At 24.1% G+C, this 265,484-nt stretch overlaps 23 protein-coding genes across 28 annotated transcripts; 11 read left to right on the top strand and 12 right to left on the bottom strand.

Annotated features, from left to right (window-relative positions):
• Positions 1-4,456: 4,456 nt before the first annotated feature.
• On the bottom strand, positions 4,457-9,992 carry LOC129611988 (uncharacterized). Its single transcript, XM_055525427.1, has 13 exons — positions 9,895-9,992; positions 9,706-9,835; positions 9,386-9,632; positions 9,204-9,320; positions 8,708-9,149; positions 8,044-8,645; positions 7,630-7,736; positions 7,176-7,318; positions 6,257-6,374; positions 5,942-6,188; positions 5,764-5,880; positions 5,256-5,697; positions 4,457-5,189 (listed from the first exon to the last, which is right to left on the bottom strand). The coding sequence occupies exons 1-13, from the start codon at positions 9,916-9,918 to the stop codon at positions 4,599-4,601; spliced, it is 3,327 nt and encodes a 1,108-aa protein (XP_055381402.1). The 5' UTR covers positions 9,919-9,992; the 3' UTR covers positions 4,457-4,598.
• A 26,139-nt stretch (positions 9,993-36,131) lies between these two features.
• Positions 36,132-36,927, top strand: LOC129612050 (uncharacterized). The gene has a single exon (XM_055525494.1). The coding sequence runs from the start codon at positions 36,352-36,354 to the stop codon at positions 36,853-36,855; it is 504 nt and encodes a 167-aa protein (XP_055381469.1). The 5' UTR covers positions 36,132-36,351; the 3' UTR covers positions 36,856-36,927.
• A 426-nt stretch (positions 36,928-37,353) lies between these two features.
• Positions 37,354-38,335, bottom strand: LOC129612049 (exosome complex component RRP46). Its single transcript, XM_055525493.1, has 4 exons — positions 38,142-38,335; positions 38,011-38,087; positions 37,795-37,953; positions 37,354-37,737 (listed from the first exon to the last, which is right to left on the bottom strand). Exons 1-4 carry the CDS (start codon positions 38,251-38,253, stop codon positions 37,393-37,395), a joined length of 693 nt encoding a protein of 230 aa, XP_055381468.1. The 5' UTR covers positions 38,254-38,335; the 3' UTR covers positions 37,354-37,392.
• An 833-nt stretch (positions 38,336-39,168) lies between these two features.
• Positions 39,169-40,750, top strand: LOC129612045 (uncharacterized). The gene is made up of 3 exons (XM_055525490.1): positions 39,169-39,483; positions 39,549-39,657; positions 39,733-40,750. Exons 1-3 carry the CDS (start codon positions 39,472-39,474, stop codon positions 40,479-40,481), a joined length of 870 nt encoding a protein of 289 aa, XP_055381465.1. The 5' UTR covers positions 39,169-39,471; the 3' UTR covers positions 40,482-40,750.
• Positions 40,751-41,356: 606 nt separating this feature from the next.
• On the bottom strand, positions 41,357-41,971 carry LOC129612021 (uncharacterized). The gene is made up of 2 exons (XM_055525461.1): positions 41,825-41,971; positions 41,357-41,658 (listed from the first exon to the last, which is right to left on the bottom strand). The coding sequence occupies exons 1-2, from the start codon at positions 41,969-41,971 to the stop codon at positions 41,488-41,490; spliced, it is 318 nt and encodes a 105-aa protein (XP_055381436.1). The 3' UTR covers positions 41,357-41,487.
• Positions 41,972-42,015: 44 nt separating this feature from the next.
• LOC129612019 (uncharacterized) lies at positions 42,016-42,680 on the bottom strand. Its single transcript, XM_055525460.1, has 2 exons — positions 42,371-42,680; positions 42,016-42,308 (listed from the first exon to the last, which is right to left on the bottom strand). The coding sequence occupies exons 1-2, from the start codon at positions 42,537-42,539 to the stop codon at positions 42,016-42,018; spliced, it is 462 nt and encodes a 153-aa protein (XP_055381435.1). The 5' UTR covers positions 42,540-42,680.
• Positions 42,681-43,054: 374 nt separating this feature from the next.
• On the top strand, positions 43,055-45,658 carry LOC129611715 (putative OPA3-like protein CG13603). Of its 2 annotated transcripts, XM_055525002.1 has the most exons (4): positions 43,055-43,523; positions 43,584-43,726; positions 44,839-44,985; positions 45,053-45,658. In XM_055525002.1, exons 1-4 carry the CDS (start codon positions 43,213-43,215, stop codon positions 45,097-45,099), a joined length of 648 nt encoding a protein of 215 aa, XP_055380977.1. In that variant the 5' UTR covers positions 43,055-43,212; the 3' UTR covers positions 45,100-45,658. The 2 variants fall into 2 exon arrangements, with proteins under 2 accessions (XP_055380977.1, XP_055380976.1); XM_055525001.1 differs by having other exon boundaries at positions 44,839-45,658.
• LOC129611714 (heparan-alpha-glucosaminide N-acetyltransferase) lies at positions 45,653-47,638 on the top strand. Its single transcript, XM_055525000.1, has one exon. The coding sequence runs from the start codon at positions 45,922-45,924 to the stop codon at positions 47,608-47,610; it is 1,689 nt and encodes a 562-aa protein (XP_055380975.1). The 5' UTR covers positions 45,653-45,921; the 3' UTR covers positions 47,611-47,638.
• A 1,652-nt stretch (positions 47,639-49,290) lies between these two features.
• On the top strand, positions 49,291-51,860 carry LOC129612027 (uncharacterized). Its single transcript, XM_055525468.1, has 5 exons — positions 49,291-49,318; positions 49,385-49,840; positions 49,897-50,628; positions 50,704-50,973; positions 51,477-51,860. Exons 2-5 carry the CDS (start codon positions 49,774-49,776, stop codon positions 51,593-51,595), a joined length of 1,188 nt encoding a protein of 395 aa, XP_055381443.1. The 5' UTR covers positions 49,291-49,318; positions 49,385-49,773; the 3' UTR covers positions 51,596-51,860.
• Positions 51,861-52,770: 910 nt separating this feature from the next.
• Positions 52,771-61,929, top strand: LOC129611764 (neuroendocrine convertase 2). The gene is made up of 12 exons (XM_055525067.1): positions 52,771-53,617; positions 58,617-58,724; positions 58,896-59,166; positions 59,240-59,277; positions 59,428-59,504; positions 59,689-59,777; positions 59,965-60,140; positions 60,204-60,517; positions 60,588-60,821; positions 60,893-61,057; positions 61,272-61,389; positions 61,464-61,929. Exons 1-12 carry the CDS (start codon positions 53,387-53,389, stop codon positions 61,623-61,625), a joined length of 1,983 nt encoding a protein of 660 aa, XP_055381042.1. The 5' UTR covers positions 52,771-53,386; the 3' UTR covers positions 61,626-61,929.
• Positions 61,930-71,679: 9,750 nt separating this feature from the next.
• Positions 71,680-94,478, bottom strand: LOC129612099 (octopamine receptor beta-2R). 3 transcript variants are annotated; one of them, XM_055525595.1, is made up of 7 exons: positions 94,345-94,478; positions 79,369-80,160; positions 75,383-75,481; positions 74,495-74,593; positions 73,990-74,378; positions 73,183-73,360; positions 71,680-73,115 (listed from the first exon to the last, which is right to left on the bottom strand). In XM_055525595.1, the coding sequence occupies exons 2-7, from the start codon at positions 79,689-79,691 to the stop codon at positions 72,794-72,796; spliced, it is 1,410 nt and encodes a 469-aa protein (XP_055381570.1). In that variant the 5' UTR covers positions 79,692-80,160; positions 94,345-94,478; the 3' UTR covers positions 71,680-72,793. The 3 variants fall into 3 exon arrangements, with proteins under 3 accessions (XP_055381570.1, XP_055381571.1, XP_055381569.1); XM_055525596.1 differs by lacking the exon at positions 94,345-94,478 and adding an exon at positions 90,336-90,675 and having other exon boundaries at positions 73,996-74,378; positions 79,369-80,195; XM_055525594.1 differs by lacking the exon at positions 94,345-94,478 and adding an exon at positions 90,336-90,674 and having other exon boundaries at positions 79,369-80,195.
• Positions 94,479-96,425: 1,947 nt separating this feature from the next.
• On the bottom strand, positions 96,426-98,978 carry LOC129611990 (sodium-independent sulfate anion transporter). The gene is made up of 6 exons (XM_055525429.1): positions 98,876-98,978; positions 98,555-98,799; positions 97,821-98,234; positions 97,403-97,760; positions 97,024-97,326; positions 96,426-96,963 (listed from the first exon to the last, which is right to left on the bottom strand). Exons 1-6 carry the CDS (start codon positions 98,976-98,978, stop codon positions 96,467-96,469), a joined length of 1,920 nt encoding a protein of 639 aa, XP_055381404.1. The 3' UTR covers positions 96,426-96,466.
• Positions 98,979-102,615: 3,637 nt separating this feature from the next.
• On the top strand, positions 102,616-103,516 carry LOC129612067 (uncharacterized). Its single transcript, XM_055525522.1, has 3 exons — positions 102,616-102,757; positions 102,837-102,989; positions 103,070-103,516. Exons 1-3 carry the CDS (start codon positions 102,689-102,691, stop codon positions 103,424-103,426), a joined length of 579 nt encoding a protein of 192 aa, XP_055381497.1. The 5' UTR covers positions 102,616-102,688; the 3' UTR covers positions 103,427-103,516.
• Positions 103,517-103,696: 180 nt separating this feature from the next.
• On the bottom strand, positions 103,697-106,207 carry LOC129611727 (CCR4-NOT transcription complex subunit 10). Of its 2 annotated transcripts, XM_055525017.1 has the most exons (9): positions 106,171-106,207; positions 105,996-106,092; positions 105,778-105,940; positions 105,333-105,716; positions 105,130-105,239; positions 104,716-105,043; positions 104,560-104,660; positions 104,171-104,503; positions 103,697-104,118 (listed from the first exon to the last, which is right to left on the bottom strand). In XM_055525017.1, the coding sequence occupies exons 2-9, from the start codon at positions 106,073-106,075 to the stop codon at positions 103,812-103,814; spliced, it is 1,806 nt and encodes a 601-aa protein (XP_055380992.1). In that variant the 5' UTR covers positions 106,076-106,092; positions 106,171-106,207; the 3' UTR covers positions 103,697-103,811. The 2 variants fall into 2 exon arrangements, with proteins under 2 accessions (XP_055380992.1, XP_055380991.1); XM_055525016.1 differs by lacking the exon at positions 106,171-106,207 and having other exon boundaries at positions 105,996-106,158.
• A 726-nt stretch (positions 106,208-106,933) lies between these two features.
• LOC129611695 (26S proteasome non-ATPase regulatory subunit 13) lies at positions 106,934-108,514 on the top strand. The gene is made up of 5 exons (XM_055524965.1): positions 106,934-107,128; positions 107,178-107,291; positions 107,355-107,885; positions 107,953-108,217; positions 108,281-108,514. The coding sequence occupies exons 1-5, from the start codon at positions 107,022-107,024 to the stop codon at positions 108,407-108,409; spliced, it is 1,146 nt and encodes a 381-aa protein (XP_055380940.1). The 5' UTR covers positions 106,934-107,021; the 3' UTR covers positions 108,410-108,514.
• Positions 108,515-108,578: 64 nt separating this feature from the next.
• On the bottom strand, positions 108,579-112,174 carry LOC129611696 (putative glutathione-specific gamma-glutamylcyclotransferase 2). The gene is made up of 4 exons (XM_055524967.1): positions 111,903-112,174; positions 110,192-110,227; positions 109,623-109,701; positions 108,579-109,170 (listed from the first exon to the last, which is right to left on the bottom strand). The coding sequence occupies exons 1-4, from the start codon at positions 112,158-112,160 to the stop codon at positions 108,734-108,736; spliced, it is 810 nt and encodes a 269-aa protein (XP_055380942.1). The 5' UTR covers positions 112,161-112,174; the 3' UTR covers positions 108,579-108,733.
• Positions 112,175-112,688: 514 nt separating this feature from the next.
• On the bottom strand, positions 112,689-117,732 carry LOC129611694 (spermine oxidase-like). 2 transcript variants are annotated; one of them, XM_055524964.1, is made up of 3 exons: positions 117,594-117,732; positions 114,360-117,144; positions 112,689-112,825 (listed from the first exon to the last, which is right to left on the bottom strand). In XM_055524964.1, exons 2-3 carry the CDS (start codon positions 117,133-117,135, stop codon positions 112,821-112,823), a joined length of 2,781 nt encoding a protein of 926 aa, XP_055380939.1. In that variant the 5' UTR covers positions 117,136-117,144; positions 117,594-117,732; the 3' UTR covers positions 112,689-112,820. The 2 variants fall into 2 exon arrangements, with proteins under 2 accessions (XP_055380939.1, XP_055380938.1); XM_055524963.1 differs by lacking the exon at positions 112,689-112,825 and having other exon boundaries at positions 113,927-117,144.
• Positions 117,733-122,642: 4,910 nt separating this feature from the next.
• LOC129611891 (cystinosin homolog) lies at positions 122,643-132,839 on the top strand. Its single transcript, XM_055525306.1, has 9 exons — positions 122,643-122,660; positions 128,208-128,323; positions 128,401-128,506; positions 129,286-129,480; positions 129,569-129,929; positions 130,017-130,187; positions 130,250-130,367; positions 130,424-130,526; positions 132,645-132,839. Exons 2-9 carry the CDS (start codon positions 128,242-128,244, stop codon positions 132,745-132,747), a joined length of 1,239 nt encoding a protein of 412 aa, XP_055381281.1. The 5' UTR covers positions 122,643-122,660; positions 128,208-128,241; the 3' UTR covers positions 132,748-132,839.
• A 1,111-nt stretch (positions 132,840-133,950) lies between these two features.
• LOC129611874 (protein YIF1B-B) lies at positions 133,951-135,904 on the top strand. The gene is made up of 4 exons (XM_055525284.1): positions 133,951-134,102; positions 134,330-134,850; positions 134,916-135,302; positions 135,497-135,904. Exons 1-4 carry the CDS (start codon positions 134,069-134,071, stop codon positions 135,746-135,748), a joined length of 1,194 nt encoding a protein of 397 aa, XP_055381259.1. The 5' UTR covers positions 133,951-134,068; the 3' UTR covers positions 135,749-135,904.
• Positions 135,905-136,365: 461 nt separating this feature from the next.
• Positions 136,366-139,613, bottom strand: LOC129611792 (WD repeat-containing protein 20). The gene is made up of 4 exons (XM_055525104.1): positions 138,969-139,613; positions 138,674-138,856; positions 136,786-138,621; positions 136,366-136,719 (listed from the first exon to the last, which is right to left on the bottom strand). The coding sequence occupies exons 1-4, from the start codon at positions 139,467-139,469 to the stop codon at positions 136,660-136,662; spliced, it is 2,580 nt and encodes an 859-aa protein (XP_055381079.1). The 5' UTR covers positions 139,470-139,613; the 3' UTR covers positions 136,366-136,659.
• A 1,819-nt stretch (positions 139,614-141,432) lies between these two features.
• On the bottom strand, positions 141,433-142,780 carry LOC129611890 (E3 ubiquitin-protein ligase MARCHF5). Its single transcript, XM_055525305.1, has 4 exons — positions 142,502-142,780; positions 142,210-142,428; positions 141,957-142,153; positions 141,433-141,897 (listed from the first exon to the last, which is right to left on the bottom strand). The coding sequence occupies exons 1-4, from the start codon at positions 142,745-142,747 to the stop codon at positions 141,540-141,542; spliced, it is 1,020 nt and encodes a 339-aa protein (XP_055381280.1). The 5' UTR covers positions 142,748-142,780; the 3' UTR covers positions 141,433-141,539.
• A 13,739-nt stretch (positions 142,781-156,519) lies between these two features.
• LOC129611822 (uncharacterized) lies at positions 156,520-187,424 on the top strand. Its single transcript, XM_055525196.1, has 7 exons — positions 156,520-157,075; positions 168,651-169,533; positions 177,085-177,671; positions 179,342-179,477; positions 182,409-182,542; positions 186,144-186,372; positions 186,487-187,424. Exons 2-7 carry the CDS (start codon positions 169,479-169,481, stop codon positions 186,582-186,584), a joined length of 1,239 nt encoding a protein of 412 aa, XP_055381171.1. The 5' UTR covers positions 156,520-157,075; positions 168,651-169,478; the 3' UTR covers positions 186,585-187,424.
• A 50,756-nt stretch (positions 187,425-238,180) lies between these two features.
• Positions 238,181-243,495, bottom strand: LOC129611806 (uncharacterized). Its single transcript, XM_055525159.1, has 6 exons — positions 243,387-243,495; positions 242,103-242,386; positions 241,288-241,362; positions 239,901-240,288; positions 239,705-239,841; positions 238,181-238,540 (listed from the first exon to the last, which is right to left on the bottom strand). Exons 2-6 carry the CDS (start codon positions 242,359-242,361, stop codon positions 238,224-238,226), a joined length of 1,176 nt encoding a protein of 391 aa, XP_055381134.1. The 5' UTR covers positions 242,362-242,386; positions 243,387-243,495; the 3' UTR covers positions 238,181-238,223.
• Positions 243,496-265,484: the final 21,989 nt, after the last annotated feature.

Below are 265,484 nucleotides of genomic sequence, written 5' to 3' on the forward strand. Positions count from 1 at the left end.
AGTTACTATTCTAATGGAACATTAATAGGAATACGTAAGAAAAAACAATATTACCAATTCTACTTCCACCCCATTTATTCATCTTATATAATTGCATTTTATATTGAAGCAAAATAAGTAAAGCAGTAAAAGAAATCATTTTTATTTAAGGGTAACTTTTAATCAAATATCTGCGTACCTGATTAAGCTGTAATTAGATTAAAATTTAATGTTTTATATACGTAATATTTCATTATGCATTCTATATAAGAAAAATAGAAAATTCTTGTCCAATTCAGAAAAATAATATAGAACTATTTTCTAGGAATTTTTCATTAAGAACAAAACGTTTGTCAAATTAATTTTTGTTTTAAAATTTTCTTTATGTATACTGAAGAAATTAAAAATTTATACTTAAAAAATATTTTAAGTTAGAAATTTCAAAATGTTGGAAATATATACATACATATATGTACTTTATTATTGAAATAAAGAAACGCTCCATTATTGACATTAAAACATCCAAAGTATAATAAAACATCAATATTGACAGGACGACATTACCTATATTTTGACATATTCAAAAACGAAAAACCGAAAATAGTGCAGGTACTTTTACTTTTAATTTTACAAAAAATATAATATAAAATATAAGGCAAAACGTATAGGGAAAATAACCGTCAAACCTTCAGAACATTTTTATAAACACAGAATACATATAACGTATATAAAGAAAACTGGGCTATAATTATGTTCATATACAAAATGCTGCTAATCTATTTTGCTTAAACATTGTTGAATTATCAGCAGCACAATGAGATTATCGTGAATCATATGAAGTGTTTTGTTTTTATAGAATTTTTAACAATATATTGCATATCCATCACATTATGCTCTCGCAGTATTGCGTTTCGTAATCATTATTTTGAAATACTGCGATTATAAAAAATTTTTATCTTCGTTTTTGCTTCTATTTAACAGTATTATGACACAAAAGAGTTTTTGTTTTACAAACTACTTCTGAATGCTTCGTTGCAATATGTATTCCAGTAAAAAGAATGCAATCAAATATTACCCTCAGAAAGTTATAAATTTCATTTTTCAAATGACATCTTCCAAATGTTATTTTGACAAATAATTTACTAATATACATGAATAATGAAACGTGAAATCAAAATTATAATGTCAAAATTGTAATTAATCAAAAAAGTGCAGAAAAAAAATTATAATTAAAATTGCAACAAAAACTGGACCTATCAAATATATTTTACTTACCATTCCTGTTACAAACACATTTATGCGCATCTTCAATACGACATTACATGAAATTTATTTAATTAAGAAATATTTATGCAATTTTTTATGTAATTTTCCATTTCGAGAATTCAAAATATTAATTTCCCTCATGAGTTTTAAATCTTGTATAGTTTCTGTATGGTAAACTTCTATAATAATTTTTGTTACAAAAGCATAAACATTACCATTAAACATCAGTCAATCTGTTTTATGGCTATCAACATAGGAATACTTACAACCAAAAAAAAGGGGTTGTTTAAAGGCAAAAAAAAAAATTTATATTTAGATATTTACCGCACTCAAGCACACTTCAAACAAATTTTTAAGGTAATCTTTTGAAACTTTGGTGCACACAAGACAAATAAGAACACTTCAATGGAAAAAAAAGACTTCTGTTAAATCAAGTTTCACATTGCAACATTATGGTGCTTGAAAACGAAATTCCAAAGTCAAGAAGATTCTTGTAAACCACTCCGTTTAAGGAAAGCAGATTTTTCTTTTTGTTATTTTGAAGAGGTTCTTATCCTTTTTTTTATTTTCATTTTATATAACATTTTTTCTTTATTTTTACAATATTGATTTTAGAGATATGGCGGTGTTCCTGGGAATTTTTAAGGAATAATATATGTGCGTATGTATGAATCTAATAGAGAATGATGCAATTGAATTATGATTAACAAACGATTTGAAGTTGATTCATTTATATAATATTATTCTGGAGAACATTAAATACATACATGTATACGCACAAATAGAAAGAAAAGGACATTTACCAGATTTTTTTCTATAAAGCATAATATACGTACAAATATATGCACTTACTCTTAACATTAACAATGCTTCTTTTTTTTTTTTGTTGTATATAAAAGATGTTTTATTGTCATGTTGAATACATAATAAGTGGGTGTCAAATTATTATGATGAAAAATTGGAAAAGATTTTTAGCTTGCAATTTAGAACAATTTTATTTTATTACTTTAATGGTGGTTTACTGCTGATTGTTAACGTGACACTTTTTTTAAATTAGCTCCTTTATACTTAGTATTTGCAATATAAGGGTAATTTGAAGTTTATTTGAGCATGGTATATATAAAGAAAACACAAAATATAAAAGTATAATATGTATATAAGTGTATAATAATATAATATTATAATATTTTATATAATAATGTATATATATATGTATTTATACGTATTGAATATCAATTTAAAAAATTTGCTTTTATTAAGGGATAAAAATTCGACGAACAATAATCCTTAAGTCAAACAGAGATCATAAAATAATTCAATATTTAAAATAAATTATTCCATTTATATAATTTCAGTTTTGAATTTATCAAGTTACAAAGAATAAAAATTGAATTTTTATCTAGGTTTATCTTACACTTTAATTGTTCATATACGCAAATATACGTTCCTCAAATTATTCGTAATAATCAAACTTTGCCTATTAATTTGTATGCGTTATAATTTGATTCAAAAATTAAGTATATATTGTAAATTTAATTTAATATACCCTTAAATATTTAGTGTATAATGCAATTAATCCAGAAGGGCCTTAAATGTTAGCTATCGAGAAGTTTGATTAATCAACAATTATTGAATAATTTCAAACCTTAAAAATCAGTAAATTTATATTTTTAAGAAATATTTCATTCATATCAAAGTGTTCATTTAAAACAAACTATAATCGGGATAATTGAATTCAACTAAAAAATTCCTAATATGCCACTAAAATCTGTGCTATATCAATTTCAAGTTCCAAATAAACAAGTATTCAATCTATACAATCTATACTTCCACCCGAATCTTATCACTGATTCAGAACACTTTTCCTAGTCTACTTTTAGGGATAAATTTCAAACTATCACAAAAATGTCTCTGTCTTTTTCTTTTGAAAATATAGTTAAAAATATAAAACTAATGACACCCTCTTCTAATAGGTCTATACTATACACAACATGATGAAAAACAAAAATTTCACAGATAAAGCTTAGTTTATACAACACTGCGATTCGATTAAAAATAGACTTTGCGTTAAAACATTAAAAAAAATGGTAGGCAAGCTTTTCAAATACAAAATGAGTTGAAAACAGCTGTACGACAATATTACGTCAACTTAAAGATAACAAAAAAATTTTAGTTACTTTATAGCTTGCTTAATTAGTTGAATTAACTGACCATGACTTTCAATTTATAAGTTTTTGTCAAATTTTCTCTAAAATTTATTAAAAGCTTTATAATTTTTTTCATAATATTTGCACACACACACAGATATATCTATATCATATGGTGATATCGGAAAATAAACAATTTTTTTTTGACAATATTTTTGTATTTAATACGCAGCTAGTAATCATATGGGAGTCAAAATTATATTAATGTTAACATTAAAACTGCGTATGTATTTGTAAACAATCTTTGCGGACGGCGATATTTTTTTTGGGGATTACATTGTAATGGAATAATATACGTTTGCAATATTAAATCATTTTAACTGAACACAGACAATATTATGCTGCTGTGAAATTCGAAAATCAGCAAATTTAATTAAGAAGTAGTACAGTAAAGCTGTAATTTAAACGCCACGGAAGATAAAAAATGATATTATAGCAATACTAAATTTTTATATCGTAAATACTTAAATAGCTTTTCATGCATAATACCGATTTTAAATCAAATATTAAGAATGCCAGTTGTCTTATTTTGCAGAAACGTGTAACTTAAATGAGTTATTATGCCTTCGTTTGGCCACCAGATCCTTATTACTCTCTAATAAAATTCACATCGCTCCTTAATAATTTTCTGAAAAATAATATTCCGTAGGAATTTTAGCAAAATAAATATGTATTAACAAGTTCTTAATTCCTGAAAATTCTTCAGATATTCCTAAATATTGAAGCTGTGTTGAATGCTAGTCATATTCTAAATCATCTAAATGATTTAAGATAATTTAAGATAATTTAATAAAAGCTTTTTATAAACCTGTTATTCCTGCTATTTGAAATAAATAATAATACAATACAAAAATATTATAAAATTTGTTTACTGAACTTTTAGAAAGAATGAATTCTTTATATTTCTAGAACTAGGTTATAATTCTGATTAAAACAGAATGAAAACAGAATTTTTTTTTGCTTTCTTAAAAGTTTTTTAACTCGAATATTTAATTGCTTCAAATCACACAGCGAAAATTTCTTAAATCATATAATTTACATTTTACATATAGCATTGGTTATGTTTTGACAAGAATTTTTTCATAAATTTACAGCATTAGTTCTTGATTAAAATACAAAAATAAAAATTTTTCTTCACTTAACTTCTTATAAATCAATAAACTTGAACTTCAATGGAATGTTCGGAATATTAATCACATTTGATCTGAATAAATTGTCAACTGGATAATTAAATTCTACTTTGAAATTTCGAATAATTTTTGATAAAGCAATTTCCAATTCCATATCTACAAGCCGTTTACCTACACACATTCTTGGACCAAATCCAAAAGGTAAATATGTAAAAGGATTAGAAGATCTTCCTTTGCCACCTGAATATGGACATCCGTCTTCCATTTCCCGAAGCCATCTTTCTGGAATAAACTTCGAACTGTCAATGAAATGTGAATTATCTTTATAAAGTAATGTAAAAGGCATGAAAACTTGTGTATTCTTAGGTATACGATATCCTCCTAAAACTAATGCTTCTGGTACTTGGCGAATATTTCCAGCTGTAACAGGATGAATTCTCAAACCTTCTTTAATACATGAACGTAAATATGGTAAATTTTTTAATCTTTCACTAGTCATTGGAGTATCTTTTTCTGGTAAAATATTTAAAATTTCTTTTCTAAGAATTTCTTGCTTATCAGGATTTTTAGCTAAAGATGCTAAAATAGCTGTAAATGCTGACGAAGTCTAAAAAAATCACAATCAAAATTAAATATAATATAATTATTAATATTAGATTTTTTATGATTTTACCGTGTCAACACCAGCGAAAAGAAGATCCATAGCCATAGTTATTCCAAATTTTTGATCCATTTTTGAAAGACGTTCTAAAACACTTCTTTCACTCAAATCTCTGTCATCAACTTTATTATTTTGCAATCTCATGTATGCTTCTTCAGCATATTTCTGTGTTATATCTGTCAAAGTGTCCATAGCTTTAATAAACTTATTATATTTTGGCGTTGCAACATATTTCCATAGAGACGGTTTAAAATCAAGATCAAATACTACATCAAAAAATACTCTCAATGCTTCTTTAAGTTTTAATGCATCTGGATGCTTTGACGGATCTTTTATTAAATTTAATTTAGTATCCAAAGCCACAACACAAACCGATTCTAAAGTCCAATTAGTTATAATTTCACCAAAATCATCAGGCACTTCTAGTGTAGACGGATCACGGATAAGACGAATTCTGTGTTTATAAGAATATCATAAAATTAATATGAGTTAATTAAATAGGCACTAATAAAATATTCACTTTTCAAGAAAATCTGATGCAACATCATTCATACGATTAACATAAATTTTAATCGTTTTTGGTTGCATAAGTACTGGATTTGCAATACTTCGTAGTCGACCCCATTCTTCACCAAATCTAAAAACAATAATCAATATTATCGTAATTTGTTATAATGTTAAAACAAAAAAAAAATTACGATGTTGTTAATCCTTCTGCTCCTTCATAAATATCTTTTCGTAAATCTCTTCTATAATGACTCATAGAATCTAATCCAGGTCGATTCGGCCAAATTCCTTCATGTCGAAATACTTTTCTAAAATCATCTGGATCAAATGTTAAAACCAAATCTTTTTTTCCAAATAATCCTGGTATTACTAGAATTTCTCCAAAATTATCATGTAATAATTTATGAAAAACATGAAGTGGTTTATTTGCAACAAGTCCTTAAAATTGAATATATGTATAAGCAATCAAAATATATGTATATGTATATTCTAATTATAACAAGTACCTCCTGGTAAGAACCATTTAATTAGTTGTAATTTTGTCGGTCGTGGAAGTTCTTCAAATGGTTTTGCCGCATTCCATTCATTTTGAAAATCTGTCAAATTTTCATCTTCAGTTTGTTTCTTCAATAATAAATAGTGAAATTAATATTAATTAAATTTTATATTATAAAATAGAGTCCAAATAGGAAATAACATTCTTGTCAAAGAAGGCTTTGTTTCAATTCGATTATTAATAATAAAGAGCGAATACTTCAAAAATTGAGTTCATATGAAATTTTTGTAATAACTTGTTTTAACATTTTGTTGATGTTCGATATTATGAGACGATTTCTCAGTTTTCACACATGTATACTACTTTAACGTAGAGGTATACATACAGGAAATAAAAAGCAGAGTAATTAATGAAAGTCTAATTATTATTGTTTACTCTATGTAAGTTTTTTCATAGCCATTTTTTCTTGTTGTTTTATATTGGATATGAAAAACTGGTGAGAATATAATCAAATTTAAAATTTCAATTCTAACATTCACAATCTCACAATCTAATTTATAAACCCCAGAAAAACGCAAATCATACATTTGCTTTAAAATTATTTTAATAATAATAACAGTAAACATACTGAAATCTTATCAACATTACTCCGATATGATATCAATAGAACAACTTACTTATATAAATAAATTTTCTTCACTAAAGTACACTTGCTAAAATTTCTTCTGAATCGTTTCTACATGGAATCTTTGTTCAATATAACCAGTTCTTTTAATTGCAAATCGAAGAATAACTTCATATTATATAAGACGCAAATAAGCATCATACAAAACTTGTATTTTGTTGGCACGCAAATTGAAATTCAGATTTGTATATGTATTTGTTATAAGATTTTCTCTTGCAATTTTACTCCAGATTATAATACTTACTTTTATTGCAGCCTGAGCCGATAATAATCTTTTAAAACTAAAGCCATTTGCACTGTTTATAAATTTATACTCGAATTTTAAATTGCTTAATAATTTTGAACTATTAAGCATTTTGTTTTTTTTTGTTTTATTACGGTTTTCAACTTGTTATGAAAAGTAACGATTTGATACTAATTTTTATAGTTTGAAATCAAGTGTATAACCAAGAGTTATTTCAAAATTAAAAAAAAATTAATGACGCAATCTTAAAAGCTTTCATTAAACTTCCTATCATTGTAATAATTTTGACCATATATGTATGTATTAAACATATGATGATAAAATTATTATACTTAAAACTTTCGACTGAGTTGTTTTATAAAAATTTTATTCAATTTTCAACTTTCTTATCATGGTTTTCGTGTCTCAAGATATGTAGAAAGTTTATGTTTCGTTTGATGAGAAATCTTAAAGCAAAATGCGATTGTTAATGATGAAATTAATAGGCGTGTATGGCGAATTCGCAATCTTGTCGAATTTAGATGTGCTGGCGAATTTACTAGCATCATTTTGTTATTATGACTAGATTTATTTGTCAAGTTTTTTTATGCCATGGGAGTATTTTCTCTTTTTATACTAAACTATCACAAATATAATTTTTTATACTTTGCAAAAATTCGCGTTTTGAGCCAATTTAAAAAAAATCAACTTCATACTCAACAATTCATTTATGGCTTCTTTACACTAAACAAAATAGATTCATGAAACACCATGTTCTAGATGATTTTATTTTATATTATATAAACTAAATTTGGTATAAAATTTTTAATATCTCACACTTATTTCTTCATTTTATGTGATACTAAGATAATGATTACTACCAAAATACTATTCAATATCAATAAATTTAAATTTCAATGGTACATTTGGAACATTTATAATATTAGTTTTAAAGAAATTCTCATCAGAATAATCAAATTCAACTTTAAAATTTCTTATAATTTTAGACAATGTAATTTCGAGTTCCAGATCAACAAGCCTTCTTCCAATACACATTCTTGGTCCAAAACCAAAGGGTAAATAAGAAAATGGATTTGTTGATTTACCAGAACCATGCGAGAAAGGACATTCATCATCAACGTATTGATCTTTACGCAAAAATCTTTCTGGAATAAATTTTCTGCTTTCAACAAAATAATCTTCATCTTCATATAGTATTGCAGTTGGCATAGCTATATCAGTATCTTTTGGTATCCTATATCCGCTTAGTACCAAATCCTGTCCAGTTGTTCGAAAGTTACCAACCGTTACTGGATGAATTCTTAAGCTTTCCTTAATACATGCTCGCAAATATGGTAAATTACACAAATTGGAATTTGTTATTGGTGTATCTTTATTTGGTAAGATTTTCAAAATTTCCTTTCTCAATTTTTCCTGTTTTTGTGGATTTTTAGCTAAGCACAATAAGCAAGCCGAAAATGCTGAGGTTGTCTAAAAACAAAAAAATTCTTCAATCCTTAAAATAACAAAATATGCAATTGTGTAAAGCTCACGGTATCAATTCCAGCCAACATTAAATCCATAGCCATCGTTATAGCAACTTTTCTATTAATTTTCAATAATTTTTCTAAAACACTTTCTTCTCTTTTACCAGAATCTAAGTCCTTTTTATTCTTTAATTTTTCCATAGCTTCATCAATATATTTTATAGAAATATTTGTAACATTATCGAAAGCTTCCATCATTTTATTAAAATTTTTCGTTGGAAAATATTTCCAAAATGATGGCTTCACATCCAATTCATAGAGCATTTCAAAAAAAACTGACATTGAATCCATTAAAAGTCTTGCGTCTGAATTACTAGATGGATCCGATAACAAATTTAAATTTTTATCTAAAGCCACAACGCATACTGATTCCATAGTCCAGCTATTAATCACTTGAATAAAATTTTCCGGAACCTCCAAAGTTTTCTGATCACGTATTGAACGTATTCTGAAAAAAAATATCAGTAAAATATCAAAAATCATATAGCATACTCTGATTTACTTCTTAATAAATTGTGATGCTACATTATCCATACGATCAACGTAAAATCGAACGGTTTTTGGTTGCATTACTACAGGATTTGCTAGTGTTCTGATTTTAGCCCACGGTTCTCCATTCCTTTAGAAAATAAATTAAAAACATTAAAACAACTGATATTCCATATAAAGCTTATAAAATTATACACAGCTGTTAATCCTTCAGCTCCTTCAAAAAGTTCTTTCTGTTTTATTATTCTATAATATGCAATAATATCTAATCCACGACGAACAGGCCAAGTACCTTCAGTTCGAAATACTTTTTCAAAATCGATAGGATCAAATGTTAATACAACGTCACGTTTTCCTAGAAATCCGGGCATTTTTAATATAACCCCATATTCCTTATACATCAGTTTATGGACTTTTTGAAGTGAAATGTTGTGATATTTTCCTGGAATGTAATTAAAATGAAACCCATTTTGTAAGTATAATTTGCAATCATTAATATCATTATAATTTCAAACCTCCAGGCATAAACCACCTTAATAATTGAACTCGTGTTGGCCCCGGGATTTTTTCATATGGCTTTGCTGTTTCCCATTCAGTTTCAAATTTTGAATTTAAATTAGTTTCGTTGTGATTCTCAACTAATTCCTTTAAGTAAAATAATTACAAATAATTTCTAAAACTGAAGTTTTTGATTGCCTACATACTTTTAATGCTGCATGTGTTGCCATTTTACATCGTAAATCAATTTTATGCCACAAGAAATCTTCTAAACTTTTTTTTGAAAAGGAAATGCCAAATTTTTTTATTAACATTTTTATAAACTTTTTCAGTATATTACTAAAATTATATGCAAAAATATATTGAAAAATTATTATGCGTTTTCAAATGCTTTACGAAGCTCAAACCAACCGCAACTAAATCTATATTAATATAAAAATTGAATTTTAAAATTAAATTCAAAAATCTTTAAATAATTTTTAACCCTAGACAAATAAAAATGGAAATGATATGCTCTTCTAGCTACAGATTCCGCCGTAAGTGAACTGTTAGAATACTAGATCTCGTATATGACATATATGTAGAACTTTACATGACAATTCATATTGAAAGAAAATATTCCAGAAAAAAATTATTCCAATTTCAATTTCGATTTTTTTGGCCCTTCTTACCGACCGCACTGCATACAATAAGAGAGGTATGTGATGATATCAAATTTCGGATGTCAAGTTTTCGGTGGGGAAACGTAAATAAATTATTTTTGAAGAGATGTCGATCTCTCGTTCTGTCTGTGTATGTGTGTATTTCAAGTTCGGCTGAGCTGATTTTGATGAAATCTTATAGAATTGATCGAATTGATCAACTATTGGAAAATATCACACCTCGCAAATTGAACATTTTTTGCGGGACATTTTTTGAGGACAATTGTTTATATTTATAAACAATTTATAAGGAACGCATTGATGGAATTTCTTGAAATTTAATATTTGAGATCTGCCTATTACTGAAACTAACTGTGAGTTTTCAGGGAATTTTAATGTCAAAAAACGAAAATCTGCTTAAAGCCATACCTTAAATTTTAATTTTTCTATGTATGTTAGCTAAAAGCTTTCCAACTTCCTTAAAATTGAAAGGAAGTGTTCAAAATGCACTTTCATAATCTTCTGTAACACTTTCACTAAACTAAAAAATACACATTGCTGTAAGTTAAGTGCTATGACCATATCAAATTTTTTTTCTATTTTTTCTATCATTATAACACGATTGATGAAACTTTTTGAAAAGGAAACTAAATTGTATTCTCTTATTGATTTTATTTTTGCATTTAAATAAGAAAGAATTTACAATTACCCATGACATTCAAACTATTTTTGGATATGTAAAATAATTTATTTTTTTTTTTTTTTGAAAATTATAATTACATAATGACAATACTTTAAAAATTAATTTATGCTCCAACAAATTACGATATTAACATAAAGTTTTCAAGTTCATTCGTCAAAAATGTGACTATCGGGTTTCGCTGAATTTACACATTATTATGGAGAACAATGCACCTTCAATACATTTCTAAATGAACAACCTAATTAAATAAAGCCTAAATATAACAAACACATTTTTAGCTCCCTACTACAATGTTTCGTTACAGAAATATCTTTACAAATATAACCTGAATAAAAACTGATAAATATTACAAAATTATAAAATATATTTAATAAAAATAATATGATTGAATGACTTTAGAGTTATCGCATTAACTAAATCAAAAATAAATTTATTAAATTAGGGAACTCACACTATAGCATTCTTTTACTTTAAAACAGATTATTGCTCTTATAATACTTTTCTTTTATTCAAAATTGGTATACAAAATATATAACAGCCCCACCATATTCCTAACTTTATTTTATTCTAAATTAAATTTATTCTAAAAAAATATAATATTATTTTACCTTAGGCTATAGCACAACAACAAGTTCATTCATTATAAAGTATAATTATTGCTTTTTGTATAAAAGTATGTAAGTATGAAAATAAAAACAGTTTTCTATTGTTCTTTTGTAAAGCTTTGTTACACAAAAGAACTAAATAACAAAAACTTAAAAAAAAGTACATAGGAAAATTATCTGTTTCTAAGCTCAGAGGACTATTTTAAAAAATAAATAAGATAACCATGTCATCAGATTCTTTATATTAGGTAAAAGAATCGTACTGACATTTATTTGTAAAAATTTTCTAATATTAAATACAATATATGTATAAATACACAATATATATATATGTATACAAGGTAAATTTAAATAAGAATGTGTATATGAAAATGTAATGTAATAAAAATTGTAATATTGTGAATTATAAGGTAAAATAATAAATTGTAAAGTTTAAATTTTATAGATAAGTAACAATATTATTGTATAATGTTATACAAATTAGTTGAACATGGTATTATTACAGAAATATAAGTATTTCCTGGATTATAACAAACTATCAAAAAATTTATGGTTAATTGATCGATGGTTTAAAGTATCTCATGCGTCCGAACTAGTCGATAACTCAAAAAACACCATCATTCTACTTGCAAATAATCATAAACTAATTATGTTAATAGCAATAAAACGCTAGCAACAAAAACTCGTATACATTTTAGAAAACTACAACATTTAAAACAGAATCAATGACTTTGGTATGGAAATTAAGTATAGCCAATTAAGTGCAACCAATAAATTTTTACTAAAATACTAATTCAATTTGATTAGCTAAAAAAAGACTAAGTTTTACAAATTTCTTATCCATGGCCAAAAGCAAAATATCTTAAAACGTAATGTATTAAAAATTATATTTAAGTGATTAATTTCCTATTTTTTGTTTTTCTCATCCTTTTTGGCAGAAAACAAAATTTGGAAAAATAATACGGGCTCAAATTTGATATCACATATTTCATACTAAATAAAATATCAACTATTAAGCCTTTTCTTTATCAAAACTTAAAACTCTTTAATATTATACAAAAAAAAAAAAAGAAAAATACCATCAAAAGATTATTGAGAACCTGAAATTCAGGCTAACAAACATATATCTTAAATAATCCTATTTAGAAAATGTCACATTTTTATTATTTCTTATCTCAGAAATTAGGACAGGAGTTTCTGTATATACCTATAAACATTTACACACAATCTAAACTCTATCTGTGTATATAAATATATTTTTTTTTGTTTTAAACCAGCAGACATTTAAAGAAAGTGCAGAAAAAAAGCTATTAATCGATTTAAGAGAACAAAATCCAAAAAAAAAAATCAAAAGTGAAAAATAAAAACTTAAAAAAAATAAATTCGGATACTCGAAAGTAGCACATTTTTCTTAAACAAATTTAAATATTTTTTTTAAATAAATTCTACATAAATTATTTTTACTGGTATACCACCACATTATATGATGTTATAAATAATTATTGCATAGTTTTAGGATGATATCAAAAATTAAAAAGAATTATTAAGGTAGTGGTCGAATTCGACGCCTTATTACACGAGTTAAGATAAAATATAATTATGGACTTGATCGTCTATCTCGCCATTTTACTCGGAAAGGGAGAAGATTGTGAGTAAGAATTATTTTGTATTGAGTTTTTCTCCAAAACGCATACAAAATTTATTCACTTAGTTTTTGAAAATGAGAGGTTTAGTCAATAATTTAAGAAAAAATGCAAAAATCATAACAAATTTAGTAACCCTATTGAAAAATTGAAAGATCCATTAGAAGATACTGGAATTCTGATTTGAAAGTGAATAAAAAGTGAGTAAAACAGCGAAATACCCGATCAGGCTGTATGTTTTTTTAAAGAAAAACATTTACCGCATATTGTTCGCAAGGCAGCGGGCAATTTTCCCACTTTTCTATAGAATTTGAGAAATGATTGCGGTTTTGAGAAAATAAATGGGGACTTTTAGAAATTTGTAGGACAATATTTTTTATAAGAGAGAAGTTAGGTAAAAATTTTCTTCTAGAAAAATAAGTTTCTCAGTTTAGATCCATTTTTTTTGTAAAATTTCAACTATTTACTTTAAAAAAGTGAAAGTTTTGCATAAATAAACCCACGGACGAACCGTCGGACGCACAAAGTGATACCATAAATCAATTTTTTTTTCCAGTTTTGTTGAAAATGTGCTAAAAAGCAATAGGTAATAAATTCATTTTTTACATTTAATTTTTTTTTTTTGCTACAACACAAAATATCGGTAAGAAAATAAGAAATATTAACACATTCGCATGCACTGCATGCATATACACACATTTACAAATACATACATCTTTAATTTTTCACAATATATAGGTATATTTTTTTGTTCAGTTTATCTAAATTTTTTTTTATAATAAATGTTAAAAGAAAGGAACAAAAAAAAAACAAGCGAAATCTCCATATATGACTTGATATCCTTTTAAATCTCCAACATTCATGTTAGGATAAATATCTTTCCGCACCACTTGGTGTCCTAAATCTTTCAATGCCTTTTTTTGTATCGTTTTTTCCTAATTCTTATAGGGTAGAAAATTGCAAAAATTTTATTTTTTCTTCCCAATATATAATATATAAAATAGTTTCGATGATCATCATACAATTATGGTTTAAAGGTATTTTTTACATTCACATATACATAAAAATATCGAAACGAGTGTGTACGTTATTTATAAATGTTGATAAGTAAAAATGTTTATAAATTTTAGTCAATATTTATAAATCTAGATCTATTACATATATGTATATATACAGAATGTGAGACGCCCATTGGGACTCTTGAAGCAGGCTGATAGAATACGTCAAGACTAAAAAAAACACCAAGTGACATTCTCCTTTTTCGACTCTACTTTTACGTTATGAACTGTAAAATTTAACCGTCAAGGTCTCACATTTCTATTTATAACTCGAGAAATGCAACAGACAAGTTCAAATTACAGTCAAAAACTGTTTTCTAGCACATTTTCCTTTAAATTTCGTTCACTCATTTTTACGAAAAGTGTTATGTCTGGCATTCTAATCTTCTATCAGACATTGAGATCAGAACATTAAAAACTGTAATAAAACATGTTAATATTGTACATCTGAAAATTGTGCTTTTTTACATATTGAAAGAGAATATATTTTAATCACTTCCATTTCACTAGAAAATTTTTTGAAAAATTTGAAAAATTTCGTGAATACGAGTGAAAATTCAAAATCATATTTAAAAATACAATAATAACCTTTTTCACATCAAGGTGAGTGATTATATTCTAAGCTATGTGACGATTCTGCGTATTTTATTATAATTCCCAAAATGCAATTAATGACAATCATAGGCAGTTAGTATAGAAAATGTTATTTTCTTCCTATATTTACAAGAATTTTAGACCCTACTTTGGAATGCTCTCTAGTCTCGGACACTTTGTATACGTATATGAATACACAAAAAGTTGAAGACAAAATTTACGTTTAAAAAGGTAAAACGAAGAAAATTTCACACTCAAAACACCTACCTGTGTACATAATATTGAAACAAAAAATTGCATAGCAATTTGTTAAAAGCGTACGTCAATAATTTAGGTTAAAAAAATTTTGTTTATGCTCTTTTCTATGTGCTTCCATATTAGAAAGAAAAAGAAAGTTTTTTCCATTTCTTTTTAAATATACTCGTATTTCAATTTAATTACAGGCATTGTAAAATAATCGATTCTTGTAATGACATAAAGGCCATCTCAAAAAAAAAATTACATAAATATCTTAAGAAAAATAATTTTTTTTTTACAACTTCATTACCAAGAACCTTCAAAGAATTTAAAGAATTTATGCTAAATTTATAATCATCTTATAACTTTTGCTTAAAATAAAACATATGATGCAAATTTTCTTTGATACTTTATAGGTCTAATAAAGATGTTGGTACTGGATCCTTGTGATCTTGAATATTAACCTGGGGCACTGTGATATAAAAAAAATAAATTAATATTTCCTTTTGTTCGGATCCTTTCATAACTCACCGAGAGCCTTTATAACTCAGGAAATATAATATACATGATTTGGTGAGCCAATTTTAAGGTTAATACAAAAAACCAAAAAAGTTTCAACGGCAGTCAAAATCTTACTAAACAGAATATTTGAGTATATTGCAGCAAAACACAAAGAAAAAAATATTCCATCCTTAGCAATATTTTTTGCTCATCTTAGTAGCGAAGGCATTACGATTTCTGGAAATGATATAAAAATAACCCTGTGATAACTTTTTTAGTGATTTTAGAATGAATGCCTTATTCGAGTAAGTTAAAGTATAATATCCTAAATTTTCTACTTGTTTTAAAAGACGTTACGGAGAGGTTATGACTGTTTTAAAATTTTTAATACATTTAGGTATCATACTTTAGACATAGATTTACAGTTTAAGTTAGAATTCATCAATATCTTGTTGCATTTTAATAAGGTGACGAATTACGTTAAATGATTTCCGAACATTGATTCCGAACTAATCCAAACAGAACCAATATTTTTTATTAATATTTTCGGGGTGTCACATTCCTAAATCTATAAACGAAAGCAGTAATTCCAAAAATTTTTATTTTTTCTTCAATTTTTTCACACTTTAATTTTTATTAATTTCTTTTCTAATCTCATTTCATTCATATTTTGTAAATTCACTTGATCCATTTACAACTTCAATTTTTTTTTTTGCCATATAGCGAGACGCGCCCCATTGTCATAAATTTTCATAATTTCTTCATTTCATTTTTTGTTTTGTTTTGATTTTAATCTCTATCCAAGTCATATTCCACAAAATTACATATACCATCCTCTCCATATATATAAAAAAAAATATTTATCTGTTATACGAAAAAAATATCCTTGCGTCATATATTTTACTAATGAGTTATACTCACCAATAATAAAAGACCAGGTTGAGTGGTCTTTAATACAAAATGGTTTTATAAATTCATATTTTTTTTTTGATTCTTACAATTTACGTTATACTCGGGCAGCTTCCTTCCTCTTCATATACATCTTCAATATAAAAATTTTATGCAAACAGTATAGAAAAATAAATTTGCCTAAATGAAATAAACGAATATTGCACAAGCAGCATTCATAGAAGAAGACAACAAAATTTTAAACTGATGCTCTTGTATTTGTATGAATGTGTGTGTGTGTACATTAACAATGCGACGATTTTATTAAAAAAGAACGCAAGTCCTTTCAATTTTTTTTATAGAATTCCTTTTTTTTTGTTGTTTTTCAGAATTTAAAGGCCACCCTAAGCTTTTATGTCAGAACCAAAAATGTCTGCATTTGATGTGATTGAAATGAAGAATCCCTGATAAAAAAGAGGTCGTTTATCCTTTAAAAACTAAAGTTATATAAGAAATTCTGTTGCTTTCCTCTTACTCTCTCTCTCTCTCTCTCTTTCTCACTGTCCCTGTGTCTCTGTGTTTTTTTTTAAATGTATGAAATTACTTATTCTATATGTTGTAGATTTTCTCATTAAATATGAGTTAGTTGCTTTTTAAATTTTGTTGCTTTTACTCTTACTATATGAAGTCCTTTTTAGACGTATAACTTTTAAAATACAAAAAATGTAGAAGATTATAAAATTCCAGTTTTAAAAAGGACAACAGACCAAGAGAAATACAAGCATTATACATTATAGACTAAAAAAAACTATATAGAAGATTTTTCTTCTTCTTTTTTAAAAAATTTAAATAGGAAAAAAAAATGTTCTTTATATTTTATTTGATAACGATGTCCTTTTTTTACTAATACTTGAATTGCATTACAAAAAAAAATAAGACTAAATAAAAAAAAAATATTCGTTTATTTAAACGCTTGCAATCTATAAATATGCAGAAAATTTAAATTTTAGTTTTCCTCTACATATTTCTTAAATATCTCAATTTTTTCCTGACATTTCATTTTAAAGTAGCGTCAGCAGTTGTATTGCAAAAAAAAAATTTTCTTTCTATTTTCTATTGACTTTTGACATCCGATTTTTATTAAAATAATTCAAGAAAAAGAAAAGTATTATAGCGAATAGCAGTTGTAGTACCTACATACACATGTGTGTAACAAAACGACTGAATGAATTTTATCAAACATAAGTGATCTAAAAAGCATTCATAACTTGTCTACAAAATATTATAATGGAGACAATTTTCGAATAATTTTCAAAATGAATTTTTAATATATGAATTGTATTGTATAATATCTTTATTCATCAGCACAAAATCAGCAACAAAAAAAAAAACCGAAAAAAAAAATATATTAAACTTTCAAAGAATTTCTAAGGATCTTGTTCTCTCTTATCATACAAAAAGTATACCATTAAATTTTGCTAGAAACTTTTGTTTTCTTTTTCTTATTTTGTAATTTTTTTTTCCACATCCATGAAAGCAGACATCAATTAAATGACTTCATATCGAACGCATGATTTTTAAGAAACATTTTTGGCTCATATTTTCCTTTATATACCAACGAAAAAACCAATACGTTAGCGACTAATTGCATCTAAAACAACTCAAAAGCAAAAAAAAAACACCAAAGTATAGTATGCTTTCGACTTTTCAAATATTTTTCAAAAAAAAAGAAATTGTTGCAATTTATGTTTGAACTTAAAATGCGAAAAAAAAAATTACAACTTTTTTAATACTCAAAAAAATTTTTCTTAAAAAATACAAACACACATGAACTAAAACAAAGTTCTTTTCTACTCTTTTCGTCCTTTAACATTTTATTTTTTTTTTGCCATAGACACATGTATAACTATGCAACGGCAACCATAGATAACGAATTGCAAGGATAGCAAAACGGGACAAAAAAAATTTTTTTTTTTGCGCCCCAAGTGGCAAACAAAATTTTTAAGAAGAAGAGAAACTTTTCAATGACATCAATAGCCGTAAATAAAATAATTTCCTTATATCTATTTAGGGTCGACCCGACTAGAATAAGAATAAAAAAATTGGAAATACAAAATTGATAAAAAGAAAAAAAAAAACAAAACTTTTTTGTTAACTGAAAATGAAAAACTTTGAAAACTCAATACTTTATTCTTTTTTTTTCATTTTTGCATTTTTTTCAAAAAATATTGAAAAACTATAGTTTATTCTTAAAGTAGAAAAAAAAACTTTCGAAAAACTTTTAAAATGGCTTCCACAAAAAATAAAAATAAAAATTAACAAAAAGCAAAGAAGAATAAAAAAAATTGGAATGATTGAAGTTTCTATACTTTTTTTCCGATTATTTTTCCATTTTCCAGAATTTCTCGATTCTCCAAAAGAAATTCAAAAAAATTTAATTATTTTAGGGTATAGAGATAGGGTAGGGAAATTTTAGGGTATAATTCGTTTAAAATAATCCTCTCTTCTTGATGCATTCCAGCTCTATAAGCTAACAGTCACTAATATGCATTTTCATAAATATTTCGTTCCTTTTAGATATGTTAAATGCAACACTCTTACTTGTCTACTCTCATCCAGCTTATTACCTCAATTTTAACAAAAGAAACAGTTGAAGAATGTTTCACACAGAAGAACACTTTAAATAAACGCACAGGCTTTTCGTCCTACAATTGGATTTATTTAAAACTTTTAGCCCTAACTTTTTTGTTTGAACAAAAGAAAACGAAAAGTTAATTAATTGGGCAAAAAACCAATATTAGTTCTAAAATGTTCCAAAAATTTTAAAATAATGTAATGATTTTAATTATTCTATGGCCTAATGAACTATCAAAATAATTATGTGTATCATTTTATATGACAGAAATTTTCAATGACTACTCATTTCCATATAAACATAACATACATAGTTCTCGAACAAAGTTGCAATACTTACTTTTTTCAATCAAAAATTAATTCGTTCTTAAGGTGAAATAATATGAAAATAACAATAATTAGAACCTTATAATGTTATTATTAAATTTAAATCAAAAAATAACATAACTCTGTCGGCTGAATTTACTAAAACTCTGTTACACATACAACAATACTTAATATACACGTTACATTGCAACATTGAATCACATTCTGAATATGTTAGCGTTTTCTCTGTAGAATATGAAAAAAGTCATGATATGCAATTTCCTATTTTATAGTGTTATTATACTATAAACCTTAAAATTGGATTGCATTTAAAATCCCTGAACAACTTCTATTGTTTCATATTTGGTGCAATATTTTCAGAAACTAAAAATTTAATAATGGTTGAAAAGTTTAAAATCTTATGCAAATTTAATTAGAGTAAGATGCTCCAGTATAGAAGTACATAATTTCTTACTTTAAAACACTTAAAATATACTAGTATAATAAAAATTTTAATATTTTCATATAAGAATTTCCTCTTTTTACAAAAGGTGAATGAACTTCAAAGTAAATCAATACACAAACTTAACCAAAAAAAAATCAAAACACAAAAAATGAAAATGGAAAGTTAAATACATATAAAGAAAATCACGCCTATATACCTACATCCACATGAGAATGAAAATTTACAAACTGGAAAAATTCACTTAAATGCCATAAACATAAATAAATAATAATGTTTAGTGACGATGACTAGGACTTATTTAATGTTAAAACAAGAATTTCTTCATGTAACCGTCTGATAATAAATTACAAAATAAGAAAAGATAAAATCAGGACGACATTTATGACGACATTGACATTGAAAATTTCCCAAGACTCGGTACTAAATATAAATTTTTATACATAAATTTTCCCATATGAACATATAGGAATCATAAATAAATACTTAATAATGTGTATTTCATTTAAGTATACTATATATAAATATTAGGTTTGTACATACATATTATATACAAATATTTAAACTGATTTAATGTGATAAATGTTTTGTTTGAAAAATGATATAAAAGAATTATTGTTGAAAACTTTGAAGGATTCAAAAATTTGCCTACATTTATATTTTATATAAGCAATTCTGTATGATAACATGAATGTGATTAATAAAAAAAAATTATTTTTTTAAAAAAAATAAAAAATTGTTTGTCTATCATTTTGAATATGTATAACACTTAAATTTTACTTGTATAACAATTTCGTTACTTGTATAACAGTTTCATTATTTTTATAACAGTTTACAAATTTGTATAACAGTTTACAAATTTGTATAACAGTTTATATTTCCACATATATTTTCCATTTATATTACTTCGTAAAAATAAATTATTTGATATATTCCTCTTTAAAATTCTATATACAATAAAATAAACCTTTAAAATTCCTACTTTATTATACAGATCTTATACGAATAATATTACAGATCCTTTTATACTTTCAGTAATATTGAAAAAAATGCATAATTGTCATAAAAAATTTTCCCAACGAGCCAAAATCTAATTGAAAATCTTGTCATTCTCTTCATCATTAAGGTTAACCTTTATTAGAACAAATAATCGTAAAAAATAAAATTGTCCTTTAAATTCGTTTATAATTCAACAATTTTCTTGTTGATCCCGCCTTATATATTTTAAAATACGAGTATATGTATATAATATGCATAATATTGTTTACCTCCTGTCTTTGTCTACTAAGACCTTTTATATACAAGTATATATTGTAATTTACAAATAATACAAAATTTAGTGTCATAAAATATACAACCCATAAAAAAATCTCGAACTTAAAACATGACGAACATATTATATAGAAAAATATTTATTCTTTCGTGTAATGTTGATATTTAAAATATAATATACAGTATTATTATACAAATATATACACTTCATAGTGTCTAATATAATCCAAAAAATGATGTGACAAGGAAACCCCAAAACTTGGATTTTATAGCATTTTTATGACTGCTCATCTTTCATTCAATAAAAATTTTACTTCAGATTATTTTGTACACGAAATACAAATGTACATACGAGTACAATATATAATATATTTTATGAAATAAGATGAGAAATATTCTTATTTTTTCTTAAATTATCATTTAGACAAATTCAAGTTAACTATATATATATTTCAATATATAAGATAATATAAACGTATATATAATATACAATAAGTACAAGTTATCTCAAAATATTTTAATAATTGTTTATCCGGTGAAAATCATTCAAAATTGGTAATACAACAAGTTCTCATTTATATTCAAGCATTCATAAGTATATTATACAAGTATGGTAACAATGAAAATATATACATATATGTATATACAGAAAATGAACTTAATTTTGTTGATGTTTTTTATGATAATGATGATGATGCACTTACATTTTATATACACATTGCTTTTGTTCCTTTAGATCGTAAAAATTTTTATTTCAATTGAAATTTTGACACAAGCTTTATATTTAAATATATAAGTAGAATAATATAGATGAGAAACTGTAAAAAACCTATAAAAATTTGGGTAGGATACAATTTCTCAAAAAACATAAACTAGAGATATTTGTACGCAAAATAGAATTAAATATGGACAGAAAAAACTAGACATATTTGAACGCGAAATAGAAAAAAATGGAATCTTGTTAAAATTTAAATTATGATGCAAAAAAAAAAATTAAATTTATATCTTGGATTTATTATTAATTATACTATTAAACACTCAAAAAATCAGAATGATTTGTTAATTGTTTTTATGACAAAATTAAAATAGTACAGTATTTGAATATTCATTCAATAATGCAAAATTATTTTTAATTGAATTTTAAATTACCCTTAAAAATATTTAACATTTTCTAAATTCTAAATTTTGGCAAGAATAGTTATTAAACTCTAACAATCAGTGAAAATACTAACACCGTACATGTTAATCTAAAACTGTTTTAGAGTTCTAAAGTAAAATTACAATTTGTACCCCAAAATATATGCAAAAGTATTAAAATTGTGCTTATATTAATAGAAATATAATTATACATTGCATACAAAACAAAGATTAACTACAAGTATTGCTTGTGCAACAAAATTTTAACACTACACTGCGGGACAAAAATCCAACATTATAAAATTCGCAGTTTTTTTTTTAATTTTTCATTTCACTCAATCAGTTCTGACACTTTTTAAAAATTTACATTTAAGAAGAAAGATATTATATAGCCTGTTGCCACGACAGATACTTATCAATTTCAAAATAATTCCATTAATGCAACATAAAAATGACATAAAACTGTCCTTTTGTCTCGATCAACAACGCATAAGAACAAAAACGAAAAAATTTGGAATATTGTTGGAATAAAATCTCTATGTTTGCGTTTTTATTTTCTGTAAATGTCTAGGATTCAAAAGAAATGTGTATAGAAAGCAACAATTTCCTTATTAAAGAAAAACATTTTCATATACTAACAGATTTTATTTTGAAACAAAAATTTATGAAATATGTATTACAATATAACGGTTTGCAGTCATAAAAAAAAATGAGTATGTATTGGTAAGGGTTTTTTTTTTATGCTCGAATTTTCATTACACATTTTTGGTTTTTCTTTTTATTTTCTCTCATTTATTCCTTTTGTATTTAATTTTGTTTTTTTTTTTTTTTTTGGGTTTCCAGAATAATAAAAATCTCGTAAAACCGTTAAACAAATAATAACATGTCAAAGGACGATAAGATGGTGTGTGGCATCAGAAATACCAAAAATAAAAAGAAATAAAACAATACTGAAACCAAAACGATACAAAAATAATATCAAAGGAGTCAACAATCAAGTCACAATCATTATAAACTCTTTCTCTCTCTCTCTCTCTCTCTCTCTCTCTCTCTCTCTATGTATTTATCCAAATAAAATACATGAAACAATACGCAAAAAATTATTATATAGTGAGTAAAAAAAGTAACAAAAATTTTTATGATGATGACAGAAATTATCCCGTGTCGTAAAGGATATAAAGGATGTAATAATGTCAAATTAATTGAATTGTGAATTGTTTTGTGTCTGTATATATATGCATATATATATATATGATAAAAATCTTTATTGTAATTGTGCAATAATCATATTTTTGTAATAAAAATAATGAAAGCCATGAAAAAGAGAGAAAATAATCAAAGAAAAAAAAAAAGAATTCGAAAGTTTTGTATAATAATAAAATTATTAATATGAAACGGAAGTTTTTAGTTTTTATTTTTTTATGCTGATTACATTATTTTTTTTTAATATTTATAGAATAAAAATACAATCAATATAAATAAGCAATAGTAAGCGATTTTTATTTTATCTTCTTTTAATGAACGCGTGCATATAGAATAGAAGTCTTTGGTAAAAAATGTTAGCAATAATAAAAATAATGAATTGAATTTTATAAATATATATATATATAATATTATATACAGTATAAAGCTATTTTTAACGATATTTTTTTGAATCAATAAATTTATTAATGGTAATGGTTTTTTTGTATAATTTGTGTACAAGTATCCGCATTTTAACATAAATTTTCCTTTGTTCACTCTTCGAAGGAGCATAGGACCACTGTATACTATCCTACATAGTCATGCCCCAGTTTCATTGCGTCATAGGTAGGTGACTAGTCTGCCGTAGTGTTATTTAACGTGAAATTGACACTACTATATTATTAAGTATGTATTAAATTTAAGTCAAATAATCCGAATAACAATAAGAGCAATTCAAACTTGCTCCTAAAATCCAATTTAAATTTATTAATATTTGCTCTTAAAATAAAAGAAGAATTTTTGCTCTTATATCGACTAAATAACCAATATGACTAATTATAATACATAATATATTTTTTCAAGTTTAGTTAGTTTCTTAAGCTTAGTAATATTGGATAATCAAGCAATATAATAAATATGACAAAATAAATTGATTTTTTACAATATTTTTATAACGCATGCATCATTCATTTTCAAAAATTATCGCAGTATAGGAAGTTTACCATCAATAAATTATATAGTAGTTGATGAAATTGTTTTAAAGCCTTTCTCACGATCCTTAAAATTTTTTGATTTCTTCTTAGGAACACAATTTTTGAGTAAGCATTTATCACAGATCCAACGTCATTAATTGAGTTCAATATTAAATTATGAATTTAATTATTTTATTTTCACGAAATTCATTCTCGTATATATAAAACTGGTTCAATAGTCATCGACGAAATGGTTTATATATTTAAGAGATGGTAAAAATAGGTTCACTATATCTTAAAGTTTAATTTTAGTGTTCAATTTAACTACATGATCTTATTTTTTAAATATAGCAAAATAGATTTTTTTTAGTAAGATTCAATATCTTTGAATTAGTAATTACATTATATGCATTTGCTTAATTAAATTAAAATTTTTCATTGTAAATTTTCATTTTCTACATTCCATGCTTCTTAATGTATTTAGTAAGATCTTAACCAACACAATTAATCATTGCACATTCTTGTACGCATAATATACGTATTCGCCTTTTTTTTATTACAATCAGCAGTAATAACTTATATAAAGATTCTACAGAAAATATTATAAGAAAACAAAAAAGGATTTAAATTATTTGACAAAGGATTTAGGAAATTAATTTTATTATTATACAAAATTAATTTCAAACCGCAGACTAATAATAAAGTCAAATGATAACAAATAACAAATAAACTAAATATAAAATTATATTATTAATAGCAATAAAAGAATATTTCATTTATTAGCAAAATTAAATAATTTGGTAAAATAAAATTAGAAAAGAAAATCCAAAAGAAAAAGAATAGTTAAAATTAAGGACAAAATTCACGAAAAATTATTATTGTACTCCTCCGCAACCTATACATACTTATATATAAATATATGTATGTATACTATGTATATAAGTATATTTAAGTAATGGAAAAAATAATTTATTAAAAAATTTTCTATTATTCTTTTTGAATTGTTTTCTTATTAGCCCAGTGATTTAGATATAATTTAATTAATGTTATCTGAAATTCAAAAATTATTTCAATAAACTAAAGTAATTTTATTTGAAAAAAAAATTATTTTCTAAACCATAATTTTTAATTTAATTGATAATTTTAATTTTAAATCACTTATATAAAATAATTTTAGAGCTATAGTGCTTTTGGAAATTTCCATAAATTCATAGACTATTTATATATAGTTTAATATATATCTTTAATTGTGACGGCTCTGATGTTAAGTTTTTTGTTCAAAATTTTCTAAAATAAAATTTCAGACGCTAAATTTTTCTTATTTCGCTATACACCGCGATTATTATTGAAAGATCGCCTTTGTATATATCACTGTATTGCTTAGAAATTTCAAGTAGTCAACCTGGTAGGCAATAGTTTGCCTTTTGGGAAAATTATGCTGGATAGAAATTTCTTGTATTATTTACTGTGCCTATATTGGTGGTGTTTAACGTTCAGTCAGATGTAATTTTCACTGATATCAGTATAGAGAAGCTATTATATTATTGCACATTGTATAATATTTTGTGTAAGTTGCTTCTTCATAGGATTTTACTTCTTCTAATTGCCAGTGGATATAATCTCATCCACTTTGGTCGACCGATTGGTCGAAACCGATTGTATTTCGAAAATGATTTAAGATTTAATGTTGACAAACCCCTATAATTCTGAATTAAGAATTAGAATCAGAAGTCTTCTATTTTAAAATTTTCAAACGATTTTTCCAATCATTATGATAATTCACCACAAACAGTCAATAGTTCACACTTTTTATTTACAATTATTGAAAAAATCACTCCAATTTTAATAGTTTCACTAGAATTTTCTAATTTAATACTTTTATGTGATTCTATAAAATAAAAAAAAATGTAATCAAAAAATTAATTCTTTTAAAAAAATTAATAACTTTTTTTTTTTGTTATATAGAAAAATAATAATTCTGTTAAACGGAGAGAATAAATTTATTGATTTAATAAAAAAAAATTAGACTTAAAGGCGTACAGTGCGTACACAAACATTTGTTTCTGTAATAACTAACGCCATAAATTTTCTTTAATATTTTATTTTTCATATAAACCTACATACGATGAGATTTCTATTATTGGTTTTAAATTTTTTTTGTATAACGTGTGTGGAGAAGATGTGAAAATTTAACAATATTTTCCTTATAATGGTAAAAATATCCTATAGTTCTATATTGTACACTCAAATATTATTTATTTCTTGTAAAAGAATTTCATTATATGAATGCAAAATATAAAACGTTTATGGATATGTATGCTCCCTATATATGTATGTAACATAATAATATATTAAAAGTAAAATTAAAAGAAAGAAATATATTCGATATTAATTCATTTGGATTCAATTAACGAACATTAATTAGCATTCAGTCGGTTTTCGGTCATTAATATTTCCAATGGATTTTTTCATATTATAATATGTGATACGTATATACAAAATACACGAGATAACTTTAACATAATATATGATACATATATATATGCCTATATATATATTAATTATGTACATATATTATTTAAGGATATGAAAGAAGGAACAAACAGAGAATAATGTCAAATTAAAACTGAAATTTTACCTTTTTTATTATTAATAGATGAAAATCATATTAAGCAGAATGAGATATGGAAAACAAAAAAAAAATAATAATATTATCGAAAGTTGTAAATATATAATTAACGATAATCCATTAAAAAAAAATTGTTTTTTTTTTTGCAAATTGTTCAAACTTCAACAGGATTCACCATCATTATTGAAAAATTCAGTTAAAAATTTCTTTCTGATTTTTAATAGTGTATATGCACTACACATATATGTAAATAGTGTTCTTTAATTATATACTCTGATTATTTATATAAGTACATACTCGTATATAGAATGATAGAACGTGATTTTAAGAAAAAATATATGCAAATTGCAGTGAATTTTAAATATAAACTATAATAGAGAATGAAAACTCGCAAAAGCATTGATGACTTTCCCATATGAGTGGTCAGATTTTCGAATCAATATTTTCTACTTGAGTATTCTTGCTTATAATTATTATTCGTATTCTTGCATTAAAAATATCCAAAATGATAATAAGGAGACTATGTCGTCTTACATAACAATATTTAAACCGTATACTTAATTTTTAAAATCAATTGTAATTTATAAATAAATCAATAATTAAAACTTGATTTTTTTTTCTAATTAATTTTGATAATCATATACGTGATTATACGTGATTCTTACATATTTTAAGATTTTAGTCTTAATTATTTTTTAAAATTTTTTTATATAACTACTATATGGAATAAGAATCGTTTGTAAGATGCGAAATACTACTATTTTAGTCCATTAGTATGATCACTTAAAATATTAAAATGTCATTTATCTAAAATTAATGTTTTGCCTTTATTTAATATTATTAATTTTATCACATCATTATATTATTTAACGACTTCTCATCAACAATATAAAAAAAAAATTCCACTATATTTACCTATGTATGTACTCGTACATACATAATATATAATTGAAAAAAAAATGGGAAGCTTACCTTTAGTTTTAAAGCAATTTAAAAATTAAAATGAAAAATAAGAAAAATGAAATGAAATAGATTAAACCCTCAGAGGTTGAGTGAGCAAAGCTTTCTTCTTAATTGATATTTGCCTCGATTTTATATGCGAGTTTTAATGTATAAAACGAAAATATTTTTATTATTTGAACAGACAAACTTTAGGGTACGCTCATAAAAAGCAAAACTGCAAAAATAATTTTTTTTTGGTACAAACATTCTATATTGGAATTGCCATAAGAAATTGTAATTTTACTCAACTTTGACTTAAAAGCAAAAGACCAAACATAACAAAATTAATAATGTCCTGGTAGAACAAAGTTCACAAGATTTTAATACTATTCAATTTATTGTTTAATCATTTTTATAATTACACAAAGCAACGGTAATAATTGCGAATTTTAATTATGTAAGTGTGTTTTATTTGATTTTCTAAACAATAAAATGAGACAATAATTTGCATATTTTTTTAAATTCGACTATAGATCACTATCATCTTATATTCAAACGCATGGGCGAGTTATGCACTATTAAAATAAACTCGAAAAATTTAAATTTTGTTTATTGACTTCATATCTGCCAAAAGTCGACAACAGATGATGAAAATATAGAAGACTGAAACAGACTGATACACACACTTAAAACCATTAAGAACCGAATCTTTGATAAGTATTTCAATGACATTATAAATGAAGGCCCAAATATTTCATAATAAAGGAACAACAGTAATTTCTTCGGGCATAAAAATTAAGCAAAAACCAAATCCAAATATAAATGTATACATATACCGAAAAAATATTCAACCGACCATATCAAATGAACTTTTTTGTTTTTAATACACGCTCCACTATCATCATCAACATTTCTTTCAAAACACTTTGACTCACCATATATATATATATAGATTTGTATACCAAACCTCAATTTTCTAAAATTTGTGTAAAATTGTTAGTGATCCAAATATAGTCTGGTCTTGAAATGTGGTCATGTTGATTGTATGTTTCTTCTAGACATATTCCTTGTTACGAGTCCTTTATCAACATGATTAATGATGTTATCCTTACCGCAAGGCTCTGGAACATGAAACATAAAAAAAAATACATGAAAAAAAATTAAATAACAAAAAAAAAAATAAACAATTTTTGTTGACAAAAAATTTTAATTACATTAAAAGCACTCACTATATACATATATAGATAAAAAAAAATAACTCAGATCCAAAAATGTGTACAACAAGTACCTAAAAAAAATAATATATGTTTATATTATACAAATATATTTAAATACATTCATAAAACAATAATGAAGAAATGGGAATATTAAACAATTTAAGTAGTAAAAATAAAATATAACACTTAAAAAAACTCATTTTTTGTTCTCGCATATATAGATAAAATTAATGAAAGGTCAAAATAAAATAGTTTAAACAATGAATAAGATTTTTCGTTTGCGCATAAGGCAAAAAAAATGAATTGAATTTTCACTCATTAAAAAAAAAATTTATAAATTTAAGAATTTTTTTAGAATTTAATTTTTTTCCAAAACTTTGATAAATAAATAAGATAAATTCTAAGATTTTTATTGAACAATTGAATTATAAAAAAAGAATTAATTTACTTCATGAAAATAATTTTGTTATTAAAGGATTGGCAATCGTCATTACAGGTTCTTCTGTACAAAGAAATTAATGACAACAGTAAATTGCAATTACAATAACTATAAAGGAATGAGTTTCGTATAACAATAAAAATTTTTAATTAAAATATTATTTGATATGGTGCTGCTATTACAGCGCAGATTGCAATCGATTATAAATGCAAACTCATTTAATATTAGCATGAATTGATATTATAAGAAAAAAGTCTTAAATATATTAAATAACAAAAGTTTTATATTTGCTATCAAAATATTCAAAAAATTGAAGGTGTAAATTTCAACTAATAATTTTGAATAATCAATTTTGTAATGAAAAACAAAAATTCACCGCAGTTTTGTAACATAGTTTAACTCCTTCTCCACACCCATGTTAGTCTAATAAAAAGGATCATAGGAATAACATATTTTTCTTTTAAACAAAATTTTTACATAACTCACCTTCTCGTGAAGTCATAACTCGTGAAAATCGCAATTTTTAACATTTTACCTTATCCAAACTAAACGACGGTTTCTTAATTTTGCAAACATAGAAAGATAACAATTTATTTTTATTATTATGTGCCAAGATACCGAATTGACCCCTTATATTAACACTTAATTTTTCTTCAATTTTTCAAATAATTTTTCTTGTGTCCGGCATTTCTGTTGGGTGTCCAATATTGAAAAATTTAAAGATATATATAATAAATTTTCGGGCAACTATTTCCTTCTACATGATAACTTTATCGAGCTTCTATATAAAAGTAATTTTCTTTTATTAAAAGAAGTAAGCCCTTATGCTTAATTAAATTAATTATTTTATTTAATTATAAAAATTTTTAAATTTATATATCACTTTAAAATTTATCCTAAATATATGCAAAAATATGTGATTTTAAGAATATCATTTCAATATGAAAATTATTAAGACTTTTAAATATAAATGTATATGAATTCAAATTCTAGGCTAGATTTAAATTATCTAAAGGTACTAATAGACTAAACTTTGTGTTTGTTTTTGTACGTATAATAATTTGCAATATTTAAAGCATCTGTAAAGAACTGATCTAGTCTATATTATTACAATTATAATAAAATATGTTTTATATAAACTCTTAAGAAACTAAATATTTAATGTAGTAGCGCTTGAATGCAAATATTAAGAGATCAGATTCGCCATTAAATGTAGAATAACTCAATTGAAAAATTTTTCATATTAAAATTTGGTTTTCACATTTTATAAGAAAATTGAATTAAAAAAACCAAAAGTAAAATTTCTAATCTATGTACAAATGATGAAAAAAACTAAAAGCCATATAAGAACATTAAATGTACGAAAAATATTTCTTAAAAATACGTTTTTAATTATTTGTATATCCACATATACATATATTGACACCATATTATATTCCCTTCTATCACATTGTATATAAAAATGACATTCATATTACAATAGAACGAAATAAAGCATTCCGTGGAATACAAAAAAAATCTACGAGCATACACAAACTATTCTAAATACAACATTCAGCAATATAAAAAAATATAGAGACAATGTTAATAATATAGCGAATATTATAGATGTATCCTTGTCTATCTATATTTTTAGATACATTTTATATACCATTTTCGTTTTGCAATTTCATTAAATTCCAGCATCCCGCCATAAATCTTTTCAGCAAGATAACGGTTTGAGGGAATGAATGAAATTATTTCGTTTTTATTTTTTTTTACTTTTCTATTCTATCCTTTGTTTTCTTCATTTCGGTTCATTTCGGTTTTTTGTTTTTCTATATTTTGCTTCTTTATTTTTTTCTTTTCTTTTTAGATCTTTGCTGATTTTGTTTATTTATTTTTCTTTTTACCGAAGTTCTATAAAATTCTCTAACATTTTGGATAATTTTCGTTGGCAGTCACAAAAAAAAGAGCTTGACAAAAGATGAGTTCTTTTTCAGCTTTTTTTCTTTCTTAAAAAAATATCTAAAATAACGCATATTTCTCTTTATAACAGTATATATAATGTAACCAATAAAAAATAAATAAATTAATTAATTATTCAAAAAACAAAATTTTTATACTATTAAAAAACTTATAGAAATTGCAGGTGTAGAAGATATTCTGATTTCTGATATAGACTGCAGTGGGATCAAATAAAATATTATGGCTTCTATATTGTGTTATATTCGAAATTACATCTGAATAGTTTATGTCCCCTTCTCTGTAATTTAAAATCTAACTGAAGCATAATTATAGCAGAAAATTTTCATAAGCAAGTTGTTATGAAAGACTATTTTTTATCTATTGTTTATTTTAAGGAAAAAATAGAAATTCCGTATAACATAAGATATGGACTGTAATTTGTTAAATGAAATAGGAAAATATTAAATATATAGGAATTTATAACATTTGCAATGAAAATAATTTATTTAATTGTTTATTAAAAGTTTTTTAATGGTTTTCAAGCCTTTGTAAACCCTTTGGATTTGATCAGAACATACTAATTATGAAATAGAGCATACACAAATAAATATAATTTTACAATGAGTGAAGAACGATACCCCAACAGTACCCCGTATTACCGTTTTCGCCTTCTTAGCATCTATTTTGGTGTTTGGACCCCAGCAGAATTTATTTTCAGGACGGTTTTGGAAGAAAAATTGTGGAACATGCCGAAACTCTTTTAACAATGCCCTTACATTAAGATCATTTGAGAGCTGAGATGTTAGAGTATAAAAATATAAAAAAAATTTAATTATATCTGATTAACGGACAAGCAAACAAGAAACGAACAAGAACAAACAAGAACTGTCACAGTAGACCACAATTATAAATTTTTTTATGTCTTCTTGGGATCTATTTTTGAGCCCCCTAGGACCCTAGTAGATATGATTTTTCAATTTAGAAGCCTTTCGTTTGTTTTAGCAGAAAATTGGCTGGAAGACCCGAAAAGCTATTTGGAACCAATAGACTTGACATTGTTACCGAGACCTTTCCAACAGGCGTTTTCTCAGCCCTTGAGGCGTTTTCTCAGCTCTTGAGGCTGAGCTATTAGAGTTTAAAAATTTCGAAAAAAAAAATCAATTACGCCTGATTTCCCGGCGAACAAGCAAAAAACGAAGTTAAGAAAAACTTAGGAAAATATAAAAGTATACATAAAAATTTATATATAAATAAAATACAAACAAACAAAAAATGTCTGCATTAGTATGAGTTTAATTTAAATTTTAATTTCGATCTTAATCTCTTAATGCGAAATAAAATTGCTGTCTTTATTCTATGTATGTATGTACATATTCTTTTCGTTATTTTGTCTTTCATTTAACAAATGGCAGGTGATGATGAAGGTGGTTATAAAAAACGATAAAATAACACAATAAAAATTAAATATAGGGTGAGGATGAATGGAGTTCAACAGTAATTGTGAATTTTACATTTTACATAATTTACATATCGTGAAGATTGATTCATTGTATAAGATTGTTCCTTACAAATTACATATCATACATATCACATATATATATGTATATTATGTTGAATGTGTACAAATAACAAATAGAAGAGCTGGGTTAAATTTATATATTTCAAAAAATGGGAGCTAATTAAGTTCCTAAAATAAAACTTCTTATAATTTTTTTTTATGATTTTATATTACAGTTATCAAAGAGCACAAATATTCGTTGTTTTTAAGCAATTTAACGCAGAAAGTTAAACTATCATAGGAATTTAAAAATTTTAAAAATTGTATATTTCATGGTCCGTTCCGTCCTTTCAGAATATGAATTTCAAAAAAAAAATACGAAAGCAATTTTTAACCCACTACCGCCTTTTACTTCATAAAGTCTTAATAAAATTAAGAGAGTAACATTTAAAAAACAAGATAATTTTTTTTTTAATTCTTACCAAAATTTTATTTTTATCTAATAGCCACATACGTATACGTAATAATTATAAAAAAAATAGATGATATCTTGTACATACATAACGTATGTACATATATATAAAATTATAAATAAAATTTGGTAAAATCTTAATAAATTTACCAATATGAATTTAATTTTAAATGTCTCATAATTTTGAAAGATAACTCAACTCAGAAATAGGACAATAAATCCTAGAAAAGTTTTTTCTTTTGTCTAATTCTGTAGTGAAAAAGAGCAAAGTCATGAAAATCTCATATATACTACACATATTTAAATCTATTGTAGGGTGGCTATATGCCATACACCATAAATATGTCACGAAAAAAATTCAAAAGGATGTTATCGCAAAAAAATATATAAACATATACTTATACATATGTACATGTACAATATACAAAGAAAATCAAATCCATTTTAAATAACTATAACATGTATTCCATGTTAGTAACAGTAAAATATACTTTGGAATATAAAGAAGAAATAAGTGACACTTCATAGAAAACCGGATAATCCGTTGTTTATATTCGGTATATGACTTCATTCATTCATATATATTTTTTAGTACATACATTATATAACATGGTATTAGAAAAGGAGACATCATTTTATTTTTTCCCATTTTGATTATTCTATTGTTGTCTTGCTTTGTTTCAAATTTTATTTTATTCTACTTTTTTCTTTTCCGTTTTTATCTTCTAAAATCATCAAACTAGTATTATACTTAAAAGAAACGAAAATGTAGAAAAAGTAGATACTTATATTCCATTAACACAACCTGATTAAATAAACTTGCATTTCAAAGTTGACCCCTACTTTTATTTCTCTAATATACAACAGCCTCAATAAGTTCCTTAAAGTGGTTCGGATAAAAAGCAATAACTTTTCTTAATATGTACATATCTTTACGAAAATTACGTATTAATGAGTGAAAAACAGAAATTTGTTTATTAATATAAAAAGGAAGGATTTAAATACATATGTAGATCCGTGATTACATTTTTAAGGTTATAACAAAAAAACATTATTGTCTACAAAAATACAGTTAATTCATGAAATGTCATGTATATTTTTGAGTTCTTTTTTTCTCTTTTGCAGAAATGCGGACTTCTGTATTTTCTAAAGAAAATTTATTAGAACATAAATTTAGATACATATATTTGTAGTTAATAACATGTTACTAGGCTTAAACCGGTCCCAGATTTTGAAGACGTATTCTTCCTTAAAGAACGTTATGTACGTTTATATAAAATAGACAAATTTTTATTGACTAAAATTTATATGAATTTTTATAAATTTATAGAAATTTTTTATAATAATTTTTGAAAATTTTGTCAGATAAAAATTTCGAAATCTTTAATCTGTAAATATGTTAGTTATAAATGTGTTTAATAATTTTTAATCTGTAAACATGTTTATACCTATTAGTACCTATTATATTGATTTTGAAATATAAACAGTTCTTGCAATATAAATTGATTTAATTATCCTTTTTTTAATGTAATAAATATTTCTCATTCTAAATACAAATTTTAATTTTCTTTTAAATTTGCTTTAATCAAAAAATGCTCTTTTCACTGAAAGATCGGTGAAAGTAATCACTCAACAGCACTGAACAATTTTGTGCAGGTGCATAAAATTATATAAATAAGTTATTACATAAAGTATGCTACATTTTTACATGAAGTCAGTGCTTGAAACGCCAAACTTTTTTTGACAAGCTTGTAGCTACATAGTGATATTACAAAATAAAATATGACAAAACTATACAAAAATATACATATTTACCTAAAGGAAACCTTAGACAAAAAAAAAAAATAAGTTAAACATAAGAAATTTTCTCGTGATTGTTCATCTGTGTAAAGCAAACCCAAAAATACTCTCTTACTTAAAGAACAAAATTTAAATTGCAAAGTAAAAAATTGCACATAGTTGCACAACAAACGACCGGCAACGGCAAAAACCTCGACATCCAGGTCTGTCGCTGTGAAATATCAAGATTCATTTACACGTCATATATAAATTTGACTGGCCAAAATGAAGCAAAATTAATTTTATTTATAATGTTTAATGTTATTTTCGTTATATGAAAAATTTAACAAACAATTTTATTACGGTATTTGATGTGTAAATAGAGTTTGGATTTTGTTTGGATGTTATATTTGATATATGTATATATATATTACCTTAGATTATCGCGAATTGATCATGATTTGATGAAAATTTGTTTAAAGTCGTTTAATCCGTTACTTTTTTAAATCTTTATCTTGTAAATTTTTATCTTATTTATCTTCAATACGCTTTTGTCAAAAAAAAATAAAAGTTAAAATTTTTACCAATTGGAAACACAAGATAGTTTTTGTTTATAAACATTTTAAAAACAACGCTAATAAATATTTAATAAAATCAATGCTAACGTATGAGTGCATTTGCAAACAGTTGACCATCAAAAATTTGCTAGTGCAACAAGTAGGAATAATTTGTGTTAAAAAAATTTATTAAATTTAAATTAATAAAAAGAATCAGAAGCCAATCAAATAAGTTTTTCTTTATTTTAACAAAGGAAAATTATATTTTTTATAAAGAAGTCATTTTATATTTCGAAATACAATATTTGTCAATATTTTAGACATTGACCTTGATTAACGTATAGAATGGAAAATACAAACGAAATGGAGGCAAGTATTGAGCAATCTGACTATTTAAAGATGTTTGGATTTGAAGCTGATTTACAAGAAAATATTTTGCCACTTGAAGAAACAATTGCTATTATGACAGAGAGGTTGGAAGAGTTTGAATCTTTGCTAACAAAAATAGCAAACGATTCTAACAATGTTGTCGAAAATGATGTTGTGCAAATTAAGGAATTTGGACCACATTTTGATGATATGTGCAGCAACATTGACAAAATGGATAAATTTGTCAACATGGTGAACGAAAAACTGAAAAACTTAGAAGAGACGATTGACATTGCTCACGAAGAGTTAGACATTCCTGATTACAACAGCATAAAAGGAATATTCAAGCCATTAGTAGAAGCGGTTGCTCTAGGAAAATCGAAATACATGTACAACTCTTCAAGAACAAATCTAAACGAGAATGGATCTTTCATAAAACCCGCTATATTAGATTCGTCGGCACACTTTAATAGCGAGTAAAAATTTTTAGTATTAAAACGTTATGTATAAAATATTGTAGGTAATAAAGAATTTGTTATTTTTTAATTCAAATATGCTAATGTTTCTTTTTTATGGAAATTTTAATTAATGAAGATGAAATTCTTATTTGTTTAATTTTTGACCTAGTTAGCCATTACAAAATTTAAAAAAAAAAAGTTCATGGCTTTTTTTTATTGCTCAATACATAGACAAACTATACCAGTTTTGGTATTTTCACGACCTTGTACTTTCTGCGAATCTTCTATACACACACACGAGCACATTTTTCAAGTTTAAAGCGATTGCTTTATGAATTATGAAACTAGGCCAGGTTGTATTAATTTCATAAATCAAATATACATATGTATGTACATACATATGTAGAAAGGTATTGTCTAATATAAAAATCTTGCAAATTTGATTTTATTCAAAATTGTACGAATACCTATAACAATTAAAATTTTTCTTATTAAATAAATGTGCAATTTTATATTGGTTTATAATTTATATAAAATTTATTTGATTCTAGTATACATGTTATAATTCTTCTGATGCTTCCATTTTATATGACAATGATTTTTTAATAATATCGACATAAAACTTAAACAAGTACTCACTTGCTGCTTTACACATAAGTTGGGCATCGTTATATTGCCGCAAACTAAATTTCCCATAGGTATTAGCAGCTATCAAATTTTTATGTATGCTGTCAAAAACAAAGGTAAAACTCGCAAGTGCTCCCGAAGCTTGCTTTTGATCGGGATCTAAAAGCAAAACTTCATTTTTATCAATTATACAATGTAAAGCAGCGATAGTAAATTTCATATCAATTCCACCAATAATCAACGATAAACAAGCTGCATTTACTGCACACGCTTCTATCTAGAAAGGAAAGCACATAAAATAATTTCGTTTTTTGAAAAAATTTATTAAAATCACCCCGCAGCGGTCATCTAATTCTTGAATTTGTATAGTTATAGCTGTCCGAGGATGCAATGTAGTGAGAATAGCTGTTTCACAAATACTCTTTACAATTGATTCTCTAAACCTATCTTTAACACCCGGCAGACCAATTTTAGGTCGAAATGTAACATCAACCTTAAATTTATTAGTATTTATTAAAATCCTATTTCCTTTTCATAAATTTCTTATTACCGTAGCTTTGTCTACTTTAGTATTATGCTGTCTGGCTTCAATCGGACCATACATAGAAGCTAAAACAGTTGTCTCTCCTAAGGTCAAAAAAAATATTGTTTGAAAGCTTTTTTAATTATTTAAAATAAAACCTTGTGATAAAAACGCTGACCCATCAGCCCGTGTCAATGGTTTCAGCTCACATTGCAGAGGTCTTAATTTTAATTCAAATCCAGAATCTGTGCTACTATTTTCAATTTTCATGCTTAGTATTAGTTTTGTATTTGATATATTAATGTTTTTAGATAATCTAAAATTTATTTACAAACCACATTAAAGAAATGTTTTGTTATATGTAAGTAAACAGAACAATGTTTGACAAGCAATTGGTGCGGCGTTGCCAGCATTTAAAAAATTTGTTTTACTAGAAATTGCTATTCTTTTTAAATTTCGAAATATTCAGAAGAATCCAACTTATACATATTTACTTATAAATGTTATAATAAGAAGCCATGCGAAGGGATACAGCGAAACAACCTCAGCAATAGAAAAAAATTTCACAGAATTTACAACAAATTTCACAGTTCGCACATTTCAGTTTCGTTGATTGGACTGAGAAACTAGTGCACAATACAATATTCTATCAGCTTATAAAAATCCCTTTTAATACTTTCGTATAAAAATGATTTAGGTAACTAAAATAAACAGTTATAAGTAATATTAGGTAGTAATGCCATGTTTTTCAGATCTATATAATTATTAATTCTACTTTTACTTATTATTCTTTGAATTCTACGTATTAGTTAACGTAAAATTTTTCTAATTTCTACGGTTGTCATAGCGTCCGCTACTGAATGTCTCGATATTTTGACATCATAAATTATAAAAAAGTACTATATTTTTAAATCGTTTACTTTTCACAAATTTAAAGGTGATCAAATTTTAGAGAAAAATAACAAATTTTAGAGAAATGTGGAACAAATAACAATTAGCAATAAGTAATAAATTGCATATAATTCTTTTATTTAACAAAAAAAGTACCCTTACGACGGAACTCTCTAGCAAACAAAACTCTGTAAAATTCATAATATCAGGATCATTCCGGAAAGAAAAATTTTAAAAAGGCGGTATGAGAATAAAATTTTGCCAGAATGAATTAAAATTATGCTAAGCATTGTTTTAAAACTACTGAAATGTGCAATCCAGGGTTAAATAAAATTTGCTTAAACTTTCAAAAATTTACGAAACAAACAGGATAAAAAAAAAGAAGTAGAAAAAATTAAAATATAATAAAGAAAAAACAACGGAACGTCAATAAAGTTTCGTCATGTTTCTCCAACATTGGCGCCTATAGTGAATTGAAGTATTTGAACATTTTTATTTTAGTAGTTTTTTATAACTTCTATAAACTATAATTTCATATACTCATAATTTATTTGCACAAATAACAAAATTACAATCAAATTAAATCAGACGAGGGAAATGGATTCGAAAGTAAATTTTAATATAGTTACATACATAGATATTGTTTAACAAATCCTCTACAAATTCTATTTCAGCCATCCTTGGACAACGATGAGCTGGAAAATTTATTACTTGAGTGTAATGCTATAATTTCTGAATATGGATATTTAAATGAAGACGCACAAAGAGACACTGAGGCTGAAGGTATATTTCATGCTGTTTTAAAAAATTTTGAAATTTTGAAAATATCTTTTACATATGCATATTTATATATTGCAGATCTACAAAATTTAAGAAATGATATAGAAAGTTTTTGCGAAAACGTGTCTCTTCGGTTAAATGAAAATGTATCTCTTCAGGTAATTGGAAATGGATCCCTTCAATTAAGTGAAAATGGATCTCTTCAGTTAAAAAAAAATGTATCTCAGTCAAATGAAAATGTATCTCCTCAGTTAAATGAAAATGTACCTCTTCAGTCAAATGAAAATGTATCTCCTCAGTTAAATGAAAATGTACCTCTTCAGTTAAATAGAAATGTATCCCTTCAGTTAAATGAAAATGGGTCTCTTCAGTTAAATGAAAATGAAGACAGCGTAATATGCACGGAAGGCACAGATAGTTTAAATGTCCCATCTAGCACTCGAGACACAATCAAAGACGATGACGTAATATTCGTGGGAATATCAGAACCATTAATTCCAATTATTGATCTTTCTACGCCCATAAGAGCTAGCAAAACCATGCGACCATCAAAAAATTATTCAATAAAAGAAAAAAGTAGACATAAAAATGTGTTAGAAGTAAAAAAGGCGAAGTCAAAATATGATACAGGCGTAGAAAACATTGAAGCTCAGTGTCCGATTTGTTTAGAGTCAGCGGTTAAGAATATTCCTACAAGTACAATTTGTGGTCATATATTTTGTAATAAATGTATAGTCTTGGCATTGAAAACTAATAAGAAATGTCCTCTTTGTAAAAAACGTAATCCGCAATTAATCAAATTATATGGACTTAATACAAAAATTTAAAAATTTGATATTTATTTTTTTACTAGTTATACAAATCCAACAATGGAAAATATATGTATGTACCTACTTCTTAACTTATTAAAAAAAACTTTTTTCAATAAATTTCAGGTATATTCCGTAAATTTTATGACTCCTAAATTTAAAATCCCATTTAACATGCAAGTAGGTTACCTACCTTAAATGTCTCAAATATCAATTATACACACCCAAATTTCTTTCTACACAGTCTTTTTTACAGGATTTTGAAATAACACGGTCCACAAAAAGCAAAAAATACTTTTTTACACGAATTATTTATTCTAACACGATGTTCCAAAAAATGTTTGTACACCCAGTTAAAAAAAAATATAAACGAAAATTTCCAGAATTTTTTTACTCGCACTTTATATTTGTCTGTTTTTCAAAATTGCGTTATCATTAAGAATGTAAATATAATTGTATTTAAAAGCGTGTCGAAGAAAAAAATATTTAAGTTTTAGTGCCAATATAATTTCTGTTTGGATTTACTTACAACAAAAAGGTACATAATATTATTGCGTAAATATAATATTAATATGTTTGAACTGTATTTTGTTCTTGTTTTTAATATTAATATACATTATATATGTATATGTTTTTTTTCATTATAATTTAATATTATTATATAATTTTATAATATATTATAATTTTAATATTATACTTTTTTGCACGGTTTTTAGGTCAATCTAAAACTCTTTTTTTGATCTTACACGTGTTTTTAAAATTGTAGAACACATCCTCAATATTAATACGAGTAGTATGTCTTTTTTACACGGATTTGGTTGAAACGTATCCACCGTGTAAAAAAAGAGTTGGGTGTACGGATCTGTACTATGTGTGTAAAGCAAATAGATAAATTTGGGTAATGATTTAAATTAACTTTTAATAAAACAAAACTATTTTCATATACATATGTACATTACAAGTTGAACAAAAAAGTTAAATGTATATATATATATTCAAATTTAGACAATTAAACCAAATTAATTTAGGCAGATATGCTTGCATTGTTGGTGCCTTTTAAATCCTCATTTCGGGTGTCTTCGTCAGTGTCGCCATCGTCTTCATAATCTTCTTCGTCTTCATCTCCTGAATCAAGTGTTTCCCAACTATCATCACTAGCATTTGACTCTTCCTCTATTCCATTAGCATCTGCAGCCTATTATGTAAGAAAAAATTTAAGTAAAATTTTAACACTTTGTATAAGATAAAATTAATAAAAATCTACGAAACTAAATTATTTCTTTTACTAATAATGAAGAGATCTAATTTGAGAAAAATTATTTCTTTAAAATTCTTTTATCAATTCTCATTATTTTTCTTACCAAGTGACCTGCCTGAATGTTGATTTCAATTTGCAAACGTATATCCATTACCATAAAAACAGCTGTTACCAATACTGGTAAAGTAATTCTACATTTCCATGCTAAATTTGTTAAAAACAAAAAAGCTCTTCCAAATTCTGAATCCATTCAATTTCAAAAAAAAAATGTATATTGAAATTCAAAAAATAAATTTATCTGCTCGCAGTTTCACTAGAGTTTTCAACGTCAATATCTGCGTTTTTTTCTTCTTGCAATTGATCGTATTTTAAAATGTGAACTGTTTCACCAATTGTAATAGGTTGTGTGGGGTATAAATGACGATAAATATCATAAACAGCAGAATCTCCTCCAATTGGGGTATCAAACTCTACATTACTATCTAAATTCAAAGAGTTGTTTATTAAATTATTTAAACACTCCTCTCTTTTTTGAGCTAATTGCTCTAAAATCCTTGGATCACTTCTTAATTTTTTTAACTTTTTCTCTAAAATTATAAAAAACTAACGTAGTTATACGAAAAATTTAATTTCAAATTACAAATTTTACCTAACGATTCTAAATATTTTTTCGAGTCTGGAAGAATATTTGTGCATTCAATCTGAAATTCTTCACTTGGGGTAAAATTGTCTTCGAATTCTAATGATAATGAATTTGAAGATAATGAGTTAATTGTTTTATTTGGTTCTTTATTGATACGCCAAGGGTCCGTGTTCATGTTTCCAAATACTTGAGTTGGGGACAATTTTATTCGATCCCATTTATCTCCGAATCATCAAAAAGTTTATTTTATGTTTTTCAGATTGAAACTTTCTTCTTGACTTTAAATGACGAATATCAAAAAATGTTGACTTATGTTTTACCCAAAGTTGATAACAAATTAAGTTAAGAACGAAACTTCAACATTATGTTGTTAAGCATTATTCAAAGATAGTGACAACAATGACAAACAAATTTTTTATTTCCACAAAACAATTAATTATCTAATTTAACACGAAAATACAATTTGCCTCAAGGGACAAGTCAGCTGTTTTTCAATTTTGGACAAAAACTATTTTTTATACTGCCAATATAAGCCTAGTTTTAAGGTCTATTTATACGATCAAAATGTTAACAAATCATTTTCGTTTCAACCCTGAAAAGAACAAAAATTTGTCAACATTTACCAACATTCAAATTTTTGACAAATTAATGACAACCTTAATTTTATTTTGGAAACATATGATCAATTAAATGACAAGTATATTAATAATTTACTGATAAATTGGAAATATTGCAAGGGGTAGTAACAGTATGAAATAAAAAAGAAATTTTTCGCAAATATTCTGCGAAAATCCTTTAACTATAATTGCACTAATACTAGTCAGTAAATATATCACCAAAATTTAAATATGGTTGTTGGAGCGTTCCCGGCCGCAAAACTTGGTGTTTTAGCTATAAAACAAATAAGTAAACCGCTAGCAAATATTATTAAAGATAGAGCGAAAAAGACACCATTTTTTAGCAAATATGTGTGCATGCCACCGGCCCAATTTTACAACTGGGTCGAAGTCAAGACTAAGATGTGGGCTATGAATTTAGGTAAACCAGTTAAGGTTCCACAATTAACTGAAGCTATGGCTATAGAATTGGGAGCTAATTTATTAGGAGAATTCATAATATTTACTATAGGTGCCGGTTTACTTATTTTTGAATACATGAGGTATATTTCATAATTATTTAAATCAAAATTATATTAAATCAATGATATTTACAATTTTAGACAAAGTAGCAAAGAAGCAAAAAAAGAAGAACAAACTCTAGAAGAAAAAAGACTTCTTAAACAAACTTTGTCTGAGTTAGCATTTAAAATAGAAAGGCAAGATGCACAAATAAGAGAATTAAACCGTAGCTTAGCAGCTCTTGGTAAGTGAAAGATCAAGAAAATATAATATAAAGTAGTTTAGGATATAATACAATTATGTAATAAGTTTTTTGTATATATAAATAGCTAAATAAACCCGATATAAGTGAGTAGCCAACCAGTCCCTCATTATCTCAAGGCGACCGTATAAGTCGTGAGTAGAGCAAAATCAAAGATTGTATGTAACAATAAATGTTTTTTATTTGTTTACTAGTAAAAAAACACAAATGAAACTTATCTACTTTACACACGGCGTATATATTGCCTATTTTTGAAAAATATGCTTTAAATACAATTTTTATACATATATAAAGCAATTATACAATGGTTTTACGTGTTAACGCAATAAATATTGTTTTGAACAAAAGAATTTGCTTTGAATTTTTTGTACTGTCCAAAACATTTTGATCATTTTGTTTCATATTACAATCAATCGATAAATCGGAAAATTACTTTTTAAAGATTTATTATATTTCTAAAATCTCTGAAATGATGGAAAACTTAATTTGGCTTGAAAAGTCATTATTTATGTACATATATGCCATATCAAATCCGGTTTTCTTGCAAAAAATTCATAGAAAAACATCTGTTTGCAACAAAATCTATAACCAAAAATGAATTGCTTTCCTTTTAATGGAAGCTTTTGTGCTAAATTGGGAAAAGGAAATCAGGTTTGATAAAGTGTGTATGTTTTGCACGAAAAATATAGCTAAAAAGTCTATTTTATGGAATTAAAAGAAGTTTTTCTTCATTTTCAATATTGTCGAGAAAATAGAGATATGGAAAAATATCCATTCATTTTACAAAATTATTTCTATTCATATTACCATTAATTACATTAAATACTTAATAAAATTATAAGAGTACCTATGTATGTGAATGCAAAATTAATTTATAACAAATTTAAAATCATTTGTTAAAATTTTTCGTTTAATATTTTCCATTAAGCGTTAATTATTAATTATTCGCACACATGTATATTCATAGTATATAAAGACCTACATAGAAACTTTGAAAAATTGAAAAAGACAACAGGTAGAGAGTATTACAAAATTCTTATATATTGCACATAATCATATCAATTTATTTCCAAGTTTTATTCGATTATTTTTAGATTCAAGAGTGTTGTTCAGATGGAAATCCATACAATCAGAAAAGGGAATTCATAAAAACAAAAATTTGTTAGAATCAACTGTGGAAGATGATGAATACCAGAACAATGCTGAAATTAAATCGAAAAACACATTTAAGTCTCATACTGGTAATTACGATCCTAAATATGGTTATTTATATAGAGCATTAAATTTTATTGAAACTGAAATATACAGCGACACCAGCCAAGAATCACGTAACCGCATTAAAAACCGATGAGTAATCTTGAAATTCACATCAGTCGGGAAAGTCATTTCAAAAAATCGTCTTGGGAATCTTACATAGTGAATTAAATAGAAGATTAGTGTGTAACTTTAGCGAATAAAAGTTGTCTTTTTTAAATTTATTATTACACACATTTGTGCTTTAGTTAACTTTATAATATTTAACATTAAGTTTTTTTTTATTTTAAGAGAAATTGTTGCAAATTGAAATAATATAAGGACGTACTCGAAAATTAATAGTTTATGCAATAACTACAAATTCTAAATTATTTTAAATTAAGTTTTGGTTTTAGAAATTCATTCTTTCAAGTTACACGTACTTAATACCTAAAAAATGCGGTTCCTCTCCCGGTTTTTGTCTAAATAACCGATAAGAAATGGTTGGCATAGTAGGAATTTATTATATATATTTTGTACCAATTATTGTTTAAGGGCTTGATAATATTGTTAACTATAGTTCTTTTGCATTCGCATTATACTAATTTAAAAAGCTTAAAACAGAAAATTTGAAAACCGAAATCTTCATATTTTTTAATGTTTAAAAGTAAAACAACACAATTGAATTGAAAAATATTCCGAATTTCGGAATTTTGTATATTCCGTTAATCGCGTAGCATGGCAACACTAATAAAAATTGAAGAAATCATTTATATTTCAGCTGTTGTTATCATAAACAAAAGAAGTAAATAAATAGTGTTGTCTAAAAATTCAATAAGATTAGTCAATTTGTTTTGTAGTATAAAAGTATGAAGTAGAATTTAAATTTACAAATAAAACATAATTATATTTTTTCTTTGTAAATTTTTACTAAATTATCTAAAATGAACTGGATCGAGTACACGGAGTCTAAATGGAGAAATTTTGACATGACCCTGCTGGGGGTAGATGAATCTTATATTAACTTGTTAAATGAGACTTCCAAACCCGTTTTGATATATTATCGATATGAAGATTGTTATATGTGTGCTTATCAAAAACTTCGTTATGATAAACAAATTATATTAGATGGATCTAGATCAATTAATTTCAAAATTTTTGATAAGGATCAAGGCAAATACGTTTTTGATAACGAAACAAATTCAATCTGCGATATCGAATCCTATTTAGGAGAATTTGGCGTATATAATTTATCAGTGTTAGCTAATAAAAATTGTTCAGTTATTGTTGATAAGGAACCTGTTAATGTGCATATGCCAATTGTTACATTATTATTAGTAACTTTATTAATTGCATTATGTTACAAGTTGCTTATTTGGACTTGGAACAAATATATAAAGAATAGATTTTGTAATGCAGAAAATATTCAAACAACTGATGATGGAAAAAATAAAAAAAAAAGATTGTTAAGTTTAGATGTATTTAGAGGATTTGTAATAACCTTAATGATTTTCGTAAACAGTGGCGGTGGCCATTACTTTTGGATTGAACATGCTCCTTGGAATGGTCTTCACGTTGCAGATGTAGTTTTCCCTTGGTTTTTATGGATTATGGGAGTTGCAATCCCTTTTTCTATTCATAGTCAACTTAATCGTTCTATTTCAAAGATGAAATTACTGAAACATATTTTCGTTAGGTCCGTTAAGCTATTTTTAATTGGATTGTGTTTAAACTCAATGTTTGGACCATCATTAGAAAATTTAAGAATAATGGGCGTACTTCAGCGCTTTGGTATATCATATTTTGTATGTGCTTCCTTTTATTTACTTTTTTCAAAAAGTAATATTAGTATTTCTCAAGGACGGTTTGCATTTTATATCAGTGATTTAATAGTGATGCGAGAATCATTATTACTTTGTTTGATTTTAATTATAATTTATTTAACGATAATTTTTGGATTGAAAATTCCGAATTGTCCACAAGGTTATCTCGGGCCTGGTGGCATACATGACTACGCGGTAAATTTTAATTGTACCGGAGGAGCAATTGGATATATAGACGAATTGATATTAGGAAGAAATCATATTTATCAACATTCAACGGCTAAAAAACTCTATAATTCTAAAAATTTTGATCCAGAAGGGCTTTTTGGATGTCTTATGAGTATAGTTCAAGTTTTTTTGGGTATACAATGTGGCACTATATTTCGAATCTACAGTAACTTTAAGGCAAAGTGTAGTCGTATGATTATTTGGTCTGTAATATTGGTGATTATCGGAGGAAGTTTGTGCTTTTTTAGCAAGGAGGATGGTGCAATACCCATTAACAAAAACTTATGGTCCCTTTCATTTGTAATGATAACATCTGCGATGGCGTTCTTTGTTTTATTGCTTTTACATGTTGTCATAGACGAAAAGGAGTTTTGGAAAGGCTTTCCATTTTTGCAAGCTGGAATGAATTCAATAATATTATATGTCGGTCACTCTGTATTACATAAAATGCTACCATGGCATTGGAAAATTGGTTTAATGAACACTCACTTTATTTTGGCGTTGGAAGCTTTATGGAATACGACATTATGGTTATTAATATCCTGTTATTTATATAAAAAGAACATTTTTTATAATATTTAATAAATATAAATATATATACATATGTATATACAAATATATGTAGTCTTGGCTTTTAATTACAAAAAGAGTCAATCACTTTTTCAAAATTCGACTTGAGTAATCATAACAATGTGTTATCAAACCATACAACATATTCCTATAAGTAGCGTGAATTGCTTTTATAAATTTCACTTTATAAAAATTAACGTAAAATTTTATAACTTTTTCCATTGCGTTATTGTCCATGACATACATTCATACGTATGTCAATACATATACATACATACATACGTAAATTCATAATAATTTTAAATTTGGTACTAATATCATTAAAAAACTTATTACGGAGATATGAATAGGTTTTAATATATATATCTTAAATTCACTTTATTCGCATATTTTACCATTTGTCTTTATTTTACATCCCAATAAAAGTTTATTGCTTAATGATACAATTTTTATTGTTATGTAATAACTGCATTAATGTTACGTACATACATATTTATGTATACATATACAGGAACTTTCAATAAATCATAATTGTCATGTGAAGGGTTTTAAAATTTATTTGTTTTGTAGATAACAAACCAGTTTAGAATATTAATAATTTTTGGAAACGCATCTACATTATGTGCATAAAGGAGTTCTAAGTAAATAAAGAGGTTTAATGCAATTTGTATCAGAGAAATATACCCCACAAAAATATATGTACATAACTTGTTGATACCCTTTTGATTTTTAAAATACTTTTTTTTTGGGTATAACTATGAGTTATCTTGTAAACTTATAACACTATATCATGTGCAATAAATCTTAACAAATTTTTTTAAAACAAAAATATGCATGAGTAACGTTTTACAATCACCTGTAAAGTACCTATACTGATATGGGAATAACCATACTAGTTATGGAGGTGTTTAAAAAGCTAATCTAATATATCATTCCCTAAAATCCTTGAATTTACAGCTTTAAATAAGATAGTAAAAATATTTTTCATATTTTTCTAACGGGTCTATTTAATAGAAAAAGTTTTTTTTACTGTTTTAAATAATAACACGTAGGTCTTGCAAGGGTTACTATTATTACCAGAGACTATTAGATAAGATAATATATGTATGTATCTACTTATTATTTAATATTTATATACCTGCTTTTATTTTTTTGTATGTTTATAAGTCAAACACAAATTGAACGTTTTAAAGTAGGGAAATTAATGTCTAATTTGAAATTAATGACAAATGTATACGTACATACATATGTACATATATATAAAATCATATATTTTTAATAAAATAACTTGAAAACTTTCCTACTATCGGTAGGTATAACTATTTTTGTGCACTGCTAACGTAAGTTAAACCGTAACGTAACGCAAATTCAAATTGATGAACTTTTATCTTAAGCTTTGAATTAAATCATTGTTTTTTTAATGTTGTTGCCAAAACATTTAAAATTAATATTTATATGTAATCAGTCAAAAACTTTTTAATTTCATATTGTGCAAGTGAAACTTTTTCACGTTAGTTATTTTAAAAATTTTTATAATAAAAAAAAAGCGTATCAAATACCATATGAATGGCTATTCAACGTCTTAAATTGAAACTAGCGTTGTGATTGCGAACAAATCAATAAAGTAATAAGCGAACGTTAGCCGCACATCAAAAAACTTTCAAGCCGGCAAAGGGCTTCCGATAACATTTTAAATTTGGGGCTGTACAAATAAAAACTCGTAAGTAAAATCTAGTAATAATTTTAATTTTAAGAGAAACAATTTTTTTTAAAAATCAGATTATAGTTCTAGTTAAACTAATGGGACGAGATTCATTCTGAGGAACTAATCACTACATTCCCTGTAACATTTATGAAAAAAATGTTATTACTGAAATTAAAGAGAAATAACATTTGACATATTTTAATTTACTTAGATAAAGCTTACACGACTTCATATTTATTTATAAATCCAGATGTCAAATATATTCTACTCAATGGCAGCACAGTATAATGCAGCTTCACATTTTAAAATGTCAAAAACAAATAACAATTAAATCAACTTAGAATAACAAATTTATTGTACTAACGTAGCTATTTTTCTTTATGAATAAACTTGCTCAAGTTTCTTATAAAATAAAACAAGTGTATGAAATCGCTTGAATCCGCTTGAAGCTTAGTATCAGCTTTTTTGGAATGGATTTGGGAACGAAAAGCAATTTGAGAAATCAATGCCTGACATTGTCCAATAATAAACTCATTGGTATAAAATGATTATTTCACAAAAATATTAAATTAATATGTATTGAAAAATTCCAGCCTCTCCAAAAACTCCAAACCAAAAACTAAATTCACTTAAAAAAAGAGCTGCTAACACAGAAAACTCTCCTTCCGCTCTAACTCCGGAAAATCGCAAATTCATAAATATAGTCGAGGAGGAGTCCCCTACACAAAATTACTATGAATTTTGTACTCTTTCACAAAAAATGTTAATAGACGAGGACAGAGATGTTGTTTGGAATTGGGAAAAACATAAAAATTTATCAGAACCTAGAAACAAAGTCAACAATTCGAAAGAATGTAGAGTAAAAGCGAAATTATTATCTAATATAAATCAAGAAAGAAAAAGAGCAAAACCTAATTATTCTTGCAAGGGGCTATACAAATTGCAAGCTCTTCAAAAGGAGAAAAAATCCATAAATAAAGATGTTCAAAATTCATTGAATCCTCTTCTATTAAATAAGGATAAAATAGCAGAGTACAGGACTGAGGGGCGAGAAATTTTGAAAGAATCCCATTCAAAAATCAAAAGCTCAGTTGATAGTGGAATTGAAAGCACCTCAAAGAATTCTAGGCCAGACGAAAAATCTATAAAAGACCTGTTCTGTGATGAAGATGATTCTATTTTGTTTAGACATAGTCAAAAACTTGAAATATGTAATGAACATGCTAATAAGGCAGGAACTTCTTCCATTCAACATGTACAAAGCAACAAAAAGATTAATAGAGTTGAGAACTTAAAATCGGAAAGCTTGAAAAAATCTTTTCCAGGTAATTTTGTATTAGTAACAAAAAAATATTTTAAAGTATTCTGAACATATGTAATTTAAATTAAATGTTTTTTAGATGAAAGTCAGACTGCTCTTCAAAAAGATGACTCTTTTGATGATTATTTTTTGTCAATTGACCTTTCCTCCATAAATGATAATAAACGATTTCAAAGACATAATTCAATGCCTTCTAATTGTAATGAAAATAAATCCAGTGACGCTAGGTTTCCACGCCATGTTAGCTCTGACGATTTTTCCAAAGAAAGTACCTCAACAAGGGAAGCGCTAGTTATCTCGCCAATAAGTGATATTACAGAAATAAGCGTGGAGTCTTTTGATAGCGCTGGTAAGGTTCATTTTGACATTTTGTTTTTTTTTTTATAGTACATTAAATTTAAACTATTTATCATTTAATTTATAACAATTAAAATAAATATGAAATTTAAAAAAATAAATTTTAAAATTTTAAAATAAATTCTGAAATACTAAAAGAATTTGTTTCTAGATTGCAAGATTTTAAAAACTCTCAGAGTAGTTAGTTGACTATTACAAAACGATCTAAATTAAAGTAAAAAATCTCAAAATAAATAAAAAATAACAAAATGTATGTATGTAAATATAATACTTGAAAGAAAATTATTTGAGAATATTATTAAAGCATAATTTAAAATTTCTACTAAAGTCTTGCAAGAGATTTTTTGTCTGTTCTAACACTTTAATACTCGAACGTTCTCCACCTCATATGAAAAAGCTTTTTCATGTGATTGGCACAGATATTTCGTTATAAAGAGCAGTTAATACAGAATATTTTTTTTATAAAATATACTAAAAATTTTTAAAATATTTCAGCGTCGTGTCAGGTAACTGTAAACAAACCTACTAACCGCTGCAGTAAAGAGGAAGTTGAGGCTAAACGATTAGAAGCGAAAAGGAAGAGACTATTAAGAATGAATAAAATTTCAAAATGATAATTGTAATTAAATTGCGATGAAAAAATAAAATACATTATGTATACTTGATTTGTTAGAAAATTTAATTAAAATAAGAATAATTAAAATGATTTTTATGTTCAGGAATTTATAAAAAATCATTGCTTGATGGGAACACCAACTTTTTATTATCATTATAATTATTATTATTTTCTTAAGTTATTTTTGTAAATGTCATTTTTATTCCAAGAATAATAAAATTTGTCCTTACGTAAGAAATTAAGCGATAATAAAATAATACAAGAATACATTCTATTTTATGAAAATTTGATAAACATAAATATATTTACAGTAATGAAAAAAAAATGAATGTTAAACTTAAAGACAATAAGAAACTTAGGAATAAAAAATCTTTATTATTAAAAATTTATGCGTTTTTTTATAGCACACCTGGTGTTTTTTGATATTTTCTAAAATCTAGCTTTCAAATTAGAAATCAGATTTGAAATGAAAATTAGAAATCAGATTTTTTCTTAAATTTTATTTATATATTTTTTAATAAACATTAATTACAATATAAAAACTATAATCAATACAATAAAGAACTAGCTACCAAAGCTACCAGCTCCATAATTATAAAAAACTTTTATTCCTCATGATAACAAAGTTCAAGAAAATTGTTTATCAAAATATCTATGAACTCTTATTGTTATACTCTAAAAATTTTACACAATTTTAAATCAATTTTTATATCTTTAATGATAATGTATAAGAAAATGCTGAAGTGAACTCCTATAACGCTATTAAACTACTTTTAAAAAGATATACATAAATCAAAGCTTTTATAAAAAAAAAAAAATTAACACGTAAGCAGGACTAAAATTTTTGTTTATCATGAAAACGATGACGTAAAAATTTAGTAAGTTGTGTGTGTGTGAATTTAAATTTCCTTTATTATTCCTTTATTATCTCTGAACAGTTATGTACATACATATATGTACATCACTATGTGAAGCGATTCTAAAACTCTTGGCTAACATATTTTTTTTTCTTTCTTTTTAATTACATATATTGAAAATATTGCCGCTTATTCAACACTTTACCCCTATATGAAAATTTTAACGAAACCTTGAAACAACATAATTGTACAGTTATTAAAAATAAAGCTTTCCTTTTATGATGAAATAACGATTTGTTGCCACAAAAGCAGTAGACTAAAGTACATGAAATTGTGGTGTACCAATTGCGCAATTGTCAAACGAAATTTAAAAAAAAAATATATATTTTATGTTAATGAAAACTAAAAAATTTGCCAAAAAGGCAAATAGGTTTTAAAATAATTATTTCCGTTTTTTTCTTTTAAATTAATTTAATATAAATTTTTCTATCATTACTAAATATTTTTTTTTTTAAAAAGTTAAAACTTAAATTCTAAAAATTCAATTATAGAAAAAAAAAAGAAAAAAAATTTAAAAATTTACAAAAAAAACTGTACTATAGCTATATTATAATTAAAAAATTAAATATTTTATAAAATTTTCATTTTTAATATACGAAATTAAATTGAAAAACGAAAAAATATATTTATATACATACACGTATGTTATAATTATTTAAATGTGATTAAAAAATGAATTTATGTGCATAGTAAATATTGATTTATTACAAAAAAAAAAACCATTGACTGTGTATTCTTTCTCTTAATTAATTCAATTTAATTTTTTTTTTTAATTTTTCAAAAATATAATATTGTTCTCGTAATTTATTTGAATTTTCGAGACGAAAAAGAAAAGAAAAAAAAAACAAAGTGATAAATTAATAAGAAGTGCAATGAAATTTTTAATATGTTCCCTTTCGGGAATACTCAATATATATGGACTTCTATGGATTTCTATTTTAAAAATTGTTCTCACAAACAATGGATTTTGTATTGCGGCATCATTTAATGGTAATAAAAATGGAATATTTACAAGTTCATTTCTTGTAAGATTTCATAGGAGTGTAGATAAGGATTTTGTACATGATATTGCAAAAAGAAATGATTTTGAAAATCTTGGACCTGTAAGTTTATTTTAAAATTTTTAAAGATTATAATTATTTATTAATTAACTATAAGGTTTCAATTATACATGAATTTATTCATAATTTTCATTTTCCATGAAAACTGCACATAAATATATGTATGTATATATAAATGTATGTACATATGTTTTATAGCTATATAATTGAATTTACGTATTAATATAGCGTATATATATATACAAAAGACTCTATCATATTGAAAGTATAAGGCTTGTTAGTACTTATTTGCTGGTACATAGAGTGTTTTTTTATGAAAGAAATTTATGTGTATAAGAGATTTTTGACTTATTTTTTTTTTTAATTCGAAATCACTCTTAAAAAAAAATCGAATTTATATGAAGATAAAATTGAAAATCTTTTCATATGTTTTTCAATTTAGTATTCGTGAAAAAGGAGTCAAGTCGCAAAAGAGATTAGAAATAAAGCTTCAATTACTTATTTTGAAACACCTATAACCTATTTAAATATCAAAATCTTAAATTGCATATCCAGTTCGTGATGCAAGAAAGAAATTTTTTTTATATATGCATGGGTACATACTCAATATCTGGAAAAGGATGTTATATTATTTACTAATATAAAAGTATTTGTACCGATTTGTATTACAAAAAAAAAAATTTGAATTTGAAAACAGTATAAAAGTTTTCCATATTTTTTTTTTATAATTAAAAGAATCACACAATTAGAAAAAAAAACAAAATTAATTGTAATAAATTATATATCTAATCTGATATATAGCGCTATATTATATACATATAATACTCATGTATTTCAGTTCCATTTAATTTAAATTTCTAAATAATCATAGAAAATATAAGTATGTATGTATGTTAAATATGTTTTCTGTTTTCAAATAATATTAAAATTTCACTTTTCAAAGATACATATTTATTTTCTAGCAAAAAATATTTTAAAATTTTGGAAGAAATACGATAAACTAAATACATATATATATATATATATATATATATATATATATATATACTATAAATAATATATATATATATAAATATACCTGTTAAAATCAAGATAAAATGTACAACTTCAAGATTTAGTGCAAACGATGCCGGAAATTTGTGTGTTAAATACATAAATGCAATATAATATAAGGGCCGATATTAATTATATAATTTAAACACAAACTCTAAGGAAATTCAAATGATGATTTTGAAATTTAGATGAATTGCACCAATTTAGATGAAAAATGGCATCTGAAAGTTTAATGCAAAATATCATACTTAGGAAAGTAATACCTGAGTTTTCAAAAAACAAATATCTACTTGTTCAAATTATTTGTTTACCGTAAAATCTATTACTAATAATTTTAACACATTGTTGACCGGTAACTAATTGTTCGATTACGAGTTAAATTATTATATTGTTATTACCTACATATCTATTTCAATTTAAGTAATCTTGATAAAAAATTGCTTTCGACAATGTGTTGAGTTGAATTTACAATGTTTTCTTAAATTGGTTTATAAAGAAAACTAATTAGGTATTGCCATACTAAAAAATATAACTTATTTTTTTTGGAGAATAGAGACCAACCGCTCTTACTTTCATTTTTGCTTTTAATTTTTCATATTTTAAAAAATACTCTTTTTTTTCATTTCAATCTAGTTCTGTATTGTTGAGAGTCTTGCTGCAACAGAAGCTTTGGAATTTTTTTAATTAATTTAATAAAAAAAACCAAAAAATTAGTTGGAATCCAAAATATTGGCTATCTTTTTAGATATCAATCAGCTAGCTATAATCTTTATTGATTCGTATAATATTGTAAGAGGTATAAATACAAAGGTTTCGGCTCCATAACAACTAAAATAAATAATTTTATATAGTTAATTTTAATAATATAATAGATATTATATAATGATATAAAAATTGAGCATAATTAAATGAAACTGATAATATACATCTAAGTAAACGTGTAACATCAGTCAATTAAACTTATCATATTTAATTTAATTTTATATAATAATGCATTGTAACAGTGAGACTTTTTGTACATTATATAAGTATACATTAAAATAATAAGAAGTCTTAAATTACAATTAATTATTGGTAAATATACACATCATAAAGATAAGAGTCGGAACAAATGAAAGCTAATATACATATACATACATACAACTATATATGTATACAATTCACACAAGCGAAATAAGTAAATTAGTTATTTAAATTATCTGACGTCATACTGTGTTAAAGGCTGCACATATGGGCATACATAAATATGTACACTTTTTTTGACATTCATACTTACATATATTTAAATTATATAAAATGTATACGTTTTGTCTTATATAAAAATGCGTATATATATATTTTTATATATTCAGATTATATATACAGATTTTACAGAAAAAAATTATATTGTGGAACATTTTTAAAATAAAAGCTTATTTTTATTATTTTTTATTTCGCGCTTTTTATAATTTTTTATTTTACGAATATATATATATATATATATATACATATATTTTTTATTCATAATAAAAGTTTCCCCATTTTATTTTTTTTTTTTGCTTTGTTATCAATTTGTCCTTTTAGTCAATATTGAAATCCTTATTTAACATAGTATAACCTTATTAATATACTGATAAGTTTATTAAAACATGTTATTTGCCCAGAGATACAGCGTACATAGTAGGTATATATCGTATACTTTAAAGCTTTTGATTTATAATAAAATATTTTTTTTAACTCCACATTTTTTTCGAAGTGTGAAATTTTGGACTGAAATCTGTTTTTTTTTTCAGTTTTACCTTTCTTCTTCTAGACGATGAGTTGTAAAAATCTGAAATTAGTATCTTACAGCTTCTACATACTAATATAAATAGTTTATTTCGATAGAAGAAAATTTTTTTCCACCTTGATCCCCTCCCAAGTAATCGCCTGTCAAAATTTGTAAAATTTGTATTTTCGGCACCTTCTTCTGAAACAGTAATTTTTTCAAAATTTCTATAAATGCATAAAGCAAATGGTGAATACCTAGCCATCAAAAAATATAATTATTTATCTCTTAACTCATAGAACTAATCCTTTTATTCACCATTATTTTAACGTCTTCTTAAATTTTGTTCCTGTTGGCCATCCTAAATATACTCGTATACATTCATTTGAAATATTTTGGTTTGTTTAAATTTAAATAATGTAGTAGATTGTTTTTAAAAGTAGTGTTTAACATGTTGAAGGGAAAAGTGCTATTTTAAAAGCCATTGCTTTGATCAAATTATTTTTAAATTTAAATTCTAAACATGAAATATAATCTTAATTTCATTTAATTTGAAAAGAGAAGATTTATACATACATACATATGTATATATTTTGCAGTTTTCAGTCAAAAAAAATTATAAATATAATTTTGATTTAAAAAAGTATAAAATTTTAAATTAAAATCACCATTATATTTATTTTGTTTGCATATAAGAATTAAATTTATATTTGACGAATTATTTTATTCAACTGAGATGCATGAGAGCAATTGATTAGGCATTACATTAAAAAATGTAAGTAAAATGCGCAAAATACGTTCGACACAATATATATATATATATATATATATATCTAAAAACAAACATATGTATGTATATACATTTACATCTGTAAGATTAATTTAATCTTACGTGCTTACGTAGTTTATCAGGACTGTTCATAACGTTTACATATTTCATATTTTTTCATTGTATACATAAGAATATTTTCTTAAGATTCTAAAATACGTACATACATATGTATTTATTGTGTATAATAATGACGTCTTTTTCTTTTACATTCCACTAACAGAAATTTTTTCTTTTTCTTAACATCAACAGATATACCACTTCCTTAACAATATAATACGACGTACTTGTATATAATTATATACAAAATTTTCTAATGGTGCGAGTGAAATATAAAATTTTCTATTATTTACCTACTTGAATTAAGAAACAAAAGAAAAAATCCAAAATCATCACATTTACAACAAACGATAGTACATCTAAAACAAACATAGTAATTTGTATTAAACATAGTAATTATGCGATTGATATTTTTAATCACTTTACAAATTATCAATATTTCACGATTTTTTTTTTCTTTGCCCGTCATATAGTTTTTTTGCCGTATTAAGAGCTTTACCGTAGAATCGTTAACTTTGAGCAGTTTTCGAATTAAAAACGGTATAATTTTTTTATTAAATTAATAAAATATGTACTTTCAAAACTACGTCGAAATATGGGCTCCACTGTGTAGTTTATTGTACATTTTTTTTTCCAAAATACTTATTTTTCTAAGTATTTCTAGTCAAAAAAACATCAGTGCTCAAAGTTATCACACTAATTTTTAACTGTAACTACTTAAGAAATAAGTCGGGAAAAAGTTTATATAACAAATCAAATAAGCCACCTAGTGTCAAAGACTTTTAAATAGAAAAAATTAATTCGTACTGAAAGATACTTTGATTTTACGATAGAAATGAGGCGAAATCTTTCTACACTTTTCTAATTAAAAAACATATTTTTTCGACTCAACAGTTAGTTGTCAAAAAAGATCATTTTTGGTATATTGAGTGATTTGAGAGAATGGAATTATAGAAAAGTCAAAATTTTATGTTAGAGTTACAAGTTTCTAACAAAAGTGTGTTTATGTATTAAATTGTTGAATTGAGAGAAGAAAATTGGACAAAACAAAGATTTTAAGCATATTTATATCAAATATTGTTGAAAATACACTATCTATTAAAATTTTTTTTGAGTGGGTTTTTGTTTTTTTCGTAAGTGCGTTGTAAAAAAAAAAATTCGTATTTAATGACGTGTTGTATTATAATCATTATCATACATCGGAGCTGTCACTTTAATTTATTTGTACTCACACTTTTTAACATAAAATATTTCTCAATATAATTATGTAAATTTATTAAAATACCACCATTATCATTAGTGTAAATGAGCAAAAGCATCATTAATTAATGAATTCAAATTTATTTTTATAGTTACCCGGCAGCTTGGACAAAGAATATCATTTTAAACACAAAATTTTACCACATGCCAGATCTCGAAGGAGTATACCACACACAAGACTATTAAAGCAAATTCCTGAAGTAAGTTAAATTTGTAATTTAGTATTTTTATTCATATATGTATGTACTTGTTGAAGATGCTAAATATTAGCAGATAATTTTGTCTTATACTATATTTAAATTTAATAATAATTAATTTTAAGAAAATTTCCACTTCATAATATCTACATATTCAAATAAATTTTAATGCAGGTACATAGCGTTGTACAACAAACTGGTTTTATTCGTGTCAAAAGGGGTTTAAGACCAGCTGTTCCATCAATACATGGACTTCCATATTCTTCGACTAACGGTGGTTCAGAAACTAGTGGAATAGAACCAACCGATCCTTATTTTCCGTTACAATGGTATTTGAAAAATACGGGACAAAATGGTGGAAAAATGAAATTAGATCTTAACGTACAAGCAGCATGGGATCAAGGAATTACAGGAAAAAATGTTACGACAGCTATAATGGATGATGGTATAACTATTATTTTCATACATACATACATACACATTTCGATATTGATTAATAATCTTGTATTTCTTTATAGGGGTCGACTATATGCATCCTGATATTAAGTATAACTATGTAAGTGTTCGAATTTTTACATTTAAAATATTCAATATGTGAAATATATGAATTTGTGTGTAGGCATACATATTCACATGCATACATAATATAAATCATATACATATTATAGATAAAATTTAAACTAACATACTTACATCATATTTTCAGAATGCGGAAGCCAGTTATGATTTTAGCAGCAATGATCCCTATCCGTATCCAAGATATACAGATGATTGGTTCAACAGGTAAAATGATAGAATACATAAAAAATAATAATGTACATTCAGTGTGTGTTTGATGGACTATATTTTTATGTTTACTCAGTTTATTCAAACCAATTTAAACTTAACTATGTACATATTCATAATATTAACAATTTCATGTCCCTCACTTTGTTGTACAATATAATTTATATTTTTGTTCTTTAAGCCATGGTACAAGATGTGCTGGGGAAGTTGCAGCTGCCAGAGACAACGGAATTTGTGGTGTTGGTGTTGCTTACGACAGTAAAATTGCTGGTAAGAACGAATCAACAGAAAAGTTTTTATACTATATGCGAATTTAATCTGCTAAAAATTAATTATTAGAAAAGACTCGAAAAATTCTCAAGCTACTAAATTTAATAATTAATTTATAGTGATCAATAATTAAGTTTAACAATTACTATTGATGTTCTTCAATTTACGTTACGTTTCATATTCAAAGGAATAAGAATGCTCGATCAACCGTATATGACAGATTTAATTGAGGCAAATTCGATGGGACACGAACCACATAAAATTCATATATATAGTGCATCTTGGGGTCCAACTGATGATGGAAAGACCGTGGATGGTCCGAGGAATGCTACAATGAGAGCTATTGTACAAGGTGTCAATGAAGTATAAAAATATAAAATCAAATTTGTGGAAACAAAAAATAATGTGCATTACTTATCTTTTAAGGGTCGTAATGGTCTTGGAAATATATATGTCTGGGCTTCAGGAGATGGCGGTGAAGAAGATGACTGCAACTGTGATGGATATGCGGCTTCGATGTGGACAATTTCAATAAATAGTGCAATTAATGATGGTCAAAATGCTCATTATGATGAAAGTTGTAGTTCAACGTTGGCAAGTACTTTCAGTAATGGTGCAAAAGATCCAAATACTGGTGTAGCAACAACAGACTTGTATGGGAAATGTACAACAACACATTCTGGAACTAGTGCAGCAGCTCCAGAAGCTGCTGGAGTATTTGCTTTAGCTCTCGAAGCCAAGTAAATGATTTTAAAATTTTTAATTTTGTTTTAATTGAAGTTTTATATTCACACTTTTTATTTAAAACAGCGGTAACTTAACCTGGAGAGATGTACAGCACTTGACTGTATTGACTTCAAAAAGAAATTCACTATTTGATGCTAAAAATCGTTTTTACTGGACAATGAATGGTGTAGGATTAGAATTTAATCATTTATTTGGATTTGGTGTTCTTGATGCTGGAGCTATGGTTACTTTAGCAAAACAATGGCATACAGTTCCACCAAGATATCATTGCGAAGCTGGAGCTATATTGCATTCGAAGTAATTTTTACTAAAACGTAATTATAAACTATTAGAATAATATTAATTTTCTATTTTTTTATGTTTCATAGTCCAATAAAATCTGGGAAATCTCTTTACTTAGAAATAAAAACGGATGCATGCAAAGGAACTGATACCGAAGTTAATTATTTAGAACATGTGCAGGCAGTGGTAACAGCTAATGCAAGTCGACGAGGTGACTTAGAGTTATATTTAACATCACCAATGGGTACAAGGTACGAGTATTAAAAAAACAATTCAATTTTAAATTCAATGTACGTAAATGAAAAGAATTTACTAAATATTTTCAAACTAAATATAGTTTGAATTCTTTTCTCATTTTAAATCCTATGTATAAGCGTTTTATAAATATGATTGTATAAATATAATTGTATAAATATTTAATTCAACATTTAATTCAATTATTGATTACTTGATATTTTTATATAGATCAATGATTTTAAGTCGACGGGCAAATGATGATGATTATAGGGATGGATTTACAAAATGGCCATTTATGACAACGCATACATGGGGTGAATATCCTCATGGCACATGGAAACTTGAAGTAAACTCTTTTGAAATATTTACCAAAATAGTATTATAATGCAAAATTTTAATAATTTGATTTTATAATTTTAGGCACGATTCAATTCTCAACAGCTAAGAACTGGATATTTAAAAGAATGGTCATTGGTTTTACATGGAACTAAAGATCCTCCATATAGAACTTTGTCTCCAGCATCACCACATTCAAAACTTGCAATTGTTAAAAAGGCGCATGAAGACAAAAAAATTCATTAAACATTTTAAATATACGCTTATAATATTTTTTTTATGTTTAATTAATATTTTTTGTTTTAATTTAACCAAAAAAAAGGAAACTATAATATTATATACATGTTTATATAAAATATGAATATTAATAATGTTGAGTATTATTTAATAATTGCCAAAAGTCTTAAAAAAAGTTAAATCAAGTTAGAAGAATTTAAATTAAACTAACAAGATAAATCAACAAAAATTATAAAAATTTAATTCACTTTTTTTGTTGTTGTTATGTTACATAGTACTATTAAGAATTTAATTTTTAAAGCAAATATTAAGAAAAATACTATCTTTGAAATACATGGTATAATTACCTTTGTCGTATTCGCTTGTATGTTTTTTTTATGAAATTCGTTTATATTTGTGCACTTTTTTTGTTACAATAACATTAAAATGGATTCATAATTCAATTTCATTATATGATTTTCATTAAAAATACTAACATTAATGAAGCAAATATATAAATTTTATGTTAATCACACAATTTTAAATCAAATAATTCATCATACTTAAATGAATTAAAAATTTGGGACAACGAAATTTTTCAAATTAAACTTATTCTGCTTTGATTGATTAATATTATTTGATTTAACTGTGCGCCATCTCTTGGATTTAAAAAGTTGCTCATTCAAATAAGAATAAAAAATTAAAGTTTAATTTCTAAAAATATTTTTAATGTTAATACTTCTTATTTTTATATGATAATAATAACAAAATATAAAATAAATAAAAATTTAAAATCCATTTCCAAATATTTACTTTTTTAATAATGCGGCAAGTACGACAAATATTATAGGTAACTAGTTGTGATAGGTTTTCTTGTTTAAAATAATAATAATTTCTGTTTTTTATATTTTTTTTTTATATATTTTAACAGAATGTATACATTTTTTATTGTTGTTATATATATATATATATATACATACATATATGGGCATAAATATTTTTATGCTAAATAAATTAACAATATTGGTATTTTTGAAAATGATATTCTTGAAGTGTATATTATGTATTTTTGCATTTTTACATTAAAATGAAATTTAAACACAGCATTAGCTTTTTAATTTCCCAGCAGTAAGAATTTCATTTTCAAAAATATTAATAATATCAAAAATATGCAAATTTATATCACAAAATAAAAGTTATCTAATTATCTACCTTAGTATAATATCGAAAAAAGAAACACAAAAAATGTAAAAAAATACAAATTGTGCATATTATTAAATAAAAATATTTTAATTTTTTGAAACCCCAAAAATTTAAAAGTTATTAGATTTATTAAAATTTTATATTTTCTATAAGTTCTTTAAAATATATTAAATAAGTAAATTGAGATTACATTTTAATATCTTTTTTTAATAATATTAAAATAATAAATCAACCATAAAACATGCAACCATATAAACATGTAAAATAAATGAATTAATTTTTAATTATTTATAACATTTAAACATATTACATATATTATATGAACATCTTAAATCAACTATATATTAAAAATATAAACTTATATTTTAAAATTAAAGAGCATTCGCAGTTTAAAGTATATAATTTATATAATAAATACAGTCGAACTCGCGTAAAGTGTAAAAAATTTTATGTTTTCGCACTTTAAACTGAAAAATTGGAACCTATATAACCTCCAATAACCTTCTAATTTCAAAATAATATTTTAGTATAAAATACGAAAAAACATAAAAATATAACCGGTTAATCACAACAAAAATATTTAAAAATTGTCAGTTTTTAAAATTATTCACATTTGAAACAAATGAATAAATTAATTACAAAAATGAATGAATTAATTTAAAAATATGTTATTTTGAATTTATAACATAAAACTCTCTGTTATATGTATTGCAATGTAACGTGACCCAATAATTGCAAAAATTTTGCATTTATCCGATGCCTTTATTATTTCCAAAAACCGGTTAACTACAAGAATTTTTCTTGTTTTTTTTTTATAGTTTGGTAATTATCCGGGTCCGGTTGTATTTATGAAAATATTATCAAAATAAAAATATTTTCGATATTTTATATTACGTTGTTTTCGTTAAATAATAAAATATTTATTATATAGATTCTACAATTTATTTTTATATAAGTATTACTGTATCTTAATTAAAATATTATTATATTATTTAGGGTGAAGAAAGTTCAATTAAAGTTATTTTTTAAAAAATATAAATATATATATATATATATATATATAACATTTAATAATAATTGTTTAATTTAATTTAATCAAACATTCATTAAATGTATTTAGTAACATTATACGTGTAATTATTTACATTTTTTTTTACTTTAAAACCTTATTTTAAAAATCTAAATGTTCCCAAAATATGCATTTAATATTTGTTAAAATATAAATATCTATATATGCATATATATCTATATATTTATATATATATATATATATATATATATATATATATATATATGAATTTAAATTATATATAAATAAATAACAATAGATGACAAGAAAAAATATATAAAAAAAAATGTTTATGTAAATAGGAAATGATAAAAATACATTTTAAATAAAATACATAAGATATGTAAAATATCATAATTAAATGTATATATACATATATGTACATGTATATATATATATATATATATATATATACAAAGAAAAAGAAAAAAAAAATACACCAATATCTATTTGACTACTTGGAACTTTGAACATATCCAGCCTATGTTTAATGTTCTAATATTGAAATAATTTTAGAAAAAAAGACAAAAGTTTTAATGCTTTTGCACTTTAGAATTAATTTCTAGAAATTATTATTATTAAAAATAAAAATTAAAAACTAAAAAAAATATTACAATTATTATTATTGTTTTTAAAAAAATAAAAATCATTAAATAAAAATGAAAAAAGGAAAATCAAATCATTTTAAATAAGTAAAGTATCATATTATATACATATATATTTACCATAATCCGTATTTTTCTACATATACATACATACATATTATATGCTTTTTATTTATATATATATATTATATATATACTATATATATATATATATATATATATATATATAAACATACTGTATATACTATATATATATATTATATAGATGTACTATATTATATTGAGTTTCCATGTAATGGAATAATTAAATTTTATTGGGATTGGGATAGCTCGATTTAAAAAGAAAAAACTAAGTATATAAAAAATTTATCTATGTAAATTAAATTATATGTATTGTACATTTATATGAAAATTACATAAGTATATAAATATGTGTATATAAAATATTCTTGTTATTTATTAAATTATATTTTTTTTTGATAAAAATTATATTGATATTATGTATGTGTTAATATGTATTTTAATATATATATATAGAATATATATAGAGATGTATCTGTGGTGATAAATCAAAACTATTTAAGTGAAATATTATGCATCCATATTCTGTTAGTCGCCTTACTTGAAGTAGTGGGTTATTTATAAACACATTAACTTTCTGAATAAAATCAATTCCAAAATTCAAAATTCTATACGAAAAAACAAAATTTTTTACAAATAACAAACAAACCCATACTTAGGTCAAGTACTGCACAAAATAAATAAAATAAATAAATAAATGACAATTAACAATTTTTATTAAACAATTTGATTTTTTGCTTGATTTATAAATTCTTTAATATCAGAATTTTTTTTTTAAACTTGGGCAGATGTTGGAAATTTTATTAAGTTTAAAAAAAAAAGGGTGCCTATATTTCACTTTTATTTGATTACTTTAGAATTATATCCACCGAATGGAACCAAATTTAGCGGGATGAATATGGGGAATTTAAATACCATATTTAATTATTTCAATTTTATGATAAGTCTATTTACCCAGTTTTTGTCTTATAGCCACAGATTATGTACATATATATATATTTATGTATATATATATATACATATATATGTATATATGTATGAATATATATATATATATATATATATATATATATATGAATATATATATATATATATATATATATATATATATATATGTGTATATATATATGAATATATATATATATATATATATACAAAAATATTAATATTCATTTTATTTATGTATATAGCAACAAAATAGATCTATGAAAATAATTATATATATACGAATGTCCATATGTACCATATATGCATACATTAAGAATTTGTATTCCTATATAATTATTTTACATAGAAATATTATTTTGTTCTTATAAATTTGATAATTTTACATCATAATATAATTAACTGCGTTTAGCCTTTATTTGCAATAAATTGAATTTGAATGAATTATTTAAAAATTTTATTTGAATACCGCATACAATAAATTATACATTTGTTTTCGTCCAAATATATATACATATATATTTATACATATTTATACATATATGTATGTATCATATACAGACATGTGGACATGTGTTACTAGGAAAGTTATTGTTGAACAATTTTTTAAACAGAAATGAAATTTTATTGTTAATAAATTTATTGATTAAAAAAAATGACTATAAATAATTGTTATATAAATAGTTTACAAATACTTAATTTTTAATATACGTACATATTAATTCGAATATTAAATTGGAATTAAATTGGTATATACATAATTATATATTATTTTATAGTTGTCAATTTGAACATGAAATATTTTGAAAACTGAATTTATAACTATTTTTTTATTTATACTACATTATATTTCTTGTACACTTTCATTTTGCGTATAAAAAAATCTTAATTAATTTAATTTTACATTATTTATTTACATTATTTAATTGTTACATTATTTAATTTAATTTTATTACAGAATTGTAGACGAACGTTAGAAAAATAAAAATGAAGGCTAATATAAAATTTATGTAACATAATTTTTTAGATGGAGAGTTTCCTAAAAAACAGAATTATATGTTTTATTATAAGTACATATTTGACTAGTTTAATTTTAAAACATCTTTGAATTCAATTGAACCACCAATTAACTGGAGTGGAATACCACCAACTTGTTACCTTTTTTAAATCTAGTTGGTTGCTTTATTTTAAAATGTTATACTGAAGGATTCAAATCTTAAAATTCACTTTAACTATAGAGAAAATAATAATACAAATTAAATTATGTAAATATTAAATTATATTTTCTATAAAAGTTTTTAGTTATTTCATAAGTTTAAATATCTGCAGCGAAATAAATTTAATACCAATATTTTATTAATTTTAATAAGACTTCATCTCGAAACATAATAATGCTTTGCTGGATCAATCAAAATTATATTTTATTGCGACATTTTATTATATATCATAGACTATATTTCTTTTCCATGTATATACATACATATACTTACCTTTAAATTAATAATATGTATATATTGAAATTTTACATACCATATGCACATATTTATATATGCATGTATATATTTATACACAAAATATATACATAAATAATATACATACACATCAGTATATGATAAGTATTAATTTTATCAAAAATAAATAAAAACAAAATAATAACAAGCAAGTATAAAATAAATTTATATACACATATAATATATGTACATACATATATAAAAACACATATAATTTCTCAATATATATTTTAGTATCAAATAAAAAAAGGAAAAAATGAAATTATTTTTTGAATAAATTAAAAAAAAAAATGGAAAATATTAAGTTTTTGTCTTTTAATTTAAAATTTTATTTAAATAGCCTTCAAGAGAAATTAATTAATTTTTGTCATTATGGCAAAAGAAAAGAAGATGAAAAAAACAAGAAATAAATAAATAAATTGATATGTGTTACAATTTAAATGTATAAATTTATCTACAATATTTTATAGCTCAAAAGGTTACAATATATATACATATACATATAGAGCACCCTGTAATTTCACTATAGTATTATTAGTTTGTATACTTTTGCTTCCTCTGTTTTTAATTTTTCGGGGGCCAAGATTTTTACATTGAGAAAAATACAAAATAGTTGTAAAAATTTATTGAATAAATTGAAATAAATAAAATAATTGTTTTCTGTATCATGATTATATTTTCTATGCCATAAAAGTTAATGTAAATTATCCAAATAAATATATTTATCATATTACATACTAAATGTGTTTTATTTTTGCTTTATAATTATTAACATTTCCTTTATAATTAATTTACCACAAAAACAAACTCTAGAATCCCTTTAGCTTTAGTAGTTAAAGCGGAAATCGCTAATTCCGGTAATTGAATTTTTTTTTTAGGTGATCTAACTTTGGTATACAGTAAATTTTCTAACCTAAATTTTGATTAAGAAGTATCAAAAATTTCATTATGTTTCTTTACCATGACACTGCAAGGCAGAACTGCATTTTAATTTAATGCTCTGAACATAATTGGATCCGCACTTCAAAACTTCAAATTTTAATAACTCAATTATATCAGTTTCAACGCTTTATAAAACATAATAAGGCTGCAACAATAAGGTTTAATAATAAATTATACTGTTAAAATCAGTAAAATATGGCAGACAGCACTTGCAAAAATAGAAAAGAAAACCAATTTTGAAGTTGCAGTTTGTGGTTGCAGTTTCATTGTCTGCGATTCTGTTTAATAGCCCCCCAGAAGTTATATTTTTTTCTTCAGTTGTCAAATTTTGTAGCTTGACGCCCCAATATGTTTAGGACAAAAAAATGTTTATCAAACGAAATGTTTATCAAAACACAATGTAAAATGAAAGTTTTTTTGTTTATATTTCATTTATGTAAATATTAATTCATATCCATGTTCCATGCAAATAGACGCACGCAAACCGTTGTTTAATCAAGAATATTTTATTGTATTTCTAAAAATTTTTAATAATAATTCAAATAAAACAGCGTTTTTTGTTTTTTTTTTTACATGACATATTGTATTTTTATTAGAAATTTTAAATTTACACAAAGTATAAAGACCAACTTAATTACGCAAAAAAAGGCATTTGAATAATTTACGTTTAAAATAAATATAAATAAAAAAATATATAGATGATGCTTTCAAAAACATTGTCCTATAATTTATAATAATATGCATTATGCGAATATTTTTATTTTGTATTTATATAGACTCCAAAATATATTTGATGAATTTGCTTGAAGCTATTGCTGGAATCAAGTTGCTGACTTCCAAAAACAATATAAGAAAGCTTTTCTGCGGGCCACCCAGTCAACTTAATTCCAGGCACCGCCACAAGCTTAAAACGTTAAAAATGAAAATTATAATTTCATTCATATGTATTTTTTTTTTAATAATCTTAAGATAAAAAAAATATATATTTTATTTTATTTTATGTTTTTTTTTGTCAAACTTTTATACTTCTATAATAAAATTGTATAAAATAATACATTTTAAAAGGTAAATTGATTGTTTTTGGCATTTCATTTTTATTTTTTATTTTTTTTTTTAATATTTATAATTATACTATATTTTTTTAGTAACATTATTTCTTTCTATGTTTATCTATATATTGCTTATAATTTCAGTTTATTTTAATACAATTAACTCGATAGTCGAGAAATAACATAACATATTATGGATTTTTTAATAATTAATTATATAATATAATAATATATTGACACAATACAAAAACAAAAACTGTTTAGCGGAATTTATGAAATTCCAAAATTAAATTTTTTTATAGCGGTATAACTAACTTTAGCCCATTACCTTCAGTTCCAGGCCAATAAAAATTGATTATTAAATTTCTTTATTTTTATATTTATTTATTTATTTTAAATTGGTGTAATATTTATGTGTGTATATCATGAGACCAAAATTTATAATGCAAAATATAAATAATGTTAGAAATGTGTACTAAAACACGCGTTAATCATATAAAACCAATTATACTTTAAAAATATTGAAGAACTTGCTAACAGAAATAGCAATACAGATGACAGTATTATATGTCAGGGATCCGGAGTCAACTGAAATAATGACATAAATTGTATAATAACAATAAAAATAAATTTTTTGAACTTTATAATATCCATTCTATGACAATTTGCAAAATAAATAATTATAATTTGAAAGTGGCTCATAATTTACATTCACTTTCGTAACAGCATTTCGCTGATTATTTACAATTATTATTTTTTTTCACAATTCTCACTAAATATGGTAAAATAATTTTAATATTTATCTGCAATTTTTACTTTTATTATTATGCAATGAGAATATAATAATCAAATAAAATAAAAAATTTTCTTATTTTACTATACTGTCAATCTAGTTTATCTGTATCTTTTTCTATATTTTTAAACAAAGAAGAAAATTAAATTTATAAAGTTAGCAGGGAAAAAATTTAGTTTGAAAGAAAGAAAATAATATTTCCACATACATATACATATATTATAGAGACTATGTACAAAATAATTTGTCATAATTTGACCAAAATTCGGGTCATATAGTTCTATTGCAAAAAGAAATAATCTCTAAAGAGTCGACCTTAGCAAAAAATTAGATATTCAAATTTTTTTTTCCAAAAAAAGTTTTTGTGTACTCATCGTTTACACTACTTAATAAGCTACTGAACATACATATATAAGTTATTAGAAAATTCGATAATCGGCAAAGTTTGAAATGAATGAAACAATACATTGGATGACCGTAAATTACTAAAAAGGAATAACATAAACGTAGTGATAATAAATTTATCGCTAAGTATTTTCAATTGCAAAATTGCAAATTGCTAAATATTTTCAATTGCGTTTATTGCAAAATTAAATTTTATTTGAAATCTTCTTACATACTCCATGGAATAATAAACAATTATTACTTAGGCCTTTAACATAATTGTAAAAATATAAAATTTGAAGTAAAAATCTAAATAATAAACTTTAACGTCTAAAATTTGTTACAGGCTTAAATTTTGTAAAAAATTTACAAAAATAAGAGGAAACTGCTATCTTTATATACTCGTAGAAGTAAAATCCTCAATTCAAATAACAACTTTTTAGCTTTGCCCTAATGAAAATTTTTGTTTTTCCTCATGTGAAAATAAGCAGTAATTAAATTGATATAAGCAGTATTATAAGAGAAAACGATTTCCCACGGCGAAATGTCAGAATTCATATAGAATACACGCATTTCAATGCGACCGCTTAAAATCAAGCGAAGTAATCGTCGCGGATTTAACCACCTAGCGGTAAAATAGTTTGAATTTCTATTTTGCCGCTTGCAGTTTTTTTTTTGACATTATCTGTCTCTCCGCTGTTCGCTTCGCTGTTGTTCTCGTTTTACAATGAATATCGTCCGCCGTTTTAGTTCACCTTTTTGGTTCTATTTTTACAATAAGCGATTATTCCTTTTTTGCAGTAGATATATTATCCGTCTTGAATTTTTTAGTGAATTTTTTGTTCTAAATTTATACATATTTTTCACTCAAATTTTATATTGTATATGTACATATATATATAAATATGTATGCAAGTGTAAAATCAAAGTGGAAACTATTAATATTTTTATAACATTTTGGTAACAAATATTTTAGTTAACTTTTCTTTTTAAAATTGTTTTCTTTTTTAAGAAAAATAATATTAAATACCTAATTATTATATATACATATAAATAATATTTTATTTATTATTACAGTATATTTATATAACAAAATTGGTGTGCACATAACCCATATATGTAGGTTATGTAAATTTTCTTTGACAACAACAAATATTACAATTTTTTCTGTATTTTTAAAATAAAAAAGAAAAACTCACTGACATTTATTATTGCTTTAAAGTATAGTTATATGTATATATGTATATATATATAGTAGCCAAGAATTTTAGGCCTAACATTTTTAGTATTGTATAATAAGAATGTATATTATGCATATTACGCCTGATTTGATGCTTAAAATATATTGAATTGAGCTTAACTTAAACCAATTGATATGAAAGATAAGAGATGTATAGGTAACAATTAGAAATACATAGGTAACTTAGCATATTTTCCGTTACCCAAGAGGGTAGAAGGGGCACATTAGTTCCTTATATGCGGTGTTACTTCAGTTGTACAAATCTTCGAATCTGAAAATTTAATACATAAAAGAAACAATTATCAATCTTAATATTCATGTGTTATTCATTGCTTATACGATATTTTGTTACTGTTGAATTTAGGAAAAAAATTAAAATTTATTGCTTATATGTTGCTCATCTTAAAGTTTAAGTTAACTCAATATATAACACAATTAAATTTTTGGCTTTTCTGAGAACTATTCACATTTTGAAGTTGATTTAAATTGATTTTTGTTTAAAACTTGTTTAAAATTCCTTCTGTAGGGAATTCTGTAGTCGAAAATAAATTAAGCATCAATGCATAATATAAGAAAATGATATATTAATGGTATTCTATGGTTCTACTATATTAATATGGTATTATGCGACTGTATGGATGTTGGAGTGGAGAGAGAGGGCGGTGGTAGCTACTTATTTTTAAATTAATTTTATTTCAAAAATCGGTTTTCTATTTTTTTTTTTCGATGCGACGAATTAATTATAGATTTAGTAAGTAATCGATGTGTCAATTATTTTTAAAATATACAATTTAAATAATATTTTAACAGTTTTAATTAAAAGATGTTTAATTTTTTTTTCAATAAATTATAGGTTTTCTTTTTTGATAATTATTGGGGTTGTTTAATATTTTTTTTATTATATTTAAATCTAATTTTTTTTTAATATTTTAAAATAAAGCTTTACTTCTAAAATGATTTTAACTTAATAATAACAATGAATTTATCTTATAATTATATTTATTAATAATATTATCTATAATATTTTATTATTTACTTATAATTACTACAACTATATTATTTTTTTTTTGTTTTAATTTCATTCTTATTTATTATCGTCATATTTTTTTTTAGTTATTGTAATAATGTAATTAATTTTTAATTCATTCTACATATACTTTCCCTAAAATTTTTTTTTGTGTGGTGTTTTGATACAATCTTTTATTCTCTTAATAATAATTGCTAGCAATTTGGTCGAATAATATTATAATAATTTTATATATAAACTACATTATTTTGATACATTACATCTTTTATATACATATATAGTGTTTGTTTTTTTTTCACATTAACTATATATGTATATATATATATATATATTATATTTATTTTCTTTATTATAAACTTTCAGCCAGCTGACTTGTTCTTGGTTGTGGATGAGAGGAATTTAAATAGCTCTCCGAATAAACACTTTTGGCTCGATTGTCATAACGCAAACTTGTTCGTCGGATATCTAAATCTAATGATAGACGATGATTATGTCTCCAAGAACAAAATATACAATTTAGAGTACTACGAAAAGCTTCACGGAAATCTCTATTAAAGTAAGCATATATGAGAGGATTTAAAGTAGAATTGAAATAACCAATCCAAAAAAGGACGGCTACAACAACATCTGGGCATGGACATGAATCACCACAAAGTGTTGTAATAACATACCTAAAAATAAAATATTTGAAATTTAATATATGTTATATATCTATATCTATTTGAAATTGTTTCTTACCATAAAAAGAAGGGTAACCAGCATAATATAAATGTTCCCATAATAATTCCTAACGTCCTTGCAGCCTTATGTTCTCGTTTCATTTTGATTAGGTGCTTATCCTTAGTAGGAGTATGTTCTGATTCTATTTCATGTAGAGTAAGTGTTTTCGAGGAGCCTGATCCACTAAGGGCTTCACCTTTAAATTATATAAAGAATGTGATTACGAATTAATTTCCAATGTCAATAAAACATATTACATTTGTTAAAATATTTTTGTTAATTTGATAATGTGTTTGAAATTTATTTCTGATTTCATATAGAATTAATTGTTATATGAAGTTAATTACATACATTTATGTATTTTACTTTTCTCGATTCTTATAATTTATTAGCAAATCATTATTATAACTAGAAATTTGTTTTGATTTTAGCTTTCTAAATGAATGTTGCATACTTTTAGGGACAATTAAAGAATTTTTATATTATATTTTGAATTTTGGAATATGTGCTTGTATTTCTAGAACCAAATTTTTTTGAGCAAGCTGAAAACTACTACATTATTTATACATTATACTGTATACAAAAAAAAATTATTTTGATATTGTATAAAAGAAGAAGAGCTTTCTGATTTTGTGTATAATCGGATTTCGTTTAACAACTTAATGATTCTTTTATACATTTGCAATTGTATGTAACAATTTTTAACAAAATTTATATACATATAAAATGAAATTTTAAAAACAATATTTTTTTTTAAATTATATTTTAATACCCAAAATTAATAAAAAAAAACATAAAGACATATATAAATCGCGTTAATCTTACCCTTACCGTTGGTTCCAATACTACCAACACCAGTTCCACTTGTTGAATGCCGATGCATTAACATTGCATTTCCTTGTCTCATTGCCAATTGTTTTTCTTGACGATTTGCTTCTTTAAATATTGCATAATAAGTGAAAATCATTATGGTACAAGGTATCCAAAAAGAAATTGAACTAGATACAACAGCATATACTTTGTTAACTACAAATTCACATTTATCTGGATTTTCAATAACAAAAATTTTATGTGCTTCTGTTGTGTACCAACCAGCAAATATTGGTACAAATGATAATAGAGCTGGTGAAATCCATGTATTTAGAATTAATGCTGCAACAACAGTTTTTGTCATATTTATTGGATATTTTAATGGTTTTACAATGGCATAATATCTAAAAATAAAATAAAAAAAAATTAAAAAATAAAATTGATAATTGTTTTTGATAATAGAATTTTATTAAAAATTTTGTTAATATTTAATAAAGGAATTGTATTACATAAGAAATACCTGTCAACAGATATGCAGCATAAATGAAGTATACTTGCTGTAGAGAAGTATACATCTAAACTATTCCATAAATCACATAAAAAAGGACTGAACAACCATCTAAAAAAATTGCATTTAATTTTTTTTTGATTTAAGATAAATATTTTTTTTTGTTTTCAGTATTCTAATTTATTAATTTATTATATTATGGAAAATTAATTATTATTTTTTATTTTAATATACGTTTATATTGGAAAAAGGAAATGCTAGACAATCATGAGAAATTTTAGATATAAAAGATTAAAAGTTTTTTATATCTAGCTACATTATGCATCTAAAAGTTGATTATGGCTTAATATATACGTTGCAAGCTTTAAACGCAATAATGTAAGATATTTAAATTTCACTATAGGAGTGCATATAGGAATAATATACCGAGAATAATAGCGTCAATCATATTGCAACCATAATCTGGCATTAATTTTAAGGATGATGTAAATTGTAATATTAATGCTATTTCGTTTTTTCTATTTTTTACTATTATTTGCCGTACAATATAATATTCAATAATACTATTTGAAATTCGGGATATCAAAATTTTAGACCATTAAATTTGACTTCATTTCAATCAAAGATTGAATTTTTATTTATTCCATTCTTCGCTTAAATACATACTTAGTAAGTAGCGAATTCACTTCTTATTTCTTAATTCAGTTGCTATTTTTGATAATTAATGATCATTAGATAAAAGTCTATATAAAAATTAGGTACTAATTTGCCATTTTAAAATTCGTTTTTATTTTATTTCGGTTATTAAAACATAATTAAAACCAATGTAGGTATATTTAAATGATATTAATATAAATTAGTTTTTATATATATATATACATAATTATTTTAATTATTTACCTGCCGGTTACTTGGACACTAAAATTAAATGTCATAGCCATTATTGCAACCATTATATCAGCCATTGCTAATGAAACTACAAAATAATTTGTAATAACTCTAAAAAAAGGAAAAAGGAAACAAAGTAAAAAATAAAAAAAAAAATATTGATAAGTATAGTTATATTACAAACAATACATGTATATATATTAACAATAGATATATATATATATATACACACAATTTAATTATAATTGTTAAATAAATTATTCTCTTTCGTTTTTTTTTCAGAAATTTCCTATAAATTTACATAGTAAAAATTACACCATATCAATGCCAATGATTTCATTGTAGAAACATTGATATAACAATTCTCTTTATATATATGTATGTAAATGATTTAAGCCCATCATATCAATTAAAATCAATCAAATTTTATTTACACTTCTCTTTGTCATTAAGTTTTTATAAATTTTAACATATCAATTAAGTTGTAAAATTATAAGATCAATCAATAATTTCAGAAATTTAAATATTAATATTGTATTTTTGTTGTTAGTGGGAAAATTAAAAAAACCTTTTATAAATATATTTTTTGATGCTTTTGAAAATTTTCATGCCAAATATAAAAATACCATTTCAGCATACATATATATTTATATATACATATTAATTTTGTATATTAGTTAAAAGAGAGCTGCCAAAGAGTGAAGTTTCAAGAAATTATAAGAAATATTTAAATAATATAACAGTTTTTTTGCCATATTATATAACAGTTTTTTTGCCATGTTGAGCCATTTCTTACAATAATTGGTAGTTGATCTTAATTTCTACATTGAGTGATTTGGTGGGTTTTTTGATTTTTTACATAACACAAAAATCTACCTCAAAGTAATTTTGTAAATGTAACGTTAACATTTATGGAAATTCTGTTAAAAATTTAGGAAGTAAGAGAAAAAACTGAAATCAGTAAATTTAAATTTTACAGCTTTCACGTTTGTAATTTCCTTTCATTAAAAAAATAAATATAAGCACCTACCGGAATAAATTTTTGGTAAATACTGTGTTTTAAAATTCTATTATGACATAATGATTTTAAATAGTTACTATCCTTCATATTCTAGAATTTTAGAAATTATGTATGCGTTTAAAAGTGAAATTATTAAGTTTGACATCTTCTTTTTTTTATATATATTATTTTTGTTGTATACAGTCAAATACGCTTAATTACAAAATGCTCATAAGGAAAATTTCTTTATATGCACAAAATATTTTCCCAATACATAATTTCTTTAATTCTTCATATTATTTGTGACGCTTTACTGAAACTAGCTTAATAACATAAAACTTTTTTAAACAAAAAAAATTTTTAACAGTCTTTAGATTCATACAAAAATTTTAGTTTATAAACACAAATTTTTGTTCTACAGAACAAAAGCAAAAATATTTTCGGTTATAAGCACAAGCAATCTGCCGGCAAGTACAGAAAATATAAATTAGAATTCAATTTTATAAAGTGTCTATACTAGCTATATACAAATTATTATTGACAACAAAAAGTAAAAGATGCAGAAATTTAATTTTTTGAGTAGGAAAGAGACGGTAATACGAGTGCAAAAAATTTTGCCCAATAGGTAGTGCTCATAAGTGTGTTCGACAAGCAAATTAAAAATTTCTCTTTTAAGACAGTTAAAACTAAATGACAGTTTACAAATTCGAATTCCATAAAATTTTTTTTGTCAAATAAAACTGAAAATTTGAAATTTTTAAATCTGAATTTAAGTTATCTGCACGTTTAAATGTTATACATAAATTTGTTTTTTAATGCTAAATTAATAATCGCACACTACAGTAACCATACTGTAAAAAAACATTCGAACAGTTTTGTTTAGCTCGCCAAAAATATGCCATACAATTTATATTTTTGTTTTTGTAGATGACGCGAATAAACTATTTTTATTTCATTTTAAGTTATTTTTGTTTGATACCTACTTATTTTTATTAAATTTTTGTGTTCTTTAACACAAATGGAAAGAGATAGAAATATAATTTCTTATAAGAAAGATAATTTCTTTATCTAAAATTTTTGTTTAACAACGGTTCTTTAATTCTATATACTCTTTTTTTTTGTATATTAATTATAATATTTATTACTTTTGAATTTTACTAAATTCATATAGATCAAGACGACAACTCTTTCAAACAAAATTTTATCCAAGTATTATCGCTCATAATTCTTAATTCGTTCTAATTAAGATTTTATGGAATTTATTGAAGCTGCTAATAATTTTCATTTATATTCTTATCAAGGTTGATTGCAATAATATGTTTTTGTAGTTTTCATTTTATTTTAGATTAAACTACATTATTTATACCGCAATTTTGGAATGAACGGTCACAATTAAAATTTACTATATAATATTTTTACGATATTAGAAAATTATCATAATATGTATTTCAAAATTAGGATACTGGTTTCCATAACTGTCACTCGTTTCAAGAAGTGAGACAATTAGAGGTGTATGAAAACATAGGGTTATAAAAACTCACATCTCATGTTACTATAATACCGAATTTGGTGTTGCGTCAGTGTTCTTCTATATAGCCAATATTTCGTTACATATGAGATAATTATATTTGAGCGTTATTCAGTATTGGTCTATTTGAAATATTAAAATATTTCAAATTTATATAGAATAAATTATTTTCTATATAAATTTCAAATTTGATCAATTTGATTAATTGGATAAGATGCGGGATGCCTTAAAAATGTGACTAGATTGGCATAAATTAAATTATAAATTTTTTCATTAAATTATAAATATTTTTCTAAGTAAAATTACACTACCAAATTTTTTTACTCTGTAACTACCAATAATTCCGCTTCAAGATTCTTTTGAGACAATACCATTAATCAATGAAGAGTGTACAATTTATCCTAATTCACTCCTTGGATGAAGAATAGGCTGGAAAAAATAGTACTGGTGCATGATATTGTAAATAACCATGAACCAGTTACTTGTACCATTGAGTTTACTAAGTAAGTAACGAGCCTACCGTGACAAAATTACCTAAAGATAACATTTCTTAATTGACTCTATTCAAATTAAAACAAACTTACATATATTCAAATACAACATATTCATTTAATTGACATTTGGAATTTGAGCAATGCCACACTATAATAAGATATTTCTCGTTTAAAGAAAAATCTGAAAATTGTTATTTATACGAGTATTTTGATATTTGGAAATATTAAAATAATTTTTTTGGTTTTACAGAAAATTGTTCATTTTCAAAGAAAAATTTCGAATTTTATGAAATTATAGGTCCTTTTGAAAAAAATGTGGCTGAGTATTAAAACAATTTGTTTTAACTTAACAGTGTCCACATTGACAAGATGGTGTCCAAATGGTATATTGTGCCCAAACTTATTTATTTATTTAAATTTTAATTTTAAACCTTTTCTTATCCCTACAATCATTAACTGAATTCATCATAGAAATTTTTTTAAACCCTATCTGCATGTTTTATTCTATATATACTCAACACAAAATTTATATTATATATAGATATATGTACACATTATACTAAAATGGAGAACATTTAATTTTATTTTACTTTGACAAATAATTTTCTTTTTTCCCCGTTTATATTTATTTTTATGAAACAATAAAAAATATGAAAAAATCAACATTTACTATCATAATTTTAAATATTCTCTCAAAGCAAAAATTAAAAATTAAAAAAAAAAAAAATGTTTTTTTTTTAATTAAACAATCAACCAAACGGAAAAAATTACACACACTCACATCCAGATTTATTTTAGCTTCTTTTTATTTTTTATTCTTATAATTTTATCTTTTCTTTTTGAGTGATTTGTTAATGTCAAAAATATTTTTAGATTATATAAATAAAAAAAAAAATTTGAATGTGATTAAGTATATAAAATTAGTTTTTTCTTAATAATAAAAAAAAACAAATTTAAATCATAAAAATTTACCAACCTTAATTTTCTAACTCGCATCACAGATATTATAACTAATAAATTACCAAAAATTGCAGCTATTATGATGCAAACCATAATAATAGATTTTATTATTAATATTGCAGTATCAATCCATTCTGAATCTGTTGTTATTGATTCAGTTTCAATAATATTGGTCGAAGCTATATTAATAATTGGTGTTGTAGCTACAATATCATCTAGAAGAACTGATTTGGCTTTCATTAAAGTTGAAGGAGGAGGACCAGTTGAACCATAAATTGAAGACATATTATTTATTAATGAAGCTGATTGTATATGTGATATTTCATTATAAAGATTCATATTTGTTGACCTTGAAAGTTTTTTTTATGAATTTGGTATTTTTTTTTTATTTCTTTATTTTATTTTGTTTTGTTTTTTTTTTTTCAATTATAGCTTAAAATTTTTATTCTTTCATTCAAATTTTTTCTCTATACATACATATATAATATTGTAAGTAGCTTTGGTATGGTAAAAATTTCTTATTTATTTTCTTATATATTAGAGATTATTTTAATGATAATCTTTTTGATACATTGACAGTGTTATGCCAATTTTATTAACAATATTCTTCTGATAATTTAAAAATAATAAACACCAATGTAAGCATATTAATTTATTGGAACTATTAAAATAATTTTTTTTCTCTGCTACTTTAATATTTTTTATCAATTTAAGAATATTATTTCTGTATTCGTTCTTAACGGACAAATGTCTTTTTGTCTTGAATGTTAAAAATGACTTCATGCTATTGGAGGAAAAAATCATCATGCTGACATTGCCCAAAAAAAAAACAAAGAGAAAATGCTGAAAATAAAAAATCAAATATTAAAATAACAAATATAAATTTTTTGATGTTCTTAAATATATTTATTGTTAAATATATATAAATTTTTTTTTTTATTTAAATAGAACACATAGAATCGTTTATTTTAAATAGAAACATATACCCGTTTATAATATTTTATATATATAAAAATGTATATAAAATATTAGAATTATTAATATTGATAGTATAAAGTGTCAGAAGAACGAGTATAAGAAATTCAAAATATAATTTATCAATTCTATTGTATTTTTAGAGTAGATTACTTTCTCATATTTTATTTTCTAATATATATATACATATACAAGCATATATGTAGCTACAATATTAATATTCAAGTAGTGAAAAATTTAAATCAAATTATAAATTCCAATATTTTCAAAATTTTATAGTGTATCGTGTATATAAGATCAATATAAAAAAATGACTACGATAGCATTTTATGGCGTATTTTTTTTCATAAAAATTTTTGTTATTTTTGTTAGTATATTAGGGTTTTAAAACTTGTAGAATAAATATAAAATTTTTTAGAACTTTCATAACAAAAAACTTATATATAGAATTAATATTATAAAAAGCATAAAATAAGAGCGTAAAATATAGAATTAAATCGAGTTTTGACATTGTTAACGGCATGTGATATAAATTTAAAAATAAAAGCAATCAAGGATCGTTCCTGATATTTTGATAGTTTATATATGTATGTAGCATAATATAGTTTTTGAAATCTAGCACATAGGCAGAATTTGAAAATCTAATGATTTGAAAATCGTAAACAAAGTCCTGAAACGACCTTTAAACAATATTTAAATAGTCTATAAGTACAATTGACACTGCGCATTGTCAAATAAAAATTTCACGTTTCGGGGTAGAAATATTGATTTTTTAATTTTGACATTTTTAATGCCAATTTTCAGTTATTATTAATTTTCCAATACTAAAATATCAACGCAAAAAGTAAAAAATTAATGCTATGACATTTTCAATATATAAATTAACCCATATTGGTAATACTTATCGTCAAAAAATTTAAAAAAATCATCCTGAATTTTTATACCCTTGCGAACGTATGTTCGAAGGGTATACTAAATTTTCCTTACCGTTTGTAACGCTAAGAAATAACGGTCTTAGATATAGACTCAAGTGTATGTTTTTGATCAGCGTCAAATTCTGAGTTGATTTAGCTTTGTCTGTCCGTCCGTCCGTCCCAACGATAACTCAAAAACTAATTGAGCTAAGTTCACCAAATTTTCACAAATGATTTATTGTAGTAAGTGCCAGAACCCTATTTAAATTGGACATGATCGGCGTACCGATTCGGTTAGCTGCCATACAACTTCAAAATTTCTTTGGCTATATTTCAGAAAATATAAAAGTTGCGGTATTGAAATTTCACACAAACGAATATATTAGTAGGGCCAATGTGTCTAATAAAAGTCGTTGAAATTACTTGGCTCCTTCTGATACCTGCCATACAACTTCAAAAGTTATTTGCCTATATCTCAGAAACTATAAAAGCTATGGTATTGAAATTTCACAAAAACGAATATATTATTAGTGCCAATGTGTTTGATAAAAGCCGTTGAAATTGCTCGACTCCTTCTGATAGCTGTCGTACAACTCCAAAAGTTATTTGGCTATATCTCAGAAACTATAAAAGCTGTGGTATTAAAATTTCACACACGCAAATATATTAAAAGGACCGATGTGCTTGATAAAATTCGTTAAAATTTTTTGGCTCTTTCTGGTAGCTGCCATATAACTTCAATAGTAGTTTGGCACACACAGTGTTTTGAAAAACACATAGTACTGAAATTTTGCATACATTAATATGGTAATACGGTAACTTAAAGTCATAGTCTGTCCCGTAGTCAGTTACGGCGTCTTTATTCGCACGTAGGATAACAAATTCGTACGGGTATCACAGAGTTGACAAGGTCAACTCTATTTTTTTCTCGTTTGATTTATAAATTGCTTTTCTTTGCCTTTCGAAAACGCATTTTATATACAATTCGGAATGCGGGACATTATAATTTTTTTAAGATACAATACGGAACGTGATACATTGTTAAAATTTGTAGTTTCTTTTACAAAATAGAATACTGCCATAGTTATAATTTTTATATTTAAAAATTTACTTAAATTGTTTTTTTTTTTCATAATATAGGAGTTTTTAAGATTTATTATAGAATTTTCTGCGTAGAGTATATAAAGAGAAGGTGGTAGAACAAGATAGCTTAAAAACTTCAATACGATATTGATATATTGCTTTTATACAGAAATTGATGGAAAATAAATTACATTTATTGACCATGAGTTTTTTCTTAATATTATGGAAATGACAAAATCAGCCAATTTGTCATTTCCATGCTCAACTTTTCTCCAAGAAGCCATCCTCAACTTTTCTCCGTTTGCAGAATTTGAAAAATGTTACTGGTATAGTGGCAGTAAATAGTCAAAAAAGGACATAGGGAAGAACATCAAAAAAGGGAGATAGGAAAACATTTTCTTCTACAGAAAAAGGGTGTACGGCTTTCTTAAAGGGTGTAGAAGTTTTGTAAACAGGCACACGGAGAAACCGTCAAACGAACTGAGTGAAACTAATAAGATTTCTTTGGAAAAGTGATAAAAATTTGAATATGAAGTATTTTTGAATAATAATAAAATGTTAAAAGATTTTCTTAAATAGAATTTAAGAATTTAATTTTATATTGTACTTTATGTAAGGTACCTTATGTTAAGGATGTACCTTAATGTACCTTATGTATTTAAAAAGCCGGCTCAAAATAATTTTTCTGAATTAATGCTCTGTAATTTTAAAATATGTATACGATGGATGTATAATATTAAAGGAATAAATAATTGTATGTAAACACTTTTTCTTTAATCAAGTTTTATGAAAATTACAGAAAAAATGTTTAATCGATATCGTAAATTAATCGATATTCATATAATGACTCATTATGTAAATGATATATGTATAAAACATTTAATCTTTAACTTAAAAAAATTACACTCATATTAACATTATTTAAGAAAGATTTATTCGTTATCAATAATTGAGATAAAGAATTTTTACAAAAAGGTTTTTATTTTAAAATTCTCCTTATACACTTATAGAAATGCAAGTTTGCTATAAAAGGATAGTAAAAAATATAAAATACGTGCCCGATTAAATACAAACTCATTTAAAATTCAAATTCCTATATAGGCTCTTCTCATATTTTAATATTTAATTTTTTTTTTTTGGGAAATTGTAGAACTCTACCTCTTTCTCTCTCAAAATTTATGGAATTTTTAAAGCATTTTTTGTTTCAATTTATTCACAATCTTCGTAAAAAATATAAGGCAATTTAAACATGTCAGAAATATAACCTAGAACGAATTTTTTTACATGATGTATAAATTATTTGATATAAATTAAGTATGTGTGTAATTCAATTGAGTTTTTTCGTTTTTTTTTTAAATTATATTAAACGAATCAAAAACATATCACAAGTCCCTAAATAAACAGTTCCGTTTCTGTCCTTTTCGGCGTCCTACGCAGTTTCCAATATGTGTAAATAGAAAGAACAAAGTGTTTTGAAAACACGTACTGGAAAAAGTTGGAAAATATTTTTAATTTTAAGAATTTTTTTCTTTTTTTAGGTTTTCAATGGGGGCCCTATTTTCACGTGCCCTTTTCAAATACTTTTTGCATTCTACATGGTAGATCCGCCGCAATATATAAATATACACAGCAAATAACAGAGTAAATATACCTGGAAGTTAAATAATATTCTTATAATTGATTTCCTCATTCATTGGTAGGGTATATGTAAAAATCAGGTAAAATTCGTTTATTAAGTTGTTAGTATATTAAGTATGTGAGTATAATATTGAAATTAAAATCTTATATGAGAATAATTTTTTGTGTTCTCAATATATTTATGTAATTAAAATTATTAATTATTATTAAATACATATAAACAGGTTTATTTAAAAAATTACGTATACAGAGTGATTCAAAAAAGTTGTACAACAACATATGCAATTGGCGAGAGATACAAAAATGGATAAAACTTTTATTCTGGAGTAGATGCAAAATCTCGAGGATTTTCGAGTTACAAGGATTTCAAGAAACTTTCACGAATTTTCCACTTATTCAAGTTTTTTTGCTTAAATTTTCCGTTCCGAAAAAAATAGAAGCTTCAAACAAACAGTTTTTGAAAGGGCTTAAAATCAACACGTTACACCATGCATTAGAACTTTAGAAAACCTTAAATTTTTCCCTATCTTTATTTTTTTAGGTTTCTTTATCCCGATAATTTCGTACAAAATTTTTTGAAATTTTAAAATTTTTTTTACAGAATTTTTCTCAACTGCTTGAGCTTTAATTTAAGTCCTCAACGTCAAAAAATCCTTTATGGTACGAATTCTATTTGTTGTTGTCTACTTTTCTAAATCACCCTGTATTTATATACATATCACATGTATTTATGATTTGTTTAATATCCATTTTTCATATTGTAAAATATGAACTAAAAAATTTTATTAAGAATTTTTTGTCAAATTGAAATTTTAATTGTAATTAATCAACAACAAAATATATACATGTAAGTATACGTATGTATATGTATATATAACCTACTATGTATAAACACAAACCATGAACTTAACATTCGCCAACATTTTTAGATTATGTTTGTTTTTCTTTTGCTATTTTTTTCTCATTTTATTCTAAATCTAAATTTTCCCTATAATTAAATTTATAAAATACAAATATGTTGTATATGAGGCAATTAAAATGTATTACATTTCTTCTAAATATTTCATTATAATTATATATACAAAAAATGCAGATTGTCCACAATGCAGAAAGAAGACAAAATAAAAAAAATAAAGAAAAGAGATCAAAATAATAATAAAAATATAAAAATATTTTTTCTCATTTATAAAAGTTTATAATAATAATGAGAATACGGACATACATCCACACATACATGATTTTTCGTTGAGCCAAAAAATTTATACCATGCGAGCTTTTATATTATTGTATACCTACTTAACTTGCATGTACGAGTATGTAAGGTAAAATATTTGTTGGTTTTACACAAAATGTTTTTTTTTGTTTCTGAATTAAAGTAATTTTTTTTTTGTTCCTATTATTTTATTTTTATTTTCTGTTCTGTAAATTTATCATGGCAAATCATACATCTTATGAAAATCTTCTAATTCTATATAAAAAAACAAAAATTAAAACTTATTGTCGTAGACTTTACATATATATGTAAAATTCTATGTTAGTTATGAGAATATAAACGGAAATCCAATAAAAAATTAATGCATTGTTTATTTCCGTAATAATATATGAGTACAATATATATATATATATAATATTACAAATCGCGGTACTTACATATATTAATTTATATATGTATGTATATATGAATATACTTAAGTTTGAAACATTCGCATATATAGTGTGTATATACTGTGTGTGTATATATACAGAGAGGTACACTTAAATATTTTTTTTATACAATATTTTGATGTTGCTCGGTCTGTGGCTTGGCTTAGTTTTATATAGTATATGACCTTAATTCTTGAATATGACTTATAAGATCTATTAAGCAAATTAAAAAATTGAACAATTTTCGCGATCTTATAATATAAGAAATAATGTACATTTATAGTAGTAGGGCGTACTACTTAAATGAATGTTCTTCTCATTTTTTTTTTATTTTAATTTTTATGTACTTTTATACATAGTAAGTTTTAGAAAAACATTTGCTTTTTATTGTTTTTAAAATTGAATAATATTTATGTGTGTATATGTAAGTATGTAAAAGTTTCATCTTTTCTATTAAAGTTAAGATGTTTAAGCATCAAAAACTTATGTTTACGTTTTTTTCCTATGATTAACATGCATTCCTACATATTGTATACTTTCCTCCTTCTCCTACTAGTATTACAACTTATAGCAATATATTAATACATAAATACAAGAAAATAAATTGAGATCAAATCATAATGATTTGTAAAATAGCATATTTCCCTTGAACAAGTGAAAACATTGTCATCATAATATTTTTTTTTTATGTTTCAAATGCGAATTTTGCTAATTTTAAATAGAAATAACTTAGAAGAGGAGCAGGGTAGAAAATATTTTTTTCTAACAGTTTTAGTATTTTACACTTAATTTTTATACCTGTAGTTCTATGCCATTTTTTATACCCGTTGTGAATTCATTGCTGAAGAGCTCATTTGAGAATGTAAAGAGCTAAAGAGTATAGATTTGTAAAATTGTCTTAGATTTATATACTTGGAGAAATATAAATCAATTGAAAATGAACAAGTGTGATTCGAGGGTAGTCATCGTGCAAGATACTGGTATAGTGTTAAAAAGTTCTAAAAACATATTATATTGTACATTAAAAAGTTCTCCGAAATCTCTACAACTTTTGTTCAACAACGTTTTTGAAGTCGGTTCTCCAAGGTCCTACGTTCTGGCGAAGCAGTTTTAAAAAACTGTTGGTGTGATGCAAAAATTTAAAGAGTTAAAATTAAAATTTGGCCCAGAGACATATATATACTGCATGCAGATCAGTAAAGAAAATGAGGAAGATTGTCCTACTGGGACTGGTTCTTGCCATAGTTGCGATTTGAAAAATTCAACAAAAAAAAGTCTCTCTCAATTTAAGATATCCTGCGGTATTCAATTGAGACTAAAGCAAAAATTAATATTGTTATAGTTCTATTTAAGGACGAACAAACAGAGTACAATTTTTTCTGGAAAATATTTTAAAAATTTTGATTTTAAAATTTTCCTTTCCAGTTTTTAAACAAAAATTATTTTTCTGTTATCATATTTTAAAAATTTTTAATAATAATATTTATATATATTAAAAATATATTTTAGTTAATTTCTAAAATAGAATTTAGGTAACAAAAAAAAATATTAAAATTTAAATATAAAAAATTTTATCAAAAAAAAAAAGTAAATCAAAGTTTTCCTAAAAAATTTAGTAGATATACGAGATAGTTAGTAATTTTTTTTTTATAATTTTGTATAATCGCATGTTTTATTAATAAATTATTTTTCAAATTAAGTAAAATATAAGTATGTATGTATGCATATATATTATGTAGAAATATTTTCTAAAATTATGTTTTTTTCATTTTCTTCGTGTGTTGTTCTGTTTATCTGTTTGTTTGTCTTCGATGGAACACACAATATTATTTAAATTGAAAATAAAAAATTCTTTAAAAAATAAAAACACAAAAATGTAAAGCTTCACTTTTTTATAATATACCCGCCTGCCGTTCTGCTTACCATAGCAAAACTCTCAATATGTACAGTATTATATACATAATTAATATATATATATATGTATGTACATATATACCAAACTAGCATATTATATGTTTATAGACATTCTTAGTTTGTCAACTTACTTTTTAATTTGGCAAAAAAACAAAAAATGTATATACATATATATATATATATATATATATATATATATATATATATATATATATATATATATATATATATCCCATCATACACAAATGTATGTATGTATACATATATACGATATTTCTTATTTCTATTTTTATAATTTTTAAACGTAGTTTTTTTTTTATATCGAAATTGTCATAAAACTGTGGCCGTCTACGCAAAACGGACAAAATATTTTTATTTTTATTAAAATGAGTGCATATTCACTTATTAAAAAAATTTTTTCTTCATATTTCGGCATTATTTTAGCGTATTTATATAAAAAATTTTTAATATTTTTCTTCTTTTTTTTTTTGTTCTTTTTATTAAAAAATTTAAATATGAAAAATTATTATTAAATTAAAATTATTAAAGTTATGAAGAAGGAATTTGTATGATATCTTTATGTATTATACAAATTCCATATTTGTATACATACCATATCAAATATGGTATGTATGGGTTTATTTTATTAAAAGAAATATCAAGGCAGTTTTGTAACTCATAATTCTGTCATAGTTCACATTACTGAGCGCAAATATTATCAAATATTTCGAATTAAAGAAGCTACAAAACAAAATTTGGAAGGGCTCCGCATGATATATTTTATTTGAAAATATTTAATAACTTTATAATTTATATATGTCGCATGTCATTTTATTGTTATATTATCGAGTTTTGTCATGTGCTTTTGGCGTTTCATATGAGTATGGGAATATTTATGAGAATTTTTAAATTATTTGTGCGAGAATCTAGATTAAAATAATATTGTATTTTATGTGAAATTCAAAAATCTAAATATCGCAACACTATATCGCAGATTCTGATTTCTGTTTCAAATAAAATTATTGCAGTATATGTACATACTGCACATACTGCATATATGCAGTATGTATATTATATATATATATATAATATACTGGTATATAATATGAAGAACGAATATGTAAACAAAAGAAGTTATTCTTTAATAAATTAAAAATTTTGTTAAAAAATTAAATTCTATATATGCTCTTTTTTATTTAACTTTTAATATTATGTATATATATATGTACTGTAAATTAACAATTCAAATATTTATAATATGTAAATTATATGTAATAAATATGTATACACAAAGTTTGTTTATTTGTTTGTTTCTTATTTCTTTTTCAAATTATATTTTTTTTTTACACTCAAATATAAAACAATCAAACTTTTATAAAACCCAGTAATATACATAAATAAATATACATATATTTTTATGCTTATTTTTTATATTTAAAATTTACATATAACAAAGATTCAATTATAATTTTAAATTTATATTTTCTTAAGATCATAATACACACTATGAATAATATGGATTATGAGAAACATTGAGATTATCCCATAATAAAATATCCTTTATAAAATTATTCTTTGTATTTTATACAAAAATTAAAGCATATTTGAAAAAGAAATTTTAAAGTTTTTAATATTTGATAATATGGTATAATTTTCTCATTATTACTATACTTATGTATATATATGTACTTTAAGAAAATCCTTAAAATAAAATATATTATTGTTATTGTATTATGTGTCATCAGCAATAATAAAATGTAAATTTTAAAAATCCAAAATAACTCTGCCACTCTTCTAAATTGAAAATTTTCTAAATTTTAATCACTAAAATTTAAGTACTTAGTTCTCTTTTTCATTTTTTGTAATTTTTTCACCAATCGGTCGGCTCAAATTCAATGAAATATTGCAATTAAATTTATATATTATTGAGAAATTTTCTATATATATGAAAATATTGTATATAATATATTATAAAAATTTAAAATGTGTATCATAGGGTCTGATAAAAACCTATCAAGGGTTATGAAGGCCATATAAAAAAAAAATAATAAATAATATACGATATTAAATAGATAATATTAAATTCGGCTGCTATAATGTTAAAATAGTTGAATTTATGCATATTCTTGAAATTTTAAAAAGGGTATGATAATATTTTCTTTGAATATATTAAAATATTATAAATTCACAATTTTAATTTTTTTTCTAAATTATTCAAATTTTGAATTATATTAAGCATTATTTCAGTATTGCTTTGAGTTGTAGACATAATCCAACATTATGTTAGTATATACATATGTACATGATAAGTATGTGTGTATGTTGAAACATAAAAATGTGTTTAATAAAAATTGTTAAGCATTTTTAGAATATCCCTTAAGAAAATTATTATTGAATTTTTTATAATCTATCATATAATATATGTGATATATCCATGTATATATATTATATATATCCATGTATATTTACATTTAATATGCATTATATTAAAATAGGTTTTAAAACCATTAAAATATACATATATATATATATATAGTGCATAATATTATTATTATTATTATTATTACAAAATAATGTTAATAAATATTTCAATTTTCCTATATAACTTTTGTTAAAATATTTTGCATTAATAAAAAAATAAAGAAAAAAAATAATATTCCCTTCTTAAACATTATAACAATAATTATTATGTACTTGTAATAATATAACAATAAACAAGACAACAAAACAAAAAACATAATATTTCCAAAACAAAAAATACAAGAAAAAAAACCAAGAAAAATATAAAAGAAATTTAGTTGAAAAATGTACTTACGTAATAAACAACAAAAAAAAAAATTATATTTTATCAAGACAATTCTTAATAATGTAAACATCCATCCTCCTCCTGACAGTTTTCTTTATGTATTATACTTATAGTTTATAAGCTTTAATGCAATGCGATAAGTAAAAATTATACGTATACATATATATAGAATATATATATTTACGATATATATGCGTTTTGATATAAAATTGAATGTAAATTATAATTTAACACGATAATTGAAAAGGAATTTCATTTTTTTTATAAGAATATAACAAAAATTTGTTTTTTATATATATTATATTATTCTATTTATTTAATATATATAATTTGCTAAATCAGGAAAAGCAAGAAAAACACAAGACCTATTTAGGTATATATATATATATATGTATGAGTATATGATAAAATTTTTCCTTTACTGAAATTATCCTTGCTAAATTTTTTTCTTTTTTCCTTTAATTCACTTTTATATAGATATATATACTTAGGCTGAATATTAAAATGTCTATTATATATATTTTTTGTTTTGTTTTTTTTTCTTTCTTAAATTACTAATTAATTTTAATTCACAATCAGATTATTTGTATATATGATATATAGGCATTTTATATTTTTGAATATTTTATATATTATAAGTATATAAATTTATTTATATTTAATATATTTAACAAAATTTTATTTTAATAACAAAAAAAAAAATAAAATTTTCTCATTATTATAACCGCACGATGAATATATTAATAATTATTAATGCAATTATATTATGTACACTTTTAGATTTAGATTTATAGATAATCCAGCATTATTTGTATTTTTGTTGTTGTTGTTATTATTATTTTCTTATTTCCTTCAGTATTATAAATGTTGACTATTTATTATACACGTATATATACATATGCAGTTAATTATATTAAATTATTATTTGATATATATATATATATATATATAATTGAATTTATGTATGAAAAGAATTTTTTTTACTCAAAATAAATGAAAATTTAAAATAAAAAAATTTATAATAAAATAATAATATATTTGATAAAAAATTGACACGCGTTTTTATAAATATAAGAATTTAAAAAGAACATATACAAGAATAAGAAAAACAAAGAGGAAAAAGAAGAAGAAGAAAAAAAAATTATTTTAAAATTTTTTTATTTTTCTTTTCTTTTCAAATATTATCTATATATATATATATATATATTATTTCTTAATTCACAACATAACTGTAAATTTATATATATACTTATAATAATATAATTTTTTTTTTTAATATGAAATACCGGACAGATTTCGTGACATAATATAGCATTGAAATCTCGTGAAAAACTGGGAAAATTTTTCTGGTACAAGAAGCTCAAAAGCACAAATTTCAACAAAAAAAAAAAAAGAAAATATAAAAATAAAAAAAAAAATTGAGAGAAATTGTGCTTGACACCACACACACACTTTACATTAATATAACATTTGTAATTGTATTTGTATAAAAATTACTGAGTAAAAATCTCAAAACTTGATGGGAACAAAATTCAGAGGACTATAAGGCAAATTGCATTATATTTACAATATATATGTAGGTAGGTAGATATAGTTAGGTATAGAAACGTACATAAATATATATATATGTATATATTTATTTTTAAATAAAAAATTTTTTTATTTTATTTTATCATAATATTATAAGAAACCTTCTTTGAATATTGATATCAAGTATAATATATATTATTATTCTCATGAGTATATATATGAAGAAATAAAATTTCTATATAAAATCTAATTATCACAAATTCTACATCATTGATTGAATATAACAAAATAAAAAAGAAAAGTAAAAAAAAAAAATCAAAATATAAGTCTGATAAGTTAATTTTTGCAAATTTAAGGCTTTCATATTATTAAAGGATATTGATAAAGTACATTTTCATTTAATAATCTATAATATCTGAATTTGAAATATTGGTATGTTTAAAAAAAAAAATATCGATAAATATTAAATAAATTCTGAAAAATCAAATTCTGTAAATTCATTAAAAAATTAGTGAATCTTTTAAATTAAAAGTTTTGTCAAAATGTGAAAAATCATTTAAGAATTAGAGTAAGAACTATAAATTAGAAGAGTATGAAAATCTTAAGGGTTCAGGTAGACATGCAATTTTTAGTTTTACAATTACAACTTGACTGTAAAACAATTATTATGCACACATCTAAACAACTAAACTATTGCGTCAATTCAAATCGAGTGCGTCAACAAAAAACTGCAATGAATTTCCGCAAATTAATTACAAACTGTTTGATTGCTTAATTGCATGTGATCATACGCTTAAATATAAACATATTTAAGCTGAAAAACTAATAATTGCATCTCTTTCCGGGCCCTAACCCATATTGATTCCGCTGTTTTAATTCACCATAAATTTTAAATTCATTATACAATTTCACTAAATTTTCATTAAAAAAAAAAACCTAAAAGTATGCAAAATTATTTGAAATAATAATTTATTCAATCAATATGAAATTTAATTTAAGCAATAAAACTAACAAAATTTTGTAATTTAAATAAACTATTTGGTAACACTTTTTATTAGGAACTTACTCATAGACTAAAAATTACTACATATAATATTATGATATAAAGTTATAACGTAAGTAAATTACAACAAAACAAAAATAAATCCCACACAAATAAAAAGAGAAAATAATAATTATACAATTATACATAATTTAATATTCATATAGAAAAAATTATTTAATTAAAAAAATTATTATTGTTGAGGCCAAAAAATATCATCAACAATAATGTCAATTTTGCTTTTATTTATGTACGTTGACTGGCGGGAAAGTACATAATAATGCGTATACATATATACATATATATAAAATTAGAGGAAAAAAAATTTTTTTAAATAAAAACTCATTATAGCTACATATTTTGTTTTTATTTCGAAGCTTGAAGGTATAATTGAGACATCAATGAACTGATATCAATTACATATTCCTACATACAGGATTTTTATTTACATTATTATTATTATTATTATTATTATTATTAATAACAGAATCACGTCTTTATATTGTATAAAATAATAATTTTAATAAATTTTGTTGTCTTTCAAATAATAATAATAATTATCAAATGAAAATGGCAATTGTCCAATTTATTAAATAAAATATTTAGTATATATATATATATATATATATATATATATTCTAAATGAAGAGAAGAGAAATTTCTTAAGGCATATGCATATAAATTATATATGTATTATATACTTACGTTTATTTTATATATCTTATTCTTTCAATAAGAGTTTTAAACAAAAATATAATTTTTCTATATATATATATATATATATATATAGTGTGTAAGTGAAGCTTAATTAAATCAAGTCAATGTCCCGGTTTATTTTTAAACATATAAATATATACATATATAAATATATATATATATATATATATTTACGTGGACAGTGTAATATGTTTGTGTAAATGTTTAAATTTGAATTTTTTTTAAGTTTTTTAAATATATAAAAATACTTACTTATATTAAATATCAATTCAGTATAAATGTTTGCACAGATTAAATAAAGTTTGATTACAATTATCATAAAAATAATAACATAAAAAATTAAATTAAATAAAAAAAAAAGATTAAGATTTTTAAATTTAATTATTTTAATAAATTTTTTTCAACAGTAAATTTTTTTTTAAAACTGGTCGAATTGCAAAAAAAATTATTGGAAATAATTAAATTAAAATATAATTTAAGAGAAATTTTTTGAATTAAAAGTTAAAACCAATAATATTTATGTATATATATATATATATATATATATATATATATATATATATATATTATATTTACATACATATATATATATATATATATATATGTATGTAAATTTAAATTAATTACAAATTGTTTTGATATTCATTAATTTTTCAAATTCAAAATTCAAATTTATTCAAAATCGCAAAATAAGAAAATATATAAACACATTATTATTTTCGGTCCCACCTTATACTTAAAAATATTTTTGTCTTTAATTATTTAAAATTTCTTTAATTAATTATTTGATTAATTATTGAATATTACTCTAAGTTTAACAACTCACTTTTTTAATTTTTTTTTTTTGCTATATAAATTTAATTTGAAAAAAAATCAACAAAATAAGGAACTAAAGAGAAATTCAAAATTTTTTATATATAGAATTGCAAAGTGAAATTTAACTAGATTGACGCTAATTAAAAAACAAAAAAAAAAAATATTTTTAAGCACAATAAATATGAGAATTTTTCATATAGAAATTTTTGTTTTTTTTTTGTTTTTTTTTTTTTTAATTTATATTTTTGCAATAAATTAGTGATAAACTTTTCCGGTGGTTTCTTTTATAGCCACATCTATTATATTGAGGTAGTTCTATGTAAAAGAAAAGGAAGACCTTGCAAAAGGATATTACAAGAATTATTAAAATCAACCATAGAAAACTTTTACATTTTATCCCTGAATTAAAAGAAGAAAAAGAAGAAAACAATAATAAAAAAAAAAATAAACTAAAAAATATACACAAATATATTGAAAGGAAAGCTTTTCAGGGGATAGCTTCAAGCAACATTTTTTGAGCATTTAATTTGGAAAAATATATTAACTATGTATAAACATATAAAATTGTACTCCCAAATATTTCTATTTTATATATATATATATATTTTAATATATATAATACAAAACAACACAACAATTAAATTAAAAAAAAAATAAAATAAAGGCAATTTTACCCACTAACCTACTCAAGTCAACATTAATATATTAGAGTGTATTTGATTTTCATGCTATTTTCCATATTTCCAAAAAAAAAAGAGCATTTAAAAAGCTTTTCATATACATATATGTACGTATACAAATTTACAACTACCCTAAATAAATAGGGTGTTTTTTATAGCGATTTTTTCTTTTAAAATATGAGTAAATATTTTATTGAGTGTAAAAAATTGTTTTCATATATATATGTATATATATTAAATATAATGTAGAAATAAATTGTCTTTTTTTTTGTTGTTTATTTGTGGTTCAGCTATAAGTTGTTATACTTAATAATGGGTATTTTTTTAAATGTATGTGATACTTTATATATTATGTATATTGATATTCATAAACAGGAACTATTTCATTATATTTTATCTGTTTGTATATGTAGGTATTTTTGAAAGAGGTAAAGTAATTTGCTTAATAATATATATGTATAGGTGTTAATAATATGCATTCAACATTATTTTGTAGATGATATAGATTATATATGTATGTTGATAATATTCTCATTATGTAAGTTAAAAACTTATTAAATGCATCATTCTTAAATAAATTGTTATATAAAGAAATTTTATATGACCAAGAAATTTAGGGATTTATGTTATATATAAAAAATAAGCTAGGTCACTTAATATTTTAAAAATTAGATTTAAAATAGAGTTTGTGTTAAAAGTTATGGTTTTTGGAATTATATATAATTGATAATATTGATATATAATTTGTGTATATTATGATTGTTATGTCAAATATTTAATTTCTTCCTATATATACTAAAAATTATTTAATTACAATTGCAAAATAGAATTAAGAACAATAAAATTGGTCTATAGTTTTTTGAACAGAAAATTTAGTATTTTTTATATTTGAATTCAGTACAATTGTATTAGGTTGCATATACATTTCATAATTATAACATTGTTGTATTAAAGAAAGTTTTGGAATTAAGTAGGTCTATTAAAAAATAATTTACAAATATTACAAACTTTTAAATTTTGGACTAACGCAGTACGCATTTTGTTGTTGCAGTTGTTTTAATAATATGGAATCAAAGAATTGAATTTCAATTTATTGAATAATTTTAACTATTGCAGTATTACGATCAGAATAGAAATTCAAATATACATTTTAATCAGGATTTTAACCATAGCATCAATTGTACGTGTACAATAACAAAATAATTGTATATGAAAAATGCATTTTTATCAACTAATCAACTTATTTAAAAGTTATTTATTTTGTGAAATAATTTTCGTATGCATGTATGTATTTAATATAATATGATATATAAACCTTAATATATATAGGTATATTATAACTACATTAAATATACTTATAAAATTGATGACTCAATGATTTTTTTATCTGTTATCAAATCATCTAATTGATCCTCGTTGTAATAAATTGTGAAGTCTTTATGAGATATTCCTTCAAATACATGTGATACACTTGGTTTTAAATTATAAAAAATAAGTACTTGACCTCTATTTTCAAAATCTTGAAGAAGCGCTGATATTGCAGTTGCAGCTGTATAATCAGCTCCATAAATATGTGTACAGTCTAAAACAACTGGAAGATTTTTTGAAATTGATTGTTTCATGACTAAATTTCGTACATAATCTACTGATGGAAATATTAAACATCGATCTGGTGTTATCATTACATAACTAACATTTTTTGATGTTTCTAATATTTGAACAGAAACTTTAGGTCTAGCTGCATAATAAAGAATAAATAATATATTTAAACCGACACCACAAAATATTCCGATTTCTAGAGGCATTACAAGACAAGCCAAAAATGTTCCAATTCCAGGTATTAAATCACTTTCTAAAAATAGTTTATTAAATAAAAATCTTCACTCAATTTATATATCTTTAAAAATCTTACTTTTTGATCTCCACATAGGTTTTATAACTTTTATTTCAACCATAAATATCACTGCTGCTATAATAATTGCAGATAATGTTGATTTTGGAATAAAATAAAAATAAGGAGTAAAGAATATCAATGCTAATATCACAACTGAACCAGTATATATATTTCCCATTTGTGTTTTTACTCCACTAGCATGATTAACAGCTCCACGGCTAAGAGCACCAGTTCCAGGAAAACCTTGTACAAATGAATTAGCTATATTTGCTGCTCCTAAAGCTATTAATTCTTGAGTTGCATCTATTGACTTCCCATTAGCTTATTTGAAAAAATAAAAATTCATTTCAATAATATGGGAAAAAACTTGCATAATGTTAATAGCAAATATTCTTACCAAAAGCTTTACATATTGATATTGTTTCCATTAATGAAATTAAAGGAACCATTATTAATCCTGTACTCATTTGTGAAACAATATCCAAAAATGATTCATTTTTGCCGATAAACGATTCATTAGCGTATATGTAAAATGGAGGTAATTGTAAATTTGGTAAACCAGGTGGTACTTGACCAATTAAACGAAATGGTGCTCCATAAATTGAAGAATGAAATACATAACCAATCACTCCACAGAGTAAAACCAATACAGCATTTCTAGCCGTTCCCAGTACCCAAAATAATTTGTTAATAATTTTATGTTTTCTTGTTTGCATTTCAGCTTCTTCGGGGCCAATTTTAAGAGTTGCTATTTTCTACTTTAAAAAAATTTTGTAAAAATATTGTATTTTTTAATACAAATATTTTTTCATTACCTTCATAATAAATAATATTATAATACAACTAATTCCTAATGTTGTATCAGCGGGTTTTGTTTGACCAATATTTTTAAATATATGTTTCCAAATTTCTATGAATGAAGTACCTTTAGCATCTATACCTAAAATACCTTTTACTTGAGATGTCAATATAATTAAAGATACAGCTGAAGTAAATCCAGAAGAAACAGGATCTGATACAAAATCTATTAAAAATCCTAATCCTAATAAACCCATAGCAAGTTCAACTAAACCGCATAGGAAGCATAACAAAACCGATTTTTGCCATGAGCCTCCAGCATTATTAAAAGTCATTAAAGCTACTATTGCACTAGGTCCAACTGGAACATCTTTACAGCTCCCAAGAAAAATGTAAATAAAACATCCAAAGAATGATCCGTAAAGACCATACTGAAATAAAAAATAAATTATATTTGTAGATAAAAAAAATTTCAAATTCTAAAATTATTAAGTGATAAAGCTCAGCAATTTTTAAAATGTAAAAAGTGTAAAAACTAGCAATTGACATTTGAAATAAAAATAAAAATGTGAGCTTTGATTTAATCTACATAAAATTTAAAACGCATTTTATTTTCTTATTCCAATACAGAAAAGTACTATAATACTAGAGAAATGCAGAAAAATTTTCCCCTGAACATAAAAAAAATTCCTTTTCAGTTATCCAAACCGTTACATTACATCTAGACTACATTTAGAACTTATATACTTACTGCAGCTGGTAAGCCAGCAATTGATGCATATGCAAGAGCTTGAGGTATAACGGTTAATCCTACAGTTAATCCAGCAACTATATCTCCAATTGCATCATCACTACTATATTTTGGTAACCATGTTAAAATTGGTAATCTTTTATATAAAATTTTCTTTGTTAAACGACGTTTACATTTATTTTTCGCCAATAAAAATAATTTTTTCATATTTCCAGATGTTGAATCTATTTTGTTTTTTTCCATTACTAAAATATTTTTAATATGTATATAGTATAGATAACATATAATTATTTATATATATAAATATATAATCTTACATACATTTCACTTCATTTGGATATTTGGAATCATTATTCTGGCTATTTGTAATACTAATAGTTGAACATTTTAAAGCATCATTAACATATACATGATCACTAACCATTGTGGAATTATATTTTCCCATGGTTTTCAGATTATTATGAAGAATTTTATTCAAATTTTATATTTAATCATATAGCACCATATCTGAAAATAATAAAATACTATTTAATATTAAAATATATTTAATTATATTACTTAAATATTTTAAAATTGTATGCTTTTTTTTATTTATGTATAGTTGTATATATTTTCTTTGTGTAAATATAGTTAATGTCATACATTATGTAATAATCTCAATATAAATCACATACGTCATATTTGATTTAAGAAACATAATTATATTGAAAGACCCATCGACATTTAAGAATTTTTAAATAGCACACTTTTAATTTATTTTAATGGAGAAACTCGCTTAAAAATTCAAAACCTACAGTACAAAATTCTGCAAGAAAAAGAGACTATCATAGCTTTCACTTTTACTTGATATGCTTGCGTTCACACTAATAAATTCTTGAAATGTTAAAAATTATAGAAATTTATTATGATAATTTTAATTTACTGTTTTAATGAATAATAATCATTATAATTGAAAAACATATTTTACTATTTTATACTTTAATATAATATTAACGTTCATTGCAATATTTTATAAAATCCCAATGATATTATAGATTATAGAATTATTATTATTATTCTTGATTTATCACAATAATCTTCTTTACTTTCACAAAAACTAAAATATGTAGAAAAAGCAAAATTGTATATTCGTAATAATAATAATATGTATTTACTTTTTTTTTTTTTTTTAATTAAAATCAAATTGTTATGCAAGAAATTTTAATGAAATAATTAAAAAAGCACATTGAAAGTAAGTCAAGCGTGTAACATTTCCCATGTAAATACTATAACTATACAAATAATTGAATAAATTGGATTTTGAAAAAATTCAATGTAACAATGAAATATATTTCATACTAGCTACTTAACGTATATGTGTATGTAATATAATTAGAATTAATATTATTTTATTATAATATAAATTCTATAAAATATTTTATGTGAATTATACAACACTAAATTATAATATAGTGAAACAAAAAATCACAACTTTAATTTTCAAAATGTGTATAACAAATTGCTTAAATACGAGTAATTTTTTTTTCACCAAAATGTCAACCAAAAAGTAAAAGAGTGATTGAGTTAATATAATAATACTGATATAACACTTATATTATTTATTATGTATTTTTATAATTAAATTAAATGTTATTGTAAAAATTAATTTTCTTAAATTATTGATATTTTTGGCAAAAAAATTAATTAATTAAGAATGTCTTTTTTTTATTATTCTCATTATAAACTTGTTCAAATTTATATAACAATATTATATTGCAAAAATATGATAAATATATTATTCTGTTATAAAGGCAATCGTTATAACAATTAATAAAGTAAATAAATTGAAAAATATAACAATAATTGAAGGAAATTTTCGAATATTCTATTTAATTTAAACAAAAAATATTTCTTAGAAGTACAAACTTAATCAAAAGAATTTTAGAATAAATATCAAAAATAATGGTGATGAGCAATATACAACAACACTCTCTAACAATCAAAAATCATTTTTTACAAAAAAAATTATTTCACTTTAAATTTTTTTTTGTTCTCCAATTTTTAGAGTATTATTTTTTTTTTACATTGATTTTGAATTAATAAATATACTTAACTATAATAAGAACAAATGAATACTAAAATAAAAATAATAATAAAAAACCATTTAACTATTGAACCGATTGAACTTTTTTAGGTACCTACCAAATACCAATTGTACCTTGAATCGCAAAATATTTATTTAACTTTTATTTAACAAATTTTATCACTTATTATAACAATATATTAATATTATTGTTATTATTAACTGCCTAACTTTAAACTAGGCTCTAATGAAAAATTAAAATCCAAAAAAAAAAAAAAATTTTAATTTAAATATTTACATAAAAAATTAAATTTAATTTTTTTGAAATTTCAATTGCTCTATATTTTTTTACTTTGCAAAAATCTCCCTCTCTCCAATAACGTTCATAGATTTATAGTAATTTTTTTTTTACTAAATGTTACTCATTTATTATTTAGGAAGTTATTATTTATAATTCTAGATAGAATATGAAAAAATTCACAATAAAGTTTTCTTTTTTTTTTTAAATAGGCAATGGAATTTTTTTTTTGTTTGTAGCAATAGAGTAACCATATGCCATTAATTAATATGAATAACAGAAAGATATTATTAAATGAAGAAAATTAATTGTATGTATGTATATGAGTAAGATGAAGAGAAAGAGAACAATTAAAATGGGAAACTTATAATTAACGTTGAATTAAAATATATATATATATATATATATATATATATATATATAGATTTTCATGAACACAATACTGCAAAATACCAACTGTAAAATGCAATTTGCATTGCAAAAATATAACGTGATGAATAAATCATGTTCTAAATTAAATCTTAAAAGTTTTTATGGACATACTTATAAATCTGCAGAAACTGAATATTTTACTTTTGCAGATTTGTACCATAATCGAGTAATTCTTCAATATCCAAAATTTTTCTATTAAGTATGCTGCTCTTCTTCTAATTTATAATAGTCTTGCAATAAATATACAAAATAACCTTAAAACATGGTATTTTTGCAAATTTTGTAATTTTAATTAATCAATCGTGCTTTATTATTAAGACCTAAGTTAGAACAAAATTATCGAATTCGAACTATACTAGTATATAAAATTAAAACATTTCATATGAATTAACTAAGCTTCCCATACTGTAATTTGGCTACATTCCGAAAAATTAGAAACGTTTATGAACACAAATATAGCGCAGTTTTAACTATATATATTGGGATATACTACATTTATGATAATGCCTAATTCCATATAGATAGTTCTATTAAAATGTAAATAAAACTTCATTATTTATAATATGTATGTGTTCTGCTTTTATATTAATAGTACATATTAACATCATTCTAAACATTATTTAAAGTTGAAAAGCTTTTATTTGTCATCATAGCTCTTTAATTAACATGAAAATATTTTGTAAAGAAATAAAAATTTTCCGAAATAATTTCTAATATGAAAATTCCTATATACTTAATTTAAACATTTGAATTTGATTTTTTAATTTACTCCTAATTAAAATCTTAATCTCAACTGCTGTAGGAATATTTTCTCCAAAAAAATGGAAGAAAATTCTGTAAAATATGATCAAAAAGGTTTCTATTATCAAATTTTTCATGGTCTTTCACGGTAATTGAAATTAAAAAGTTGAAAATGGAAATTGAAATTTAGAAAAATTATCTCGAAAAAAATTTTTCTGTAAATTTTTTAAACAAAGCTAGTCTATAAATGAAATTTTAATTTTAATTGATTAAAAAATATGCTGGTAAATATTACCTACAAAAACTATTCGAATTTGGGCAATATAAGAAATGATCAATATTTTTATTATTTTTTTTTTTTTGCGATAGCGTGAGAAACTTTGCCATTTAATTAATCATTTCCTACATAATCAACATCAGATTTTGTAAAACATTATTATGTACTTATTACACGAAATTATATTGTTCTCTGTTTTATATAAATTTCAGCGAAATAATGCAATATTATTTAAATTCGACAAAGGTTCAGTTAGATCCAAGTCTTATCAAAATTAATTTAATTTATATTTTAAAATATTATTAAATATATTTTTGTTAAAAAATGTTAAAAGGAGTTATTGCAATTATAACTATTTTAATTACTATAAATAAATTAGTTCACTCTCAGGAAGTACGTATTCATAGAAATTTTAAATTTACATAGGCATTTCTATAACAAATATTTAAACAATTATTTTGTGTTCAATTAGACTGACTACAATTATCATTACGATAAGCTTGAAATTACTGATCTTGCAAAAGCTTTTTCTCAAAATATAACTGTTAATAAACTTGATGACGAGACATTTGAAATTAATGGATTTGTGGAACAGCATGCTGATTTAATTGATAATGAATGGCAGGTTTGTCGAAAAATACTTACACTTTACTTTAGAGTATTAATATAATCTTTTGAATATGTTTGAATTGTATATTTATATAGACTGAAATTATATTATATAAACGAGATGATGATGTGGAACAAAAAACGAATGAAGAAGAGAAAGTGGAAAATTATAAAGAATTGTATCGTTCTCGAAAGATTGGAGCTTGTGAATTTATGCAAACATTTTACAAAAAATACCTATATGAAACATTAAGTAAATATTCGAATGCTCCGCATTATAGTGAATGTCCTTTTAAAGCTAAAGTTTACAATGTAACAAATTATCCTTTTAAAGTAAAAAGGTTTGGGCGATTTGTTAAACCTGGATACTATCGTTTAGATGGTGTATTAAATAAAAAGGATGGTTTAGCAGCAATTTATAGCATTCATTTCCATATAGATAATCGTACTTAATCATTTTTATTAATAGATTTTAATGTTTAATAACATTTAACTAAATGAAGCAGTGTAATATCATGAAAAGCAAAATAAAGTGATTTTAAATCTTGCCTTTCCTTTAACGAAATTTAAATTTTATATTTAAAATTTCTAATTGAATTTAGTTATAACGGATGGTATTTTATTTGTATATTGTACATTGTTTATTGAAAAAAAACTATAATTAATCAAAATTTCAAATTTTACAGAAAATATTCAACAAAAAAATAATTTTATCTTTAAAATTTTATTCTCTCTTTACAATTATTTTAAAAACTATTTTCATTATTTTTTGAATTTACACATATTTTTTATAATTTATGTTTTAATTGGCTTTAATCCTTGTAACTTTAATAATTTTTCAAAATTTTCCAGTTGCCACTTCGATATACATTTTCAACAGTTTCACTTTGTTCATAACTACTGGGTGGGTAAATGTGGTAAGAAAAGCCTTAGCTACATCGAACTCCCCTTGCAAAACTAAAATCACAACTAAATTATATTTAATTACTGCTTGCGCTGCTTCTAAAGAGTTTAATTGCCACAGACGGGTCTCAAAATCAAAATAATTGGAATTTTTTACTATTTTCGGTTCTAAATGAACCCTAGCTTCAACTAAACGGTTTAGCATAACCAATGATTCCGCGCAGTATAAGTTTCCAAGCATTCTAAAATATATAAGATAAATAAAATAAATAAATATTTGTAAAAAAATCTCACGTGTATGCATCAGAAAGGTTTTCCAATTCAAGCAATGTTTTCGCGTATTCCAGTGCTATAACAAAATCCCCCAGTTTGATAGATACATAGCTAGAAGCAGCATAAATGGCAGCCCTTAGATTATCAAAAGCTTCTTTATTTACAGGAATTGAAGGAGAACAAAAATTGTTGTCATTAACTTCATTCCAAACCCTATCTGATTCCATACCGTCTAAATTTTCTGAAGTTATAAATTTGTGTTTATAACTTTCGACTAAACTGACCGCATTTCGAAGACATAGAGCGGCAAATTCTAAATTTGGGTTAGGAATCGCTGAGGATTGTCCATCTTCACTAAAAATAGAATAATAATTATTTCTTTTAAATCTTAAATAAATTACATCTCTTACGAAAACTTAATCTTCGGCGATGGTTCTAAAACATATTTCCTATGAATTCCAGTTCCAATAACTGATGACACTATACGATTTTTGTCAATCTCTGTGTTATTCTAAAATTAAAGAATTTTAAAATTTTATGTTTTTTTCTTATCTTCAAAACATTACTTTTTCATAAAACATAATACAAGATTCGGCTACTCGCAACCATAGTCTTGGATTTTTATAATATATCTTTAATGGTATTAGAAAACAATCAAACGCATCTTTTGGACGTTGTAGATGTAACATTGATATACCCAGGTTATACATGATTTCTGGCATTTTCGATGCACCCATATTATGTAATGACAAATTTTTCCAATTTTCTGACATTTTCAAGTCGAATTGGATAGCATTTTGGAAAAACCTTGCTGCTATAGCATAATGTCGAACACGCAAGTGTATTACACCCATATTGTTCGAAATAACTGTGTCCTCGTTTTCTCCGTGATTTCTAAACATATAACAAAATTTTTAGTTTAATAAACATTTGTTTTCAAAATGGAAAACATATAAAATAAACTAATTAGAATAATTTACATAGTTGGACACCAACTTGCTGTAAACTTCTTAGAAAGTTGTTTGGCAGCCATTTGAAAGTCTTTTCCAACATAATAACTATGAGCCTTCAAAACCGCGAATTCAGCACTCTAAAAAATAAATCATTTTATTGTTTGGATAAAAATGTTTTATCAAAACAAAATATTTGAATGAAATATAGAAAAATTTTCTATTTATCCTACCCCATCTTCAGGAACATTGACAAAATTTTGATTAACAATTGATGTTAATAAGGACATAAGCCGAAACATACGATCTGTGCCATTGACATCATCAACTGATGAATACTCTTCGACAGTGAAATTTTCAATACAAATTTTTAACTGCTTTTCTAAGACCTTAAGAAAGGAAACGGCTTTCTTAACTTGATTCACTTGTAACAACAAGCTCAACATTAATAATCCAATTCGACATCCAATAGATTCATCTAAATCTTCTATTTTATTTACTATTGTATTTAAAATTTCCAACGCTGCGTAGGGTTTTCGTAGTTGATAGTAAATTACAGCCATATTGTAACAAGCAGTTGAGATACTGTATTTCGCCTCATTTGAACTACCCTTAAACTGCAACAATTTTTAATCACTTTCCATTCAATTTTAAAACATATTTAATAATCTAACTCACCTTTGCTACATGCTCTACCAGAAATTCTAATAAGTTTTTGTAGTCTTTACAATTTGACATATAAAATTTTACAATAGCTTTGTTATGATGGTTTTTAAACTCTGAAATTTGATTTCCACTTCCTTGTTGATCGAGGATTTTCAAACAGGCTTCATAATTTTTTCTTGAGAAAATTAAATTTAAAAAATCAAACCAAAATTCATTTTAAGTCATCTTACTTATTAAATTCTTTTTGTACATTTGTTAGTAAATCCAATTCCAGTTCGTTTGAGTTTTTGTCCCATTCTGCTTCAGCCATTGTAAAATTTAAACCATCTAATTTTAAAATGTTATATTCTAATAGTAAATAATTAAAATTTAAATTATATGCATGAATTTGTGTATTCAATATACCTAACAAAAATTAAAAAGTTTAATTTCGACAAATTTCTAATGTCAGTTTTTGTTTACCTTTTGTTGCAAAACTTGTATATATGTAGCCGATAGTTCACATAGGAAAATTTTGATAAGAAAGTTTATGTAATTGTCATTCAATCTTATGCAAAATATTTAGCTGTAACGGCTGTGTTGTGTACTATACGTTTTTCATCAGTATCTTAAATATTTATTTCGGGCGTAATATTTTTTTCTTTAGTAAATATTGGTAGTTATTGTTTTTTAGTAGAGTAAGTGACATTAAATTAAATAAAAATTGGTAAATCAAAGCGAAAGGTACGCTTCAAAATTTATACAACCTAGGCTTTGAACGTCAGCAAAAGAATGCTGATAATGACGAAGGCATTTAACTACCTAATTTTGTAAAATATCTTTGCAAAGGCAACTTAGTTTGTTTGATTGAAAAGAAATTGTATGAGTATTTAATGTGTAAACGTTCAATCAAGAGAAAAAAAATTGGGTGAGAAAAAAAGAGTATGAAGTATGAAATACGGCATATATATCTGTACTTTATACATATTTGTATTTGTTTGTATGCTTTAACATTTAAAGAAAAGGATTTGTTCGATCAAAATTATTCCAGAATTATATTTTTGGACTTCGTATCGTAAACGTTACGCTTGTTTAAATTTTGAATACACTTTAATTTCTTAAAATTCTGATATGTACATATTTATAAACGTTTATAGTTTATTGGTATATTTTGACATTTTAACTTAACCTAAAAATTGGTGTATCATCAAAGGCTTGAATTTTAAAATTTTTGTACTCTACCGAAAAATTCATTATTATTTTAAATAAAATTTGTAATGGCAACTACAACGAACGTTGTAAACTATTTAAATTCCCAAAAAAAGACCAGTGACAAAGAATTGGCAGCAGAGTGGACAACAATTGAAAACCTTTACAATGAAAAGTAAAAATAAACAAAAATTAGTTTTCTTTTACTAAAAATATTATTTTAGGCTTTGGAATGAACTAACTTTAAAATTAATTAAATTTGTCCGAAATGAAAAAACTCAAGATGAAGATAATCTTCTGCAATTGTATCACAATTTTGTGTCGTCCTTCGAAACAAAGTAAGAAATACACAATTTTAACCTAATTTTTCAACAGTATTTGAAAAACAAAATTTTTCATAGGATAAATCCTTATGGTTTAGTTGAGATTTTGGAAGTTGTTGTTGAACATATAACAGATAAAGAAGAGGCAATAAAGTTTTTGGAGAAACTTAAAGAAAAAGTAAAAATATGTGACGAAGCATTATGGTTTATTAAGGTACTTCAAGGAAACATTTATTTGACAAATCTAAATGATCTGGAATCAGCAAAAAAAATTATTGAAGAACTCCGAGAAGTTTTGGAAGAAGCCGGAAATGTCACTCCAGTTCATGGAAAATATTACATGTTAGCATCCCAATATTACAAACGTGTTGGACAACATAGCGATTATTACAGATGCGGACTTCAATTTTTAGGATGTTCACTAGAAACATTTCCGAAAGATCAGTGGTCTCAGCAAGCTTTCTTTTTGGGTTTAGCTGCTCTTTTAGGAGATGGTATATACAACATCGGTGAACTATTAGCCCACCCAATATTAGACTCATTAAAAGGCTCTCAAAACGAATGGCTAATTGACTTGTTAAGAGCATTTAATTCAGGAAACATAGCACAGTAATTTCTCACAACTTTTATGATATACTGCATACTTACATTTTTCAAAATGTTTTAAATTTTATAGATTTATGAAAATGAAACCAATTTGGAGTAAAATACCAGATCTTTTAACTCAAGAAATCAAACTTAGACAAAAAATTTCATTATTGTGCTTAATGGAAATGACATTTAAAAGGTCAGCAAATAACCGTTCGATCTCTTTTGAAGATATTGCTAAGGAAACACAACTACCTCTAAAAGAAGTAGAATTATTAATTATGAAAGCATTAGCACAAGGGTTAGTTCGTGGAGAAATTGATCAGGTTTCCGGAGTTGTGAATATGACTTGGGTACGTTTCTAACATTTCTTATGTATTTTTTAATCTGTTTTTTTTTCTCACATTAAAAACTAGGTTCAACCCAGAGTGTTAGATAGAAATCAGGTTTCCGACATGGCTAAATCTTTAGATGTTTGGATGCAATCAATCACATCTATGGAACAATTAATGGAACAAAGAGCGGGCGAGATTCTTACTAACTAATTAAAACCCTTAAAATTAAGAAATATTTAATGTATCTTTCATTATCAGTTATAAATAAATAAAACAAAATTTTTGCTAACAAAAAAAAAACATTTAAAAATTATTATATATGCGATTTAATTTGAATTAAGCTGCGAAATTTTATTACAGTTTAATATTATAAGCTAATTTCATATATAATTATGAGATTTACAATTTAATTACGCGAAAACTTTGTAATAGGAAAATTTGTAGTAAAAATTTTAATAATTTAATTCGTTCCATTATGGCGAACTAATTTCAAATTATAATTACTGAATTTAGAAAAAATGTTATAAAAATTTGCTATACATTGAGACAGCGCAATTTTTTATCAGGTACTCTTGAAGCAAATTCAAATGTAGTTGGACGTTCTATATTAGCATGAGAATCTCTTCTTATTCTCTCTGGCGGAATACCCATTAGAGAATGTATTGGAGTGTTTCTTTTTATTAAAATTTGTATAATTCTATGTTCTAAATCAAATAAATGATCATCCGTTTCATTTGGAATTTCTTCTCGCATAAAATCTGCTAATCGTATAACATATTCTACATTGTGTCCACTAGCTCCTGAAGATTCACTTATTTGTTCTGCTATACTTTGTATAGGTAAGTCTCCTACCCATAAAGAATTTTGATCGGTTGCAATATAGACTAATACTGGAAAAGCTTCACCACGAAATTCTGTATCACAAGTAGCCACTCTAGGAAAAAATTTTGAATCTAACGTTACATATCCGCCTGAAAATTCAAATATAAAATAAAATGAGCATTAATGACGTTATAGTTGAAAATAAAATAATAAATATAGGAAGCTCGCAAACAAAAGAGAAGAAAAAATTTAATAAAATTAAAAAGATTTTTAATTTAAATTAAGTACATATGTATAAACAAAATAGCAATTTTATAGCGTCTTTGTTTATAAATAAAGAAACAAAGTCCAATTTTATATGAATTAATATATACATATGTACATATTTAAGTATTATATTACTAAAAATTGAATTTTATTGTTCATACATTTTTAAAAATTAAATCTTTCAAAAAATACCTTCATAAGCATTAACATACATAAAAGAATTCAATAATTTGTCTAATTTAAAACTAACAGTAACATTAAAAAACTATGTACATAGATATATATGTATGTAGGATAATATTTTTCCTAAAAAAATTATTTTAATTAATCTTACCTATTGTACATTCACGTTGCTTTAAATACTCTAATGCTGTCCTGCCAGTTATTTTATAAGCGCATCCCCATGTTATTCCCTACAAACATTTCATATATAAAATTAGTAATCAAAATTTTTCATTTAAATTTATAAATCACATATACAAAATAAAACATTTTGTGTGTATATAAGTGAAAAAATTCTTGGTGTATTTTATTAATGCTGAAAGCCTTTCAAGTTGTTTCTCGGGGTTACAAACGAATTCTTAGGTAATTCATAATTAAATACCCTGGGGAAAGTCCCTGGGCCTCGCAAATTACACATTTTGTGTGTATCTTTAGAAAGTTGGGAGATTTAAGGTCTTCTCATTTCAAAATAGTTACAATTGAGAGTGAGGATTTATCCGAGTTTCTCATTAAAATGTAATGATTTTTGAAATTGGCCAAAAAATTTATTAGATATGAAACAAGTTCCAAACAAAATTTGGAATAACCAAATGGGGCTTATTCTGGGAGACTTTCGCAATTTTTTTTTATATGGATACATAAATGTTTTATGTGTATATTGTATTGATTAGCACAAAATACCTCTTTTTCAGCACACAATGTAGCAACTCGTCCCGGCTAAAAATAAAAAAAAAAACAAAATTGTATTTAGTATATTCAAACATATCACCCATATTTTGTTAGCTGTCTTCCATATAACTTAAGGTGATGGAGTTCAAATTCCAAAATTGATTTTATTTGGAAAATTACACGATCTTCTATTAACAACTCATCACGTCCAATGATGCGACTAACATGATATGGGTGATATGTATACATATGCGTATTTATATTTAAAATAAGTATACAAAAGAAGGTAGTGTATTATAGAAATAAAATAGAGCATGGCAGGCAGGTTTGAATTTTAATGAAAATTAAATAATTTGACATTCATAGAATTTTAAAAATTAGATCCTACTTAGATACTTTTTATTTTTTTATATATATGTATATAGCATTTTTTATGCATGAACATATTTATGTAAGTATTTATAAAAATATATTGCATATTCAACATGTTATGTTTTGCAATATTGCGTTTATGAAAATATCTACTAAAAAATTTAAAAATTATATTTAATATTGAAAAATAAATTTTATAAGTATGTACATATTCATATGCATAGTAATGTTTAATCACGTAAATACGTAAGTATATCCCATAAATATTAAAATAAATAGGTACTTATATATTATACATTATATCATATGTATGTACATACATATATGTGTATATGAAACAACACGTAGATCATGAGTGACAAAAAATAATTTTTTTTTTATTAAGGTCTCTTAAATTTTTTATATTCGATCTTATATCACATTTATAAGATCTTACAAGAAAAGTAACAAAAAACAAAAATATTTTAATATTCAAAATAATAAAAAATAAAATTAATGAGGATTAATTATTACATGTTACACAAAGCTTTTTTTAATAAAGTAAAATTACATTTCACCAGTATAAATTAAAATAATCAAATTCATTTTTCAATCAAACTCGTATTTCTATACAAAATAAATAAATATTCTAGCAATAAAAATTTTAAAATATTTTATATACAAAAAAAAACAAATAAATTGTATGTAGGTATACCTATAAAGTAATATGTGTTTATGATGTGTGTATATATGTATACATATATGCAGTATCTACCTACCTATGTACCTATAAATTATTTATTTTAAAGTTTTTTTTGCGACGTTCTTTTTTACTAATCAGCGGTAAAAAAAATTTTTTTTCGAATTTTTTTTTTTTTTGGAAATTATTTAATTTTCATTTTGAAAATTTATTTTCTGAATGCATCATCATTCATTAATGGTACATAATATTTATTTTATATTTTAAAACAACAAGGATTTTCGATAATTTAGTTCTAATTTAAGTCTTAATATAAAATAATTTTGAGAAATCCAAAATTGCAAAATTGATCGAAAATAACAGCCGTGTTTAAAGCTATATGCTAAATTTACAATTTTTTTTAAAACTACTACAAAAATATTATGATTTATAAGGACAGCATAAAAGGAAATTGTTAGATATTGAAGAATTACTCGTGTATGATAGGTACAACAAATCTGCAAAAATAAAGTATTCTGTTTCTGCAGATTTGTAAGTAAGTATGTCTGAAAAGACTTTTAAAATTTAATTTAGAATTTTCAGTGCATGTCTGAATTAATAAAAAAATTCCCAACACCATTTTAATAACGTAAATAAATGAATTGACCTATGAAATAATCATTTTTCTTTTACCTTATCCGGAGTTCCCCGATGTGAAATGCTTCCTTGCCAAAATCGTCTTACAAAACCACGTATATAACCAGTTACACATTTTGTATATGTAAAACCAGGATTCCAGCATAATGAACCATATCCAAATATCCAACATGTTATATTTTCGTCATTACCATTATTATTAATCTCTAAATTTCCAATACCTTTTAAATTATCTGCAACTGAATGTTCCGAATCGGAATCCGAATCATCATAAAATAATTTTCGTAAATCCATGATCTCAATTTTTTATTATCTTATTTTTTAGTTATATTTTTCTTTAATAATAATTAAATGCGTCTTTTTATTTAAATTATTTTCTCTGAGATTTAAATTTTAATGAAAAAAAAAAAAATATTTATTTAATGTAGATTCCCCGATGAATGAGTTTTTAGTTATTAAGTTTTTGAATAAAGTCTATTTTTTATTAAGAAATATGTATATATGAATGTACAGATGTATATATTTTGGTTTCTGCTTCAAATACTTTATAACACAAAATGTTTTTTTTTCTTCTTTTCACACAAATAATATTTAATTAAATTAATTTCAAAAAAAATTACCGTAATTGTCTTTAATTTGAATTTGTGATTTTTATAAAATTGTTTTTAATATTGATGAACAATCAACTAAATTTTGTTGAATTTTTTGTAAGAGTCTCATTTGAACTATATTTGAATAACCAATTTCATATTTTATAATTTAATTTAGATTTATTAACAACAACCGTATATAAAAAATATATTTTGGTAATAATTTTTGATTTCGCTTTCATTGTATTTTGTTGATCTTAAATTGAATGAATTGTTTGTTATACGTTTTTCTTTATATTCATTTTTTTTTTTTTAATAAATAGTAGAATGCCGCCCGCTCTCCAGCTGATTGTTGTTTCTGATACTAAACTGAAAATATAAATTTTATTTTCTTTTATTCATTCTCAAGGATTTGCTTATTCTCATTTTAAATATTATTCTGCTAGCTAGTGGCGTTAAAATAAATGTATAAAAAGTTTTTTTTTTGTTTGTTTCACTAAATAATTTTTTCGTTCATTCGAAAGTAAATCAATATTTTCCGATTTTCATAAAGATAGCTTTAAAAATGAGAAAGAAATTTAAACAAAATATACAAGTAAAATGAGAATTTTTTTTTATAAAAAAATTTAAATAATGTAGTAAAGCTATTTTTTTTAAATGTATGTATATTTTTACACATGTATATAATTTGTATATTATATTAATATTATTATTATCTACAATATAAATTTATATATGTACGTCATAAAGAATTTATAAAATTAGCTTAACCTTTAATTTTAGTAAGAGAATGTCAAGATGTAAAATATAAAATTTTTTGCTGAGTAAATAATAAATTTTTTTGGCAAATGTATGTACATAAGTATGTAGATACTCAAAAATTTCTTTTTCTTTTGTTTATTTAATCATCAATGCAATTCTCAGAGCTTGTACTAATATTCCTCACTCATTAAATTAAATTGTGTATGTTTTAGCAAATATGTACATACATACATATATACATATGTAGAAGCAAAACACATGATGGAAATTTAACAAAAAAAAAAAAATTACTTGTAAGCAAAATGTGCTTTAACCTGTTCTGTTATGATGTGATGCCAGATGCATTGTTATTTACTTAAAAAATATTTCTCCAACAAGAATTATAAATATTGGAACAGTTTATGTTATAATTTATAATAACATACATACATTGATGAATGTATTTATGTACACAAATACTCGAATGATATTTATTATAGCAAAATAGCAGCAACTACTGTATACTGTAAATACACACTGAAATTTTTTGCACATTTTTGGTTCACTAAATTTTTAGCCCTATTTTTTTAAGTTAAAAACAGCTTTTTACACTTTTGGAATGAACATTAAAATTAACCATATATGTAAATATTATTATAAAAAAAAGAAAATACAAAATTTTATTTTAAAATAATGACAACACTTTTTAATTGTAAAATTTTTGTGCTTTAATCAAAAAATACATGAAAACAATTTTATTTTAATATTTCTAAAACCACAATTTTACAATAAAAAAAAAAATCAAAATTGTTAACAAAAAAACAATCGTACTATTTATTTAATTTCAATAATTGAAATATTTAGATAGCCATTACTACTGAATTATAAGATATTACAATTTATTAATTAATAACAATTTGTGTTTAATGACAGAAAAGGTAAAGAAAAATGAATTGAAATAACAATTTCATATAATAATAATATGTAACTAATATGTACGTGTATATTTTTCAATAAAACTATATTTTTTATTTTTCCTAATCAAAATATACTTTGTGCCTGATCCCAATTATTTCTATGCTTAATTTATATTGATCATAATAAAACTAAAAACTATTTCTTCTACAGCAACATGTATTTATAAGTTTCGCTTGTTTAATACCGGAAAGAAATGCTCCATGTGCTGTTGAATAATAATTACTATGACATGCTTCGCCAGCAAAAACTACAGTGCAAGAATTTCCAATATTTATTGGATTTTTTAAACATTCTCTACTCTTCTCATTTTCGTCGTATTTAGTACTTATAAAACTATAGCCTCCTTTTACGAAAGGATTAGTACCCCAACGAGTACAATAATAACTAATTGGTTGGGGTACCTTTTTTTTGGTAAAATGTTCTAAAATCTTCACACATGTTGTGATAATTTCTTCGTCTTTTAAACTTTCCATTTCTTTAGCGCCATAACTCCCGATCCAACCTACTAGAGTATTTTTGGGGCCAGGATAAAGAACATCAAATCCTGTTATATATTTTGTCCAGTGAAGTTTTGTAGTATTACCAATATTTATATCATTCCAAATAAATTGAATTCCTTTCCGTTCACCCCACCAATTTTCCGCAAATTGGATATATATTTTATTCATAGTTTCAAAACCTATATTATTAATTGCATTACGATAATCCGAAGGCAACTCTGGCTCAAACAATTTCAATTCTTCTTTCAAAACACCAATTGAAAAAGTTATAATAACATTTTTAGCATAAAAGACCTCATTTTCTGAAGTTTCTACTCTTATTAAGTCTTCATTGTTATACTTATATTTCCAAATAACTTTTTTTACAATTTTGTTCAATTGAATATTTAAGAATGGTCTTATTTCTTGTAAAAGTGCCTTCACTAAAGTAGAAAATCCATGTTTGATGTTAATGTGAATTTGACATCCTTCACCGCTTAAAGAATATAAACCCCATGCTTTGGCGGATACTGTCTTCAAATCATTTGAGCTATTATCTATGATTTGAAAATTTCGATGCCAATTTAAAAGTTTCCGAGCCTGTTCAGATTTTTCTGTGTCATTTTTAATTTCATTGTCCAACATTTTAAAAAAGTTTTCGTGAAGATAATCTTCAATCGATTTGGGATATTCTGTAGCATTTGCAAATTTTTCGCATTCTTCTAGTATTTCTTTTACAACCGTATTAATTTTTTCAACAAACGCTTTATCAATTACATTTCCGTTCTCTTCAAAAAAATCTCCTAAACCTTCACCAGATTTTTCCGGTTCAATTAAATTATATTTTTTCCCTATATTGAATAACAAATTTTGCTCGTCATGTAACCATTGTGCTCCTACATCTATTCTTTCACTGGTAGCTTTATTATTTAAAGTTTTTAAATTTGTAGTTAATATTCTTCCACCGATATAATTTTGAGCTTCCAATATACGAACTTTTAAATTAAAATTTTGAAGAGCGTATGCAGCTCCAAGTCCGGCTAACCCACAACCAAGAATAAGTACATCAGAAAAGTTATCTTCAGAAAAATGTTTTATTAATCTGCTTGCTTCCCTCCAACCACTTTCTACTGCTCCATGTACAGTCGAAAAATAATGATCATGCGTTGCTTCGCCAGCAAATAATAATATTGGCACTCCATCTTCACTAAGTATCGGTTTTGCCAAATCTCTTGGACATGCTTCTAATCTTTCTGCAGCTACTGACCGAAAGGAATATGATCCGCGGAAATTTGAGTTACTGAACCAATTAGATCTTTTAATGGAAACGATTTCTGGAATTTCCCAACTTAAAAATTTTTTTAAAAGAAACATGCAACTTTCTTCAATCTCTTTGTCGGAATAGTTTTCCATACTTCGAGCCTTCTCTCCGGAAATCCATCCGCAAAGAACGTTTTCTTGATAGTCTGTATAAAATCCAAACAAATCTTCAATCCATGAATCATTTCTTTTCCTAATATTTTCAAGTTCATCGACATCCCAAAGGATTGAAAAACCTGGCCAATTCAAAGGCCAAAAACTCTTTGGGAATTCTAAATAAATTTTGTTTACGGTTCCGAATCCAAGACCTTCAATAGCGTTTAATTTTTCTTTCGGTAGTTTTGGTTGAAAAATTTCATTTTCTCGTTTTAAAACCCCTAATGAAACAGTGCAAATAACATGATCTGCCAATATTTCTTCAGAATCCGAACAAACGATTTTGATTTTCTCGCCTTTATTTCTTGACCAACAAATATTTTGAACTTTTTTTTTAAATAATATTTTGCCAGTTAAAGTTCCTAATTTTTTCTCCTTTTTCGATTTCATTAAAATTTGCAAAAAAGATACATATCCTTTGTCTTTCCAATTTAAAACTGGATCACCTTTACACTCCCAGTAGTCGTTATATCCCTTACCTGATATATCTTCTAAATAATCTGCAGCATCAACAGAGCACTCAAACTTTTTGTAAAATTCAAAGAATTCGTGCGCTACCTTTTTACTAATATCTGAATATTCTGGTTTGTTTAAATGTTTATTAAATTCATGATTCAAATAAGCACCAAACGAATCTGTTGAATCATTTAGATCATATTTTGCTGCTTCTAATATATCCGAAACTAAAGCGGTTAATCTTGATGTGATGTCTTTGGGAATTATTTCCTTATTTGATCTTATTAAAATAAATGATGCATATACATCTCCTGTACTACCAAATATATTTGGATATTTAGAACAAATTTCATAAACAACGTTATTTTTTTCCCCATGACACCATTGTGCCCCCAAATCAACTACACCTTTTCCAAAAGGAATGGTATTAATTCGGCCACCGATTCGATCTTCAGCTTCCAATATTTTCACATCAATACCATTTTCTACAAGTTTTGTTGCCGCTGCAATTCCAGACGCTCCAGCTCCGATAATAACAATATCCAGCATTTTTGTTTTCTAAAACAAAAAGCCAGTTAGTAGACACATTCATATATTGGCACTCACATCATATTAATCTAGTCTACTTTAAATTGTGAAAGTGACTTCTCAAAATATTAAAACATGTTATTAATACCGTTCAACTTGAAAACGACATGCTTACATACTAATGTACACATTAATTAAAAAAACTTTCTTATTATAAATGCATATTAATATGTAATCTGATTGCTTATCAAGTGAAATATTCACCGATAATTGAAACAATTTCTTAAAATTACATCATGTACCATGAATCAAATGTATATGTACATACATATACATATTTAATACATCTGCATCTGTACCTATGCATCAAAATATACTCTATGTACATATATGTTTATTCAATTTTTGATATTTTGTGAATTCACAGTCTTTCTTATGTTCTAGTTTTCAGACTAGAAATTTCAAAATTATATATTTACCTCAATTATTCAAAATAATTAAAATTTCATTGTGAAATCTTCGAAAACAAGGAGTATACTTCAAAATTCGCCTTTTGCTGCGTTTAATCAAAAATAAAGAAATTTAATTAAATGCTTTAAAATTTACTCTTTTGGCGACAACAAAACTTGTATGTGGAGTATATGACATTCACTATGTATATAACTTAAATTGTACATAATGTAAAAATTCAACGCATGTAAGTTTTTGACAATAGTGACAGCTGATTGTTCAGAATAATTATGTTTATTCACAATAGAAAGATAATTTCATTAACTGTTATGCTGCTTTTGTTAGTAGAGAATTACGAAAATAAATTAGCAACTAAATAATGTACAAGTTATATTTTATAAGTTAAATTTTACTTTATTGATATTTTAAATTAATATAACAGTTTATTAAAAAGCAATAGAACAATTTTCGAACTTCAAATGAAATTGATATAGAAGTGACAATTATTATACAAATTAAAAAACAAACACATCATTTACACAATATTAATTGGAACGGAAAAAAAAATATTGACTTGACACTTAGATCAAATTCCATTAGAATTTTGAAACAAATAAGCAAACCATAATAATACCAAAAACAAACCACAAAAATAAATTTTAATATAAATCAGCTTTAAATTACATTTCACTTATTTTTTAATGCACGAAGTATCAACAATAAATAAACAGACTTATACGCATATACTTTCAAAATTACTTTCCATTTTCTCTCATCTTCCATCGATAAAATAACTAATGTCATTTTGTGTAAATTGTAGGAATAAAATACAGAGTCACAAAAATTATATTTCTAATTCACAATATATAATTCTAATTGGCAAGTACTTATTATTTTCTTATTGTTCAGTAATTAGGATAATTTAAATATTTTTTAAATTTAACGCACTGAGTATATTTAAAACTTAACTTCAATTTTAAATTATCGTAACGTAAGCGTATAGTTGCACCTTAACCACTCAAAATAATATATATGACATATCTTATAAAAGTCATAAAGCGCAAAACATGACAAATATTCATTCATAGTCATAGTAAACAAAGTATATATTTCAGTTGTTTTGTTTACGAATTAATTTAATCAAGTGTAATCATAAAAAATAGAAATTTTTGAATTGCAGTTTTGTGAAAAATATTAAATATTATTTTATTAAAAAATGAAGTTGTGTTTTTATGTGAATTTGGGATTCATTTAAAAAATTTTGAATATTGCAAACACTGCAAAGTGTTTTGAAAATATTTTGTAAATTTCTTGAAATAATTTTAATAAATGATATCGAAAAGTTGTGATAAAATAAATTTATTTTTAACTTGATTTAATTAAAGTTTATTTAAAGTTTAAGAAATTAATTTTTGCTGTTCTTATCAATTTATCTTTTAAGATAAGGTAGAAAGTATTGAAGGTATGAAAAAAATCTGTTTTTATTTTATCTAAATTAAAGTTGAGTTTATGACTATCTTGAAGCATACCGTAAGTAAATTTTTCTTAAAATATTAACTATTTTATCATATATACATATATACATATTTACACAGGCGGTTAACAATATATATATGTAGGCATAAATATGTTAAATCAATTTTGTATCTTGGATTTTGTATTCGTTTATTGTTTTTTGGAATCGCATATTCATATTTAATACAAAAGGTTCCGATTATTGAATTTTGCATTTTGCTTAAATTTTCGAGCAACAAGTGAGATTGTTTTTCTGATTTTTTTTTTGTGATTTCTGTTCTTTTTTCTGATTTATCTTCTTGTAAAAGTGAAATAAATTTGTGGCTGGAACAAAAAACAGCCGATTTGCAAAAATATCATTTTTAGAAAAATCAATTTTTTCTTTTATTGAATTTTGTACATACTTATTTATATAATATATTTGTACAAATGTGTACTTTTTTATATATGAATATACGATATTAGCATTCATCAAAAAACCCTAAGAGTAAATTATTCGATATGTTGACTTAATAAATACAAAGATTTAACCTTTGAACAGTACTTTAATTATTGTACTTCATTCGCTTCTTTCACATAAATATTGGAATATTTGTTAGAGCCTTACAATAATTTCCTAAAATCATAAGAGTCTCTTCGACAAATTCTCTTTAAAATCTTTTGATTTTTAATTTTTGTAATTTTTTTTGACTTTCATTTACAGTTAAATGTAATTTTTGCATACGACTGTAAGATAAATGATTAGTCCTTCTAGAACACGAAAAATCTATAAATAACTAAAGAAGTTTAAATCGAATCCTTTTCAAAAATAAATTGATAAAAATTTTTTAAAAGTTCTATTTGACCTAAAATTTTAGTTCCTTATAGGTTTGATTCAATTGATATTTATTCTAAAATTCTGAACGGGCTCATATGCGCAATTAATGGGCTCATATGCGTATAATTGCTCATATGAGCAATTGATACATATGAGTAGTTATCTTCCTAATCCTGTTCCTTCCCTATTATTGTACGAACCGAATATGGTTATCATAATTAAAGAGAGATGCAAGTATTGAAATTTTAATGATATGTAAAATATTTTATATTATCATCATTACATATTAATAAATAATATGTGTATACATATTATGTACACAATATCGTATAGATATTAAATCAAAACAATAAAATTTTTAAATAATATAAAAAGAACAATGGGCAAAACCCACCCTAAAGTGTTATTTAATGATAAGAAACTCTTAATTGCAAATTTTGTTTTGTGAATCACTACTTAATTATATATTCTGTATCAATTAATAAAACAATGCTATTTTATATTAGAACCAGATTATTATTTATTTGCTCCAGTTAAAATACCGGCAGTATAAATTATTTCCTTTAAATTATTATATCAGTACATATACTAATTTAAAAATATTTGTTATTGTACAGATGTTGACCGCGTTTTTTAAATTGAAAATAATTATTTAGATAATGATGAATTGAGTTTGATTGTTTAATAATTTGTTATGAAGATTTTTTAATTGATTATTTTCCATTTCAATTAAAATTTTCTGTATTTCATTCCTTAAATTTAATGTATCAAATACTTAATTACATATTTTTATGTTTATAATAAATTTAATGAAAATTAATTTTGTCAAAAGAACTACGTATATATGTACATATGTATGCAAGTATTTCGAATACGGAAAACGATATACTTATTGACCAGTGGACACGAGGCCAAAATTTAACAATCTTTATTTTAAACAAAAAGTACTTAAACTAATTTTTTTTACAATTTATATGAGATTTATTACTTATGTGTATTGATAAGATAATATACGCAAGCACTTATTGATATAAAATAATTATATATACATGCAAATTGTATTTATTTACGTTTTATTTTAATTTTTTCCAAAATAAATTTGTACATAGCTAATGTACAATAGGATACATCATATATGTCTCAGTACATTTTAGTATGAATACCTAATTAAAAGAAAATTCAATAAATTATATCGTTTCATTAAATGGTACCCTACTAGCACAACTTTTGTTCAAGTGCTTAACAAGCTACAACTATACCATTATTTCGTTAGAACAATTTTTATAAAAGGGTATTTGAAAAAAAAGCAAATTAATATTTGCTTGAAATTGCATAGTTGCCAATTTGGTACCATTTTGGATAAATGACTACAATTTATAATTTTTTTAGCACTTACTCATAAAATAAGTCCTAATTTATTAATAAAGTTACTTAACTAATTAAAATACTGAGTACATATGAACATATTTTACAAACCAAACATGAAATTTAATAGTTTTCACTGAATGTTATTGACTTATAAGAAATTTAATGATCCCTTACGTCTATTGGTTAAAAAGTTTTCATTTTAACAATAATTTATAATATATGTATGTTACTAATTCTAAATAATTATCTTAATAAGAAAATTTAATAAATTGCGCTCCGTAGCGTCAGAAAGAAAATGTCGCAAAATAGGAAATGCCGCAAATGCGTTCATATTGCAAATAATTGGTGAACTCGGTATAATTTGTATTTCAAAACTCGGAAAAATTATTGATCACGTTACTTATTATTAAAAAATTTCTTTGAAATTTCTCTTGTTAATTGGATACAGTCTTATTTTAGTGTTTTTCGTATATACCTTAAGTTTTAAAATATTTTGCAGTGTATACAATATTTTTCAGAAAAAATACCGCACTACGCACACCAATATTGGAAATTGTTTTAATATAGACATTGCAAGAATTTTTAAATGTTCTTATTTTTAAGATGTGTTCCGTTGTGCTGTTGAATTTAATTTAATAGCCTTACTTAAAAAATTCAAAGGAATGTTTTATAAATACGAGTAGAAGCCGAAAGTACCAATCTATATTAAAAAGTCTTCTATATTAAAATTTTTTTTTGATTCGCTAATGAATTAAGATATCTATTTAGATTAATTATATTTTAAATCTATACTGATTAAGATTTGATATAAAAACAAAATTTCCTACAAAATTCAAATATGTATATAATTTTGTATGTACATACGTACACACTTAAACAGTGATTTTTAATTATAAAATATTATAATTTTCAAAAAAAAAAATTTTTACGAAATTTATGTATTTCCATATATACAAATATATATATATATATTATATACATTTATTCTTAATAACAATAAAAATAACTGTAATTATGCTATCAATACTAATATACTTAAAAGTTTAAACAAAAAAAAAAAGATAAATGCAACACAAATTAATAAAAAAAATTATAATTTTCATATATATATATATACAATAATATTATAATATATGCATAACATTAGTGAATGTGTGTATCAATATCAACCAGATGTTAAAAAAAAAACACTAAATTTAAATCAACCATTTTTTACCTTTATTAATTTTCTTCAAATAAAAAAAAATTCAAGTTTATTTATTATAAAATTCATTCAGTCTGATTTCGGAATGTTAGTTGTCTTTTAACATTTGAATCGTATGTAACGATTAACTCTCATTTAGTAAATAAATAAATAAATTAAAGAAAAAAAAAAAAACAGAAAATTAATTGTTTTGTAAGTTAATTTTATCATAGAGTATAAAAATAGTAAAAGATAAGAGCAATTTTATTTGTTAATGTTATTTAAGGCATAACAATAAAAGCTTATAAAATTTTAATTGTTACACTATCTCTATGACTGTATAACAATAATCTTGACGGTTAAATTTTAAATTACCTGTTATATACAATTGCTGTTATAACATTAAATAAAATGTTGCAGTGTGATAATGTTTTTTTTTTTGTTTGTTTTGTTTTGTTCTTTTTTCACATTTTTATTTGGTTTGTGAGTTAAAAATTTTTTATGAATTGTTACATATAGAATTTATTGCAAATAATAATTATAATAGCAAAATCAAATATTCAAGCTTGATTGAAATCTCAAACTTAAATAAATTAAAACCAACACATACGCATACTCATATTTATATATATGTATATTAAATTGTATCGATAAAATTTAAAAATTAATTTACTTTTTCCACTCAACCTACTACAGTTATTTTATTGTTCACTTATAATAAATATTGACTTTTTTTTTCTTTTTTAAATTTAAAAATAGAACAAGCTACGAATCTTTAACAATACTGAATAACAGACAATAACTACATTCGAATTCTGTACTAAAAAAAATTTAAAACAAGGAACAATTGCTATAATTTTGTGATTGTGATATTGAAAAGCTCGCAATTTATCATTTTTTTTATATTTTTGCAAAAAAAAAAAAAAAAAAAATGCAAAAATGAGAAAAAAAACCGGAACATTGTTCTGTTGGCGTAATATTTGGCATTGTTTACACTTACCTGTGAACAATCACCCAAACACAAAGGTCAACTTCCTTCCTGATAGCGCAAAATAATTTTGTCTCTTTTCTCTTGTTTCTCTTATCTTAAAATTTTTATTATTTTTTTTTTTGTTTTGATAAATGTTATCAGTTTTCATAATATAATATTAATGTGACAAAGAGAGATTAAAGTCTCATAAAGATTAATAATTGAGTAATTAAAAAGAAAAATGAAAAAATAATAAGCATAGTCATAACAGTTTAAATATTAATTGTACGTCATAAATAATTGTAACAATTTAAATACCACAACATTTATTAAAGTATGAGTACATGTTGTAATACCTATATTATTAAATATAATCAATTTTTTATTAATCAGTAAGATTTAATTGACATTATTTTATTGATATTTGTAAAGAATTTTTTAATTTTCAAAAATTATAATATTAATAAATAATCCTAATTAATTAGGCATTGTTTTTTTTTCATATTTTAGATAATCGTTTTTCGATAATCGTAAACTAAACGTCAGCAAAAATTTTATTAAAATATTTTATTTTCAACTTTAAAATTGCAAAAATTAATTATTTAAATTATGTTTAAATTAGTTCTAGACTACATTATAATTCTTTCTTAACACAATGTCCGTTCAATAATTATTATAAAATTTTTGATAGGTCTTTTAATTGGAATTATTTTGATTATAATCATAACTATACTCTTTTTAAGAAGAATTGAAAGTGCTATTGTTTACGTCAAATTTCCAAAGAAGAAAAAAAAAATCAACATAAACAATAATGAAAAAAGTTAATGACCATTATCAATAACATATTTTTATTTCTGTTTTTTGTTTTCTGTTTTTTTTATTCTTACAGACGATATTAATTGATTGTGGTCTATATTTAAACAAGTGTTACAGTATTTTAATATTAGCAAATGGAACTCGTTTTCTTATCGCTAAATGTACATACACTAGGGTGACCATCTGTACTTGTTTTTTGTTTTCATTTCTGTTCGTAATCCACTTTAAATAATTTGCTATTTACTAATTACCATTACATTACAATATTTCAATATCCAATTTCATGCAATTGAAAATCATAATGCCAATCCAAAAATTCCAAAAGAAATTTGTATAATTAATGACCTCAATTAAAGAAAATATTGACGGTTTACAGGTAATTCTGAATCGATGTAAAATAGAATCAAAAAATACTCCATTACATGAACAACAACCTAGTGTAAAATTTAAACAAGCCAACATTGCAATTTTTTGCAAAGTGAAAAATTGCAAATAACTGCAGTGTTGGCTATGTAAAGTAAAAAATTGCAAATGTTAGTAGCTTTTTTCAGAAATGTTTTACGGAATCCCAAAAAAAGAAAACGTCATATTACAAAAAAAAAAAATTAAACATATTTAAATGGTGCACTATAGGTAATTGTGCCAAGTAAATATGTATATATTTTCGTATAGAAAAAAATATCCGATAACAATCAATATTGGTCAAAAATTTTCACAAATGCTCTAATATTCCGATACTAGACTATTTTGCACTGTTAAATAAAGACACTTTAACACTTTATAAACTAATGTAAAGTGAAAATTTTTAATTCAGGTAGTTAATCAAAAAGTAATTCAAGTCCATTTTTATTGTCCTCTCTTTTAATTGTGTAACAATGGCTACCCTTTACATACACGCATAAATACCATATAAAATGTAGTTATAAAAAAATAAAATTATCTTTTGAGAAAAATTTTTTATTTAATTAAAATTATTTTATTGGTAGATGAGCTGGTTTGGGAATTCTTTTGAATTTAAAAAGCTTAAAACTACTCATTGAAATTATAATGACTAACGCCAATTTTCAACCATAAGTATAAATATTAAAAAATTTTTAATCAATGTTTTATTCTGCATTAATTAAACAAGAGAAGAGCGATAATTACACATTTCATCGGAATTTTGAAAAATTCGCAAAAAAAAAAATTGGGTAAAGTAGATTATTATTAATTTTTGTTTTTCATTTTTTTGTTTTTTTTTTTATGCTCAATCTACACATTAATACACATAAATTAATTATACATTTAATTTCAATCAATATTTTTTTTTTACTACTTACCTGTAATGCAAAAATAAAGAAAAAAGAAAACAAAAAAAAAATTTATGAAGACAAGTTTTATTTTCGGAATTACTTTCAATTTTGTCAGGTGATATTTAATTGTGCAATTAAAATAAAAACAAAAAAAAACATAAAATGTATATTTATTAATGATTATGTAAACTTGAAAAAGAATTGTGTATGAATTTTAAAATATTGTGGAAAACTCTACTTATACTTGAAGGGGTAATGATCGTGCAATGTTTTGAAATAATTGAGTACATACGTGAAAGAAATATTTGTAAAAAGTACAATTTGGTTTTTTTCTTTTTTTTTCATAAATTATTCAAAAATTCAATATTTGTCATTTCATACCTACATACATACAAATGTATACATGCATTAACAATTTTATCAACATGAAATTTAAATAAAACTTTGTGAAAATTAAAAAAAAAGTTTTCTAGATAAGGAGTGTTTCTTTCATTCATATTTATTTAACACGTTTTCTATAAATTTGTTATTGATGTTAAAATCTTTGTAACATGTTAATATTGCCGCCCTAAATCATTACTATCCTAAGACGGATTTTGTAAATTTTTTAAAGCCGAGATTTAAAGTTTTTTTGAAATTTGTAATTTTCTAACAGTTTGAAAATTTCTAAAAATTGTTGAAAATAAAAGCTTGATAATTTTTAAATTTTTGCCTTCATACATACTTAGAAATTAAAATTCTAAAAGCAGTTCTTTTTTTTAAAAAAAAATTTTTTTTAAATTTTTAAACTTAAATTCATCAATTTAAAGAAATGACAAAAAAGAAACTATACTCTGACAGAGTCTATAATTATGTTTTTGTAATAGTAGTAATAATTTTAAATTCTAATGAGTGAAAAAAAAAAAACAATTTTTTCTCACAATAATGGACTTACAACATTTCTGATTTAAGGCAATGAAACTTATACTGTTATTTTAGCTGAATTTAAAATGTTATTGTTGATGATAGTAGGTATAGGTACATAATAAAAAAAAATCTATGCAATGAAGACTTATCAGAAAAATCTTCTGTTCAACATTAAAACTTGTTAGAAAAATGTTTTTTTTTTTTGGGAATAAAAATATTTCCCCAAAAAAATATTATAATTTTGGGCATAATTGTTTGTTTTATTTTAATTTAAAAAATCCCCATTTTTTTTAATTTAATAAATTTAAGAAGCTGTTATATACGAGTATAAATGTGTATAGGGGGATTTTCCCATAAATTCTCAACAAATTTATAATAATCTTGTTATTTATTACATTATAATTTTAAAATAAAAATATCTTCAAAAAAATCTTTAGAATTAATTCTACATACATATGTAGTACATTGTTTCTAAATTTTAAGGTTAATGTTGTTATACTACATAATGTATTTATGTATACCTTATGCATTATTTATTGTTATTGAATTTTTATAAAGGAACAAAGTGCGAATACTTAATATACAAAACCTTCATTCTTCGTTGTGATTATTTTGAAAAAATTTTGTAATTATGAAATTCTTAAAATAATTTCATTATTAAATTTAATTGAAAAAATGAAAGTTTAATTTTGAAAAAAAAAAATTGGAAATATTTGTAAATTCTTGTTAATGAAGCAATGCACTCATCAACAAAATTAGTTTAGAAATTTAGAAAATTGTTTTGAATATAATTGTGTTGTTGTATTGAGATGTTTATAAATGAATTTGAATACAGTTTGTTAAAAAGTTATACTTTTGCTAAATAAAAAAATTTAAAAGAAATAATAGTATAACAGAAAACGTTATACATAATTCAAAATGCTTTTCTAAACTTTTCCAAAAAATTTATTTATTAAATATTATTTGTGAATGTATTTGTGCATGAATATAAAAAAATTTAATAAAATGATAAGTATATTTATTAATTGCATATTAAAAATGTGCCATCTATTGAGTAAAGAGCCAATATAATTGACATATAAAATTAAAATAAATAAAATTTTATCAATCGATAATAAGCAATAATATAAGCAAATAAAAAAATTGAGTCAATTAGAAGAATTTTAAATAAAGAATGGATTACTGAAAGCCTATATAAAGTAGGATCGAATAATAATTAATAAAATAATCAATAAAAACTGTTATAATATTTATGCTGTTATATTACTGTTATATGTATAACTGTATGAATTAATTTTATCATCTCGTTAAAGAAGTAGGGACACCCCCTATTATTTCATTATTTTATGAACAATAAAATAGAAAAATTGTAAATTTTTATTTTCAATCTGGCAGACCTTTTTTTTATGTAATAGAAATTTTTATTTATATATTATGTAAGTGTTAATTAAATCTTTTACGAGGAAACGTTCATAATACTAAGTTGCTTTTTCTAATTTACCCAGAATTGAATATACTACAAATTTTAAAATTATATTAAACTGGTTATGTAGTTTTCAATGCAGTTCTATTAATAAAATATATCAAATTTTAAAGAAATTTAAAACAGGTTATCCAATTTATATAAAATGAACGTTATTAGCTTATGCCTGTGTTCTCTAAATACAACTAGAATTACATAATAGAAATATCTTTCAAATGCCAATACAAATGACAATAAATTTTTTTAAGAAAGTTTTTATTATTATTTTTCTTTTATTTTTTATTTTTTTGTAGAAAACTATACATATGTAGAAATTTAAGAATCGTCATGTTATATACAATATCAAAATTTATAAAATTTAAGAGAATCGATTTTTTAAAAATATGTTTGATTATAATTTTGAGTTCAGGTAAGTTTAACATTTTAATTTTCGATTTTAGTTTGAAAATTTAAAAAAAAAAAAACGAAATTTTCGATTTTTAACAGATTTAAAGCACGTGAATTCTCAAGATCATCCATTCAATTTATATATTGAACAACATGACATTTCCATTTTAGTTAATGAAACTCAATCTACGATATTGAAATTAGAGTAAGTAATTTTTTTAATAATAGAAAAAGTATTTATACGTTAATTATGTACATATTTTGCTTTTGTGTTTAAATTGATTCACCCTGTGATTAAACTAACGAAATGTCATTATATTTTATGTTTAACACTTTTTAAAAAATTCTTTTTCCATTTAATATTCATTTTCAATATTCTTATGTTTCTTGCACAAAGACCGTTTTAAATTTTAACTCAGTTATCTTAGTCTCGTGAATATTGTTTGACAAGCCGTACTTATTTTACATATACTTTGACGTTGTCAAAAAATAACATATTAATTGTATTTTAATCGAGTTATTTCAACACTAGCCTCGTGGATTTTATTTTTTATGAAAACTTAAATAAGTTATTTTTTAATTTTTGCCCCATAAAAAACACTTATTAAGAATAATTAGTACGAAAGAATCAAAAAATTGACACTGACGTCCCTAAGTGCTTGTATTTTGATTTATTCGTGAAATCTATTTGTTTAATTTTCTTAAACTAAATTAATATTACGGTATTACTCGTAATATATTGGTATAAATGTAATTCTTTCTAATATACTTACATACATACATTCAATATTCATGTATATGCAGCAGCTTTATGAAAACGTGAGGCATCGAAAAATGAATCAATATTTTTTGATTATTAATTTTATGAATTTTATTATTTTATCTTTAATTTATATACATATATAGGATATGTACATACTTACATATACATACATACATACATATTTATCTAATAATTATGGAAATATTTTAAATTTTCAACAGTGGTATAATAGATCGAAATGTTAATGTAAAACTTGTACAACAGCATGATAACTTAATAGCAATTGATCCAGATTCAATTTTTATTAATAAATCTCATACAAATGATGATAAAAATATTGCGAATTTTAGTATAACAGGGCTTAATCCTGGTCATTTAGAAGTTACAGCTACAACTGTTCCTAATGAAACATGGATGTAGGTTATCTTTTTGTTTTACAAAATATATACATATAAAATTCATATATACATATATATAATATATTCTTCTATATTAATTTTTTAGTGGTAGAAATATTTTTATCAGAGTAACAGTGGGTTATTCTAATGCAATTATTTACATATCAATTGTATGTGGTTGGATCTATTTCGTTGCATGGTCAATATCATTTTATCCCCAAATAATAACAAATTATTGTAGAAAAAGTGTGGTCGGACTAAATTTTGATTTTCTTTCCCTGAATATAGTTGGATTTATATTATACAGTGTTTTCAATATAGGTTTATTTTGGATACCAGAAATTCAAGCTGAATATTTTGAACGACATCCTAGAGGATTAAATCCAGTTTTAGTTAATGATGTATTTTTTTCAATACATGCATCATTTGCAACTCTTTTTACTATAGGACAATGTTTTTTTTACGAGGTATTAATGAAATTTATTAATAAATTTAATAAAATTATGCAACAATGTGGGTACAATATTAAAATAATATTTTTATTTTGTTTTTAGAGAGGCACTCAAAGAGTTTCATGGGTGGCGAAAGGTTTATTAGCAGCTTTCTTATTAACTCTTATAATATCTGCTATATTGTCAGGAACTAAAGTTCTACATTGGTTAGACTTTTTATATATATGCAGTTATATTAAATTAGCAATTACTCTTATAAAATATATACCGCAGGTGAATTTAAGCTGTGATACCAAATTGGAAAATTATTGATTATAATAATTGCAAAATTTTAGGCTATCATGAATTTTAGAAGAAAGTCAACAGTCGGTTGGAGTATAGGAAATGTGTTATTAGATTTTACAGGCGGTATTTTAAGTATGCTTCAAATGACATTGAATGCATATAATCATGGTACTTTTATTTTAATAAAAATTTTTAAATTTTTTTATAAATATTTGTGTTTTTAGATGATTGGGTTTCCATTTTTGGTGATCCTACAAAATTTGGTTTAGGATTGTTTTCTGTTTGTTTTGATATTTTATTCATCTTACAGCATTATGTTTTCTATAGGTTTGTATATTTTAATAAATTTTTAAATGTACGTATGTATAACAAATATATATCTTCTTGTTCAACCTAATAATTTCGGATCATATTTTACTTAGTGTGAATTTCTCATTTGTTGAATAACATAGCAGTACCTTAACATTGTGTATTTCATACATTTTTCATGTAAACTTCAACATTTATTTTTATATTTTACAGACATAATTCAACGGATGCTTCAACTAACTTTTGTTGTAAAAAATAGTTTACGCTTTTAAATTTTTACAGTATTAAAATTTAATAAAGTCACACATTACAAAATTTTTTATTAAATGATTTTCCTGTAGTTTTACTGACTTTGATTTCCATTACGCTTTTTAACCTTTAAATTAAGACAAAGCTTTTGTTTTTGTTTTGTAAGTAATCCTCCTAAAATTCATTATAACTTAAATATTTTAAGGCAATGCTTAAAACTTAAAAAAAAAACATATTGATCGTTAAATTGGTCTTATATCTAAATGATGGCAATACCTTTTAAAGCTGTAGTTTAAATATAAAATTAGTTTAAATAGAAAATTTTGTTGTATAGAAAACTTTAATGCACTATTTCGCACGTACTGAAATAATTACATTTCATTATACTTTTTAAATCCTTATGAACGTAATTTGCTACAAATTTTAAGAGATATTTAGTTCAATATTGAGTTGAAAGCTGTGACATTCTGCAATGTCACAGGTTTCAAATTGCAAAAACGAAGTTTTTGATTCGTAAAAGTAGCACTTTTCACAATATAGAACTCAGAGAACAGAAATGTTTATAAAATATTTTCAAGACATTGAAAAGTCTAAAAAAAAATAGCGCACATATTGTGCACCTACTTACATATATGATTTTTAAGCATTCAAGGTATGCATCCATTAAAAGTATAGAAACGTACAAGTTGTAGGAACTACGTATTCTCATATGTATGTATGCATAAAACAAAAGTCTGTGGAAAAAAATTAGAATTGAAGTTTAAGAATATATTTTAAACGTCATAATCCAAAAGCCGTTACAATTCTGCAATAAAATTTTGAGCTTTAAAACACTGAAACAAAGTGTTAAAGTCAGCTTTGTTTATACTGACGAAATCAGCAATAAAGGTCTAAGCTTACAATTTATGATTTTTATTAGTTTTTTTTTAACGTCAATTAAACAATTAAAAACATTTGCCATTGAGCAAAATAAAAATATGTATGCATTTGTATATTCATTAGCATTACTAATAAACGCATTGTTAATAAATTAAATATGTACATGTGTAAAAATATATTTGCAAATATAACGTATATATAACAATGCACAGTGTTTAATTGAATTGTTATTTCTCAATTCCTCATTGCGAATTTGTTAGCTGATCAGTCAACTTAACGTTTCGGACTTGTCAATTGGGTCAAAGAAATACGGTATATTTAAAAAGTAAATGGCAAAGCAAATTGATGTTGTGAGTTGGCAAAATCAGCCTATTTTGACGGGTCCCTCTCACTCATGGTTCTGGTAAGGAGACTGTTTAATCAAAAACATTTATTGAAGTATGAGAATTTTGAGAGGACTAAAATTTTTCCCGAATATGGGTTTTTGACTATTAACTACCCCTCGAAGAACTCCACATTTTTATTTTTTATTTAGGGTAGACCCTAATACGCTTTTAAAATCTGTTTATTTTAAAGAAATGTTTTTAATAAAGAAAATTCTTTTAGAAAACATATTATTTCAATTTTTGTAATAACTGCCTGATAAATTCTAATAATATTGTTATTTTAATTCATTGATTATCTTTTTATTGATAAATTTTTTGATTTAGCATAGTGCACAATGAAAAACCAATTGCTTCTGTATACAAATATTTTCTATATACAAATATTATGCAACGCACTGAAGCAACGCACTGAATTTACACTGAAGCTGCGCCGAAGTCATTTATCGTACTTTTATTTACACATTCTACTAGTCTTTCATTTAAATAAAAAATATTGATGCTTGTTAGTAGTCGTTTAATTCTTGTAATTAATAATATATTAACCAAAATGTTAATAGTTAAAAAGCTATTTTTACTCTTTTAATTTTACTAATTTTGCAATTTGTATTGTTTATTGTTACAGAGAAAGAATACAATCGTATAGAAGCGTTGAAGATCAAAACCAAATTGATAACGAAGTCTTAAATGATTCCTATGAAGAACCTGTGCTCGAAAATAGCAATTAATCTCATTCCAAAGTTTAAAATATAAATTGTATTTTTTATGTAGCAAATATTTTAATAATAATAAGAATAAAATTTGTACAATTGTATATGCATTCTATGTTATATGTACTTATATGTGTAACATTATATAAATAAACAAAGAATTACTATTTTTTGAATAATCTGTTCTATGTAATTTTTTTAAAAATTAGAAATTCATAACTTTGTTTTTATTGCTTAATATAATTTGTAAAACAACGCTACACTGGGACTTTATAAGGAATAAGAATTTCATGTACATAGTAGCTAGCAAGACTTATGTAATGTAGGTACTGAAAACTTAAAAAACAAAATTCTAAGCCAGAATTTTGTTTAAAAAAATAAAACAATGTGAAATAATTTTTTAAAACTAATTTAGTTGCAGGGAATATAATTTTGCTCAATAGAACAAATTTGTATCGTTATGAAGCGGGACCTTATCGTTAAGGAATTGTCGTTTTGGTATGTATATTAATGTGTTTATATGCAGCTAGTAGTCGACTTCAAGCGGATTTCGAGTTTATATAAACGCTACTTCACTTGAAATTTTCAAGCAACTTGAAACTCGACTGCATATACGTCGATTGACAAATTGGAAATGTCAAATTAATATGTAATGCTTGTCGGCTAATGTCAAACTCAATTCGAATTCAAGTATGTAATATTATTTCAATCAGTACAGTATATACTCAGATTGAAATTTCACTCCATCCGCCGTATAGGCGAATTACATATTTGTGACTCTCTCGCGATACTCGGTTGTCTTTGTGTATGTTAAATTAACAACAATAGAGGGCTTTTGAAGGAATTATAGTCCTCTAAGTGAATGCCTAAATACGAGTATATTTTGTCAAGCTATTTTAGCTAAAATAGCATAATACTCAGCTGAAGGAAATTTTTTGTTGTACAAAAATTCTATCTGAAAATTGTCAAAAATTTGTTAGGAATGCTCAAGAAAAAAATATTAATACTGTTTGGTAAATGTAGTATAGAATTTAAAAAAAGAGTCAATATTATTCCATAGATAAATACAAAAGTATTTTGACAGAAAGATTATGCTCAAAGTGTAAATACACCTTTTGTGATTTTCTTCATTAAAAGATTTTTAATACAGATGAGACACTCCTGTTGGCTGTCAAACTTTTCTGGTTTGCTGGTTTGTGAGTTGGTAAAATAGACTTCAAATTGATTAATGATTAATAGTGTGTGTTGATAAATTGTTAAACTTTGATGAATTTATAAAAAAATTAATTTAATATTTTATTTGTTCACCTGGATCTACAATTTGCATTATTGACGAAAAATGAATTTCAACGCGAATGCGGGGGTTCGCAATAGTAAGTTTTAATAGAAAAAAATATAAATATAAATGGTAAATAATATTTGGTCTAAGTTCAAAATTTAAAATTAAACTACAGTAGGTACCTGCCCAAATTTTGCTTTAAAATCTTTGAAAATATGTATGTATGTTAATAAAAAAAAAAATTCATATATGAGTCCTAAATGTTCTTCTAGTTATAACTTGGTACATAAGTTTTTAACCTGTGAAATACTTTAATTTTAGATCCAGGGCCAGGACCAAGCCGGAAAGTGAAACGTGTTGCTGATATAAACGCTTTAGGATCTGCACCAATTCCAAATAACCCATATATTCCAACAAATGCTAATTTAGAATCTATTCCAACAGAAACAAATATGGCAACGGATATTACAAATACTTATAGTAGTGTACCGGGTAATTCGAATTTCGGCTATATACAGCAGCCTTCATTAATGGAAGAAAATATGCCACGTTCAGGATACGGCATGTACTCACCGCAAGACTTAAACCAACAAATGCCAAGAAATCCACAACAACAGCCAGACTTTTCAGCATTATCTGCAAACATATCAATGTTGCAACAGCCTGTGGTTCAAGACATGGCTATGCAATACGGTCAAAAACTAGCTGATCAAGGAAAACAATTAATGGAAAATCAATTTGAGAAGTGGATTCCTGTAACACGATTAAAATACTATTTTGCTGTTGATAATAAATATGTTATTAATAAAATTAAGCTCTTATTTTTCCCATTTACACATAAGGTATAAATTTTTATGAAATTATTATTGCATTTTAAAATATCTTATAATTTTGCTTTTATTTTTAGGATTGGTCTTTGAAGTTTGATCAGGAAAATCCAGTACAGCCTCGGTATGATGTAAATGCTCCTGATTTATATATACCAACAATGGCTTACATAACCTACGTTGTATTAGCTGGACTAATGCTGGGAATGCAAAATAGATTTACTCCGGAACAATTAGGAATACAAGCATCCAGTGCTTTAGCTTATAGCATATTTGAAATGATAATTTACACCATTACTTTATACGTTGCTAATATTCCGACTAATTTAAAAACGCTAGATCTTGTGGCATTTTCTGGTTATAAATTTGTGATTATGGTTGCATGTGTTAGTGTTAGCATACTCTTTTATAGATCTGGATATTACATTGCTCTTATTTATACAAGTTTGTCGCTGGGCTTTTTTTTAGTAAGTAAAAGTTTTCTTATATTGAAATTATTTAATAATTTTCTTAAAATAAAAAGAAAAAACACAAGCACGCTTTTAATTGGTTTAAAAGCGTGTTTAATACTTAGAATAAAAATTTATTTTCAAAAAATGTAAAAAATTGATTTAGTAGCCAATGTATTTTTTCAACTGTAAATTTTTAATTTCAATTTTAGCTTAGAACTTTAAGGACTAAGGTTTTGAATGACGCGAATGCACAAACAGCGCCAGCTGGTGGTCTAAACTATGATCCATATGGTACCCCACAATCTACAAATCAATTCGATTACACTTTGGGTAGAAAAAGAAAATTGTACTTTTTATTTTTGGTAATTGGCATTCAAATATTTTTAACGTTTTGGTTATCAAAACATTTGATTCTATACGGGTTAACGTCCAATGTACAAGTTTCGGACAAGGAAACATAAAATTTCTCAATAAAGGATTATCATCAAGTTTATTTTTCTACTTTTGAAAAATGCAATTACATAAATGAATTTTGGTTTAATCATAGAAAATTATTTTTGTCAAAATTAAATTTATATTGATTAAGAAAACGTTGAATAAACTAAGATATTACACTAGTTATGTTGTATTTGCTTTTTAGATGAAAAAATATTTCGAAACTTGCAAAAAAAATTGTTTTGCATAATTTTAGGCAAACTTAAAAAATTTTTTTAGTTTGTATTTTTGTTGTGCTTATTAATCAATATGTATTAATTTATTATTATATGTATGTAGATACTTAGTTTCAATAAGCCCGGTGTAGCTATTTTTATTCTAACAAGTTTTCAAACAGTTTTTAAATGGATAAGATTATCAATTAAAAGGTTATTTTGAATTGGATTTCGTTATACCAATTGATTTAATTTCAAAATCCTACATTCATAAAAGTTACGACAATTAGTTTGCAAATCATTTGTTTTAGAATTCTGTAAAATAGAAAAACCGTTGATACAAATAGATAATTTCATTTTTTTAAATTTTATTTAACTTAAAGAAAATCAATTTTTATAAATTTTTCTAAAAACAATTACAACAACAAATTTATTTGAACAAAAATTAAATAAAAATATCAATAACTAACAGTTATTGCAAAAATGTAAAGGATGTTCTTGCTTATACTTAAATACTATCTCTAAATTTAATTAGTTTTAGTTTTGTAAAGTTTTATTTCACTTTCCAAGTCAATATTTTTTGTTTACTTATAAATATGAATATGCTTGTTTCATGAAATATATCAAAATTTTTTAAAACGGCTTATGATTTATATTTATACATCTTGACTTCATTTAATTAATTCCTGAAGCTATCTTTTTAGTTGAGAAAATTATTAAGTTTAAACTACAGTTCCTCCTGGAGTTATACTGGGATTAGGTGACATATGTTGGGGAACATTCTATAATTAATTATTAAAAAAAACGATTAAGAACTAAATGTAAAAAAAATATTTTATATGTTTTACCGAATATCCAGGCCTTGCCCAAGTATATATAAATCCATCTTGACATGCAGTGAGAAAACAGTCCTCACGAAAAATTAAAGCCGTTAAACGCTCGTGGGCGATTTTTTTACATATTAAAGGTTCTAATATTGGACACTCATCAAAACGCGGACACGCTGGAGTTCCTATCAATTTCATTGGATCGTATGATGTCATCACACTTGAACTTGATGAAGATGAACTAGCTCCAACAGAACATGAGCCCACGAAATTTGAAGGATTAGTAGTACCAGAGGATGAAATTAGTTTTAAATGCTTATTTGCTAAAATTGTATTAGAATTATCTGTATTTTGACTATTTAAACTATTTTGTAATAAATTGGATGTATGGTAATTCCCACTTGATTTTGATAAACTAAATGTTTTACGATTATGATTGCGATTAGTTGAATTTACACTATTTAGATGATTATGATGGTTTTTGTCGCTACTAAAACTAAAATTCGTTAAACGTTGAGTTATACTATTGAACGCAGATAAACCGCCAGTCCCGTTGTTGCCTCCAATGGAATATTCTGATGATTTTGAAGGGTTACCAGGATTTCGAATTATGGTTATAGTGTAACCACAATTGCTATCTAATGTGTCTGAGGGGGATTTCGTCGCATTAATGCAATTAGTCAATTTGTTTAAATTACTATTATTTTTACTGTTGCTATGTTTACTAGTTAATGTAGTAGTATTTTCACTTCCGTTGTTAATTCCAGATGAACTACAGCTGGCTGAGTCTGATGTTATGCAATTAGCTGTAGAAAATTTGCTTGAGTTGCTACTATTTTTCGAACTTGTGTTATTACAAGCATCATCATTTGATTTTGCAATATTAGCTGAAGCCACCGATGTTATTGGTTTTAAAATTTTAAAATTTTCATTTGGTAACTCTCCATTAACCAATTGATAATTATCGTTTACAGTGGATCCCGACATCAAACCTGATGATCCGCTACCACAATTATTAGTAGTATTACTGTTAGCGTTTATGCTAGAATTTCGCTGTCGTAAAGGGATAGAATGTCGTAAAACGTCTTCCGTTATATCCCACAGGCACAATTGAGTATCTTGGCTGACAGACCCTAACCTATAACAGATAGCTAACTTATCATGCTGTTGGCTTAAACTATCACGAATAGTCGAAGAATTAGGTCTTCTTCCGTTATTTCCGTTCTTCTCACTGTTTTCGAAACCATCGTTTGAAGAACAGTACCTACTGCTAATGTCATTCATTGGATTCTCATCATCGGAAAAATCTCCCCCATCCCAATTGTTGTATGATGTGGTATACGGATCGAAAGCTACGACAGAAACCCATGAGCGATGACCTTGTCCTCTTGCAACCACACGACGTTCACTTAACGACCAAACCGTAACCAAATCATCCTCACCTCCAACTACGATGTATTTCCCATCTGGCGACCAACAAACACATAAAAATCCTCCGAAGTAAGATCTAGCGATTCCCAGCAATTCCATTGTATCATAATGAAATACTCTTAAAAATCCATCTTGTGACACAATCGCCAGGTTAGATCCACATGGTGAAAAACAAAATTCATTTATACTACAATTTTCTGTACTAAAAACCCACTTGTACAAAGGGTTCCGTGTTGACTTAGACTTGCAAGTAAGAATTGTATACCCATCTCCAAGTTTAAATGGTTGATAATTTGGTGTTGTAGGACTACACGGTAACTCTTCATTGTAAAGATACAAGTGACCAGAAGCATGTGATGCTAAAAACAAATTTGGAGAATTGGGCAACCATTTTAAACAGGTAACTTTTGTCTTGTCGATGAGTCTCTAAAGAATTAAATGTTTTAGTATGATAACAAATTTCAGAAAATTTTCTTACTTCTTCATTATACAATTTCCCCTGTTCCCGTTTTCCTGGATGAACAAGTTGAATCTGTCCAGTTGTAAATCCAACTAACAAGGGGGCACCTTCAATAGTCGCACTTTTCAAATTAAAGTCGTGACAGCTTGGATTTGTTCCTTTGTATAACTTCTTATCAATTGGCTTACTTAGTTCAGTACCCTAAAAGAAATAATAGTCATACAATTTATAAAAATTCAAATACTGAGAAGTTTTCTTTATTTTATAAAATCAAATTCAAACGTGACTTGAATTACGCATATATTTTTATTACCTTTTTTACTCCACGAAATGCATAAACGTATAATTCTTTTCCAAAGTTAAAACAAATTCGATCACCTCCATAAAATGGGCTCCCATTCATCATACCATTCTGATCATTCGCTGCACCTGACGCATGTATTGGCAGACTATTTAATCTGCAATCAAGTGGAGCTGTTGAAACTGTACCACCTCCGGATATTAAAACTTGCCTACTATTATTTATATTAGGATTATTAGATACACCGTCAGAAGAAGCACTTCCTCCTTGGTTTTGCTGTTGCACAGATGACGAATTTGCATTGGAAGATATGCCGCTAACTCCTTCAGACTGATTTATTGATGGTAACGTTACAATTGAAACTCTAACTTGTGGTGAACTTTGACTATTCGTGTATCCTACGCGATTCGGTCGAGAATACTCTGACAAAGTCATCAATCGATAAGTACCTTCTCGAGTAACAAATTGAGTTTTTAAATCATCTTTGACACTAGGATCTAATTGAACAGCCATTGTACGGCATATGATCTATATGAACGGAATTTTAATAAAAACTTTTTAAAAATTTCATTGAAAGCACGATTTCGTATGTAATTTAATTATTCCGTAATCGTATTTGTCGCAAAAATGCAATTTATAAAAGAAAAACAACTATGAAATCCGAATATGAAAAAATTTGCCATTAATGACATTAATATGACAACTTTCATCGACATCTACAGTGGGTTATTGAAAACGCTGAGTTTTGGTACCTTAAGAAAAAAGTACTGCAAAGAATTATAAGAATGGCGAAAAAAGTATTGTAATCTATAAAGAAGAAGGTCTTCTTAATAAGACAAAAAGTTCGCTCCTTCACGAGGCAGTGTTAAATTTTAATTTATTAAAAAAAAAAAATTCCGTCACGAGATGTGATTCTTGTTTAAGTTTTTGATTAGTTATATCAATTTTAAGAGGATTTGACGTTAATGAAAATAACTCAATTATTTTTTAACCAAGTTATTTTTACAACTGCTATTGACGCTTACAATCTTTTAAAAAATCCATGATTTTACCTCATTTACTTAAAATTGATGAAGCAAATTCCTTGAAAAATGAACGGAATGAATAATCAGCTGATTGTCAAGAAATAAATTTTCAGGGGTCCAATAAGTGAAATCAAGAAGTAATATTGTCTCGTAAAAGCACTTATATTTAAAACTCGACGCATCCATAATTTCAATTTGCCAAAAGGACTATTTGTGCCGATATAATGTATTTCGCGAAAAAAAAGAATTATTTTTTAAGAGACACGGCTTCGATAAAGTCTGTTATGCTTTCTAAGTAATTAGCACAAAAAAATGTGTTTTTCGGTGTTAAGGAATTTTCTTTCGTATTTCTTGTATTAAAACTTGAAAAAATTGTAAGCCAATAGCTACCAATTTTCTGATAATCTCTTTATGAAAAATTTCATCACTTTTTCGGAATTTTCTGCAATAATGAAAATTAGAAAAATTAATTTAAAAAGAAACGTTTTTTTAACCAAAAAATTATTAATTATATAAATATTAAGTAATATTTGAGTTTAAAAAAATACTTAAAAGGATAAGATCGGCAGCACCATGCCTATCTCAGATAGGTTTGTAGTTTATGTGGCAGTATGAAAGGTATTGAAAGATGTAGGATGGTATTTAATTAATTTTTGATTGTTTAAAAAAAAAAATCGAAAAATAAGAATCCAATCGATTTGGAGAATCGGATATAGATTCAATTTCTACACTATGGTTTTAGGTTCAACTAAGAAGCGTTTAAGGAGTGAAATGATTCAATTATTTTTTTTGGAAGAATTTATTAGTTACCCCTGTTGCATAAGTGACAGCTAATTCCGGCAACAGAGGTGAACTTATATTTGAAGGGACGACCATTGCCGTCAAAGTTTTTTGAAGAAATTACATAATATGAACTATGCATACATATATTATATTATATATGTAATGTATTTCAAAAAAGTGTATCGGATAAAATTACAAACTGTCTGATTGCTTATTTGGATGCGATCATACAGCTGCATGTGTGTGTGTTTGAATAAAAGCATATGCAATTGAAAAGAACAATTAAAAAGTTGCAAACTAAAAATTTCATGTCTCTTTGCGTCTAAAAACTTTTCTGAGATCAAACTGAAATTCTACTGTGCGTTAAGTGGGGTAACTTCAAGTTTAAGAATCTGATGAATCTAATGACATCGTACTATGATTTCATAGTTTTTATTCTCTAAAAACAAAATATTAAAAACCATGTAAATGTAAAACAGGCCCCTTCTATAAAAAACGAGTAGGTATTAATTTTGTAATAACAGGTTGGGTATTTTTTCTGCAGATACATTTTTCTTATTAGGCTCTTACTAAAATTTATTAACATTAAATGTAAAAATATTTTTGGATTAAAATTAGTGAAGTTTAAGTTTTGGAAATTACGATTAATAATCCATTTTAACTTCTACTTTTTGGTAAATTTAAAAGAAATATAAGTTTTATTTGTTATTTAATAATTTAAATTTCAAATATGCTGATGCTAATAACAACAATAAAATTTAAAAAATATATGAATTCAAACTAAATTTTCCCTAGGATTTACTGCAAAACTTCTTGAATCACCTCTGTTAATGGCATATTCACGGATATTTTCATCTGTATAATCTACTATTTTTCTTTCCTTCTTTCTATAATATTGTTGCTGCTTCAGATAAATTTTCAAAATTCCTTTAACAGTTATAAAAGTTAAACCACCTAAAAGTGTTCTATGCAAGCTGTTGTCAACTGAATCAAATAGTAATCTCCCCACTAGAGAAGAAATAGTTGGCAAAAGAAGTGCACCACAGAAAACACGTGTAGCTGATAATGGATCAGAAAGTGATGGTGTACTCGGATTTTGTTGATGGTTTTCCTGATTTTCGTCTGATTCATCTCTGAAATTATTGTAGATCTAAATTAAATTGTTTTCAATTTTAAATATAAACAAACGCACGGGTAAGGAATAATTAAACTCATTAAAGGGAATTTTCTAGCAACATTTCTTCGGTTTCTTATTAGACGTATCACAGCATCTTCCCATCTAATCATCCTACCTAATACAAGACCTACCGGTATGGCTGGTAAACCAATTAATAAAATTAATGGATCACCATTTTCCATTAAAGTCATTCCTTTCTTGTGTCCAACAATCTATAATTAACTTTGAATTGTAAACTTTGGGAACAAATATTTTAAAATTAAATAACCTGCAACACTGTAACTGCGCCATATGTTACGGCAGTCCAATATAAAGAGCCTACAATAATACCAGCAGCTAAAAAGGGACTTAGTCTTTTCACCATGTTGTCGAAACCTTCTAAAATGTTTGCAAATTTACCCATTTGCGGGAAAACTATGATATATTCAGTTTGGCATTGTTGGCAACTCACACTTTTTAAAGCATTCCCTTTTTGCTTTTCATCTACCTGAAATTAAACCGCAAAATTATTTTTTAATAGAACCTTATATAGAGTATCTTTATAATTTAAAATACTTTACCCAGCGATATAAACAACTTTGATGAACCCATTTAGTAGTGCCTCTACACTTGCACGGTTGAACCCATGCTGCAAGCATATTATCTGCGTCAGTTGCGAAGCAAATCCAGCATGATCTCTCTTCTTCACACGGTTCTTTATCTTTGGATGAAACTGATGCAATACAATTTTCTTGTGGTGGAATCGCAGTCAATTCATTTTGATCACTTTTGGCTAAATTTGACAATCCAATTTCTTCACTCGACATATTTTGCGTGTAGGAAAATTACTATAATTTGGGTAGTTGCTTAAATATTTGTTATACAAAAAAAATATATTTAAAAAGTGAAACTATCTTTTCTTCGATTATAATAATTAAAATATTTTTTTTGCTCTTTGTTTACGTGAAATCACAATTCTATTTTATAATATAATATAATTTTGCACCACAAGCTGTCATTTAATTTTTAAACAGAGATGGGAAAATTGTTTGTTTGGAGTTTTATTTGATGTATCAAGTATTTAATTGGCTACTGTGTACGACATATTAAATAAAAAAATGCTTAATATTTTGCTTTTGTTATACATATGTAATAAAGAAAGGGTTACATTTTTTGAAGATAAAGCAACTTCGCTTTAAGAAAGAGAAAAGCAAATGTATCCAAAAATTACATGGAAACATTTCAGCAAAATTTTGAAAAGTTTTTGCTTTTGTATCCACGTTAAATTTAAAGCAAAAATAAGAATGAAAATAATGAACCTCTAAATGAAAACAATGGACGATCACTTTCAACAAAAATTCATTAGCCCATTAAAATTAAACAGCTGAATAATATTTTTGTGGGAAGTGATCGTCAATCCCCTTAAAAATTTATATCATTTCTGTGGTAAATGAAAATTCTGTAAAGCTTAAACGATATTTTTATCAATTTATTTAATATTTCACAATAGATGGCAGACCATATAAAAATTTGTTCCTTATGAATTATGTATACAATACAAATGCAAATACATTTTTGTATACATGACCTATACAGTGTTGTTTATTTGTAAAAGAGTTTTGACTTTTTAATTGTAGATTTTTATTATTTTTTTTAAAAATGGAAAAAATTCTATACATTTTTATACAATTTTTGCCTTTGTTTGTAAAATTGTTAATCCGAAATAACACTTCAATGTATATATTTACTCATGTAATGTTAGTACAATACATACATATATTTTAGATTTACATCACTGCAATAAGCTATAATGTTTTCATAATAAGTCTTCAACTTTTATTTGAACATAATTAAAATAATGAGCTGTTTATTAGATGCAATCATACACTTTTTATATTTTAAAATATGAAATATTTATATGCATACAATATGTACATATTGTGTCCAGAATTTTCGCACCAACAATGAGGAAAATATTTTTGATCATACAAAATAAAACCATTTTATATAACAGCCTTAGTGGCCAATATTGAACGAAATATGAATAATAACGGCAAATATTTTAAAAATATTTAATAAAATAAATATACATGGAAAAAAACACATTCTTTAATTCGAAATGGTTCATACTTTTTAATTATAAAAGTTAAATAGTTGTTGGTTCTAAAACACATATATGCACATATATACATATATGTATACAAACTGTACATACAAATAATTTTAAATTACAAAAAATTAATTGTGTAAGCTCTAATTTTAATTTGAATTATTTTGGACCATTTATGCAATATATCTATACATATTTATGTATTTGGAATATTACAATATCCCTTTTTTGACTGTCAAAAGAATTTGGATTATGTGCGTATAGCTCAACATTTAACCTCGGAGAGCATTCTAAATTTCGGTCTTTTTGCGGTCAAATTTTCCAAATAAAAGACAAATTCACCTCAACACTAAATTTTTTCTATATTTCTTACTAAAGGTTCTGCTTTAATATTTTTTAACGATATGCAGGATTTTTCTTTAGATTAATGATGCAAAACGAATCGATATGAGCTTATTAATCTCCTGTCTTTTACTTTTTTTTCTCTCTATAATAAATCCCGCATAATTGAAAACAGAATCAAAACGATGAGCGGCAACGGCAGACGATTTCCGTTGTCAACCCAGAACAACAACGAAACGACAAAAATAATTGAAATTATTTTGCAGATAATGTAACACACGCATGGAACCAGATAAGTGGTAATTGATTTGACTGCCTGGGCAGCCCCATTTAAATATGTGGATTCTGTGTGAATTCTGACTTTGACCACGGAAAATCGCTTTTGTTCAGCTTTTAGCTTAAAGAAAGGAATTCAGATAGTCTAAATATCTGTAGATGAAAAAATAGAGACGTGGTCCTTACATTCATATTTACCGCATGAAGTTCATTCTTCAAATTTTGTTCGGGAACTTTGCTCAAAATCGACCAATTCTATAGGAAATCCAATATTTACATGAATAAAATTTACATGCGTAGGAATCTGCCTTGTTTTTTAACATTTCAATGTGAATTTAATTTTGATACATGTTATAACCATATTTCAGTTCATTATTCTATTGGAATTAATTTTGTATTTTTTTCTATTATGTTTTTCAAATAAAATAAAATTTGTGCCAAAGAATTTTATATTATCAAGACAAATTTTTAATTAAAACTCCTAAACCATTTTGATATTTACAAATTAACTAACTTAATCCTATTTTATACCCACTGTAAAATTTTTTAAGGTACAAATTTAAAACAAATTACGTGTAAGGATAAATATTATTTTAATTAACTGAATAATTTAACTAATTCCTTTGTTAAATTACAACAATTATGGGTGACAAAAATATGAGTTATTTTTTAACAAAAATAATTATTTATTCACAATACGAGTATAAGATTTTTGAAGAATTGTGAATTTATGTTGTAACATGCAGCAATGTTAACGTGTGAATTTATAACATCGAAAGCAGTATGGTAAGATTTTTATTTTTGTTGTTCATTTTATAAGCGTAATATATTTTTTATTAATTTAAAATATTAATTATTTGACCAATTTAATAAGGCAAAATAAAAGTTTCTTGCTGGTAAATGTTACTTTTATTATTATAGTTTTATATATAATAACGCACCTATATTAATACTATATATGTAAGATAAATTTACAAAAAAATAAAACAGATTAAATTGAATATCTACTTATAACTCATTTAAAAAATATTGTAATCATAAAATTTTCCACTTAAATTCTGTCGGAGTGTATAATGCTATTATATGTATTATAATTTGGTGGATATTTTTCGAATCATACTTTTAAAGCGCAGAATTCAGAAGCAATACTGTATAGTATGGTAGAGAAGGGGAATGAAAAAAAAAGGTTATTTTTTTTCTCACCGAAAACTTTTAAAACTTTTTAGTTTTGTAATTTATGGAAAGGATACAAATATTCGAAACCTTCTATGAACATAAAAACTTTGAATTAAACTAATATTATAATATTTTTCCGTCTTTATTTTAAATATGTTTGAAAGTATATGTATAAATATGTATAAGTTTAGAAATGATATTTCTATAATTTTTTTTCATACATATCATTTGAATATTTGTTTTTTTTTTTCAGAAATGAAACAAAATTTTATTATGAAAAGTTTCAGGCAAGGTGATTTTGTATTTTAATAAAGTTTCATACTTTATTTTATTTGAATATCATAATTTTCATTTAAACTTATTGTGTTAATTTTTTAAGATTAAGATGAAATTCAAAATATATTTAAAATTATCTAGGTCAATCATTCCATAATTTAATGTATAAGCCTCAAATAACAACTTTCCTCAATATTGTGATTAAAAAATATTACCGTTCATAATTGTAATTCATAGAGTGAATACTACATTAAATCAGATAGCCATAAGACAAAAATTTGCAACGATTTTCATTTCCAATTTTAATCATGAAATGTAAAATAAGTGAAAGTAATGGGAAATTAAAAATTATTGAGGGAAAATTAGTTTTTTAATAAAGAGCGTTATAAATAACTTAAATTAAAAAAAATATTCTTAATTTAAAAAAAAAATTTACTTCGACTTATTTGGGATTGACATACTTACATATTTCAGTTCATTAAGCAATTTCAAAATTACATAATAAGATTATGTAATAGTATATTTCATACAAGGAATTTAAAACAATAATATAAAACGATGCGAATACATGAAAAGATAGGATCCAAAGAAATTATAGATCTCAATAGAATTGCCTTATGAATTTGCATTTAAATTAAGTTTTGTATTTTAATTAAGATTTTGCATTTTTTAATTAAGTGCAAAAAAATGTTAACGAATATTTGGAATCATGAAGATGAAGAACCGTATAAGGCAAACTTTTGTGGGTTATGGGCTAGGTGAATATGAGTATGTGCACTAGGTGAATATGAGTATGGACCACTCGAATTTTTTACATTACTTATTTTGACATAATAAAAATATCAGCCGTGTTACCTACAAAAAGAAATGATATTTTCGACTGACTTTAATGAAACAATATTTTGACTATAAATTATATTTTTTAAATGTTTTACTTTTGAAGAATTTATTTTAACAAATAAAAAAATTCATTTCATTCAAAATTGGCAAAATATTTCGGTTCTAGTAAAACGAGAACAATAATTTATTTGTGTGATTCTTCTCATTTTTCTCAAAGTTTATTATAATTATTACGCACTTAAAACAAGTATACATATATAAGCAATTTATGGTCTAAAGTTTAATATGATTCATTTGTTATGGTTATACGCTAATAGTTGCCAACTATTACAATTTTCACCTACATATTTTGTTTAAGCAGCTAAAATTGAAAAATTCAAATTTAAATGCGTTCGTTTTTTCCCCTAATTTTCATTATAAATTTGTCTGCAATAATTTTTAATTTTAATTTAGCGACAAACAACACGCTGTATGTTTAACAACATATGCATACGATATGGTTTTCTTTTTATCTAACAACTTACATATGTATGCATATATGTGTGTATAATTTTTAACATTAGGATTATAATTTTTATATCATGATTAAATACCTTTTAAATTTGTTCTTAACAAGAACTACTCATGTAAACATTACCAACGATATGGCCAGTACTCTAGTTATAAGTTTAATGTAAATTTTTTGGGGAAGTTAAAATTAATGAACTTAAAAATAAAAAAAATTTTTTTTTTATTTTTTTTTTTTCTGTTTTAAACATTTAACTTTTATATGAGAAGCGATAACTCAAATCTATTTGTCCATAGAACAGTAAATTTTAATTTTAGGTCCTTTATGGATTCATTTAATGAGTTGAAAAACATGGAAAACTTTCTGTATGAATTGTAAAATACTTTTTTTTGGCTTGTGTTTTTTATTATTTTGTTTTCTTCCTTATTTTATTTTTGTATCTTACGCATAATATTTAATTTCGTGTTAAATGTATAAAAGACTTTTATGTATATATGTATGTACAATTAAAAATATTCTACGGGCAACTAAGAAAAATGAAAATTTCAAATGAGTATTCATTTACATAAATTAGGGTTAACTATAAAGATTGATACCCATTATAATATATAAAAGTTAACTATTAACAAAAATTATAATATGCATTAATTTGTTTTCCCAATGGTTTAACATGATAAACGTTTTCATTTTAAATTACAGTATAAAAGTTAAACATTACAATTATTATATATATATGTAAAATTTAAAATAAGTTGGTATGAATATGTTTCCTCTATATATATAGACATATGAAAATATACCCAAAGATGATTGATTCTAATATGTTATAATATTTTTCTTTTTAGAATTCTAGGCATATGATTTAAATCTTATAAGAGCTGCGTCTTAATAAGATCAGCAGTTATTATGTTGACTGAAGATGGCAAAAATCATAAGAATTTCGCTCTTTTAAACAGCAGTAACAAACAGCGGTAACAAACAGCGGTATTAGATCTTATATTATTACAAAGTTATATTAAAGGTCCCGTTTTATGAAATATTTAAAAATTTTCAATTTAAATTGGATATGAATGTTGAGTTAGTTGAGGTACAAAAAAATATTTTAAAAATAATGTTGTGATTTATCATTAAATGTTCACATTCAGGTTTTTACAATGACTTGGGGTAAGACAAATATATGTAAAAAAAAATATATGTATATACAGTTATCTCCTGATATATATGAATTTTTTTTAATGCGTCTCCCATTTAATTGCGTCATCATATTAACATATGAAAAATTTTAAATGGAATAGTATTTATGCATTAAAACGGCAGTCTAGTCACCTACCTAACGTAGTTAAAACTCTATGACGAAATGGGAGCATGACTATCTATGATATAATGCACTAGCCCTATGCTCCTCCTTGGAGTGAAAAAGGAAAACAAGAAATATTTATTTATCTATAAAAAAAAAAATAAATTAAAATCTCGTTTCAGAAATTAATTTTTAAGTTACAATATAAATTTTAAATTCACAACTATATATATGTATATTATAATTTTGTTGGGCGACGACCTCTTCAGTTTAAGCATGATTCTTGTTATTGAAATGTCGTTATTTTTGAATATTGCGGATGAAGAACAAATAAGTTAATCCACAAAAAATTATTTTCTTAAGTTCTTGAATAGTAACGCAATGCTTTGTTATGGATTAGTATTATAAGAGGTTTAGTATGTAAATATAGTTTGAATACAATAAATTGTAGTTTTTAGTTTTTATCTTTATAAGATTCAATTATTGTTGTTAAGTTTAATTAAATTGTATGGTAAAAAATGAAAATAATTTTTTTTTTAATTAAATTTCAACGTCGAATAATTATTAACTTGCATATACATACAAACTTTATTCATATTTATATATTTTAAGACCGCGACTAAAAATGAATAAAAACGCCATATTTTTTAATTAAGTAGAATTTTTTTTTCCCTTAATATTGTTGGGATAAATATCTATAAATACAATATAGTTATACAATAAAAATAAAATATATAAAAATCACTATTTTAATTCATTACCCCTATAAAGTGCGAAATTATTATGCAAATTTAAGTGTATTGCATATAATAAAGTAAATACATAATATATAGGTGCCTCTACTATCTATGCTATATATAGATAAAAAATATATTATTTTACTTTATTATCATCAATGATAATAAAATTAATTGAAAGAAAAATTCCTCCAAAAATATATTGAAACACATTCTATATACTGAACAGAAATTTATTAAAAAAGAAGAAATTTTCCACCAAAAAGGGAAAAGAAAAAAGAACAAAAACAAACCAAAATAAAACAAAACAAACAAACGTTTTCAATATTTTTGTATTTTTATTCCTTTTCTAAATGTTTAAAGGAGGAGGGTGGTGCAGGAGAGGGAGGCAAGCGAAAAAAAAAAATTGTTTCTTAAAAGAAATAAGGCATATGTAATAATATTTTCTATAAAAGAAAAAAAAAAAAACAAAAAAAAAATGTATATTTTCTTTTTTTTTTTTTGTTTTCCCTTTTGTTCTTATTTTTGTATACGCAATAAAGTTGCGTTAGAAAAGTAACTAAAGTTAATTTCGTTCGCAAATAAAATTATGTTTGAATTTATTATTATTAGGTTTTATCAGCCAATATGAACATTAATCAATATAATGCCAATTTCTCGATGAATTGTGTGTGATAATTTATACTGACTTACTTTTATATACGATATGCAATATATAATGTACATATTAGCCCAAGGTATTCTTAAAACAAAAAAATAAAATAACTCATACATTATATTAGATTTTCACTGATTTCATTTTCATATATTAGGTATAATATTATTATAGAATTTTTCTTAATATAATAATAATTATTATTTTATATAAGTAGATATAAAAAATAAAAACAAATAAAAAAAAAAAAAAAAATGTGTACCCTTAATATAAAAATATTTTCAATAAATTCGCTTATATTGTATATGAGAAGAACAGCGCGTATAACATATGCGAATTCAAAATCTTAAACATTTAAAAAATATTTTTCATTTCAAATATAATATTATTATACCTATGTATGTATAAATGTAAATAATTTAAATATACCTATTCATATATGTATATGGATTATTATATGTTAAGAAATACGATATTATAGTACACAAGATTTAAATAAATGTTTCGATAAACTATAATAATACCAACAGTGTGTGTACCTTACTGCGTGTTCTTAAAAATATTTAAATATATAATATGTATATATGTAAATAAATAGGTATATTTCAGTATATAACATTCTTTTGTATATTCAAAAAAATCTTTTATTAAACTTCATTTGGTTATATTGTAATCTAAAAGGTTATTACATATGTCTGCAAAACATGCTACCTTCATTATTTTTTAATGAAATAATAAATCTACAGAATTATTTTTTATTTTCAACAAGAAAATTTTTTAAGTACATACATATATACATATATATTATAGTATATGTATATGTAAGTATTTATAATATTAAAATGATATATGAGGTGTGATACTTGTAGCTATGCTTAAGCTATTTTTAAAAAAAAAATAAAATATCAAACACATTATTATTATATATACATTATATTGTTATTATTATTTAGATAAATAAGTATACATACAATATAAAATAATATACAAAATGTTTATTAAAATGTCAATATAAATATATAATATATGTATAGGTATATTATAGAAAATAAAATATTTTGTTCTTTTAAATATTATTTTTGAGTCATATCTATTTTATTAACAGAGAGGGTGAATTGACTTTTATTAAATGAATTAAAAGCTCTTATTCTATTATACCTATTTGTGTTGACATATACATCAATATAACATTTTATAACTCCTTATATTATGAATTACTTAAGGGAGCCAATATTTTGTGGCAAACAGAAAATAAAAAGAAAAAAAAAATACTTATTTATAATTTGCTATATTTTTATATGTTTGGCAAAAGTTCAAGAAAAATCGGAATGATACCTAGGTAGTATAGGTACTTAATATATCAGAAAATAAATTTACTGCGCTTCAAAACTTTCAACATTATTATAAAATATCATTTTAAAATATTTATATAGAAAATTTCATGAAATTATAAATAAAAATTAAATTTACGTTTTTATTGTATTTATATAGTGTTAAATTTATTATTTTGATTGTTATATATATATATATATATATATATATATATATATATACTATATATTATATAAGGCATACATGTACATATATAGATTATATAGGTAAATATTTATAGATTATTTAAAAATTACATAAATATTTTCTACATAATATGTAGATTGACATATAAAAATATAAGAATCTACACATGTACATATACAGAAAAATAAATTATATTATACTAATTTAATTTCTGTTATATAAACGTAAAATGTATATATGTACATAGTTTGTGTGTGAACACAAAACGGATGCAAATGAATTCTTTATTTTTTTTTTCTAATATTTACACAAATAATTGAAATTTTTTACTTCTGTTATAAATAATTTAGTTAGAAGAATGCAAATTATTGGTAATATTTTTCAAATGAAATAATAAAAAAAAAAATAAAAATAAAACGAAAATAAGTGAAAATATTTCAGTTGATTTTTTGTCGATTTATTTTATACCCTACCGTTTTAATTAAATTTTAAATTTTCAAGGAAAATTATAATATTACCTAGTTTTAATTAAATATGTAAGCAAAATACTTGGACTATCATATACATAGTCCTGTATCCTTTAAATTTTGAAATTTAATGTGCCAGATTTGATATTTTAATTATTTTTGCAGCATTCCGCAATTACGTACAGATAAAGTGCCTTTCTGGTAAAGTTTTGAATATGTGATTACTGTTTGCACAAAATCGTAAGTTTGTTCGAATTTTCAAAATAATACATTTTTGCTTAATTTGTATCATAACTTACCTTTAAAAGTAATTTAGAAGCTATTTTATTAGCACATGACGATGAGAAAATTCTTCTGAAATCTTTTCTAATATCAAACATTTTTTCCAGTTAATTGAGTTCCATATTGCAGTTGCAATTTTTTTTTCTTTCCTACCTCGCTTCTTAGAGGAGCATAGAGCTGGTTTACGATATTGTAGGTAACAATGAACCAGTTTTTAATGTCAATGAGTTTACTAGGTGACAAGCCTTCCGTAGCGTTATACTATATATTTAAAGTTATTGATTTTTACTATTTAATTTTGCTGGTATTTTTAATATTGGCAATTAGTTAATATTAATTTTTTATTTTTTTTATATTTAATGTGTATAACATTGAATATAATTTTTATAGTGACCTGACTGTGCTATAATATTGAAATACTTCTGACATTCTTAAATAGAATTGAAATACCATATCAAATACTATGTATTATAAAACTCAATATAATTTAGGATTCGGATGAATAAACACTGATGTTATAATTTCAATTGTTTTGATTTCTTAATTTGGTTAGACTCAATGTTTATTATAAGTATGAACAAAAAGTTATCTTACGTGATGTCATTTAATTGTTGGTTTTATTAATATTACTATACAATTTCATTAATTTCATATGTTTCGTATAATATATTTAATCAAAAACTGCATCAGTAATTTAAAATTAAAAAAAAATTATGATTATCACATTATATATGTAAAATAAATTTTAAAGTGACTCATTGCCTTTTTATTTATAGTATTTTAGGCAATTACTTTTAGCAGAATATTTCTGACATCGGAATGATAATAATACCGTATCGATACACAATTCAACAATTGTCATTTATAAGCTGAATTCTGCATTAATACAGTATTATTATGATTCCGATTTCGAGATATTTAAAATGTGCTGATTGCATTATCGATGTAGGTGTTTAACATTTATTTTTTATGTACCCTTAATTTTATATTTGTTATCAAATTTTCTAAAATATTCTAATGAGTATATTAAAATTTTTCGATTTATTATTAAGATTATTCCCGTATATATAGCAATGCATATACTCGTACACGATATATTATAATAATACCATTTAGAAATTCGGCGTGAACATTTCATATATTATATGCATATATTGCTGCCATTGATTCGAATTGCAAATAAAATTTCTTAAACTCTTGAAACTTTTTCGTAAATTTTCTTTGAAACTTTAAATTTCAGTTTGGATTATTTTAAGTTTTTTCTCATTATGAAATATTTTTATTTTTTATATATGCTTATAATTTCAATTCATAAATTTTGCAGTATTGACCAAGCCCACTATATTGTTTCTTTTATTTGCGCTTTCAAATGTTTTTCAAAGGATAAGAAATGTTATTAACATATAAAGACAATAACATTTAAGTACATACATATATCTTAACAATAATTTTGTACTATAGTTATGCAATAAGTTTAGAAAGGTAAGTTTTCTATCCTATTTTGTAAACATTTTCATATGCAGCTTTATTTAAAAATTATTCCTTTTAAAAGAAACATTACATACATACATATATGAACATACATACGTTTAATAATATTCTTCAAAGAAATTTAAAATAATTTGTTTTTGTGTATATTTTGTGTTTTTTAGTTTTAGAATATTATCTCATATTTTTCCGAAGCATATACAAAATGTGCGCAAGTCATTTTCAAGGAGTAAAAAATAAATAAAATATTTTCTCCTTTTTATGTACTTATATTATATCGTAAAAGCTTTCATTAAAAAATGTGACGCTGAACAAAATTTGGATCTTTAGAGTAACAATGTATGTATGTACGAAATCGTCATATATACGGGTAAGGTTCTAATAATTTGATTAAAATTAATAATTTGATAGTCAATCACATTTATAAAATTAACTTTAGCGGGAACTTATATCAATTTTGTTAAATTGCAGTTATTAACAACGTAGTTGTAAATAATTATGAAGTCGCCTCACATTTTTCCTATTACTACAGTTACCCTATTACTACAGTTTTAATAGCAATTAATATCCCGGCTCAATCGTTTTTATGCGTATATGTTAAACTATTTGAAACTATCTAAATTGCACGTTATCAGAATGTACTATACAATTGCGAAATAAGGCCACAACCAAATAAATTTTTTTCCTTTTACTCTTTACGTCAATAGAGTATACGTAAAAGTTATACGTAAATTCATTCCGGTAGATAGCTTAAAATTTTTACGTCGAAAATAAATGTACAAAAAGCGTTTTACAAATAAAACCACTCCCTATACTATTCCTAAGCATATTTAGGACTTTCGGAGTTGAATCTCTGCAAAATCTTTGCTGTGAATAAATTTGCTTGTTCTCCAACGAGGGTTAATCATATTAATATCACATTTTCTATTTGCATAATTATAGGATGAAATAAAGTATAAGCCAATGCTCATTAGCTTAAAAAATAAAATGAGTTTTAATTCAATTTTTTTTTAATTCTATGCATTTACTTTTTATTGATTCATTAATATTACAATATTTTTCTAATTATTGTAAAAATATCAAACAATTTTTCCATCCAAAAATTACGAACATTTATTGTAATATTACTGACCGTTGATATCACAAGATACATACATGCAAACATTTGTTCTTATTTTGACAGAAATTCAATAAAGTTAGATTTTTTATTTTACGATATAAACATTTGTTTACATACACACAAACCTAAGTATATAATATTTAATTTTTAAATTTTTTTTTTGGTAATGATATACTTTTTAAAATACAAAATATTGTTTGTAATGCAATATTAATAAAAATTACAGAACTATTAAAAAAAAATGCTCATGTTTTAAAAAGCAGCCGTAAATGACAACAATATAAAATTATATGTACAATATAATATATAAAAATGAAAAGGAGTAATAAATTTCATTCCCCAGAAATAGTCGAAAATTTTATTTGGAACAATGACGAAACAACATAATTTTATTGTATGTATGTATGCACGTATGTACAAAATATTTATCAAATCTATGTTTTATTTTTTTTCGTTTTTAGTACTGAAATCTTGTATACAAAGTCCACTATATACTCATGAATTATACATATATACAAAAATTTGTAGGTTGGAAACATTATTACTAATATTTATGTTACTCTCTTTATTCCGCATGAATAGAGGGAATCTTCGTAATATTTTTTAGATTTTCAATCCTTCGTGAATTTTCGCATTTTCCTTCAGAATTGTATTCAATTTATCTGTTTTTTTGTTTTTTTTTTTTTTTTATTATAAGAATTATGTCAGCCAGTGATGGTACAGTAAATATTCTCAAAGAGAGTAGATTTGTAGTATAGAAAAGGGAGTATAATATTATAGTGATTAAAAAGCTTAAGAGCTTTTGTTATTGTATTTTTTAAGGTTATGTATTTTTTAAAAGATTAGGTAAGGTTTAGATCATAATATATTTTATTTATTTATAGTAAAATGATTTTTTTTTAATTTAAATTTCAGTTTTTTATTATTTCAGTTGCACATATCGGACCTATTTTTAATTAAACAACAATTTACATTAATAGTATAAATTAAAATCATAAATAATTAAATTAATTAATATTTTCAAAATTTCTAATATCATATTTTGGCTCGCATATTACTATCATATTTATATTATATATATGTATGTCTATAAAAACAATGGAAGAGCAGTCTAATCTTTTCCTTCTTGTCAATATAATAATGTAGGTACATAAAATTACAAATTGGGGTTATATCGTAAAAATGAAAACTTTTTTTTTATATATGTACATATTTATATTATATTTCTGTATTTATGTATTAAAAACGAGAGAGAATCCTATATGTACGCTTTTCGAAAATATTTTTCACCAATTTTTTTTTTTTTTAGTTTTGAAACATGAGACGTCTGATTTAGTACTTTTGAAATTTATTTTGTTGTATATGCTTTAAGAAAAACATTTTTAGTTCTATTTGACTTACTTAAAAAGATGGTTGTAATCGTATTTAACGCATTCTTCTCTATTTAATATATTTGTAAAAAAAAAAAAGAAAAGAAAAGATAAAAAAAGAATATATGTAGTTTTTTTCTTCACGCGTTTTTTCATTTTGTATACCGTAACGCGCGAACACCTTCTTCTTTTTTTTTTTGTTTCATTTTAAAATTGAATTGAATAAAATAAATATATATATATATACAATATAAGGGTAAATTGAAAATTGAAAAGGATATATTAAATATAAAAATGATAGCCAAATGTGCAACTTTGTGTGATTAAAATGATAATATACAAATGGTACGTGAAAAGAAGAAAATATTTGTGAGAAAATATTGTTAATATATTATTATTATTGTGTATAATATATGGATATACATATATAAATAAAGATATATGTATATATATGAAGTATTGGTATATAAAAAGTTAAAAAATTTTGGTTTTAAATCTTTTTTTTTTTTGCAAACATTTAAAATATGTACATGAAAAATTAAACAAGAATTATAAGTACATACTATTTACTTATATACATTATACATAATATGTGGAATAAGAATTATAAAAATTGCTCTTCAAATCTCTTACAAATTTTATTGTAATCATTTTTAAAGCTAAAAATGAAGGAATAATTTAAATGATTATAAGGTAAAAATATTTTTTTATAAAATGAGAAATTTTTCAATTTTTCATAATGCATGGTTGAAAATTGCACTGATAAATGTATAATTATATGCATTTGTATATATATATATATATATAGATATATATATGAAACATAAAATTACCAATAAACTTAATTTATATATATGTATAATAATATATATAATAAAGTCATATATATTATTTGCAATTTTCCTTTAAATTAATCCTTATACATATATCAAAAATTTTTGTGATGAAATGCAATAAATTTATTTGAATTTTATATATATTATATAGGTACTTACTTACATACATTATGTGTATTAGATATTAAAATTCTATTTCACAAAATTATTTTATTCCATATACATAATATAATAATTACTTTGAATTATTAATTTTTAAAAAGAATTTAAGTACTAATTTCATTTTCATTGATGCAAAGCAAATATACTTATTATAAGGGACACATACTGAGTGAGAGACAGAGAGAGAGAAAAAAAAAATACAAAAAAAAAATTGTTGTAGATTTTACCGATTACCACAAACAAATAATATTTTGTGGTTTAAAATTTTAAACTGATTTTAAGAGTAGCATAATAAAAACCAAATAAAATACAATATTGGTCTTTTGGAAAAAAAAAAAAAAAAAGATTTTTTTTTTATCAAAAATGTAATTTCATTTGAATTTGTTTAGAATATTATTGAAAACCATTTTAATAATTTAATCTTTTATAGCTGCATACATATATGTGTACAGGAATATTTTTTTTTCTTTCTGTGGTTTTAATACTTTTATATTTTTTAATTATAATACTTTATAATATCCGTGATATATGGGTTCAATTCTATTTTCGCATTGGCATATTTTCTATATTTCAAATAATTATTAAATGCTCTATAGTAAATAGGGAAAATTCATAATAGGAGTACATTCCTTGAATTATAATTTACCAATAATTTATTGAAATTATTTGTAAATTCCCATAAATTATTGCATTTATAAAAATATTTTTGAAATTTTCCGTTTCACTTTTCTAATTCACAATTTATTTATTAATAATTTTTGGGAAGAAATTTCGAATATTTCCTTTGTACAACAAGAATATTTGGGATATATATAGTATATTAAATAATACAGGATATTACAGGAAATAATATCATCAATTTATCTAAATTTTGTAAAATTTAGAGTGTTAAAAAATTTTTATTATTAAAATTTTTTTTTATCGTATAGATTTGGTATTAAAATACTAGAATATAAGAATGTCTAGGATTCAGGTCAGATAATTTTCTTTTTGTTTTATTATAATTTAACTTTAAATGTACAATATATTTTTAAAAGTCACGAGCTAACTTATATTTACACATTAATCAACCATCAAAAAACTTAAATCGTGTTGGGTTTTCTTTTTTGTTTACTTTATAAACAAAAAAAGACACGAATTTTCTCTATGTGTTTAAATTTTATAATTTCTGAATTTTTAAAAACGTGAAATTATTTTCAATGAATTTAAAATTTTAAATACATATACACATATACCATAGGAGATAATGTTGAATGCAATTTAATGCATTTTCTTTGTAGATTCTTTAATAAAAAGAAATTTTCATTTTTATAGCTTAATTTTTTTACCATCTGCATATATATATGTATGTATGGATAAGGAAATAAAAGCAAAAATTAAATTTTTTAACGTTTTGTTGATTTTTCGAACTTTTAAAGATGATTTTTTGTTTTTATTGCTATTGAATTTGGTTTTCCTTTTCTTATTTTAAAAATGACCGATTTCGGACAATTCTATATATGTAAAGAATTTTTTCTACATGCACATTTATATTATATATATAAATATATTTATTTGTGTATACCTAAATATTTTAGTGCAGGAAGTATATTCTTTAAAAATCCATATAAGTATATACATTAATATTAATAATAATCATACCCTACCTAATGATTATATTCATAAGTTATCTACTCGTACATTATTATGTCAGCATTATATTTTAAAGAAGGAAATAGCATTAAGAGTATTAAGACATTTGTTACAGAGAAGAATAAATTTCTCAATTTGTTTAAATAACTACGATTCCATTAATTTGTAGTTTAGTTTTAAGGGCTTAAGTTCAGTTTTAAGAACTGTAGTTCAGTTTTAAAGACTGGTAGTTAAGGACTTTTTAATAATAATGCACACAATTTTGAACTCGTTAATCTCATAGTAAAATCTTCCAAATGATTTATAAATCAGTTGAATTGTAGATTAGTACATGTTAATAATAATGCATAAAATTTAGAATTCGCAAAAATTTTCCACAATTGAAAAGAATTGCTTTATGATTGAACTATCGCCTATAAAATATTCTTCTTAAATAATAATTTTCATATATGTACAATACCAGGCTTATTCATTTTTGAAAACATACATAAAAATCCTTAATATTAAATAGTACTGAAATATGGGTCAAGATTCTTAAATCTTCACAATGCGTTATTTCCCATTCTACACAATATTTTGCGTTAAATTGCATTAAAACTCTATTCAGCTCGGCTATGTATAAATTGCTGAATTCAGTTTAGTCATAATTTGATATACTGTTTTCCCAATACTGTTCTTGAGTTTCCTCTTCTACATTTATAATTCCGTTATAAGTAACTAATCAAATTCTTTTAACAATAAATTAACACTTAAATCAATGTTAGTGTGTATGTAATTTGAAATTCGAATAATTTTCGAAATAATATTTCGACCATAAAAATGTTTTATTTCCAATTACAATTTTAGAAAACAAAAAATTTTTTTTTTATTGAGCATGTGCATATAAGTATGTGTGAAAAATAAGAATTCATCCTATATAGAAAATTACTTTCTTTAGAAAGCACTCTTTTTAAACAAAAAAAAAGTTAATGGGAAAAATGAAAATATTGTACTTTATTTATTAGTTGCGGCTAAAAAAAATTTGTTTGTAAATGTTTCTATATATACATACAAATGAAATTCACTTGTTTGTACACACAACACACATATATGGAGATATATATTTATATATTACAATTATTATTTGAAATTATTAATTCAGCATTTGTAATTTTATATTCTCACTGCTTCCTATTGAAAAGTATGCCCACTCTTACTAGGATAACTCAGATGGCCCTATCGAATGGTTTTAACAGCCAGATTTTACTTCTCAAATCAATAAGTCAAGATATTTGCAAAGTTTCTGTTGTTCCAAGAGTCAAAATGCCAATATAATACAATATAAATACCGATAAAAACACCCCCCATCCCATGGTGAATCCAATCCGGAACCGCTCTTCGCATTACTTCAGATTGGACCGTGCTGTTCTTTTTCGTTATAAAACCTATCTTCCTTTTTAATTCTCCTCTTTTTAATTTTTCACGCCTTAAATTATGTCGCTTCTACCTCGTCTGCTTCCGCGGAGTATTTCAGTCTCTTCTTCTTGCGTAACACTACTTCTATGTATTTCGCTATTACGATTCAATTATCCTCGCTCTCTAGCATTTGTCCCAAGATATTCTCCGGAGTCATAATTGCGTTGGCTGTTTCTAAAACTCGCCGTTCAGTTTCCGCAATGCTGCTTTCCCCATTCTGTGTAGGTAACCTGAAAATATCCATGACCCAACAAAAACTTCGTGATGTAAAAATTAACTTCACTATACCCACGCCCAACCCACCTGTCGAGGTCAGGTATCAATCTAGCTCTCCATCTACTTCTGTAGTTGTTGCACCAGCGTCCCTTCCATATCTCCATCGTCTGTACTCTCGCCTCCGCTGCCGCTTCTTCTTTGGTGATGTTTTGATTTCTTGTGTAGATTTTTATTTTTTCTAGCGCTAGCAAATCAATCGAACCTGTGCGATAGGATCGGGTCGAAGGTAAAGCTCCTCTAGGTTGTACCGACGATAAGCGCTTCCTGCAATATTCTTTGTTAAGTGCGTCTGCCCACACTTCCGTAATCTAATCGCCTCTTAAAAGGCGCCAGACCACCAATGTTTGCCATTAATCTGCTTAGTTGCTTCGTTACAGTTGCGACCCCATCTGCCGCCTGTTAGATATGCTGTCAGAAGCCCAATCTTGTATCCAAGTTTATTCCCAAATATTTAACTGCCTCCTTTGTTCGAATAATTTCCATGCCAGCCTGAAATGATATGTTGGTTGGTATTCTTCTCTTGGTAATGACTACTATCTCACTGCCACCTCCAATCGTCAATCACTCGTACATGACATTCCAAAGATCTGGACCCAACACTGATCCGTGAGCCTCTCCTGCCGTTATTTCCTTCTCCTAGTTCTGTTCTCTGTTTCGTAAATCAGGCTGCGATCCCTCAAGTAGTCGTCTATTATCCAGAAATATTAAATTCATGTTGAAGTACGTTGTTTATATCAATTCATCTTGCTGAGTTGAAAGCGTTCTTGAAACTTAGTGTTACTAATAGAGCTATTTTCCTGTTACCAGTTGCTGCAGAGCCAATAATTCTGGTGATTTCGCTCAACGCGTCGATAGTAGATCTAACTTCCCTGTATCCGAACTGCTTGTCTTCAAGGATCCCGCTGCCGAAATAGCTCCCTGCAATCTGGTTCTTATAAACCCCTCAAACAATTTCCCTGCCGATCTTTATTCAAAGTTGATTTTATATATCAACTGTAAAATTTATAATATTTTTAGGCACGATTTTCTTTAAAATTCTCATTTATGGTTGACCACGGAGATCTTCTTGCGAAAATTTAATATTAAATTGAATATTTGTATGTTATATTTAGAATAATTTCGATATTTAATGTTAATTAGAATTCGACGTAATTGTTAATATCACACTATTTGAAAAATTTTCACAATTCCTCCCACAATTGGTAATTTATAATTTAATTATTGTTTGAATAGTAATATTTTTTTTTCATAATATAATTTTATAAAACATGGGAAGTTTTGAGTAATGAAAGGGTACCAGTTCTCCTTCACAATTTAAAAGGACCATGTATTACTCTACAATTTTATGCGATAGACTCAAAAGTCTTGCATCTATGAACTGAATTTTCCGAGTGAGCCAAGTGTTGTTATGCAGGTATATGAATGTGGAAAAATAAAGAAAATTGTTCTTTCCTTGTAAGCAAAATAAATAACTTGTAAAACAGATTTAAGATTGCTAATTGAATCAAATCGATAATTTTTCAGACACAACTTGTATGCTAGTGTTAAATAAGGAAATTTTGAGACTATAAAATAAAGGTGCTACACAATTTCAAATTTATACATTATAAGTACAATTAAAATTCTGTTTTTTTTTTTATTTTCCAAATTGAAATCATTCCTTTAATAAAATAAATTACGTAGTATAGTATACATTTGTGTATTCATTCTAGAGATATTAATTCAATATGAAAATGGTGTGCAGATGCTATTTGTTAACCACTACAACAACAACAAAAAAAAACATAATAATGATAACGAAAGAATCTTTTTAACTATTTTCTTTTAAACGAAATTCTGATCTAAGAATTTTACTTAATCAAAGTTTTGCAAAAAAAAAAATATTAAAAAAACGAGAAAAGAAATAGAGTTGACCTTGTCAACTCTGTGATACCCGTACGAATTTGTTATCCTATGTGCGAATAACTAATGTGCTATAACTAACTATGGGGCAGACTATGACTTTAAGTTGCCGTATTACCATATTAATTTATGCAAAATTTCAGTACTATGTGTTATTTAAAATACTGGTTGTGCCAAACTACTATTGATGTTGTATGGCAGCTACCAGAAAAAGCCAAGAAATTTTAGCGAATTTTATCAAGCACATCGGCCCTACTAATATATTCACTTGTGTGAAATCTCAATATCACAGCTTTTATAGTTTCTGAGATATAGTCAAATAACTTTTGAAGTTGTATGGCAGGTACCAGAAGGAGCCAAGTAATTTCTACGACTTTTACGAGACACATCGGCCCTACTAATATATTCACTTGTGTGAAATCTCAATATCACAGCTTTTATAGTTTCTGAGATATAGCCAAATAACTTTTGAAGTTGTATGGCAGGTGCCAGAAGGAGCCAAGTAATTTCAACGACTTTTATGTGACACATTGGCCCTACTAATAAATTTGTTTGTGTGAAATTTCAATACCATAGCTTTTACAGTTTCTGAGATATAGCCAAATAAATTTTGAAGTTGTATGGCAGCTACCCGAACCGGTACCCCGATCATGTCCAATTTAAATAGGGTTCTGGCACTTACTACAATAAATCATTTGTGAAAATTTGGTGAACTTAGCTCAATTAGTTTTTGAGTTATCGTTCGGACGGACGGACGGACGGACGGACGGACGGACGGACGGACGGACGGACGGACGGACGGACGGACAGACAAAGCTAAATCAACTCAGAATTTGACGCTGATCAAAAACATACACTTGAGTCTATATCTAACACCGTTATTTCTTAGCGTTACAAACGGTAAGGCAAATTTAGTATACCCTTCGAACATACGTTCGTACGGGTATAAAAACTTGCATAAATATTATCGTTATTACGCTTAGCACTTTGTAAAAATACATTTACATTTACACATATACCTATTCGCTTCATAAGTACACCATATACTTATATACATCCACACATATCTATAGTGTAAAATGTACGTTGAAAAATGATTTCTTTTTTTTTTTTTAATTTATTAAAATTTCGAAAATTTTTGCAAAACAGAAAACTTTTTTTTTTCAATAAAGAAATAAAAGAAATAAAGAAGAAGGTCTCGAAGAAAAATTTCAAGAATGTCATTATACCCGTACGAACGTATGTTCGAAGGGTATACTAAATTTGCCTTACCGTTTGTAACGCTAAGAAATAACGGTCTTAGATATAGACTCAAGTGTATGTTTTTGATCAGCGTCAAATTCTGAGTTGATTTAGCTTTGTCTGTCCGTCCGTCCGTCCGTCCGTCCGTCCGTCCGTCCCAACGATAACTCAAAAACTAATTGAGCTAAGTTCACCAATTTTTCACAAATGATTTATTGTAGTAAGTGCCAGAACCCTATTTAAATTGGACATGATCGGGGTACCGGTTCGGGTAGCTGCCATACAACTTCAAAATTTATTTGGCTATATCTCAGAAACTATAAAAGTTGTGGTATTGAAATTTCACACAAATGAATATATTAGTAGGGCCAATGTGTATGATAAAAGTCGTTGAAATTACTTGGCTCCTTCTGGTACCTGCCATACAACTTCAAAAGTTATTTGGCTATATCTCAGAAACTGTAAAAGCTGTGGTATTGAAATTTCACACAAATGAATATATTAGTAGGGCCAATGTGTTTCATAAAAGTCGTTGAAATTACTTGGCTCCTTCTGGTACCTGCCATACAACTTCAAAAGTTATTTGGCTATATCTCAAAAACTATATAAGCTATGGTATTGAAATTTCACACAAACGAATACACTAGTAGGGCCAATGTGTATGATAAAAGTCGTTGAAATTACTTGGCTCCTTCTGGTACCTGCCATACAACTTCAAAAGTTATTTGGCTATATCTCTGAAACTATAAAAGCTATAGTATTGAAATTTCACACAAGCGAATATATTACTAGGGCCAATGTGTTTGATAAAATTTGTTAAAATTTCTTAGCTTTTTCTGGTAGCTGCCATACAACTTAAATAGTAGTTTGGCACACACAGTATTTTGAAAAACAGACAGTATTGAAATTTTGCATAAATTAACGTGTCCCTTAGTCAGTTATGGCATCTTTTTTGCACACAGGATAACAAATTCGTACGGGTATCACAGAGTTGACAAGGTCAACTCTATTTTTTTTCTCGTTTTTTAATTAAAATTATAATACGCTCGTCAACGCTTTTCAAAAGAATAGAAAAAACAAGATGCGACATGATGTTTTATTGTTAAAATTAAAAATAGCAATTTTATAATTGTATCATAAATTTTGTACTGAATTTTTATTTTGCAATGGTAATTTTTATTAATCGGAAATAAATTTTATACACGTATATATGTAGGTCAACAGGCGCTCAAAAAGCGAAGTGGTTCAAATTATTAAAAATATTAATTCATACAAGAGGGCTCAATTCTCTGACGTTTTAAGAATTGCAAATTAATTAAATTAATTGTTTAAGTTTTGAGTGAGTCAGAAAAGCGTAGATTAAAGGATTACACCACAGCAATCGTAATAAATAATTTTACATTTTACATAAGTCACGATTACGTTTAATTGGCTTCAAAAATAAATTTCGAAAATATTTTATTGTGAAGATTACCTCGGATCTGACAACTTTTTTAAAATTGACTAATTCATAAAGCGAATCATTCAAAAATTCAACACGTTTTCCATTCAGAACCATGAAGTTCTGAAAGTGCGTTTTACGATATGAAGTGGCCTTTAAAAAGAACAAATTTAAATCAAAGTTAACATTACCTCTGCTTTCATGTTGAAACTTAAAGACACATGTATTTGACTAAAATTCGAATTTCTTCGAAAAAAATTTAATTCTGACGCCTTAAAGTAAATACGCTGTTGAATAGGTTAAATTAATGTGTGCATGCAACAATCGAATACCTTTAAGATAAAAGCTTAAAAAAATCTTGTAGTTTTTAGGGAAAACTACATATTTTTTATTTTTAAATTTTTAGGGCCATTTTACTAATTTTAAATAAATATCCAAATCAGGCTAACAATAAAAAAAATTTGTAGTTGTTGAGTTTAGCTTGTACTGAAGTAGGCTATAACTTATGTTTATTAGCAAAATTAAAACGAGTTAAAAGTTGTATGGTGAATGGACGCTCATAACTCAGCTGAATTCAAAAATTTATTTCTTTTTGTATATTTTTGACTTCCAAATGATAATAATTATTGGGAATTAATGTCTTTGTCATTTTTTTTTATTTTTGTAGTAAAAAACATTTGTCCAATGTCCATACCTTTGGTATCATGTGTCTTCAAAAAATATTACGTTCGTTTGTAACTTTATCGGCGTTAAACAAATGTATGTTGTAAATATTATGAAAGAACATCTGATGTGTTACCACAGCAGTTAGTTTTTTGTTAACATAGAAAAATGGAAATTTGGCTCTTAGTAGATGTTTACCTTAAGCTATCGGAATTCCCTGAAAAATTCGTCGGTTAGTTCTACTCTCAGAATTCAAATATTAAATTTTTAGAAATTCCGTGAATTAGTCATAACTGATATAAAAAATATAAAATAGGGCTCTATTAAACGTCTCTTTCCGAACCCTGCAATCCTCAAAAAAGTTTACGAAGTTAATGTATATAAAATTTGGAGTTAGTCCGCGGGTTTTTCTTAAAAATTATCAAAAATATGACATCGATCCAGTATCCGAAGCCCGACAAACTGCCAAAATTGATCAGTCCGTATTCGACAAATTTGTCCATATACTCCGGCAGACTGACATACCAATATCTCGTTAAAAATAGTTTATTTACGTTTTTTCACCATAGAGAAGTAAATTTTTTCCGAAAACTCAAAATGTAAAATTTAGTTCCATCACATAACCTTCCTTATTGCATGCAATGAGGTTGTTAGAAATATAAGTTCTTAATACACAATATTCCTAACAAAATTGCTTGCCTGTTAAAATTAGACTACTATACATTTCATATAATACTGGGGAAATTTTCTGTCTTTAATTTTACCCACAACTTTTTATGTAACTTAGCAAAAGAAAAAAAAATTAAATTTAGCTGAAATCTAAAGTTTGGTAACTAACTTTACAAGAAATTTATAATGACTTTTCAATTTTAAAGGTTGAAAATTTCAAGGGTTTTCTCAAAATTTATACAAGAAATAAAATAAGAAAAAGGAAAAAACACGCTTTAGGCTACATTAGTCTACACAAAGTATACAAAAATTTTCTTTAGAATTTTTTTCTTTTTTATTATTTCGAATAAAAAAATTAAAGAACATCTAAATGTAATAAAGTTAAATAAAATTTATTTTTAAAGGCTAAATCTGAAACGATGGTTTTTTTTCTAAAAATCTTTCTAAAAATCTCTTGTAAAATTAAAAGATTTCAATTGTTTTCTTATGGGTATGGGATGCCAATTGAAAAGATAATAATATTTTTTAAGGGAAAGAAAATTTTTTATTGGTTTGCCGTCATTACTGCTTGGGGTGATGTATATACATAGTTAAATTTATACTTGTAGTTAACCTTAATTATTCATTTGTACACTTATTTAATATGTATATATATATATTGCTTTATTTCAAATAAAATGTATTCCATTGAATTGCAATTTATTAAGAAAATCAGTAAAATTTTCGATAAATATTTGAGTTGATGAAATGATGTAGATGAATGAATTTGATTTGTTGTAATATTTCATTGTAAAAAATAAAATTTTATATGTTTACAAAAAAATGTAAATGACCATTAAATTAAGAAAACATTAAGAGAAACGTTAATGTTGCTCTTAATGTTTTCTTATAATTAATGAAGAGTTAAGAATAAACATTGCTAAATTTTATATGCACTTTTTGGAATACAATTAGTTTATTTTTTACTTACTCTATTATATATAATAGAAGATATTACGGGCATAGGACATAATAAGATAATGGAGGCACTGAGCACATTAGTGGCCTACTTGTAAAAATGACATTTCGATTGAAATTGATTGAAGTATTTAAAAATTTAATTTTTATGAAAATTTTTAAAAAGCAAAAACGAACTTATGTCAAAATAAAGTGCAAGGAGGAGTTAACTAAGTATTTTGAAAATATAGAACAATTCTTTATTGAACATATGCCTTATTGAACACAATAACTCATTTTTGCAAATATGTTAGACAGGCCAGTAATGTACCCAGCGCCTCAATTGTGATCGCACCAAATTTCATTATCTAGTTTTCACCGATTCACTTACACGCTTTTCTTTATGTTAATAGAAATGTGAGTAAAAAGAGAGAGAAATGTGGAAAACAATCTAGAGTGAGAGGTCAGTTTGTTAGCTTGGCTATTCGTAATGTCAATATGTCGGCTTGGCTTACCTTAAAATTGCAATTTTAGATGAATCAATTTTTTGAAACTCATGCTCAAATTTTTGTAACGAATACGATGTACTCAGACTTTAAATGGACTTCTATCAGGGTTTCTGTATAGGTTTTTTCTTTTAATGGAAAAATAATATCTATATCAGTATAAATATTTAAGCCAGTTGTAGAAAATAATAGGTTATCAATCTTGAAATTCTTGAAAGTAAGGTTCTAGCATAAATAGATTTATTTATAATATATTAAAATTGAAAGCTTCATTTCGGAAATTTTTAATGCGGGCGATTATGCAATTGCCACATAAGATCTTTTCCGTCAAAATTACAAAATTTTCCAACCATATCTCAATTTGCTTCTTTCCTCGTATACATATGTACGTATACGGCAATGTTTGAATGTATGTTCATTTGAATTGAAAATCACGATTGTAAATACTTTATTATGACGCCATTACTTGTAACAGCAAATTATTTTATTAAATTAAATATCTTGTTGATACAAAAACTAATTATTGTCATTTGTTTTATTTTTTTCAGGAAATAAACAACACACTGGATTGCAATTCACAAATGATTTGAAAAACTTTATATGTATACCCATATACATACATAAATACAACAAGAAGAAAAATCTGAAACCATCATTTAAAAAATAAAAACATTGCCTTATTATTTTCATCTTATCATTTGGTATTCCGTACCAATAAACATACACAACACTCACAAAATCAGTATAAAGCTAATAAAGTGGTTTTAGTGTCAATATTTGTTTTTAGATTATGTCGCAAAAGGAATGAAATAAGATGTAACAACATTTTATATACATACATATATAAAATTTATAAAATCTGTAATTTACTAACTAAAAACAAGAAGCGAAGAAAAAAAAACGAGAATACTAAAAAAAAACGTTTGCAGATTGACACCGTCAAAAGGGAATTATGGGATGTTATCAGAATTGTGCTTGCAATCGGTTTCTAATTTCTGAAAAGAATTTCGAGACAAAAATGAAAGGATGATCTTATTTAGTGTTTTAAAAAGAAAACAAAAGCAAAACCAAGGATAAATTGAAAATTTTTATCAAGGACTCTTTTATCAAATAATAAAGGTGTACTATAAATAATTTTTATCACAAAATATTTATGAAATTTTTATTTTTAAAAAGCGAATGTGAATTAATAATGTTTAAGTGAATTTTAAATTTAAATATTGAATGAAAAGCACAAAAATAAAAAAAAAATTATAAATTAAAAATTAAAAAAAAATAAATATATATAAAGAAATTATACAGTTAGAATTACGTAAAGAAAACCACGTAGTTTTGCAAGCAAAATAAAAAAAGTTTAAAGTTATTATGTTTTTACAATGAATTTACCTTCCGACATTTTAATATTCTTATTCATCAACAATTTATTTCGAGGTAAATAATATTTTATACTAAATTGATTTTTATTATCTTAAATATTTTTCATATTTCTTCTTTTAGGTAACACAATTTTTTGTCAAAATAATATACTTACACTTGTTGTTAAAAATTTCAATAAATTTTTGAACTCGGGAAGCCGGAATTCACTGTTTCGATATATTTCAGTCGGGTGTTTTTGAGACGCGCTATTTAATTAATTGGTAATCGTTCTTAGCTTTCCCGAAAACAAGTTGAATTCAATTTTTTTGAATATTGACTTTTACTTAAAAATGGAACTGAAGAAATTGATGATATTAGTTGTTGTGTAAATGTGTTCTTTACATATGTGTTTACACAATGACGGTATAGTTATAATTATGTCGGTCATTTTAGTCATAATTATAATATAGATTTTTTGAAAAATGACGCACCTTTTAATGAATCACGTTGTTCTTGAATAATTCAAAAAGAATACCGGCGCCAATATATGAGTCTGATTTTTAAATTTATTATTTACACTTCAGTTGACGTGACGTATATGTTTTTGATTAACAAGATTGTGCTATATTGTGCTATGGATTTAGACTATAATAAGACAGTACAAAGAATAAATGCAGTATTAAGATAATTATGATTCTTTTAAGCTCACTAGAACGTAAAAAATTGTGTAAAATAGAATAATAACGTAATACCACAACTCCAATCAAAATTTTTTTTATTTTTCGAAAGGTAGTCGTCGCCGCCATCGTGATAATCCTGATGAAGTATATTTCACCTGGACATAAAATCTTATTTATCTGAATAAGTAGCTATTTTTGAGTCCAGAACAGGCACGTTAGCCGTCAAACGTTGCTCGTTTATCACTATAAATCAGTGATTACGCTTAAGTGTACCAATTATAATCGAAGTAAATTCAATTGCATTAGCTTAAGATTCAATTACCAGATTTGCTTTTTCTTAATGCTTGGCTTAATTTAAATAAGTATATGGTTGTGGTTGCCGTTTTACATGTGTAGCTTGACAAACGGCACCGCTGACAAACTCATTTTGCCCAGTTCAACGTCATATGTATTTTCAAACAAAAATTTATCAAGCATACTGATTCTCAAGCACCTTGTTCACAAAAGTTTAAAAATCTGACTGTAGCATTAAAGTTTCTTTACTCATTCGTGGGCAGTATTTTAGAAATACTCTAAAAATAGTCGCGGATTCTGTTGAAAATTTTAGAAGAATCTTAAGTTATTACTTTAAAAAGGAATATCGTGTTATAACATCTATGAAAACGAAAAAATTTTCCATAAAGAAAAAAATGAAAATTAAAGGTCTTTAAATATGTTTATACAGTCTTGGATTAGCTTTCTATTTTATTTTATCCTTGTTGCAACATTTGTTGTAAAAATAAATACTTAAAACTCAAGTCAAATATTTTTAGAAAAAAAAGGTAATTAACAAAATATTTAAATTTTCTTTTAAAGGTTGTTGTCTCTTTTACGTTATAATAGCAATAATAACAAAGATTGATCTATAAATTTATTTGAAAATAAAATCTAATTGCAAAACCTCATCTATATATGTATGTATGTCATTAAAGAGCAAATTAATGGAAGACAGATGGGAAAAAGTCAAAAAGTTAATTGATTCTCTTTATAAGTTGGAAAAATCTTTATAATATGTTATTTTTTTTTAGAGAAATTAAAATGAGAACTTTGGGGGTATTGTATTTGTCTTTGGCTTTTATTGTTCTTTACTTGCTTTGATTTTCTAATATATATTCATTATATGTATGTTTGTGTCTTGTAAGTTAAAAAAATTAATCTTTAATGTTGTTTGTTTATTGTAAATCTTTGTTTTTTTTTAACATCAAATATTTTTTAAATCTTGAAAGCAGAAATGCATCAAAGATTTTCTTAGTTGAAGAGATCTATGCACATTTCGTGTACAAGTTTTTATATAAGTTCGTTTATAAGCTGATAAGATTTTAAAAATGTTATCTTAATCTAAAAGCATCGAATGTGAATAGGAATTATTTATTATAATTATACTTTTGGCACATTTGGAACAAAATTGTAGAAAAATGTGCTTAATTGTCTAATTTCCGTTCGTCTTTTTATCAAATGTCTTTGTTTTGCTTGCTGTTTGTTTACAAAAATTTTAATTGTTATTACTTAAAAGGCTGCTATTTTATCCGCAAACGTATTTCCTTAGGAATTTATTTCTCTACTTAAAGAAAACTTATCGTGTCGTTCACCCTCCAGTAGAAAACCAAAAAATGACATTTTTAGCACTTTTTCAAAAAAAACTATTAAAAAAATTGCTTATTAGTTTCACTCTAACCATCTGTCCGCCCGCGGACATGTTTACAAAATTTCTGCCCCCTAAAGATAGAAAGCTGAAATTTCATACGTAAGTAGATCTTTAGTAGCGACTTATTTCCGTTGAAGAGAATTTTTTGCATATCTTCCCCCCTCTAAAAGTTACAGTTAAAAATTATTGGGCAAAGCCAGAAACAGGTTTTAAATTCTGCAAACAAAAAAAAGTATTGGCTGGCTTCTTCTACCGCGGCATACCATATTTGAACTTTAGAAAAACAAAGTGGCCGTTAAAATTCACCAATCTTGGCATTATATATAGAAAAATATAATTATTTTTCTTAACTCGGGGAATCGACCCTTAAATTCGGACATTATGTTAACGCTTCTTTCACTTTTTTTTGTATGCATTACTCATCCTAAATGTATGCAATTTTTGAAATATATTCATATATAATTCTGAAATTCGAAATTTTAGTTATACAAAATCGTATATATTAGAACGTATTCTTTTTTCCTCTTCTACCGAACTACTGTCTCACAAAAATAGTAAAATTTAAATTTTTAATAACTTTTTCAGAAATTTGAAGCTTTCCAAATTTTTATGTGTGCAAAGAAGTATTTGTAAATATTTTTCTATTAAACAAATTAAGATGTTTGCCTCAACAGATAATACCAACTATTTGATTTGAATACTGTGTTAATACGTACGCCTACTTTCTGATAAGGTAAATGTGCTTCTTTTAAAAATTGCTGATTTATTCTGAATTTTAAAATGGAAAATATTCACTAGAATTGATTGTTATATTTCAAAACAAATGATCATGGAATTTGGCAGAAATTTTGCGAATTTATTTTAATTAATTTGCCAAATATTTCAATTATATCTTTCTGCTCAGAAGATTTGAAACGATTTCTCAAATGAGTGTAAATATTAAAAGTGATTTTTTAAGATTTAGACCTCAGATTTATTTCAGTATAATTTTTTAATTTTACAATGTCTTATTAAAATTCATCATTATTTTGGCCATCTAAACTTTGTTCAAACAAAAACAACTTATTAATCGCAATCACAAATGTCTGTTAAATGCATTAATGAATTGTATAAAAAGTGTTAAAAACGACACAATTGTATAAATTTGTATATGGAAAATTGCTTGTATTTTTGTATTTCAATTGAAAGCACAATAATCTATGCAAAATGGATTTGCAAATAACAAAGCGTTAAAAAAGGATAAAGTGAATCAATTTGCATTAACCATGCATCATATATAAAATTCATATTAAACGTTTTATCATATTAGCAATTTAGATCTTCAGTAATAGATCAATGCACTAAATGACTTCTTGATTATTCACTATGATTTTTTATATATGTACTTTGATGATTGAATAAATTTTGATTTGGTATTGTAAAATAAAAATGTTTTTGCATTCTTGTTATTTGAAAAGAAAAAAAATATCAATATTGGCATATATGAGAAATTTTTATTGAGTTTTAAAAACATTGTATAATAATGTGAATATATTTTGAAAAATAAGTTAAGGTTATTTTGATCCAACCATATATAGTTATCGCAATAAATTCAAGGGAATTCTTTTGTAGTAAAATAATAAAATTGAAATTCTTTTGTAGAAAAATGATTTAAAATAGGACAATAAACTAAATGGTTCAATAAGTGGTTCAATACAAGTTTTGTTAACAATTTCAGTTATAGTTTGCGTTATCAGAATCATTTTTGCTTTGGTATTTTCGAATAAAATTTGAGTTTGTAATTTTAACATAGAACTTAAATAGTACCAAAAATATAAATTTGCAAAAGCTCTAAATTTTTTATTTGATATAGCTGTAAAATTGTGTTGCATTTTTTTTAATATAAATTCAAACTTACGTCTTTGATTATCCTTTTCCGTGCCCCATATGTTGCATATATCTGATTAAACGTTATCAATTACAAAGGCGTAATGTTCCTCATTTTATTTGTTTTGAAAACTACAAACATGCAATATATTTGCAAAATGTTAAATTAATATTATTCTATGTATTTTTTAAATTCTATATAATTTGTTAAGAGGATAACGTAATATTCTCCTCTACTCACTCATGGCAATTTAGTCCGGCAATATGATTGTATTAAGTAAAAATTGTTTTAAGTTCGTCTAGTAGTCTTCTACGTATAATGTTGATTAGTTCTAAAGAGAGTAATAAAGAGCATAAAAATTTTATGGACTTTTAATTAACAATGGGTGATTTTTTAAGCGTTTTGTTTTTAAATTTAAAGAAAATCATATTTTAATTTAACTCAATAGGTTAATCATTAGTAATTTTTGAAATATAAAGTTTTATTGATGTTTTTTAGACTTTTGAAACACACTATTAATATTGTTTTCCAAAGCAGCAAGCAATGCCGAAAGTTCAACTTAAATAAGATTGTTTCATTAACACTTCAGTCAATTGATTGGTCCGATATTTTGAATTAATTGGCCACTGATTGCGGTATTCAGTTAGTTAATCTTCTGGGGTATGTCATTATATTTCCGGCTGCAAAAGGTTTGAAATCATAAAACGATTATATATGATAACATTATTGCTAGTTTTGTCTTTGAATAAGCACACAACCTGCATATAAGCGACACTATAAAAAGTTCATTTTTTGAGTTGGACAAATCCATCCAAACAGAAAGAACTTTCGTTGCTAGAAAATAGTTTTTGATAATAAGAAAAATTTTCTTCAAAATGTTGTCAGCATTCATGAAAAATTCGGCGGTGTTTCAATTCTGTTAAGTTTTGAGCTTCATATGGTAAGTTCTCTTCCATAATAGTTCTTGTTAAGTGTTGATCTATATCTTAATATAACTAAAATAATCTTATACTTAAAATTTTTAGCTCTATGAAAAACCTTAAATTAACAGGTGGAAACTACTTGATCATTTTATGTGATTTTAAGTTTCTCATGCTATAATCTTTTTGTACAAATTTCTTATTTTAGAACTATTAAATCATATTTTAACTTCCACATATGCAGTATATATACGGCCATACGGGTACTGAATTTCAGGGTAATAATTTTTTTTATCTTTATCAACATGTACATATGTCTGTATTTTTTAAGTATAACATAATATTATCGAAAAATCCTATTTTATCGAAATAAATGGTAGGTTAATGTGTTATCCAGCTTAAAATCAAAGACGCTCTACTTAAAAACTTCGTAATCAAAAAAAAAATAGGAATAAAATAAAATTACAGTAAATATTTAGAGGCAATAAAATTGTATTCTTTATAATATGGAGGCGCGAAAAAAAAAAAACAAAGAAATGCTAAAACCAACTTTCTTTCCAAACGAACATATACGAACAAACGAACGCAAAAGAAGGAAAATATACATAAGACAGAGGAAAAAAAAAGGAAAAAAAAGAAAATGGAAAAATAAAAAGTAAATCAAATAAAACCACGGCGACGAACATTTTTCCCTTTTATATGTACCTCTACGTACATGTATTTTGTGAAGTTCTTTAGTCATGGTGAATTATTGATGTTGGAATTGTGAGCTCAAAATAAATTTATTTCCGAATATCATAAAATTTTGCATGTTTGTGCTATAATAAAACTTTTATGATGGAAAATTTGTATTTATAAAATTTTAACATGGAAAAGTTAATGGTGAGGTGATTTTTACCAAATAGCAAAAATCAGTTTGAAAACACTGACAAGAAAATGGGAATTTTTACAACGCCAATAATAAATTTTTGAATAATGTGTTTTTTCTGTTCTCCTTATAGAAATTTTTCTTTTCCTTTTTTTATTTTTTCAATTTTTTTTTGTTTTTTTGCTCGTATTTTGTCATAATCTATGCAGACTTTGCACGTAAGGGTCCCTTTTGGGTAAACTAAGAATTTAAACACCTCTTTAATTGTATACAATATTTTATTTCTATTATTGTTTAAATACTACCTTTGCTAATATATTTTTCCATCTTCATATTTTTATAATTTTTAAATTAAATGTGGATATGTATATGTACGTATACGTATGTGGAGTACGGTGTATACATGTATGTACATTTATTATTTAAAAGTAGTAAAAATGTGAATTGTTTGTTGATTATTGCATTGCAAGAATAATATGGCGATATTTACAATTTTAAATTCATAAATTTTTCTATATTATTATTTGTGTAAATAATGCATATTGCATTTATTACAAATGTATGTATGTAAGTATGTATGTAACTGTGTTTATAACTAGACCAAGTTAATATTATTTTTTATTTTAAAAATTCTCATTTTGTGGCAAAAATATTACAATTTGAAACTTTTGTTTTGTTGTTTTTTTTGCTAATCAAGACTAGGTTATAAAACGAAGTTCTTATTTTATTATTACGTATGGGGTAACAAAAACTTTATCGGAGTTTTTTTCTTTTCTTTTCATTTTGTAAATTTATAATGTTGGCACAAAAAAACAAAAGGGTTTTTTTAGTTGCATTGAATGTGGACAACATTATAGAATCAAAATATATTGTATATATTGTTGTAGTATATTTGAAAAATAATTGTAGTGACTGTCTGTCTAGAGATAAACTTAACGTGTTAAAATGTAAATAGAAATTTTTATATTTAAAATGAATGATTCGTGAAATCGTGTGAACAATTCAACAATATCGTGTTTTTCAAGTTGATAATCGTTTTTTTGTTTTTAAAAACTTAATGGTCATGCCATATATGAATATACATGAGATTGTATTTAGGCATGTCACATTAAGTATATGTGTAGATGAGCTTAAATATTTAATTTTGTGTATTGAAATTTGTAATGAAATAGAAATTAATTGAGATTTTTGCTTATCTCAATCGATTTTTTTTTATTACTAATTAAGTATTTTAGATAGCGTCTCTGTCAGAAAATCTAAAGTACCTTATAGTAACACAATAACAGTTTTATGATAGCGATGTAGAAATAGTGTAAAGTGCTCTTATAAATAAACTTGAATTTTTAAATTTTTTGAATTTTTACTTCATAATTTTGTATAAGTTATGGGCAGTAAATTCAAATTGCCTACTAAATGGAAATATGTAGTTTTCTTTCACTTAACTACATGCATAAATATAAGTACATATAATGTGTATAATAATTAAAAAAAAAAACAAAAAATTTTTCATACTTTTATTATAAAATTTTGCAAAAATTTTGTCTACTTGAATTTTTTTTAAAATTTAAATTAGCATTAAAAAATTTTTTTATTTTTTTTATTTACAGATATAACGGGACTTCGGCTGTCAAAAGTTGTTATACCAGCCTATAAGTTAAGAGGCGAATCAGTATTTCTTGAATGCCAATATGAGTTAAATAGATCAAATGGTGGTATAATTAAAAGTAGTATAATTGATAGTACAATAAGTGGTATAGGATATCATCGTTCTAAAAATAAAAATCAATTGCCTTTACAACAACAACAACAACTACAGCAACATCAACAACAGCAACCTCAAGAAGAACAACAGGAATATTATCATAAAAAAAGATCACAACAACAATCATTAATTGAACAAAAGCAACAAAAACAAAAAAGATATTATAGACAATTACAACAACAACAACAACAACAGCTTCCACAACCAACATTTCAACAGCAATTTCAAACTCAAACATATAAAATCTATGATGAAACAAAAATTAGAGACCATTTACTTAATATATATGATAGTAGTAATGAACCTAATGAAGATGATGGCGAACAATTATATGCAGTTAAATGGTATAAGGATAATGAAGAATTTTATCGTTATGTGCCGAAAGCAAATCCTCAAAAGCAAAGTTATCGAGTTGATGGAATAAGAGTTATAGTAAGTTTCTTTTTATATTGTACATATAACATGTTTCCATATACAAAAATATTCCATTTTATATTTTTAGGAATAATTTTCATTAAGATTCAGAATAATCTTAAAGCACTTTTGTAACATATTAAATTCAATATCAGTCATTATTTTTAACTGCTTATATATTATCCTTAATAGCAATTGAATTAAATTTCTATAAACTTCGAATCCTTATAAATGTCATTTCAAACTGTAATACAAAAAATTTTCCTTAGATATCAATGGCATAAATTAATTGTATGTAAATACTATAAGCAAACATCTCTCGTAGGAGATCCTTTTACCATATACCGAATATTTTATATTAAAAATTATTAAATTTATTTATCCTTTTAAATATTATAGTAGTAAAGATTTATTTTTTGAAAGGCAAATTTAAAATTATATTCCCTTGTTTATATTTTTTATCTTTTATACTACATATACCAAATATTATTTGTGTTTTTGCATTAGTTATAGATAGGCAAGTATGGTATTAGTCAAGATTAATAAATTTTGTCTATATTTACAAAATTGTTCCAATGTTATTGTAAACAACAGCATGACATTGGAACATTTTGTAACCTTGTAAATTTTGAAATATATTTTTAAGATACAAAAGGATATTCGCTTAACATTAGCAAGAGCTCTTTCCAAAACAATTTGTGTTGAGTTTCAAGATCATCTTTTAATGTAATATTGTAAATTATATATTGCAAAAGATTTAAAAATTTAAAACAAGCATGATTTTAGTTAAAAAATCTGGGGCCCTAATATTCCTTACACATACACACATATAATGTATATCAATTATTGTTGTCTATATTTTCTTTCGACCACATTATGCCATTTTTAATTGTATTCATTGAATTTTCATTCGATGTTTCAAGGAGCATAACTCTGATGAAAAATTTTATTTGTACCATTAGAATTATTGGCCGAATTCGATTCTATTAAAAATGAGAGTGCTTTTTATTTTTGGTCTAATAAATTCTAAAATATGCTAATATGTGAGAATATGTTGCAACAAATGAATTTCTGTTTAAAAAACTACAAAAATTCAATAATTTGCTCTTTTGTATGATTAAATTTTTAAATTTCAATTTGTAATTTTTTGCTGGCAACATTATAATTTAAAAATTTTTATACAAATATGTCAAACAAATGTAGGTACTCCTTTTTGTGTTTTGATTATTAATTATCATTAAGAGAAATGCAAACTTTAATGGTTTAAATAATTACAGAAAAAAATTTGATTTCACTTCTTACGCTTCGTAAGATTTTATCGCCCTTCAAAAAGCGCGAAATTTCTACTTTCGAAAAGTTATTTCTCTAAAACTACTCGTATAATTTAAACTGAAAATAATCTTATTAGCACATCCGAACCATATTATCTTAGTAATTCATTAAATTTTTTGTTTCCATTATGAAACTATGCTACTAAAAAACTAAACTAACACAAAAACAATTTTAGCAAAATATCATTTTCACTTATATTAAAATTATATTACCTGCAGGCTGACCACCTTATTTTTTAACTGAAAAAAAAGATACTGATTCGGAATGCAATTAACCACATATATAGACATTTATGAAACATTATAATTGAATTTCTTATTTATAATATTAATGTTTGTAATTTTAATTATTTTCAGGAAGAACATTCTGATAGCTCAAGAGTTTTATTAAGAGGTCTTACACTTAATTCTACTGGACTCTATAGATGTGAGGTATCAGCAGAAGCACCTAATTTTTCATCTGTTCAAGGGGAAGGCAGAATGGATATAGTTTGTAAGTTTTAATCCAAATTTTTGCAATTTTTTTTATTTGGCATTTAATTTAAATTTTGAAAAAGCGGAATATTATAAATAAAACATAGATTCATTTAAAAATTCATATTATACGATAGCATGTTTACATATGTACAAAATTATTTTTTATTTTTGTCCTTCTTTTTTTAAATTGAGTAACAGATTTTATTGTACAAACTCTAATTTAATGCTCTAAATTCAAAAACAAGAGGAAACCATTGAATATTACACATATTTAAAAATAAATTCATGCGCCTTTGCACATATAAATTCATTAACAGTATATAATCTACATAATACCTATTATAAGTAGGTGTGTGTATATCTAAAATTTATTATGGGCTAGAGTAGATACAATACAAAATATAATATTTAGAATAAAAGATTAATATTGAAACAACAACAAAAAAGAAAAACATAATTATTTAGCTTTCAATGGAATAATATAAAAGTTCATATAATAATATTTTATAATGTTATATACTTAAAATGTTATATAGACATGTAAACACGTTAATTAAAATCCTATATTTTTATATTAAATAATCATATTCAAATAAAATATTATAATAATAATAATAAATAATAATATATTATATGTATTTCAACTATAAAATTTTTGCTAAAGGATTAATTAAAAATAATTTCAATAAAATATTCGATTATAAAAAAAAAACTGTATAAATTTGTCAATAAATAAACGACATTATGTTTTTATATTAAAAAAATAAAATAAAAATATATTTCAAATATAGAACAAATAAAACAATTTTATGTTCTAATAAAATTGAAGAGTGTCTCACATATTGCACAAAACTTAACCCATATATTATTATGGGTTACGGTTCGGAAGCTATATGACTGATTGGATATTGCATTAATAAGCGAAGTTGAATATTTATTATGAATCATGTTTTATTATTTTAATAGCACAATTTGAATACTGACATACCTTGCTGTCGGAGCTATATTTTTCTTGATAAATATGTGTTCTAATTTAAATTGTTTTAAATCAAATACTTTTGCCTTTTTCAATATTAATCATTTCAATTCTTCCAAATGTCTCAAATTTATTCGTCTTTTTGTTCTTAATCAACACTTTTGCTTCAAATTTAAAGTTGTACAAAGATTTTGTATGACAGCTACAATAAAATATTTGTTGTCAAAAAATAGGTTAAAATCTTTGCATATCAAGAAAATTTAACAAGTTCTTTAGCCGGATTTTGAACTGTTTTCTTATCAGAATTCATGAGATTCACGGATATCTTAATAATATTACCACATGTGCATTTAAATGGAATATTCTTTTCCAAAAATGCTTTTATGTAATTTGATTTCCCAATTTTGTTCTTTACATTTTTCTCCAGAATCATCATAAAACTATTTTCTTCTAATCTTCTTTCTTAATTTAACAACATTATATGATTGTTTGACCTGCTAAAATTTTAATATCTTAAGAAAACAATAGCTGTTAGTTATAGATTTCAGATATTGTTTTTTCCGATTTAATAAGTTAGAAATTTTACAAGCTTTTATTGATTTGATTTCAGTGACAATTAATGTTATTTAAGTTTTGTTGCCTGTTATATTAAAAATTTGATTTTTGACATATGCAGCGCCGAAATCTTGATTATACCATTAATTTATTAATACTTATTAATGGTTAATAATTTTGATAGAAAGAAACACTTAATTTTTATTTAAGTGTTTTTCTGAAATAGTAAAACAATTCATTTCAAATGTCATTCTCATTACAGAAATTACACTCAATGAAAAAAATTATTGAGTATAGGAGTTTACTTGCGAGTTGCGTGTCTCATATTTTATGACATGATTTTTTTTTTATTTATTATTTCTCTTTTCTCTTTGAAATTAATAACAACATAAACAAAAAGAAATAATGATATAAATTTATTAACATAAAGAGCATTATAAACTATCTGTTCACAAATTATATCCATATTGTTTGTTACAATAATAATTATCACGAATGTTATGTCAATTATCATTAAAATTTCCATTTCAAATTATATATTATATGTGAAAGCATAAATACATACATAAATACTAAATTTTTCATTAATAAATTATATTTCTAATATTATTATAAAATTTTGAGGATTAGTTTCAAAAATTTATTGAATCATTAATTTTATTTTGAATTGAACAGATAATAATAATAATAATAATCAAAATATAGAGAGGATTTTTAAAAATATCTATTCAAATTTAATTAATTTCCTCCTTCTACACTAAAAATATGTAGATATATTATAGATATCAATATATATTTATGCAATTTTAATTCAATTCATAATTTATAATTGAATTTAATTATAATAATTTTCGTTCCTTATTCAATTTAAATTTCAAAATAAAATGAATAAAAATTATGATGAAAAAAAATATTTTTTGGAAATTTATGCTGTTTAGTTATTGTCAAAAATATATCTATACGTATAAATGTGATACAGAATTTTTTAAAAATATCTCTAAAATATATTATTGAATTGAATAGTGTAAAAATGCCGCTTTGAGTGATTAAAAACAAATTCATATAAAAATTTTAATTTTTAAATATTACAAAATATTATCCAATTTATAAGTAAATTACAAAAATATATTTGGCTTAAAATTTGTATTTAAAATGAATAAAACCTTTATATATTTAGTATTAAAAATAAATAATATTCTAAATTTTGAAAAAAAAAAAAAATCGATTATAATCCATATAGGCACGTTGTATTTTATACAATTTGTTATAAAAATAATTCTATACGAATAAATTCTGAATACTTAAATAGATTATTTAGAAATAAAAATAAAAAGTCCTTTTTCATTCCATTTGATAAAATTTTATTATTATCTCTTATAGAAAATTATTAAAACTTTTATTTTATTTGAATCATAGATTTACCGCGGGACGGCCCTCATATAAAAGGAAAAGAAGATCAATATCAAATTGGTGATACACTTAATTTGAATTGTACCTCAGGAAAATCACATCCAGCTTCACAACTTCAATGGTTTATTAATGATAAACTGGTAAGTTATACATATAAAAAAAGAATAATAAAACAATATCTTTTTCGTCTTTTATCTTAATTAAATGAATTTCAATCTACAAATGGATTCAGAAGTTCATATATTTAAATCTATTGTTATAAGGTTAAAATATTTAAGTCAGTATTAATTAGTTTCGAGTTTTGGGAAAAATCTGAAAGACTCAATATCATTTATAAGCCTATATTAGAACTAATATCAAAAACATTAGTAAGGTAAAAAAATATTTTAAGGGCAATTCGATTGGGTTGATTAGACCAGTGGTTCAAAAGTTTTGCATCAGTTCTTTAACCGTCACTATAAAACTTATATTTAATATTACATAGCTTAATATTACATTACATATAATATAAAAAAATTATTATTAAAACTAATTAAATTTTTTTCATATTATTCAATATTAAATACCTGCAAAATAAAACCATAAATACCACTCATCTTAAATATTTAATATAAAAAAAAACTGCAGTAAGTTAGTCACTCACTTAGTTAAAAACCAAATGATTATCTACAACACCACGCGACAGTTCAAGATAAGAATGAAGTTCTTGAATTTAAATTAATAAACTCCGTATATAATATTTGCCATTATACTTATTTAATAGATTAAAAAAATTCGTTTTATTATATTGTATGACCGTGCCTAATAGTCAAGTTAGCAAATCACTTAAGTTTTACTAATTGTACTGATTATGATATGAGTTAAGTTTAATTACATTTGTTTGCGCAGCAAATTAAAACACTAATCTTTGTGATATGCAAAATATTTTGAAGCATTTCTAAGAATTCTCTATTACTCTTTTGCAAATAAATGCTTTACATCATAATGAAACAATTATTATTTCATTATCACTGATAAAAAAAAGGTGCAATACCAATACCTCCTATTCGGAGGAATAGCCACCGGAGGTGTTATTCTTCTTTATATGAAGGAGTGAATCCCGAAGAGTTGATGGCGCATTACTATTATTGCCATATATTATCATAATAATTATCATAATATTCTCACCACATTTAGATATTGTTACTTTTGCGCACGAATATTGCGAAGATTATAAATTTGATATTTTCAAGCTTATTTAAGCATTTGTAATAATAAAAAAATTTTTTTTAAAGAACATACGTTCCACACATTACAATAATAAAATAAAATAATATTCATGGATAAAAATATCATATTATGCATAATAAATTTATGATTATGAATTTTTAACACATTTTTGTCCTTTAAATTGTGCGACAAGTAAATAAATTTTATTTTTGCAAAAAAAAAAAATAAGTACTAACCATCAAAAATCTATAGATAATATTTTTCTAATGTGAAATAAAACTTTTTTTTTTTCATTATTATTGTGTATGTCATGCGCAAGTAATATTTATTTTAAACAATAATGAAATTCAGTTAATGCTTCCATTCATGTGTAAGTCGGTATAAATGTAATAAATTTTAACTTTTATATATGTAATAGAAAATGGAAAATGTCTAATATATATTAAATAATAATAATAATAATAGTAAAATAAGTCTCTACACATATGAAACACGCATCCTTATACATATATACATACTTAGTTATTATAACAAAAAAAAAAAATTTCATATTATTTTAAATTCTGAATTCATGTGATTGAATTTCCGCACGACTTCAACAGTTTCAAAAAATTTTTAATCTTCAACATTTAAATAACTTTTTTTATATCAATATATAAACTACATATATGTATGTTTGACTATATATAAACTACATATATGTATGATGACATTTTATTATTACATATATATGTAATAATAAAATGTCATCGCATAAGTATCTATATTATGTCCTTTTTTGTTATAATATATGTTTATATATATGTATATATATATATGTATATATAAGATAATATTAAATAATATTAAAAGAATTCGAGAAAGATGAGCATTCATGAGACAAAGGTTAATGGGACCGAGAGGTTTACTTTAAGTCTATTATATATTTATGTACATAACATTGTCATACTCTATTATATACATATATACGTATATTTGCTTTCCAAATTGGAAAATGAGGGAAATAGAAAATGTAAAATATCTTACTTTTTCTATATAGCATTTCCTTTCTATGTTGATAGAATCATAATGGCATAGCCCCAAAAATAATACATATGTATGTATAAACTATATTATGTATGTATGTTTGTATGTAATATTTATCAATATTTTTTTTAAGGTTTTTTTTTTATTTGTTAAAAACTCTTCTGTAAATAAAAAGGGAAATTTTTGATTATTATTATTATTATTTTTGTTTTCGGCAAAATTTATTTTTTTATTTTCCATTTTCATTTTTTGTGTATTTTTTTTTAAACTAAAATGTTTGTATATGATGTATAAGAACCACGTCTTTTCTATAATATAAAAAGTTTTTTGTGTTTTTTTTTTTTGTCTATTTTAACAAATAAAAAAATAATTTCATTGGTGAAATCAAAAATTCTGAGTTTTTTGGATGTTGACTAAATGTTTGCCATTAATTATAATAATTTACTACCATGAATTTTATATATACATAAATGTATGTATATATTGTATTAGTAAAAAGTTTGTTTTAAACTAAAACTTTAGGTCCAAAATTCTATATATAAGGTGATATATAAAATTAGAAGCATAACTGTGTGTGTATGGTTCTATTGAATTTAATATACATAACTATACTGAGAAAATACTTTATTTTTTGTGTATATATATATATATATGTACATGCATAGTAAATGGTTGGTCTGTGTTTTATGACTTCTATAGCAACTTAAATTAAAAGTTTTTTAGTCCAAAAATTCAAATATTTAATGGTAATTAAATGAAGATAATTGCATAGCATATTATTTATAGTTATCATTAAAAGCCCATTTAAACTTAAACAAGAAAATGTATTTGAAATGAACTTTCATCGCGTTAACTTAGACTGCAAATTTTGGAAGTCTGAATTTTATCAGTTTTTAAATATTAAAATATAGTTAATTTCGATAGAAGAAAATTTTTTTCCACCTTTACCTTCTCTCAAGTTATCGCCTCACGAAATTCGTAATATTTGAATTTTTGGTGCCTTATATTTTTGAAACTACAGCTGCGGCAAACTAGATTTAACATGCAATCAAAAAATATGATTATTTATTTAAATTCACTTAATTACCCATATCGAATTCTACCATTATGTCAACGCTTTTTTTAGATTTTTTCTTTCTCATCCCAAATGTATGCAATCAATAAATATATTTCGGTATACGCTTTTTAAAATAAAAGAACATTTTCAGTGGTTCAAAAGAAAAGTGCTATTTTACAGACCATCGGTTTGATCCGCACTTATTTAATTTGAAGCAAATACAAATAAAAAGGATAAATCGCACTTAACAAGAGATTATTTATATTCGCGTAAAATAAGTTTCTTATCTAATATGATTCGGAATAGATTTTCGTATTTAACCATAGAAAGTGAAATTTTTTTACGTTATGATAATGTTGAATTCGCTTAAATGGCTAAATAAATAATTTATAATAAAATTTATATTAAAATGCTAATATATCCATTTTTTTTTCTCTTTAATTTTATAGCTCGTCAATTCAGATTCCTTAATTAGATACAATGATACGATACATAAACATGGTCTGATTACTTCCACATTAGGATTACAATTGACAGTAGATGCAAGACATTTTCAAGAGGGAGCAATGAAAGTAAAATGTTTAGCAAGTATATCACCTGTTCTTTGGAAAGGTGGTAGAGAAAGTGTATTACAAAGGCGACCGGGAGTTATCGATAACCGTGAGGCTATGCTTTTAGGTTTGTACTTTTCTATATAATTATTATTTATAGTTTAAAAAAAAACTTAGAATATCCTGAAATATTTAATTATAATATTTAATTTTTTTTTGTCTTTTTTTTCGATTCTTTCAGTATTGAGCTCCTCATCCAGTATAGTAATTAACTCGTTTGTATTAGGTTTAATAATTTTAATAGTATTTTGTCAATTACTCGATGTAAAGCTTAGGTAAGATAAGTTAAAATTTTTAGTTATGTCTAATTTTTTACAATAATTTAATATAGCCTAAAAAAAAAAATTACGTTTATAAAACACAAAGTTCTTGTAAATATATAAAACTATTGTAGAAAATATTTATATAGCAACCATTTAAAATGAAAAAATAAAAGAAATAAATTAATGAAAAATTAAAATAAAACTTTAAACTTCCTTGAGATATAAATCATTAATTTATTTACTGAATATGGAAGTTTCATATCATGAGTTTAATAGTTGGAATATGAAAACAAACTAAACAAAACATATCTTTAAATATTAATTTTTTTGTTTTAAATATAACCTCATTAATTATAATACTGTATAATATTGTCCACTTTATTTCTTGATATATGTACGTAAATTTTAATATACAATAATACCAATATAAATTTTGCTGAAACATATCAGTATCATTAAATCAATATACCATATAGCGATATATACCGTAACTACAATCAAAGTGGCTGACACTTTGAACAAACAAAAATAGTAAATAAAATATAATTTTTTTTTAGATTTTCATTGTTATCTTTGACATAAAATATATTGCATGTAAGTATGTATTTTTCTCTATAAAATGAAAATTATATTTTCATTGTATCCTTATTATATCGTATTTTCATTATTAATTTTTCCCTATATATTTTACCTTAACTGACCGTAAACGCATTTCTTATTATATTTATACAGTCGAATTCAATTATTAACAACATGTTTAAAAGTAGAACTTGCTAAAAAGCAAACAAAAATTTAATCTCATTTGTTTTGCAAATTATATATATTTCCATGTAAATTTACACGAAGAAATGTAACCCGGAAAAATGTTCAACTATGTTTTAAGCAGCCGTTTCCCGTAATATAAAATGAGAATTACTTAACAATGTACACATTTATAACGCACACATTGAGATAAGACTTATTTTTGTTAATTTTTCTGTTAAAGAAATTTTATTATTTTGATACTCCAAAAATATTCATGTCAAAGTGACATTATGTAAACTGACAAAATGAACATTTAGGCGTGTTTCGTATAAGTGCACGTTAATTGGGTGCACATAACGTATATAGGCATATGCAAACATATATGCGAGGTGTCTATAAGTGCACAGCTCCAGTTAAATACAATCATATTTTTAAAAAGAGTCATATCCATACAATCGTGTTCGACTGTACATGCATATAAAAGTACATATGTATAGTAAAATTATCTACAAACTTGGCTAAATATTGCCTTTCAAACGCACATTATATATAACATTTATTTATATGTATATTTAAGTCTATTTTTATTGTATATATTTTTACTTACATATTACACATCAAATTTTAAAGCATATCAAATGAATGTATGTGTACATATTATGTTAAATAATAATTAATGTCAGTTTTATACTTATAAATAAACATTCATACCTACGTAACGTACATATATACCATATTCATATACTTCCATGTCAGTTGATAAATTTTGATTTTTTCCATCTTATTGAATGAAATTATCTTTTAAGAAAATTATAACATAACCATGGTAAAATGATAAAAAAAAATATAGAAGGTGATAATGTTGAAATATAAAATATCGAAAAAAAGAAAACTTTACATTATTTTAACAGTTCATACTTTACATATAGAATTATAAATATTACATAAGCATTTAGAATATATTATTATTAACTATAAGTATATAAATAAAAAAAAAAAAAACAAAATGTAAAAAATTTATTTTATGCTTTTAATAAAAGTGAATATAATTTGTTTGTATCACATTTTGTGTAAAATAGTGGAAAATAAAGTGTATATAATAATATATCAGCAATAATAATAAAAATAATAAAATTAAAAATAGCAAAAATATTATACGTCATATGAAAAGGTAAGTATATGGTGAGGGTTATCGTTTGGTGTCAAGAAAGGGAGCCATTTTAAAAAAAAGTAGAACTAAGTTTTATATTTTCAACGAAAAAATGAAAAAAAAAATTGAAAATTTTAAGTATTTTTAATTTTATCAAAAGATCTAAAATCTAAGAGAAAAATAGAATGGCTTTTAATTAGAAATATCAAAATTGTAATTTCTACTACCCGACAGATATCGTTTATCGACGTCGAAGTGTTCTCAGAGGCATAGTAACTGACTCCTTCCGGAAGTAGGTAGCGACTTTTATAATAATAGAAAAAGGTATATGAAAATAATTCTGGTAGCCACGATTTTGACAGCTAATTTGTATATACACAAGAAATGTTTTTTTTTGTTTTATTTAAAAATTTTTTTTAATATTTCAAATAGGAGTAAAGTCACTTTGATCGGAGCTAAACGACAATAGTTGTAGTTGATAATTTTGAAATTAATTTTAATGAGAAATTTTGTCTACTATATTTTTGTGATATGTGTATGAGTTCCATAATGGAATTTTGGAAAATATTCATACTTTTAATTGAATTAAATGACGTTCAGAAGTGATAAAGCGAAAATAGTAGATAGATATCATAATTTGACAAATAATCATGATATTTTTCTTTTAGTTTATTTGTTAAAGCTCTAATTCAAGAAAATAAACAGGACGATAAAATATGATAAAGCTAGTAGTTTCGAATAAATCAAATTGCAACCTTAAAAATTTTAATGTCGATTTATAAAACTGTTATCAGCTTTCAAAAATATTTTTTTAAATTTAACCAAATTTCTAAAATCGTAAAAAAATTTTTCTAAATTTCTTGAATGAAAAGATATTGAATTAAATTTGGTTGTTTTGTAGCTAGCTATTTTGTTATCTTAAAATTGTTAAGTCAAAATTTTGCTATGGAATATAAAATTTCAAATATAACAAAAATAGATTACTAAGAATAATAAAGGAGTTTTGCATATTATTGGAAAAATATAATACTGAAAATTAGTGATGAATTTTGTATGCATTGTTTTGCGCATTATATTTTTCATTTAAGGATAGAATACCCCTACTGCACTTATAGCTCATTGATTAAAATTAAAATTTTGGTTAACACCTTATTCATCTTGTTCTGTTAATAATGTTGGCGATTCTTCGTATTTTAATGATATTACAATATTGGTTATGAAGGATTACTTGCCATATTTTTTTCTTAGAATTTTAAAAAAACAAAATTAACATGAGGATTAAATATATATGAAAGTATTGTTGTGTTTAAATTTATATTTATTTTTTTATTAAAGGTAAGTACAGTTTTTGGTTAAAATTTATATTGTGTACGTTTTACATTTTCTAATGAAAAATAATAAAACCGAATTTATTCAAATAATAAAAATTATTTTAAAATCCATGTCTATATTCTTCTTAAATTTCATACTTTCGTAGAATTTATTCACTTATTTTGCAAATCAATTTTTTAATGGTGTGTTTCGAATCCATTAAAATGAATTTCTAAGAAAATTTATAATAAAACATCTCATATTTAAAATAGGTAAGCCAATATTATGGAATGTGTGAATATGTTCTTGTAAAAATTCTTGTGAAAAAATAATAATATATGTATTTGGTTTTGAAATTTAGTATAAGACCATATTTCAAAATCTATTTAGTCCACGCGCCATTTAATATTTTTCAAGAAAAATGCAGTTTAAGTAAATGCCTTAAGAGCAAACTGTTTGATAAATTTTCTTTTATTTTTTTAAATTTTGTGAAGGTTGTTGCTATTTTTAATAATTCTAGCTGCGATAGAACTAAATTTATAACACTTTATTAAAATTGGTGTTTTAACTCAGGTGGGATAAAAAATGTTTTGTAAAATTCTTGATTTTGTATAAGTAACTTGTTTTGAAAGAACCTTAAGATTTAATAATTTTGATAAAGTGGGGGTCCTAAAATATATATTTAGCATTTTGCACTTTGACACTTTACATATTATTACATATTTCATTAAACACCTTCAAAAGATAACGAAGTATATACGCGCTCTTGAAATAAAATAACGTTGTGTTTGCTTACTAATATTTTACTAATAGTTTAGAACAATTTCTCTGTTGAATTTAATATTAAGTTGGAACGGAAGTTATTTGTTTTGGAATACAGCCGATAAATCTAGAGAAATTTCTTATGGTTATTATAAAATAGTATAATTTTTTCATTATTTGTAAGTTATTTTTGGTTTAAGCCCAAAGTTTTATGACTTAATAAAATCATTGACTGCTTACTACATTGCATACAATTACGCAGATATTTTCATTTATTTTAACATTGAGAATTTTCAACAGAAATCCATCTTATTAGAAAAAGGACAGAGAAATCAATTTTAATAAATGCCGCCGTCTTAGTTTCGAACAGATTCGGAGGGGGTTTTAAATTTTAGAAAATTTTTAGGCAGTCTCTCTTAGATTTTCGTTGATAGAAGTCTTTTTTAAATTTTTTTGATCGTGCTTAAGAAAATAATCATTGAAGGTTCACATCACAGTTCTATTCATTGGGAGAATAATCTAACAAGGTTTTTAGTAAATTGGGTTACATAAAAACAAATTCTTAATAAAATTATGAAATTTATAATAAAACATTTTAATCTTGTCGTGTAATATTTTCGTTTGTAAAACCAATCCAAATATTATTTATAATATAGGAATCACCTTGAAAAATTTATACAATATAGCCGCATACAATGTAGTCGATCATTTTCTGATGTTCACATTAAAACTTTTTTTATTCATAGTGCTTATTAATAATTAAAAATTCAAAATTGCAAAATTATAAAGTTTGCATTTTTGAAAAAAAAAATTTATAATTCAAAATTTTATTTGAATTAATCTAGTTTATCACTTTGAATATTGTAAGTTTATTATCACCTTTTGTACAGGTACCATTAAAAACTAATTTCGAAGGTTAAATTTTCCAAAACTTTAATTAAAATTGTGTATAAATATAAATTTTTTTTTAAGATAACTTTTATTTTAAAATTTCAATTTTGTGTTTTTTCAAAAATTATTTATTAAAAGTTGCAAAATGCAAAAGATATAGAACGAGGTAAGTTTTTTACTATAATGAATTTTTATACGACTAAAGGTACTTGCAGTCATCTGAATAACCACAAAAAAAAAATTTATGAAAATTATATAAAATTTAAGTATATTTTATTATTTTTTTTAAAAAATTATTACTTTATAGAAAATATTATTTTATTTCTCGAAAATTTTCAAGTTTTCTTTTTTGCATCTTAAAATTTCTCATCAACAAGTATAATTATCGCTTAAGAATCAAAAAAATTTCTATTGCTTTTAACATTTTTTAATGAAATGAATGAAGTAAGTACGTACCATTGCAAATGTATAATTTTGTTTTTTAGGATTTTGGAATTAAAAAATATTTTACACTATTTTTGTAATTTATATACAAAATATATACATATATACATAGATAGTGATGAAAGTAATGCGCTTGTGTTAAATTTTTAGTTTCTTTCATTTTTTATTACAGTGTGTATAGTTTTTTTCTCTTGAATTTCTGGAATTTGAAAAAAAAAAATCTTCATCCAAAAATGTATATATGGGATTATCAACTTTTAAAGTTTTTTTTATCTTTTTCATAAGAAATCTATGGTTGGTATTTCCTTGCGGGATGAGTCAAAAAAAAATATAAGAAACTTTTCTATATAAATCGGACAAAGTTACAAGTTTACTAAATTGAAAAACTTATATACAATAGGTAAGTATGTATATACTATATATACAATGACCTATATGCATATGTATATATATACATATACATAATATTATTTATTTACTTTGATGCCTTAAAAACCACCAACCAAAATCCGTCACTTAATAATGGTAGCATGACAATAAAAAATGTAAATGAAATGGAAAAAAAAAAACAACTACAAAGACAAGCAAAACAAAAAATAAAAAAATAACATTTTATTTAAGTTGTAACCCCTTCTAAAACTGTAAAAAACTAACCTTCAAAGCTCTTTGAAGTTTTTTTTTTTTTTACATTATCATTGATTCAGAAAGGAGTTCCAAAAAAATAAGAAAATTAAAAGAAAAACTAAAATGTTGGTTTAAATGAAGGCTGTTTGATTATTATGTTTTACTCATGTACATTTTGTCATACTATTACTAGGTAGAATGTCAGAATTAAATATAGTTTTCGTTTTAAAAACTGTAACAATGAGTGTGCTGAGATTTGATTGTCAATTAAGAAATTTTAGTTGAAATTTGATGTTAAAGGTAATTTTGTTTAAATTAAAGTTTTTGGCCAATTAATTTTTTCTCTCTTTTCCTCTATCCAAGTCACAGCCTCTCTCTGTCTATTATATTTACTTTATAATTGAAATTCTTACTACTAAAACTTTATTATTAAATAAGAAATTTAAATAGAAATTTGATGCTTAAAGTGAATTTTGTTATAAAAATAAAAATTTATAAAATTTTGACCAATTAATCTTTTCTCTTTCGTTCTCTCTCTTTCCCTTTATTATACATTTTGTAATCTTAACTACTTGATTATTATATTTTTATATATATATATATATATATATTTACTGTATTTTCGGGGGTTAAACTTATTTTATAAAATAAATAGTCGAATCACTTTAAATTATAATAACTAAACTAAATCGCAAAATTTAACGTAATTCGTGTTTGGTCATATCTAATTAATTACAAAAGTAAAATATTACTAAAAAAAAAAATTGTATATGTATAATTGTTTTTATACACAATATATACAAACATCTTTATATAAAACAAAGCATAGGTATAGGATTTTTTTTTTTTTTGTTAACAAAAATGAAATGTCGTGAATTAAAATATTACGCTGTTAAGATTGCGTGTTGTTTGTATTAACCTAAAATTAACTTGCTTTTTTTGAGAGGGTATTAAAATCTAAAAAAAGTAATTAAAGTCCAAAACCTTTTTAATAATAATAAGCAACAAGAATTTGAATATTCTTATATACTATATACTAGTTATATGCTCTTATGTATATAAGTTTTCATATTATGCGGTTCTTATCGTCATCTATCGGAAAGGGTGATGTCATTGAAATTGAAGTATGTATTAAAGATTTTGGTTAGGTGATAAAAATTTTGTTATAAAACTTTTATATATATATATATACAAATATATGTATATATCGTATAAAAATGTTATTATTCCTTTAATTTTTATGAATACTCATGTTTTACATTTCATTATCCTCTATATTATACTTATTTATGTTAGATATGTATATGTATATGTTATGTATGTATATTATATGAATGAATAAATACTATTATAATGTTAAATATAATTTAATATTCTAAACTTTTAGAAAATTTTGCAAAGTATAAAAACAAGAAATTTTCGCAAATTCACTTAGTTTTAAATAAACAAAATAGTATATAACAATAACATTTTATATATATATACCTTAGATTTTCAATTATATTGTACTTGATAAATATTTTATTTTGTATACAATAAATTATAATAATTTTACGAAGAAATAATCGATTTGGTTTACATTTTATTGTTTTGTTTTATCTAAAATTCAAAATAGGCCTGAGAGGTTTTCTTCTTTTAAAATGGAATATCATTTTGTATATTCGAAAATCATATCGTATATAATATATGTTAGTATAAAGTATTGGTTTTTTATTTATTTATTAAGTTTTATGTAAATATTTTAAAGTGAAAATTTTTAAGTGTGATGAACTGAAAAAACAATTAATGCAGAAATACCGTATAAAAGATTTTTTTTAAGAATATTATTGTGAATAACAATTTATTTATTTGAATAAAATTATTTTTTTTTATATTTTTAGGTATATTACAAGTATACACAGTTTTCTTAGTATGTTTTAATTAGGTTAATGTTAGATTTTTATGAACTAATATTATGTTTTTAAGAGCAGACTGCTAAATTGTTATAAGTAATTATTCATATTGACCTGGCCAATGGTGCAGTGGTTATTGCACTGGTCCTTTAACAGTAAGGTTTCGGGTTCAAAAAGCTCAGTCAGGTCACTATAAAAACTAAATTCAATATTATATAGCTTTATACAAATTACGTGATACTATACATATTAACTAATTGCCATATTTCAATAATATCCAATATTTAAAATACCAGAAAAAAAAAATGGTAAATATCAATAACCTTAAATATTTAATATAAAAATACGATAGGCTCGTCACCTACCTAGTAAAACTCAATGACGTAAGAAACTGGTGTTCATGATTATCTACAATATCGTGCACCAGCCCTATGCTCCTCCCAGGAGCGAAACAGGAATAAAAAAAAAAGTTCATATTATAATGAAGTTATATTTAATAACAAACTTAAAAGTTTTCTACATAATGTTAATAAAATTAGGTCAGGAACTGCAGAATCTAAAAATTATATCGCATTACTGAAACACAAAATCTTATTTTAATTAAAAATTTATAATAGAACACGATCTTACTTACATAATGGTACAGATTGTAGATTCTACAGACGGCATAACAGCGCTTTCCGACCAGCAATAATGATCTGATGAATTCTAGTAACTTTAAAGACCTAGCAGACCGCAGTTTCGACATTTTCAAATTTATTAAATTATGTTTTTAAATACTACAAAATTTCTACTGAATTTCATATCAATGTAATTATTATTATTTTATATATGAACGTGAAATTGCAGTACAACTTAAAAATTGCAATATCGTTTGAAATATATGAAAGATGCAACGACAAAATTATTTCGATCGTATTATGCGTACATAATTAATAATAACTGCATTTATGTGCCCGAAGGAAAACTGAATATCTCAAATTTGTATTTTATATAAAATTTTCTTAATTTACAATCTTATTAAAATAAAATTATTCTTCAATATACTAAAATAGGCTCTGCGTACATAAATGAATTATTCGATATCGTTCGTTCAAAAAAAATCAAAAAAAATATATATAAAATTTATGCTTGTATGATTAAAATATTTCTGAATTTTAGACAAGGGACAAAAATAAAAAATGATTTTAAAATTAAAAAAAAAAAGTTTAATACAATTTATATTTGAGCTATTTTATGAGTATTGTGAGTACAATAATTAATCGAATTTCCTACACATTGCTTTTGTATAATAGAAAAAAATTTGTCCGCATATAACACTTAAGTACGCCAATTTTTTATTGTTCTGGAAAATGTACGTATACATAATTATATAAGATTATTTGCATGTTTTAGAAATTGAAAAAATTTAAATGTCACTTAAATTATAGTCTAATCTTGCGTGTCTCTGTTTTATTTTTTAGAAAGAAATGTCGGTGTCATTGTAATGTTTTAATAATTACCGAACGCATTGTATACAATAAGGGACGTTATGTATTGTCACCAAATTTCAAACGTTGAGTTTTCGATGGAACTTCTTCATATTAGGGAAGCATAAATAAATTACTTTTAGAGAGATGTCGGTCTATCGATCTTTTAAATGAGAAAGAAGCGTTGAAAAGGCTTTTTCATCATCTCCTGTAATACTTTCTGTAATACTGTAACAGGTTTTTTTTTTTATTTTAAAACAAAATTTTATGAAAAATAACCATAATAATGCGATATATTACCTATTTTTAATGCTATTGTAAATAAATTTATCTTAAGTTCATATTATGCACTTATTATACCATGGTAAGTTCTCTCTCTCTCTCTCTTAAAAAACACTAAAATTATATTGGATAAAACAAAAAAAATGAAAACAAAACAGATCCATTGAAATGTGGTTACTTGACATGACCAAACCATATAATGAATTAACAAAATTAATAATGCATTTCAATGCACTGAGATTTTTATATTTTATATATGCACATAATAATTGTTGTATGTTCAAATTTAATACTTGGAATCCACATATCCACATGTACAGTATTGTACATTAAAATAAAAATTCATCATATATGGTTTAACTTTATTTCGATTATTTCCTCCAAAAAATGGGTTATGTATTTAAGTTCTTAGCATTGATGTGAAAAAGAAAATTAAATAATACCGGAAACATTTTCAACGAGAATTCAGTGAATTTAATCCTGATGTATAAGCATTTTTTACATAAATTATTTTTATGCGAAACGCTGTTTGGTGCTTGAACATTTCATTTATTCTCCTATATATATATATGTAATGTGTAAGTAAGTATATGTAAATAATTTTTAGTTTTGAAAAAAACTGCTGATTCTTTTCTAGGAAAATGTGGTGAAAATAGTAAAAATATTTTTTGCAAAATCATCGTGTGCTGTGCGTGTATCATCGTATATCGTTTAAATAGCTATTGTTAATGTCCATTGTAAAAATTTTTCATGTGTTATAAAAAGGCATATGCTAATAAAGTTTTTATTAGGAATTCATTTTGATGAACCTGGTGCAGAAACAAGAAAAACAAAAAAAAAATGAAAACAAATTTACCTTTGAATGGTATGTAGAGAAAAATTTAAAATACATTTATCTTTTTAATAAACAAAAAAAAAAAAAGAAGGAATGTGAGAAAATTTTTGTATTTAAGTCTAAAAGTTATTTGAAGAGCAATGAAAAAATTTTCATTGTATAGGTACAAAAGATTGAATTTTGTTTGTTGTTAATATTATTCGTGTATATGACTGAGGTAATGTAGAATGTTATTAAAGTCATATTATTATTACATTTAGTTAGTTGTTGAATACATCAAGGAATCTTTAAAGTGTTTTTTTTTAAATATGCTAAAATTTAAAGCTTGTTAATGTAATTTGTTATTTTGTTATAATTTGAGAATAACAATTAATTATAGGTTCTATACAGGGAACTGGTTGTTAAAATTTTCAAGAGCCATTCATTGGAGGTTCTAGAACAAAAATTGTTCATATGGAAGGGAAGCGGGGTACAGGGGGAACTCAAACCTCTAGGGATAGGTTAAAAAAATCTAATTAAAAAATTCTGCCTGACTAATATCAATAACAACTTCGAAGCTGCTGAAGATAGAGCAATGAGTTTGTTACAATGATTCTTCTCAGTTAATAAATCTAAATAACGGTAATATAAAGGTTTGATGCCATATTTAGTAAAGCTATTTTTGAATAATAGGTGCTTAAATATGAAATTTTGAAATGAAAACCTGATAATATTAATTAATCCAAAAAAGCTCAAGAGTATTTTTCAATGCGCTATAACATTCTCTACAACTTTGTTATACATAATATTCATAACCTAATATTGGCATAATATGTTAGGTAAAAAAAATATTCGCCTAAAAGTGATGATATTTAAGTTCATAACCGCCTTATTTAAGATTATGACGGTTTTCAATCTAAATTATAATGACTTTTCTTTACAACCAGAAATGCAAGATCATTGCTTTACAAAAATTCACATTACGAAATCACTTATATTCTTTCAATATAACTGTGATGTGAGAGAGTTTATTTAAATTGAAGTGAGAGTCGAAATAAATTTCGTCTATAAGTGTTAGTAATCAATTCGGACAGGTCATTGGAAACTTGTCTTTAATATAATCGATATGGGCTGGAAATATGTACATAATATGTATTACAATCTTGTTTATATAAATATACTTAAATTTATTTTGCAATCAAATTTTAAATTTACATTCATATAAACCAATATATTTGTAGAATAATATTAAAAAAAAATTTTTAATGTTATTTGTTCTATTCTTTGTACATTGATCAAATTTTACCAAAAAAAAAAAAATGATGTTGCATTTCTGTTTAAAAATTGCTTTTTTTTTTTTAAACAAATAAAAAAAAAAAACATGAATAAATAAAATTTTAAAAATTTTTAAGTACAATATACGGAAGACTGAGGAGGTGTATGAAGTGTGCATTCTAACACAAAAAATAATCAAAAAATCAAAAAGTCTAAGTTTTTTTTTTTTTTGTATTAGTAAAGATATTTAATGGTAAGTAATACATAAAAGAAAAAATAAATATATTGATTTTGCCAGGGGATCAGAAATCTTTGACAATTCAAATTCAATTGCTTCATCAAGGACACATTGAGTGAAAATTCAACTTTGAACAAAAATCAATTTATATGTGTATATTTATGTATGTATGTATATGTATAGTTTGTATGTTTTTAATATATAAATAGTATGTATGTTTATGCATAAGTTATATATAAGTATGTATATGTAGGCTTTTTTCTGATGTTAAAATATCATTATATCTACATAATGTAGTTATGTATTTACATTCATATATACAACAAATACATATACATAATATATTGATTCTTTAAAAGTAATACGAATTACGAACATCTTCCTTTATATTGTACACGAATTTATATATCAATATACATACGTTAATATTTATATATACAAATATACATTGTATATTTTAATGCTTGTAGGTATGATAATTTGTTAAATCTCATGCATAAATTCATGCGATTGTTTTCAATTGTATCACGATTTACATATCAAATGTTAAAAAATCATCATCATACATATTTATTTTTACTTTTCTTCACTTTAGGAAAAAAGTTCGTTCGAATATTAATGAAAGAGTGTAGGTATATATATTCCAAAATAGGCTGATAATAATGATGACAATGATGATGATGATAATAATGATGATATCAAAAATATATTTTCATCGTAAGTAATATTATGTGTATAATCATCATTTCCTCAATATTATATATATACATATAGATCAATGGTGTAATAAAATTTATATATACATATGTATACCTGTATATATAAGACAAAATGTAATGCTCATAACACGATTAGTGTAAATGATTTTAACAATAATTATTATTTTATATTAATATCATTATGTGTATTCTCATGTCAATATGTAATTAAATATTTAAGATATAATATGCTATGGATAATTTGTGTCTTAACAATAATATAATATTGATAAGATCAAAAACCAAACCAGAAAAATGTATATATATATATATACAATAAAAGGTAAATTCAGAGGAAAAACAACATCAAATTTTATATAATATACACTTTAAGAGGAAAATTATTCGCATAGACATGATAAAAATGCCTAATAGACAATAATTTTTTTTTTTAAATTTCCAGTTTAAGAAATGTGATTCAATTTTATACTCACAAACAATGCCGGAATAAAATTAATATAAAAAAAAATCATTTGTATGTAATATGATATTATTATTATATAACAGAGGGTATTGTATGTGTGTATAGTGTGTGTACAAATAAGTTATAATAATGAAATAGTGTACTCGCACGTAACAATAAGGTTTGTGATACCCTAAAAATATTGATACATTACGAATTAAGTGTCAAGTTTCGACCTTAAATTCCCGATTGCATATAGTATGCTTAAAAGTGTTATGTTTGATCAGCTTTCATTTTTTGTGTCAGAAGTTCGTAAATGTTAAAAGTTCTTATTCGAAGACTGTTCAAAATATCATTGAGTTACTAATCATGATGTTCTCTAAGATGGTTGTGTATATAAATAAACAGCTACTTTTAATAATCAAATGAAGAAAAGTGAGTAATTTCGGGTATTTAATGAGATATTAAAAATGTTACATGTTAAAGTTGATTATTGGTGGTAAAATTGAAGGTCGAAGAGTTATCTGCGGAACGATGAGAAGATTTTGTCTATATAATACTATAACAATTCTAGAAGTATGCCACAGATTGAACATGAAAAAAATGAACACCATGGCTCATCGGAACGACTATATATACAGAAGAAAAGCAGAGATTTTCAATTTTGTTTTTCAATTTTTTAGCTGACCCGTTAGTGATACTGTAAGTAAGGTAGGAAACAGAAATCTGCGTTTCGTAAAATTTTATTCTATTAATAAGGAAATAAAATAATGAGAAAATTTTACAAAAATTTATAATAACTTTTTAATACTTTTAAAATGCATATATCTAGGGGCGCAAAAAAGCTAAGAAATTAATTTTTTTTTAAGATTTTACATAGGATGTGTACATATATTGTTGTGGGCTGTTTATATATGAAATTAATTTTTAATTGTAGTTTGCATTGATCACACTTAAAAACAAACTAAGTTCGTTTAAGTATATCAAAAGTGTATAACAATTAAGATTAGTTCGTGCTTACCATTATCAATTATAAAAATTTATTACAGTATTTTTAATAATAAATCAAACATTACGTATAAGAATTCATATTTGATAAGGAAATAATAGTTAAGCTTAAATTGAATGATTTTGTTTTATAAAATTGAGGGTCAACTGCGGTTAAGTATAACATAATAAAAGCTTTAATTACTTTTAATTATACAAAGAGTATTCACATGTATAAATAAATCTATATACATAGCTACATACTCTCTAATTTTTACCGGTTTGTATTCATTCCGCTTGGTTATAACAAAAATAGTTGTACATACTTTTGTATTTAAAGTTTTTATCAAGATAAAAAGAGAATAACATTAAGATATCAGGCCACATATGTCAAAATTGTTATACGTATATTACTTTACTTGATTTGTATGTAAATTTTATTTTTAATATAAACTTTTTCATAAGTTTCTTAATTTTTTTTTTTTCTTTTGTTAAATTTGTTTGCTTCCCTGTCAATTTTTTAGAAGAAGGTTTACATTTATATGAAAATGGTCACAAAACTTAAACTAGAAAATCAAAAGGAAAGTATTGAATTTGAAACTTATTGTATACATATATAAAAGAAAACTTTGTCAACTTATGTTTGTGTGTATATGAATTGGAAAAACGAAAAAATTTGTTTTGATATAAAAGATAAGTATGTACGTATGTACATTATTGTATTCGAATATGAAATAAAAGAGGTAAAAGGTGAAATTAAATTTGTTCTACTGTTACAAACACTGTATACATACATATATAAATGAAAGGAAGAGAACAAAACAATTCTACAGCAAAAATAAAAAAAAAAAACAAAACAAAAGCATACTCTTTTGATTAAAATAACGTGTAGGGTTCAAAGATTTGGTGGCAAATGTGAAAATTTTTCTTTTAAGAAAATTTTTAGTTTTATATTTTTTAAAGAAGTGCCAATTCTCTAGCTAGAAAAATGTGTTAAACGACAATTTATAAATTTTATACGAAATAATGAAAAAAGTTTTGCAATAGCCTTTACGTTGGTGTGAAATTTTTTTACAACTTATTTTTCCTAGGTGCCTCAGAAGTTTTGCTGTAGTAATAGCCTTTATTTCAAATTATTTATATAATAATCGTGTATAAAACTAGCTTATTATTTAGTTTGGAATTTACATGGTTCCCATTTCATATATGGTTTTCCATTACAAATTGAAGAACATCCATGATATGTGCAATAGAGTAAGTTTCGTAATTTTATGTATACGTATGCAAGAGGACATTACCATTGGTAAAGTTGAAAATACCTCCATCTGTTAATGACGTCATGAACTTTTTTATTTTTTTTTATTTTTGATTTCTTAACGATAATTTGATGTGCTTTGAAAATTCTGTGTTATTAGAATTTTCCTTCATAACTATTGTTTATTTATTAATATTCGCTCTCATATTTTAATATTCGCTCGCTCATGTCCCGAATATACATGTTTGAGATGTAGTTATTTTTTATAGAAATTATTAATTTATTTTAAAAATTAAAATATAATTTTATCTATGTATATAATTTTGACTACTATTAAAGAATAAAACGTTAAAATATGTCAAAAACTAGTTCATATCTACTGTGAATTCTTGAAGTGTAACGAAGCCAGAAGAAATTTGAGTGTCACTCCTTTGGATTATAGGTGAACATAGTCTTACTAATTTAACTTAGCAGTAACCGGAAAAGTTGAAATCATTTCATTTGTAATTGTATTAAATGTGCTACTATAAACAAACTTTGGTAACCTTATAGCTAAATTGTGAAACTTTGGTAACCTTATAGTTAAACTATTTTTCTAATTATCGCCTGGACAAACGGACAGACAATTTTAATTGACTTAGAATATAACATTGATAAATAAGAGGATGTTGTACGTAAAATATAGTTTTGTTCAGGTAATTAATTTATTGTTATATACCGTTGTTATAGTTATTTACCGTATTCAAATTTTCTTCAATAAATTTAATTTTTGTTTTTAATTTTGATTAACCAGAAAATTCCCATCTCTAATGTTTTAAGAATTCTATTTTTATCTGAGAAAAAGGAAAATTATTATTTTTGACCTTTCATTTTCTAAGAAACGTGTAATAACGTTTAGAAACAAAATTTTATACGGATAATCATTTTAAAACCATTTACATGAAATTTTTGTTTTTTTTTTGGTTTTTTCTCTTTTCATTTCTATTTTTTACTTAAACTTCCTGATGCTCTAAAAATTATCGCTATATAAAAGTAATTTTAATTAACAAATTATAATAAAATGGTGAATTTGAATAATTTCGCTGAGTTTAATAAAATATTTTTGTTTTTTCTTTTGTTTTTTGCTTTTGGTTTCTTGTGTAAGTATAAGAAACGTATGTAAGTCGTATAAAAAATAATATTGTATTATAAGTAAGTTTATATTAAACTAAATCTATAAGGAGGGTTAATTGGGCCCACCTTTGATAACAAACGAACACCATTTAATGCCATGCAGCAATCAAGAAAGTGTTCGAATGATAAGCACGCAATCACGCAAATATTATATATACTTTTTTTTTTCATAAAAGCAATGAATTTTATTATTTTTTCCCTTTTAAATAGATTAGGTATATAACAATATTATTGTTTTTATGTTTTTTTATATTAAATATATTTTTTATGTATTTTTATGTGATTAGTTTATAGGTCAGACGAATAACAAATTTACTCATCAGAAGCGTTGACTTCCGACAGAGAAACTAAATTTACATATACTCGTAAATATATACTTTTAGCCTAATGTAGAATGTTGAAAATTAGCGACTTTAATTAAGTAAAAAAATGAGTCTGCGCCTATCCTATGGTCATTGTAATGTAATATATTTGTTCCGTATCATTAAGCGCAACATAATAAAATTCTTAAGGAAAATTAATTAAAAATTCATTTTATGCAATCTGTATAAGAAGTATAGGCAAATAACCTTACTTATATATTAAAGATATTCATTATTTTGTGTGTTAAATATTGTGATTTTGGGGCTAACATTAAAATTGTAATAATTTTCGTTTAAAATTTAACAAAAATCTTAAAAAAATTATGCCATATTTATTTTACTATTCAAATTTTACTGAACTTAATCATGTGTATTTTTTTATATGTACATATGTAAAATAGGGGTTTGTGTATTTTACTTTCTTAAATATGAAAGTATATTGTACACATCATTAAAATGTGAATAAACACTAATGAATACAAAATATAAAATGTTGTCTAAATTTTCATTCAGCATAAATTATATTTATGTATAATTACAACTCATGTGCATATAGAATGCATTTTTTACATTTCTTTTCGGAAATCTAGGAAAAACAAACTATATGATGGGCACGGTGAGAAAATTTTATTCGTTTAGATTTAAAAATATTTGAAATATTGTGTTTCTTTCTTACCAATACAAAACAAAAGCATTTTGTCTTACTAGTGTCAAAAATCGATTCAATTAGAATAGATTTTTGCTTTAAACACTTTTTTAAAAAATGTGAGTAACTTAAAAGTTTACATTATTTTCTCAATTCGACAGTAAATAGGTTGCAGGTTGCATACATTTAGGAAGAGATTAAAAATCAAAAGAAGAATGTAATATAAGAATTAGATGACTAATTAGATCAGCTAAAATTTACGACCAAATTGTGTAAAGGAAGAACGGGAGTGTATACCGTTCGTTGTTTGCATTTTTGTCAATTCCCCCTAGAAGAAGCAAGTTAGCAAGTTTCTTAATTTAACTAGTTCCAATTTCTGATGATTATAGTTTTGGTATTTCATTTTACTTTTAAAGAAAAAATAATTGCTTGTAATTATTTAATTAACCTAAAAAATATTAAAATAAATATTTAATTAAATAATTAAATAATGAAGAATTCCAATACGGCTCACAAGGATTTGTAGAAATTTTTAAAGATTGTTTCCTTTTAATTAAGCGATTACAAGTAACTTAAGAATTTCAATTTTAAATTTAATATTCGAAATATAATTTTCTCGCCTTTATAATCTTAATACCTAATTAACTGATATTAAAGTAATGTATATATATGTATATATGTAGGTATGTATAGTCCCGTACACAGATTATTTTAAAATATCTCCATTAAATAATCTTCATCTAAAATGATTTGTATTTGTCAGGTATTTAATGAAAATTTGGATCAAATTAATCGTTTGCAAAGTAGCACATTTCCATATTACAATACATTGTTTTAAAAAAAGAAACGATGTTTTTTTTATTTTTCTTCTAATTTCATATTACATAATCACAACATTATTGCATACTTTTAGGACGCGGCTAATATTAAAAGAAACTAAACCAAATATTGAGTAAATTGGATTATTTGAATTATAATAATGGAGCAAGTTTGCCGAAAATTTAAGTTTTTCTTAGTTTGAAAGGTGATACTTCTGTATAGAAGATGAGGGTAGAAAAATGTTTGAATTATTTGTTAAATATCTAGGTTCGATGGTTCAAAGGGTTTAGATTGTTAAAGTTTGAAGTTAAAAAGAAAATACAAGCTAATGTTTAATTTCTATGCTGTTAATTTTCATTTAATCTTTCCTTATGTGTCTTTGTAAAACAAACAGCTGGAGGAACGGGGGGCGGGGGGAGGGGGGGGGGGGCAATGGAGTGGAAATGAAGGTAAAAAGTTTTTTTTAAGGAATTCTCAGCAGAATCATATTGGCGTACACAAGTATATTAATTTCAGCCTTCAATCTTAAAGAGTGAAGAAATTTTCTAAACAGAAGCACGAACGGACGGATAGAATGAAAATGACAAACATTATATTTTTCAATATTATTTGAAATGTGCTATAAATGTAAAATTCGTATACCAATTATATTTAAATAAATTTTCTCTCCAATATGGTAGGTAGATATTGTTCTATCTTTAAATACGAATCGATTTTTTGTTCCCTAAAAAAATTTCTGAGAATTTATTTTGTAAATTTAAATTTGAACGTTTTTAATAATTTTTTTTTATTTTTTAAATTTAAATTCTATCTTTATTTTAAATTTATAAACCTATGGATTTTTGAAAAAGCGAATATTTTTTTTTTTTGCCACCGTTATTATGTCTTTATCTATGACTTTTTATACATAATTTATTTCTTTCATCATTTCATTGCGCTTGTATATAAGCTGTATTGTAATATGTACAATAAATACAACGTGCTTTTCTGATTTACTCTTGTTTCGGGATATTTTCATTTAAAATGTAATATTTAAATTTTATACATGTTATACATATTTCATTATAATATACAACAATTCCGTCAATTTTTCGCTGTTTTTGTTTTTTTGTTTTTGTATTATGGTAAAAATGTTTTTGTGACGGAAAAACCAAATTAAAAAATAAAGTTGATTGGAACTATGTCCAGATGGAAGTGAATTATGTTGATTCATATATATGAATCGATTTAAGAAATTATATAATTGTATAATGAATATGTTGGTACACAATATAACTAGAAAAAATTGAAAGAATACACACATAGTTAATAGTTTTTGTGTATAGTATGAAACATGTACGATAAAAAAAAAACGGTGGGCTTATGAAAATTTTCAATTTAAAGTATTTTTTTTTAAAGTTTGAAATATAAGGACAATTTTTTATATTTAATTTTAATTAAAATTCCGAAATGCCACAATATCTATTAAAAAATTGCGTGTATGTAATTTTTGAAAATTTAATTAAAAACGCTTGTATTATTTTGGAGGTACTACAGAATTTTGAACTGAGACATGAATTATTAAAATTAGTAGTGTTGTGCAATAGCTTCTATAGATAAGAAATTTAACACGTTGAGTAACAATGCATTACCGTTACGATAATCTAAGAAATAATGAATAAATCTAAGAAAACAATAAAATAGCTTTACGTTGAATCTCAATGTACCACTGGTGAATAAATTCAAATTGTGTTGTAAAGTCCGTGTTTTTTCAAATTGGAGATTATATCTGAGATGCGGTTTAGACTAAACGTAAATTTTCTTTTGGTTCACCGGTAGACACGAGTTCTGCAATTTATTATCGGCTTGATTGAAATCAAGGTAAACTTTATTGCGCGTTCACCGGTGGGTATGGGTCTCTAACGTGTTAAATAAAATATCAGAAAATTTAATTTAATGATTGAACTTTGATTTTACTATTATTGCTTACAATAGTACAAAAAACCTTTTTGTAGGCTTTTGTATCATTCAAATTGGAGTAATATTTTACTTTGGCTTAAAATGTTTCAATTTAAATGTCACCAATAACATCTTCAATATTATTTTCCATAATTCCAATCGATTTGAAAGGATAATTGGATTGAAAGGTGTCATATCGAATGTTCTGTGTGATTAAATGATAGATTAATGGAATCAATTATTCATCGATCTCATTCTTATTGTTTAATATTAAGCCGAAGCATAGACATCAATTATTCTTTAACTGTGAAATTGTAAAATAATTTGACTCGATATTTCATTAATGAAAACAAAAAAGTCAAAATATATTAAAAAATTCACAGGTTGCTTTAAAAATTATTCAAAGATTTTAAATTTGATTTCGAAATATTATTTCCATGTCAAATTCCAAATCACAATTATCTAAAATTATTTTGATTAAGGCAAAATTAATCAAAACGTTATATTAGTATAAAGAATTCTCTAATTGGCCAATTAGTTAGTTATATAATTGATTATTCTTTTATGCTCTCCTACATATACTTAAAATTGCAAACATTGTAATCAATAAAATTCAATTTTGTTTATAAAAATTATTTTGGAGTTTTCCATAAATGAATTTATTATATTTTCTCATATTATAAAGATCAATTACTAGCTCTATGTATCATAAATTTATTCCAAGTTAATTTCATACAAATATGAGAAAAGAAAAATTTTCATAAGAAATAACTCATCACTCATCTATATATGCGAATATACAAATGTATATATGCATATATAGATGAGTTAATAATAATAAGTTGAAAATCCTGAGTAACTTCTTAAGAATATACACGCATAGATAATTCATTTCACAAATATAATAAATGACAATTGAAATTTTTTCCTGGTACTGTATTCAAAAATTAAACATACATCAAATATGTATGTTTATCCACAGGATTTGAATTTATATATTATGTATGAGAATATACATATGTATAAAGTATATAATTTATAAAAAAAAAACATATGAATGTATACGTTCTGAATTTTTGATATTTTTTAAATAAAAAAAAAAAAACGAAGAGAAATTACTTTTTTGTTATCAAATTTTTCAGAAACAAATAAACATTTCCGCGAAAACATTGGAAATTTCCTGGTCAACTGTACTTCGAATAAAAAAATTTTCCATATATATATATATTAATATTATTGTACATAACGTACACATATTTTTTTTATATATTTAAATATTAATTGTAATATACATTCAAATAATATGTATTAAATATATTAAAATATTCTTTTATTCCAAGTTTTTAGCACTTTTCCAAAAAATTTTTGAAAATCAGGGTTTATTTGTTTTGCTCTGCCCGTCCGTCCGGCCGTCCGTGTGTCCTTCTACAAAATTCTACACCCTCTCAGATAGAAAACTGAAATTTTACATATAACTGGAAACTTATTTCCTTATAAGAAAATTTTTATCATTCTTTACCCCACTAAAAGTTACAGCCTCTCTGTGGTGAACTTTTTCGACCACGGCTTTAGAAAAATAAAATAGCCGTTAAAATTAACTGTTATTTAAAATTGGGGTTTTTTTTTCAAAAATTTTGTAGCCGCTTTTTTTCGAGATGATAAGTTGTAGGAGTCTGAAATTAATATCCCTGTCAAGTTATTGCTTCTCGAAATTTGTAAAATTTGAATTTTCGGCACCTTATATTTCCGAAACTGCACGCTTTTCAAAATTTTAATGCCATGCCATTAAAAATTATAATTATTTTTCTTAACTCACGCAATTATCCCTTAAATTCGAGGATTTTGTTAACGTTTTTATTAACATTTTTTTTTTGTTCATCTTAAAAGTATGCAATATTTTTATATGTAGTTTCGAATATCAAATGTAATTAATATAAATAATACAGCGGATTACTTTTAGTAGTAGCATTTTCACTTGTTGAAGGGTGAAGTGCTTCTTCACAAACCATTGGTTTGGCCCAACTTTATTATATACAACATAGTATTTTAAAAAGGATAATGAAATACACACATACATACACGCATATATAGATATTTTCAATTTAAACAGAAAAGTTTCATGAATTTTAACATACGTGCTTGCTTATTTATTCATTATGTATGTATGTATGTATGTAAGTATAAGAGATATGTGGTAAGAATTCGAAGAATAATATTATATGATATCTTAAAGATTAATCAAAGCCAAAACTGTTGGTAATTGTCTTTACTTAGCATCTCCTATTATATATACTTATATATACAAATGTATGCGTGTATATTTGTTTGAAATCGTGAATTTAATTTTAAGTTTCCTTATTATTAGTTATACAATTATTATATATTTACTATTCTACCCCATATGTTAAAGTTTCTTAACTTTAAAAATGTCTTACGAATCTAAATTAGTATTATAAAAGTTAAAATTTTTCTCATCTCTCTTTTTGTTTTTATATTATATTTGCGAGATTCAAATTCAGATTCATATTGAATTTTATATACTATACCTCTATACTTATATATAAAAAAGTTTTTTTTTTTATTTTAAATAAGTTTGTTAAAGTTTTTGTATACAATATGTATGTATGTATATATTAATTTTTGTGTACTTATGGTGTTTGAGGTTTACGTGGGTACATGTTTAGTGTTCAATTGTTAATATAATTTTTAATTAAAGTTTGCAATTTTACTTGAAATTCGATGTCTTTTACTTTGTTATATAACGTATAATATGAATTATCAATGAAAATGAGTAAATTATATAATTGATTGTAAAATTTTACCAAAGCTGACAAATTTTTGTTTTTTGTTTTTACTTTTGGTTTATAACTTGTGATTTGAAGAGATCTTCTAATTGAAATAATATTTTTGAGTTTTGTTTAAATAATAGAGTACTTGTTGGTTTTTATTATAAAGTATATAAGGTAATGATTACAAATACGATCAAATTAAGGATTAATTTTGAAGTTAACAGGCACTTCAGATTCTGATTAAAATCTGGCATCAGATTAAATTAAATGGAAATATTGGATATAATCCAATTATCATAAGATTTTCTGCCAAATTTTTGCAAACAATATAGTATAAATCATATTTCTTTTTTGAAATTTTGCTACAATCAGCAAATTCAGCCTGTCAGTTTGTAGATAGCAAATATTTAATACATTGCTAACAAATGTTCAGCAACTATGAAATATTTTTTTTTGATTAAATTCACTTTGGTTCTTTTGTAACACAAACTCGAAAAAATTATAATTACAATATCAATTCACAATATCAAACTATATTTTGATTTGCATATGCTTAGGAGGAGAGCTAAAATTAAGAGAACTAAAACGAATGAATTCAATAATGAAATTATTCAGTGAATTAAAATATTGAAAGTATCTAGATGTGAACATATCATTCTATTTTATGATAAGGAGAAATTAAATGTAACTCTTTTGTTTTTGTAGAAATTTGATAAAGCTTGCTATAAGAGGGTGAATGAAAAAAAAATTGGCATTATTTGTAGAGACAATTAAATGAGAGAATAGAAAAATTATGAAAAATTTGCAAAAAGGTACCGATTCAAAGACTCAAATTTAATTTTATGCTTTTTGTTTAAAGTTTATGCTTCTGTAGAGCTTAGTTTTAGGAACAAAACGAGGATATAGAGAGAATAGGTTATAGAGAGAAACGAGGTATAGGTATAAAAATTTAAGGATACCAAAGAAATAACTTTTTAACTTTGTAGTTGGGGTAGAGAAATGCCGGTTTCTTTTCTAACTTTTAGCTTTATCGTGACTTATATCGTAAATACGAGTACATTTTTTTATATTTGTAAACACTAAAAAATATATTCATTACAATTCATTAAAATATTATTATTTCAAAAAGAATTTATTTTCTATTCAAAAAAAAAAAAAATTTTATATAATAATTTAAGAAAATAAAATTTGCGGCTAATTCTAAATTTCGTCGTAAAGATTATTTAATATAAAATTTAAATAAATATTTATGACATTGTATTTATACTCACATACATATGTATATGTACACTTGTATGTGTGTGTTTATAAAAAATACATTAAACTTGAAAACATATTTAACATTTAAAATTTTTAACATTCAAAAATTTTTTCTTATCTCCATGCATATATGCATAAGTACATATTTCTAGGCGCTTTATTAAATATTTAAAATAAATATATATTAAAAATTAGACAAATTGAAATTTTATTCTGTTTGGACTTTTATAGAACAAAATAAATGTACTAATATGTATATATTTGTATATTTAGCGAATATAAGTACAAAAATATCCTTGATATTATATAAATAAAAATAAGTATGTAAACGCAGAAGAAAAAAAAATTTATGTACCTACACATAAAATGTTTTCATTCTTCTTAAATCCATTAAGATATTTTTTAAGTGGTACATATGAATAACATGACGTACTCGTGTATATTATGTGTGTATCCACTCTTAAATAAAAGCTATTATAGCAGAAAATTTCAGAAAATAATGTGTTTTTTTTTTGTTTTGTTTTCATAATAATATTATTTTTTTGTTGTTTTGTATAATGCACTGTATATGATATTTGAGGCCATAAATATACATAAGAGTCGTATGTATATGAATATTATTTTTATTGACTTTTAAGAACTTTTCTTCTAAAAAAAAAATTATTTTTCCGTTTTTAAACAAACCTATTTATCTCTTAAAGTCAAAAAACATTGTTAGTATATATTTTTATAAAAAAAAAAAATAAAAAAAAAATTTATAAAAAATTTATTCAATTACAAGTTTTTACCGATGGTTTGATGTACAAAACAAAAAAAAAAAAACCCGAAAGATAAAACGAAATTTTTACATTTCAAATGTTAATAAAATTTTAGCAATTCTTTTGAATTGTAGATGAAGGGACATGACCAATAAATAAATCTGTATGTATGTATGTATGTTTACGTTCAATAGATAAATGTTAACAAATATTCTTGATACTACGATATTATATATAAAACTTAAGTTATTAAGGACTTTTTATTTGCACTTGAACATGTTTTTATTTATTTATTAATTTTGTTCTGTTTTTTCTCTTGAAATTCACAAAGAGAATATAAGCTTAAATATACAATGTATGTATATGTAAAGTAATATATATGTATGTATTGAAGAGAGGGCGAAATAGAAATTAGAAAAGCAAAAAATAAAAACGAAAGGAAAAAATATTAAAGGCTGGATGAGTTCATAATATGCGATGATATCCTTGCGTGCATAATTTTAATATTCTTTTATTTTATTTTTTTTTTTTTTCAAAAATTCTTGTGATTATTTTGTATTTTATTTTTTGATATTAATTTCAATCGAATAAAATTTTTTGGTAGAAATCGAATAATATAGTTTTATAGTATGTTTACGAGTTTGTAATGATTGTGATAGCTGCTTTTAAATATAATTTCATTATTATTATAGTGTTATGTTTTGTGTTCATAAATATAATAATGCGGATTGGGATCGTGGTCAACTTCAATTTGAATTTGTTGTCTAACTGTTCGAACGTATGTTCAAGGGTATAATTAATTACCCTTACCATTTGTAACCCTAAGAAATAATGGTCTGAGATATAGTGTATGTTTTTGATGAGCATCGAGTTCTGAGTCGATTTAACCACGTTTAACCATGAGTAATTGAGTTGAGCTTTCCAAATTGATTTATCGTATGACCTACTAATGATTTATCGTAGTAAATGATGTGATCCAGGCAGTGATTCGGGTAGCTGCCCTACACCTTCAAAAACTATTTGAAAATATCTTAGAAATTATTCAAGCTATAATATCGAAATTTCGCACAAGCAATTTTTGTTTTTTATTAGGTTTTTTATGTGTGATAAAAATGATCAAAAATTTCTTGACTCCTTGAGATAACTTCCATGCAACTTCAAAAGTTACTTGGTTATAACTTAGAAATTGTTGAAGCTATACAGTACTGAAATTTTGAAAATGAACAATTATGGTAAAATGGCTATTGTTTTCGGTAGAAGCAGTTAACATTTATTATCATGAGTGCCTATGATAGCTTCCATATACAGCTTCAAGAATAACTTGACTAGATTTCAATAATTATAGAATTTATAGTATTGAAATTTTCCGCGGCCAACTCTGACTTTTCTTCTTATTTTTAAAATTAATATTTTCTATTTTAATACTTATTTCAATATAAATATCTTGATTAATATTTATTTTAATTCAAAATAGAACTGAATGGCGTGAAAGAGGAATGTAATCGCTTTTGAATAAAGCATAGTCATAAACTAAATAAATGCCAAAAATATTAAACAAGTTTTAATCCATTTAACAATATTGAATTTTGTTGAAATTTAATTTGTTATATAAGTACATATAAATTGCTATATTTGTATGTATGTGTACATTTGAAAGTTTTAATATTTTGAAACGTTTTGAAGTAAGTTCAATTAAGACTCTATCTTTTTTGTAGAAAAATCTATAAATTTTTAAAAATAATAAAATTCTTGCAATTCTTATAACTTTGTAATAAGTTGAATAAACCTTCTTTTTTTTTTAAATTTTGTATAATTTTTTTGAAGGTTATAAAACTTCATAAAATATAAAAGGAAACTTTATAGAAAATAAAATTTGTATTTAAAGTATTAGATATATTCGCCTTCTAACTGAAAATATATGTTAATTTTTCATGTAAGGTTTATCAAACTATTCACATAATATAGCGCTTGTAGTAGCCGATGACAACTATTTTGTCAACTACTGTTTTTATAGTTAATAAGTTTATTTATCAAGAATGACTCAAAATTTTGCTTTCTAGTAACTTGATGCAAATTGGCAACATTGTTCAGTTTAAGATGATGGTAGAACTTTACTTAAAACAAAATTTATCAGGTTTCTTTATAAACCATTAATTCTACATTTAACAAATACCAGAACAAAAACTATTTGACTATCTGACCATTGGTGCAGTGGTTATGACACCGGCCCTTTAACCGAAGGGTCTTGGATTCAAATCCCGGTCAGGTCACTATAAAAATTATATTCAATATTATATAACTTAATATGCAATACTAATAAATATTATGCAAGTAATTTCCAAATATTCATAATATTCGATACTAAAGCCTAAGAAAAATAAAGAGTAAATAATAATAAATTGAAATATTTAATAAAAATAAAAACTACGGTAGACTAGTCACCTACCTAGCTAACTCTCTATGACTATAGAAACTAGGGCATAATAGATATCATGCACTAGCCCTATACTCCTCCTAGGAGTTAAGAAGGGACAAAAAAAAAGAACAAAAATACGGTGGCACTACACTAACGCCAACACTCTAATAGATCTTATATAGCAACTGTCAGTAATTTAACATCTGGTTAAATCTATCCCTATACCAGTAGGGCTGATTTAGATGAAAACAAGCCTAACTTAAATTTAATAATGAACTATTTTAGATTTTTATCAAAAATTGTCCATTTTTTTTAAATTAATTTAAAATTACAATAATATTCACCTTTGCAATAAAAAATGTAATTATAGAAAATTGACTTTCATGAAAGTAAATGTTATTGGCATTAGAAGTCTTCTTCAGAGGAGAGGACTTAAATAAAATAAAAAATTATTAATATATCAATCAAATGGGGAAAAAATAATACCTAGATGTTGAACAAACAATTTTTTTCCTCCTTAATTTATAATGCAATTATTAAAATTAAAATTATCATAAGATGTTTATATCAATAAAATTTAAATGAAAAAATTATTATCAATTCTCAAATATATAAGAAAACTAATAATGATAAATTTGTTTTTCTTGTTTCTTTTTTTTTTTTAAATTAAAAATTCATGAAATCAACCTTTTTCTATATATATATACATATATATATATATAAAAATAATATTTAAAGATAAAAAGTTACGAAATGAGATGAGACCAAGAGAAGATATCAAAAATAATAAAATTTATGATTTTATTTTTAAAAAAAAAAAAAAAAAAAAATTTCTGTCCGTCATGGATTACAATCACCCTCACATAAACGCTGATTAACAACACTTTTACGCTATACACCGCAGCAGCTAAAAGAAAACCTCGACAACGACAAAGATGACGACGATGACGACGACGAGAATGACGACAACATAAGAAAGGGTATTTATTTATGTATATATGTGTATGTATATGAAAAACGAAAAAATTTTATGAGTCTAACCAACATTGAGAAAATATGAGAAAATTGCGAACAAAAAAATGATAAAAAGAGAAAACAAAAATAACAAAATTTTTTTTTTCCAAATAGCCATTATTTTTTGAAAATAGAAAAAAAAAAACATTAATTCTTTCGAAATCCAAAATGAAAACGTTTTCCTTGATAATGGAAGTAATATTTTCATTTGTTATTGTCGAAGAGCTTTTCTCATTACTTTTATTTTTCATTATGTGATTATTTCTATTTTCCTCGCTTTATACTAACATAAAAAAAAATTCTTTTTTTTTTTCTTATGAAAAAGGTTCCGTCGTATGTATGTAATTTTTGTCTCTACGTTTTTTCTCTACCTTACATAATATACGAGTACTTGCATATTTTGCGGAGATAAATTTTATGGTCAGAAGGTTGTTAAAGATTTTCTGCAAGAAATTTATTTAGAAATTTTTTTTTTTCGTTTCAGTGTTTTACTGCTGCTGTGAAATTGTTTTGTATTTTTTTACGTGCCTATGGTCTCTTAAATTTTATTTATTTTTACATATATTTTTTTTTCCTTTGACATTTATGACAAAAGAATGACATATACATGCATGTTGTATAATATAGGAAAGTAAAATTCGAATTTTAATATGCAGTTTTGTATTACTAGTCAGTAATGAATTTATAGTCCATGTATGTGTATATATAGATGTTTGGAAAGAGAACTTGTGACTAATTAATATCAATGATTTTTAATTTAGTAATGATTGGTAGGTTGCTTGGTTTTTGGTTATTATTGTTAACGAAGTTAGTAAAAAATTGATGAAATTCTTGGAATTTTTTTGTCATCAAAGAGAAATATTTTATTTTTAGAACAGTAGAAAATGTATTTTACGAAAATATTTTAGAGTGAGGGTCAATGCACAAATTGACCATTCTAAGATCGAGTCATAGAATCTTTTCATATTTCAGAATTTCATCAAGAATATAGAAATACACACTAATTAATAATTTTTTTAATTAATGAATTAAGTGTTTAATTAAAGTACGTCCAATTTATAAGTACAGTTTTGAAAAATTTTCAAAACAAAATTGACAGAACGCTATTTTTTTATTTTCTAGTTTGTCAAAAATGTCATTTCAATGAAGAAATTCGTACAGAAATTTTTTGAAATTGAAAACATATTCATACAAACATATTCAATATGTCAGTCAAATGTCAAAAGAATTCGTAATTAGTATAAAAATGAAATGACTATTCTTTTTCTATTTCAGTTTAATAATCGCATTACTTTTACAGTTTTTTTTTTGGCATCACTTAAAATTACGTCTAATATTTGCTTATTTTCTTCTATTACCCTCATATTTTTATATTCTCTATGGAATGGTTAAAATTTATTCTGGTTTCAATAATACATACATATATATATATATACTATTTATAACTTATTATTACCTTTTGTAAGTATATAGAATTCATTTGCTGTCATTGCATGAAATTGATTTCAAAATACATACATACATACATATATAAATAATTGATGTCGTCGAAATAATATATTAATCACATTAATTGTATTTGTGTTAAAATATTATGTTATATATCATATACTTATATAATATATTGGTATACGTTTAATATATAGTGCATTAAATATGTGAAAATATCCTATATCCATAGGGAATAAATATTTAGTTTTATAATTTTATTATTTTATTTATTTTTTCATTTTGTTTGTTTTTTTTTTTTTGTTCTTTATTTTTCTTTTATTTCATTTATTCATTTAAGATGTGGAACGTTATTAAATGTAATGGAACATTTCAAAAGCTTTATGATTCAGGAAGAATGATTTTTCAAAGTACCTTTAATATAACGGTGCTCGACAATTTTTTTTTTTAATTTTATTTTTTTTTTTTTTGTAATTTTTTTACTTTGATATTTTTGTCAATGACTAGTAAATTGCTATGATTCTATTCTATCTAAAATATACTATTAAATATTTTTCAAGCTATTAAAAGTCCTTGGGAAGAAAGCCAACCAAAATGAAGGAATAAAATAGAAAAAAAATGAGAAAATAAAAAAAAATTTAAGATTTATTAACGTAAATACCGCGCGCGTCCACTTTATAAAATGCAATTATAATTTGTAATAAAAATAATAAAATTATATAAATTTTTACTTATTTCATTTTTTCAGAAAAAATAAAATAGGATTTATCGTAAAGTATTATTTTAAGAAGGATGTTTACTTTAACAAAAAAGCAAAAAAACACCATGGTATAACAAAAATTCAAAAAAATAAAATGCGGTAAACTGCGATAGCTAAAATTTTTTTTATTTATTGTAATGAAATTCTAGAAACGTCTAATTTTTTAAATTTTTTTTTTATTGTAAATTTTAATTTCAATTTATGATTTTTGAAGAAATTACTTTAAATACTAATGACAACTTATTTAATTTTTGTGTGTTTTTTTTATATAAATTTTATTCAGCTTAAAATTTTTTCACTGAATTTGACTTTGATTTACAATTATTGCCATCTTTTGTACACAATTTTTCTTATATATATATGTATATGATTATATGATATATATACAAACACATAAATAATACAGACATTTTTTTGATACATAAATCTGTGGATGTATATGTGTATACAGGTTAGTCTTATGAGAATTATATGCGAAATAATTTCAAAAAAAAAAAAAAAAGAATAAAAAAAAATCTTAGATGCTTCGTTATTTCTTTTGGTTAAGTTTTTGCACAAAAGATAGCTATAAAATTTTCTCTTGAGTATTAATTTTCCGATACTTATATTTTTTTGGACGTTTTTCTTTTGTTTTTGTTTTTTTTTTTGTTTTTGTTCTACATTATATCTTTTGTTTATTGTATAGTCCAGTGATGACTTGCTAGTTTTAATATTAGTAAATTTACTACTATTTTTCTTTTTGGTTTTTATTGTGGTTTAATTTGGTATTTCAACAGCTATGCGCATTGATGTAAGTGTTATTGTTGAAATTCTGTTTTTTAGTTATAGGTCGAGATTATTTGAAAATAAAATTATAAATTACTCAAATTGGCCTAATATTGAAAGTTTTTGAAATAATCTAGCCTTGAGAAATGCTTTATGAAGAAAACTCTGATTGATGTTCTTTATTGTATTCAGTTTTCTTTCTGGTTGTTATTATGTAAAATAATTTTGTTATTGAAAATTTTAATAGACAACTAAAATTATTAAATTTATTTGGTTTCAGTCTTAAAAAATTGGAAAATCATGGTAGGGAACGTCTTTCAGATGTACAAAAATGGCAGAATTCCGTATTACAGAAAAAAAGTCAAACTTTGACTATAAACCACGTAATTTGGAATATTATGTGTTCCAAATTGAATAAAATACTTTTTCGAAGCGTAGAGAAAATCAAATCACTCTGTCTAATTTTGTATGCTTTTTGTAAAATTTTGACAATAAGTATTAAAAGTATACGATAGTTAATATTCAAATTGATATAATGTCAATTTTTGACTTTTTGCGTCTACTTTTTGTTCGTAGAAAATTGGCAATAGGCTAGTAATTTTAAGAATGGTATTAACATAAATGTCAACGTCAAAAAATTTAAATTTATATCAAAAATATAAAAATTTGTTTTCGTTTGATAGTGCAGTGTCATTGTTATATACAAGTCACTCACTGACCAATACGGAATACTATACAAATGGTAATGAATTTTTTTATTGTCACAATAGTAAAGGGTTAATAATATTTTTAAAATTTAAGTACTAATTTTACTACATTAATTTTTTACCTTTCCTTTCTTATTTTCTTTTTACTACAAAACTATAACAAAGTATGAAAACATCACTGCCATACATTTACAATAAAAACATAAAAAAAAAATTAAAAGAAAACTGTATTTATACAAAACACATATACACATAGACTAGTATATATTGATATATGTACGTATATAAGAAAAAGAATAAATTTTTTTTAAGCAAATAAAATGAAAGGTAAAAAGCAATGAAGTATTACGAGTTCTGAAATAATTTTATCAAAGGAATAAATCGAAAAAAATTTTTTAACAAATACTTTTTAAATTTTTTTTTTTTACCTTTTGAAAATGAAAAAACGAAAGAAGAGAAAAGAAAAAAAAAACAAAAAAAAATGTAAATCCCAATTTACATAAGTGGTTTCCCTTACATTTTTTTTTTTCGTTTAAATATAAATAAATTGATAATATTCAAAGATATTCTTTTAACTGCAATCCGTCAGTATAGCTATGTGGTTGGCTCCTTCAACACAAAAAAAAAAAATAAAAATGAATATGCCATAAAATGAGAAAAACAGAAAATAAAAAATAAAAGCCGACAAATTAGATTTAATTTTTAACAATGTTTGTACTTAGAAAAAATTTAAGAAAAGAAAATTATACTTTTTTTTCTCTCTGTGTAATAGAATCAATTTATGGAAACATTTACATATTATGGTATTTAGGTAAGAATACGTATACATAGATAAAAATTTAAAAAATGTGGGTATAAATAGGAATAAATAGCATAGACCGTTTATAAAATTTACCAAATTTAAAATTAACTAAATGCATTTTTTTTATTATAAAAAGAAAAGGACTAAAGAACCTTGATGCTTTTGATTTTAAGAAATTATAAATGCTATACATATAATTTTATATAACGCATAATATTTCAATGTTCACCAACATATTTATGTACACAATAGTATAAGCACGAACAATATAAATTAGTGTACATGTCCTTCAATAAGATATAAGAGTAATTCCAAGTATATATATGTATGTATATAGTAAAATAATCTCATGTACATGAAAAATAATCTATGATTATTCAACAAAATTTTCAATAAATCTATTTTTGATTTTCTTATTTTATTTTTCTTGTAAAATATTTTCACATACAAAGCAAAATGTTTTTTCATTTTCCAAAACAAAAAAAAAAAAATTTTCTCTAATAAATTAAATATTAAGATTTTCTATGTAGTAAAATAAAAAAAGAAATATGCAGCCTTTGTATTGGGTTGGACATTTTTATGTGTATACACCATAATATAATTATATAAGAGATTGTTAACGTACTCATAAAAATTCTCAGTGAATATGGTGAGTAAAAGAAATTTATATGGATTTTGAATTTGAAAATACATACAGGTATATACATACATTCATACATTCATACTAATATATTAGATGGTTGTTGTAATTAATTTTAATTATATAGATTTCAGGTAAATTATGTACATTATTAACGCACTTGTGCTCTACTATATAATGGTAGTAATATAGGTGTGCAATAATAAAAATTTCAAAAAATTTAAGAATTATGGAAGTTTTGTTTTTTATTATGGAGTTTTGTTTTTTATTATGGAGTACCTAGAGATTCAATATTGTTATTGAGTACAATCGGTTTTGAGTAAATTTTGTGGGATAAAAATATATAAAATTTTGAGTAAAGTAATTTGGGAATAGTTTTGAATTGATTTTCTGCATACATTAAATTGTTTGTAGTACGAGCGCTTTTTTGAATTACTGGTAAAAATGTCATGGTTTGTATTGATGTGCTTAATGCAATTACAATATTTTATTGCTCAATGAGACAGGAAAAATTTGATGTTGAATTCATTTTTTTCTAGTGGCTATGAAATTAAATAAATAATCTTGTTTAAATAAATTGCATGAGAGAAGGCCATTCCCGTAATTTGCAGTTTGAGAAAATTTCAAAAGATGAGAATTGCTGTATTTAACGTCTCTCAGCTAAATAAGTGAATGAAAAAATTTATGTATACCTATAGTGCTGTGTTCCGTCTTAATTAGGGAAAAGCATAAAAATATGTTTGGATGGCCATTCTGTTATATTTTTGTTTTTATGAAATTGGTTTTGAAAATTAATATTTTACTAAGTTTGAACCTTATAAGTCCAACAAAAGTTGGAGGAGTTAAAAAAATTTCTGTTCTACAAAATGAAAAGTATGGTAAAATATACAAAATATTTAATAATACAGTAGAAATCTGCTCGAGAGAACGTAATAAAAACACAGGCTGTTCGTTCTATTGAACCTGTTCACTGTATTAAATGTCAAATAAATTAAACTAAAAAGTAGTTTTTAAAGCTTTATTGTTTCGAAAAGTATTCAGTTACTTTTTTTTGAATTTTTTTTTATTTGAAATTTTTAAAACAATATTTTCTCTTATATTTCTAAGTGTGACTTGGTCGGTTAACAAGATATCGTTGTCTGCAGCCCATTATCAGATAGCATTCATAATCAGAAATTTTTGCTTCAACTGTTTCTATCACATTTTCAGTTAAATCACTAACCGAATTTGGCTCTTTAACTTCAGTTTTCTGCTATTAATCGCGCACACGGTTGATTTAGCTATACCAAATTTCTTAGATAATGTTGTAACACTTACTCCTGACTCTAAAGATTTTATAATTTTAATTTTTTCATTTAAATTCAAATGTTTTCCTTTAATACTTGTTTTCGGCATTTTTAAAAAAACTTGAACACTTTTATTTTATCGAAATTATACTTTAATTGAATGCCATTACCTGACACAATGTATGACTTATATGTTAAATAAACAAAATAATGCTCTCTTTCGTAATTCAACTTGAAAAATCCCGTTACAATGAGAAAAATAAAAAGAATAATATAAAAAAAAAACAGTTTTGCAAAATTTGTTCACTATACTGGGCACTTATAAAAATTTTTGTTCACAGTGTAAGGCAGTCAATGCTAAAATTTTTGTGTTCACTCGAGTGGGAAGTTCGTAAATTGTACAAATTTGAGACATGCTTCTGCTTTATCGATTCGAGAATCAGCGTAAAACAAATCTGGCATAAAGTTTAATTTGACGGGTCGATTTGACATTTTTGTTTATAGTTTTTGTGATTCCTGACATTTCAGAGAATTTCCAAATTGCTCTTGCTTTAAGCACTGAGTGTTTGGACAACTGTAACTTTGAGAAAAGCTATTTTTTGCGCGGCCTTAGAAAAAATTAATTTTTTTTTTATTATTAATATCTACTTGTTTGTATAAAAAATTACATTTTATTTCTTATGTAGCATCTTGAGTGGTGTAAAAGTTTTTTTCGAACCAACTGGGCAAAGGGCTGACTCAGTGAAATTAAAACTAATTCTCACTTTCTCTTTTTCTATGGAAATCGTCTACCGTAAATTCATATTTTTCTTAAGACCTGCAAGTAAAATTTATTTCCTTGCAATTCAAATAATACTAGTATAGAAACTTTTCTGCAAAAACTAAATAGTACTACTGTTTCACTGTTAATACAATATAAACAAATTTAAAATACGTGTAGAAATGTTCCATTTATTAATAATCTAAAAAACCTCCCCGAAAGGAAAAAGTTTAAATTTTCAGGAATCACATGAAATCTTAATACAAAACATAAAAATTTAAGTTTAAGTCTAAAGGTGCAATCAAGATTTTTATTCATATTCGTACACATACCGGTATATACATAATATCAGTGGCTTCAAGCACAAACGACTTAAGTCTGTTTTAGTGATTTCGAGATAAATGCATTTTAAACTTTAAATTTAATTTTGAAAAAAGTTATGAAGTTTTTTAAACCAATTTTTTTTTTAATTGAAAGATAATTAAAAAAGGAAGCGATTAACTCATAATCTGAAGTAAAACAACTAATAGTATTCTCATAATTATGAAAAAAGTGAGATAGGCGGTTATACAAAATTTATAAAAAGCACTTTGCAAAGCATAACTCGACTTAGGCGATTTGTGAAAAATTACTTTTGCATTTTCGTCAAACTTAAGTCGACTTAAGCTGTTGTTGCAAAACTGAAAATATGGTTTTAGGTGACTTAAGTTATACTAAAAAGGGAAGAAATATATGTATTATTTTTACGTTATGTGATTTTTCACTCTTTTTTCAAATCATTGTCATAAAAAACATAAATTGAGGTAAGAAATGAGTAAATTTCAAGTAAAAACTATTTCTAAAAGTTAAAAATAATTTTTTCATTAAATTTAAAAAAAGTGACAGTATCTTTTATTCTCTCTCGGATTCTCCAACTAAATATGGATGAGTATCTGCTAAATCTCCAGTCTTTATCGTTTTGTAAAATTTGTAAACCAACAGATAAAAAAATTGCATCAAGTACTCTAAGTTTTTCTTTTTTGGTACTAATTTTCTCTTCTTCTTCAATTTGGAGCATGTGTTGAAAATCTAACTAGTTAACACCTCGTCTTAAAATATAAAAAATCTTTGTATAAACTGTTCTTGTAAAATATTTTTGGAAGTGAATTTTTTGAAATCTGTGGTGCGACTCTTTCCACTTAAGAGAATTTAAAAAAGTAATTCAATTACAAAAAGGCTTCATTGTGCAACGGATCTGACAAAGTTGTTACATTATTGTAAAAATGAGCACATAAAGTAATTTCTAAAATGAGTTTATGAGTTTGGTGTTTGTTATTTTATTTATGTACTATAGTCCATATGACTTTCTTACTTGTTCATAATGATACTAAATGCGAATTAATTAAAATTTTTAAATCAAAAACAAAATGAAATCGAGTGTGAGTCATTACAACTACTGTAATGAAAAGTAAATTTGATAGTGAACTCGAACTCGTATAGAAAATAATAATTCGATACTTGTGAAAATTAAATCTTGGAGACGTATTATTAATTACATATAGAAAATGGTTTGTTCGTCAGTTTTTCTCTAAGTTCTGCCGTAAAAAGTATATAGATCTCCTTAAAAAGTTGTGGCAAAGTAAATTGGTCCGGAATTTGCTCTCCTATCATAGAGTATATAAGTATTTGATAATCAAATAAACAAAGAATATTGTAAGTTTGCTCGACATTTTTATTTTAGCTGTCAGCATTTATTTTTCAATTAAGACTCCATACAAATTAACCACGAGTCAGTTTCGAGCGTTCATGTACTTGAGTGCATTCAGGAAGCCCGGTCGCGAAAGATTAAGCGAATTTTCTAACCGTTCGGCAAATTGTAAAAGGATTTTTCTTAAAAGAATAAAAGTAGAAAGCCTTTCATATTTTTTTATCTATACAGATATGTTCACATGCCCTATAGGACTCAAAAACTTGCTTTTGAAGGTTGTCAATTTTAAAATCAGGATCATTAATACAGTCACCACGACCAAAGTCAATTGCGGTTTTCAAAACTGTATTAACTTCGGTTTTCAAAGTAAGATCTGTAGTGTAAATACTTGTTTATTAACTATAGGACCAGTTTCGCTAATTTCTATGCTTTAAAACACACTGAATCCGTTACGTTAGTTTCAAATATATTGCAATACCTCTAACATCCGCCACAATCATCTCAGCTCTCCTAGCAAGTTCCAAAATTTTTAACGTACATTTATTAAGCGTGAATAAAGTTTATATTGGATAATTTTTGCATTATTTAACAATTTCCAACATCAGCACATTTAAAAACAATAATAAATAACTGTCTTTGTAAAAAATACTTTCTTCCAAATAACAAAAATATAATAAATATTTGAAAATCGAAGAAATTTAATCTTACGGAAATGAGTAATAAAAAGTATAACAAAATATTGTTATTCCCAGACGTACCAATTTTATTTATTGAAAACCCTTGCAAATTATAATAATTTGAATTTCCTAACAAAATGTGTTTTACTAGTGTATAATAAAAGTATTGCTTTGTAATACAATCATTAAAATAAAAACTCTTGTTAAACACAAAAATTTGATCTTCCTAATAACATGTGTTTTACAAGGGCGTAATAAAACAACACTTTACAATTTCTTTAATAATACAATTAGACCACAAAGGCAAAACAATCTACCATCAGGTAGCTAGCCACGTGTCATTTTAACATGGGAACTTCGTCAATTGAAAAAAACATTTGTCGCAGGTAAATCACGAAATGACCTACAATATTATTTGTTAAATAAAAAAATTCAAATCTTAAACATGGGATATTTGGGTAATTAGAGCATTAAAAATGCAGGTAACTTGTGCAGATGTTTTATATTTTGGGTTAAAAAATACAACTATCTTACTTGTCGCTGAATGTAAGATTTAATTTTAACTATAGTGAACAAGTTTTAAATCGTGGACATAAAGTACCTACACTATATATATCACATAAAATAATATGTTAATACGTTATAAAATATTTTTTATTATAAAAAACTAAAAAATATTCTATACTAATCATGTATTATTTCGAACACTAAACGCTTAACTTTGGTTTTTGGTTCTTATTTGCACGCGTTATAAAAACCTAACTCAACATAAGAAGCCTTTTGGAATATAATTGTATTTGCAACAATCGCCTAACTCGAGATGAGTTTAAAAAACTACCAATTTTTATTTTACACAAATCGCTTATGTCGAGTTAGTATTTAAAAAAACTCAAAATTAATTTTGCAACAAAATCCTAACTCGAGATAAGCGGTTGTAAAAATTCATACAAATAAAAAAAAATGTCACTAATTTCGATTTGCAACAATAGCCTATCTCGAAATAAGTGGTTTGTCCAAAACATAAAAAAGATGTTTTCTGCTCTTAACTCGATTTAGGCGATTAGTGCAAGTGCATATGGTTGTCATTTCGAGTTAGGTCATGTGTGAATCCGACAATAACTCCGGCTGCAATAGGCGTAGAACCACCAAATTTTGTGAGCATATGAAACTCAAAACGGAGAATTCGCTGGTAAACATATCTCATTTTTGTCTTAACTCGAGTTAGGCGGTTTGTGTTTGAGGCCACTGATATAAAAGTTGTTCTGTTATACAATAAATTATAAAGCATGTACTTTAATTTTGATGTCACCTTCTTTATTTTGTTCTAAATTCTAAAAATATTACTTTGCTCTTTTAGTTAAATAAAAAAAATCTCTTCAAATTTTTGTCTTATATATTAAAAATTATTATATGACAAACTCATATTAAATTTTTTTTGTAATCTTTAAGATCTGATAGTGCAATTTAATATTTTCGCAGGCAACTTTAATTTTTAAGATTAAACAAAAAAAAATTGTTCTTTTTTTCTGTTTTAATTCCACTTTTTTAGGTTAATATTTTTAAGACATTATTTTTTTTAAGATATTGTATAACGGAGAGCAGAGGAAGAAATTTTTCTTTTTAAAGACAAGGAAATATTTTCCACCTATCAAATTTTCTCAAAAGGTCGTTTTTTATGACATACCTTGGTATTTAATATCTTAGTATGTAATTTATCATTCATTGGAATCGTTTTATGATACTTTTCTTTTCGTTTTCATTTCGCTCTGGTGATCCTTTTCGTCGTGTATATTGTGTTGTTTTAGTTGTTTTCCGAGCTATTCTTTTTAGTTAGTTTGGAGGACAACGCACCAACCAACATACATCCTTTTGTTTTTTTTTTTTGTTACTCGTTTCTCGATTGAACGACGATATATATATTTTTTCTTTTAATGAATTTTATTCTTTATTTCGCTTTTTTTTTTTGTTTTTGGGGTGTTTCTTGATTTTTTATGGATTTCGTGAGTAAAAGTGATTTTATTTATGTCTCAGGTAGGACCAAGGACTCAAAAAATTATTATTTGATGATGATCAAATTTCAAAAGTTATAAAAGAATTTATTATAATATCTGTTAAATCACAAAATTGCTGATGAATATTCTAGGACGAAAAATATTTATTCCTTTTTGTTTTATATATACCTTATATTACATTCGCGTCAAAAACAAAAACACAAAAAAAAAATTATTAAGAAAAAAGGCAACGCTTCGATTGTTTGTCAGGTTATAGTAGTCATCATCAAAATGAATAATATGAGAATGAAATGCGTTTGTGGCAACAATTTCGTTTGTCCTGCTTGCTACACCCCACACGTTTTACAAAAAGGACAAAGAAAATTCAAAAAAGAAAAAAAAAAATGATATTGGATTCAATTGATACTTTATGCGAAAACATAAAAGAAAATTTATTAATTCGGGTAAAAGCTTCGCAGAATATTAAATGAAATTATTTTTCAATTCTACATTTTTATATCGTTGTCATCATTTTAGGTTTTACGATTTTCTGGGGTTTTTAAAGACCATTGATTTTATTAAGTTTTTAATCATATTAAGTATTTTGCGAATTTCATATTATTGTTCAGTAAAATTTCAAAAAAGAAAATAAAACACCAACAAAAATAATTTTTTAAATCAAATGTACTGTGCTATGTCAATACATCAATGTATTGTGTATGTGTATTGTATATGTAAAATAAATGTATTTCATGTTCTAAACTAATACGTTATAATATACTTAAAGTATATTGTACAGCGTCTCGAATTAAATAAATTCAAATGTAGTATATATAGTGAAAGAGTTCACGAGTAAATCGAAATCAATTTATTATTTGATTGGTATAAAAAAATTTTACCATATTTTTCATTTTTACATTTTTCAGATCTACACACATACGTACATACAATGTTACAATTCATGGTATATTGAACTGACTTAAATCGTGCACTAACTAAAAATGTAGTAGGATTTCATTTTATTTATTCAACTAGAGTACAATGTTGTTTTGTTAAAAAATTTTACTTATTTTTAGAGACTAATTTATGAGATTTCCAATTGAATTCTGAAACTTGGAAAGAGAAAGGATATTAGAGTACTAAAATATAGAAAGGATGAAAAGAAAGGAATGTACTAGAGTTTTCTCAATCCAAAAGTGACAATTATTGTAACAGTTTTTTTTAGAGTTTCGGAGTTTTACTCCGAAATTTTCGGAAACAGTTGTACGAAGCATGAACTTTGGTTGATATTTGAACGAGGATCAACTATGATTTTTAGGTCTACAAATATTCGTTCTTTAGACCGTATGAGACCGATTTTCAAACTTGTTCATTAAGAAAATAAGGGAGCTTTATTAATCTTTTTCAACTATATGCCGTGTAGTTGTATTTGGTAATGTTTTTATTCGGGCTTGTTCGGTAATTTTTTCAGAAGCCGGTTTCGTTCCGCTGACATGGAAGACTCTTAAATAAGGTCTCAAAGAAAATTTGTTGAGCTCGTCTAGACTTTTTCAACAAAATACCGCGTGTGTTTATTTTCAGTAAATTTTTTCTCAGCGACCCGTCTAGGGATCTTGTAGAACATTTTATTTTTAAAATGTGCCCAAACCGAAGCTGTAAAGTTGCTCATAACCTCAGTTTTCGATCAAATTAATCAAACAATTAAATTTCGATCAAAACGCCTATTCGTATATCGCACACTAGTCTTTATTAATTGAGTCTGTCCTCCTTGAACCTGATCCAATTCTTAATAATCCATAATTTCCCAAATTGCAGGTATAGTAGTTTTCCAAATATATATCACAAAGTTATTAATGCAATTTGAGGAATCAATACTTGGAACTTTTTGCATATAGCACAAATTTATATTCACATTTTCTTTTCTCTAATCACAAATTAATTTGGTATCTAATTTCGACTAATCATAAAAAGGTTAATTAATTTTTAATACCTTATAGACATAAAATTAAATATGTGCGTCCGTTTTGCTTATTTCATTTATACTACATAAAAAATATTTTATCTTCAAACATAATTTACTTAAATTTTTCGCAACTATTATTCTACATTTATAACATACGTACAAGGTATTATGAGTAACCTTGATTTTCTCTTAAGTTATTTAACTGTTGGTTATTAAAGCTTTTCTTGGGGAACTTTTAATTTATCTTTATTTTTTATATATGAAATGTGTGTATAATTTTTTCATATATGCCATAAAATATTCGCGTTTATTAACAAATTTTGTGTCATTTTTATATTACTAGTGTTGGTTTTCATGTTAAAAAATTTAAATACTAGATATATATGTGTATCATGTATGTGTATATAGTAATATATTATAACCATACATTAATTATGAACTTGATTGAATAATAAAATTAATTCATGACTTATAAAGTTTATTTAATGCGCACAATATACAGTTATATAATCGATTTCCGAAAGGGAAAGGTATATATAAACTACACCATTGTTACCATATTAGATGAATGACATATTTATGTATCTCTACAATATTATAGTTAAATTGGAACCTTTTGCGTTTTTTTCCACTGAATATCTAAATTTATGGAGTAATAAATAAAAATCACGTATATAAAAAATAATAAATAGAAGATGTTTGAATTTACATTGAATTAAAAGAAATAAATTTTTCATTAGCTGCGGTATATGGAAAATAAAGTGGGACAGCACTGCACCCTTACTTTATCGGAGTATTCCAAACTTTTTTTTTTGTTATTTAATTTTTTAAATATCACTTCTTTGAATAAAATTTATCATTTTCTCTATTATTTTTCATTAAATAGTTTTAATTAACTTTGAAAAATGTTTTGATTGCTAATTAAGGTGGCATTCAAAAAAGATATGAAAAATTCAAAAGGTCCTGACGTACTTTTTAAATTTTGATCTTCATTTAATCGAAAATAGTGAGCGTATTTTGAAAATAGTGACATATGAATCTTAAATTTAAATTTTTCATTTAAAACTTCTCTTTTCAAACAAAATTGTTTTTTTTCGTTATCTGCAATATAACCATAAATTGACACCGAAAATGATAGGGACGTAGGTTCAACTTAAAAAATTTAAGTTGATGATTAAAAAATAGCTGAGGTTATGAGTCTCTTTTTCTAGAAAGAATCTGATGATCTGAATGATTCTAGTTAGAATCATATTGTGACACCGAATTTGAGTTAAAACTTATGATATTTGATATTGTCCCTAATTGTAACAGAGTATTCATTCGAAATGTTTGTTATTGATAATTTTCTATAAGTTTATGACAGTGTTGTTATTACAATGTCTGTCAGAAACCAAGTTTAAAAGAATATATTACAAAATCTGTTTGGTTTTTAATTATGGAATAGAATAATATTTTTTTTAATTTATTTATAAATACATACATTCGTCCTTAGCATTATAGAGTTCCTATTGCATAAATATCGGCCTATAGCCAAACTGTCGGCAATTCCTAAGGTTTTTGAGTTGATGGTATATGACAATATTTATTTTCGTTGTATGCCATTCATTAGTGCGCGTCAGCATGGCTTCTTGAAAAAGAAATCCACCGTGATTAATCTAGTGGAAGCCACGACAGTTTTCTCAAATAATATGGAAAATGGGTATCAGACGGACGTGATTTACACAGACTTTAGCAAAGCCTTTGACATACTACAACATGAAATTCTTATTTTAAAATTGAAACTCTTAGGATTCCCTGACAACTTCTTAGCATGGATAAAGTCATATCTCTCTGGCAGGACTTACAGAGTCCTCTTTCGTTCAGCAATTTCCTCGCCTTTTTCGTCTAATTCTGGTGTACCCCAGGGTAGTCACTTAGGTCCATTGCTGTTCATAATTTCAATTAATGATGTTGTTTCGATGCTAACGCACAGTGAGGTATTAGTATATGCTGATGACATTTTTCGTCTAATTCTGGTGTACCCCGGGGTAGTCACTTAGGTCCATTGCTGTTCATAATTTCAATTAATGATGTTGTTTCGATGCTAACGCACAGTGAGGTATTAATATATGCTGATGACATGAAAATTTTAAAAAAATAAGCTCTACAAATGATGCGTTGTGTCTTCAGAATGATCTTAACCGCTTCTACGGCTGGTGCTCAAGTAACAACCTAAATATCAATGTAAGTAAATGTGCACAAATGTGTTACTCTAGGCGAAAACGGACATTTTTTACAAACTATACTTTGAATGGCCAAGCTCTTAGTCGAGTTGATTCAATAATGCACCTGGGTGGTTGCTTCGATAGCAAGTTATCATTTATAAACCACTATAATCAGATCATATGCAGATCAAGCTCGATGTTAGGTTTCATTAAACGCTGGTCAAAGGAGTTTAATGATCCTTATGTCTTAAAATCACTCTACACATGCCTGGTCCGTCCTCATCTTGAATGCTTCACAAGTATGGTCACCCTATTATGATATACATATTAATAGGATTGAGTCTATTCAAAAAAACTTTTTGAGGTTCGCACTGCGCCTTCTTCCTTGGGAGGATCCCATCATTCTTTCACCTTACGAACACAGACTCAAATTAATTGACCTACCCACATTGGGTAAAAGACGTGACGTCGCGGATTTGTTATTCATTTTTCAGCTTATGAAAACTAACTTAATTTCCCCCGACATTTTAAACAAAATTGTGTTTAATTCCAACCTAAGGTCTCGTTCCCCGGATCTTTTCATGGTTCCTTTCCATAGGACTAATTATGGGAAACATGAACCTGTCAGCAGAATGCTGCGTTTATGCAACAAACACAAGCACAGACTTGATTTTTCACTGACGAAAGACACGATGAAAAAGCTTCTATTTACTTATAGTTAAGTATAACCCTTTGCTTTATTTTAACAAATTATTGTTTTAGCTTTTCATTGTCTATATTCATATTTAATGGAATATTATTACTAATAAGTTTTATTTTGTATAATTTTTTAAATTTAATTTTTAAGTCAAAAATTTGTTCTGTCTAAAAACAAATATGTATCTGTATACTCATTCTTTAATTTTAATTTATGTAAAATGTTTGAGCTAAACATAAATAAATAAATAAATATATAATAACGAAACCAGGACTTAAAGACTTAATCATTACAGTATATTCCTTTTCTTTATAAGAAAATGAGTATAAGCTCCAACAATCGGAGCCTGTTTTGTCTTTTTAGCTCGCAAAACTCATCACTAGATGAGCCATTTAAAAAATATTGGTAAATTTTGTCACATGGTTTAAAGGCTTTCAATTGGTTTATGAGACTGCCCAATTAAGAGGGCAGTCTTACTTCAAATTATTCGAATACCAGCACTTCTTATTTAAAACGATAATATAACATATGAACGATAATATAACATATTAGAACAACCACATTTTGCCCTTGACTTTAAACTTTTTGCAATTGCATGTACGCTTATGTTTTTTTAATTAACTTAACAAAAGAATTCAAATTAATTAGAAACTTAGATTATTTTGTTGATTACTTAAAGTATCTGTAGAGGTGCACTCATATAATTTAAAATTTTTTTATTAAAGTACGACAATATTCAGAAATTATTCTGTTTTTTTCTATATTAATAAAATTTCTAATAAACACTCATTTAACTTCATATTTTCAAGTTAGTTTTAAGTTTGTTGTTGTTTTTTTTTCTAGATCCTTAAAAAAATGAAATCAAGATATGACATTTAATATACCCACACGTACACATTTTACTATAAAAAAGGAATAATTTTTTTTGTGCACAGAAATAAAACAAAGTTATTAAAGAGAAAAAAAAAATAAGAAGATAAAATGTTCATCAGAGCAATTCAAAGGGCAAAAAAAATTGAATGTGTTGAATGTGTCCCGCGTTCGAAGATGTTTTTCAAAGTATTATGATAGAACCACTTCTGCTTTTTTTTTAAAAAAACTCATTAAAGAATATTATGGTTTTATTACTAAGGTGTAGTTTTATAGCATTTTTGACGCCTAAGTTTGTTGTAAAACTTTCAGTATTTTTTTTATTATTTTACTATGATGTGGAGGATAACATTGTACGAGTATTTTATCTATATATAAAATGTAGACACGTTTAACATTCATGCACAAATTTTTACGTAGAGCAAAAAAAAAAACAAACCAAAAAAAATTATTTTTATAAAGTCCGACATCAAATTTTGATTAGAAAAACGTTATTGTTCAAATGTGCTAATTTTTTTTTTTTTGTGATTTTCTTTGGGGGCTTCCCATTTTTTTTATGTCAATTTGATGTTTTACATTTTATAGAAATTAAAATTATATTATGAAATGCGTGATAGTCATCTGAAATTGTTTTTTTTTGGAATATTTTGAGATTTTAATTGAGACCTCTATACTGTGGTTATTAAATTGTACTCTGCATCAAAATAACCTATCATTAATCATTTCATTTTTATGTTTTTGTTATTTCTGTTATACTTTTGTATGTATATTATAACGAATTATGGGTATACTGTATACCAACTGCTCAATTTACCTAATAAATAAACATTTTTTAGTTAATTAACAAATAAATAATAGCGGAGACTTTTTTTTTATATTTTTTATATAAATATATTTTATAGGAACCCTAAAGGAATCGTCTTATCAAAATTTTTTTAACATTTTCTTTTATTTACTTTCCCCATTGTGCCAACTAACCCCCGCCACCCCTTCTCATTTGAATTCGGAAAGTTATTAAAATATTTGGAAATAACTCTAAATTCTGAAGCACGCAATCTGTTTCTTATTTTTTTTTTGTTTTTTTTTTTATGTGTATATAGGCAATCGCATTTACATAATTAAACAATATCATGCCAAAAAGGAACAAGAAATGAAAAGTGTTCTAATCGTTAAATATGGATTTTTGTTTCCAATTTTCCTCTTATTGCAAATGAATATTTTTAGCGAACTAATTTGCGTTTTATTCTACTTACGATATATGTATGTACATATGTATATATATCCATAAAATATATATTTAATGTTCCATCCCAATTCATACATATGTATACAAATAAAAATAAAATCAATATTTTTACGTTTAACGTGTATAAAAGGTGAAAAATAGGAGAGAAAAAAAAAAAGAAAAATGTTGATCGTTCTGAAAAATTTGTTTGACTGTCTAACTAAAGGGAAGAACAATATTTTGAACATGAAAAATATTTTTGAGTACATTTAATAATAATGTTGATTTTAGAATTTGTAATGCTTTTCATAAGTATTTGTCAAAATTCATTTGTTGGTGAAAACTATACTAAAATTATGGAAATTCATACTAAAATCGAATAAATCAAAATTTTACGCTATCGTTTTATCGTAGATCTTAATTTTATATTCTATTTTCTAAATTATCAAATAATTGAATTATTTCTATTAAGAAATAGTGTTTCAGTGTTTCCAAGTACTGCGTAATTGGAACTAAAGTGGAACTGCACATCTAAGTAGAACAGCCTCTCAGTATAAAATATCATTTTCTTTAATCAACCACTCTACGAGAAAGTGCTTCTAATCTACAGCCCATCTTCTAAATGATGGAATACAGTTTTTACTTTGTCCTAGATATTGTTATGAACGTATCAAAGAAGTTGTTCTAATAACAAAACTGTGAATTTTCTAAATATACAAAATAAAGCATTGTTAGAAACTGCGACTGCAAGGAAGATTATTTTGAATTTTATTATTTTTAATTCTGACAGTTACAATGACTTACTGAAGACAATTTTAAAGATGTGGATGATAAAATAGAAGATTTATAAATAATTTTGTACGAAAATTTTATTTGATTTTAATGTTAAAAACTGAAATTTCGAAAATAAGTTTAACAAAATTTAATTTTTTTTTACCTCAGAATTTCGAAAACATACAAGTTTTCGGAAAAATTGTCTTTTGTGTAGTATACGCAATAAAATCAAATGGAAATAAATATATTTTACGAGTATGAACGAATTTAAATTGAAAACTATATAAAATATAATTAAGGAAATTTGCTATCAATAAACCTGTAATTTGATTTTGATTTCAATTTGTTTATAGTTAACATTTTTATTTTTCTTTATATACGTTTATTAATACTTAAACTTATTTTTATTTATTTTTCAAACACAATATAAAATGAGAATGACCTTTCCATTTAGATAATTAATTTTTTGAACCAATTAATAAGAATATTAAAATTTTTTTTTTTAGAATACTTGAACTATATACTAGTTTTTTTTCCAATATGATAGTTGGTAGTTCTAATCGGTCATCTAAGAATAAAGTCTTAAAGAACTTACCGTTAATAAACCCAATATTTAAAAATAAATTTGTAACTATATAGGAAAAATGAAGGATAAATTGTTATAATACAATGTAAAAAATAGTTTTCGACATTTCCTCAATATTCCATTAACTGTACTAATTTTGGATGCCTGCTACTAAAATTAATTTCAAACTTGTATGCTTGTTTCCGTTTTTGTATTGAAAATTGTTTTTGGTATAATAAACACGAATGATACAGTTTGTATTAATTGAAGTGAGATTTATGTATGACCATAATATTAGTTGGCATACTATAGCTGTCATAAGTAATGGTATATAAAATAGCACTTTTTTCCAAAAAATAAAAAATGGGAACAAAAAATTGTTTTCCTCTGGCAAGTTATAGTTTTATTCTGTTCGTCATCCGTTGGGCTGGGCAAGTATCTGTTTCCAAAACCACTACATCCTTGAATTCACGAAGCTAAAATTTTATATCCAAATATATTTTAATTACTATCAAATTATTTTTGTAGAATTATTTGTACCTATCTCCCCTCTCTTTAAGTTATTGTCCTTCAAAGTCCTAATAATTGCCATTTCTTGATTTGAAGCCAATATTTATAAATAGATTTTAGACACCAAAAAATAGTTAAGTTGGTTTGAAGAAAATTTTATTTCCACCTCCAGTCCCATCCAAGTCATTGCGTTTTATCTTTCTTTACTACAAGTTTTTTCACTTTTTTTTAATGTCGAATTCGACTATTACATTAAAGCTCCTTGCAAATTTCTTTTTTGTGCTCATCCTAAATGTATGCTCATCCTAAATGTATTCATATTATATTTTGGTATAATATGAATAAAAGATATTTTAATAATTTAGCAGATTATTGTTAAAAATAGTATTTTGGCTTGTTCAACAGCTGCTTTACTTAAGCAATGGTTTGATCCAACTTTATTTTACAAAAGTATCGAAATTTACATATTGGCTAGAAAAAAAATAATATTTTCTCTAATATAAGTTCACCTAAAAATTTCAATATAACAGAAATATTTTCATTGTACATGAAAATATTTATGTAGGTATTCCAAATTCTATGTATCTGTTTATATATTTATAAATTTAATTAGGAACCTACATGCAGACTATTTTTGTTAATTATTGGTAATTTTGAAATTATTTAGAAAATATTGATTTTTTGTTTTTGCAAGTGGTTAAAATTTCTAACATAAAATTATTTTAACTGTTATATGTACTGAATTTAAATTAAATTTAAAAATAATGATTGAGAATACAAGTATCAAATTGTTTTCGTTCATGTACTCGTATTTACTGTTTTTAGATTATTTTTATAGATATAACTGTAAAATTGAAGAAACAAAATAAATACAATTGCCATCAAAATTTAAAAAACGAGTACATGAACGATTTTGAACCTTTTTCGGATATTGTGCCATAAAGAACTTTTAAAATAATTTTAGAAAAATTAGGAAATCACTGCAACATTAGACTACTAACTAAACGAAGCGGTATTTGATTTTGTTTTTTCGGGTTGAATTTGTTTTTTGCTATTGTGATTGTTTTGCGTGCATATTTCAATATAAATTGCGCGCCATTTTGCAAAATATTACCATATACCAATATGTTCGCTATTACTGCTTTGAATTTATTAATATTGAATTTTAAAGAAAATGCATTTTCCGTTTCAATTCAAGTAGCTATGTACCTGAATAAAATTTACACGATTGTTAACATCCTTTTTACCTATGATTTTCGTCCTGGAAATTTTTAATTTGTTAATAAAATAGTTGGTCATTTTTTATATACTCTCGTATATACTAAAATTAAATTTTATGTTCAATTTATTTTTGAAGATTTTTAATAGGGATCTAATAGTATTTGTACTTGTATTTAATAATATTAGTGAAAATTGTAAAAAACTATTAGAATAAATAATGCAAGTTTTAAGTGAAAAGTAAAATTTGTGGTAGTTTTGAACGTTTTGAAAAATTATTGGAAAAATATTATTCCGAAGTGGTTTGTATTATTCTAAAAATTTTACAGAAGTATATCTTTGATTTTAAAATTTTAGTAATGAGTTGGAATTGCTGAACTGTACACTAATATCTGAGTTATATTATATTACTACAATTTTGAAGTACACGGTATATAGGAGGCGTGCGCTATATATAACATTTTTTTTATGATTTTTTTAAATCTATGCTAATACTGTCTTTTTTCAGTGAAATATAAAAGCTATAATAAATAATCAATTTTTTTTTTCAATTTTTTTTTTATAAAAATTGCTAAAAATACAATAAACACGCGAATTATTTTTGATAATTGATTAAAATTTTTATTACAACTAATTAGTTAATTTGTATTCAAAATAGGGATGGGCAAATAAAAGTTTAATATCGATATATAGTTTCTATTTATGTATATATCGAAATAAAATATCGATATATCAATAATATCTAAATTGATATATCAAAATGTCGTTAATACGATAATTTATATTAATGGCAATGAAAATTTGAAAGAAAAATAAGTTTTTCAAGAAATTTTTTAAAACAAACAAAATTTCGTATTATTTCGAACGTAATTAAACCACTACTCAAATTTAACTCTCAAATTAAAAGTTACTATTGGCATTTCGAAACTAAGATGGATATATTATGTACTTCCATACACTTAAAAGGATTATTTTATGATTTCATAACAGTCAATTTCATTAATTAGCGAAAAGTTTTTTGATATTACTTTATAAAGTTACAAATATTTATATATGTAAATAGCACACTTTCCGATTAGTAAGAAATCACATTAAGTTTTGCATAAAATTTAAATTGAATTTGAAAGAAAACTTGTTAAATTGTTAATTTAATTCTAATTAAAGAAACCTATATCGACCCCGACATATTTATTTTTTATTTACCGGTATGACACAAATGTAGGATTGTAAGCATCCTATCCATACGAATATCACAAAATTGTTAAAATGAATTGTTGACTAAAACATAACTTACCTTTTCGAAAAACCAAATTTTAACTAAATTTACTTTCTCCACACTCGCGCACTAGTCTCGTATATGTGTCGCAAAATTGTTGAAATTTATTCAAAGAATTCGCCATTTAAATATTTACAAAATATTTCACAATTAGGTGAATTTATATACACATTTCTCAGATATTCATATCTATGTTATATATGTTTGTAGATTTATGCACATATGTATAACAGATTTCTTCAATATTAATGTATTTTTTTTTTATTAAATACATAATGCGTATACAATTATATTCCAATATTACATATATTTATATATAAAAACAAAAACAAAAAAATATAAAAAAAAAAGGTTTTCATCTAGGAAACAATTCATCAAATTCTTGAATAACATAGTTGAATTTCTTTATAGACAAATCAATATCTGTATCAGAGATATCATGATATATAACTGCTCTAGCAAATTCCCAATCTCTTGAGCTAACTTTAACAATAATTCCACGACCGTTATCATCACAAACTCCTGCTGTTTTTTCTTTATTTGATACCTCTACTAATCGTTTTGCTAAATCGCTAGCCAAAATACGTTTATTTGTGATATGGATAAGAAGAATATTTGTCTGTACAGTGGCTAAATCAACTTGTATATTGGAACTTTTTAAGTTATCGATTGCTGTAAAATCAAAAACAAAAAATAAAAAAGGAAATGTTATTTTTTTTTTTCTTGTTTGTATAGCATATTAAGTTTTTGGTGTATATACGAAGGAAACCAAAAAAGGAAACTTTGTTGGAAAAAGGAAACTATATTTTAACACTTATATCCTTGTATTAGAAATTTATCTATAGATTTACATATACCTATATACATAATATATTAATTCAAATAAAGAACATATAATAGACTTGTTGTTTTTTTTTAGTATCTTTGTTATTTCAAAAGGTTCGAATATAAAATACAGGAATGTTAACGTATTTTATAAATTTTTAATAAGGTGTCATTGGAACATTTTTACGTCTTTAGAGACATTTTGAGATTTACCTACATTTTTGTATCTTAATTGAAATTTAATTTTCACTCTGATTGTAATTTTTTATTATTATTATTGTTTTTTTTATTTTTTCATTTTGTATGTGTTGATTGTCATTTAAAATTCTAAAATTTCATTGTTATTGACAGTAAAAATTAAACAAATTTTACTTGTTTTCTTTATCGTGAATTTCCTGTACTATATACATACAATCAAACATTTATATTTCTACACACATATATATTATTATAGGACATATATATGTATGTATATTAATATTGAGACTCCAATATATTATAAAGAAAAGTTTTTATCTTGCAAAAGTATCTTAAAATAGGAAAGTTGTATTGGGACTTAATCGGAAAATCAAATTTTATTTTATATGTTTGCATGGAATTAAGTATATAAAATGTATATTGTGTACATATACAAGTATAAATGTGTGTTAATAGTTTTATATTTAAGGATATGTTTTGTTCAAGTATAACTTTTTTTTTTTATTTTATTTAGGAACTTTATGATTATTCTATATATATATAAGTATTTAAAAGGGTGGAAAACGGGAACAAATTTATTAATCATGACTTATATAATATTATTTTTATCTTTCGATTTTTTTTTTTTATTAAGTGCTAACTTAGCAGATATATAAGAAATTTTCTACTCAATTTATTTTTAACGTTACTAACATTATTTTATATGTATAGGATTAACTGTTTAAATTTAGTCATCATGAAAGTTATTATAGAGGAAATCAAATTGATAGAATTAAATTTTGAAATAGAAAAAAAAACAAAAATTAGTAATACCTTTGGCAAGTTTATAGGTCCGTCTATGATGTTCACTTAATTGTGGTACAATTTCTTTTAAAGCAACTAAACCGGCAGCAGCTAAAATTCCAACTTGTCTCATTCCACCGCCTAAAGCTTTACGTAAACGGCGAGCTCTTAAAATAAAATTAAAAATTTAAAATGTGAAAACAATAAGCAAAATTTTTTTTTTTACTCTTTTATAAAACTTTCGGATCCAACTAATATTGAACCGACTGGTGCTGAAAGTCCTTTACTTAAACAAAAACATAATGATGAAAAATGTTTAGCAATTTTATCTGGTGTAACTTTAAGTGCTTCAATTGCATTAAATATTCTAGCACCATCCATATGCATTATAATTTGATTTTCTTTACAAATTTTTGATAGTTCTTCAATCCATTCTAATGGTATAACTTTACCGCCACACATATTATGTGTATTTTCAACAATTACTAATGCTGTTATCGGTTCATGTTGATCATAACTACGAATTTTCTGTTTAAATTCTTCAAGTGAAAATGTTCCATTTTTTTCATTTTTTATTGTTCTTATATGGACACCGGCAATATGCGAAGCACCACCTTGAATATAATAACATTAGAAATAATTATGTATATGTACATGTGTAATTAATAATAACATATGTACATTAGAAAACCATTTAATTTGTTATAAAAGCTGATCAAGTTAAAATTAATTCTTAAGGGTTGAAAATTAATCAAATATTGAAAATTTATTAAGTCAAGCACAAATATTATTGATTTAAGAAATTGTTGTCAACTCTAAAATAATGTATGCTATGTTGTTTTCAATGAAATTCTAAAAAGAAAAAAATTATTTTAGAGTTAACATTTAAATATCAATGATCAACTTAACTTTGGCATAGTTCAATATTTGAAATAATTTTTGATACAAGAAAATTTTTGTATTAACACACATGAATAGACCGCATTTACTGTAGGTATACAATTTGGCAGGTATTGTGATCACACTTTATTTTAAATACAGAAATTTTAACGGGACGGTATTAAGAGAATGTCAATTTGCACTCGCTTTTTATTAATGAATGTGATGATTCTATCAAATTTCGGGCGATATATTAGACTTCAGACACTAAATATAGAGAAATACATATATGGAGTGGCATATTCTACTCAGGCACCACTTTTGTTTTTTTTTTTTCAAAAATAATAGTGGCGCCCGAGCAGAATTTCATCATTTTTTTTTTCAGAAATAATAGTGGTGCCTGAGCAGAATTCCTGTAATTATTGAACTATGATTAATTTGTTGCATGGTATGGAACTGGACTTATGAAAATTTCACTATTTTTTTTTTGAAAAAATAAATGGCTCCCGAGCTGTGTAATAATTACAAGAATTTCAATTCTAGTACGGACAGGAGAGAAAACATTCGTGAATTATGATTGGGTTGAATGTATTCCGATTTTGCAAAATTTATACGGCTAGTAAACAACTGTATGGAATTCGAATATTAAATTTTTATTCGACATGTTCTGTTAATTTGAAAATTCTATTTGAAAACATTTCTATGGTTTCTTTTTTTTATTTTGCTTAACTTACCCTGTTCATAAAGAAATGCATGAGATAAATCACCGACAATAGCTTCTGTACCACGTCGACTGCAATGTACCATCACTAAAATAAATTTTTTTTTTATATTTTTTTATTTCTATATTAAGTATTTTTAGTTTGATGGTTTTGCTTAAAGAAAATGAAAACAATATTGTTTTGCACACGTATCTCATATACCGAATGCACATGTTTATATGTTTGTTTGTATATATGTATTTATGTGTATATTATTACTTATAAGTACAAAATTATTTAAAATTTTAATTCTACATATATATATATATATACATAAAATTTTTTTTTATTTTATTTTATAAAGTATACAAAAGTATCTTGTGCATGAAACTTTACGGCTGACAATCCGGTTTTAATTTATATGCAAAATTTAATTAAAATAATATAAGAAAAACTTTTTATATGTTTAAAAATATTTTCTTTAAAGAACTTTGTTTCTATTATCTTAATTTAATTTAGTTTTGATATTTTTTCTATATATATATATATGTATACGTAAATGTTAGTAATTTATAGTCATTTAAGTACACTATATAAAAAATTATTGTGTATAGGTGTATAGAAAGCCGAAAAAAAACTTTTAATTTTTTTTTTGCAAAATTTTCTTCGACTTGCTTTTAAAGATTGCAAATTCAAGTATTTAAGAAATAGAGAATATTTGAAATCAATTTTATAATAATAAATTTAATAGCAACATAAATAAAATTTAATATTATGGAACATAAACTTTTTATTCAATGAATCGAATATTTAAAATTATTCTTGAGCAAAAAAACAAACGAGTATACCTGATAATAAATTGGCCATTGTACCACTTGGAACAAATAATGCAGCTTCTTTTTGAAATATTTCAGCTGAGATTTTTTCAAGTTCATTAACAGTAGGATCTTCACCATATACATCATCGCCAACGATAGCTTGAGCCATTGCTTGCCGCATTTTTAATGTTGGTCTACTTATTGTATCTGATCTTAAGTCAACAACATAAAATTCATTTTTATTCTTTTCCGTGAATACATCAAAAGTAGAGACATTATTTGCTGACATTTTAAATTTAAAAGCTTTGTCACCTCTGAATCGAAAAAAAGGGTATTGTGTTAGCTTACTTGGTTTGTTTTTTATATTAAATTTAAATTTTGAAAAAAAATCGGTTTAATATGAGTCCAGAAACCGGTTAAAGCTAATAATATGTTAAATTAACCAGTATAAACTGAAAAAGAGTGGTATTTAAGAATAACACACATGTTATACGTACATGTGCTTGTTTTCTATGATATTTTTATCAAGTCATTCTTGTGTGTCTAACTTTTAATTAAAATGTTCAAATTTCTATAAAAAATTTGAATATTTTTTTTTTAAGTATTGTTAAATAATTTATAAGATTATTTGAAATTTTTAATTTTTTTTTTGTTAGTGAAAAAAGTTATGTGTGTTTAATTTTTATAGTTCAGTTGATCTTAGCCGATAAAAAAATTTGAAAAAAAAATAAACTGTGTATAATGGAAGATTTATAACTTGGTGTCATTTTCTTGTATTTTAAGAAAAATAATCAAAATTATTTTTATTTTTAGAACTGGAATATTATAATGGAAATTTTTAAGTTTATTCATATGCAGTACACAACAAGAATTATTGTCCTACAAGATAAAATCAACTGCATTTCTCTCTCATCTTTAAATGAACGCCAGAATGAGAAATGAAGATCAATATCAACCGAACAACATATTTATACATGAATAAAATCATTATAGAAATTTAAAAGAAAATATAAATTTTTTTTTTGTATAACAGTTTTCAATATTAAAATTATCAATACTATTTTAAGAGTAACAAAAACTTTTTTCACTTTAAATATCACTTTGTTTTTTCTGGTCAGTTAAAATAACAACAATGTATAACAATTTGTAATTCAATTATCAAATGTATATAAGTTTATTTTTTATTTATTTTGTGTATTCTTTTTTAATGCACATGCAATAAATTTTAATCACAAATTACATAATATGCAAATATGTAAATAAATTTGAATAATAGAAGAATAGAAAAACAAAATATATTTTTCAAAAACTCACAATTAATTCATATAAAAGAAGAAATCAAAATAATTTTAATAGATTCCAATTAAAAATAATTTGTTATGGACCTGCTAACAACGTATTCACAATAATAATTGAACTGAGAAAAAAACATGTGAAACTTGAACATTTATATAGAAAATTTTGCGTACATTTTGATTTTAATTTCTGCTTTGATAAGTTTTTTTTTTATATTTTTAAATTAAAAATAATTTTCAGTGATTTGTCTTTGTTGGTAGGGTAGTAATTTTACTACATATTGTGTAGCTGTTTATTAATATTTCGTTATTAGTCGTAAACTTTTCGTATTTTTCCGTAAACATTTATTTTTAGTTTTTCGCCAAATAAAATTTATTTCTCCTTGGCTTTCCGAATTTTATATAATCATACTTGTCCGTTTGCTTTTACGTCAATTTACAAGAGCTCGAAATAACAAGTTAAAAATTAATAAACAAGTAGATCTCACCTAATGAATTATCGCTTTTCTATACATCAAATTGTAGACTTTAAAAATCCTAAAAATTTCAGTTTTTGGCTTATACTGCCGAAATCATGCTACATTGTATAATATAAGTTTAAACAATCTCGTAAGTTTGATACTTTAATTATGGAAATTTACTACTGATTATTTAACAAACAACTCTGTTGCAATGTGTTTATTTGTATATTACTTGAAAAGTATTGCCAATATTATGAAATAAAATTTTTTCGTATTAAGCTTTCAAGTAGGTGCATTTATTTGAGTTTTTAAGTTTTATTATTTACTAACAATATGTACGTATATTTATCGTTATAGAAAATGTACTCGATTATGCAAACTGGAGAGTATTTAATGTGATTAAGAAGACACTTCAGAGCTGTTTAAAATATATTCTTAATTTCAATTTAAATATTTATTTACCTTAACTTAGGTGACAAGGTAATCTTAGATAATGTTAGACTATCTATTAATTTCTCGTCAAGATATTGAACTATCATGAATGTAATCACTTGGAAACCGTTTACTGTTTTGCATCCATGGAACTTTTTATATTTTAAAATAGTAAAATTTTTAAATAAATGTTGCAATACTATTGAAATTGTTGACCCCCTCTAAATTGATTAAATCGAACTTTTATTTGTTCTAATTATTGTTGAGAGAAGCAAATTTAAATGTGAAACTGATAAATTTTAGATTTATGTTATTTTTGAACTTCTATATTTGTATAAGAAAATTCGAAAATAACATATTTTATAGGTAGGTATTAATTTAACATGTTTTGATGATATGAAAAAATTCTTATCAATTCTTACAGTGGGGCAATATAAATTTGATAAGAGATAGTCGGAACTGAGATTCAAAGAAAAATATTTATTCTTTTTTATATAAATAACAATACATAAATCTTTAATATGTAAACACAATTTTATATATTTAAAAGTTAATAATATTAATCTCTTTTAATATGAGAAAAACAATGGTGATATACATTTGACGTAAAAAGATCGAAGTTGTAAATAATTGGCTTTCTGAACGTGTGACATGACAATTTGTTAATATCATTAAATTGTATACATATGAATGACTATAGAGCATTATGTTGCCCAAATTTTAGAATCCAATGATAATAGCGGCTTCTTTAAAGCTCAGAGAAAATTTTTCAATTAAAATGTACCAAAAAATATACTCATTATTTTTGCTTTTATTCTAAAGAAATTCTCTCAAAATCTATGTTTTTCCGGGCTACCATTTAAATACCAGAAATAATATGTGAGTATCTTGTTTGGTTATCAAATTTCACCAATGATATTTGTAATTTAAGTATTTGTACGTGTGTTTTTCAAACATATTTATATTGGTATTAGCTATAAAATAGATATGAATACATATACATACAAATACATGCTCGTATCATTTAAAATTTTGTTGTCACGTTAGAACATCACGTGTTTTCTTTTATATATATATATTTATGTATGTTTTTATCAAAGTAAGATAATTTATATTTGAATTTTAATTAATTGTTTTGAACCCTTTATTTGATATTCATAATTGAGAAATTTATATTCTTATCGATTTGAGAGCTTTTTCAATTAATATTCGTTATGATATAAAAAAAAATAAAAGAAATCTTAAGAATTTTTAATTACGTGAGTTAATTGTGTTCACGCAATGTTGGGCTTTTGAGTATAAATGAGTGTGTATGAGGGCATATGTATACATAGTTGCGTATGTTTAATATTGTCTTGAATGTAATTTCTAAATTATATTTTGAATTCAATAAGCATAATATACAGAATTATTTGCTTATTTAAATTTTATTATTTAGTTAAGCTTCATTGAATTGAATTTAAATATTATTGAAAATTAATATTCATATTGTATATTGCAATATTTAAAAATATTGGCCTGTGAAGGTTTAATAGATAAAATATTATAGATTATAGATTAATAATTTTAACATCAGGAAGAGGGTAAATGAATCAATCGTATTAAATAAGGAAAAATAATATTCTCAAATTAGGTATAATATGAGGAAAATTAACATAATCGTTTGAGAACTTTAAAAAGTTGTGGTACTCAGTTTTAGATAAAATTAGAAAAAAGTGAGAAGTTATAAGTAATCACGATTAATTTTTAGGACTTTTTCTGTATCTCTCATTTCCGTCTTCACCTCTTTTTAAATTGTTGCCTTTCAAAACTAACCAAATCGGAAAAATTAGAAATTTGAAATTTGATTAATCGATTTTTCTGGGATCATCCGACACTCCATGCATTTATAAGTTTCTATGAAAGCAAGAAAGATTTTTTTCAATAAAAAAAAAATTATTTGTGTTACTTAGCCGATCTGTCTTTGGAATTTGACCATAACATTAACACGTTAACACTGTTTATAAATAACTATTCCTAAAAGTATGCAACAATTATTAACTGTAGAATATAATTTTGGTATACATTATAACGATAGTTATTTATAGAACCAATCTTACGATCCAAATTAATTTTGCATTTCTTCAGAGTAATTTCTAAATTTTCGTGTTTTAAATCATATGGGTTATAGAAATATTAAGACTGATATGAAAAATTGATTTTTTTTTCAATCTTAAAGTAAATATTCTTTTTGTAATTGATCAAAATATCATAACTGTACTAAATTAATTGATGTAAACAATTATGTATATTAATTGCAGATCTGAATTAGACTAAATAATAAAGAATAAGTCTTACATTTAACACAGTTTTTTGAAAGATGTAATCAAAATATTATATTTTTAAAGGTTTACGTCTCCGATTAGCTTATGTTTCAAATTGTACGGAAGCAGAATTTTCTACAGGTAGCTTCTGCACCATTTACTTGTATTCACAGTTATATTTTCTGTTAAAATGATTCTTTCAGCAAAATAATGAGATTATTTTTACATCACAAGCAAAAATAAATAATATAATAATTTTTTGCAGTTCCTAAAAATATGCAATTTTTATGAATATTTATTGCGTGTAAGAGAGAAATTTCAAAATCATATAAAATAATTTTTGTTAAATTTTAAAATTTAACAAAAAAAAATATAATTTAACTGTTGTTATTTTTACGAGAAAGGCCGTTATTTATCCGAATGAGCTCTTATTTTATTTGTAATTTTTTTTTTATATTTTTTTATTGTGTATAGCTACTCGTATAATAAAAAACATTTACAAGTTATGTTTTTTTTTTAAATTTAAGATTTGTATTTATGTTTTTTTTTTTTCTATATATAGTCATAGGACTTGAGGGAATTTTTTTTTTATTTTTTTTTTTATTTTTTTCATATTATACGTAATGTAGTAAGGCGTTAGACTGTACTGGCGTTTACATATATCATTCCTTTTATATTTTACTTTTTGACATACAACCGACATGAAATTTTTTTTTTTGGTGTTTTTTTGCTGTCTAAATCGTTCCCAATTGGATAATCAAAATGTCAACCAAAAATGTATTCACTGAACAGAAATTTGCTTTTGTCTTTTAAGTACACTTTAATTTTAAATAAAAAGATTGAAATGCTGGAATGGATTTTTTATGTTTGTACATTTACACACACACAAAATTTTCGTTTTTTTTTTTATTATACTTTTCAACATAATTTTTGATTGTGTTCCTCGTGTATGATAAGTATGTTAGTATGTAAGTATATTGCTGGTTTAATTAGCTTACAAAAAAAAAATTATTTTTTTTTTTGAGGCATTGGTCATAGTAACGCATATTTGAGGCAAAAAAAATACGTATATAAGAGTATGTCTGTATATATATACATATAGATTATTTTTATATTTAAATATTGTAAATAGCAATTTTGTGGAAAAAATCAGTCTTAAAATTTTTGTATATACAATTTAAAAAATTTTGTGTGCCATTGTAATTGATGTTGATGATGAACCTTTAATTATATGGCACACATTTTTACGTAATATGATCAAAATATGCATACATACATAAATGTTATAATAATATTGTGTATCTGTAACAATGAATATAGCAACGAAAAGTTGAAACTTGCTCATTCCATTTTAAGTCAAATATAAATCCATTAAATTCAGAAACTGAATTATTTTAATCTATTACCATTTAAATGACATTGTTACACATATTAATATATGAGTATATACCTATATATATATATGTATCCATTTTATGGTTCTTTGCAAAATGTATACAGTACAACTCCCCATATTCGTATTTCATATAGTTATATTGTTATTATTATAACAATGGGCATGGCATATATAAAACAAATAATACTGAATACAAATAATTATTTTTTATAAATATCTTATGCATTTATATATGTATATTTATAGAGTATGCATATATAATAATGATGATTTTTCACACAAGTTCGTGAACATATTATAACCATTTTGTATTGCACATTTATTACATATTTATTGTGTGTATATATAGATTACAATATTATACATATATATATTTAATATTGATTTTTAAATTAAAAATTTAGGTATAGTATTTAAATCTCCCATAAATAAGACGATAAGAGATGGTATTGTAAATCATATTGTATTGTTATCTTTTTTATATTGTAAAAATAAAGGGGTTTTTCTATATAATATAGAAGATTAAGTGAATGCGTATTTATAATATAGAAGATTTTACCACAATTTTTTATTGTTTATTTTTTAAATTCTTGTTTTTTAATGAATTGATTTTGGATTATCAATAGAAAATCCTAACTCAATGTGTTTTTCATAGTTTATTTTGTGCACATTTTCATCTTGTTTTTATTTTAAATCAAATATAAAAGAATTTATTCAATTTTATTCTCACATGAATATTATATGTACACTGTAATATCAGTAATGTCAAATATTCAGAGCATAATATTGTGAATTTATTTAAAATGTTATAATTTTTCCATTGACAGTAGTGCGCGATAATAGTAGAGCATTCATGTGAAAAAATAACAAAAAAATTAATTTATTTTGTTTAATCATTGATAAGTGAATTTTTATGATCATTAATTGGGTAAGCTTGATCATTTTATTGTTCAAATAATATTATAGAAAAAAAAAGTGAATTTAATAAGAATTTGTAAAATTAAAATTGGAATATTTTTTTTTTATTGTAAGTTTGAATTAGAATAAAATTGATTATTTTAAATAAAATATTTGTATTTCTTTTCAAATTTCAAGTTTATTAGCAATTAAAATAAAGTTCATTACAGAAGATTATTATATTTTTCTACATGATTAAAAACAAAGTTCCTGAACCACTTTTGAGAAGGTAAAAATATTAATAAATCTTAAATTATTTAAAAAGTAAAATGAATGAAATAAAAAAAAATATGAGTTTCTGCCAAATGATTTTGTTTAATACGAAAACCACTTAAATTTTGGGAATAATTTACAATAAATTCATAGAATTTTGAAAATTTAAATAAAACTTTATTTAATAAAAATCAAAATTATTTCATTTTAAATAAAGTAAGTATAAGAAAGATTGTGAATTAATTTCAAAATACAAAAAGATATTAGCCACAATAAAATATCATCTATTTACAGTAAAAAATATTCATGTAATTTTGGCTCCTTCATCTAGTAGTATAGCTGAAGAAAAATACCAAAAACTAATAAAAAAGGTGTAAGTCTGAAACGTAGAATTCTTCAACGAGCAAGGCTTAGGCTAAGCATTATAAATATCATGAAAACTATCGTTGCACGAAAGAGCCAAAACAATCACCATTTAACCCCACAAAATGCAACTATCAGATTGCCAAGCAAAATTATCATCATTTAATGACAAAGGAAAAGGAAATGATGAAGAGTTAGTAAGGCTTAGCGTTTATTAGCATATAAAAAATACAAAACTGTTTCGAATAATTTCTACAGATAAGTGAAACAAAAGCGAGTTTAGTTACATTACTAGTCTTATATAGAATTGGCGGCATGCAACATTGTAGAGATTCCCTCATTCTTACTATAATCCTTATTGTTATAATCCAAATATTAAAAAGCTCTACCGACCTCAAGTTATTCGAAGTTTCCCTAAAAAATATATGGAAAATGTATAAGTAACAAAATTATGTCTGTCCGGACTAATTTTTTTACTCACTGATTGAGATATTTTTTTTTTTTCATTATTCCACTTTAAGGCATTAGAATCTTCTATTTGACTTTTACAGTCAAATAAGGTTATATAGGTAATTTTAGTTAACTAGGAGGTGAGTGATCAGTCTGCCATCGTTTTTTATAATGAATATTAAAGTTTTTTGGTATTTATTGCTTATTTTAGTTGGTATTACAATAATTATCGAATTTTATTATTAAATTAATTCATATATTTCATATTTTACAGTAACTGGATCAGGATTTGAACACGAGACCTTACCGTTAAATGAAAGACGCATCAATTGGTCAGATAATCGATTGGAATGCCTTCACATTTCTGATGCGTTTTGATCCTTTATTATATAATCAAATTTTGTATTAATGTTTTTCTTTCCAAAATTCTTTAACAAATTTTATTATTGTGTAATATTCTACAATATTTCAATTCATATCATAATTATGTTGAGTTATTATATCGAGTATATACATATATATTGATTACATATGAATATACTCAATGCATTTTTTATTGTTATATTCGTATTCACACACCTTATCACCTTTATAATATTTTATATAAAATATATTAAAAAAATATTCTAATACAAATTATATCGAAGTTAACATTATGTGGAAAAACATAAGATATTATAAAAAAAAAAAATTTTTTCTCATTGTCATAAAATTTAAATATGCAGTTTCCATCTTGATCGTAAATTGAGCGCATAACAAAAAAAAAAGTAAAAAGCAGAAACCAAAAAGAAAAGTTAAAAAAGTTTAAAAAAGAAAATTTTGTTTCTTCTATTTTTTTTTCTTATTAAATAAATTTACAAAAATTTAAAATTTTTATAATGTGTTTAGATAAAAAGAAACCACATTTTAGATGTTGGTTTTCCAAAAAAAAAAAAAGAAATTATTATACACTCATGTCCATATGTATTCGAACATGTGTACAATTCAAGTATTTGGAGCAAATAATATGTAATTTGAAATTTTTTACTAAAAAAAAATTGCTACATATATAAAAATAAATTAAACATACACTCATATATACACTCATTTTATACAGTTATACATGAAAATATAACCTTATCGTTTAATTTTTTTTTTGAAAAGTTTCCTATATAAATTTATTCTAATTGAAACATTAAAATTAAAATTAATATGTACATACAAAGCGATTCATTTAATACCGAAAAATATTCCCCCGTTTAAAAAAAAAAAAAATAATATGTTAAAAAATTTTCCAGTTTTTTTATTGTTTTTTATTGTTTACTTTTTTTTGGCTGGTTAGATGATAGTGTTATAAGCTTTGTATCTTGTATATTTAAAATGAAGAAAATTACAAAAAAAAAAAAACCGAAACAAATTTTTATTTTTAGGGAAGAAAAGAATCGAGTGTTTTTCATGGATGATTCCCTTTCAATTCTCCTTTTCTATTATATATATGTATATATATGTATATATATATATATAATATCCTTTTGAATAATTACTTGGGTTCATGCATATTATACAAGTAACACATATTATTATAGATAACCTTATTCACCACCATTATCATGTGCACACATATTATACTTGTATATAGAAATTTTGTTGCTTTTTTATATTTTTTTTTTTTGTTTTGGTAGAAAAATTATATTTTTCTGATTCATTTCTATATTATCCTTAAGTTTTTCAAATTGAATTCCCTATAATTTTTATTTTTTTTGTACATTTTCATTTTGTATAATATTATGTTTAACATATCTGCATATATATAATTTTATATAGACAATAATATTATACTGTTCTTGTAAATATATATATGTATAATTTCTATATATATGCATATTATATACAATATGGTTTCATATTATATACGTTTAGCAACAATATTATAGAAGAACAGTAACAGATATGAAATTGTTATTGTTGCAAAAACCACAATGCACAGTGCATTTTCATATATCGACCCGCAATGAAAAATAAAAAGTAAAAAACAAAAATATTATTATACTAAAATATAAATATTTATATACATATACATATTTATGTAATATATATATATATATGTATTTAATATATAATACACACACATTGTTTTCCCAAATGGATAACCAAAGGATTTTTCAACAATGAAACCATTTCGAAAATAATGAAAAATATTGAAAGTTTTTGTCCTACATTATAATTTTATATCTAGTTACATAATGTTTATGTATATATATATAAATATAGACTATTTAGTCTCATATTCGTGTAGGAAATATTCTATACCCTTCATATATTTGTATATTTGTGTATATTACATGAAAATGGTAAAAAAAAAAAAAAATTTACTAAAAACCTCAACTGAATAATTATTGTTATCATTGTCTTCGACAAGCTTGAATTTTCTCGGTATTTGTACATAGATATTAAAAAAGTAACTTAATCTACGTACCCATTATCATACATAGACAATTGGTTTTGTTTTTTTTTTTGTTGCGATCAGAAACACAGTTAGTTTGTTAACAAAACTTTTTTTTAATTTTTTGTATAATGTTATACAACACAATCGTATATAGAAAATTTCAAATATAATATTTAAGTATGAATTGTGTTATATATGAAACAGATTAGAAACAATTTAAAAATAAAAAAAAATAAAATGAAAAAAAAAAACTGAAAACTCTAGGCATTTTACTTGAAATCAATTTATCCTTGGCAACTGAATAACTGTATATTTGAAAAGAAAATAAAAAAAAAACAAAAAAAAAATAAAGAGGAAAATATTTTCAAAATATATTTTAACAAAAATTGAATGTAAATGAAGGTCTCCACAATTCAAAAAGAGAAAGAGAACAAAAAAAAAAAAAAGTTTTCTTTAATTTAATTTTTATTCCTTTAAGTTTTTCCCTCTCCCTATCTCTCTCTCCATCTCTCTGTCTCTTTACTATCAACTATACTCTCATAGTCTCATCACTTAGCTGTTGATGATGACAATGATAGTATATAGTGGTGGTTAAAATTCAATGTTTTAAAAATTATTTTTTCTTTTGTTTTGTTTTTATTCTGCTTCTGTTTTTGTTTGTTGTCTTGCCAGTATTATTGGTGGCGCGTTATATTTTAATGTTATAAAAGTAGTCTTAGTTTAAGTTTTAATATTTTTGTTGTATACCACAAAACTGGCTCTATTATAATAATAATATAAAATGATTCCGTCAAAAAGTCTTTTATTTCAGTAAACATAATTGTACATACTCATATACCAATATATTTATATTATATATCAAATATTATATATATATATATATGGATGAAATTTAAAAATTTCTTATATTTATTATTACTTGTGGTTATTCTTCTTTTAAATTTAATTTTATAAAAATTTTTAAGGCGGTTTAAAATTTATTTCAATTTTTTTAATTTTACATACATACATACAAATTTGAATATTTGAATTACATACTCAATATTTATAATCATATATAGTTTGTTCAAATATATGTTTATGTAGGTGCAAGTGTAGATTAATTGATAAAGTTTCTATTATCATCTTGTAAAACAATAGTCTTTTTTTATTGTTTAAAAAACAAAAACAAAAAAAATAAAGAAGGGAAAAACAATTTTTATGTAATTGTAAAGTAACAAATCATATACAAAAATTTTTTAAATAATAATTCTATGCAATTTGTATTTCAATTTGTATATACATATATGTGTATATATAATGTGTATATAAGACTAAGAAAAATATATTACATATTGTATACTTGGGTATCAAGCCAGTTAATTTATTTTTCAAACTACCCTTTGCCTAATGTTCATATAAATAAGATAGGAAAAAAAAAATATTAGAAATAACAAAAACATATACAGTTGATCGAACAGCCAATGGTCTGTAAAAGAGCACATTTCATTTGAATAATTTTAATGAAAAACTCTATTATTTTTTTTTTGAGAGGTGAAAAATGTAAAGCTTTTGTTTTTTTACCCCTTTGTAAATTTGTAAAAGAAAAAATTTCTTATTGCATACATTCAGGAGAGATTTATTTATCAATTATTGTTCTTATAATTAGCTATTCTATTGTATAATGCAATAATATAATAGTATATTAACAAAGGAAGCTTACTATCTCCCCGAATTCAAGAGAAATGCTAAACAAAAATTGCTAGTTAGGAAATGTAATTTTAATTTTGGTTGAGAAAATATTTTCTATTACCTTCTTACTTTCGATGATTCTAAATCGAAAATAATAATTCTGAACAAACAATATTGAACGATAATAGAATAAGAAAAGAAAGGTGCTGCAGAAGCAATATTACACTTTGAACTACTGCAAAATGTTTTGTTGATATTACCTAATGAAAATTTTTAATTTTTAAAAATTTCGGTAATGCCATTTAGGAGGCCATGTATTTTAAAAATTAATTGAGTAAGTGGCTTAGTAATAATAGATAATTTGAAAGGGTATTTTGATATTCTCAAATTTTCTTATAATTTTCTTTAAAAAAATCATTTTAAGCAAATTTAGTATTTGCATACTACTCAAAAATATCGTATAATTTCAACAGCACATTACGCTAAAATCGCAATTCAGCGCAATGGAAAAATAAATTTTTAGCATGCTAACGTGCTATAAAATTGAGGAGAAGAAGAGATAGGTGAAAATCTTATTCAAAAAAATTAGATCAATTTTTTTAAGATTCATTTTAGCTTTTTAGTCAGAATTTTTGACATTTAGACATTTAGTACATTGAGAAGAACAACGATCTAACTCAAAAATATAACTTCGACTTCGAACATTTAAAGTATTTAGAGCCGAGTGTAAATTACTATCAAAGACTAAAAAACGTTGATATAGAACGATTCTACAAGTATATGAAAAAATTTTCTGGATTATTTTGTTACAGAGAAGCTTTGTATATTAAAATATAAGAGTAATAAAAGAATATTTTGAGACTCTGCATTTTAAATTTATGTCATTATTCTTGCAAAGGTGCGATTTGACATCAAGCACTTATAAAGACGAACGAAACGAAACGAATCGTAACATTTTTTTCATAAAAACTCATTGTAGAATGTAAAGAGTAAAAAAAAAAATAAAGAGAAAAAAAATATTAAATTATATAACAATAATAACATAATAATAGTAAACAAAAATTCACCATAATTTAAAATGTATAACTAGTTGTACCTTTACTTTGAACAGAAGGAATTTTCTTACTCCTTTTCCTTTTTTGTTTTCTGTTGTTTTTCTTTTTGTTTTCTGTTTTTTAAAAGAAAATAAGTTAATTCTCAATTTTTTTTTTCTTTTCTTGTCTTTTGTTATTGTTGTTGTTTTTTTTTTTTGCATAATTTATGTAGAATTTTTAATTTTGTAGAAAATTATTTTGTATAACTACAAAAAATGAAATCCTGTTGGTTGGTTGGTTGGTTGGTTGGTTGCTTCAGTTTTGGTTCCCTATGAATTAAAAAAGATTATAATAATTTTTTTTTTAAAGTATACCAATATACACACAAATATAATATAATTGTACAATCTATATAACATATAATATTTTAAAATAGTTATATAACATAGTGTTGTAGGCAAGTATATAATACGAGTATTTTATGCACAAGAGATACAAAGTTACAATTTCTTTATGTGTAACAAGGCAATTTGCTATTGTTTTCTCTTTTTATTTTATTCTTATTTTCTTGGTTTCTTGTTTTTGTTTTTATTTCAATCGTATGATTTAGTATCTAGTATTTGCACCTGCTTTTGTTTATAAGACTCTATATATTCTTACTCTTATTTTCTGTTATACATTCTATGAATATTTGTTTGTATATATGGATGTTAAAGGTACCTACGTATAAAAATATAATTGTAGTTAGTACAAAAGTGTAATAATTTTATTTAAGGTTGAATTACCATAAAGCTTTGAAATAAACAAAAAACAACAAAAAAAAAAAAAAGGAAGTTGAAAATTGTTTGTATATGAAGGCATATTTTTCCACAATTTTAAAATAAGAGTCCAAGGTAATGTACACATATATACATATACAATATGTACTTTTATGGTTTGGAAGGGAAAAAACACAAAATAAAAAAAAAATCTTCATTGAATTTGCATTTTTGTACACAGCGTGCTTACTCTTCTTCTTTTACTTCTTTTTCTTTTTGTTCTTCTTCTAATATAAGGATAAAAACATTTATATGATAAAATTATATAAAATATAAAAGTTTCCTTTTAGGAAGTTTCTGTACAATATAGCACAAGTAAGCTCAAATATTAGATACAATATAATCTACAATGCAAATTATAAAAGTATTACACATGTACACACACACCATATTATAGTATACAATTGTGTACTATTTAATTTTCCTTGGGTATATTATTTTCTGTTGTTACTTCTTCATATTATACTTTACCTTTAATATAAATTTTGTATATTTTGTATGCATGTACATATATGTATAAATATATTATGGTTTTGTTTTTGCAATAAAAAGCATATAAAAATGCATATTTCTTTATAAATTAACCCGAAAATTATTATGTTTGAATTTGAAATGTATCTACCAAAGTTTCCTGTTTCCTTACCGAGGTGAAATCATTTTCAAAAACCACCATAAATATACTCTATGTATACTTACTTATATAAAATATAAAAATTAAAAAAAAAATAAAATTAAACTTAATTTATCTTCAACTGTATAACATTTTGTATTGTATGCAAGTGTATAAAATTAACTCTACTAACTGTATAACACATATAATATATGTATCTATATTATAGACAGAGAGAGAGAGTGAGAGAGAGTGAGAGAGAGAGTGAGAGAGATTTATATCTTAATATTATGTTAAAATTTAATAAAGACATACCATATAATACACAACTCTTATATACAATAATATGTTATACACAATATAACATTATAATTTTTACATTTAAGTTTTGAATTTATACACCCTATTTTACTTAAATTACATATATATATTTTATTGTTATATACTGTGTATTCATATAATATAATAGTAATGTTAATTTATTTTCAATTTGAATAAAAACCTTAAGGATGTAAGCAAAAATAATAACAATAATAACAACAAAAAAAAATAAAATAATAATAATATTATGTGTATATATTTTAGATTATTTACGAAGGGTACCTACACACGAAATATTGTTTTACATACCAAAAAATTTATAGCTAAATCACGTGTTTAATGTTAAAGTCAGGTTTTATTACAATATTCAACTATAAAATAAAACAAAAGAATTGAAAAAAAAAAAACAAAAACAAAAATAAAAGGAAAAAGATCCTTGATGGTAAAAACAAAAAAAAAATTTTATTTTTTTTAAGGGATATTTTAGGTTTTCTATAATTTTATTATTCTATACATATGTATGTGTGTATATAACATGTATAGAATATTCATTTTGAATATATGTAAAAATAATAATATAATAGAATTTCTTTTGGTTATAATAATTCATTGTAAAGTTAAAAGGATTAGATTAATAATATATATATATATATATATATATATATATATATATGTATGTATGTATGAATATTTTAGAGTTTTAGAATTTTATAGTAATTAAATAATCTATATTATTATGTATATTATGTATATATATATATATATATAGTTGATATTTTAGAAAATTACACTCTTTAATAGAATAAAAAGGGCTGATTCATTTCTAATGTGTAACGTATGCTCGGTGACTGTACAATTATTATAGAATATAAATTTTTTTATTTTTAGATATTTTAGAGAGAATTTGATGGTAAGCTTTAATCACATATTTGCATGTTCTTATATTTTATAATATAATAATCCCATGTTTGTATAGAAAAAACAATAAGAGAAAAAATAATATAAAATTTTCAAGAGTAATAATATTATTTTACTACGTGTATGTATGTATGTATGTATATTGTTATATATATATATAATGTATAACAAATAACAAGCGAATTTTACTATTTGCGTTTAAAGTTTCTTTTTTTGTTTTTCATTTTTTATCATTTTAATTTTATATTATTAGAAGTTAAGAGGATATAGTAGGTGATAAAATGGGTGTACTATATAAAATATATAAAATAATAAAAAATAAAAACAAAAATTATTTTAAACATTAGTATTTCGTTTTGTTTTTTCTTTATATTAGAAAATTGTTTGTACGTAATGTTGTGTAAAATTGTACAGTGATGTCTCAGATTAGAAATGCATTAGAAATTGTGTTGAAGTATGCATTTAAATGGAATATAAAATTGAGCAAATCTGTGATTTAGAAGATTGCCGATTTTGATTATAAAATTGCTTAAATCTATATAAATTTGGGCTATTTTTATAATAAGGTGGAAAACTCGATATTAATAATGAAAATTTTTTGAAATTTTCTTAAGATTGTCATAGCGATTTCTCTATAACTATTACTAATAATTTAAAAATGTTTATAAACAAACTTAATTTGGAATAGTGCAGTTTTTACTCTATATATCGCGATTTTTATAAAAAAAAGTTCAATATTCTATTGAAAAAGCTCATTTATTATATTATGCTCTATAATATTGCATATGTTTAGGGGAATTTTTTTAAGTAAATAATTTTAATATATAAAAGCGATTGTAATGACATCAAATTTAAATTAGAAGAGGAAGAATAAGATTTCGATCGAAGAAAATAAAATTATTATTGATATTCATTAACTGTGGAAGTTTCAAAAAAGTTTGAGGTCCAATGGGAATGAAATTCGAATGGCCACGTTAGAATGAAATGATTTTATATGAAAATCGTAGAAAAAGCAGCTTTAAAATTATGGTTACTTTGTTCAGACAATGATGTCTTTACAGTTTGTTTATGATTTTTTGAGAGTGCGTTTACTGAAATTTAGAAATTGCTTGTGTTAAGAATACGGTAAATTTATTATAAAATTGTATTTGTATTATTTTAGATAAAGTAGGATGTAAACGCGAAAATTTTCTTTTGGAAAAATAAATTTTTCACTAAGGATTATTAAAATTTGTATTTGCCTGCAAAAAATGCACCATTTTATATTAAAAAAAAAAACCATGTGAAAGATTTAGATATTTAACAAAACATTTAAAAAAATAAGGAAGGCTAAGCTATAAGTATTGTATCATTATTTATATGACTGTTGCTTTTACTGTAGGCTATCAGTACTCAAAAAAAATACCAGTTGACGATACTTCACTACATGAGGCTGATTCCTTCCATTAGGTACATTCGATCATTGTTAGAAGGATGTATTACGACTATTGTTTACGTCACTGTAAAAATCTATTAAAATTTGATGTATGAAAGCATCATATATTTTTTGATCATTTATGCTAAGAGTCGGAGACATCTCCAAAGTGTTTAAATTTCAAACGGATTCAAAATTATGAATTATTGTCTTCAAACTTTTACTTATTAAGGTGAAAACATAAAAAGATACTTCACGTATATGCGTGAATGACTTTATACAAACGTTATATAGTACTTACGAGTATTGACAGACGCATATATCAGAGTTCGCCTGTATTTTATAGATTTTTCTATTTATTCAGAGAGATTTTATTTTTGTTTAGTTTTAAGCTCGTAACATGCTTTTCTTTTATCCTTTATACATTTTCAAATTAAATCATTTTGTGTTTTTTTTTTTTAGATTCGCTTAAACATTTTCGCTTAAAGGCTCTTAATGTCTGTAATCTAAGTAAGTAATAATTATTTCAATACGCAAAGTGTTCACTGAAAATGAAATTTATAAGAAAAAAAAAAAAACTTTTTTTTTATATTTAAATTTTGATTTAATTAGATTTTTATTTTATTTAATAATCTTTTCTATATTTTTATATTTTTTCAACAAATTTTTTTTTTCCATTTTTACTTAAATTTTTCTGTAATTTTTATTTTTTAAATTTATTTATTTATTATTATTGATTTATTTATTTTTTTTTATCACACAAATCCTTTTTTTTTTTTAAATTTTCTTATAATTTTTTTTTTCAAAAGTTATTGGGGATTTTACATTTCGATTTTGGAAGAAGTCAAGTTATTTTTTTTTGTTTTGTTTTTTGTATTTTTTTTTTTAAGTATTATTGTAGTAAGTGGTACATTTTTGCTTATAATTTATAAATATTTTTTTTTTTTCATTATTATTTTAGAACAATCCTAATTTCTATTGAAAATAAAATTAAAAATAAAATTTATAATATAAAACTCATAATATTAATTTTATAATTTTTAAAGAATTTACCAAAAAAAATTAATTTTTTATAATTTTTTTTATTTTTTCAGTTTTTCAGATTTAAAATCCTTGAATTTTGCTATTTTATTTTAAATATAATATAAATATAAATTATAATTTATTGATGAAATCAAAAAATAACATAAATATAATTATTTAATTAATTAAACGCGAATTTTATATAATTAATTTGTGTAATCAAAAATGAGCAAAAAAAAAAAAAAAACAAGAAATGAATTCAAAAATTAAAAGCAAAATTTTGTTGTTTTTTTCTGTTTTTTTTTTTTTGTTTTTTACCAATAAATTTAAATATGAGGACATTTTTTTTTTTTTTTAATTAAGAAAAACAATTTACTAAAAAATGCAAAAATGAAAAATTATTATGTATGTAATGAGGAAGAATAGTTGATTTTAATGATATGAAAATATTTTTTTTATTATAATTTTTTTTTTTTTATAATTTTTCATAATTATTATAACAAAAAAAAAAAATAATAATAATAAAACACAGCAAATTTTGGTTTCAATATTAATAATAATAATAAAAATTTAACACTTTACAAATAAAATAAATTATTTATGGAAATTAAACAAAAAAAAAAAATAAAAAAATTAAAAAATTTATGAAAAGTGTTTTTAATCCAATTATGAATTTTACAAAAAAAAAATAAATAATTGAAAGTACCCATTAGTTAATAATTATTAAATTGTGTTTAAAATTTTTTTTTTATAAATATGCATTTAAAAAAAATTAAATTATTCTGTGGTCTTATAGCAAAACATTTTATCTTGACTTTTAATATTTTCGCTTTTGTTGCAACATTTTCGTTCTAATTTTGTGAGTCCTTCCTTCTCGCTCTTAATTTCTGACTCAATATACAAAAATTAGTGAGAGAAAATTTAATAAACGCATTTTAATTTTAATTACAAAAAAAAAAAATTATTTGCTTATTTCATTTATTTATTTTATTTAACATTTCTAAAGAGTTCAAATATTTACTGCTTTCCGGTATATCAAATTTTAGTTATTTTAGTTATGAATTCCAATTCCGCGACATAATGTACGTGTCATTAATTCTGAATATTACTTTAGTTACTGTTTTGTATGTGCATTAAAAATTTTTAATAATATGTGAAAAAATAAATAACGTTAAAAATATTTTAATTTTCAATTTTTAAATTTTTTGCTTTAACAAAATAATTTTTAAAATGTCATTTGCAAACATACCGAAAATGCGAATGACTTCATTAACATGATTATCAGATATTTGACATGATCGAAAACGGCGGTTCTCATGATAAGACTATACAATAATAAAATATTAAGTGAATTTAAAAAAATTTAATATAACATTTAGAGATTAGTATTCAATTTGAAAGCTAAAAATTTATTAATTAAATATTATAAAATGCAATAAATTTAACGAAATCAAATTGAGTCTTTGAATTAAATTAAATTCACCGATGATATTATAATAGATAGACGAAACTAGTAAAGAAAAATAATAAAAATAATTTTAAATTTGAAAAACAATAAGAATATTGTAAAACAAAATAATACTTAACAGAATTACTTAACAAAATGTCACATCAAAAGCCGAATAAAAAAAACTATTAAATTTATACTTAATTAAATTAAAAATAAAAACTAGAGAGAACTAGAGAAATTGTGAAACTCAATTTTCGTTTAATCAACTTTTTGTTACAGTAACAATTTAAATGTTTTGTCTTTGTGACCACAGAATTTTTATAGCTTTCAAAAAAAAAATAACATAATAAATTACATATATTTTAATTTTTAATATTTTTACATAATTTTTCTCTTCTCTTTCTCTTTTTCATTTCATTCTGCTCTTCAACACTTAAATTAAAAACAAATATACCATAATAATAAAAATAAAATAAAAATTAAAAATAATAATAAAAAAAAAAAAAATAAACAACTTTGGTTTTTTTGGTGCTCAAAAAAATAAATATTAAATATTTGCGTACATACAAAAAAAAAAAAATGAAAAAAAAAAAAAAATTTCCTATAAATTTTTTAAATATAATTTGTGATTTTTTCGTTTTTTCTTTTTTCTAATACACATTTACAAAACAACACAATAAAATTAAAAAAAAAAAATAAAATAAAATTAAATATCCTTTTTTTTTTTTGTTTTGTTTTGCTTTATTTTTTTTTTGTTTTTTAAACATAATATGCGTTTTAATAGCCCATAGTGCATTTAAAATTTTCATTTTAATTTTTTTTAAATTTTTTTTTTTTCTTTTTAAAATAAATAATTTTTATTTTCTCTTTCATAATTAAATTTGTTTAAAAACCTTTTTTTTGTTTTAATTTTTCCGTTTTCAAATAATTTTTTTTCTTTATTTCTTATTTTTCAAATTCAATATTTATATTTTGTTTTTCAAATTTTTTTTTAATTTTATAAAAACTAATTTTTGGCACTAACATCTTCTCTTATATAACATAGCCATGTAACATATACAATATAATATAATTAATTATTTTTTTGTATTTAAATTTACTTTTAAGTCATCAATAATAATTAATTAATAATGATAATTTTATTAGAAATATTAAACAGACATGATCACTCTTATTAAAATATTTAAAAAAAAAATTAAATCAAATCAGTAAATAAATATAATATTTATTATATCGTAATTTTTTTATATCGTATTTAATAAATCATAAAATATTTTTCAATTTTTTTGATATTCAAGTCAATTTATTGTTTATTTGAAATTTACTTTTTGGAAACTGGCCTCATGCATTCTTAATGTTTCGAGCACAATATTAATTTTTTGTTTTTCGATTATTTATTATTGGGTTTTTCAATATGGCAATATAATAATTGAAGTATACACTAGCGATCTCTGAATTATTTGTTTTTTTGTTAAGATGTGTCAATATTAAAATGACGAGATTCAAAATTTATATTGTATTTTTCAATAACAGACAACATATACACCGAAATTCGGAAAAATAAATTAGTTTTTTACAATAATTGTTGCAATATATCGTTAACAGCGTCTTATTACAAAATTTTTTATAATCCGAACAGAATGTAAATCAGTGTTAGTACACATTTAGGAATTTTAATTGGTAACATAATAATTTCTGAATAATTACGCTCTTTTGTTATTAAAATTGCAGTCGACATTTTGTATATTTGTTCGTAATTCAATAATAGTCAATTTTTAATAAGTGAACAGCCCAGCGAATTTGCTCAATTTACCAAATAATATGAAGAATTATGTGTAATTCATATGTTGTTATGTTACAGCAAGTTGTAATTAATATGTTGTTAACATTACAGCAAGAAATATGTATTGAAAAGTAGAGAAAAATTGGCTTCACAAAATTTTACAGCGATAAATTTTTATTTATGAGTCTCGTGTCAATTATATCAAATTCGGTATTATATATTCTAACTCTAACACATTATAGGCTTTTTATATAAACTGTATTACGATATTATGTAATAAAAACTGCACTATATTTTCTCTTCTTAAACAAATGTTGCGCATGAAGTTTGTTTAGAAACATTGTCAAATTATTTGCAATATAGTGAACTGTTTTGCCTTTATTAAAAATATATATTGCATATCTACCGAATGTTACACATTTGCAGTACTACTTTTACGAAAATCTCTTATTCACTCCCGTTTGGAATAAATGAGGTGCTAAGCGCATTAGTGACCTATCCAACATTTTTACAAAAATGAGTTTTTATGTTCAAAAGAGTTGTAATGGCCTAAAGAATTGTTGTATATTTTCAAAATAATTAGTTTACTCCTCTTTTCACTCTATTTTGACATAAGTTCGATTTTGCCTCTTAAAAATTTTCTTAGAAATCAAATATTTAACAATTCAAACGCAATTTACTCGAAATTTCATTTTTGCAAGTAGGCTACTAATACGTTGAGCGTCTCAAATGTCAAATTATTATTACCTTATTGAAAAACCCTATTTTTAAATATATTTTTTTTCTCTTAAGTCTTAATCTTAAATATAAATAGAACATTTTTTTTTTATTGATAGTCAATATGTTATACATATAATATTTTAGTAATATCATGTCTGAAATGTATGTATGCGGTATTTTTAATAATGTAGCAGTAAAACAAGAAGAAAAACATATTGTTTTTTTTTTATACATAATTATGTTTAACATACTTATAAAATATTATTTTTGTTTTTATTTAGGAAATTAACATTTTTTAAAATTTTATAATTTTTTCATTTCTTTAAATAAAAATATAGTCATTTACAACGTGTGTGATTTTTCTTATAATTTAGAACAGATAACAGCCCTTTATAATATAAAAATATTTCTTAATAATTAAAAAAAAATAAAAATAAAAATTATAATTAATAATAATTAATAAATTGTATATATATATATAGTTTTTTATAATATTTACTAATAAATTAAATAAAAACTAAAATTTTTTTCGTAATCTGAATTTTTTACATCATCATCATTTGTTTTTGTTTTTTTTTTTTATTATTTTATATTTTTAAGAAATTATCGCAGTTGATTCGTTTTATTTTTTAGTACAAAGTTTTCATCAGTAAAATTAATAGCAGTATTTTATGTATTATCTGTTGATTTGAATTACATAAAAAATAACCATTGAGAGTATAGTTAAACTAAACTCAATATACAGAAATCTGTTATACATATATATTTATATACGATTACTTAAGAGTACTGTATTCAATATTTTATTTATTATATAGCTTAGTGCAATTAAAATGTAAAAGGATATCGTAAGGTACAATTAAAGAGGTGTTTCCTTTATTTTCATTATTTAAAGGATTTACAAAAAAAATAAAAAAGAGAGGAAAGAGAAAAGAGAAAAATGAAGGAAAAAAGCTTCAAGTTTCTATATGAATTCGATATTAATTATTTTTATTATAAATTACAGTTTTTATATTGATTTGAAGTAGAAGAAGATTGTGGATTTTGTATAATACAGGGTGATTAATAAAATAACAATTTTTTCGATATAAATTATTTAAGTAAAGTAAATTATTTTTGAGAATTATTTCGTTTTATTTGAGGCATAATAACGATTGTGATAATAAAAAGAGAATCGTATTTATTGTTCAACTAAAACTATTCGCAAGAAATTTAAAAATTACTATTGTGAATAATATCTCATTTTTTGACATTGAGGGCAATCTGTCTTTTTGTTTATTTTCTTGCGAATTTTGTTTTTCTGCAAGAATTTCAAAAAAAGACGTAAGGATTTGGAAATATGAGAGAATAGAAGT

Source organism: Condylostylus longicornis, unplaced genomic scaffold (genome assembly GCF_029603195.1).
Source record: "Condylostylus longicornis isolate FDR11 unplaced genomic scaffold, ASM2960319v2 ptg000055l, whole genome shotgun sequence".
NCBI lineage: Eukaryota > Metazoa > Arthropoda > Insecta > Diptera > Dolichopodidae > Condylostylus > Condylostylus longicornis.

What these genes read in the sequence shown, in the direction of transcription:
- LOC129611694 (XM_055524963.1), bottom strand. Translation starts at nt 117,135, where the DNA reads ATGCTGGATATTGTTATTATCGGAGCTGGAGCGTCTGGAATTGCAGCG.
- LOC129612049 (XM_055525493.1), bottom strand. Translation starts at nt 38,253, where the DNA reads ATGAAAATTGAAAATAGTAGCACAGATTCTGGATTTGAATTAAAATTA. An exon ending in GTCAGCGTTTTTATCACAAG is followed by an intron (nt 38,088 to 38,141) that starts GTTTTATTTTAA and finishes TTTTGACCTTAG; the next exon opens with GAGAGACAACTGTTTTAGCT. An exon ending in CTAAAGTAGACAAAGCTACG is followed by an intron (nt 37,954 to 38,010) that starts GTAATAAGAAAT and finishes AATAAATTTAAG; the next exon opens with GTTGATGTTACATTTCGACC.
- LOC129612021 (XM_055525461.1), bottom strand. Translation starts at nt 41,971, where the DNA reads ATGGATTCAGAATTTGGAAGAGCTTTTTTGTTTTTAACAAATTTAGCA. An exon ending in ACATTCAGGCAGGTCACTTG is followed by an intron (nt 41,659 to 41,824) that starts GTAAGAAAAATA and finishes CTTACATAATAG; the next exon opens with GCTGCAGATGCTAATGGAAT.
- LOC129611695 (XM_055524965.1), top strand. Translation starts at nt 107,022, where the DNA reads ATGGCAACTACAACGAACGTTGTAAACTATTTAAATTCCCAAAAAAAG. An exon ending in AATTCAGGAAACATAGCACA is followed by an intron (nt 107,886 to 107,952) that starts GTAATTTCTCAC and finishes TAAATTTTATAG; the next exon opens with ATTTATGAAAATGAAACCAA. An exon ending in GAGTTGTGAATATGACTTGG is followed by an intron (nt 108,218 to 108,280) that starts GTACGTTTCTAA and finishes ATTAAAAACTAG; the next exon opens with GTTCAACCCAGAGTGTTAGA.
- LOC129611696 (XM_055524967.1), bottom strand. Translation starts at nt 112,160, where the DNA reads ATGGATTTACGAAAATTATTTTATGATGATTCGGATTCCGATTCGGAA. An exon ending in ATCGGGGAACTCCGGATAAG is followed by an intron (nt 110,228 to 111,902) that starts GTAAAAGAAAAA and finishes TTTTATTTTTAG; the next exon opens with CCGGGACGAGTTGCTACATT. An exon ending in GCAACGTGAATGTACAATAG is followed by an intron (nt 109,171 to 109,622) that starts GTAAGATTAATT and finishes TTGAATTTTCAG; the next exon opens with GCGGATATGTAACGTTAGAT.
- LOC129612067 (XM_055525522.1), top strand. Translation starts at nt 102,689, where the DNA reads ATGTTAAAAGGAGTTATTGCAATTATAACTATTTTAATTACTATAAAT. An exon ending in AATTAGTTCACTCTCAGGAA is followed by an intron (nt 102,758 to 102,836) that starts GTACGTATTCAT and finishes GTGTTCAATTAG; the next exon opens with ACTGACTACAATTATCATTA. An exon ending in TAATTGATAATGAATGGCAG is followed by an intron (nt 102,990 to 103,069) that starts GTTTGTCGAAAA and finishes ATATTTATATAG; the next exon opens with ACTGAAATTATATTATATAA.
- LOC129611874 (XM_055525284.1), top strand. Translation starts at nt 134,069, where the DNA reads ATGAATTTCAACGCGAATGCGGGGGTTCGCAATA. An exon ending in TTTTCCCATTTACACATAAG is followed by an intron (nt 134,851 to 134,915) that starts GTATAAATTTTT and finishes TTTTATTTTTAG; the next exon opens with GATTGGTCTTTGAAGTTTGA. An exon ending in TGTCGCTGGGCTTTTTTTTA is followed by an intron (nt 135,303 to 135,496) that starts GTAAGTAAAAGT and finishes TTTCAATTTTAG; the next exon opens with CTTAGAACTTTAAGGACTAA.
- LOC129611890 (XM_055525305.1), bottom strand. Translation starts at nt 142,747, where the DNA reads ATGTCGAGTGAAGAAATTGGATTGTCAAATTTAGCCAAAAGTGATCAA. An exon ending in AAAGTTGTTTATATCGCTGG is followed by an intron (nt 142,429 to 142,501) that starts GTAAAGTATTTT and finishes GTTTAATTTCAG; the next exon opens with GTAGATGAAAAGCAAAAAGG. An exon ending in GCGCAGTTACAGTGTTGCAG is followed by an intron (nt 142,154 to 142,209) that starts GTTATTTAATTT and finishes AGTTAATTATAG; the next exon opens with ATTGTTGGACACAAGAAAGG.
- LOC129611988 (XM_055525427.1), bottom strand. Translation starts at nt 9,918, where the DNA reads ATGGCAACACATGCAGCATTAAAA. An exon ending in AAGGTGGTTTATGCCTGGAG is followed by an intron (nt 9,633 to 9,705) that starts GTTTGAAATTAT and finishes ATTACATTCCAG; the next exon opens with GAAAATATCACAACATTTCA. An exon ending in CGGCTCAGGCTGCAATAAAA is followed by an intron (nt 6,375 to 7,175) that starts GTAAGTATTATA and finishes TTATTATTGAAG; the next exon opens with AAACAAACTGAAGATGAAAA.
- LOC129611990 (XM_055525429.1), bottom strand. Translation starts at nt 98,978, where the DNA reads ATGGTTAGTGATCATGTATATGTTAATGATGCTTTAAAATGTTCAACT. An exon ending in ATATCCAAATGAAGTGAAAT is followed by an intron (nt 98,800 to 98,875) that starts GTATGTAAGATT and finishes AAAATATTTTAG; the next exon opens with TAATGGAAAAAAACAAAATA. An exon ending in TAATATTATTTATTATGAAG is followed by an intron (nt 97,761 to 97,820) that starts GTAATGAAAAAA and finishes TTTTTAAAGTAG; the next exon opens with AAAATAGCAACTCTTAAAAT.
- LOC129611822 (XM_055525196.1), top strand. Translation starts at nt 169,479, where the DNA reads ATGAATTTACCTTCCGACATTTTAATATTCTTATTCATCAACAATTTA. An exon ending in CATCAACAATTTATTTCGAG is followed by an intron (nt 169,534 to 177,084) that starts GTAAATAATATT and finishes TTTTATTTACAG; the next exon opens with ATATAACGGGACTTCGGCTG. An exon ending in TTGATGGAATAAGAGTTATA is followed by an intron (nt 177,672 to 179,341) that starts GTAAGTTTCTTT and finishes AATTATTTTCAG; the next exon opens with GAAGAACATTCTGATAGCTC.
- LOC129611714 (XM_055525000.1), top strand. Translation starts at nt 45,922, where the DNA reads ATGAACTGGATCGAGTACACGGAGTCTAAATGGAGAAATTTTGACATG.
- LOC129612027 (XM_055525468.1), top strand. Translation starts at nt 49,774, where the DNA reads ATGGATTTGGGAACGAAAAGCAATTTGAGAAATCAATGCCTGACATTG. An exon ending in CTTGAAAAAATCTTTTCCAG is followed by an intron (nt 50,629 to 50,703) that starts GTAATTTTGTAT and finishes AATGTTTTTTAG; the next exon opens with ATGAAAGTCAGACTGCTCTT. An exon ending in GGAGTCTTTTGATAGCGCTG is followed by an intron (nt 50,974 to 51,476) that starts GTAAGGTTCATT and finishes AAAATATTTCAG; the next exon opens with CGTCGTGTCAGGTAACTGTA.
- LOC129612099 (XM_055525595.1), bottom strand. Translation starts at nt 79,691, where the DNA reads ATGAATCTTTATAATGAAATATCACATATACAATCAGCTTCATTAATA. An exon ending in TGCTGCATATCTGTTGACAG is followed by an intron (nt 74,379 to 74,494) that starts GTATTTCTTATG and finishes TTTTATTTTTAG; the next exon opens with ATATTATGCCATTGTAAAAC. An exon ending in TGGTTACCCTTCTTTTTATG is followed by an intron (nt 73,116 to 73,182) that starts GTAAGAAACAAT and finishes TTTTATTTTTAG; the next exon opens with GTATGTTATTACAACACTTT.
- LOC129611891 (XM_055525306.1), top strand. Translation starts at nt 128,242, where the DNA reads ATGTTATATACAATATCAAAATTTATAAAATTTAAGAGAATCGATTTT. An exon ending in GTTCCTAATGAAACATGGAT is followed by an intron (nt 129,481 to 129,568) that starts GTAGGTTATCTT and finishes TTAATTTTTTAG; the next exon opens with TGGTAGAAATATTTTTATCA. An exon ending in TTATAAAATATATACCGCAG is followed by an intron (nt 130,188 to 130,249) that starts GTGAATTTAAGC and finishes GCAAAATTTTAG; the next exon opens with GCTATCATGAATTTTAGAAG.
- LOC129611715 (XM_055525001.1), top strand. Translation starts at nt 43,213, where the DNA reads ATGGTTGTTGGAGCGTTCCCGGCCGCAAAACTTGGTGTTTTAGCTATA. An exon ending in CTTATTTTTGAATACATGAG is followed by an intron (nt 43,524 to 43,583) that starts GTATATTTCATA and finishes TTACAATTTTAG; the next exon opens with ACAAAGTAGCAAAGAAGCAA. An exon ending in CCGTAGCTTAGCAGCTCTTG is followed by an intron (nt 43,727 to 44,838) that starts GTAAGTGAAAGA and finishes GATTATTTTTAG; the next exon opens with ATTCAAGAGTGTTGTTCAGA.
- LOC129611792 (XM_055525104.1), bottom strand. Translation starts at nt 139,469, where the DNA reads ATGGCTGTTCAATTAGATCCTAGTGTCAAAGATGATTTAAAAACTCAA. An exon ending in CATTTCGTGGAGTAAAAAAG is followed by an intron (nt 138,857 to 138,968) that starts GTAATAAAAATA and finishes TATTTCTTTTAG; the next exon opens with GGTACTGAACTAAGTAAGCC. An exon ending in GGAAATTGTATAATGAAGAA is followed by an intron (nt 138,622 to 138,673) that starts GTAAGAAAATTT and finishes TTAATTCTTTAG; the next exon opens with AGACTCATCGACAAGACAAA.
- LOC129612019 (XM_055525460.1), bottom strand. Translation starts at nt 42,539, where the DNA reads ATGAACACGGACCCTTGGCGTATCAATAAAGAACCAAATAAAACAATT. An exon ending in AAAATATTTAGAATCGTTAG is followed by an intron (nt 42,309 to 42,370) that starts GTAAAATTTGTA and finishes TTATAATTTTAG; the next exon opens with AGAAAAAGTTAAAAAAATTA.
- LOC129611727 (XM_055525017.1), bottom strand. Translation starts at nt 106,075, where the DNA reads ATGGCTGAAGCAGAATGGGACAAAAACTCAAACGAACTGGAATTGGAT. An exon ending in TCAATGTTCCTGAAGATGGG is followed by an intron (nt 105,240 to 105,332) that starts GTAGGATAAATA and finishes TTTATTTTTTAG; the next exon opens with AGTGCTGAATTCGCGGTTTT. An exon ending in AACCTTTCTGATGCATACAC is followed by an intron (nt 104,119 to 104,170) that starts GTGAGATTTTTT and finishes TATATATTTTAG; the next exon opens with AATGCTTGGAAACTTATACT.
- LOC129611806 (XM_055525159.1), bottom strand. Translation starts at nt 242,361, where the DNA reads ATGTCAGCAAATAATGTCTCTACTTTTGATGTATTCACGGAAAAGAAT. An exon ending in TGCATTTCTTTATGAACAGG is followed by an intron (nt 240,289 to 241,287) that starts GTAAGTTAAGCA and finishes ATTATATTCAAG; the next exon opens with GTGGTGCTTCGCATATTGCC. An exon ending in GACCTATAAACTTGCCAAAG is followed by an intron (nt 238,541 to 239,704) that starts GTATTACTAATT and finishes TTGATTTTACAG; the next exon opens with CAATCGATAACTTAAAAAGT.
- LOC129611764 (XM_055525067.1), top strand. Translation starts at nt 53,387, where the DNA reads ATGAAATTTTTAATATGTTCCCTTTCGGGAATACTCAATATATATGGA. An exon ending in GCTTTAGCTCTCGAAGCCAA is followed by an intron (nt 60,518 to 60,587) that starts GTAAATGATTTT and finishes TATTTAAAACAG; the next exon opens with CGGTAACTTAACCTGGAGAG. An exon ending in ATGGCACATGGAAACTTGAA is followed by an intron (nt 61,390 to 61,463) that starts GTAAACTCTTTT and finishes TTATAATTTTAG; the next exon opens with GCACGATTCAATTCTCAACA.
- LOC129612050 (XM_055525494.1), top strand. Translation starts at nt 36,352, where the DNA reads ATGGAAAATACAAACGAAATGGAGGCAAGTATTGAGCAATCTGACTAT.
- LOC129612045 (XM_055525490.1), top strand. An exon ending in AAGAGACACTGAGGCTGAAG is followed by an intron (nt 39,658 to 39,732) that starts GTATATTTCATG and finishes TATATATTGCAG; the next exon opens with ATCTACAAAATTTAAGAAAT.